The sequence below is a fragment of the Aotus nancymaae genome, unplaced genomic scaffold, assembly GCF_030222135.1.
Source record: "Aotus nancymaae isolate 86718 unplaced genomic scaffold, 86718_ANA_hifiasm-v0.15.2.pri h1tg000059l, whole genome shotgun sequence".
Classification (NCBI taxonomy): domain Eukaryota; kingdom Metazoa; phylum Chordata; class Mammalia; order Primates; family Aotidae; genus Aotus; species Aotus nancymaae.
In genome coordinates, this window is record NW_026988473.1 from 6,095,576 (window position 1) to 6,320,481 (window position 224,906).

General features: G+C 43.9%; 5 protein-coding genes across 8 annotated transcripts; 4 read left to right on the forward strand and 1 right to left on the reverse strand.

Moving 5' to 3' along the window:
• Positions 1-340: 340 nt before the first annotated feature.
• On the forward strand, positions 341-5,562 carry ZFTA (zinc finger translocation associated). Its single transcript, XM_064365464.1, has 5 exons — positions 341-479; positions 2,663-3,160; positions 3,680-4,066; positions 4,336-4,899; positions 5,102-5,562. Exons 1-5 carry the CDS (start codon positions 341-343, stop codon positions 5,560-5,562), a joined length of 2,049 nt encoding a protein of 682 aa, XP_064221534.1.
• Positions 5,563-10,535: 4,973 nt separating this feature from the next.
• On the reverse strand, positions 10,536-79,802 carry RTN3 (reticulon 3). Of its 2 annotated transcripts, XM_012463150.3 has the most exons (9): positions 79,512-79,749; positions 59,895-59,951; positions 45,528-47,876; positions 20,765-20,972; positions 17,196-17,334; positions 16,669-16,738; positions 16,093-16,139; positions 14,594-14,652; positions 10,536-10,674 (listed from the first exon to the last, which is right to left on the reverse strand). In XM_012463150.3, the coding sequence occupies exons 1-9, from the start codon at positions 79,651-79,653 to the stop codon at positions 10,629-10,631; spliced, it is 3,117 nt and encodes a 1,038-aa protein (XP_012318573.2). In that variant the 5' UTR covers positions 79,654-79,749; the 3' UTR covers positions 10,536-10,628. The 2 variants fall into 2 exon arrangements, with proteins under 2 accessions (XP_012318573.2, XP_064220861.1); XM_064364791.1 differs by lacking the exons at positions 45,528-47,876; positions 59,895-59,951 and having other exon boundaries at positions 79,512-79,802.
• Positions 79,803-88,847: 9,045 nt separating this feature from the next.
• On the forward strand, positions 88,848-143,903 carry ATL3 (atlastin GTPase 3). The gene is made up of 13 exons (XM_012463154.2): positions 88,848-88,952; positions 102,613-102,827; positions 102,963-103,106; positions 115,224-115,328; positions 115,818-115,868; positions 123,815-123,871; positions 126,248-126,340; positions 127,043-127,181; positions 133,059-133,186; positions 133,806-133,862; positions 135,928-135,999; positions 137,021-137,452; positions 138,425-143,903. The coding sequence occupies exons 1-13, from the start codon at positions 88,907-88,909 to the stop codon at positions 138,509-138,511; spliced, it is 1,626 nt and encodes a 541-aa protein (XP_012318577.1). The 5' UTR covers positions 88,848-88,906; the 3' UTR covers positions 138,512-143,903.
• Positions 143,904-150,209: 6,306 nt separating this feature from the next.
• On the forward strand, positions 150,210-194,714 carry PLAAT3 (phospholipase A and acyltransferase 3). 3 transcript variants are annotated; one of them, XM_012463156.3, is made up of 5 exons: positions 150,210-150,289; positions 150,611-150,681; positions 172,491-172,593; positions 180,575-180,843; positions 190,364-194,714. In XM_012463156.3, the coding sequence occupies exons 2-5, from the start codon at positions 150,667-150,669 to the stop codon at positions 190,463-190,465; spliced, it is 489 nt and encodes a 162-aa protein (XP_012318579.1). In that variant the 5' UTR covers positions 150,210-150,289; positions 150,611-150,666; the 3' UTR covers positions 190,466-194,714. The 3 variants fall into 3 exon arrangements, with proteins under 3 accessions (XP_012318579.1, XP_012318578.1, XP_021528702.1); XM_012463155.3 differs by lacking the exons at positions 150,210-150,289; positions 150,611-150,681 and adding an exon at positions 153,988-154,265; XM_021673027.2 differs by lacking the exons at positions 150,210-150,289; positions 150,611-150,681 and adding an exon at positions 168,197-168,223.
• Positions 194,715-202,291: 7,577 nt separating this feature from the next.
• On the forward strand, positions 202,292-219,125 carry PLAAT2 (phospholipase A and acyltransferase 2). Its single transcript, XM_012462896.3, has 4 exons — positions 202,292-202,333; positions 205,848-205,953; positions 211,723-211,991; positions 218,698-219,125. Exons 1-4 carry the CDS (start codon positions 202,325-202,327, stop codon positions 218,797-218,799), a joined length of 486 nt encoding a protein of 161 aa, XP_012318319.1. The 5' UTR covers positions 202,292-202,324; the 3' UTR covers positions 218,800-219,125.
• Positions 219,126-224,906: the final 5,781 nt, after the last annotated feature.

Here is a 224,906-nt window from a genome sequence, read left to right on the forward strand (position 1 = left end):
TCCTAGCGTCCGGAGCGGGCGCCGGCTGCTGAGCCTCGGCTGGGCTCGTGGCCTCCCGCTTTTCCCCCCAGCCCCCCGCGAGCTGCCAGGAGGAAATAGCGCGCGGCCCCTTTAAATTTACCCAGGAGCCCTTAAAGGAGCCCCAGGGGCCCCAGACAGGAATCCCCACCCCGGTCCAGCCCGCGCCGCCGAGCGAGCAGCCTGCCGTCCGTGCGGCCGGCCGCCCCGTGCATGCGCCCCGCGCCCCGGGGCCCCGTGCACCGAGCGCTCCGCGCGGGCTGCCGCCGGCCCCGCGGCCCCGCGCCCCGCCGCCCCGGGGCCCCGCTCCTCAGCGCAGCGCATGGAGCCCGGCGGGGACCACCGGAGCCGGAGCAGCGGCAGCAGGGGCGGCCCCGGGCCAGCAGTGGCCTCGGCACGGGGCCGACGGCTGCCGCCCGCCGGATCGAGCGGCGGCGCGGAGCCGGAGGAGGACGAAGGCGGTAAGAGCTGGGGCCGGCAGCCCGGGCGGGGGCCCCGGCGTGGGGGAGGGGAGGGCTGCGGCTCGGGGCCCCTCTCCGCCGCCGAACAAAGCGGGGGACGCGGGCAGGGCGGCCGGGGGCGCCACCTGGTGGGCGCGGAGCGCGGCTGCAGGGCCAGCGGGGGAGCCCCCCGCCCAGCTCCCGGGGTCGGCCCGCGGGGCTCCCGCGGCTCGCCTCCCCCTTAAAGGGCCCTGCGGCCGCCCGCAACGCCCCGCCTTGGGGGCCAGGTCCGAAGGGCCCTACGGGGCAAGGCGCCACGGAGCGAGGCTGGTGGACTTGCGGCCCCCGCCCCTTTCTCTTTCAGACTCCCCAGGTGGTCTCCCTTATCTGGCTGTCTCTTAAAAGTCCGTTCAGGCCCTGGGTCCCCTTCGGGGGCTTTTCCCCAGCGGAGCTGAGCTCAGCTCCGAACTCCGCTGTTTTAAATCGTCTGCTCCTCTGGTCTCGTGGCCTTGTGAGAGAGAGGCACCCTTTTTCTTTTTTCCCACGTTCTCCCTAGGAAAGTGCATCGCTTGCGCCCTGGGGAACCACAGCACCTTTTCCCACCGCGGGCCGTTTTTAAAGGGATAGGTTCGCCCACAAAGGCGTACACCCCTCCTGCCCGTGCATTCTCTCTTCCCTGCTTTTCAGAATTTTTTTTGCCCTAATTTGTCAGCTGCAGCGGAACCAGCCAGTCCTCCTCGTTCGCTCTCAGAGGACGCTGTTTCCTCATCTCCCGGCAGCAGGGTCAACGCCTTAAGACCCTTGAAGGTTTCCTCCAGGCCTGGAGACTGCCCGAATCTCCGGGCTCCCCTCCCAGTCTCTCCCCTCCCAGAAACTCCCCATCCCCTTTTGTTTTTAAAGAACCTCAGCTCCTCCTCCTTTTTCGGCTCTTAAAGGGCCAATCCACCTTAGACTAGCCTGGATCCAGCGCTGGAAGGATGCTTAGAGACCAGCCAGCTAGCCAGTGTCTTTGCAGACAAAGAAGCTCAGGCCCAGAGGGCGGACATGACCTATCAAAGGTCACAGAGCAAGTTACCAGTGAAGCTAGGACTTGAACCCAGGCCTATAACTCCGAAGCCAGTGGATTCTGCGGATCTACTTCAATAAAAACTAAAACAAAAAAACTCCCACAGGGGTGACAGGAGCCCTTTCTGATCTTGTCTTTTGTTTTTCCAAGCCTGTGATTCTCCACTGGGAGAATGACCAGAACCTGCCTGTGTGCCCAAGAGACCATTTTCTAAATCAAAAGGGATGGGAACTGTAGGGAGGGTAGGGACTGCCCTGGGTGGGTGTCTGGCACAGGGCATGCCACTGGGTTAGTGGGGCCTCTCCAGTGCCCGCCCTTCTGACTGCTGGGCAGTGGTCGGCTCCCTGCCAGAGCAACAAATAAAGCCCCAGACAGACTTAATAGGCTTCAGTGGATGGTGGCCACTCCCTGCCGCAGTGCCATCAGTTGCCACTCTGGTGGTCCTCCTGCTATCCCTTTTCAGGGTCATCGGCTCCTCCAGAATCTGGAGAAGTTTTGGTCTCAGAAACTCCTTTCCCCGGAGATGTCGGCAGCTTTGTCTTGGGGATCCCTTCCATGTGGGGGCCTAGATTTGGGGAACTGACAATGCCTAGCCCATCCCCAAAACGGGACTCTCAGGAGGCTGTATTTGAAGCATTACTGGAAAAAGGGAGAAGACCTGTGGGTGGGGCCCTCCTGGCGGGGGCCCTGGGCGGGTGGGTCCCGACTGCAGCCCTGGCTGCAGACAGATGCCCCCTTTGTTTGTCTGGCCCCACTGCTGCTCTGCTCCGGCTGTAACCGCCCTGGCCTGCTGCTCTCCTGGCTTTCTCCCTACAACTCTTGCCCAGAAAGGGCACCTTACAGAGCTGGCTGGTTCCTTGGCCCTCACCTTATTTTTTAAAAAGTCAGAGCTAGCTCCACAGTGACCTGTGTCCTTTTGTTCTTGATCTCCTCTTAAAGAGTTCTTGCTCTTTGTAAAGGGCCAATGTGTTGGCTTCCCGCTTCTCCTACATCCCTTTTATGGCTGTTGCCTCCCTTTCCTGCCCCTGAACACCCCCGCCCCCCGCCAGCTCCCTTTCTCATGGCCCACCATCGAAGCCCCAGCTTCTTTCCCTGAAAATCAGAGATTGAAAAACTGTCTCCCTTTCCCCTTCTTCAGGGCAAGATCTTCAGCTGGAAGGGGGTGCCTTGGGGTCCTGGGGGAGTGCCCCACTGCCCTCCTCCAGGGCCAGGGGACCAGCATCTTCAGGCAGGAAGTATTCAGACCACTGTGAGGCCCGGGCCTCGAGGCCTGGCAAGAGCCGCATCCCTGGCCGTGACCACCGGCGCTACTACCACGACCACTGGCGGCTGGAGTACCTGATGGACTTCAACCCTGCCCGGCACGGCATGGTGTGCATGGTGTGCGGCAGCTCCCTGGCCACGCTAAAGCTCAGCACCATCAAGCGCCACATCCGCCAGAAGCACCCCTACTCCTTGCACTGGAGTCCCCGGGAGAAGGAAGTCATCAGCAACAGCTGGGATGCGCACCTGGGGCTCGGGGCCTGCGGAGAGGCCGAGGGCCTGGGGGTCCAGGGGGCTGAGGAGGAGGAGGAGGAGGAAGAAGAAGAGGAAGAGGAGGGGGCCGGTGTCCCAGCTTGCCCGTCCAAGGGCCCAGGTAATGCAAGTACAGGTTATGGAGAGGCAGGGGTCTGGGAGGCCAGAGGGCCTGGTGCGGCAGCTGCTCTGCCGCCAAGGAGCTGGTGTTCTTGAGCAAGCCACTGCTCCTTCTCTGGGTTGGGTCTGTGTATTGTCCTTATTATACAAAGGTGGGGAAGAACAGTGGGGTGAGAGGGACTCTGCCGCCCAGACAGCTTGGATGTTCTGTGGTTTTTGAAGGATCAAGGAGAGAGGTGGGGTGACAGGCAGTGGAAAGGCTTGGAGCGGGTAGGCCTGGCTGGGGAAGGTGTGGCTGACGTGAAGGCCAGGCCGGCTAGATTCCACTTGTGTGGGCGGTGCTTGGAGTGTGTGCGCGCTGGAAGGTTTGGGGAGGTGGAGTTAGGATTTCAGGGGAGAGGAAGAGAAGGGCAAAGGTTAGGCCTGGACCCAAGTGAGTGAGAGGCTTGTGGGAGACCTGGCGGTAGTGGGGGTGCTCCCGTGGGCCAGCGTCTCAGTTCCTTCCCTCCAACCCTTTCAGGCAAAGCCCCAGCTGGTGGGGGCTGCCGGCGCCAGCGGCGAGGGGGCCCAGTGGCACCCCGGGCTCGGCGTCTGCGCCTCTCAGCCTCCCGGAGGGCCGGGGGCAGCAGGGGGCTGGGGGCCCGGCGCCTGGAGAGGAGGCTGAAGGAGTCCCTGCAGAACTGGTTCCGGGCCGAGTGTCTCATGGACTACGACCCGCGGGGAAACCGGCTGGTGTGCATGGCCTGTGGCCGGGCACTGCCCAGCCTGCACCTGGACGACATCCGTGCCCACGTGCTGGAGGTGCACCCCGGCTCCCTGGGGCTCAGCGGCCCCCAGCGCAGTGCCCTGCTGCAGGCCTGGGGGGGCCAGCCCGAGGCGCTGTCTGAGCTCACCCAGTCCCCACCAGGTGCGAGGCCATCCCAGGCCGAGACCCCTCATATTGGGGCTCTGAAGTGGGGTCTGTGGCCAAAACTGGGAGGCAGGGACTTTCGGCTGAGGGCGGAAGGCCAGGAGCTGGCTCTCCACACACATACACTCCCCGCCCCGCCCCCAGACACACACAGCTTGGGGTCCCTAGTTGGGGCCAGGGTGAGGAGCCTGGATGGACCCCTCAGCGTGGGCAAGGGCAACCCAGCCAGCAGGCTGAGCCCCTCTCCCTCACCCCTTCCCCAACAGGCGATGACCTCGCCCCCCAGGACCTGACCAGAAAGAGCCGGGACTCGGCCTCCGCTGCTGGAGCCCCCTCCTCTCAGGATCTCAGCCCCCCAGACGTAAAGGAAGAGGCTGGCTGGGTCCCTGAGAGGCCCGGGCCCGCAGAGGAGGAGGAGCTGGAGGAGGGCGAGGGCGAGAGGGCGGGGGTCCCGGGTCGGTCGCTGCGGGGCCGCACCCACCGCCGCCACCCCCAGGAGCGCTGGCGGCTGGAGTACCTCATGGAGCTGGACGGCGGCCGGCGCGGCCTGGTGTGCGGGGTGTGCGGGGGCTCGCTGGCCTCGCTCAAGATGAGCACCATCGAGCGCCACATCCGCCGGCGCCACCCGGGCTCCACGCGCCTCGGCGGGCCCCTCCAGGCCCTCATCGCCCGGGAGTGGAGCGAGAAGGCCGCCCACCTGCTGGCCCTGGGGCTGCCCCGCCCCGAGTCTCCCCGGGGCCCAGCCACCCCCGGCACTGCCGCAGCCTCCGAGGAGGGGGGAGGGGACGAGGAGGAGGAGCCAGAGGAGGCAGCGTGGGGTGAGCGGTGGGGCCAGAGCAGGCGGAGAGGGAGCGCCGGGCAGGGCCCGGGTCAGGCCGGGAGCGAGGTCGGGCACTGCTGGGGAAGAAGGGACTAGAGGATGGGGCAGAAGGGCAGAGGCGGGGGTGGGGGGGACTGGGGAGGAGATGCGGGGCCCGGCCTGCTGCCCCCTGCCCCCTGCCGGCGCCAATGCGGCCCATTGTCCCTCCCTAGGTGACGTCCCGCTGTCCCCTGGGGCTCCGCTGGAGCGGCCCGCTGAGGAAGAGGAGGACGAAGAGGACGGCCAGGAGCCCGGGGGACTCGCCTTGCCGCCGCCACCGCCGCCTCCCCCGCCGCCGCCGCCGCCCCCGCCCCGCAGCCGGGAGCAGCGGCGGAACTACCAGCCGCGCTGGCGGGGCGAGTACCTGATGGACTACGACGGCAGCCGGCGCGGCCTGGTGTGCATGGTGTGCGGGGGCGCGCTGGCCACTCTCAAGGTGAGCACCATCAAGCGCCACATCCTGCAGGTGCACCCCTTCTCCATGGACTTTACCCCCGAGGAACGCCAGACCATCCTGGAGGCCTACGAGGAGGCGGCGCTGCGCTGCTACGGCCACGAGGGCTTCGGGCCGCCCGCCCCAGCGCCGCGTGAGGGCGGCGCGGACCTCAAGTCTGGCGCCGTGTGTCGGGCGTAGCGGCCTCGTGGGTCTCCGGGTCGGGTCGGCCCGGCTCCGCCCTGCCCTGGCTCGCCTGACCCCCTTGCTGGGAGACCCTCGCGCCGGATGCCAGCGCTCCCCGCGGCCGCGCCCCCCGCTGGCCGGGCCGGGCGGAGACTGGGCATCTAATGGGGCCACTCGGGTTCCCGAGCCAGTCGGTGCGCTGCGGGAAGCGCACTTTCCCCTCGGCCCCGAGCCCTGCCCTCCCCGTGCAGGGCCCACGTTTTCCGCGAATGCAAAGCGGCCTCCAAGTGTTAGCGCCGAGCGCTCCGGCCGCACCCCGCGAGGGAATCCTCCGCAGGCCGGGACTCGGGGTGCCATCAGTCAGTATTAGGGCCGGAGGGGGGCCTCGCGGAGGGCAGGAAGGATGTTCCGGCTCTGGCCCTGGTCCTGGCTGGGGGCCCAGTCCCTTGCAGCCTTGCACGCCGGCAGGCACGGCTCCTGGCTCGGGGGCTGCTGGCTGCCCTTGCCTAATTGGGATTCTCGGCCTCACGGAGGCCCTGGCTGCAGACTGGGGCTTCCAGCCGGAGGCGGGGCTGCGGGGCTCGGGAGCCTCTCCAGGCTGGGAGGGTCTGTTGGACCGAGGGCGGGGCAATGCGCCCGGGGCCTGGGCCGGACCAGCTGCGCCAACCTTCCCAGCAGGCTCAGTAGGAACGGAGCGGCCCCACCTTCCTCCCGGGTCGCTGTCGCGCCCGCCCGGACAGATCTTGTAAAGGGATTAGCACTTTTTTCCTTTGCTCCTCTTGCCCCGAGGGCCCCATTTATCCCTAAACTCAGAGTCCAGTGCCACCAGGTCCGTGGGAGCCCGGGGCACAGGAGGTCCCGGCAGTCAGCCTTCTCTTCCCGCCCCGTCCCCATCCCCTTTTGTACGCGGTGGATGCGGCGCCCGTTCTCAGCCCGCAGGGCCTGGGGCCCGGCCTCGGCTTCTTTTCCCCGCAGCAGCGCCAGGCCCTATGGGGCAGGGAAGGGGCCCCGCGATCTCCCAGGCAGGTCCGAGAGGGATGTGTAGATTCATTCTCCTGTGGAGAACCGGTGGCCCCGAGATCAGGCCCTTTTTTGCTCTTTGTATTTTATTTTGAAACTGTATTTAATGCTTTTATATGAAAGGGGGAGGGGCGGGGACAGAGTTGACCCAGTCACCCTTATGTGCAAATGTCTTATTTATTATGCGTGTATCAGAGATAAGCTGTGAGGTGGTGAAGGGAGGACCTGAAGGAAGGAGAAGCGAGGGTAGAGGCCGGGACGGGAGGACCCCAACTAGCTGTGCTGATGTTACTCCCTGGGAGACTCTGGGCCCTGATGTCTGCTCTTCCCAAAGCCAGGCTGCTGCAGGGACAGTTCCCTCAGTCCTAAAGTCGGGGTGCGGAGGCCAGTGGGTGAGACTTGAGGGTTGGGTATGGAGGAAGAGGTCCTGGCAGTGGGGGCCAGCCCCTGCCTCGGGGTGGGAAAGCAGAGGGCAAAGAGTAGGCCCCTCATCCCTGACCCGCAGGCTAGAGCCCAAGGTTCAAGTGCCTCTGGCCCAGTCCCCTTGTTGACTCTTCCTGTTTGGGAGTTGGATTTTATACCACGGATTTTATAGCATTTTTATATAATTCAAGATTGTCAGAATTGAGAAGGACCCTGGAGATCACTAGTACCACCCTCCTCCCTTTCACAGATAGGTAGATTGCCCAGGAACCGAGATTATGACACAGCCAGGTAGGGACAGTGAAAGAACTAGAATGAAAATCCTAGCTCCCAACCCAGTGTTTTTTGCACGATACCATGCTGCTTCCCAATTCTCTGGTCAGTGATTAAAATTTGTCACGCCTGCTGAAGGATTGACGTTTTGGGCACTGTAGGCCACCACAGTGCTCTGACTCCGGAAGGTGGCAAAGCCCTGTATACTACTTTGGGATGAGCACGCTGAGCTCTGCAGGGCCTCAGCTGGAAGGCGCCGTCAGCTGGGCCTTCCCCTCCCCAGTAGAACTCTAGAGGCGGGGCGGCTGCTGCGGGGCCCAAGACCTCCTTGGCAGGGGGCTTTGTGTTCTTTGTTGTGGAAGCCACCAGGAATTCAGGAAGATCCTGAATGGGTTGTCAGTTGACAGAAAAGTGAATTCCCAGTTTGAACCTCCAGGGTTTTTGAGACAGTATTAAAAACTTCAGAACGGAGATTATGGATGGCACCAGGCTGCGTACTGCCATTTACTTTTCTTCATGCATGATTTTGGATCCAGAGTGAGTATTACACCATTTTTTTTACTCTGCCCGCTCAAAAACAGTAGGTAAATTGGGGCAACCAATTTATAATCATTCAAGCTCACTTGCAAAGTTCAGATAAGCCAGGGCAGAGGGGTTAGGAGAGGTTTTCCTCCTCCATAGGCAGGGAGAGGCCTCAGGACAGAGTGGCTATCTTTACTGAGACAGCTCCAAACAAACACACCAGTGATTCTCAAAGTGTGTCCCTGAGACCAGCAGCATCACCTTAGGAATCTGCTACAAATATTCTTGGGCCCTACCCCAGGGTTTCTACATCGGAAACTTGGTTGGCGCTCAACTGTGTTTTGATGAGCCCTCCATTGATCTTGATGCAGCTGCAGTGCTGGGCACCAGTGATGGGGAAGGGCTGCTGTAGTGATTCCTGCTTCCATGGAGATTGTGGCCTCACAGGTTAGAGGTTGGGAGGTGACTTGGTCCTCTTGCCTAGGTATGCCTCCTTGCCTTGAGATTCTGACGTGAACAGGTGAAGTCTCTTCATGATTTTTTCTTTTTGTTAATGGTATGCTTGCTATTATGGCCAATATGTAAATGTTACTCTGAATACATATTTATATACCATGTTACTTAGTGACATTATTCAAACATTTGTATGTGTATTTGTGAAATTGTTTGCATCAGTCATTTAAACAATATTTCAGCCTAAGTTTTCTAAAAGGTATGTTGAGTACATTTTTAAAAGCCAGCTTAAGGGTCACAGCAGCCTTAGTTTAGAAGAGCTAATCACAGGTGACCATGCAAGTTCTTTCAATGAAGACCTGATGTATTTAGTTCCCATTTTCCATGGTGATTGACTCAATTTAAGTGCATTGTGGCTCTATGTAATTTATAGGCTGCTTTATGCTATAGGTGGGGAAAACTCCAAGGCTGGTGGGAGGCTGAACTGGGATAACAGACCCCCTGACCCCTCCTCATTCTAAGGTCACCACCTCTTAGAGGGTCTCTTACTTTCTTTGAGATCAAATGCACAGTTATGATCTACAACTAAATTCTGCAGTCTTGGGAATCCTTACCAGTATCAACTATTAGTCACTTTTTAAAGCCCCCAAAGTGGAGTAAGGATGGGGGGAATGGAAGCAGTGTTTGGTTCTTACTTTACCCAAACTGTGTATAAAGAATAAAGTTAGCAGAATGATGCCACAGTCATTGTTTGTTTTTTTTTTTTATTAATACCACATCAATTTGCAATTTTACAGGAACCAAGATTCAAGCTCCTTAGGTGCTACTGTATTTTTATGTTGCACGCACAGACACGTACACAGTTTCATTAGTAATTTTTAATCTATAGGTTTTTCTTAAAAAAAAAAATCCTGTGTGGCACAAAGATCTCTTCAATAATCTAAACACAGCAGCAACAAAAGAAAAGAATTGGATGTGGTGCTTCCACTGCAGAAGGTCCTTTGGAGGGAAGCCCAAAAAGACAATCATTGACTTCCTGGGAGGGCAGAGGATGATGATGGAGGATGGACTTCCTACTAGGACAGGAAACCAGTTAAAACACTCAAAAGAGGCTAAGAAAATAATAAGACAGTAAGGCAAGGGTACCTTTCACTCATCCACATTCCTAATTTTCCCAAAATACGCAGAAAGATTTCCTTCCACTACTTTTTGCAGCTGCAGTACTTTGGGACCATCCAATATCGTAGCCCTTACTTTAAACTTACCAGTGCATATTCCCTCTGGATGATCATGACTATGAGTGAGAACCTGAAGGAACTCACAGATGATTTTTCTTTCAAAAGTTTGTGGAATTTTCATGTTGAAAGTGAAGAAAAAACTTAGCCTCAAATGGGAATCAGCTTTCTGTATTTCACCTCTTGAGAATGTTCCCCCCCACAGAATGAGACAGGATCACAATAACTCAATAACTGAGGAGCCCACATGCAGGTTATATTTTTCTCTAACGAGTTTACAGCAGTGTACAGCAGTTACAGACATTTATTTTATAGTAAGAAAAGTACAACCATATTTATTTAAACTTAAGGTGAGGTGGGCAGGGGAGAGGGAGGAAAGCACATTCGGGAATGAGTTCTCAAATAACGCTCAGAACTGGTGTCCAGTGACATAGAAACCACCTTCCCAAATGGCGGAGCCTTTCCTTCCCTGGGGATAGTGGCAGGGGGCGTGGCGGCCACTACAGCACTCCTGACTCCCTCTCCAGTCCCACTTTCCATTTCTTTTCTTTTTTATCAGATGGCATTATCAGAGTCAGGAATTATCACTATCACCTATAAGTTACTCATCAAGTTGAAAGTTACTAAAGAAAAGGAATATCAGGAGTAGCTGCTCACATTGTGGGACAGGAAGATAGGATTTGAGGGCTGGAAAAATAAGGAAGATATACTCCTGTCCCCAAATAATTTTTTCATAAGTTAATTATTACTTCTTAACTTAAGGGCAAAACCATAATGGATAGCTGAGTAAGACTAGTGCTGAAAACTGGAGAGAAGGACCCAGAGGTGTTCTTTCACTTTCTCTTTTACCTCCAATCTTTCCCCTTTCAAGCTACAGGTAAAAGCTCCACCACCATTAAGGTATTAACTTATCCTATGAACTTGATTCTTTCTTTATTCTTCTGAGTTCTAAGATAGTTCTTTTTTTAGTCCATCACTTTTTGTGCTTGATACTGAGGGCTAAAGGGAAAGGATGGGATAAAACACCAAATTAAAAAAAAAGCTTGGAATGCAGGCTCAAGCTGACACTGAGTATGTTCCTTCATAGTACAAATAACAACGTTATAACTATTAAGTGGTGTTTTAGTAACTCTTGCATTTCTGGTTTCCATGTGCTTATTCTGCCTTTTTTTTGGCGATTCCAGGGAGTTTTGCTTGGATCCTATTGAGAAAAGGGGCGGGGGGAGAAAGAAAGTGAAAACGTAAGCATTTGCTCCAGGTTTTTATTTTAACAATGATGCTAGAGGACAGTCCTGGACTTGCATAAGCAATGTGAAAAGCATTCTCTCAGCCTGGCACAGTGGCTCGCACCTGTAAGTAATCCCAGCACTTTGGGAGGCCGAGGCAGGCGGATCACTTGAGGTCAGGAGTTTGAGACCAGCGTGACCAATATGGTGAAACCCTGTCTCTACTAAAAAATACAAAAATTAGCTAGGTGTGGTGGCGTATGCCTGTAATCCCAGCTACTCAGGAGGCTGAGGCAGAATTGCTGGAATCTGGGAGGCAGAGGTTGTAGTGAGCCGAGATCGTGCCACTGCACTCAGCAAGACTCTGTCTCAAAAAGTGTAGAAGCTGGCAATGGTTCCTAGCCCTTCACAGGATGCCAAAGGTCCCTTTTATTCTGGCAAAGGTGTTCTGAATCATTAAGGCATCACTATGGTCATTCATATCCCTCAGTGAATGTCAAGGCTACTCTCTCCACAAATGTCACATCCCATAGCAGGTGACACACATCAGCTAACACTGGCAGTCAAATCTGCCAGGCGCAGATCTGGCCAGGCACAGTGGCTCACGCCTGTACTCCCAGCACTTTGGGAGGCTGAGGCAGGAGGATCACCTGAGGTCAGGAGTTTGAGATCAGCCTCGCCACCATGGTGAAACCCTGACTCTACTAAAAATACAAAAATTAGCTGGGCATGGTGGTGGGCGACTGTAATTCCAGCTACCTGGGAGGCTGAGTGAGGCAGGAGAATTGCTTGAACCCAGGAGGCAGAGGGTTGCAGTGAGCCGAGATAGCGTTACTGCACTCCAGCCTGGGTGAAAGAGCAAGACTCCATCTCAAAAAAAAAAAGACATCAGCTCTAAAGCTGAGCTACAATCCTCTTTCACAAATCAGGGGTAAAACAAACAGATAAATATATACATAAATATAAACATATATACAGACACATATATATGTATTTTTTGAGACACAGTTTAGCTCTGTTGCCAGGCTGGAGTGCACTGGCATTGATCTCAGCTCACTGCAACCTCTGCCTCCAGGTTCAAGTGATTCTCCAGCCTCAGCTTCCCGAGTAGCTGGGATTACAGGCATGCGCCGCCAGGCACAGCTAATTTTTGTATTTTTAGTAGAGACGGGGTTTTACCATGTTGGCCAGGATGGTCTCAATCTCCTGACCTCGTGATCCGCCCACCTTGGCCTCCATATATATATAAAAAATATATATATAATAATTATATAACATATCATATATCATATATATATTATGTAACAATATATATCATATATATGTTACAGAATATATATCATATATCATGTTATAGAATATATATCATATAATATATATTATGTGAATATATATTATATATAAATATATATATATAAATGAATATATTTATTTTTATTTTTTGAGGTGAAGTTGTTTTTTTTTTTTTTAAGTTAGACCACTGTCAGAAAATCGCTCTTGTTGCCCAGGCTGGAGTGCAGTGACGTGATCTCGGCTCACTGCAACCTCCCCCTCCTGGGTTCAAGTGATTCTCCCGCCTCAGTCCCCTGAGTGGCTGATTACAGGCATTGCTTCCATGCCTGGCTAATTTTTGTATTTTCAGTAGAGATGGGGTTTCGCCATGTCAGCCAGGCTGGTCTTGAACTCCTGATCTCAGGTGATCGGCTTGCAACAGCCTCCCAAATTGGGATTACAGGTGTGAGCCACTGCGCTTGGCCTAGATATATATATTTATGCTAACTGTCCACCTGGCTTTAATACCAATGTATACTTTTTAAAAAAGCAAAAAGCAGGTGAAGACCCTGGCATCAAGCTAGACCAATCTGGGTATATTCACAATTTCCTCTTATAAAGCTGGAAAAAGCATTAAAACCTGGTGTGCGAAAGGAACTCAAGGGGGCACAAAGGGGATTTAACCATTTTTAAACTGTTCTTTGCCTCTTAAAGACTATCTGAAGAAAATATGAAAAATGTTAACATTTTAGGCTGGGCGCAGTGGCTCACGCCTGTAATCCCAGCACTTTGGGAGGCTGAGATAGGTGGATCACTTGAGATCAGGAGTTCGAGACTAGCCTGTCCAATATGGTGAAACCCTGTCTCTACTAAAAATAAATTTAAAAAAAGTAGTCAGGTGTGGTAGTGCACGCCTGTAATTCCAGCTACTCGGGAGGCTGAGGCAAGTGAATCCAGGAGAATCCCTTGAACCTAGAAGGCGGAGTTTGCAGTGAGCTGACATCATGCCACTGCACTCCAGCCTGGGTGACAGCAAGACTCCATCTCAAAAAAGAAAAGAAAAATATTAACATTTTAATTCACAGTGTTAGGTTCACAGTATTGCTATGAATAATTCAAAATAAACACTGGGCACAGTGGCTCATGCCTGTAATCCCAGCACTTTGTGAGGCCAAGGTGGGAGGCCAGAAGTTTAAGCCTAGCCTGAGCAACACAGTGAGACCCCTGTCTCTACAAAAAATAAAAAATTAGCCAGGGCATGGCACATGCCTGTAGTCCCAGCTTCTCAGGAGGTTGGGGTGGGAGGATCACTTGGGCCAGGGAGGTCAAGACTGCAATTAGCTTTCAACTTGTGCCACTGCACTCCAACCTGGGTGACAGAGTGAGACCCTGTCTCTAAAAAGAAAAAAACAAACAAACAAAAAAAACCAAAACAAAACCATGTCCTCTAGGTATGGGGGAAAACAAAGTAAAAAGAAGAAAACAACTCTTTGATATAGGGAGTCACAAAGATGTTTATCAATATTTTACTACCTGATTTAATTATTAATTGGTTTAAATAAATGGAAACAGGGATTTGGCAATTTTAGAAAAGACAACTTTGATCCTTAAGTTATTTATTTACTAGAACTTTTGTTTCTGACAGGGATGTGTTTGGCTTAAATGAATACACATGAAAATAAATGAATGTGGGGAAGTAACCAAGAATTTTTTTTTTTTTTTTGAGATAAAGTCTCACTCTGTCACCCAAGCTGGAGTGTAATGGCATGGTCTTGGCTCACTGCAACCTTGCCTCCCGGGTTCAAGTGATTCTCCCACCTCATTGTCTCTTGAGTAGCTGGGACTACAAGTGCGTGCCACCACACCTGGCTAATTTTTGTATTTTTAGTAGAGATGGGGTTTCACTGAGTTGGTCAGGCTGGTCTCGAAGTCCTGATCTCGTGATCCACCACTTTGGCCTCCCAAAGTGTTAGGATTACAAGTGTAAGCCACCACACCCACCTGCAACCAAGAACATTTAAAAGCCAGTTCAAAAAGGCACAGTAGTCTATGGTCCTTGCTACTGGAGAAGCTGTGGTGGGAGGATCACCTGAGTCCAGGAGGTTGAAGCTGCACTTCAGCCTGGGTGACAGAGTGAGACCGTTTCCAAAAAAATCTCACTTATCTTTTTTTTCCATTGATCCTCTTGCCTCAGCCTCTCGAGTAGCTGGGATTAAAGGCACGTGCTACCATGCACAGCTAATTTCGTATTCTTAGTAGAGACAAGGCCTAGCTATGTTGCCCAGGCTACGCTCAAACTCCTGGGCTCAAGCCATCCTCCCGCCTCAGCCTCCCAAAGCACTGGCATTACAGGTGTGCATCAAAATGCTTGGCCTATTGATAATTTTTAATCTAAGATAACAAAGGTCCAGAAGGCAGGGCCAAAAAAGAAAGATACAAAGGATTTTTTTTTTCTTTTCACAGAAGCAGCCATAATAATTTCTAGTAAAATGAAACTATTAACCAAGGTTTTTATTAGAGTGAAAATTACTTTCCTTGGATCAGCATTTTATACAAGGTACTAAAGATAACTGGGGGGAAGAAAGCATACCTCATGATGATGTGGTCTTTCAATGTACTTACTTTTCAACAATTGACTTGGTCTGATCTCGGGCGATGCCAACGTAGTGATCAATCTGGGTCTTTAAGGAAGGAAAATTAGATTCAGTTGTGGCAACATACCAGGTCACCAATTTTCCTGGAGGCATTGCTCTTTTGTCTAGTTTAACCAGTTTTTAAACACTACTGACTAGTCTAGAAAATGAAAACACCCAGTTTTTAAAAGTATTTTTAAAACCTCTGGTTTTAGAATCCAAATTACACCATAAACACCCCATACTTTGTTAAAAACTTTTTTAAAAAAATCACTCATCTTTTGCAGAGGTTAAGTCTTACTTGTTAAGTATTTTCTTTAGAGACACTGGAGTATATAACAGTTTCCAAATACCAGAAACTGTGTGTCTAATCTATTTTCTGTGATCATGTTTGTTATGGCTCTTGTGTAATACTAATTCACTTAATACCAGAAGCCAAAAAGTCTCTCGATGGAAGACTTAATCCATAATGAATAATCTCACAGTTATCTAGTATACTTGGTACACATCATCCAACAATGCAAACACTTGTTCATACACATGGATTACCTTAATAACCTAGAGTTTAAAGTTTCCTTTTAGACACCTGGCTTTTATTCATTTAAGCATTTTTTCTTTTTTTTTTTGAGATGAAGTCTTGCTCTGTCACCCAGGTTGGAGTGTGGTGATGCAATCTCAGCTCACTGCAACCTCCGCCTCCTGGGTTCAAGCAATTCTCCTGCCTCAGCCGCCTGAGTAGCTGGGACTATAAGCGTGTGCCACCACACCGGGCTAATTTTTGTATTTTTGGTAGAGATGGGGTTTCACCATGTTGGCTAGGCCAGTCTCAAACTCCTGAGCTCAAGTGATCTGCCTGCCTCAGCCCCACAAAGTGCTAGGATTACAGGTGTGAGCCACTGCTCCTGGCCTTTTTGAGACAGAGTTTTACTCCCATCACCCAGGCTTGGACTGCAATGGCATGATCTCGGCTCACTGCAACCTCTGCCTCCTGGGCTCAAGTGATTCTCCTGGCTTAGCATAGTAGCTTGAACTACAGGTGCAGGCCACTGCACCTGGCTAATATTTTTTGTAGAGACAGAGTTTTGCCATGTTGTGCAGGCTGGTCTTGAACTCCCGGGCTTAAGGGATCCTTCTGCCTCGGCATCCCAAAGTGCTGGGATTATAGGTATGAGCCACTGCACCTGGCCTAAGCATTTTTTCAACTTACTACTTTTGCATAGAAAATACATCCACATGATTAAAAACTCAAAAGGCATCCACGTTATTAAAAAAAAAAAGTTTCTCTTTCCTAGTCATCTCTCTCCTAATACCCAGTTTCTCTTCTTGGAGGAAACTAATGCCACCACTTTCTTATAGGCACTTGCCTCACAAAATCAGACGGTAGAAATAGTTATACAAAGACTGCTCTGAAATTCAGTGTCTCAAAAATGAACTAAAAGTAGTCATACATCAACTGACACATCTGATTTGGGACAGATAAATGCTTACCTTGTACTTCTCATAGACAATCGGGACACTGAAAATGAGCAATTCAGCTGTAAGACAAAATCATGGGACACAGCAAGTGTATATGAGAGACAGTCACGTCTTAAGACTCAGAGTAACATACATTTATTCTCACAAAATACAAGAAAACACAGATATTCCTAAAATGAGAAATCCTTGTTAGAGCTCCCAATTAAGGCCAGTTAGGCAGCTAATTTAAGGTAGTGTTTAAACAAAACAAAAAAACATCTCTCCAGGTATATAGGCTATTGTCTTTGTACCACAAGTAACAATTACCACATTACCAAAATGGTTTCTATAAACAAGATCCCCATATTTAAACCAAATCTAGACAATTGTCCTTTACTTCCAGCTGTTTTGATATTACTTAAATTTATAATTGAGACCATTTAATAAACCTGTGACCACAAACTCCAGTTCCTCCAGTGCCTACTTCCAGATCTATATGGGTCAAGACTGGGCAATGCACAATGAGTGGAGCCGTGCTGGGCATTCTCTTCACTCTTATTCTTACAAACTACTTCAAAGAGCATGGGCACATTCTCCTTGCCATCTTACCAAGAATGAGAAGGGTGATTCCGTTAAAAACAGCACCAACATAGGTCATCAGCCACATGAAGACAGCCAGCTGTGAAGGCCGATGTCAAAAGGTTAAGCAGGAATAACCATAAGGCAAAATTCACATTAACCGATGTCGTTCTCCTCCAGCTAATTAAGTCTGGATACATTTAGTGATGTGTGACATGGATAACTTCAAATGAAGGTTACTTACTTGTGTTATACATTTGAAGGTAAGTGAGAGAGTTCTCTTAGGTCCTCTGTTCTGATGTTTGTTCCCCAGCAAAAGGCTATATCCTATCTCATTATAGAATGACTGAGATAAGCATATGTCCATTTCTGTCTGATAAAATGCTATGTACTGCTTTTCCTCTGTATTATAACCCAGTCCCTGCTTTTTCTGTTTGATATTTCTTAATTTATAATTGGGACCATTTAATAAACCTGTGACCACAAACTCCAGTTCCTCCAGTGCCTACTTCCAGATCTCTCTGGGTCAAGACCAAAAGCTGCAGAAACAAACTAACCTTCAAGGAGTCAACCAGATCTTCTACCAGAAAGAGACGAATAATGAGTTTCAGGGCCCTGTTGATGTGCACCATGGCAGCATTCATGTAGTTATGGAAAGCTTCCGAGGACAGAGTAATGTCTACGTCCAGGTAGGCTCTTCCAGAAGAAGAAACAACAGTCATACATTTGACATGGAAGAAGATTTTGTTAATACAGTAGTTACTGAGAATGTAAAATTGGTGCCCAGGGTGCATTTTAGAATCTGTAGGAGCATTTTTTTGTTGTCATCAGCTGGGGTGGGGACACACTATCATCCAGTGGGCAGAGGCAAAGATGCTAGATGTCTGCGTGGGACAGTCATGCACACTAAACTGTCCTATGTTCGATGTAACTTTTACTGCCTTATTGTATATTCATGAAGGTGAATCCATTTATAATTAAGAGCCCAGAACATATAAAAACAAGGTACCTTTTTTTCCAGCAGTTTTAATGTATCCTGAAATTTCTAAAACTGTATTTTGTTTATGCTAAAATTTAAGGTTTTTTTGGAAACACTTTGGAAAACCACATTTGTATTTGTAATTAAGAGCCCAGAACACATAAAAATATGGTACTTTTTTTTTTTAGCAGTTTTAATATATCCTGAAGTTTCTAAAACTATTTTGTTTCTACTGAAACTTTACTGTTTTATTTTCTAAAAAACGTTTTGGAAAACCGTATTTGTACTGATGATTATACACGTAGGTCCAAGTATCTTGACTTTTTTTGGTGTAGTCATGTCCAAGCAATTAAATACTGACTGAAAGACAGATTCTTTTATTATAGCTATTTTATCATACCCTTATATCACAATTAGAATATATTTTTTTAAAAATTAAAAGAAACTATGTGCCACTGCACTCCAACCTGAGCAAACAGAGCAAGAGTCCATCTCAAAATAAATAAATAAATTTAAAAATTTTTTTAGGCCAGACTTGGTGGCTCACACCTGTAATCCCAGCACTTTGGGAGGCAGAGGCGGGCAGATCACCTGAGGTCAGGTGTTCAAGACCAGCGCGGCCAACATGGTGAAACCCCATCTCTACAAAAATAGAAAAATTAGCCAGGTATGATGGCAGATGCCTATAACCCCAACTACTTGGGAGCCTGAGGCAGAAGAATTACTTGAACCCGGGGGGCAGAGGTTGCACCACCACACTCCAGCCTGGGCGACAGAGCCAGATTCCATCTCAAAAAAAAGAAAAAGAAATTTTTAGAGATGGAGTCTTGCGATGATGCCCAGGCTGGTCTCCAACTCCTGGCCTCAAGCAGTACTCCTGCCTTGTCTTCCCAAAATAGTAGGATTACAGGCTTGGCAAATGAAACACTTTATAAGTCTGCAACACTATCAAGCAAAAGAAGGGGGTAAAAAAAACCACTAAGACACCAGAGCTTGTTGTAAAATAGTAAAATTTATCCACTCATTCAACAATATTGACTTGTTAAAACTAATTTGTGGCTCACACCTGTAATCCCCAGTACTTTGGGAGTCTGAGGCGGGAGGATCATTGAGCCCAGGAGTTTGAGACCAGCCTGGGCAACACAGTAAAACTCCATCTCTAACAAAAAATAAAAAAAAATAGCTGGGTGTGGTAGTACATGCCTGTAGTCCCAGCTACCTGGGGTGGGGTGGTGGGTTGAGGCAGGAGGATCACTTGAGCTTGGAAGTTCAAGGCTGCAGTGAGCTGTGATCACGCCACTGCACTACAGCCTGGGCAACAGAGCGAGACCTTTACTTAAAAAAGAAAAAACAAGCCAGGTGCAGTGGCTCATGCCTGTAATCGCAGCACTCTGGGAGGCTGAAGTGTAAGGATCACTTGAGCCCAGGAGTTAGTGACCAGCCCAGGCAACACAGCAAGATGCTGTCTCAAAATAAATAAAGAAAATAAAAGAAAAAAGAAAAAAACAAAAAACACAATTTGCATTTATTATTGTTTTTTGAGATGGAGAGAGTGCAGTAGTGGGATCTTGGCTCATTGCAAACTTTGCCCTCTGGGTTCAAGCGATTCTCCTGCCTCAGCCTCCTGAGTGGCTGGAATTACAAGCCCCCACCACCACATCTGGCTAATTTTTGTACATATATATATTTTGAGACGAAGTCTTTCTCTGTCACCAGGTTGGAGTGCATTGGTGATCTCAGCTCACTGTAACCTCTGCCTCCTAGACTCAAGTGAATCTCCTGCCTCAGCCTCTGGAGTAGCTGGGATTACAGGTGCATGCCACCACACCCAGGTAATTTTTTTATATTTACTAAAGACAGGGTTTCACCATCTTGGCCAGGATGGTCTCGATCTCCTGACCTCAAGTGATCTGCCCAACTCAGCCTCCCAAACTGCTGGGATTACAGGCGTAAGCCACCGCGCCCAAACTACAATAACATTTTTAATGCCACATATAGTTGCAAATTATTCCATTTCCACCAAGAGAAAATACAAGCAACATAGGTGCGGACAGAAAACTATTCTTTTGTAGTCCTGAGAGGTCACAGCAAGGTCTCCTTCTCTATGAAAAAACAACTTTTTAGAAACTGTCTATAACTCAATCAGGACAGTTTCAAGTGGGCAAAAAACAACAACAAAAAAGCTGTCATTTGCTCATGTTAAAGTCAACATTGTTTATGGGGTGAGATTTTCAAGAGGAAAGTGTGAAGAAAACATTTGTTAAAGTTATAGCACAATCAGAAAAGCTAGAAATTGTATACCAGAAATGTAGTCAGAAGATCTACTGACTTCACTAAGACTTAATTAAGGCTCTAGTATTAAACTAGTAAGAGATAAGGGGAAATCAGTAATAAACCAAGCGTGAAAACGCTGAGTTCTGATATTACCAACAGCACACACTCAACATCAAGATTCAAAGTCATTTCAAGCCTTACTTATGTGGGGGTTTAAACATGCATTTGGGGCCAGGAAGGATGGCTCATGCCTGTAATCCCAGCACTTTGGGAGGCTGAGGGTGGATCACGAGGTCAAGAGAGCAAGACCGTCCTGGCCAACATGGTGAAACCCCATCTCTACTAAAAATACAAAAATTAGCTGGGCGTGGTGGCGCTCGCCTGTAGTCCCAGCTACTCGGGAGGCTGAGGCAGAAGAATTGCTTGAACCCAGGAAGGGAAGGTTGCAGTGAGCCAAGATCGCACCACTGCACTCCAGCCTGGCAACAGAGTGAGACTCTGTCTCCAAAAAAAAAAAAATTAAAAAATAAATAAAACCATGCACTTGGGACCCCATCTAACTGAGCACTGCTCTAGGTGCTCTGCTTTCCCTGACCTGCTCAAGAATTTAGAGTCCTCTATGAAGGACTCCCTTCAAGGACTCCCTCTTTGAACTTCAAATATGAGCCTTTAATTCGTCAAAAAGTTCTTGGCTCCTAACTTGGCCACTTCTTAAGGTGATTTCAAGGTTTCTAGGGGATGCTTCATGCCACCAATCAGCAGCATTAGGCCCCATAATTCTTGATTTTTAGTCAGGTCTGAGTTTTATACCTATCAGCCTCAGTGAACCATTCCACTAAAATGTAGAATGTTGCTTTTAAGACTTCAACTCACTTGAATGGATGGCCTTCTTCTGACTTCTGTACAGCTTGGATGACAGACTTGTAGACCCTGAAGCTGATGGTGACAGAGAGAAGAGCCAGGATGAGGTAAGAAACCACACTGATGACACTGAAAGCTGCCAGGGAAAGCAGCATGATCAGTGTGGTGCCAAAGACAAACCCAGTCTTCTTCACATCTCGCCAGAAAATCAGATCGTGCACTGACAAAAGAAAAGGAAATATAAGTTATAAGAAAACCAGAGCCACTATGTCTTGCATACCTGTGAAGCCTCACATTAGCACAGAAATACAGGTATGCCCCACTTCAAGAGAATCTGGTTTTGTTTTTTTTAAGAGATAGGGTCTCACTATGTTGCCCAGGCTGGCCTGGAACTCTGGGCTCAAGTAATCCTCCTGCCTCCTCCTGAGTAGCTGGGACTACAGGTGTGTGCCACTGGACTTGGCTCTAACAGAATCTTATAAATGAAAATCAAATTATGTCAGGGGTGATGACTCACGTGGCAAAAGGTTCTTCTGCTATACTGATTAGGTTTCAGGATAGGTTTATAAAAACTTAAGAGCTTATTTCAGCTATGGAAGTATATTGGGATAAAGTGTCATTTAAGTTAAATATTTTGCTGGGTGCAGTGGCTCACGCCTGTAATCCCAGCAATTTAGGAGGCTGAGGCGGGCAGATCACCTGAGGTTGGGAGTTCAACCCCGTCTCTACTTAAAATACAAAATTAGCCAGGTGTGGTGGTGCATGCCTGTAGTCCCAGCTAATCGGGAGGCTGAGGTGGGAGAATCACTTGAACCTGGGAAGCAGAGGTTGTGGTGAGCCCAGATCATGCCATTGCACTCCAGCCTGGGCAATAAGAGCAAAACTCTGTCTCAAAAAAAAAAAAAGGTGGAGGGGGATGGGCACGGTGGCCCACGCCTGTAATCTCAGCACTTTGGGAGGTTGAGGCAGTTGCATCATGAGGTCAGGAGATCGAGACTATCCTGGCTAACATGGTGAAACCCCGTCTCTACTAAAAATACAAAAATTAGCTGGGTGTGGTGGTGTGCGCCTGTAGTCCCAACTACTGGGGAGGCTGAGACAGGAGAATCGCTTGAACCCGGGAGGCAGAGGTTGCAGTGAACTGAGATTGCACCACTGCACTCCAGCCTGGGCGACAGAGTGAGACTCCGTTTAAAAAAAAAAAAATTTTTTTTTGGCAGAAAGGATGATAAAGCACGTGTGGCAAAATCTTGCTGTTAACTAAGCAAACCATGCCTATACATTAGTTGGGTGAACAGACTATAAAACCAAAGCTAACTTTGCCCCAAAGCAGAAATTGGGTCAGGGGCAAAGAAAGTGGTAAATAAAAATAGACCAAACTCTATTAGTGCTAATTACATAGAAACACCAGTCTCCATGTTAATCTGAAAAGAATTCAGGAAGGATTATGGATAGGGGACGATATAATTATTGAAGCCACAATACCCCCTCCCCTCCCCTTTTTGAGACAGGGTCTCACTCTGTCACAAGGGTTGGAGTGCAGTGGCACTATGATTGCTCACTGTAGCCTTTAAACCTGGGTTCAAGCAAACTTCCTACCTCAGCCTCCGAGTAGCTGGAACTACAGGTATGCGCCACTATGTCCAGGTACATTTTTTCTTTTTTGTAGAGACAGGATCTCAATATGGTGCTCAGGCTAGTCTTGAACTCCTGGCTTCAAGCAATCTGCCTGCCTTGGCCTCCCCCTGTGCTGCGATTATAGGCGTGAGCCACCATGCCTGGACAAGCAGCAGTACTCCAAAAGTGAGTGGGGGCCGGGCACAGTGGCTCATGCCTGTAACCCCAACACTTTGGGAGGCCAAGGCAGGCAGATCACCTGAGGTCAGGACTTAGAGACCAACCTGGCCAACATGGCAAAAACCCTGTCTCTGCTGAAAATACAAAAATTAACTGGGCATGGTGGTGCATGTCTGTAGTCCCAGCTAATCGGGAGGCTGAGGTGGGAGAATCGCTTGAACCTGGGAGGCAGAGGTTGCAGTGAGCCCAGATCGCAGCATTGCACTCCAGCCGGGGTGACAGAGCAGAGCAAAACTCTGTCTCAACAACAACAACAACAACAACAACAACAACAACAACAACAACAAAAGGGAGTGGGGCTGGCTGGGAGCGGTGGCTCACGCCTGCAATCCCAGCATATTGGGAGGCTGAGGCGGGCGGGTCACTTGAGGCCAGGAGTTCAAGACCAGCCTGGCCAACGTGGTGAGACACCTGTCTCTACTAAAAATATAAAAAAGAGTTGGGCACAGTGGCACATGCTTTCAATCCCAGCTACTTGGGAGGCTGAGGCACGAGAAATCACTTGAACCTGGGAGGCAGAGGATGTAGTGAGCCAAGATTGTGCCACTGCACTCCAGCCTGGGCGACAGAATAAGATTCTGTTTCAAAAAAAAGTGAGTGGGGCACTATTAATAATTATGTCAGGAAATGGGTTTAAGTACAAGTATTTAGATTTTCCCAGGCTGGATGTCCCGAACCATAAGATCCAGTTGCCCAGGATGGTCCTGGTTTAAAGACACCTCGAAATCTCTGAGTGGTAGCTGCCGGCAATCACCTCCAATCTAGCAATGACATTACTTTTTTTTTGAGACAGAGTCAGGGTTTCACCATATTGGCCAGGCTGGTCTCAACTCTTGACCTCAAGTGATCTGCCCGCTTTGGCTGCCTAAAATGTTGGGATTACAAGCGTTAGCCACCGCGCCTGGCCGACATTATCTTTTACATTTCAGTCTGCGAAGGCTAACTTCACCACAAATAGCTAGAGGACTTTGTTCCCACCCACTCTCTGCTCTCAAAAAAGAGCAAGGGCTTTGGAGTTGGGAGAGACATGGGTTTGAGTCCTGGTAATTTCTTACCATATCACTTTAACATTTCCAAGCCTCCATTTCCTCATCTGAAAAATGAAGAAAATGAAATCTACTTCCTAGAGTTGTTTTAAGGAATACAGAAGGCTAAGACACTGTAAATGACATGCAGTAAATACTTTAATCCAAATGAGGTTAGCTCAAAAGACTGTGATTTGGGATAAAATGAACCTGGGTATGATTCATGTTGACTTGAGGGTACCTAGTTCTTCACCACACTCAGCTACACAACTCTCTTCTGAAACCATTTATTTGAAGACTAACCTTTCTAGAGCCAAAGAACCTTAACTTGAAACCAATAAAACACTAAAAAAATACTGATTATACATAAGAAGTAATCACTGATTTAGAGAATCTGGCTAAGGGATGCAACTTACTAGGAGAAAGAAGAGCTATTGTGACTTCTGATGGGAACCCAGGAGTTCCAGATAGTGATGCTGCAAAGGAGAGAAAGAATTGGGAGGCAACTCAGGCTCACCTGATTGAAATAAGAGATTGAACAGAAGAACTTAATAGAATGCTGCCTGCTTAAGAGTGAATTCCTATAGTCAGAGTTCAAGTATATACATGTTAAGAGTTCATGTAACTACCAGAAAAGTTTCAACATAGAAGACTTAGAGAGCTGACATCATCAGTAGTAGAATAAAGCAATACCATGTGCCTCTGGCCATAGTGCATGCACTGAGGAGGACACAACATCACTTCTATAGTATTCCCACTCCAAACATGTAACCTGCATCTAATAAGAAAACACCAGACCAACCCAGATTGAGAAATATTCTACAAAACAACTGGCCTGTAGTCTTCAAAAATATCAATGGTATGGAAGAAGTAAGGCTGAGGAACTTACTTCTTTTAATCTTAATTCTCAGATTAAAGGAGAGTACAAAGACAGGATGAGGCAGAAAATGTGATCCCAGACTCTGGATAAGGGGTAAACACCGCTATAAAGACATCATTGGTACAACTGACAAAATTTAAATGTGGACTATATAGTTAATAAAAGTACTGCTATCAATGTTTAATTTCCTAAATTACTGTTAAATTTCCTTAACAATAACTTTTGTTGTTTATGTAAAACAAACAAAAATGTTTTTGTTCAAAGGAAACACACTCCAAAGTAAGTGTAAGGAGGCAGAATGTTTGCAGTCAGCTCTCAAATGGTTCAGGAAAAAAGACATCTATCTATAATGAGAGGGAAGGAGTCATAAAACACATATAGTGGCCAAATGTTAACAACTGGTGAACTAGACTAGGTTAAGATTATACAGGAGTTCCTTGTAGCACACTTGTAATTCTTATATGAATTAAAAATATTTGAAAGACAGGAAGAGAAAGCTTACAGGATAAGGGTGGGACCCAGGGAGAAAAGGACATTGATGTATCAGAGAAGGAAAAGGGATAAAGGCTGGGCGTGGTTGCTCACGCCTATAATCCCAGCACTTTGGAAGGCCAAGGTAGGCAGATCATGAGGTCAGGAGATCGAGACCATCCCGACTAACACGGTGAAACCCCGTCTCTTAAAAAAAAAAGGTAGGGGGGATAAAGACGACAGGTTCCTAAATGCAAATCAGATGTTCTACCTTTAGGCTGGGTGCAGCAGCTCACGCCTGTAATCCCAGCACTTTGAGAGGCCAAGGTAGGCAGATCACTGGATGTCAGGAGTTTGAGACCAGCCTGGTCAACATGGCAAAACCCAGTCTCTACTAAAAATACAAAAATAAGCCGGGTATGGCGGCGCACCCCTGTAATACCAGCTACTTGGAATGCTGAAGCAGGAGAATCACTTGAACCTGGGAGGTGGAGGTTGCAGTGAGCCGAGATCGCACCACTGCATTCCAGCTTGGGCAATAGTGAGACCTCTGTCTCAAAAAACACCTTTGTGCAAATTAGAAGAAGCTACACTGTCCTCATGCATGTTACTGCCATCTGCTGGAAAACTGTCATAAGAAATATTCAAACCTAAAAAGATAACAAGTGTAAATGGTGCCCCAGATGTGTGCAATAAACCTGCATAATAGTATAGGCCCTGGGCTCAGCCTTAAGATAAATGGTGAAATTATGGTCTGGGATAGAAAAGGGACATACTGACTGAAAAGAGGATAACGGAGGAAGAGCTTGGAAAAGATGGTTCAACACATCCAGCCTCTCTCTGGAATGCTCTTCCCCAACTCCCCATGGCTTGCTCCTTTACTTCATTCAGGTCTTAGTGCAGGGCTACTTCCTCAGACACTGCCCACCCGAACTAACATCTCCCACTTTCAGTTCCCTTCAACAGCTTTATTTTTCTTCTGAGCACCTACTATTTTATTTGTAACAGGCTCTTCACAGTTGTTACTGAATGCTTAAACATGGGGCCAAGCTAATGACCAAAAGATAGCAAAACCATTTATTTCCTAATAATTCCCCTTAAACTAGTCAACTTTTTACACATGATTCTATTGACCAGAGAAGACTAAGGATTCCAAGTATAGAACACCAAAGGAAGGAAACTGGCATAGTTTTTGAAAAACTTTTCCCTCTCTAATACCTTGGAGAAGAGGATGAAAAATATGAAGAAAAAGTGAGAAATGAGGCAGGTGCTAATAGTTTAAAATATGAAGCCACTAGACTTACACTAGTTTCTTTTTTTTTTTTTTTGAGACAAAGTTTTGCTCTTGTTGCCAGGTAGAAGCACAATGGTACCATCTCAGCTCACTGTAACCTCCACCTCCTGGTTCAAGCGATTCTCCTGCCTCAGCCTCCTGAGTAGCTGAGATTACAGACACCTGCCACCACGCCCGACTAATTGTTGTATTTTTAGTAGAGATGGGGTTTCACCATCTGGTCAGGCTGGTCTTGAACTCCTGACCTCAGGTGATCCACCTGCCTCAGCCTCCCAAAGTGCTGGGATTTCAGGCATGAGCCACCATGCCCAGCCTTCTAGTGTTTATTTTATAACCAACAAGAGGCTGCATGGTTTGTGTCCATGAAATTTTTCTTCTTCCTTTTTTTTTTTTTGGAAACAAGGTCTGGCTGTATCACCCAGGCTGCAGTGCAGTGGCACAATCTTCACCCATTGCAACCTCTGCCTCCTGGGCTCAAGCCATCCTTCCATCTTAGCCTCCTGAGCAGCTAGGACTACAGGTGTGGACTACCATGCCAGGTTGATTTTTCTATTTTTTGTAGAGACAGGGTTTTGTCATGTTGCCTATGTTGATCTCGAACTCATGAGCTCAAGCAATCCACTGGCCTTGGCCCCCCAAAGTGCTGGAATTATAGGCGTGAGCCCAGCAGAAATTTTCTTTTCATTCTCTTCTATTTTCATTTACCTGTTCCAGCTACCTGAGTATAGTACAGTTATGCACTAAACGACATGTGGACAACGAGGGACCACATTTATGAACATGGTCCCATAAGATTATAATACTGTATTTTTATTGTACCTTTTTAATGTTTAGATGCACAAATACTAGGCATTGTGTCACAACTGCCTACAGTATCCAATATAGTGTAACATGCTGTACGGACCTGTGGCCTAGGAGCAATAGATGATACCGTATTGCATAGGTATGTAGCAGTATACCTTCTAGGTTTATGTAAGTTACCTATGGTATTTGCCCAATGATGAAATCACCTAATGACATGTTTCTCTGAATGTATCCCCCTGGTAAGCAATGGATAACTACTTTTTAAAACAGGAAATTATTTTTTAATGTATTGTCTTTACTTCCTTTCCCACCTTTATCTTCCTTCATCAAGTTTTTGTTTGTTTTCTGAGACAGAGTCTCACTCTTGTTGCCCAGGCTGGAGTGCAGTGGCTCAATCTCCGCTCACCACAACCTCCACCTCCTGGGTTCAAGTAATTCTCCTGCCTCAGCTTCCCGAGTAGCTGGGACTACAGGTGTGTACTACACACCCAGCTAATATTTGTATTTTTAGTAGAGACGGGGTTTGACCATGTTGGCCAGGCTGGTCTCGAACTCCTTGGCCTCCCACAGTGCTGGGATTACAGGCGTAAGCAACGGCACCTGGTCCTTTCATCAAGTTTTATTAAGTGCCTATCATATACCAGGCAAGTGCTAGGAGCCAGGAATACAACATAACACTGAACAAGGCAAATGAAATCCTTACTTATGTTCTAGTGGGGGATGAAAAGCAATGACACAGCTGGACATGGTAGCTCACGCCTGTAATCCCAGCACTTTGGGAGGCCAAGGCAGGAGGATCACTTGAGATCAGGAGTGTGAGACCAGCCTGAAAGGCAAAGACATGTTACGGATCTGATGATTAAAGGAGGAGAAATTTCCTTATGAAACACTTCTATTTTCTCAACGAAAAGGAACCAAAGTCATCAGCTGGGGTGGGTCAAGTGGGTAAAGAAGGTGTGTGGAATGAGAAAATGATGTGAAATCCTTGTTTCAGAGAGTGAGAAAGTGTTTTAAAATTCTTAGAAGAAAATATGGGTGCAAATCTTCATGACCTTGGGTTAGGCAATAGTCCCTTAGTTGCGACACCAAAAACATAAATGACAAAAAAAAAAAATATATATATATATATATATATATATATATAAATTTGACATCAAAATTAAAAACCTTTGTGTTATAAATGGTACCATCAAGAAAGTGATGAGAAAATGTACAGAATGAGAATATACTTGCAATTTATATATCTGATAAGGTATTCATGTCCAGAATATATTTAATATATAAAGAATTAGATAACTCAACAACAAAAAGGAAAATAACCCAACTGAAAAATAAGCAAAGGCTCTGAATATACATCTCTCCAAAGAAGATATGCAAAGAGCCAATAAGCACATGAAAAAATGCTAAACATCATTAGTCGTCAGGGAAATGCAAATTGAAACCACAGTGAGCCCACTAGGATGGCTATAATTTTAAAAAACAATACTAGTGAAGAGGTGGAGTACTTAGAACCCTCTAAGTGGGAATGTAAAATAGTGTAGCTGCTTTGTAAAACAATTTGGGAGTTAATCAAAAAGTTAAATAGAGTTTTGATATGACCCAACAATTCCATCTTAGATTGTAAATACCCAGGCAAAGCAGTAAAGATAAATTGATAGTATTAAAGTACCTATAATTAGGCCAGGTACAGTGGCTCACACCTGTAATCCCAGCACTTTGGGAGGCTGAGGCAGGAGGATCACCTGAGGTCAGGAGTTCAAGACCAGCCTGGCCAACATGGTGAAACCCTGTCGCTACTAAAAATACAAAAATTAGGATGGTGGCGTGCGCTTGAAGTCCTAGCTACTTGGGGAGGCTGGGGCAGAATTGCTTGAATCTGAGAGGTGGAGGTTGCAGTGAGCCGAGATCACGTCACTGCACTCCAGCCTGGGCGACAGAGTGGGACTCTGTCTCAAAAAAATAAACACATAAATTTTTAAAAAGCATCTATATTAGTAAAGAAGACAGATCACAAATCAATGATCTCAGCTTTAACCTAAAGAAGTTAGAAAAAAAACAACTTGGGTGGGGAGCAGTGGCTCACGTCTATAATCCCAACACTTTGGGAGGCCAAGGTGGGAAGATCACTAATTGCCCAGGAGTTTGAGACCAGCTTGGCCAACATGGTGAAATGCCACCTCTACCAAAAATACAAAAAAAAAAAAAAAAAAAAAAATAGCCGGGTATGGTGGCGGGCGTCTGTAATCCCAGCTACTCGGGAGGCTGAGGCAGGAGAATCGCTTGAACTCAAAAGGTGGAGGTTGCAGTGAGCCAAGATCACGCCACTGCACTCCAACCTGGGCAAGAGTGTGAGATTCCGTTGCAAAAAAAAAAAAAAAATTAGCTGGGCCTGGTGGTGTGCTAGTGTAATCCCAGCTACTCACTCAGGAGGCTGAGGCAGAAAAATCTCTTGAACCTGGGAGGTGGAGGTTGCAGTGAGCTTAGATTGCACCACTTCACTTCAGACTGGACAAAAGAGCGAAGATCCATCAAAAAAAAAAAAAAAAAAAAAAAAAAAATTGTGGGTGGGGGGAGAAAAAGAAAAAAGTAGGCAACCAAATCGGAAAATAGTAAAACTGTCTTTATTTACAGATGGCATGATTGCTTATGCAGAAAATCTGATGGAATCTACAAAAAAAGCTACTAGGACTAATAAACAAGTTTAGCAAGATTGCATAATACAAAGTTAACATACAAAATCAATTGTTTTTCCATATATTAGTATTAACCATTAGAAACTGAATTTAAAACAACATTTAAAATAGCATAAAAATATAAAATACTGGCCGGGCACAAAGGCTCACGCTTCTAATCCCAGCACTTTGGGAGGCTGAGGTGGGCAGATCACCTGAGGTCAGGAGTTCGAGACCAGCCTGACCAACATGGCAAAACCCCATCTCTACTAAAAATATAAAAGTTAGCCGAGCATGGTGGTGCATACCTGTAGTTTCAGCTATTGGGGAGGCTGAGGCAGGAGAATCACTTGAACCTAGGAGGCAGAGGTTGCAGTGAGCTGAGATCATGCCACTGCACTCCAGCCTGGTCAACAGAGCAAGACTCTGCTTCAAAAATAAATAAATAAATAAATGCCAGGCACAGTGGCTCACACCTGTAATCTCAGCATTTTGGGAGGCCAGGTGGATCACTTGAGGTCAGGAGTTCGAGACCAGCCTGACTAACATGGTGAAATCTCATCTCTACTAAAATGTGTAGTGGCACACGCCTGTAGCCCCAGCTACTCAGGAGGCTGAGGCATGAGAATCACTTGAACCCGGGAGGCGGAGGTTGCAATGAGCTCACAAGATCATGCCACCACACTGCAGCCTGGGCAACAAGAGTGAAACTCTGTCTCAAAAAAGTAATAAATAAATTAAAATATAATAAAATATATAAAGACTATTTCACCCTTTAATGCTTCCTGGCTTCTACTTGGCCATGGATCCCCACCTAGTAAAATACTTTATCCCCAGCTTTAGAGTTAGTTCAACATAGAAATGACTCTGGCTCCAGACTGCCTCGGTTTATATTCTCTTCCATTTGCCAGCTGTGTGATTTTGGACAAGACACTCAATCTCTCTCTGCATTGGGTTCCTCATTTGTAAAAGAGAATAATACAACATCTACTTCATAGGGATGTTGCCAGGATTAAGTGAATTAATGTGTAGAAGTGCTTAGAATACTGTTGATTAGACAGTAACACAATGTTAGCCATTATTATTAATTTGACTGACAATCTCTGCTATAATTATAACAGAAAATTTAAGAATTGAAGTTAAAGTTAGCTATAGAGCAACAAGATTTTTTTCTTTCCTCTTTGTTGGCAGTAAGATACATAGAAATTAAAGGTGGCTCATGACTGTAATCCCAGAACTTTGGGAGGTGGAGGCTGGAGGACTGCTTGAATCCTAAGAGTTTGAGACCAGCCTGGGCAACATAGTGAGACCCTGTATTTAAAAAAAAAAAAAAAAAAAAAAGGCGGGTGCAGTGGTTCACACCTGTAATCCCAGCACTCTGGGAGGCCAAGGCAGGCAGATCACGAGGTCAGGAGTTCGAGACCAGCCTAGCCAACATGGTGAAACCTTGTCTCTACTAAAAATAAAAATAAAAAAATTAGCCAGGGGGCGGAGGTTGCAGTAAGCCGAGATCACGCCACTGCACTCCAGCCTGGGTGACAGTATAAGACTCCGCTTAAAAAAAAAAAAAAAGCTAAGATGGGGAGATTAGAAAGGGCCTTGTTAACCAAATCTATTTTTTATGTATACACCTCCATATAAGCTTTTCTATGAAAAAGCATTGCACTATCAGAACAATGATTGAATAGAGTAGGGTGTAAAGGATATACAGAGGCAGAGGACCAGGAGGTAAAGCCAGTATGATATATCACCTATGGGGCAGACCAGACCAGCATAGAGTATAGATTTGGGAGTTATCAACATGCAGGCAGTAATTTGAAGCTACAGAAACAGAAGAGATCACTTTGAGGCATCTCAACACCTCAAATTCCACACATCAAAGAAAACATCATCTTTGAGTGACACTCTTCCCTGATCAGAAAATAGTTCTACCAGCCACTCAGAAACCCAAGACAAATACAGAAATAGGGTTCACTCTTCCTTCTCCCTCATCAACTACACTCAAACAATCAGGGCTGGTTAAAGTCTTTTCCTTTTTTTTTTTTTTTTTTGAGACAGACAGAGTCTCGCTCTCACTCAGGCTGGAGTGCAATGGTGTGATCTTGGCTCACTGCAACCTCTGCCTCCCGGGTTCAAGCAATTCTCCTGCCTTAGCCTCCTGAGTAGCAGGGACTACAGGTGCTCGACACCACGCCCAGCTAATTGTTTATACTTTTAGTAGAGATGGGGTTTCATCATGTTGGCCAAGATGGTCTTGATTTCTTGACCTCGTGATCCGCCTGCCTCGGCCTCCCAAAGTGCTGGGATTACAAGCATGAGCCACCACGCCTGGCCAAAGTCTATCTTTTTCAATCTATCAGAAAAAAATAAAATCTTTTGATTAAGAGTCTTAAACATTTTTATTACTTAAATTTACCTTCTATGAGCAGACTCTTTAGAGATGACTGTCTAAGTCAGTGGCTCTCAGCTGGGTGTGAGATGGGACAAAGGATGGATGGGGAGTAGGCCCTGACTCCTGGGATGGTGCATGTTACCTTTTTCAAGCTATGAACAAATTATTGCTTGATTCTGATGTGTGTCAGGTAGAGAATCACTACTGAAGAGAGCCACTGATATTGACAGGGAATGTCCTTTTTACTGGGTGTGCTATGTGCATCTTGGGTGTTCTAAAACAGAAGAGAATAACGTGAGGCAATGGGCTAACAAACTGCCACACTAGTGCACAACCTTACAGAGACAGAATGAAGCCTTGGCGAGTCTCTTCCTAAGGTCCTATGGGGAAGTGACCCAAGCTAGTTCAACAATAAAAAGCCAAAAATTCTCAAAAGAACGAAGTCAGTATTCCCATACTTTTCAGGTTATAACTTTATCTTTAATATTATACCACTTAAAATTTTTTTCATTTAAAAGACCTTACTTTTTTCTCTTTTCATGATTCACTACATAAGTAAAATTACTAATTTCTCCATTATATTATATAAAACATCTGTCAAGGAATGTCTGCACCAAGAGTATTTATATTGCTGGTGGAATTACGAGTGATTCCTTCATTTTATTTTCCAAATTTTCTGTAATGTGGCCATATTACTTTTATTTTAAAAACTTGAAGGTATTTATTTTAAAGTTTTATTCAATTACCTATTCTTGTCCGTGTTATTTAAGGATGCTGGCTGCAGTACCCATGTTACACCTGAAGAGGGCGCTAACACATTCAATGGTAATGTGGCCAAGTAAAAAGGAAATCAGTCTTGTGCCATTTCCAGCAGGAACAGCAGTAAACCTTACTGATTCCTCACCCATTAGTTTTATTATTGAATTTGGGGAAGACTCTTGTTTTCATTCTAACTAGTCATTCCAAAAGGTCAATTGACTTTTCCAAGTATACATCTCAAAGGTAGGAAAGAAGAGCTGTTCAAACACTTAGTCTGAAAAGGAACAAATGTGAAATAAATTTCAAGGTTTAGTAGTCTATCAGCTTTACCTTTTTCTTCTTCTTCTTTTTTTTAAGACAGGGTCTCACTCTGTCACCCAGGCTGGAGTGCAGTGGTGTGACTATGGCTCACTGCAGCCTTGACTTCCTGAGCTCAGGTGATCCTCCTGCCTCAGCCTCAAGTAGCTGGGACTATAGGTGCAAGCCACCATGCCTGGCTATTTTATTTTTTTTATTTTATGTAGAGATGGGGGTCTCAATTTGTTGCCCACACTGGTCTTAAACTCCTGGGCTCAAGCGATCTGTCCTCCTTGGCCTCCCAAAGTGTTGAAATTAGGGGCGTGAATCACTGCAGCCAGCTACTTCAGTTTTTAAGAACAAATAAAACTCCAAATTAAGGATCTGTACAATACATTCCACCTTCCTTGTAACCATTTCTCAAAATTTGTCAATATATAACACATCTCTAAGAACATTCAAAAATCCCTGAAATAACTAAAAGGAAAAAAAAAGGCCATGCTTTATGACCTCAAAAAGGAAACTGTTAATAAAGGGGAAACAGGCAGTTAAGCTTTCTTATGAACAATTTATGTAAAGACAAAGATGCAGACATTTTTACATAGATTATTTTTCTTTGGTTACTCTCACATTAAGTTATAATAAATGAAGCCACTTTTGAGTTGCAAAAGAGATATCAGGTGATGTGTCTGTAAACTCAGATCCAAATTTTGTGGCTGCAGAAATGGGTTAATAATCTGCTCTGCTACAGATTTATCCTTAACCAAAGAAATCCACCCCAACCCCCACCAAAAGGCACAGAAAGATCATTGACAGGATACAAAGCCGTCACTGTCAAAGAAAGACACACATACTTTTGGCCACAGATAAGTCTGGCAGCAGGCCAGAGAAATATGTAGAAACCCCTTTCAAACTAACATTCATCTCACACTCTCAGAAAAAAGTTTTTTGTTCATTAAAATAACCTATTATCCCCTTTGCCCTCAATTCAGATTTATAAAACAGAAAACAAAATGGCATTGTCTACCCCTCCCCAAATGAATAGTATGGATCTAAAAATGTGAACTTTGGACCTTAGTTACCTGTTACCTAAACAGTATTTTTCTTTCTTTCTTTTTTTTTTTTTTTTTTTGAGACGGAGTTTCGCTCTGTTGAGCAGGCTGGAGTACAGTGGTGTGATCTTGGCTCACTGCAACCTCTGCCTCCTGGGTTCAAGCAATTCGCTTGCTTCAGTCTCCCTGGTAGCTGGGGCTACAGGCACTGCCACCAAACCCTGCTAAGAGGCTGAGGTGGGAGGATCCCTTGAGCCCAGGAGGCTGCAGTGAGCTAGGACTGCTACACTGCACTCTGGCCTGGGCAACAGAACGAGACCCTACTGCAGTGGGGGGAAAAGAAAAGGATTCTATAGCAGCTTTCAAGACTTCTCCCTTGTTGTGTCCTGTATAACTTTCCCCTGTCCCTAAATGTGGGCAGAACCTGTGAATATGATGGGACAGCCATTCTAATTTTTGCGTTTGAGTTGTATATACAGTCACTCCTTGGCATCTGAAGGGGATTGGTTCCAGGATCCCCAAGGATATAAAAATCCATGGAAGCCCATGTCCCTTATATAAAATAGCATGGTATTTGTACATGGTATTTGCATATAACCCAGGCACATCTGTTTGGATACTTATTGATTTATTGATTGACTGATTGACAGTCTTGGCTCTGTTGCCTGGGCTGGAGTGCACTGGTGTGATCTTGGCTCACTGCAACCTCCACCTCCCAGGTTCAAGCAATTCTCCTGCCTCAGTCTCCTGTGTAGCTGGGACTACAGGCAAATGCCACCACATCCAGCTAATTTTTTGTATTTGTAGTAGAGACAGGGTTTTCACCATGTTAGCCAGGATGGTCTCCATCTCTTGACCTCAAGTGATCCACCTGCCTTGGCCTCCCAAAGGGCTGGGATTACAGGCATGAGCCACCATGCCCAGCCCTGTTTGGATACTTTAAATCATCTCTAGACTACTTATAATACAATATAAATGCTATCTAAATTGCTGTTATATTGTATTGTTTATTTATATTATTATTATTTTTTTTGAGATGGAGTCTCACTCTTGTTGCCCAAGCTGGAATGCAATGCTGGGATCTTGGCTCACTGCAACCTCTGCCTCCTGGGCTCAAGCAACTCACCTGCTTCAGCCTCCCGAGTAGCTAGGATCATAGTTACACACCACCACACCCAGCTAGTTTTTGTATTTTTAGTAGAGACGGGGTTTCACCATGTTGGCCAGGCTGGTCTTGAACTCCTGACTTCAGGAGGTGCTCCCCTCCATCTCAGCCTCCTGAAGTGCTGGGATTACAGGCGTGAGTCACCACACCCAGCCTTTATATTATTATTGTTTTTTCTTTTCTATTTTCAATCCTAGGTTGGTTGAACCCAAGGATGCAGAACCTGTAAAATGCAGAGGATTGACTATGTAAGATTTTCCTGATGGCTCTAAAGAAGTAAGCTACCATGTTGTGAGAGGGCCATGAGGTTACGACCTGTAGGCAACATCTAGAAGCTGAGCATGATTCCCCCAGCTGACATCCAGGGAGAAAGAAAGTGGGTATCTCCTTCTACAACTTCCAGGAACTGAATTCTGTCAACAACCAGCCAGTTTGGAAACAAAGAGGTCCCTGAGTCTCAGATGAGATCACAACCCTGGTGAGACCCTGAGCAGGAGGATCATGCCCAGAATGCTGACCCATGAAAGCTGTGAGATAATAAATTTAAGTTGCTAAGTTTGTGGTAATTTGTTATTTCTGGGTTCTCTGTTTCTTTACTTGTAGACTCTTGCCAGTACCATACTGTCTTTATTATTGGAGTTTTTTTTTGAGACCGAGTCTTGCTCAGCCACTCAGGCTAAAGTGCAGTATTGCGATCTCGGCTCACTGCAACCACTGTCTTCTGGGTTCAAGTGATTCTTCCATCTCAACCTCCCAAGTAGCTGGGATTACAGGTACCTGCCATCATGCCAGGCTAATTTTTGTATTTTGGTAGAGACGGGGTTTCACCATGTTGGCCAGGCTGGTCTTGAGCTCCTGACCTCAGGTGATCCACCTGCCTCGGCCTCCCAAAGTGCTGGATTACAGGCGTGAGTCACCACGCTTGGCATTACTGGAGTTTTATAATGTCTTTAAATAAATGTTCCAAGTTCTCCAATTTTGTTCTTTTTAAAAGATTGCTTTAGATTTGGTAGGCTCTGTGTATTTCCACAGAAATTTTAGAATTGGATGGGCACTTTAGCTCACACCTGTAATCCCAGCACTTTGGGGGGCCAATTCGGGCAGAATGCTTGAGCTCACCAGTTCAAGACCAGCCTGGCCAACATGGCAAAACCCCATCTTTACTAAAAATACAAAAATTAGCTGGGTGTGGTGGCATATGCCTGTAATCCCAGCTACATGGGAGGCTCAGGTGGGAGGATGGCTTGAGCCCAGGAAGCAGGGGTTGTAGTAAGTTGAGATTGCGCCACAGCAGTGCACCCTGGGTGATACAGCCACACCCTGTCCCCCCATCCCCCCACCAAAGAAAAAAGAGGGGAGGGGAGAAAGAAAAACAGAAATAAAGAAAGCAAAGAAAAAAAAGAAAGACTGGTTAGAATATGGGACTTTGAATTGTCTTGAATCCATAGGTGAGTCTGAGTAGGACTAACATCTTAACAATGTTGAAGTCTTCCAATTCATGAACATAGCGTCTCTCTCCTCTTAGTCATTCTTTAGCTTCTCTCTGCAGTGTTTGGTAGCTTTTAGTATTATGGTCTTAAATACTTCTTTGGTTAAATTCATTCCAAGTATTTTATGCTTTTGGTGCTACTATAAATGGAACTACTTATTTAAAAAATTAATTTTCTAGGAGGGCCATGGTGGCTCACACCTGTAATCCCAGCACTTCAGGAGGCTGAGGTGGGTAGATCACTTGAGGTAGGGAGTTTGAGATCAGCCTGGGCAACATGGTGAAACCCTGTCTCTACTAAAATTACAAAAATTAGCTAAGTTTGGTGGTGCATACTTGTAATCCCAGCTAGAGGCAAAGGTTACAGTGAGCTGAGACTGCGCCACTGAACTCCAGCCTAGGCAACAGAGTGAGACTGTCTCAAAAAATTTTTTTTAAATTTTTGAATTTTGCTATTAATATATAACAACAAATTTGAGTTCTGTGTATTAACCTAATATCTACCCTGTAATCCTGCTAACTTCACTTATTAATCCTAACAGTTGTTTTGTGGATTTCTTAGGATTTTCTATGTAAATAATGTCATCTGCAAATTAAGACAGCTTAACTTCTTCCTTTTCAATCCTGATTCCTTGCATTTCTGTTTATTGCCCTAATTCAGTGGCTAGGACCTCCAGCATGGGGTGTGTGTGTGTGTTTTGAGACAGTCTCCCCCTATCACCCAGGCTGGAATGCAATGGCTTCCAGCATGATGTGTTTGTGTGTTGAGACAGTCTCCCTCTATCACCCAGGCTGAAGTGCAGTGGTGTGAGCTCAGCTCACTGCAACTTCTGCCTCCTAGGTTCAAGTGATTCTCCTGTCTCAGCCTCCTGAGTAGCTGGGATTACAGGTGTCCGTCACCATGCCTGGCTAATTTTTGTATTTTTAGTAGAGATGAGGTTTCACCATGTTGGCCAGGCTAGTCTTGGAACTCCTGACCTCAAGTGATCCGCCCACCTCCGCCTCCCAAAGTGCTGGGATTACAGACATGAGTCACCATGCCTGGCTGTTTTGTTTTGTTTGAGATCCAGTCTTGATTTGTCACCCAGGCTGAAGTGCAGTGGTACAATCTCGGCTCACTGCAATCTTTGCTGTTGAGTTCAAGGGATTCTCCTGCCTCAGCCTCCTGACTACTGGGATTACAAGTGTGTACCACCACACCTGGCTAACTTTTGTATTTTTAGTAGAGATGGGGTTTCACCATGTTGGCGAGGCTGGTCTCAAACTCCTGATCTCAAGTGATCCGCCCATCTCGGCCTCCCAAAGTGACCTCCAGTATGATGTTGTATGCAAATGGTGAGAGTGAACATCTTTGTCTTGTACCCAATCTTCAGGGGAAAGTGTTCAGCATTTCAGTATTAAGGATGACATCAGCTGTAGTTTTCAGCAGATGCTGTTAACTGAGGAGATCATCAGAAAAAGATGTTGCTGGGTACGGTGGATATCCCTGTAATCCCAGCACTTTGGGAGGAGGCCAAGGTGAACGGATCATGAGATCAGGAGTTCGAGACCAGCCTGAGCAACATGGTGAAATCTCATATCTACTAAAAATACAAAAATCAGACAGGTGTGGTGGTGTGTCGTCTCAAAAAAAAAAAAAGATAAGGATGAACTTTTTTATTTTAAAATTTTAGGGACAGGATCTCAGTGTGTCTGTATGTGTATATATATATGTGGGGTTTTTTTTGAGGCAAGGTCTTGCTCTGTCACCCAGGCTGGAGTACAGTGGTACAATCATGGCTCACTCCAGCCTTGACCTGGGCCCAATCAATCCTCCTGCCACAGCCTCCCGAGTAGCTGGGACTACAGACACACACCACCACCACACCCGGCTAATTTCTCTTTTCTTTTCTTTTTCTTTTTCTTTTTTTTTTGGGTAGAGACAGGGTCTCACTTTGTTGTCCAGGCTGGTCTTGAACTCCTGGGCTCAAGCAAGTCTCCCACCTCAGCCTCCCAAAGTGTTGAGATTACAGACATAAGCCACTGCACTCAGCCAAACTTTTTCAAACACATTTTATGAAGTGAATTTATGCCATAGTTTTTATTGTTAATGTGGTGAATTACACTGATTATCCAATCTGTTTTTTTGAAGACAGAGTCTTACTCTGTCGCCCAGGCTGGAGTGCAGTGGTACGATCTCGACTCACTGCAACCTCCATCTCCCAGGTTCAAGCAATTTTCCTGCCTCAGCCTCCCGAGCAGCTGGGATTACAGGTGTGCACCATCATGCCCTGATTTTTTTTTTTTTTTTTTGAGACAGAGTCTCGCTCTGTTGCCCAGGCTGAAGTGCAGTGGCATGATGATCTCGGCTCACAGCAACCTCTGCCTCCTGGGTTCAAGCAATTCTCCTGCCTCAACCTCCCACGAAGCTGGGACTATAGGCGTGTGCCATCATGCCCAATTAATTTTTTTTTTTTGAGACATAGTCTGGCTCTGTCACCCAGGCTGGAGTGCAGGGGCACAACCTTCGCTCCCTGCAGCCTCTGCCTTCTGGGTTCAAGCGATTCTCTTGCATCAGCCTCCTGAGTAGCTGGAATTACAGGTGCGTACCACCACACCCAGCTAGTTTTTATATTTTTGGTAAAGATGGACAGAATGATCTTGATCTCTTGATCTCGTGATCTGCCAGCCTCAGTCTCCCGAAGTGTTGAAATTGCAGGTGTGAGCCACCGCTCCTGGCAATATATTTTTTTAAATGTTTTCTTTCTGTTCTTTAGTATTCTATCTATCAACTTCACCAACTTCTTCCCCTGTCATCTCCATTTTGCTGTTAAGGTCATCTGGTGAATTTTAATTTCAGTGGTTGTATTTTACAGTTCTAGAATTATCATCTGACTCTTTTTTGTTTCTATTTCTAGGTTGAGATTTTCTTTTTATTCAATGCAAGAACATTTCCCTTTACTTCACTGAGTGATTAAAATGAAAACCCTTAAAACCCCTGACTCCTACCTAATTCCAACATATGAAGTTAGTTTCTATAGATTCTCTTTTTCTTCAGACTGAGTTATAATTTCCTGATTCTTAAAATGTGTACTTTTGGATTACATCCTGGACATTGTGAATATTATGCTGTACAAATTCCAGACTGTTTTATTCCTCTGGAGAGTATCACTACTTTTGTTTTATTAAGTAATAAATTTGGTTAGATTCAAACTGCAAACTTTTTTTTTTTCAAGACAGTCTTACCTTGTTTCCCAGGCCAGAGTGCAGTGGTGTGATCTACACCCCCAACTTCCTTGGGCTCAGGTGACCCTCCCACTTCAGCCCCCCAAGTAGCTGCAACTACAGGCACAGGCCACCATGCCTGGCTTAATTTTGTATTTTTTAGACGGGGTTTCACCCTGCTGCCCAGGCTGGTCTTGAACTCTTGGGCTCAAGTGATCCACCCGCTTCAGCCTCCTCAAGTGCTGGGATTCACGGGCATGAACCACTGTGCCCGGCCTTCAAACTGCAAACTCAGTTCACTTCTTTTTTTTTTTTTTTTTGAGACAGTGGCATGATCTTGGCTCACTGCAACCTCTGACTCACGGGTTCAAGTGATTCTCCTGCCTCAGCCTCCTATTGAGTAGCTGGGATTACAGGCATCTGCCACCATACCGGGCTAATTTTTGTATTTTTAGTAGAGACAGGGTTTCACTATCTTGTCCAGGCTTAGAACTCCTGACCTCATGATCTACCCGCCTCAGCCTCCCAAAGTGCTGGGAGTACAGGTGTGAGCCACTGCACCAGCCCAGTTCACTTCTTTTATTTCTAGTTGTGCTGCTTATAATCTTTTGTGCATAAGTGTGGTTCACAATTAAACAGAGGCTTAAACACAGTTTATTTTATCTACAGAATTTTACGCTGTCACTCTCTGGATCTCTCCTTTCCAAGATTCCTCCTCCCCTTACATTCCACTGATCAAACGGTTGTGGCTGACCCAAATTCTGTCCACTGGTTAAGTATTCCATGAAAGTTTGAGTCAACCTGTAAGGTGCAACTGTCCTCTAGCTAAAAGCAGTAAAAATAAAAAACTAATTCCATGCTGTCTCTTCTTACACGTGTTAACTCTCTTTCAAAATCTAACTGTTCCCGTTCATTCTCCAGTGCCTTCAGGTCTTTGTTTCTTTTAAAATTTTGTCCCATTATATGCAGGACAGTCAGGTCCAGTAAAAGCCTACTTGGCCATAAGAAAAGAAAACCATTCTGAAATTGCTTCTAAAAATTACTTTAGATTCCTTGTATTTGTAGGTATATAGATTCATTTGTTTCCCTTCTTTATGGACTCTTTCTAGCCATAGATTCACTTTAAATTATACCAAGATAGGAATTATTTTGTATCCTTTGTTTTGTAACTCTTTTTCATTCCACTTTATCACCCACCATCTGCTGGGTGCTCAACAACGTAGATTTTACTAATAAATTATGAACATTTTTTTCATAACAGAAGACACTCTAACTTTTGACAATAACTAGAAAAATAACACACATAGCTAGAAATGAGACTGATAAGCAGTAGCACCCTAACACTGGGGAAATATTCACAAGTGTGAAAACAGACAAGTATAAGAATGTTAACTTCAGCACTGTCTCTAATAGTAAAAAATAGGAAAGAATATAAATTCTTATCAAAAGAAAATAATATATTAATACAATGGATTACTACATTGCTGTTAAAATGAATAAATTATATATCTTCCAACATGAAAGAAGTTTAAAAACCTAATGTTGGGCTGGGCATGGTGGCTCACGCCTGTCATCCCAGAATTTTGGGAGGCCAAGGCGGGTGGATCACAAGGTCAGGAGTTCAAGACCAGCCTAGCCAAAATAGTGAAACCCCGTCTCTACTAAAAATACAAAAAATTAGCCAGGTGTGGCAGTGGGTGGCTATAATCCCAGCTACTTGGGAGGCTGAGGTAGGAGAATTGCTTGAACCCGGGCAGTGGAGGTTGCAGTGAGCCAAGACTGTGCCATTGCACTCCAGCCCAGGCAACAGTGTGAGACTCCGTCTCAAAAAAAAAAAAAAACAAACAAAACCAAAAACCTAATGTTGAATGAAAAAGTTATACAACAAACATGATAATATGAATAAATAGTTGAAAGACATAAAACAATACAAACACATTTATTTAAAATAAACTGGAAGGATGTACCAGGTCCATGATGGTGTTATGTCTGGGGAAGGGGAGATGGAGGGAGTGGGAAGGTGGTAATGAAAGAGTCCTTTAGTTTGGAAACAAATATACTACAGATGCTAACAATTAATAAAAGTTAATTCTACATATAGAGAATATATGAGTGTATGCTACCTTTGTGCTTTTCTATATTTTTTCTTCTTTTAATGTAAACAGCGCTACAGTAAACATCTGTGCATTTTTGCACATTTTTAAAAAAGGATAAATTCCTAAAACCAAAATTCCCAGGGCAATTGTAGGTCTTTGTTACATATTACCAATTGCCTACCAGAAAGGCTGTAACAATTTACATGTAGGTCACCAAACTATATGCTTATTTCCTTGCATTCCTACCACTCTGGATACTAAAACACAAAAAACTATCTTCAGTACACTAGGTATGTGAGGCAGGGATCTGATTTTCTCCCTCAAACTATTGGAGTCTATCATACCTTAATTACTGAGCAACCCACTATAATATCATCATAAAGGCTTCATTACAAACTGTTATATAATATACCATAAAATAGCAAAAAAAACCCAAAAAACATTAATTATTTTCATTGTTTCTTTTGCTTATTTTCGCAAACAACTTTAGGCAGAATATAATTAAGCACTGTTTTTTATCTTAGAAAGGAAGAATATGCAGATATACGTATTTAAAACCAGACAATCAGGCAGGTGCGGTGACTCAGGCCTGTAAATCCCAGCACTTCGGGAGGCCAAGGCGGTGGATCATTTGAGGCCAGGAATTTGAGACCACCCTGGCCAACATGGTGAAACCCAGTCTCTACTAAAAATACGAAAAAATGGCTGGGCATGGTGGCACACACCTGTAATCCCAGCTACTTGGGAGGCTAAGGCATGAGAATCAAGAATCTCTTGAACACAGGAGGCGGAGATTGCACTGAGCCGAGATTTTACCACTTGCACTCCAGCCTGGGCAACAGAATGAGACTCCATCTCAAAAAAAAAAAAGATAAATAAATAAAACTAGACACTGATGCATTTTACTGAAATGGTTTATATTTTTATTTTATTTACTTTAGTTTATTTATTTATTTTTTTTGAGACAGAGTCTTGCTCTGTTGCCCAAGCTGGAGTGCAGTGGGACCATCTTGGTTCACTGCAATGAAATGGTTATTTTAAAAGATGTACTCATAAATAAGACAATTTAAAAAGGTTTTCACTTTTGAAAGCTGCAAGAAAGACCTTTAAACTTCTTGGTCTAACTATCCCAGTCTTCTTTAATTATCATCTAAAAATACACACTAATCATAGAATTTGATCAGTGACAAATACCCTGAACTTCCATAGTCCTTTTCATCTCTCATGCTAGATTAAATGATTCAGTTGAGAATTACTAATAATTAGCATTTACACAACACTTTATTTACTGCAACATACAAAGCAAGGGAAAATAATGATCATCACATTAACAAAGGAAGACGCTGAACCAATTAGACTAGTCATCTAAGGTCACGCTAAAGCAGGAATTTGCCAGAATTAGACATGGGAGTTCTTGTAGCATAATTCCAATATGACTTATTACTCAAAAGTTACTACCTATAAGAATTATGACAACTCAAGAAGAAATCTAGAATGTACCAGAGCCAGAGAATCACATTATTGAAATAACTGAAGACCATCTACTTCAAGACCCTCACTTTACAGACAAGAAAACTGAGGCCCCCAAAAGGCTATCTAAGTTAGTTGTTCAAAGTCATACTTCTAGGCACAGTATAGCAAGAATTAGAATTTAGTACTCTTTAATCTAAATTCAGTGAGCTTCATATACTAGAGTGTAACAGCTATCCTTAATTGGTAATTCAAAAATTTTGGTTTATTGAAAAGCCTCAATGTCTTCACTGATAATTATTAGTGAAATAATTCAGATCATTAATTCAACAAATAATTATCCAGTACTTATTATTACGTACTAGGCCATGTATGTGGTGCTAAATCTGACTGAATATTTACTACGTGCTAAGCACTGAAATACCTGTATTTTCTTTTCTTTTTTTTTTTTTTGGAGACGGAGTCCCGCTCTGTCGCCCAGGCTGGAGTGCAATGGTGCAATCTTGGCTCACCACAACCTCCACCTCCCAGGTTCAAGTGATTCTCCTGCCTCAGCTTTCCAAGTAGCTGGGATTACAGGCACGTACCACCACGCCCGGCTAATTTTTTTCTTTTGTATTTTTAGTAGAGACGGGTTTCTCCATGTTGGTCAGGCTGGTCTCGAACTCCCGACCTTAGGTGATCCACCCGCCTCAGCCTCCCAAAGTGCTGGGATTACAGGCGTGAGTTACCGTCCTGACCTACATTTCCATATTTAATCCTCAAAATACCATTATAAAGTTAAGTATAATTTCTCTATTTTAAATATTAAAACTTAAGAAGATAAGTCTATCTATGGTCTCCAGTAAGGAAATGCCTTTACAAAAAGTAAATAGTACAATCAAACACAAAATACGTTTAGCCTAACAAAAATCTCACTTTCTTGTAAATACTACAACTCTGTATATGATTTCATTTGAAAAAAGGATCTATAATCAAAAAAGTTTAAAAACCACAGAACTCTACATAGCACCTAACACTGATCATACAGTAGATGCAGAACTTGGTATTACATTAAAGGTTGGGGGTCTCTTGTAGAAGACTTGAAAGATCTTTTTTTTTTTCCTTGTACTTTCCAAGACCTCAGAATAGACAGTATTTGCAGTAATTTAACTGAAAGCCACTTGCTAGAAAAGTGATCACTTGAAATAGAAGATAAGAGAAGGGGTTTCTGGTACCATCTAACAATGACTTTTGGCCTGAAGAATATTAAATAAGATACAAAGTAGAAGAATGCACGAGTTCTCCTAAGTATTACTCATAAAATAGTACTACAATACTGGTTACCTACTTTCAGAGCATAAAATCTCTGTAGTATATGATCACATTAATTAAAAGTTTCATTTACTATCTTTCCCAGCAGGAATTCCTCTATCTTTGATTGCTAAGATTTCACAAGGTCCATATCAATAAACCCAAGTGCTAAGAAGTGTGACTATTATACAGATTTAGAAATAAGCTTTGTAAATAAGTAAGATATTAGGTTCTCACCTAATATCACCCTAGGGCCAACCTATAAGACTTAAAGACATACCTTGAAATGTAACTGGAGCATAGAAAAAAATTTTAGGGGAAGATTAATTTTACAAAGTGGTCTACTGCTTTGGGAAATACTGGTATTAGGAAACCAAATCAAGCAGTCATTATTTTAAAAAAATGAGAGAGAGAAGAAGAATTTGCCTTTCCCATCATACATTATATTATATTCTAGTCAAAATCTGTAGGTATAAATCGGACTCTAACATAAATGGCATGCTGATAAATAATCACAGAATTAACCACATGCAGTATTCTGATGTGAATAGTTACCTGAGAAGTCTGTCAGAAGTCTTGCTAGGACATGCTTTTTTACTAATTCAGTCTTGCTAAGGCTGGAAACAGCATCTACCCTAGTAGTTTCTCTGATAGCAGTGGGCTTTTGGGAAATCCCAAGATCAGATCCATTCTTGACATTACGTTCTAGGATGTCACATGACCTCTGTGGCCAAGATTCTGGAGTGAATGTGAAAGTTTGTTTCAGCACTTCTTCAGAAGGCAATTCTGTGTCATGCTGTGCAGAAGCTGACTTCTCAACCTGTCTTTCACCTAATTCTTTAAGAGCCTTGATTGTGAGCTGTTCTTGTTCTAAGTCAAGAGATGCTACTGGAGTACCTTGGGTGGGGAAAACACCTAGAGGCTCACTTCCATTTGTTTCTTTGCTTTGTTCACTGTATTTGCTTCCAGTGTCTTTAATTTCAGAACCACCAGGCTCATTTTCATGTAAGACTTTTTCTACAGGAAGAGCTGTTTTAAAGTCTGTCATCTTCTCCGATACTGCTTTAAAGGCATTTCCTTCACTAGCTACTATTCCTTTCTCTCTGGTTTCTGTAAAGGCTGCTACCAGGTCCTCTGGGGAGGAATCGTCTATATGGTTAACATTTTTCCCATGTAATGACTCTAAATAGGCAGATGTTGTCACATTTAATGAGAATTCTGTCTCATTAAAAACATTTGGAGACACTGTTGAAGGAAGTTTGGGGTTCTGAGTAGTAACAGGCTTTTCAGGCACAACTTCACTCATTTTATCTGACTGCTTCACATCTAAAGAGATATTCATATCGGGTACTTTTGAACATGCTGCCTCACCAGCTGGACTCCTTTCAAGAATATCAGGCCAATCTTGATGTAGTTCAGAATCAATGACCAACTCCTCAAAGTTTTTAGATGTTTCTTCTTCTCTCTTACAACTGGGAATCTCTTTGATTTCTCTTTCACCTGTTTTTACAATAGCACTTCGAATGGAAACAGGTTTTTCAGCCTGAATTTTGTTATTTTCAAATGACGAATCTGCTGTGATGTCCTCTATTACTGTGTCATCAGACTCACCAGAACTATCAGCCTCTGTGATTTCTCCCAATGCAGAGCTCTGCCAGTTCATTTCATCTTTCAAGTGGTCATCAGATAAAACCACTTTTACTGTGGCCACTCCAGAATCCAAAGAGTCACATTTTTCAGGTGTAGATCCAGGTAATTCTGCAAGTATGTCATCCTGTTTCTGCATATTGCCTTGTACACCTCTGATACTGAATTCTTTTGCGGAACTGAGAGGATCTGCTATAGGTTTTCCAGTGATAGCATTTTCTTGCGGGAGAGATGCTTCTGCCCAATCACCTGTTGATTTAATGATAGGCGTGCTCCCATTAACAGAACATGCAGGAATTTTCTGATGAGTGTTAGTTTTAAGATTTACAACTGGAATTTCTGAATTATATTCACTCATGACAAGTCCTGTAGTTTTTGTGATGCAGTCACAAGATTTATCGGTCTGTTGTTTCACTTGGGGAACCAAATCCCAAGTCAGTATTTCATTAGTGAAGTTATGCATATCATTCACACATCTAGACACCTCTTCCAGTGCTGCATTTGTGTGTGAAAACTGTCTACTGAGCAATGCAGACATTGGGTAATGTCCTGCCTCTTTATTTCTCAGTGGAAAAAGCCTGTCATTAGTCTCTGAAATGTCTTCGGATGATTCTCTATCAGTGTGCATAGACCGGCTACCAAAATCATCTGTGCTCTCCTTATATGAGTCTTTAAATTCTTTATCAAATGCTGCTTTGTCAATAATTACTTCAAATGGTGATTCAGGGGAATCCTTTTCAGTAACACCATCTCCTGAAACTTTGGATGGCGACAAAGAATATGTATAAATGCCTTCTACCTTAGAGTGCTCAGTAGGTGGTTTCTGGGCTGTTAGCAAAGTGAATCTGTCATCAGCATCCAATGCAGTTTTAGCTTCCCTACTTGATACCTCATTTGGGTTCTTGGTCTCTTTATCTATTTGCTCTTCCACTCGACCAATTTTCTTTGAGAGAAAAGCAGGATGCTCTGGGAAACTGGCTGGAATAGAAGGATGGTCATAATGAACTCCTGCTGCAAGAGAAACTGAAGAGTCTGATACGTTGTTGCTGGTCCCCTGAGGCTTTTCCATCTTTTTCAAGTCTTTTAGATCCAAGTGGTCTCTTCCTTCATTGGCTAAAATAGGCTGGCTCCCTAACACTTTGCTTTTTTCTCCATGTAGTATTGTAAGGCCAGTATTATGTATTTCAGAAGATAAAAGAAAGGAAGAAGTCATAATTTCTGAAGATGGCTCATTAGAGCAAAGAGAGCTCAATACTTCTATGATCAGAATTTCAAAGAAAAAAATTGTTTACCAGGTACAATTACACATTAGCTAGCCAAGCCAAGCAGCATGCTTTTTAATTTTAAAATTACATAAATATGTATATACACACACAGGATGTATATATACACACTATATATACACACATAAATACGTAACAAAACAATCAAGTCATCCTACAAGACATGCATAAAACTGCCAACGGTGAAACAGAAAAGCCATTTCATGCTGTGAACTGCAAATGACAAAAAATTTTCATGACAAATACTTTTTGGTCTACTTTTCCACTGTAAAGAGAGAGCATAAAGAAGAGCGATAAGATTGAGAAATCTAGGGAGGTTTTTATTATTCTGGTAGAGCTAATCAACCAAAGCAAAATAATCCATACAAAACAAATAACTTGATACTATGATGCATTGATAGACTTCAATCTGTAAACTGAACAATTCAGAGCACACACTGCTTCTATAAATCCACTGTTACAGTCTCACAATCTGAGAAGGAAAAAAACAAGTGGCCAGATTTCTTTTTGATTTTTAGGAGATGCAACAGACCCTTCCTGAGCCTGAAATGAGACTAGAATTATTCTATTCTATACACAGGAAGAATCTGTCCCATGTACAAATAAATAGCCGTGATGTTCTAAACTAAAGGGTACTGAAAAAGGTTGACCTACTTCAAAATCTCTCTCTTTCTCTTTTTTTATATGGAGTCTTGTTCTTGTTGGCCAGGCTGGAGTGCAATGGCGTGATGTAGGCTCACTGCAACCTCCACCTCCCAGGTTCAAGGGATTCTCCTGCCTCAGTCTCCTGAGTAGCTGGGATTACAAGCGCCTGCCACCATGCCTGGCTACTTTTTTGTATTTTTAGTAGAGACGGGGTTTCAGCATTTTGGTCAGGCTGGTCTTGAACTCCCAACCTTAAGTGATCCACCCCACTCAGCCTCCCAAAGTGTTGGGTTTACAGGCATGAGCCACCACGCCCACCCAGCCCCTCCAAAATCTCTTGTACTAACTTGTCATTTAAATCAATATTGTACCATGCAAATTGACACTTTGGTTAAGACAGAGTTAACTCGGCTGGGCACAGTGGCTCACACCTGTAATTTCAGCACTTTGGGAGGCCTAGGCGGGTGGATCACCTGAGGTCAGGAGTTCAAGACCAGCCTGACCAAAATGCTGAAACCCTGTCTCTACTAAATATACAAAAAAATTAGCCGGGTGTGGTGGCAGGCACCTGGAATCCCAGCTACTCAGGAGGCTGAGGCAGGAGAATCACTTGAACCCGGGAGGCCACGGCATTGCACTCCAGCCTGGGCAATAAGAGCAAAACCCCAACTCAAAAAAAAAAAAAAAAAAGTTAACTCCAGAATCACTTTTTTTTTTTTTTTGAGATGGAGTTTCGCTCGTTACCCAGGCTGGAGTGCAATGGCGCGATCTTGGCTCACTGCAACCTCCGCCTCCTGGGTTCAGGCAATTCTCCTGCCTCAGCCTCCTGAGTAGCTGGGATTACAGGCACGCGCCACCATGCCCAGCTAATTTTTTGTATTTTTAGTAGAGACAGGGTTTCACCATGTTGATCAGGATGGTCTCCATCTCTTGACCTCGTGATCCACCCTCCTCGGCCTCCCAAAGTGCTGGGATTACAGGCTTGAGCCACCGCGCCCGGCCCAGAATTACTTTTAAAATAGAAAATATCCTTCTCAAAGTAATACATTAAGTCTTATTAGTTATTAATACCACAGTAGCCATCAATCTACCACACTGTTTCCTAACTTTCCACTCTAACAAGTTATTAGGGAAAAGGATAAAAACAAACATCCCAAGGGCTGGTGCTTTCTTATTTCCTTTATTTATTTGTTTTATTTTTGAGACAGGGTCTTCCTCTGTCCCCCAGACTGGAGTGCAAATGGTGCAATTGTGAACAGCCTTGGCTTCCTGGCTTCAAGCTATCCTCCCACCTCAGCCTCCCAAGTAGCAGGGACCACAGGCACATGCCACCACACCTGGCTAATTTTTAAACTTTCTACAAACATGGGGTCTTGCTACATTGCCAGGCTGGTCTCAAACTACCGGGCTCAAGCAATCTGACCAACTTGGCCTCCTAAAGTGCTGGGATTATAGGCACGAGCCACCTCGCCCAGCCCTGGATGCTGTCTTTCTTGCATACTATTGTATCTTTGGAGCTGGAACAAAGTGGGTCTTAAATAGCCCCAAATAAGTGAATCAAAGATTTTGCTTGGTCAGCTGAGACCTAAGTAGACTCAGGGTAGCAATGTCTTGAGCATGAATGAGTAACTGGGAAAATGTGACAGATAAATTCTTTTGGGATTACTTTTATTCAGCTTATGTTCCCTTTTTCATGTAAATACCCAGATATCAGATAAAAGCAAAATTATGACTTTATTCAAAATTATTAAAGACAAAAATATTTTACTACAATAAATAAAATTCTGCTATTATAAAAATGTTTTGAAATGCCATATAAAGTTCCCCTACTTCAACACATCACTGAAATTTGATGTAATAAGAGTTGAGCTTTAGAAATAGTATAACTGTAATCTGGTTATTAGAACAAAGAGTCTTTGTACATTGAAGAAAAACTGTTAAAGCTTGGTGGCAAAGCTATATTATTAGAACGTAACACTTGAAGTAAACTTTAACTCATATGTAGTTCTAATTTAGTAAACATGGTTTGCATCTACCATTATATAGAATGGATATTCAGCATGACTAGATTAGGGCGTAATAGAAATGAAACCCAGTATTGTAGGTTAAAAGGTTCAAAAATCTGAAGTGAAAAGTACTACAGATTACATTTAAATCAGAAATATTCCACAATCTGAGCCATGCATTGTTACTGAACTTACTAGTCAGTGTTTCTACCAGAAAATATTCAGTGAACTCAGGTTATGATAAAACTGTTTGGGAACCTCTCTCTTCAAACAACTCTGAGGTGAGTCAAACTGACTCCACACCACAGGGAGGTTCAGCTTATATGGTTTGTGTTTTTTCTTTTTGAGACAGTCTCGTTCTGTTGCCCAGGCTGGAGTGTGGTGGTGCAATCTCGGTTCACCGAAACCTCTGTCTCCCGGGTTCAAGCTATTCCCCTGCCTCAGCCTCCCGAGTAGCTGAGATTACAGGTGTGTACCACCACACCTGTTTTTTTTTTTTTTGAGACGGAGTCTCACTCTGTCTCTCAGGCTGGAGTGCAGTGGCGCAATCTCAGCTCACTGCAACCTCCATCTCCTGGGTTCAAGCGATTCTCCTGCCTCAGCCTTCCAAGTAGTTGGGACTACAGGTGCGCGCCACTATGCCCGGCTAATTTCTGTATTTTTAGGAGAGACAGTTTCACCATGTTGTCCAGGCTAGACTCAAACTCCCGAGCTCATGCAATCTGCCTGTCTCAGCCTCCCAAAGTGCTAGAATTATAGGCATGAGCCACTGTGCCCAGCCAGCTTACATGTTTTAAGGAGATTTCAGATTATGCAGATTTGTCATCTTACAGATGAACGTCAACAAAATGGATTAGTCATAATTCAACAGATATCTATTGAGTGCCTATCATATGCCAGACACTATTTTAGCAACCGGGCTTAAAGCAGTGAATAAAACAGAAAAAATCTCTTGCTTTTATGGGGCTTACAACACAGAGGGGGAGACAGACAATAAGCAAAATGATGACGACAATAATGTGATGGTGACCGTGCTTGATGAAACAAAACAAAAGAGAAAGCAATGGAACTGAATGCTAACCAAAGATTATTCACATCACTGGGAAGGAAGAACATGGTAAAACTGTTATGCTTTAGCAGGACACAAACTGGTCAGTTCAAAGAGTTTTGCTTTTCTCATCTTCCTTGAACTCTTAATACTCCAAAAGTTTCAAGTTAGGTGTAGAATAATCTTAGGTAAAACTACAAGATAAGGTTAGAAGTCCTATTCTCAGAATGCTAACAAGTCCTCTACTGAGCACCATGACTGCCTGACAGACTTCAAACATTAAAGATTCTTTAGGCTGGGTGTGGTGGCTCATCCCTGTATTCTCAGAACTTTTGGAGGCAGAGGAGAGATTGCTTGAGCCCAGGAGGTCAAGATCAGCCTGGGCAACATGGTAAGACCCTGCCTCCACAAAAATAGAAAAATTAGCTAGGCATGGAGGCACATGCCTGTGGTCCTAGCCACTTGAGAAGCTGGAGTGGGAGGACTGGTTGGGCCTGAGGTCAAGCTGCAGTGAGCCATGGTTATGCCACTGCACTCCAGCTTGGGCAACAGAAGGAGAAAGAAAATAAAAGAAAAAAAATGATTATTTAATATGACATGGCTACTAGATATGAAAAAACCCTCTGATAATGTTCCCTAATAATAATATTATAACTTTCTATTTGGAGTATATATTGTCTTCTGGGGGCAAGCTTACAGAGTAAACAGAGCTCAGTGCTGCATTCAATTCTCAGTGATTGTGAGATGCAGGCACTAGCTCTAATCATTATTGCCAAGCAAGCTTTCCCACGTGTAGAAAAATAAGGTAGCACCACCATCTGTGCTTTAATTTTAATTATCTTGTTTAGAATTTCAGCAAATGAAAAGACCATTTTTGGCTAGTTGAAACCCTAACAAACTTGGACAGAGTTGACCTATACCAAGACAATGGGAAAAACTGGGCTGGAAGTAAAAAGTTTATAAAGACATGAAAACATTAAACAGAACGAAGACCAAAAACTAATAAGTCTTTTAGAACAGCTCTGATAAGCAAAGACTCTTCCAATTAGTCACTATAGCACTTAGAGTCACTGGTGTTACCCAAGTCGGTACCTGGCAAAAGGACAGAAAAGTCCAGTGAATCTGAAGGCAGATAGCTTATAAAATACTGTACTCTGTAAAACTGTCTGGTAGAATAAATCTGGATTATTTTATATCTTAGAAAATCTCTACCTTTCTCTTTTCAAAAGATTCATACCTTCACATGTGCTCCAAGAGCTTTTCAACATTACTCAAAACAAATCTCCATCAAAACTCTCATTATGAACATTTTCTAAATTAGTTCTTTGTTATAATGGAATTTAATGTGGATACTTATTTTCAAGCGTTTTTGTTCCTTTTTCTCTTCAGGTGGAAACAATCAAGTGTTCTAATCGCTTAAAAACATGGTGCTGCTCTATTAACAAATAAGGTCATCGATCTAGTAGATTTATTAAAAGGGAATCAGCTGGGTGCATTGGCTCATGCCTGTAATCCTAACACTTTGAGAACCTAAGGTGGGAGACTGCTTGAGCCCTGGAGTTCGAGATCAGCCTTGGCAACAGAGTGAGACTCCATCTCTACAAAAAAATTAAACAATTAGCCAGGCATGATGGCATGCACCTGTGGTCCTCACTACTTGTGATGCTGAAGTCGGAGGACTGCTTGAGCCCAGGAGGTCCAGGCTGCAGCCAATCACACCACTGTACTCCACCCTGGGTGACAGAGCATTACCTCTTACCATATATTGATTCTCACCCCCCACCCCGTTTTTTGAGATAGGATATATATATATGTATAATATATATAGTTATACATATAAATATATATTTTATATGTATAAAAAATATATACATATACAATTTTTTTATTGAGATGGAGTCTCACTCTGTTGCCCAGGTTGGAGTGTAGTGGTGCAGTCTCGGCTTACTGCAACCTTCACCTCCCGGGTTCAAGTGATTCTCCTGTCTCAGCCTCCCAAGTAGCTGCGACTACAGGTGTATGCCACCAGACCGAGCTAATTTTTGTATTTTTAGTGGAGATGGGTTTTCACCATGTTAGCTAGGCTTGTCTCAAACTCCTGATCTCAACTGATCCTCCCATCTCAGCCTCCCAAAGTGCTGGGATTACAGGCGTGAGCCACCACGCCCAGCTAGTAACTTTTCCTCAACAAAATGTTTCACAAATGATCTTCACCACCAGCAGGGTCAAAGTATATTTTAGTTTAATGTACAACCAGCTGAACAATTTAACAACCAAGAACAAAGATAGCCTTAGGCACAATCTTTTGCAACTTCTCTCAAACTTAAGATAACTACTAGTACTTCATGGGCTTTATCTCTGATTTACTACCTCAGAATCTCCTAAGGAGGACAGGGCTCAGGAATCTGTATTACAAGTTTCCCAGGTAATGAACCAGGTTTGAGAACCACAGCCTTACTACATTTGGTATGTGTTAGAAGGGCAGAAAGATAAGCGCCATACTTCAGAGCTCTAGTCCCATAAAAATCCCACAGGAGGAGCCACTCTTCACTACTGCTCCTCACATAGATGGGCTTGAACAGAAGCACAACTTAGGAGTAGCAAGGAATGCAGCAGGGGTGGTCTTCCTGTGCTTACTTTAAATACTTCCATATATTAATTCTAAAGTACAGTACTTCTGCATTTTTATTGGAATAAGGCAAAACCCACATCTGACTAGAACATCTGGTATGGGAATTGAGGAAGAATCTTCTCCTTTTTATGCCTAGAGTATTTTATCTTTCAGAGCAAGACAGGGAGTTTAAAATAACATGATAAAAAAAACCTACAGTGTCTAAGGCTGGGCACAGTGGTGCCTGCCTGTAGTCCCAGCTATTTAGGAGGCTGAGGTGGGAAGACTGTTTGAGTCCAGGAGTTTGAGACCATCCTGGGCAACACAGTGAGATCACATCTCTTAAAACAACAACAACAACAACAACAACAAAATACTTATAAGTGAATTTTCTGTAGACATTAAGTAAACACATTTGAATAGAAAAATCCTATTCATATACTGTTTATTCTTTTTTCCTCAAAGTGTCTCTTAAAGATTTAGTACTCATCTATTCAACTACTTGAAACTTAATTACTAAAAATAAAATGCGATCTGTAATTAAGGAATAAGGAATGTTATATCCTATATCAAAGAGTTCTTCCTAAAAAGAGTAAATAGTTTAAAATTATGTTATAGTTACCATGTGGTTAATTACCTGCTCACTTAAGAAATTCATTACTTTTTACTAAATGGATATCTGTAACATGGAATAATGACACACATCAGTGAAAAATGGGTGCCAGCCTGTAGCAGCCACTTACTTTTTCACATCCATATTGTGCATATTTATATGAGAGAGGTTTGAAATATTCAGGTATAGGTTTTCCTACACTTGAATTTTCTCATGTTCACAAAACAAAGACAAATTCGTGCAAAACAGTATCAACAACTTTCAGCCACAGCATCAAAATAGGAAGTTAGCCAGCAGACACTCTACAGCCAAGCTAGATCCTAAACAAAAAGTCTCTTTTGTACAAAGAAAAATGTTTTTTTTCTTTTGTTTTTTAAAAAAGGCTGTAACTGGCAAATTTATTTTTTCCTCAATGCTAGCCCCAAGTTCAGGGTTATAACTTCCTATTCCAGATGCCTACTGCATTAGTCAAACTGAATGCAAGCGTTCATTAATGCAAATGTGTTTCCAGTGCAGCATGGTGGATGGATTCTCTCTTTCTAATCTCATTTTCACTTACTTTTCTTCCAATGTTTTCTAAAGAAGCAGTATTTTCCAGCTTCCATTCTTATCAAACTCTTATCAAAGGTTTCAAGAGTAAAACAAAAAATTTCAGTTTGATTTTGATTTTGTTGGTGGGAGCATATACGCTAGATGATACTAAATTATATCACTAATAGTGATAATATGGTCAAAACAATGATATCTGCCTCTTCTGCTGTCATGATTTTAATATTAACTCAAAATGCCACCTCCAAAAAAAAGTCTAAACCCTAAAATACAGTTAATTTATTTGATCATCTTTATAACAGGTCCAGCAGTTATGACCATGACTTTGGCATTCTCAGAGTCTTACTTACTTGCTGTGTTATCTTGAGCAAGTTATTTCACCATTTTCAAGTTATTTAAACTGGTAAAAGAGGTAGTCCCTTTCCTTCATAGAATTGCTTATAAAGATTAAATGAGATGATTCATGTAAAGTTTACTGGGCATAGTAAAAGTTCAATAAAAATTAGTCACATACTACGTCTATACTTCTGTCAATATCTTTTTATATTTTATGAAGTACAGGAAAACATCATTAAAATGTAATCCACTATTTTGAAACTCTCAGGGATTATTAGCCGGAAATATAATGTTGCTTGATGGAAAAAGGAAACCATAAGCTAAACACTGCAAGGACAAGGACTACTCAGGGGTACAACTTATGGAAGAAGGAACTGATTATTCCATTGACATTCTACTTAGAAATCTACTCATATCAAAAGTTTAACTTCCTAGCTTATCTAGATATATTCTCAAAGTAGTACTACTTAATGAATATCACAAAATTTATTTTTAAAAAATTTAACTCCCTGTTATTCAGTTGGAATTAATGACATTTTAAATACATGCATCTAACTGAAACCCAATAATGATAAATATGTATTTCATGATTTAGAAAATATGTCATTCTTAAATCTTAAAATGTCCTATTAGGCCAGGTATGGAGGCTCATGCCTGTAATCCCAGCACTTTGGGAAGCCGAGGTGGAAGGACCACTTGTGCTCAGGAGTTCAGCCTGGGCAACCTAGTGAGACCCTGATGCTATTTTTTTTTAAGTCCTATTTAATTATTACAACATATTGCTTAATATGTCTGGTGTATACAAAAATAGCCAGCTTCACTAATACTAGATAGCTAAGGCATATGAAGCCAAATGAATTAGTTGGGTTAGTGTCAGTGATGGACTTGAGGTTTATGCTGGTGGCAGCAGTCACTTTCACAGGCCTGTATGGAAGTGGACTGTTACCAGAGCCCTCATCTCCCACCCAGGGTTTCAATACAGTTAACCAAGTATATCAACAGCTTCCTCTTCCCTTATTTTTACTAAGGCAGACTGGAAGCTACCAGTTTTGGCTATCCTAGAAAACACCTAATCATCTGCCAAGGTGAGATGTTCCCTCAAACAACTGAACAGGCTAACCTCTAGCCTGCCAATGACGTAGAGCCCCACTGGGGTACTTTTCCATCATGTGTTTCGTTTGTTTGTTACAGGAGAAAATACTACTAATAGAGGCTAAATCAAACCCATTCAAGGAAAAGATATTCTTTTTTTTTTTTTTTTGAGACAAAGTTTTGCTCTTTCATCCAGGCTGGAGTGCAATGGTGTGATTTGGCTCACTGCAACCTCTGCCCCCTCCTTCCCCACCCCCCCACCGGGTTCAAGTGATTTTCCTGCCTCGGCCTCCCGAGTAGCTGGAATTATAGGTGCCCACACCACACTTGGCTAATTTTTATATTTTTAGTAGAGACGGGGTTTCACCATTTTGGCCAGGCTGGTCTTGAACTCCTGACCTCAGGTGATCCACCTGCCTCAGCCTCCCAAAGTGTTAGAATTACAGGCATGAGTCACCATTCCCGGTCAGATATGGCATTTTTAATTACCTTTTTAGAATAACACTATTCTCAATCTACATTAGTTAATAAAATTTTTTTGGAAGCAAAAAGGAAAAATAAGTGTATGCTGTCTTACAAATTCTAATACACACTGTGAAACTGAAGCCTATGTAAACATTCATTTTTAATTACAATCCTTTTTATTTACCTCCCTTCTACTTGAGTGTACATGTAATTTTCGTTAACATGGATTAAAGAAATTTTAAAGCTATGACAGTTATCTTTTCAACATGTCATACATTAGGTATGTTAGGCATGGGTTACACTATTACACTGTTTAGAGTATCAACTATCCCTTTTCTTTTCTTTTTAATTTTAATTTTTTTCATAAACCTCAAACTTGGGCTAGCTTACTGACTCAACTATTCCTTTTCTATATGAAAAAAGTGACTTGGCTGGCGCAGTGGCTCATGCCTGTAATCTCAGAACTTTGGGAGGCTGAGGTGGGCGAATCCCTTGAGGTCAGGAGTTCGAGACCAGCCTGGCTAACACAATGAAACCGCATTTCTACTAAAAATACAACAATTAGCTGAGTGTGGTGGTACACGCCTGTAATCCCAGCTACTCAGGAGGCTGAGGCGAGAGAATCACTTGAGCCTGGAGGGTTGAGGTTGCAGTGAGCTGAGATCATGCCATTGTACTCCAGCAGCCTGGACAACAGAGACTTCATCTCAAAAAAAAAAAAGAAAAACTGAAAATCAAAAAGTGACTTAAGGTTAGAATGTATTGTTAAAGATCTGAAATACTTACAAGAGAGGAAATATAATGATTTGTTCTATTTATACTATATTTTTCTTCCAGAGTAGAATAAATGTAATACCTATTTGCCTAAATTATTAAGCTTCTCATAAGAAAAAAAAAAACCCTTAAAAATATAAATATGGTCAAGTTCCAAATGTCAAGAACAATATAAGTACTTTTTTTTTTGAGATGTAGTTTCACTCTTGCTGCCCAGACTGGAGTGCAGCGTCACGATCTCGGCTCACTGCAACCTCTACCTCCCTGGTTCAAGCGATTCTCCTGCTTCAGCCTCCTGAGTAGCTGGGATTAGAGGCATGTACCACCACATCCAGCTAATTTTTTTTTTTGGGGGGCATTTATGGAGTTTCGCCATGTTGGCCAGGCTGGTCTCAAACTCCTGACCTCGGGTGATCCACCCACCTCGGCCTCCCAGAGTGCTGGGATTACAGGCGTGAGCCACAGCACCCGACCTAATTTTGTATTTTTAGTAGAGACAGGGTTTCCCCATGTTGGTCAGGCTGGTCTCAAACTCCTGACCTCAGGTGATCCACCTGCCTTGGCCTCCTAAAGTGCTGGGATTACAGGCGTGAGCCACCACAAGAAGCAGATTTAACAAGGCAAAAGTTTTACTAATTAAAAAAAAATCCCATTATATTTTTATTGTTATAAGGGAAAAGTCTTTGGCAGCTAGAGAATTCCAGCTGCAACTGTTTGCACAACACTTCTTAAATCTATAAATCTATCTAGTGATTTTAACTACTTTTTCCTTTTTTAAAATAAGGGTTTTCCATTGACCTATATTTGGGTCTAGTACAACAGCACAAATGAAATAGTACTTATTAGTATAACTTGATGAAGCACATAGTACCCTCTCTTTCAGATTCTTGGCAATGTCACCTCCACAAACTGATTCCCTTCCCTACAGATTGACAGATTAAAAACAAAACAAAGCCAAAACTCAATCTCTAGGACAAGAAGCCTTGCTTGCCAAAAGTCACATAAATGACTTTTTCAATGTTCCTAGGCAATTTGGGTACTAGCCTAGCTTTTAGGACACATCTCAGATAAATTCACATTAAAATACTCTAGCTAAGTTGGTATTTTTCTAGGCGTGGAAGCACATCTTTATACTGGTTTTCCAAATCTGCTACCACTTGCTTGGTCAACAAATATACTAAAACCATGTAACCAGTTACATAGCTGCAAACCAATACATTAAATGCATTCTAGGGGTTGGGTGTTTTCTGAGCCACAATTTTGTTGCTGTTGATGGTGGTGGTGAGGCAGGTCTTGCTCTGTCACCCAGGTGGGAGTGCACTGGCACAATCATTGCTCACTGCAACCTCCAACCCCTGGGCTCAAGCAATTCTCCCACCTCAGCCTCCCAAGTAGCTGGGATGACAGGCACACACCACCAATGCCTGGATATTTTTTGTAGAGACAGGGTTTCACCATGTTGCCCAGGCTGGTCTCAAACTCATGAGCTCAAGTGATCTGCCCACCTTTGCCTCCCAAAGTACTGAGATTACAGGTGCGAGAAACTGCACCTAGCCTCTGAGCCACAATTCTATCTGCTCCAAATTCTGGTGGGCAAGTTTTTAATTTTAAAGAAATACTCAAAACTATACCTAAAGTTTATGCTATGTTAAGGGGTCCACCCAGCCTCATTTTATTTTATTAACCATTACAGGAAACCCACTTAAAACTGCTAAATAGAAAGAACTAGCTTGTAATTAGTTCTTATTTTAGGGGATTCAGGGGCAACAGACTTGTGCCTCATATCCCCAGTTACAGCCTCTTTCTCAACATTTTTCTTTTATCAATGCACAAAAAAAATATGACAGACTTGCCTTGTGAGGTCGAAAATAGAGATACAGGCTGAGAGGAAGAGGAGGAAACAAAGGAATCTGAAAGAAAATATACAGCATGAGAATATGACAACCTCACACAGAAATTTTAACTTTAACTTTCTTTTTGATGGGGAGGAAGAGCCAAGCACCATAATTTCATTGGGTTTAACAAGGGGGAAAACCCAAATCTTTACTTTGAATTATTGTTTTCACTCACCTGGTAGCAAAATCTTATTTTGTTTTCAAAATGCATTTCTAAAAGTTAATCCATTCTTTTTTTTTTTTTAGTCAAACATTCTCACCTTCAAAAAAAAATAGAAGAGGAACCCCTAGCATTTTAAATCAAGCACAACCTCAAGAACAAACGATGCCACTCTGCTACTTTATGTGGGAAAGGGAAAATAAGTATCTGAGTACTAATTAATATTTGCTTTTAACCATTCCTGAATACATTTTGAGGAGCTAGTCACTAACATAAGCATTTAAATATATATAATTGGCAAATATACAAAGTTGACTCAATATTTTTTTAAAAAGCACAATTAATCCATTGGGAAAAAAGAACTACATAAGAAATCTATCTTCTAAAATTAAACTCCTTTAGGCCTGGTGCAGTGGCTCACATTTGTAATCCCAGCACTTAGGGAGGCCAAGGCAGGTGGATCACCTGAGGTCAGGAGTTTGAAACCAGCCTGGCCAACATGGTGAAACACCGTCTTACTACAAATACAAAAATTAGCTGGGTGTGGTGGTGCACACCCGTAATCCCAGCTACTCAGGAGGCTGAGACAGGAGAATCCCTTGAACCCAGGAGGTAGAGGTTGCAGTGAGCCAAGATAGCACCACTGCAGTCCAGCCTGGGCAACAAAGTGAGACTCCATCTTAAAAAAAAATGAAATAAAATAAAATTATACTCCTCTAAATTCAGCAACATACATCAAATTTAAAATGCACATATTCTCCTCCCAGTCCCCCTGCACAATACTAACTCTACAGTTACATTTTTAAGAATTTATCCTACAGACATATATGCATACATGTACAAAGATATGTGTATGAGGATATTCATAAGAGCTCTGGTTATAAATATTAGGAATACTCTAAATGACCATCAACAGAAGACTAAAGTTACACCTAGCACTTGCTTGGCCAACACATACACTAAAACTGGAAGGATACACAGAAGACTAGCATGGCCCCTAAAGTTATTTTTAAAAGAGTTACATGCAAACTATGAAATACTTGCTGCTATGAGAAAGAATGAGCTACAGGTATACCTTGGTATCTGAGGGGGATTGGTTCTAGAACACTATCCACACCAAAATCCAAAGATATTCAAGTCCTATGTATAAAATGGCATTGTATTTGCATATAACCTACACACACCCTCCCTTATAATTTAAGTATCCTTTAGACACCTAATACAATGTAAATGCTATGTAAATAGTAGTCTATACTGTATTACTTTAAAAATTTGTATTTTCTAATTCTTTTTTTTTTAAATATTGTTGATACACAATCAGTTGAATCCACAGATGTAGAACCTGAGATAAGGTGCGCCAAGTGTATATGTAGATATAGTCCATATATGAACTAAACTTAAAAAGCAAAATGCAGGCCGGGTACAGTGGCTCATGCTTGTAATCCTAGTACTTTGGGAGGCCCAGGTGGGTGGATCACGAGGTCAGAAGTTTAAGACCCGTCTGGCCAATAAAGTGAAACCCCATCTCTACTAAAAATACAAAAAATTAGCCAGATGTGGTGGTGTGCACCTGTAATCCCAGCTACTCAGGAGGCTGAGGCAGAAGAATCACGTGAATCTGGGAGGCAGAGTTGGCAATGAGCCAAGATTGCGCCATTGCACTCCAGCCCTGGTGACAGTGTGAGACTCTGTCTTTAAAAAAAAAAAAAAAAAAAAAAAAAAAACACCAAGTGCAGTGTGCTTAAAAAGCAGTGTGTTCCCATTTGTTAAACAACAAAGGGACAGCCAGGCACAGTGGCTCAAGCCTGTAATCTCAGCACTTTGGGAGGCCGAGGCAGGCGGATTATGAGGTCAAGAGATCGAGACCCAGTCTGGTCAACATGGTAAAACCCCATCTTCACTAAAAATACAAAACTAGCTGGGTGTGGTGGTGTGCGCCTTTAAGCACTAGCTACTTGGGAGGCTGAGGCAGGAGAATCGCTTGAACCTGGGAGGCAGAGGTTGCAATGAGTGCACCATTGCACTCCAGTCTGGGCGACAGGGCAAGACCCCATCTCAAAAAAAAAGAAAGAAAGAAAGAAACAAACAAACAAACAAAAAACCACACCAAGAGGTGGTCAGGAGATCGAGACCATCCTGGCCAACATGGTGAAACCCTGTCTCTCATAAAAATACAAAAAACTAGCTGGGTGTGGTGGCAAGTGCCTGTAATCCCAGGTACTTGGGAGGCTGAGGCACAAGAATCGCTTGAACCCTGGAGGTGGAGGCTGCAATGAGCCAAGATTGCACCACTGTACTCCAGCATGGGACAGAGCGAGACTCCGTCTCAACAACAACAACAACAACAACAAAAGAATAAAATAGCCACATGAAAAACAAAACCCTCCAAAATTGTCGCAAATACTGAACTTTACATATTAACTTCCTTTTATCTTACAATTATAAAAATGTTTTCACAAATGTTAGAAATATATTTAAACTAAAAAATTGTTTTAAAGGACTGGGCTATAGGTATAAGTGCTGATTTATGAAAACTAGTAACAAATATAGAGCTGCTTTTTAATTATATGAAAATGAAGTATCACATTTATTCCTATAAATTAAAAACAGCTGTCCCTTCCTTATTGATTTATTTTTGAGACAAAGTCTCAGTCTGCTGTCCAGTGCAGACATGATCACAGTTTACTGCAGCCTTGACCTCCTGTGCTCAAGTGATCTTCCTGCATCAGCCTCCCAAGTAGCTTTGACTACAGGTATGCACCACTACACCCAGATAGTTTATTTTCATTTTTTCTGGAGACAGGTCTCGCCGTGTTACTTAGGGTGGTCTTGAACTCCTGGGCTCAAGTGATTCTCCCACTCAGTCTCCCAAAGTGCTGAGATAACAGGCGTGAGCCACCATGCCCAGTCCTAAGTGATACTTTAATCAAGGGCAGCTCTCTTGCTCCTGGTTTTGCCATGTGACGTGCCTGCATCCCCTTTGTCTTCTGCCAAGATTGTAAGCTTCCTGAAGCCTCCCCAGAAACTGAGCAGACTCCAGTACCCTTCTTCCCGTAAAGCCTGCAGAACTGTTCACAGAAATTTTATTCCAGGGTGGCTCATACCCAGAGTTTCATTATACCTGATACAGATGATTTAAATAAGATACGGGACTTCTTTTTTTTAAATTTAGAAATTGAGAAGATGGAAAAAGATATTCTAGAATGAGCTATCAAGCCACACAAAGACATGAAGGGACAAAGACATGCTTACTGATCTGTGAAAGAAGCTAGTCTGAAAGGGCAACACACTGGACCAGTCCAACTATATGACATTCTGGAAAAGATCTGTACATTTGATACCAGGAAAAAAACCCAGAAACAACATAAATACTTCAAACAGCAAGAGTTTAGAAAGTATAAAAATTTAGGGCTGGGTGCAGTGGTTCACGCCTGTAATCTCAGCACTTTAGGAGGCCGAGGTGGGCAGATCGCGAGGTCAGGAGATCAAGACCATCTGGCTAACACGGTGAAACTCCGTCTCTAAAATACAAAAAATTTGCCAGGCATGGTGGCACTCACCTGTAGTCTCAGCTACTTGGGAGGCTGAGGCAGGAGAATTGCTTGAACCCAGGAGGCAGGGGTTGCAGTGAGCCGAGATTGTGCTACTGCATGCACTCCAGCCTGGGGGACAGAGTAAGACTCTGGCTCAAAAAAAAAAAAAAAAGAAAGAAAGTATAAAAAAAGAAGTAATGTAAGAAATTATATATGAGCACCTAGAAGCTGAAAATTCTATCAGGATACAGAGACCAATGAAGAAGATCAAACAAAAAATAACAATTTTCAATTAATCCTTTATTACTCAGGAGGCCGAGGTGGAAGGACCCTTTGAGTCTAGGAGAGAGAGGTTGCAGTGAGCCGAGATCACACCACTGCACTCCAACCTGTGTAACAAAATGAGACCCTGTTTAAAAAAAAAAAAAAAAAAAGAGGGGGGCAGGGAAACAGGCCAGGCAAGGTGGCTCACACCTGTAATCTCAGCACTTTGGGAGGCTGAGGCAGGTGGATTGCTTGTACCTAGGAGCTCAAGACCAGCCTGGGCAACATGGTGAGATCCTATCTCCACAAAAAATTTTTTTAAAAATTATATGGGTGTGGTGGTATGTGCCTCTAGTCCCAGCTACTTGGAAGGCTGAGGTGAGAGGATTATTTGAGCCCAGGAAGCTGAGGCTGCAGTGAACTGTGATCACACCACTGTACTCCAGCCTGGGCAACAAAGACCTTATCTCAAGAAAAAAAAAAAGTAAAAGAAGCATGTTTATCTGTCTCTATGTTTCCAGATGGATTCATTTCTACATGCATTAACTATCAACATTAAATCTCTGCCAATGATAAGTTTAAATCCCAACAAACCTGAAAAACCAAATGTTTCAAGTCCAATGCCAAAAAAGATCCTATGAACATGCCAGCTGTTTGCCTTTTCAACTTCACCTAACACTCCCTCCTAATGGAAAATTTCAACATGCAAATTGTTATGCAGATGCAGAACACAGATAACTGGTAATGACTGGAACAATATTCCATGAAGTTTCTAACTTAGAAAACCACATTGTTTTCATACTCAATATTTGTGCCACAGGGAACTGACCCCAGAATAATGATCTTAATCCTCAAATGCCACTAATGAAATCATTTTCATTAAGTAGCTAGGTCCAGGACCTGTGTTAGTACTGGTAATATAGTGTCCACAAATAGGTGAAAAGCAAGTATGTGCCAGTCAAACTGTATGAGTTGTGGGAATGCAGCAGAAGACAGCCACTATGGTAAATAAAGACTGTTTCAGAAGAGATGGTAAACTTGGTCTTAACGAAGCCTCATAAGGTTAACAAGGAAGGGGAAGGCATTCTGGTGAGAAGGAATAACTGGCCAGATTCCAAATGGCTTAAATGTCATGTAATCTGGATTATATCCTTTGTGTCATAGTCACTGAAGGTGACTATGAAAAATGATTGGGTGCAGTGGCTGATGCCTGTAACAACAGCACTTTGGGAGGCCAAGGCAGGTAGATGGCTTGACCTCAGGAGTTTGAGACCAGCTTGGACAACATGGTGAAACCCTGTCTCTACTTTGGTATTGATGACTAAAATGAGAGGGGTAGAGAGGGAGGGACAGACACTGAAGACTGGAGAGTGAAGGTAAGTTTATATAACACTGAAAACAAAAAATGGGAAATATGGGTGATAAAGGAAAGAACTAAAAACTGGGCAGCAGCTAGAGGGAGAGGCAATGTTGAGGGCAAATTTTTAGAAATGAAAATGACAAGTATATTTACAGAGACAGAAAGGGGCCAACAGAAAAGTCTGAAAATACATAAAAAAGAAATAATTTTTTTCTGGAACAAAGTCCACGAAATTGCTAGAAGACATGGGATTTAAAAAGCACAAGTGGGACGGGCACAGTGGCTCCCACCTGTAATCCCAGCATTTTGGGAGACCGAGGCGGGCGGACCACCTGAGGTCAGGAGTTCGAGACCACCCTGGGCAACATGGTGAAACCTGTCTCTACTAAAAATACAAAAATTAGCTGGGCATGGTGGCGCAGGCCTGTAATTCCAGCTACTCAGCTTGGGAGGCTGCAGTGAGCTGAGATTGAGCCACTGGGCGACAGAGCGAGACTTCATCTCAAAAAAAAAGCATAAGTGAACCTGCTGAAAATCTAATTCCAACAAATAACCAGTCATCTGTGCAAATATGTGGCTCTAAGATTATTCAACACAATATTCTTTTTATTTTTTAAAATTTTCTTAAAAATAGAGACAGGGTCCCATTATGTTGCCAAGCTGGTCTTGAACTCCTGGGCTCAAGCCATCCTCCTACCTTAGCCTCCCCAAGTGCTGGGATTACAAGCGTGAGCCACCACACCTGGTATCATCACAATATTCTTTTTTTCTCTCTTGAGATGGAGTCTTGCTCTGTTGCCCAGGCTAGAGTGCAGAGGTGTGATCTTGGCTCTCTGCAACCTCTGCCTCCAGGGTTCAAGTGATTCTCCTGCCTCAGCCTCCCAAGTAGCTGGGATTACATGCATGCACCACCATGCCCAGATAATTTTTTGTATTTTTAGTAGAGGCGGGGTTTCTCCGTGTTAATCAGGCTGGTCTCAAACTCCCGACCTCAGGTGATCCACCCACCTCAGCCTCCCAAAGTGCTGGGGATTACAGGTGGGAGCCACTGTGCCTGGCCTGTCAGATGTTTTTCTAATGGACAGACTGGAGTGATGGCTTCTGGGGAAGTATACCAAGGGCCATGCTTATCACATTATATCAAGAGTACAGATTATCAACATGACTTATCACTGATGATGTCAACCTGATCTCTGGCTGAGGTAGTGCTTGCCAGGTTTCTCCACCTGGGTGAAGGAAGCAGTACTTCTCCCCACCCTTCCACACTGTATTCTGTGGAAACAAGTCATTAAGCTCATCATCCACCCTTAAGAGGTGGAGGAGTTAAGATCCACCTCCTTGAGGGAAAAGAATCTACATAAACTGGCAAGTTGCTTTTTATTTATTTGTTTGTTCGTAGCTAACATAACTACTGTAAAAACAGACCAACTAATTAAGCTCAGGAATTTCAGGAGAAAAAAAGGAAATCAATTATTAATGTCTTAGTTCTCTAGAACAAATAAGATTTAATATCTAATTAAATAAATTTATTTATTGTTGCAAAATAATTACCACCTAATTGGAAGGACCTTAGGGTTAAAGACCTCTTACATATCTTTCTATCTGTCATGTTGACCAGCATATAGCAGAAGTCATGGAATATGGAAGCTTGAACATACAGGAGCTTCATAAATGTTTGGTGAAAATGAAACTATAAAGATGTTTAGATTTAGCTTATTTCAAAACTAGACTGAGTAGTAAGTAGTAACTGGCCTAATATTAGTCTTACTAATGTAGTAGTTACTAAGGCAGCAGTTCCCTCTCATATAAGTCAAAACAGTGCTAACTTTCAAGATGCCCACTCTTCTGTTACAACACTGAAGAGTTGGAAAGCTTTCTTTGTAAGATTTATTAGAGCAAATTTATATGCAATCTAAGAGGAAGAACAAGCAGACCTCTTGTTGCAAAGGAAAATTAGAAAGTCTGACAGAAAGAAAATGGACCATGTAGATATGAAACTGGTTACAGGTTTGGCGCGGTGGCTCACACCTGTAATCCCAGCACTTTGGGAGGCCAGGGTGGGCAGATCTCTTGAGCTTATGAGTTCAAGATCAACCTGGGCAACATGGTGAAACTCTGTCTCTACAAAAATACAAAAACCAGTCTCGCCTGTAGTCCCAGCTACTTGGGAGGCTGAGGTGGGAGGATGGCTTCAGCCCAGGAGGTGGATGTTGCAGCGAGTCAAGATCATACCACTGCACTCCAGCCTGGGTGATAGAGCCAGGCCTTGTCTTAAAAATAAACAGGGCCAGGTGTGGTGGCTCACGCCTGTAATCCCAGCACTTTGTGAGGCTGAAGCAGGTGGATCACGAGGTAAAGAGATCGAGACCATCCTGGCCAACATGATGAAACCCCGTCTCTACTAAAAATACAAAAATCAGCCAGGCGTGGTGGCATGCGCCTGTAATCCCAGCTGCTAGGGAGGAGGCAGAGGCAGAAAAACCGCTTGAACCCAGGAGGTGGAGGCTGCAGTCAGCCAAGATTGTGCCACTGTGCTCCAGCCTGGTAACAGAGCAAGACTCCGTCTCAAAGTTAATTAATTAATTAATAGGCTGGGCGAGGTGGCTCATGCCTGTAATCCCAGTACTTTGGGAAGCCAAGAGGGTGGATCACCTGAGGTCGGGAGTTCAAGATCAGCCTGATTAACACAGAGAAACCCTGTCTCTACTATGAATACAAAATTAGCCAGGCGTGGTGGCACATGCCTGTAATCCAGCTACTTGGGAGGCTGAGGCAGGAGAATCACTTGAACCTGGGAGACAAAGGTTGCGGTGAGCCGAGATTGTGCCATTGTACTCCAGCCTGGGCAACAAGAGCGAAACTCCATCTCAAAACAAAACCCCGAAGTAGAGGGTTATTTCTGGTGTAAAGAACAAGGAAGGCTAGGCACAGTGGCTTATGCCTGTAATCTTAGCAATTTGGGAGGTGGATGACTTGAGGCCAGGAGTTCGAGACCAACCTTGCCAACATTGTGAAATCCCATTCATCTCTGCTAAAAATACAAAAATCGGTCAGGTGTGGAGGTGCACGCCTGTAATCCCAGCTACTCGGGAGGCTGAGGCAGGAGAATTGCCTGAACCCAGGAGGCGGAGGTTGCGGTGAGCAGAGATCGCACCATTGCACTCCAGCCTGGGTAACGAGCGAAACTCTGTCTCCAAAAAATAAAAATAAAAATAAAAATAAAAATAAAAATAATCAGTTAGGCATGGTGGTACACACCTATGGTCCCAACTTTCAGGAGACTGAGATGGGAGAATCACTTGAGCCTGGGAGATCGAGGTTCAGTGAGCCATGATCACGCCACTGCACTCCAGCCTGGGTGACAGAGTGAGACCCTGTCTCAAAAATAAAAATAAAAATAGGCTGGGCGCGGTGGCTCACACCTATAATCCCAGCACTTTGGGAGGCCAAGGTGGGTGGATCACAAGGTCAAGAGATTGAGACATCCTGCCAACATGGTGAAATTCCATCTCTACCAAAAAATACAAAAATTAGCTGTGTGTGGTGGTGCACGCACCTGTAGTCCAAGCTAGGCTGAGGCAGGAGAATCGCTTGAACCCAGGAGGCAGAGATTGCAGTGAGCTGAGATAATGCCACTGCACTGTAGCCTGGCAATAGAGCAAGACCCCAACTCAAAAATAAATAAATTAAATAAATAAATAAAAGGAAAGATCAGGAATTCAGGTTAAGTCATGTAACTCTGAGATGCCATCAGACATGCAGGCTAAAGGTAAAGATTTGAAAGTCATCAACTTATTTATGGTATTTTCAACCACAGGGCTGTATGCTATCAATGAGATCAATGTGTAAAGATAGAGAAAAGTTCTTTGAAGTGAGTCCCGGAGCACTCCAAGGTTTAGAGGTTGGGAAGATAAAAGAGTTAGGGCTGGGTATGGTGGCTCACACCTGTAATCCCAGTACTTTCGGAGGCTGAAATGGGTGGATCACTTGAGGTCAGGAGGTCAGCCTGGCCAACATGGTGAAACCTCATCTTCACTAAAAATACAAAAATTAGCCGGGCGTGGTGGCACACACCTGTAATCCCAGATACTTGGGAGGCTAAGGCAGGAGAATCGCTTGAACCTGGGAGGCGGAGCTTGCAGTGAGCAGAGATTGCACCACTGTACTCCAGCCTGGGCAACTGAGCGAGATTCCATCTCAAAAAAAAAAAATTAGCAATATAAAATCTCAATAGTAACAAAATCCACAGAGTTAGAAAGTAGATTAATAGTTGCCAGGGGATGGGGGAGAGAAGAATGGCAAGTGACTACTAACAAATATGGGGTTTCTCTTTGGGGTAATAAAAATGTTCTGGAATTAGATAGTAGAGATAGCTGTACAATCTTGTGCATATACTAAAAAACACCTTAAAATGGTGAATTTTATTGAGATAGAGGATAAACAGCCAGTGAGATGAAGTATGTGATATCACGGAAGACAAATTTAAAAAGCAACGAGGAGAGTCAATTATGTCAAAAGCTGTTATGAAATCACATTAGGAGGATGGAGAAGTAACTGAATTTAACAATGTGGAAAATATCTAGTGAACCTGACTAGAAAAGTTTCTGTAGAGCAATGAAATAAAAGGCACCTGGCTTAAAACCATGGAGCTGGCTGGGTGTGGTGGCTCATGTCTGTAATTCAGCATGTTGGGACGCTAAGGCAGGCAGATCAAAAGGTCAGGAGATCGAGACCATCCTGGCCAACATGGTGAAATCCTGTCGCTACTAAAAATACAAAATTAAGGCTTGGCGTGGTGGCTCATGCCTGTAATCCCAGCACTTTGGTAGGCGGATTACCTGAGGTCGGGAGTTCAAGGCCACCAGCCTGACCAACATGGAGAAACCTCATCTCTACTAAAAATACAAAATTAGCCAGGCGTGATGGCACATGCCTATAATCTCAGCTACTCAGGAGGCTGAGGCAGGAGAATCACTTGAACCCGGGAGGTGGAGGTTGTGGTGAGCCGAGATTGCCCCATTGTACTCCAGCCTGGGCAACAAGAGCAAAACTGTCTCCAAAACACAACCACAACAAAAAAAAGTACACACACACACACACACACACACACACACATGATTAGCTGGGTGTGGTCATGTGCGCTTGGAGTCCCAGCTACTCAGGAGGCTGAGGCAGGAGAATTCTTTGAACCCAGGAAGCAGAGGTTGCAGTGAGCCGAGATTGTGCCACTGCACTCTAGCCTGGCAATAGGGTGAGACTCTGTCTCAAAAAAATAAGAACCATGGAGCTAGAAATTTAGGCTTTTAAGTTAAACTGACCACTGAATTCAAAAGGGTGACTGAGTCACTTTTACTACATGTTGCTTCAAATTTTAAAGCATATGCATTAAACTCTGTCTGAGTCCCCATCTGTAAGAAGGGGGTTATATTGCTACCTGTCTATCTCACAGATAAACATAATTTAATGTCTTTCCTCTATTGAATATGGCCTCTAGAGGAATGATCTATATTTTATTTACCTTTCTATCTTCCATAGCACCTGGCAAAGTGCTTTTATGTATGCTCAGTTGTTGAATTAAGTTAACGTATGGGCACAACTTAAATCATAAAGCAGTACACAAATGTAAGATATCATGAAAATCAAGTATTTCTCTCTCACACATAAAATAAAGACAATGCTCTGTGTTGAAATATGTTCAAATAACAGGACAAAATTTTCATAACAAAAGGTTTTCCAGAATGTTCTTCCATTTATCTTGAAGGGCAAGCTACAGAGGAGGACAATACTGTCCCCTCTGGTTAAGTTATGATGATATGGTTACAGGTGATAATAAATCAGTTGATTGGAAAAAAAAGGGTAAGAATAGTTCTTTGAAGCTGGGCACGGTGGCTCACGCCGCTTGTAATCCCAGTAGTGTGGGAGGCCGAAGCACATGGTTCACCTAAGGTCAGGAGTTCAAGACCAGCCTGGCCAACATGGCGAAACCCTGTCTCTACTAAAAACAGAAAAATTAGCTGGGCATGGTGGCGCAGCCTGCAGTCCCACCTACTCGGGAGGCTGAAACAGGAGAATCGCTTGAACCCAGGAGGCAGAGGTTGCAGTGAGCCGAGATCCCACCACTGCACTCCATCACACACACACACACACAAAGTCCTTTGGGGGGAAAAAAAAAATCACAGGAGTGAGCCACTTGCTGATAGTTCACTGTCCCCTCTGGTTAGGTTATGATGGTATGGTTACAGGAAATAATAAATCAGTTGATTGGAGAAAACAGACAAGAATAGTTATTTGAAATTAAAAAACAAACAAACAAGCAAAAAAAACAAAAGCAGGGTGGCACCACTTGCTGATAACCTCCTCCCATAACGTAAAATGTAACCCTGTTACATTATTTAAAGAGATTCTCTCTGAAGTTGTAACATCACAGAATAACATCTTACAAAAATCACAGATGGGTAGAAGACTTCAATGATGTAATCACAAGCAATACTAATTACAGCTAAACTTATTTAACATACACACTTCTTTCAAAACATCTACACCACACCCTATGATCCAAAATAACTCTTAAAACTAGTAGCTGTCATAAATGAACAGAATAGAAGATTAAATCAGTTTTCTGGGAAACTTCTGAATAAGTTAACTATATGAACAAAATATTGACCTGTTAATTTTTAGCTAAAAAGTTTTACTATGAATACTTACTTCAGCAGCACATATACCAAAATTAGAACAATACAGAGAGGATTCGCTAAATTAAAAGTTTTACTATAAAATTGATAAATTTTTCACAACTCTGTATACCTTAGGAGGCTAAATTTATCATCAACAATAAAGTTAACACAAACTACAAGCTAAATGCACACAACAAATATGCACAGTCATTTATATTAGAAAACCTACTTATTTAATGGAGCCTTTGTAATTGTGTTCAGAATTACAAAAATGGTAAATTCTAGGATTATGGGCAGTCTAAAGAGAAGTGTCTTTCTGCAGAACAAACTCTTGGCTCAAACAAAACTGGAAAGCTCACCTTTCCCTTTTCCCTTCAATAACATGTCATCAATTCCTTCATCACCAAACTTCATTTTAAAAGTTTTGAAACATGCACAGGACTAGATAGGTGACTTCTATATCAGGATTAATATATAACTTCCTCACAGGAATATTTGATAAAGCAGTAATATTGGTTTTATTTTATTTTCAGACCATCTTTAAAATACCAAGAATAAAAACACTGAGGTTCTTACCAGCAACTTAATAAACCCTTTAGAAATGTCAATTTAGGGTAAAGGTGCACCTACTAAATGTATGTAGACTGGCTGTTTAATTTGATCAGAGTGGTTCAATTATTTGTGAATTTGACAATAAACGAAAAAAGCATTAAAAAAAAAACCTTACTCTTGGAGAATAAAAACAATCTAAGTCAGCAGGCATCTGTAGACCATACTGACATACCATTCTTGCTGTCTCCTGTATGCTTGCTTCTGCACTCAAAGGAGTTTCCTAATGTATCATAACAACATTTATTACAGTCACAATGCTACAGGAAGTATTTAAGCATACTGATTCATGCCAAGCCTTCTGGAGAACATCTTGGCTCCTGCCCCTACCTCTTTAACAGACTACCTTAGTGAAAGGGGGTGGCAGCTTTATGACATTAATATGAAGGGTCACAAACCAAAACAACTGACTTGTGGGAATGGAAAAAAGGCCTAACAATAGTCTTCGATTGTGAGGAAGACTGAGATTTCTCATTTGTACTTGAACTGCTATGTTGTTATCTATTAATATGCGCAAGTAGTCTGTAATCTACAAACGGATTTATCAGCCGGGCATGGTGGCTCATGTCTGTAATCCTAGCATGCTGGGAGGCTGAGGTGAGCGGATCACCTGAGGTTGGGAGTTGGAGACCAGCCTGCTCAACATCGAGAAACCTCAACTCTACTAAAAAAAACACAAAATTAGCTGGGCATGGTGGCATATGCTTGTAATCCCAGCTACATGGGAGGCTGAGGCAGAATTGTTTGAACCCAGGAGGCGGAGGCTGTGGTGAGACAAGATCACGCAATTGTACTCCAGCCTGGGCAACAAGAGCAAAACTCTGTCTCAAAATACAAAAACAAAAAACAGACAAAAAACACAAATGGATTTATCAAATATTAGGCACTGTTATTTAATAAAGGTCAGGATTTAAGGGTACAAAGCAAATGTGTCTAGGTCACATCGCTGATCTCTATTTAGTTTCTTCACATTAATGGTACAATTATTTATTATGGGCAAGACACTGTGTTAAGCCCTTTGAATGTGTTTTTCTTTTCTTTCTTTCTTTCTTTTTTTTTTAGAGATGGAGCCTCAACCTGTCGCCCAGGCGGGAGTGCAATGGCACGATCTTGGCTCACTACAACCTCCGCCTTCTGGGTTCAAGCAGTTCTCCTGCCTCAGCCTCCCGAGTAGCTAGGATTACAGGCGCACACCAGGAAGCCCGGCCAATTTTTTGTATCTTTAGTAGAGAAGGGGTTTCACCAATGTTGGCCAGGCTGGTCTTGAACCCCTGACCTTGTGATATGCCCACCTTGGCCTCCCAAAGTGCTGAGATTACAAGCATGAGCCAATGTGCCCATCCAAATGTGTTTAATTTTCATACCAACTCCAAGGTAGATACTATTAACCCAATTTTAAAGTTAAGGAAGCTGAAGTCCTGAAGCTCAGGACTTGCACAAGATCACATAATTATTAAAAGACAGGGCCAGGATTAAAATCTAGGCATTGCTGGGGCTGGGCACAGTGGCTCACGCCTGTAATCCCAGCACTTTGGGAGGCTGAGGCGGGTGGATCACAGGATCAGGAGTTTGAGACCAGTTTGGCCAAGGTGGTGAAAACCTATCTCTACTGAAAAAGTACAAAAATTAGCCAGGCATGGTGGCAGGCACCTGCAGTCCTAGTTACTGGAGAGACTGAGGCAGGAGAATCATTTGAACCCGGGAGGCAGAGGTTGCAGTGAGCCAAGATCGCACCACTGCACTCTAGCCTGGGCAAAGACAGCGAGACATCATCTCAAATAAAAAAGGGGGGAATTATAAAAAAGCTGGGCGTGGTGGCTCTCGTCTGTAATCCCAGCACTTTGGGAGGCCAAGGCGGGCAGATCACCTGAGGTCGGGAGTTCAAGACCAGTCTGACCAACATGGAGAAACCCTGTCTCTACTAAAAATGCAAAATTAGCCAGCCGTGATGTCACATGCCTGTAATCTCAGCTACTTGGGAGGCTGAGGCAGGAGAATGCTTGAACCTGGGAGGCGGAGGCTGCAGTGAGCCGAGATCGCGCCATTGCCTGGGTAACAAGAGCTAAAACTCCGTCTCAAAAAAAAAAAAAAATACGCAGAACTAAGTTTCATGAGGAGTGAGGAAAGAAATATTTAAAGCAAAACCTTCATAAAAAAATTGGCCAAGCTGTTTTGCTTTGAGCTAATTTCCATGAACCAACATATAAAATGTAGTTTTATTTTGGAATCATGATTTTCTTTTTTAGTTTTCTTTTTTTAAGACAGGGTCTGGCTCTGTCACCCAGGCTAGAGTGGAGTGGCACAATCTCAGCTCACTGCAACCTCCATCCCCAATTCAAGCCATCCTCCCAACTCAGCCTCCCAAGTGGCTGGGACTACAGACGCACATCACCATGCCTGGCTAATTTTCACGCTTGCACTCACGTGCGTGCATGTGTGCCTGTGTGTAGAGACAGGGTTTCACCATATCGTCCAGGCTGGTCTCAAACTCGTGAGCTCACGCAACCCCCCCACCACACTTAGCCAAGTTTCATAACAACAATAAAGAGAGCATTCTCTAGCAAGTTATAGAATTTCAACATCATGTCAATAGTAAACTATTAAAGCACTTTTAAATAGACGTGTGTCTATTAAATAGACATGTGACTATACTTGAGATCTAATAAAGGAAACTCTTGCTTTGAAATGAACATTAAATATTTCAGTCTCTTTTACCTCAACTTCAAATTTCTGCCTCTGAAGTCTTCAGTGTCCTTCAAAGGCAGAGAAATATAGGAAGCCACACTGGCCCCAATCCCCATGTCTAAGCATATTACATTGCTGGCTGCGCTAGAACCTAAGGCACTAAAGCACAGAATGCCATCACTCATTGTCTACCTGTATGTAGGAACTAATACTTCTACAATTCATTATGGGACAGGTCAGTCAAGACAAAATTGTTTTCTGCAGGACACCAAGCAATCACTTATTTCTCTTTAAATAAAACCAAGACGAGTCTCCAAAACTAAGAAGAGCTTGGTGAAATGAAGTTGGACGTTGACAGCAATACTTGCAGACTTTTTTTTAAACAAGGTAATTTTTTACCATCTGTATTTTAAATAAGCTAAATTTTGAAATAACAAACTTCATCTTATTTTCATGGTGCAAAAGCCTGAGATAGTTCCTCTGTGACATGGAGAAAACATCCTGCAAGGAGGAAAGGCTTCTGCAATAAAATGATTACTACACATTGCAGCATCTTTTTTTTTTTTTTAACAGAGTTTTGCTCTGTCTCCCAGGCTGGAGTGCAATGGCAAGATCTCGGCTCACTGCTACCTCTACCTCTTGGGTTCAAGCGATTCTACTGCCTCAGCCTCCTGATTAGCTGGGATTACAGGTGCCCAAGACCATGCTTGGCTAATTTTTGTATTTTTTAGTAGAAGTGGAGTTTCACCATGTTGCTCAGGCTGGTCTCGAACTCCTGACCTCAGGTGATTGACCGCCTCAGCCTCCCAAGGTGCTGGGACTACAGGCATTACCTTAAGATACATATTGCAGTATCTTAAGGTAAACTTTTATGTTCAAGTAGTGACCTGACAAATGAGGATCTTGCATTGGGCCCACCAAAACTATATTAGTGCTTTTTACACAATATGAATGCACATTTGCAATGGATAAGCATTTAAGATACAGTCTCTCAGCCGGGACAGTGGCTCATGCCTGTAATCCCAATACTTTGGGTTGCCGAAGTGGGTGGATCAGTTGAGGTCAGGAGTTGAAGACCAGCCTGGCCAACATGGTAAAATCCCATATCTACTAAAAGTACAAAAATTAGTTGGGCATGGTGGTGCACATCTGTAATCCCACCTACTCAAGAGGCTGAGGTGGGAGAATAGCTAGAGCCTGGGAGACGGAGGTTGCAGTGAGCCAAGATGACGCCGCTGCACTCCAGCCTGGGCTACAGAGTGAGACTCTTGTCTTAAAAACAACAAGCTGGGCGCGGTGGCTCACGCCTGTAATCCCAACACTTTGGGAGGCTGAGGCGGGTGGATCACGAGGTCAAGAGATCGAGACCATCCTGGTCAACATGGTGAAACCCCGTCTCTACTCAAAACACAGAAAATTAGCTGGGCATGGTGGCGTGTGCCTGTAATCCCAGCTGTTCAGGAGGCTGAGGCAGAAGAATAGCCTGAACCCAGGAGGTGGAGGTTGCGGTGAGCCGAGATCACGCCATTGCACTCCAGCCTGGGTAACGAGCGAAACTCCATCTCAAAAAAAAAACAAAAAACAAAACAAAACAAAAAAACAACAACAACAAAGATAGAGTCTCTCTTTAGTTTATTTTTCAAGTGTGCTTTTCTAGCTCATCAACTTGATCATTTATTCAACAAATATGTGTCAAGTACTACTATATAATACTGTTTTAACTGCCAATAGTGACAAGTGACTACAGCACATCTAAGAAATACAAATTCTGTGATAAAATTTTACTAAGAAATAATGGGTAAAGCTGGTCACAGTGGCTCACACCTGTAATCCCAGCACTTTGGGAGGCTGAGGCAGGCAAATCACATGAGGCTAGGAGTTTGAGACCAACCTGGCCAACATGGTGAAACCCCATCTCTACCAAAGATATAAAAATTAACCAGGTGCATGCCTGTAATCCCAGCTACTCAGGTGGCTGAAGCATGAGAATCGTTTGAACCCTGGAGGTGGAGGGTTGCAGGGAGCCACTACACTTCAGCCTGTGACAGAGTAAGACCCTGTCTCTAAAAAAAGAGAAAGAAATGAGTAAAAACTGAGGCATTTAACATTATTAGGAAAATGTAATGAAGCTCATGTACTTGGAACAGCATTTCAGAATATAAATTCTACTCCTTTCAGCAAAATACATAATTTCAGCACACAATTTTTCCACTATCATAAAGAGGAGTGCAAAAAATACACAATAAATAGGTAAAAACTGTGACAAGGGTAGATGACATAAAAAAAGATAAGCCAAACAGAATTATGTTATGTCATTAAATTCGTATTGCCAATTTAGGTCCCAATTACGTTGTGTATGCCTTTGTATCTGTCAACAAAATACTCATTTCATTGGCTTACTAGGCCAATTCTTCCATAAATGCATTAAAGGAATAGAAAGGTTGAATCTCAAATGGTGAAATCATGGCCAATGAAATAAGAGTATTTTGTTCACAGACACAAAGGCATACCACATATGCATACCTACGAAAACTAGGACTAAATTTTCGTATCTGCTAACTACAATGACTTTTCACTTAACATCTGTCTTATCTTGAGCTTATAGGGCCAAATTTCTAAAATTTAGGTCTGAATCAAAAATGAAAAATCAAGAAAACCCAAAAGGTATGCACAAAAGGGCCTACCAAACAGTACGCAATGACAAGTGATTAAAGCAAAAAGATCAAGTTGCTAAGTTATAAGGAAGCCGCTGTTCATCTGGACCTTAGCCCAGAACACAAAAATTGGGAGGAGAAACGCTGGTGGTTTAAAGGGGACACGGGTTCCAAATTTGCTGCCTCATTCTTTTATCTGCAGAAGCTTCCTGATATTGCCTGTTTCTACTGAAATGTCCATAACCACACTGAAAAATCCAACAGGGCTCCAAAGCTCTCAGACAGGTGGAAATTCACTGTTAGAAAAACATGTAGAGAATAACACATTTAAGGTTAAGATCAGAAATTTTTTCTTTAGAACCCAAGATTCTGCCAAAGAAGACAATGAAGCATTAAAAAGAATTCTCAAAATCCTTTAACATAACTAAATAGAGAGCAGAATTATCTCTACTCTCACAAATTTACGGACCTTCCTTTGACAAAACGCATTTTTTTCCTTCAAAGACTCAGTTCCTTTAAGAACCACCACCTGCCAATGGAGAGAGAGAGTGTGTGTGTGTGTGTGTGTGTGTGTGTGTGTGTGTTTTCCTTAAGAAGGCATCTGCACTGCAGATTTCTGCATAAGGGGAGCTTGCCAACCAGCTCCCACCAGCAGGCAGACGCGTATACAATGGAAACTAAAGGAGGCCTGCAGCTTCCCTCTTAGTCTTTCACAGAGATGGGAGAAGTGGACTCAACCAGCCCATGCTTTGTCTGAATGTTCTCCCCCTCCTCCTTTCTGCAGTAAACACCCCCCTTTGTTATACTTCGATCAACAGTAGCCCACAGAAAACATGAAATCAAAACATGTTGATAGCTTAGCATGACTCTATTTTCTAGAATATAAGCGACTGATTGAGTGTCCCCACCCCCACGCAGCGCCAGGGAAAAGCAGGCTGTTGCAGATACAGCCACGGATCCATCTTGGACCATCAGCAGCTCCCTCCCAAATCTTCCCTGAGCTATTCTCATCACGCCTCCTTCTACCTAGGAGCCTCAGAAAAATCCGGAATTCATGGAGTCTTTCCGAAAACATTAAAAAGAAGGAAAAAAAAAGCTACAATGTTTCCATTAAACTTCCTCATCCTCCCCATGGGCAGTCAAAAATATTTTGGAGGACTATCGTGAATATTTGATTATGTCAACACCTGTCTGCACACCTGCAATGCAACCCTTTCACCACCATCACCTCAAAAATCGTCACAAATCGTTTCTCCCACCATCCACCTGCCCCTATCCTCTCGATCTCTCTAATCCTCCACTAAATCACCCCGGTTCACCATATGTATTAAGCAATTCTCCATTTTATCCCACGAGCTGGTATTTTTCCCACCTGCCCAGTCTTGGCGTTAACGCCCACTGGACTATCTCCCCGCCCCCAACCTGTTTTCCTCACACCCCGTTATTTCCTCACCGCCTGCACAACCTTATGTTCCCCTTCCCCTTTGCCCATTTTCCAAACGCTCTTCCCCGGGGGCTGAAGCCGTCAGTAGTCGAGGGTAATTCGCCCTCCTCCCGCCTCGCCTCCTAATTCCCCCAGCCCCCGGGCCCCCCGCTCGCCCTGCTTCCCAGGGCGGGGGCTCCCCGCGCGCCTCACCCGCACAGGAGGAGCTGCAGCTCTTCGTTCCCAGGGCGGGGCAGCCTCCCGGGCTCCCGCCGCCGCCGGGCGCAGACGGCTCGGCTCCGGAGGACGAGGAAGAGATGGAAGGGGATTGAGTGGCCGCCGACGGCTCCGCCATGGCTACGCGAGCGAGGGCGGGAGAAGGGTGAAGAGAGACTCGGGGCGGAAGAAAGGGAGGGGAAATAGAATAATCCGGCAACTGGCTTGCCCAAGTCCCTCCACTCAGCCTGCTCCGGGGACAGACTCCGACAGACTGACTGACTGACTCAGCCGAGCGCAGCCAGAGGGCGGGAGTGCGAGCGCGCAAGCGCACAAAGGCCCCCGAGTGGGTGCCAAAGCGCGCAGTGGTGCAGGGCGCAGGCGCAAGAACCATTTCTCCGCGCTCCAGCCGGGAAGGAGGGGCAAAGCCGGTCTCACGCGGCGCCTTGCACGCGGCGGGGTGAGGAGCGTCCTTTGGGACCAGACTCAAGGGGCGTGATGAAGCCCCAAGCCCCGCCCACGACTGCGGCCGAATCGGGAAACTGCGGGGTAGTATTGCCTCCTACCTCTTTATGTGAATGTTTTAGGGTCGGTAGATTATGCATTTTAACGATAGAAATTTCTTTGTGCTTCCATTAGCTGGAAACTCCCTTTCCCATACATTCCAGAGCCTATGTCTTTTGTTTGGTGCATTCCCACCTGTGACTCCAATAAAAGTGAAAACCAGAGTGTAGAGTAGGCCCACTCTGCAAGATGCTTTGTGAATCTCTCTGGCTATGTCGTAATATCTCCTCACCGAGAGGCAGAGATGGCACAGTCCCGCATTTGGTAGGTGGAGAAAGATGCTATACAGAATGAAAAACAATTACTCATTCCAATCACATTGCAATGCAGTCGCAGAACCTGCTTCGTATTCTTATCTCGTTACTGTTGCCAGAGAAGGGTCCACCTTATGTTTTAAGGTTTTCTTTTCCTCCGAATAGACTGTCAGATAGAGACGACATATTTTAGAAGAAAAAAAAAAAAAGCTGAGCTGATGAAGAAGAGCCAGGAGATAAGAACATCTTGGCTGTAATTATGGGGCATGATCAAATTAGACATTAAAAATTGAAAATAAGAACGTAGTCAGTGGCAGAAGCCCGTAGTCTCAGCTATGGCTGAGAAGGGAGGATCCCTTGAACCCAGGGGTTGGAGTCCAGCCTGCAACACAGCGAGAACCTTCCTGCCTTAAAAAAATAAAAAATAAAAAATCCATGCCCAGAGCTGGTTGTAAAAAAAAGAAAAAAAAAGTAAAAAAATTTCAGAATAAGGCACAAAATACACATAACTGAATTTTATTCATAGACCAAAAGGAGTCCTTAGTAGAACATGTATTTAAAACCAGATTTATGGGCTATATTGGATTTTGTTCATTTTTTGCTTTTCCTGGACTGGCTTGTCAAATTCAAAGCCTTCTCCCCACATCTGGTCAAAATATTTGAAAGGTGCATAGTCGTTTTTTAAAGGAGGATTGTATCCTGAAAATAATAAAAATCAAGGCAGACGACTGTTACTGCTAAAGCAGCAATCGATGACCCAAAGTGCAATTGCATGATCAGCAGATCCTGTAAAGATGCAACCTCATGAAGGGGGAGGTGGTCAGCCAGGCTGCCACGGAGGGGAAAGGCGATCTGACCAGTGGAAATCTTCTAGAACAAGCGGTGTACTACATCTGCCCTTGAGTTTTTAAGGTCAAGTAAAGCCCCAGGGGGTGGGAGGATGACTCCTGGCCTTTGCAATGCTCTGAAAAAGGCATAGAAAAATATTTCCCAAAATAACTTTATGGCTAATATCTTACCCTGGCACTTACAGCATCAGTTGATAATGTAGCAAACTGTCTCTTAGATGGCAAAGAGAAATAATAGCAGATTTGATAAGCCAGTTATCTACTCATTTTGATATATGCATACATTTTTAAAAAATTTACATTATTGGGGAAGCTGTTTTCTTCTTCTGTCCTTCTTTCTTGCCTATTAAACTCTCCGCTCCTTAAAACAAAATAAAACAAAACAAAACAAATCTACATTATTAGGTGCTGGAAAGGAAATAAATGATGCTGGTACCTAACTCTGACAGCACTTGCTACAATCTAGAGACTCCAGCTAGAAGGAAGTCCATTTTTCTAACAACTAGAAGCAGAGAAGTTAAAAAGCAAGACATGCATGTGGTCTTACTCATCTTTTCAGACCCTTTGGAGTTTTTTGTTTGTTTGTTTGTTTTTTACATAAGAAGCCCTTATGTTTAGTCTAATTCCTAAAGGTATATTTCTTTTCTGTTTTCTCTTGCTTGTTGTATCAGGCTACTTCCCTGAGACTGATTCTTGCTTGAGCTATTTGCTTATTTATATATATGATTTGTTCTATGAATGTATATTTTTGTTTTTTTTTCTTTTTCTTTCTTTTTCTTCTTGGAGCCAGTGTGTGCACTGGCTATTTGTGTGCCAGGATTTGTTTTTTTGAGACAGAGTCTCACTCTGTTGCCCAGGCTGGAGTTCAGTGGTGCAATCTCAGCTCACTGCAACCTCTGCCTCCCAGATTCAAGCGATTCTTCTGCCTCAGCCTCCCAAGTAGCTGAGACTACAGGCATGCACCACCATGCCTGGCTAGTTTTGTATTTTTAGTAGATGTGGGGTTTCACCATATTGGCCAGGCTGGTCTCGAACTCCTGACCTCGTGATCTGCCTGCCTTGGCCTCCCAAAGTGCTGGGATTATAGGGGTGAGGCACCACACCCCACCCAAGATGGGATTTTTAAAGTGCTCACTGGATGGCATGGTGGCTTATTCCTCTAATCCCTGCAATTTGAAGGGCCAAGACGGGAGGATCACTTGAGCCCAGAAGTTCAAGATGAGCCCAGAAGTTCAAGATGAGCCTAGACAATAGAGCAAGACCTCATCTTGAAAAATAAAATAAAATAAAGTGCTCACTGGAGTATGTTCATTTCTCAGAAGTTCTCTTGAACACCTGAGAAACTCTTCTAGGTCTTTTTTTTTTTTTTTTTTTTGAGACAGAGTCTCGCTCTGTTGCCCAGGCTGGAGTGCAGTGGTGCAATCTCAGCTCACGCAACTTGTGCCTCCTGGGTTCAAGGAATTCTCCTGCATCAGCCTCCCCAGTAGCTAGGATTATAGGTGCATGCCACCATACCCAGCTAATTTTTGTATTTTTAGTAGAGACGGAGTTTCACCATGTTGGCCAGGCTGATCTCGAACTCCTGACCTCAGGTGATTGGCCCTTCTCTCAAAGTGCTGGGATTAAAGGCGTGAGCCACTGTGCCCGGCCTATACAGATAATTTCCCAGTTTAGCTTCTAGGCCATCTTATCGCCCTATGTTTTCTTGACTTTTAGAAAAAATTACTAAAAATACAAAAAAATTAGCCGGGCATGGTGGCACACACCTGTAGTCTCAGCTGCCTGGGAGGCTGAGGCAGGAGACTCTCGCTTCAACCTGGGAGGTGGAGGCCACTGCACTCCAGCCTGGGCGACAGAGTGAAACTCCATCTAAAAAAAAAAATTAATATATAGTCACAGATCATTCATATATATGTACACAAATATTCAGAAATACATATGCTGTAAAGTTTTGTCACTAACTTCCTCCACTCCTCTATACACATATAGGTAGCTAATATTAGGATTTTCTTGTGGCAAACATAAGCAAAGGTGAATATAGCAAATCTGTATCCTCATCCCCACCGCCTTTTGTTTGTTTTGTTTTTTGTTTTGAGATGGAGTCACTCTGTCACCCAGGCTAAAGTGCAGTGGTGGCATGATCTTGGCTCACTGCAACCTCTACTTCATGGGTTCAAGCCATCCTCCTGCCTCAGCCTCCAAAGTCGCTGGGATTACAAGCATGTATTGCCATGCCTGGTTAATTTTGTATTTTTAGTAGAGAAAGTGTTTCACTATGTTGGCCAGGCTCGTCTTGAACTTGTGACCTCAAGTGATCCGCCGGACTCAGACTCCCAAAGTGCAGGGATTACAGGCATGAACCACTGAGCTCCTCCACCCTTTTTTTTTTTTTTTTTTTTTGAGGTAGGGTTTTGCTCTTTTGCTTAGGCTGCAATGCAGTGGTACAATTATGGCTCATTGCATCCTCTAACTCCTGAGCTCAAGCAATCCTCCCACTTCAGCCTCCCAAGTAGCTGGGACCACAGGCACCCCACTATACCTAGCTAATTTATTTGCTTATTTTTGGTAGAGATGAGATCTCCCTATGTTGCCCAGACTGGTGTTTTTTTTTTTCTTTTCAAGATGGAATTTTGCTCTTGTTGCCCAGGCTGGATGCAATGGCGCAATCTCAGCTCACTGCAACCACTGCCTCCTGGGTTCCAACAATTCTGCGTCAGCCTCCTGAGTAACTGGGATTACAGGTGCCTGGCACCATGCCTGGCTAATTTTTTGTATTTTAGCACAGATGGGGTTTCATCATATTGGCCAGGCTGGTCTCAAACCCCTGGTGTGAGGCAATCCACCTACCTTCTTGGCCTCCCAAAGTGCTGGGGTTACAGGTGTGAGTGACTGTACTTGGCTCCCACACTGGTCTTGAACTCCTGGGCTCAAACGATCCTCCTGGTTAGACAGTTGTGTTGTTGGCTGAAATACCAATAATGAAGTAGCTGACAAAGTCTTAAGCTTTTACTGTGTTACCATGTTGAGGACCTAATATTCAACTTTATAACACCATATCAAGTGAAGTTGGCTATTTTTTCTTTTTTTTTTTTTGAGATGGAGTCTCAAACTGTCACCCAGGCTGTAGTGCAGTGGCATGATCTCTGCTCACTGCAATATTTGCCTCCTGGGTTCAAGCAATTCTGCCTCAGCCTCACGGATAGCTGGGACTACAGGCGTGTGCTGCCACGCCCAGCTAATTTTTTTGTATGTTGGCCCAGATGGTCTTGATCTCCTGACCTTGTGTTCCACCAGCCTCGACACAGTAATGCTTGTGCTGGGATTACAGGCATGAGCCACCTTGCCCTCCCTCCCCCTTTTTTAAATGAAGATACCAAATCATTGCCCCATTTAATGTACAAGCAAAATAAGGTATGGAACTGTAAATGATGCCCAGGGATGTGGTATTCCAACCTGTCCCTTCCGAGTTGCGTAAATACTGATCCTGCACATAGATGGTAGAAGGCTGAACTGTGCCCCAGAACAGTCACAGTGAATGATATGTCCTCAGCCGTTTACACCACAAGACTGAGTCTCTGGAGGATAGGAATGTGTCTTATGCAGCATCACGACCTATCATGGTACGTGGCATGTAACAAATGCCCTATTTTTGGAAAGCTTTGGAACCTGAGTCATGGTGAATGTCATTGCAGAAAACAATTTTGCTATTTTTGTGTTTCATAAATCACTTGAGTATCTTGAATGTTTATGACTTTGTTTTGCTTTTCCAGAATGATATGCTGATTACTAATTTTAATCACTAACCACGCAGTTACCATTCCCAAACACAGCTCACTTAGTTTAGAACAACTCTGTGGCTCTTTAAATCATTTTGCAGAAGATGAAATGGGTTCAGAGAGGTTAAGTAACTCACTCAAGGTTGCATAGCTAGTGAACATCAGAGCCAAAACTCAGAGTCAGGTAAGTCTGACCCCAAAGCCAATGATCTTAACCACTCAAATATGTCTACATGTCACCTACTTCTGGAAAACCTCAAGAAAAGCTCAACCTCTGATCACAGCACATGACTCAATTCAGAGTGAGATGGCTGAAAGCAGGCTGTAATGAGTATCGTCAATATTTGGCATTTTCAATGTCCACTGTTTTGATGATCCTGGATATTTGAGAAGGAAATAACAACAACAAAACGTATTTCTCATTTACAGGGGTTGCTTTCTAAGCTGCGACTAATCCTTGAGTCCACCTATACTTTGTACTGTGTTCTTCCAAACGCCAAAAGCTTCTAAAAGGTATGGGGAATGCTGATGTGCTAACATTGACCTTGATGATGTGATATTGAGACAGATAGATCAGTATTTGCTGTTCACTTCCTGAGAAGCTGGATTTCAGTGAATCTCTGGGGAGCCCTTAAAATAAACTAAGGTATTTTGTTCAATAGCAAAAGTTAGGTATTTAATATTAAGGGAACCAGAAAGTGAGTGAGCAGTGTTAGATGTAACATATATCTTCTTCATCCATTATATCAATAGATATTTGAGTCTCTATTATCTGCCAGCAGTATTTAGGTAAAGGGGATATAGCAGTGAACATAGTGAACAAAATGGACAAAAATTCTTGTTTGGAACTTACATTCTAGTGGGATGAGACAATCACAATGAAAGGTAAAACATAAGTATGAAGGTATGAAGTCTTTTTTTATTTTGAGTCTGAATCTCTCTCTTTCTCCCAGGCTGGAGTGCAGTGGTGTGATCTCCACTCACTGCAACTGTTGCCTCCTGGGTTCAAGTGATTTTCTTGCCTCAGCCTCCCGAGTTGCTGAGATTACAGGCAGCCACTACCATGTCTGGCTAATTTTTTGTATTTTTAGTGGAGACGGGGTTTCACCATGTTGGCTAGGCTGGTCTCGAACTCCTGACCTCAGGTTATCCGCCCGCCTCAGCCTCCTAAAGTGCTGGGATTACATGCATGAGCCACCGCTCCTGGCCTTTTTTTTTGAGATGGAGTCTTAGTCTGTCACTCAGGCTGGAGTGCAGGGGTGCCATCCTGGCTCACTGCAACCTCTGCCTCCCAGGTTCAAGTGATTCTCCTGCCTCAGCCTGCTGAGCAGCTGGGATTACAGGTGCACGCCACCATACCCAGCTAATTTTGCATTTTTAGTAGAGATGAGGTTTCACCATGTTAGCCAGGCTGGTCTTGAACTCCCAACCTTAGGTGATCTACCTGCCTCGGCCTCCAAAAGTGCTGTGATTACAGGCGTGAGCAACCAAGCCTGGCCAAGTAGTATGAAATCTTTTGGAGAAAAGTAATGCAGGGAAAAGAAACAGAATGCTGGGATGTGTGTGCAATTTAAAATTCTTACATAATGTGCCGCAATTGTGACAAGTCATTGGCTTTTGGCCTCTCCTTTCTCTGAGCATGTCACATAATGTCCTGGATTTCTGTCATATCCTGTAGGTCCTGCCTTCTGCACATCCAGTGTGAAACTCCAGTAACCACTTGCCCTGAAATTCACTTCTAGTCTCTTGCTGGCCGAAGTTGGGCTAGATCTAACTTATAGTACCTCTAAAGCATGGAAGAGGGTATTCAACAATGTTGAGAGTTTGGGGAGAATGAGAAGTGGCAGGAGAAAGGAAATCAAACAGGACCTCTTTAGGTAGAATCATCTTCACCTATTCACCTTTGGCCGAATCACTCTGCAAATAGAAAGTTGCTCAGTGGGCTTGACAGGGTCTAGAGGTAGCAGGAAGGAGGGTAGATTAGAATGATGAAGGCAGAGGCAAAAATAAGAAAATGGACTTTGTTGAATGTATGAGGCAATGGTGATGTTAAGAGGTGATGGTTGGGGCCGGGGTTGGGGGATAGATGCTTTAGCTTCCAGTAAGCTCCACCAGCTACTTTTCTCCAGGACAACCACTTCCACTTCCACCAAACTCAGAAACCAATATTCTTCGATTGTGGCAAATTACATGTTCCCAATCATATGTGAAATATGAATACAAGCATTTTCAGAGCATCTTCTTTTGTATTGATCTACCCACACAGTTTAAGGAAAAGTGTGCTTGGAAAAGCGGCTTCAAAACAAGCTCCTGTAACCTGTTTACAAAAGATGGTGCTGGCTTAGGCTGGACAAAGTCGGTGGAAGAGGTCTCACTGGACTTTTATTATTTATTTATTTATTTTTTGAGATGGAGTCTTGCTATGTCTTCAGGCTAGAGTGCAGTGGCTTGATCTTGGCTCCGCCTCCCGGGTTCAAGTAATTCTCCTGCCTCAGTCTCCTGAGTAGCTGGGATTACAGGCACACGCCGCTATGCCCCTCTAGTTTTTTGTATTTTATTTTATTTTATTTATTTATTTTTTTAAAGATGGGGTTTCACCATGATGGCCAGGCTGGTCTTGAACTCCTGACCTCAGGTGATCCATCCACCTCGGCCTCCCAAAGTGCTAGGATTACAGGCGTGAACCACCGCGCCCGGGAGGGTTTTTTTGTATTTTAGTAAAGACGAAGTTTCACCATGTTGGCCAGGATGGTCTCAATCTCCTGACCTCGTAGTCCACTCACCTCGGCTCCCAAAGTGCTGGGATTACAGGCATGAGCCACTGCGCTAGGCCTTTTTGTTTTTGTTTTTTTTTTTTTGAGACAGTCTCGTTCTGCAGCCCAGGCTGAAATGCAGTGGCGTGATCTCAGCTCACAGCAACTTCCGCCTCCTGCGTTCAAGCAATTCTTGAGTCTCGTGCCTTAGCCTCCCTAGTAGCTGGGATTACACGCGTGCGCCACCATGCCCAGATAATTTTTGTATAATTTGTAGAGACGGGATTTCATCATGTTGCCCAGGCTGGTCTTGAACACCGAAGCCCAAGCAATCCTCCTGCCTCAGCCTCCCAAAGTGCTGGGATTACAGGCGTGAGCCACCGCGCCTGGCCTGGATTTCCTACATTAGCTATTAGAGTGGTGATGGTGCACATCAGCCCTGGCCAGGGACAGGAATATAAGGAAATGATAATAAAGGTGGTTATGAAGTCACGGCCACCTGCCCTTATGAAGTCAAAAGCATTAAAGATCCTGTGACGTTCATGTCACTCAGGGTTGAGGCCTCCCTTCTGCTGCCCATCTGTGCTCCCAGGCCTACTTAAACACCGAAGCCGTCTTACATACGTGGATCTCGAGGCTAAAGCCTCGGCCCGTGGCCTGGTCTGCATGCCAGGCGTCGGCCGGGGCTCGCGGGAGGACCCAGGCCAGCCCGCCCCTTCCCGCACGGCCTGCTGGGAGTTGTAGTTCAGTCGTCGGAGAACCGCGCCAAGTCCCGCCCCAGATGAGTGCGCAGTATCGGGACCTATGGTCGCGACCCAGTTAGCGCGGGACTACAATTCCCAACGGATCGTAGCACCCTGCGCCCCGCCAACAGGTAGTCGGTGGTTCGCTCCGTGCTCCCGCGGGCGCGCACACGCGGCGGGAGGTGGCGGGATTCCGCCGCGTGCGCTTTCCCGCCTCGCCTCGCCTCGCTTCGCCTTGCCCAGTGCGTGCTAGCCACGCCTCGGGCTGGCCATTGGGCGTCGCCTACCGCCCTGTGCTCGCTTCGTCGCTGCTCGGCGCGCCCCACCTTCTCGCTAGTTTCTTCTAGAGCCCAGGCTCCGCCCGTTTCCCGCTTCCAGGGCCCTGTTTGTTCCCGCCCTCACCCGTCCCTCTCCTCTGCGCCCCTACTGCTTCTGCTTTGAAGGCGGAGGCTCCATGTTGTCCCCTCAGCGAGTGGCAGCAGCTGCCTCGAGAGGAGCAGGTGAGGCGCCCGATTCTCCCCGGATCGCTCCACGGCCACCCCCGCCGCCCTCCCTGCTGTAGCTCCGAGGCGATCCCCCGCCCGCGCCACTGCCCTTCCTCGTCCCGGAGTTGGGACCTCGCGTCCCTCGCCGGGGTCCCTCGGTCTCCGAATTTGTGATCGGGGGCTCCTCTTCGGGCCCGGCTGCTCCAGTGAGGACGGCCCCTTCCTTAGCCTTCGGCCGGGGGTGGCTGCCGTCAGGACTCGGGCCCGGGTGCTGCCGGGGGCTCCCCAGCGCCTCCTCCTCTGGGCTGCTGCCGCCCCTGGGCGGCCCAAGGGCCGATGGTCCTCCGGGCGGCGTCTGGAGCTGCGGCCCCGCCGAGCCCCGCCCTGGGCAGAGCCGGGCGCCCCGGGGCGCTGCCCCTCCGTGCTGGGGCACTCGGTGCGCTCTCGGGCCGGGATATCGGGGCCCGGATGGAGCGGGAAGGTGGATGCTGGTTTGTACGGTCTTTCTGGAAGTGCTGGAAGGCTGCGAAGTGTCTTGGAAGTTTTATTTTTATCCTATCGACCTTGAGGCACTGACCACAAGTATTAGAAAAGTTGGTTTTCAACCCACACTTAACGCTATAAAGAATTGGCCTAAATTGGTTTTTAGTAAGTTCTTTTAGTAAGTACTTTTGGCACAGTACGTTGTTTTTTTTGCTTTCCTGAAGACACGAACCAGTAAAAGTATTAAGTAAAATCAAATAAGGAGTCACTATATATTCAAGGATCTGATTTAGCCTGTCATTTAACTTAGCTGTATTCTAGTGTAATCTGTGTGCTGTTGAAATGACCGTTTTTCACTTGCGAAATCGAAAGGCAGAAAGAACAGTAAAGAATTTTTAAACGAGTCTCAGTTCTCAAATTCAAATACGAGGCAATGAAACGTTTTGTGAAAGTCTTAGAATAAAGGACCAAAAATGTACAATTTCACATGTTGGCTTACTTTTGGAGATTTAAGAAGCATAACCTACGGAGTACTAATCCCTGTCAAGAATTCAGCGTTGCAACATAGGTACTGAAATTCAAATTAGTGCTTTTTTTTTTTTTCGATTCCCACCGAGATTAGGTTGTACTGGAGAAATTCCTGTTGCCGCTTTAACATCTGTAAACACTTGGTTGAGAAGGATCTCAATATTGCAGTGGTCCAGCACATTATTTTATTATTATTTTTTGCAACAGTTTCGCTCTTGTCATCCAGGCTGTAGTGCAATGGTGCTATCTCGGCTCACTGCAACCTCGTCCTGGCTTTAAGCAATTCTGCCTCAGCCTCCAGAGTAGCTGAGATTCCAGGCGTCTGCCACCACGCCCGGCTAATTTTTGTATTTTTGGTAGAGACAGGATTTCACAATGTTGGCCAGGCTGGTCTTGAACTCCTGAGCTCAGGTGATACACCTGCCTCAGCCTCCCAAAGTGCTAGGATTATTGGCATGAGCCACTATGCCTTGCCCATTATTTTATTACATAGTTCACTACCTCATTGTAGTAGGTTTCGTGAAATAGGAGAAATAACAGTGGATAGATGTGATGATGTGTACTAGCTTAATTTTCTTTTCTTTTTTGAGGTGGAATTTTGCTGTTTTTGCCCAGGCTGGAGTGCAATGGTGCGATCTTGGCTCACTGCAACCTCCACCTCCTGGGTTCAGGTGATTCTCCTGCCTCAGCCTCTGGAGTAGCTGGGATTACAGGGGCTCGCCACCACGTGGTTAATTTTTGTATTTTTAGTAAGGGTAGGGTTTTGCCATTTGGCCAGGCTGGTCTCGAACTCCTGACCTCAAGTGATCAGCGCTCCTCATCCTCCCTAAGTACTGGGATTACAGGCCTGAGCCACTGCTCTTGGCCTTGGATAAGCTTTTGGAAAATTGGTTTTCGACAGTGCAACATATGCATGCTTTTTTGGGGCAGCAATCAGAAGAAAGGATATACTCAAACTAGTTTATTGAAAATGAGGCTGGGCATGGTGGCTTATGCCTCTAATCCCTGCACTTTGAGAGGCCAAGTCAGGCGGATCAGCTGAGGTTGGGAGTTCGAGGCCAGCCTAACCAATATGGTGAAACCCAGCCTCTACTAAGAACACAAAAATTAACCAGGTTGTGGTGCTTGCGCTTGTAATCCCAGCTACTCAGGAGGCTGAGGCGCTAGAATTGCTTGAATGTGGGAAGTGGAGGTTGTAGTGAACTGGGATTTCAAAATTGTACTCCAGACTGGGTGACAGAGGGAGACCCTGTATCAAAAAAAAAAAGGTGAAATAACAGATAATTGTATCAGCAAGAAATAGAAAGTTCTCTCAACCTCCCTGCTTCCCCAAAGGTAGTCATTATTAACAGCTTGGTCACATATTCATTTAAGATTCCCGTGAAGTACCTGAGGGAATCCTAGATGTGTGTGAACTTGTTTGAGAACTGGTTTAGAATTTATCCATAATGACTGGCATGCCTGCTAAAAGTTTTTTATGGCCTTTTGTCTCATGTTGAGAAAGGGTTCAAGTAACACAAGTACATTTTAAGGTTTGTCTGAATTTTAAAACATTTTCCTAAGTTATCTTTGAGATTCTGGGAACTTACTGTCTAAAAATATCAAGGGGAAAAAGTGAGAGGAAAGCTTGTATTTAAAAGAAAAAAGCCTGGGCAACAGCGAGACCCTGTTTCAAAAAAGAAAAAATAAAGAAAGTATATAAATATATATATCTCAGTTGCCGTGGAGGTGTGGTCTCAACCCTGCTGTGCACATTAGAATCATCCAGGGTTTTGAAAACCTGCCTCTGCTTCAGTCCCACTCACAGAATCTGATAACATTTCTTCAGGGAACAGAAAACAGTTAAAATTTCCCAGTAATTCTACCTGGCTTACTAGTATATCCCTATAGGTGGTTATTTACACTCTTGTTATTTTATAAGAAGTATAATTCGTAACTATCAATATTTGTATTGAGAAGTAGGTGTTCTATGTTTCTTAAAAAAAATGCTTTTTCGTGGTATTTCTTTTTTTTTTTTTTGGGACAGAGTCTCGCTCTGTCACCCAGGCTAGAGTGCAATGGTGCGATCTGGGCTCACTGCAACCTCCACCTCCCGAGTTTAAGTGATTCTCCTGCCTCAGCCTCCCGAGTAGTTGGGATTACAGGTGCCCACCACCATGCCTGGCTAATTTTTGTATTTTTATTAGAGACGGGGTTTCACCATGTTGGTCAGGCTTGTCTTGAACTCCTGACCTCAGGTGATCTGCCCGCTTTGGCCTTCCAAAGTGCTGGGATTACAGGCGTGAGCCACCACGCCTGGCCCAGTTGCACAGTATTTCGATTGTTAGAACATGTTAGATATATTTCACAGCTGAAGTATGTTAACAAGTAGAAGATAGGTTTCCTGGTATAATAGGGGCTAATTAGGAAATTCTTACTTGGCCGGGCGTCGTGGCTCACGCCTGTAATCCCAGCACTTTGGGAGGCCAAGGCAGGAGGATCCTGTGAGCTCAGGAGTTCACGAACAGCTAGCTTGGGCAACATGGTGAGACTCCCCTCTCCACAAAAATTTAAAAAAGCCAAGGTAGTATCCTATGCCTGTAGTTCCCACTACTCAGGAGGCTGAGGTGAGAGGATGGAGTGAGCCCAGGAAAAGTTGGCTGGAGTGAGCCTTTTTTGTTTGTTTGTTTGTTTGTTTGTTTGTCTGTTTGCAGTAAGCCTTGTTTGCTGCTGCGCTCCATCCAGACTACGCAACAGAGTGAGACCTTGTCTCAAAAAAAAAAAAAAAAAGAAAGAAAGAAATCCTTATTTAACTGGAACACAGCTAATTAAAACCTTTGGTGGCATTCTTACGTTTAGGAAAGAGATACAAAATCACTATTGAGCTCATTCTATTAAAAAGGGTTTTCTTTTCTCCACTTGTGGTATAGCCTGGCATCATTTTCAGATTCAGCTGTTTCTTTGCATTTTCTGAATCTTCAAAACTGTTTAGTCATAGATGATTTTCTTATATCTATGAAACATTACACAATCCTTAACAACGACAAAAAAATATGGTTTTGTTCGGCCTTCGGTGCTAAGGCAAAAAGATTTTCTACAACAGACAAATATAAAATTTGCCCAGTATTCTGGTTAATTGGATTTAAATAATATTTTCACTGAAACAGCCTTAAACGTATTGCAGTGTATCTACCAGCACAATCACTGCCTTAAGACAAGACAGAGTATATAAAAGCACCCACCCCCCCACCACGAGAAGGAACCACACCCAGTTCTAGAGTTGGCTAAGGTCTTAGTATATTTATTCTTGCCTGTGATGATGTTTTCTCTGGCTTTGTCTGTCAGTTAGAAACCTTAAAGACTGCCAGCAAGAACAAGGCATGAAAATGGTATGCCTCTGTTTTGGGTGTGTTGCTCTTGCCCTTTAGAGAATATGATTATTTTATAAGGAGACCGGAAAACTCAGGTCATAACTTTACCCTGAGTCATACATGAATATACTCAGCAAAGTGTTTCTGTAACTCTGGTTACTTTGTTTTTATAACTCTCTGGATGGTAAGAATGACCACCAAGGCTGACTCTACTCAGTGGTTCTTAGCGTAGGGTGATATTGCCTCTTCTTGCCCCTGGGACATTTAGCAATGGCTGGAGACATTTTTTGGGTGTTACAGCCTGTGTGGGGAGTGTTACTGGTATCTGGTGGGTAGAGTCCAGGGATGCTGCTCAATAGCCTATAGTGTGTAGGATAGCCCCCCACAACAGTTATCCAGCCCCACTGTCAATATGTCAATAGTGCTGAGGTTGAGAAACCCTAATCTACACTGTCAGTTTTTAAATTTTATTTATTTATTTATTTTTGAGATGGAGTCTTGCTCTGTCACCCAGGCTGCAGTGTAGTGACGTGATCTCAGCTTATTGCAACGTTCGTCTCCCAAGTTCAAGCGATTCTCCTGCTTCAGGCTCCCGAGTAGCTGGGACTATAGGCACGTACCACCATGCCCGGTTACTTTTTTGTATTTTTAGTAGAGACAGGGTTTCACCATATTGGTCAGGCTGGTCTCAAACTCCTGAATGCAAGTGATCTGCCTGCGTTGGGCAATCTGTTTCTTAGTAGAGATGGGGTTTCGCCATGTTGGCCAGGCTGGTCTTGAACTCCTGACCTCTTTCTTTTTTTTTTTTTTAAAAGATGGGGTTTCACCATGTTGGTCAGGCTGGTCTTGAACTCCCGACCTCAGGTGATCCGCCCGCCTTGGCCTCCAAAGTGCTTGGATTACAGGCGTGAGCCACCACACCCGGCCGAACTCCTGACCTCTTGATCTGCCTGCCTCAGCTTCCCAAAGTGCTGGGATTACAGGTGTGAACCACCGTGCCTGGCCCACTTCTCAGGACTCTTAAACTCTTGAGAGGCTGAGGTGGGAGAATCACTTGAACCTGTGAGGCGGAGGTTGCAGTGAGCAGGGATGTCACCACTGCTCTCCAGCCTGGGCAACAAAGCAAGAATCTGTGTCAAAAAACAAAACAAAACTTCCTAATTATTATACAAAAAATTTCATCATTTTCTGCATATTTGAATTGATCGCTGATGCAGTATTATCATGCGCTATTTACAGCAGTTAGGTAGTCCCCATTATCTGAGGGGAATATACTGTAAGGCCCCCGGTGGATGCCTGAAACTGCTGACAGCACTGAGCCCTGTATATACTACGTTGGTTGATGAGAAGGCTACTAAGTAACTAACGGGGTGGTGATGTATAAAGTGTGGATACTGTGGAAAAAGGAACAGTTCATGTCCCAGGCAGGATAGCACAAGTTTCATCATGGTACTTAGAACTGCATTCAATCTTAAGACTTATGAATTATTTCTGGAATTTTAAACATAGGCTTTAACGTCACATAAATACATATGAATGACAGATGTGACTATGGTCCAGGTGTAGTCTTGTGTCTGTGCAAAAATGTCATATGTTTTCCATATTCATTTAAGTAATGTAACATAGCATTAACTGTTGTTGCAGCATGCAGAGTTAGACCTTGGAAAATAATTGCTTTTCTAGAGGGATGAGGCATGTAAAGTTGCCACTTACAGATATTTCTAGTACCCTTCCCGGAGACTAGATCTCCAGAGTTTAAGTTTCATGAGAAGTGGACTGGGCGCAGTAGCTCATACCTGTAATCCCAGCACTTTGAGAGGCCTAGGCAGGCAGATCACCTGATCATGCAAAGTGCTCGATCCACCTACCTCGGCCTCCCAAAGTGCTGGGATTACAGGCATGAGCCACCATGCCCAGCCAGCACTTGACTCATTTTACTGACGAAACTGAAAACTAAACATGCCCAGGATCACACAGGTTGTTAGTGGTAGGGCTGGAGCAGGAACTTGCGTTTTGACTCCTAAGTTCATATATTTCCACAGGTTACTTTTTAGAGTAAGCAGGTGAATCTGCCCCTTAGGCAGGGGTACATTTGGACTAAATGCAGGTTAGAGATCTGTGAAGTTGTATCATCAAAATAGAGGGTAGGCCAGGCATGGTGGCTCATGCTTGTAATCCCAGCACTTTGGGAGACTGCGGTGGGCAGGTCAACTGATGTCAGGAGTTCAAGAACAGTCTGGCCAGCATGGTGAAACCCTGTCTCTACTAAAAATACAAAAATTGGCCAGGCGCGGTGGCTCACACCTGTAATCCCAACACTTTGGGAGGCCGAGGTGGGTGGATCACGAGGTCAAGAGATCAAGGCCATCCTGGTCAACATGGTGAAACGCCGTCTCTACTAAAAATACAAAGCATTAGCTGGGCACGGTGGCACGTGCCTGTAATCCCAGCTACTCAGGCGGCTGAGGCAGGAGAATTGCCTGAACCCAGGAGGCGGAGGTTGCGGTGAGCCGAGATTGCGCCGTTGCACTCCAGCCTGGATAGCAAGAGTGAAACTCCGTTTCAAAAAAAAAATACAAAAATTAGGCGTGGTGGCAGGCACCTGTAATCACAGCTACTTGGGAGGCTGAGGCAGGACAATCATTTGAAGCCGGGACGTGGAGGTTGTAGTGAGATGAGATTGGCAGGCTGAGGTGGGAGGATTTCTTGAGTCTGGTAGGTCAAAGCTGCAGTGAACCATGATTGCACCACTGCACTCTAGCCTGTGCAACAGAGCAAGACCCAGTTTCACAAAAAAAAAAGGTGTAATATACAAGGAACTCCATTTAACTTGCATTATTGGTGATGTGTACAGCTCAAAATAATTCTTCCCTTACATAGGCCCTAACCGAAGGAGCACTGTCAGTGAACATCTTTTTTTTTTTTTTTTTTTTTTTTTTTTTTTTTTTATGAGACAGAGTCTTGCTCTGTTGCCCAGGTTGGAGTACAGTGGGGCGATCTTGATTCACTGCAACCTCCGCCTCCCAGGTTCAAGTGATATTAAGTAGCTGGAATTACAGGTGCATTACCACCATGCCTGGTTAATTTTTATATTTTTAGTAGAGATGGGGTTTTGTCATGTTGCCCAGGCTGGTCTCAAACTCCTGATCTCAGGTGATCCACCAGGCTTGGCCTCCCCAGAGTGCTGAGATTAACAGGTGTGAGCTCCCATGCCTGGCCAACAAGATCTTTTTAAATCTGGTGGTTGTTGATAATCATGCTTATACTACTAGTGTGAAGAGAAATGCAGAATCACCCCAGCTCCTCCAACTAAACAGAGCCTGGTTCCCTTCCTTTCCCTTCCTTTATTCTTGGGTACTGTGCTACAGGGAGAGAGAGAGGAAGCGATGAGTAAGGACTTTTTTCCCCTCAGCTGTCCTCAGTAGTCTTCAGCTTCTCTTGAAGTGCAGTTTACTGTATACAACTGTATACATTCTTATCATTGGATTATCTCATCTTGTAGCTACATAACCTTATCTTCCATGTCTACTGCTCTGACAATGCCACTTGAATCCTTCGGGTTGTAGCCTTCAACTATATTATGGTACATGCCATTCATTCATTTTACAATAGTTTATTGTATGCACTGGGTGTCATTTCATTCACGTTGCTCAGTAAACTTGTGATAGTGAAACAGATAAAATAGAAAGATCTGGTATGAGGTACTTAATTTTAAAGTCCTGGAAGACTGTTGTATTGGCTACTAGGCTTAGCTGTATCTGATAGAGCCTCTGAATAAGTGATTTAAGTAAGGTAGACATTTATTTTTCATTCACATAGAAGTGAACCAGTATGGTAGTTCTGCTACATTAAATCTGACCTCTCTCGTTTCTCCAGCATTCCTGGGGTGTTGCCCTTATATGCCTGGCCCAAGATGATTCACTCCCACTTTTACATCCAGTCAGCAAGCAGGGGGAAAATACCTGACCTGGAAGTTGCCTGTGTCATTTCCAGTCACTTCCCATTGGTCAGAATTTAGTCACCTGGTAGTATCCTAGCTATATGTTTGGGTTGGAAATGTGTTTCTTCTGGGCAGTTGTATGCCCAGCTGAAAATCTGTGATATAGCAGGAAGGAGAAATTAATATTGGAGAAACAACCAGACATCTCTGCTACAATCAAGACTTTGTTTTGTATTTCTTTGAGTGCTACACAGTACTTAACACTGTGGCTTATCCCTAAGGTCTGAATAAATTCTTCTCATTAGTTCTTTTGTATGAAAGACTGAAGGTTTTTGGATCGTGGATTACTTGCTGCTAGGGCAATAAGAACCTTAAAATATTATTCATAGAAATGTTTCCTTTTTAATCTGCTCAATAACAAGAAAGAAAAGTATTAGTATACATTGATTACAATGATAACATGATATTTAACCTATATTTATAACTTGTTTTCCAATAGTCTGCAAAAAATTAAAAAATAGAAAGAAGCCCTGCACAGTGGCTCACACCTATCATCCCAGCACTTTGGGAGGCTGAGGTGAGAGGATCACTGGAGCCCAGGAATTTGAGACTAATGTGGGCAACATAATGAGACTCCTATCTCTACAAAAAATTAAAAAGCCAGGCATGGAGGCACACACCTGTAGTCCCAGCTACTCTGGCGGCTGACGTGGGTAGATCGCTTGAACCCAGGAGTTTGAGGCTGCAGTAAGCCAGGATTGCACCACTGCATTTCAGCCTGGGTGCCAGAGCAAGGCACTGTCTCCAAAACAAAAACAAAAACAAAAAAACCCACGAAGAACCCTTCTGTTGTTATCTGATATTATAAATGTAATAAGTGAGCAGCAATTCCAGTGGCTTAAAGGGTAGAGAGTCGGCAGTCAAGCTATTTTGTCTGCCGTGATTGTGCAGCCCTCAGTGTTGGTTAGACAGTCATTTTGGGACCATCTTTGTGATTTTGGCCATGTCTGCCTGTCAATACTAAGCTTTACTTAATATGTCTCCTTAAGTCTACTTTAAATTGACTTCTTGGCCGGATAAGAGTGTCTCATGCCTATAATCCTAGCACTTTGGGAGGCCGAGAGACAGGTGGATCATTTGAGCTCAGGAGTTCGAGACCGGCCTGGGCAACATGGTGAAACCCCATCTCTCTAAAAAATAGAAAAATTGGCTGGGTGTGGTGATGCATGCCTGTAGTCCCAGCTACTCAGGAGGCTGAGGTCGGAGGATGTCTTGAGCCCAAGAGATAGAGGTTGCAGTGAGCTGAGATCGCACCACTGTACTCCAGCGCAGGTGATAGAGCCAGACCTTGTCTTAAATAAATTAATTAATAGACTTCTTAAGCTTAGCCGCCTTCTAAACAAGAATTCATTAAAATACAGATTTATTGTTTTAAAGTATACATTAAATACATAATTACTAAAATTAATATGTTCTTTTCACTACCTACAAACATCTTTAATACCAGTGACACATACTCACACTTAGGGAAATAGTTTTTTATTCATTTCTTAGGCTCCACTGGTAGTTTTTTGCAAACTTCTCCTAAATTCACAACTACTAAGTGGCTCTGAATTTTTTTCTTTTCTTTCTTTTTTTTTTTTTTTTTTTTGAGAGAGGGTTTCACTCTGTCACCCAGGCTGGAGTGCAGTGGTGCTATCTCGGCTCACTGCCACCTCCACCTCCCGGGTTCAAGCGATTCTCCTCCCTCAGCCTCTGGAGTACCTGGGATTACAGGAGCCCACCACCATGCCTGGCTAGTTTTTGTATTTTTAGTAGAGACAGGGTTTCACCATGTTGGACCAGGCTGTCTCAAACTCCTGACCTCAGGCGATCTGCCCACCTTGGCCTCTCAAAGTGCTGGGATTACAGTCATGAGCCACCATGCCTGGCCTGAATGAATTTCTTTCTTGCTTTCTTGCCCCTTCCCTCCCCTCCCCTCCCTTCCCCTCATTCCTTTTTTCCTTTCTTCTGTCGTTTCCTTTCCTTACAGGGTCTCGCTATGTTGGCAAAGTTGGTCTTGAACACCTGGCCTCAAGCAATCCTCCCATCTCAGCCTCTTTAAGTGCTAAGATTACAGGCGTGAATGCTGTGCCTGGCCTGAATTTCAAATTAGTTAATTAACTTTGTGTTTTCGTAGATAAACTGATAGGGAAGGTATAATACTAGTTAGTGCTTAATTTTGAACTATAGAATTGATTGCTTCTAAAACTTTTTGATTGCTAGTGACCTGCAAAGCACAACCACCTAAAGGTCTTTTTCTGAGCTTATCTCTAGGATCTGTTGGGTAATGTGCTGAACCTTCATATGCCTTCATTTCCTTCTTTTTTTTTTTTTTTTGAGACAGAATCTTGCTCTGCCACCCAGGCTGGAGTGCAGTGGCACATCACGGCTCACTGCAGCTTCTGCCTCCTGGGTTCAAGCAGTTCTTTCTTAGCCTCTGGAGAAGCTGGGACCACAGGGTGTGCCACCACGCCTGGCTAATTTTTTTTTTTTTTGTATTTTTAGTAGAGACGAAGCTTCACTATGTTGGCCAGGCTGGTCTTGAATTCCTGACCTCAAGTGATCCACCTGCCTTGGCCTCCCAAAGTGCTGGGATTACAGGTGTGAGTCACTGAGCCTGGCCATTTCCTTCTTTTTAAAATGGAACAGTATTATTTATATCATAGAGATGTTCTGAAGATTAAATAATACATATAGAAAGCTTAGCAGTGGCAAACACACTTTTTACTATTGATAGACGTTTGATTTCCACTTTTGGACTGTTTTGAGTAAAGCTGATACGAACTTTCTGTTTTTGAGATAGAGTCTTGCAATATTGTCCATGTTGATCTTGAACTCCTGGGCTCAAGTAATCTTCCTGCCTCAGCCCTCCAAGTAGCTAGGACTACACATGTGAGCTACCATGCCTAATACATTTTTGTATATATATTTTTTGGTGGACATAGGCATTCATTTCTCTTAGGTGTATACCTAGGAGTAGAATTGCCAGATCACAGATATATTTAATTTCTGTAGATACTGCCAAACAGTTTTTTGAAGTGGCTATCGTATTTTGTGCTCCTATCAGAAGGTGTGAAAATTCCAGTTGCTGCATACCCTGTCCCATACTTGATATTGTCAGTCTTTTAAATTTTAGCCATTCTGATGGGCAGGTAGTGGTATTTTATTGTGGTTTTAATTTACATTTCGCTGTTAAGTAATGATATGGAAGCACCTTTTTTTTTTTTTTTTTTTTTTTGAGACGGAGTCTCGCTCTGTTGCCCAGGCTGGAGTCCAGTGGCATGATCTTGGCTTACTGCAACCTCTGCCTCCCGGGTTCAAGTGATTCTCCTGCCTCAGCCTCTTGAGTAGCTGGGATTATAGGTGCGTGCCCCGACGCCCAGCTAATTTTTGTATTTTTAGTAGAGACGGGGTTTCACCATGTTGGTCAGGCTGGTCTCAAACTCCTGACCTTGTTATCCACCCGCCTTGGCCTCCCAAAATGCTGAGATTACAGGCGTGAGCCACCCCACTCGGCCAGAAGCACCTTTTGATAGGATTTGTATATCTTTTTTGTGTGTGTGTGAAGTGCCTGTTTACAGTCTTTTATTCATCATTATTATTTTAAAACTTGTAATGTTCATTTTTTTCTTATGGATTGCTATGTTGATGCTGGATGTGGGTCCTTTGGAAATAGATATTGTGAATACTCTTTCCCAGCCTATGGCTTGCACTTTTACTTATTGAAGTCTTTAAGTGAACAAAAATTTAATTCCAATGAAGTCTGTGTTGTCATTTTATTTTCTTTTATGGTTAGTAGCTTTTTTTTTTTTTTTTTTAAGACAGGGTCTTATCTGTCACCCAGATAGGAGTGCAATAGCATGATCTTGGCTCACTGCAACCTTTGCCTCCCAGGTTCAAGTTATTCTCATGCCTCAGCCTCCTGGGTAGCTGGGACTTACAGGTATGCACCACCACACCTGACTAATTTTTGTATTTTTTGGTAGAGATGGAGTTTGGTCATGTTGGCCAGGCTTGTCTTGAACTCCTGACCTCAAGTGATCCACCCACCTCGGCCTCTCAAAGTGCTGGGATTACAGGGGTGAACCACTGTGCCTGGCCCTTTTATGGTTAGTACTTTTGTGTTCATTTTGTTTTGTTTTGTTTTGTCACCTAGGCTGGAGTACAGTGGTGCGATCATAGCTCACTGTAACCCTAAAACCCTGGGTTCAAGCAGTCTTCCTGCCTTAGCTTCCCGAGTAGCTAGGACTACAGGTATACACCACTACAGGAGTGCAATGGCGCAATCTCGGCTCACTGCAACCTCCGCCTCCCGGGTTCAAGCAATTCTTCTGTCTCAGCCTCCCAAGTAGCTGGGATTATAGATGCCTGCGCCCAGCTAATTTTTGTATTTTTTAGTAGAGACAGGGTTTTGCCATGTTGGCCAGTCTCGAACTCCTGACCTCAGGTGATCCACTCGCTTTGGCCTCCCAAAGTGCTGGGGTTACAGGCATGAGCCACCACACCCACCTTTTTTTTTTTTTGAGATGGAGCCTTGCACTGTCGCCCAGGCTGTAGTGCTGTGGCACGATCTCGGCTCACTGCAGTCTCCACCTCCTGGGTTCAACCAATTTTCCTGCCTCAGCCTTCTGAGTAACTGGGACTACAGGTGTGTGCTGCCATGCCCAGCTAATTTTTTTTTTTTGTATTTTTAGTAGAGATAGGGTTTCACCATGTTGGCCAGGATGGTCTCAATTTCTTGACCTCGTGATCCACCCGTCTCGGCCTCCCAAAGTGCTGGGATTACAAGCATGAGCCACCGCCTGGCCTGTTTTTTTTTTTTTTTTTTTTGAGACAGTTTTGCTCTTGTCGCCTAGGCTGGAGTGCAATGATGTGATCTCAGCTCACTGCAACCTCCGCCTACTGGGTTCAAGCGATTCTCCTGCCTCAGCCTCCCGAGAAGCTGGGATTACAGGCATGCACCACCACGTCTGACCAATTTTGTATTTTGAGTAGAGACGGGGTTTCACCATGTTGACTATACTGGTCTCAATCTCCCGACCTCAGGTGATCTGCCCGCCTTGGCCTTCCAAAGTGCTGGGATTACAGGCGTAAGCCACCTCACCTGGCTGCTAATTTTTTTAATTTTGTAGAGCTGGGTTTCACTGTTTCCCAGGGTAGTCTCAAACTCCTAGCCTCAAGTAATCCTGCTTTGGTTTCCCAAAATGCTGGGATTATAGGCATGAACTACTGAGCCTGGCCCTATGCCCTGTTTAAGAAGTTTTTGTTTTCCTCACATTCAAAAACATATTTTAAAAATTTGACACTAATTTTTTTCTCTACATGAACATAGGTGATGCCATGGAGAGCAGCAAGCCTGAACCAGTGCAGGTTGTTTTGGTTCAGAAAGAACAACATTCCTTTGAGCTAGATGAGAAAGCCTTGGCCAGCATCCTCTTGCAGGACCACATCCGAGATCTTGATGTGGTGGTGGTTTCAGTGGCTGGTGCCTTCCGAAAGGGCAAGTCTTTCATTCTGGATTTTATGCTACGATACTTATATTCTCAGGTAAGATAGAATTATTTTATTTCAAGTAAAAAGTGAGACTTTAATGTTCAAAAAAGCAAAATAAGCTCATAGATTATCCTTGATGCATAAAATTTTCAATTAAGATTTAATGGAAATTTCTTACTTCTCCTGTAGAAGGAAAGTGGCCGTTCAAATTGGTTGGGTGACCCAGAAGAACCGTTAACAGGATTTTCATGGAGAGGGGGTTCTGATCCAGAAACCACTGGGATTCAGATCTGGAGTGAAGTTTTCACTGTGGTGAAGCCAGGTGGGAAGAAGGTAAGGATGAAAATGACATACAGATTAACAAAAACAACTATAAAATGTGAACTTTGGCATGTATTGTGTTAATCCAATTAAAAAACCTTTTATCACAGAATTTAAAATGGATAAAGTAAGAATTAATGTTAAAAGTCTCTGTTTTATCCTGAAATTTCAGTCTGTTGTAGATAAGTAGGATTTTCTGACACAGATATGAAAAGTTATAGCTCTGATGTTTAGCTGTAGTCTCCTTGGTCTGCTGATTGCATTATTTAAATTTTTTGGAAAAGCATTTTTGCCAAAAGCTGTGCAGACGTTTTCCTTTGTACTTAGCAGTACTTTATGTTGTATTGCTTAGAGCCATGTAGGATTTTAAGATTCAATTAAAAAATTATTAATCTGTTGCTGACTCTGTTAATTCCTATTTCAACCTGTTTTTCCTTGAATAATTCAGATTACAACTTCTTGTGTATGACAGCGTTCCTTCACACACTGTTTTTGTGGGTGTGTGTATATCCAACTTGGGGAGAATTTAAAAAACACATAGCTTTTTAATTTGTTTGAAACAAACTGTTTCTGCCTGTTCTGCCTGTTACATTTTGTGTTCTTTACCAACTAAAGAAGCCACGGGCATTTTGAGTTTTATATTGTGTTTTCCACTGGTATATACCTGTTGATTTGTTTATGCCTTTTATTAACTGCAATTTTCTGAATTTTTTTTTTTTTAGTAAAAGGAAAGAAGATGTGAAAACAAAAACCTTTTATGAAAGCAAATGATTTAAACATATTGATTGTCTTTATGATTCGTAAAAAAAATGCATGAATATAGTTTGAAAGGTCATACTGAAAGTCTTCCAACAGAAAGCAACTGTCATATGTGTTATTCTCCTCTCTGCCTCATTTTTACTTCCCAGAGGCTGATGTTCTTACCTGTTATCACTTGTTCTTTACTTCCTTACTCCTGTATGAGTGATACAGACCTGGCCGCTGTTGTTCTGGGAGTTGAGCAGGGAAATCACATTGGCGATCTCACTGTTCAGAAAGTGGGCATTCACTACCCCCCAGCTATCAGTAGGGCTTCTTAACCCCAGTCTCATCCATGCCAGATAATGTATGGCCATAGAGCCTCTTCACAGATTTCTCTGTAAGGGTCGGGAGGAGTAAGTCATAAGTCATGTGTTTCTTTCTTTTTTTTTTTTTTGAGACGGAGTCTTGCTCTGTCATGCAGGCTGGAGTGCAGTGGCCTGATCTTGGCTCACCACAACCTCTGCTTCCTGGGTTCAAGTGATGCTCTTGCCTCAGCCTCCTGAGTTCCTGGGATTACAGACGCACGCCACCACGCCCAGCTAATTTTTGTATTTTTAGTAGAGATGGGGTTTCACCATGATGGTCAGGCTGGCCTCGAACTCCTGACCTCATGATCCGTTCACCTTGGGCTCCCAAAGTGCTGGGATTACAGGCGTGAGCCACTGCACCCGGCTGTCATGTGTTTCTTATACAGACTTCTTTCATCCATTTCATCTGTTTTAACTCCATCCTACAAGTATGCTTTCACAGCTATTTGTGCTTTTTTTTGTTGTTGTTTTTTGTTTTTGAGATGGAGTCCCGCTCTGTCACTCAGGGTGGTGTGCCATGGCGCGATCTCAGTTCACTGCAATCTCCACCTCCACCTCCTGGATTTAGGGAATTCTCCTGCCTCAGCCTCCCGAGTAGTTGGGATTACAAGCATGTACCACCATGTTTAGCTAATTTTTGTATTTGTAGTAGACATGGGGTTTCACCATCTTGGCCAGGCTGGTCTTGAATTCCTGACCTCAGGTGATCCTCAGCCTGTCGAAGTGCTGGGATTACAGGTGTGAGCCACCGCACCTGGCCAGGAACTTTTTAGGAAAAAGAGAATAGGTCAAGTGAGGTGGCTCACGCCTATAATCCCAGCACTTTGGGAGGCTGAGATGGGAGAATCACTTCAGGCCAAGAGTTTGAGACCAGCCTGTGCAGCATAGTGAGACCCCATCTCTACAAGAAATAAAATAAGCTGCGTGTGATGGCACTCACCTGTAATCCCAGCTACTTGGGAAGGCTGAGGTGGGAGGATGACTTGAGCCCAGGAGGTCAAGAGTGAGACCCTGTCTCAAAAAAAAAAGAAAAAGGAGAATATAGGATAATAAGGAGTTATAATATTGAAATTTTTAATTTTTTTTTTTTTTTTTTTTTTTTTTTGAGACGGAGTCTCGCTCTTGTTACCCAGGCTGGAGTGCAATGGCGCAATCTCGGCTCACCGCAACCTCCGCCTCCTGGGTTCAGGCAATTCTCCTGCCTCAGCCTCCTGAGTAGCTGGGATTACAGGCACGCACCACCATGCCCAGCTAATTTTTTTGTATTAGTAGAGACGGGGTTTCACAATGTTGACCAGGATGGTCTCGATCTCTCGACCTCGTGATCCACCCGCCTCGGCCTCCCAAAGTGCTGGGATTGCAGGCTTGAGCCACCGCGCCCGGCCTTAATTTTTTTTTGAGACAAAGTCTCATTCTTGTTGTCCAGGCTAGAGTGCAGTGGTGCGATCTTGGCTACTGCAACCTCTGCCTCCTGGGTTCAAGTCATTCTCCTACCTCAGCCTCCCAAGTAGCTGAGATTACAGGCATATGCCACCACACCTGGCTAATTTTTGTATTTTTAGTCGAGACAGGGTTTCATCATCTTGGCCAGGCTGGTCTTGAACTCCTGACCTTGTGATCCACCCATCTTGGCCTCCCAAAGTGCTGGGATTACAGCCATGAGCCACTGCACCTGGCCTAGTCTTTTAATTTTTAAAATAATTTTTATTGAGATAAAATTGACATTCCATTTCTTTCCTCCTAGCTTTTGTGTTATGGTCACTTATTTTTATTTTATTTTTTGAGATAAGGTCTCCTCTGTCTTCTAGACTGGAGCGCAGTGACATGATCATGGCTTACTATAGCCTCGACTTCCCAGGCTCAGGTGATCTTCCCACCTCAGCCTCCTGAACAACTGGAACCACAGGCATTGCTCCACCATGCCCACCTAATTTTTTATATTTTTTATAGAGATGGGGTTTTGCCATGTTGCCCAGTCTGGAACAGTCAGTTATCTTAAAGACATTTAAATTAAAGAGTCATGTGTTACCCATGTAGTTACCATTAGCCTTGCTCTTTATTTTTCAATTTGTCTGGTGTCATTTTTTCTTCAGCCCGAAGGACTTCCTTTTATATTTTGAAGCACTGATCTGTTGGTATTGAATTCTTTTAGCCTTCATACATCTGAAAAATCTTTATTTTGCCTTTTTTTTGGAAAATATTTACTCTTGAGTATAGAATTTTAGGCCGACATATTTTTCTCAGTACTTTAAAGGTGTTGCCCTATTGCCTTTTTGCTGACATTGTTTCTTTTTTTTTTTTGAGATGGAGTCTGCTCTGTTGCTCAGGCTAGAGTGCAGTGATACAATCTCGACTCACTGCACCCTCTGCCTCCTGGGTTCAAGCAATTTTCCTGTCTCAGCCTTCCAAGTAGCTGGGACTATAGGTGCATGCCACCACACTCAGCTAATTTTTGTATTTTTGGTAGAGATGGGGGTTTCACCATATTGGTTAGGCTGGTCTCGATCTCCTGACCTCAGGTTATCCACCTGCCTAGGCCTCCCAAAGTGCTGGAATTACAGGCATGAGCCACTGTGCCCAGCCTGCTAACATTGTTTCTGACAAGAAATAAACTGTTATTTTTATTTTTGTTCTGTCATACCTAATACAACTTTTTTGTCTGGTTGTTGTTTTTTTTAATTAAAAAAATTTTTTTTGTTGGTACATAGGTATATATATTTATGGGGTATGTCAGGTTGCTTTTAAGATTTTCTCTTGGCCGGGCATGGTGGCTCACGTCTGTAACCCTAGCACTTTGGGAGGCCGAGGCGGGTGGATCACTTGAGGTCAGGAGTTCGAAACCAGCCTGTCCAACATGGCGAAACCCCGTCTCTACTAAAAATACAAAATTAGCCGGGGCATGGTGGTGCATGCCTGTAATCCCAGCTACTCAGGAGGCTGAGGCAGGAGAATTGTTTGAACCTGGGAGACGTAGGTTGTAGTGAGCCAAGATTGTGCCACTGCACTCCAGCCTGGGCAACAAGAGCAAAACTCCATTCCAAAAAAAAAAGATTTTCTCTTTATCACTGTTTTTGAGCAAATTATGATGTGTTTTGGTGTAGTTCATCTTACTAGTGTGTGGGTTTTGTTGAGCTTCTTGAATTTGCAGACATAATAATTTTTATCAAATTTGGACTTTTTTTTTTTTTTTTTGAGATGAAATCTCAGTTTGTTGCCCAGGCTGGAGTGCAGTGGCTCAGTCTCGGCTCACTGCAATGTCTGCCTCCTTGGTTCAAGCAATTCTCCTGCCTCAACCTCCTGAATAGCTGGAATTACAGGCGCACGCCTCCATGCCTGGCTAATTTTTGTATTTTTAGTAGAGATGGGGTTTCACTGTGTTGCCCAGGCTGGTCTTGAATTCCTGAGCTCAGGCAATCTCCCCCCGTCATTCTCCCAAAGTGCTAGGATTAAAGGCGTGAGCCACCGTGCACGGCCAAATTTGGACACTTTTGAGGTTATTATTTCTTCAAATTTGGTCTCTTATTCCCTTTGGAGACTCCTATTGCATGTGTATCTCACTGCTTGAAGTTGTTCCACAGCTTGTTGATGCTTTGTTCATTTAAAAAAATTATTGGGCTGGGCATGGTGGCGCACGCCTGTAATCCCAGCACTTTGGGAGGTCAGGGTGGCTGGATCACCTGAGGTCAGGAGTTCCAGACCAGCTTGACCAACATAGTGAAACCCCATCTCTACTAAATACAGAAAATAGCCAGGTGTGGTGGCACATGCCTGTAATCCCAGCTACTTGGGAGGCTGAGGCAGGAGAATCACTTGAACCTAGGAGGTGGAGGTTGCAGTGAGCTGAGATTGTGTCACTGCACTCCAGCCTGGGCAACAAGAGCAAAACTCCATCTCAAAAAAAAATGAATGAATGAATGAATAAATGGAGGCTGAGGTGAGCAGATCACGAGGTCAGGAGATTGAGACCATCCTGGCCAACATGGTGAAACCCCGTCTCTACTAAAAATACAAAAATTAGCTGTGTGTGGCAGTGCATGCCTGTAATCCCAGCTACTCGGGAGGCTGAGGCAGGAGAATTGCTTGAACTCAGGAGGCAGAGGTTGCAGTGAGCTGAGATTGTACTGCACTCCCAGCCTGGGTGACAGAGCGAGACTCTCTCAAAAAAAAAAAAAAAGAAAAAATCTTATTTTTCTCTGTTTTCTTGTGGACAGTTTCTAGGTATTCAAGTTTACTAATCTTTTATAACCTGCTATTAATCCTGTCCAGTGTATTTTTCATTTCAGACATTATAATTTTCATCTCTAGCAGTTAAATTTAGGACTTTTTAAATCTTTTTTTTCTTTTAGATGATTCAGTTTCTGCATTCACTTTTAGTGTCTTTTATGTCACTTTTTGAATATATGTAGTACAGTTATACAGAATACTGTTTTAAATTTGTTTTTGGCCAGGCATGGTGGCTCATGCCTGAAATTCCAGCACTTTGGGAGGTGAGGCAGGTGGATCACTTGAGGTCAGGAGTTTGAGACCAGCCAGGCTAACATGGTGAAACCCTGCCTCTACTAAAAATACAAAAATTAGTTGGGCGTGGTGGTGGGTACCTGTAATCCCAGCTACTTGAGAAGCAGAGGAAGGAGAATTGTTTGAACCCAAGAGGTGGAGGTTGCAGTGAGCTGAGATCGCGCCACTGCACTCCAGCGTGGCAACAGAGTAAGACTCTGTCTCCAAAAAAAAAAGTTGTTTTCTGTTAATTTTAACATCTATATTCTGAATCAGTTTTGATTATTTTTCTCCTCATTTGGGTTATATTTTTCTGCTTCTTGTATGTCTGCAAATTTTTGATGGGACATAGATTTGTGGATTTTCTCTTGTTGGGTGCTGGTTATTTTTGCATTCCTGTAAAATATCTAGCTTTATTCTGGGATTTAGTTAAGTAATTTGGAAACTCTTGAATTCCTCTGTTCTTGCTTTTTAGATTTGTTAAATGGGACCAGAGAGGGTTTAATTTAGAGCTCCAATCCTGGAGCTCACCTCGTTTCTCTTACCTTAGGGATATTCTTCATTACTTAATGTCCAGTGTCTTGAAAACTGTTTTTCATATATTTTTCTGTTATGTTTTGGTTTTAGGTGGGAGGGTAAGTTCTGTCTCTGTTACTCCATTTTGGCTGGAAGTGGAAGGTCCAACCTCTTCATTTTAGAGATGCTATGATAAAAAGACCAAGTGAAGTTACTGTTAGCACGGGCATTCCAAGGCCCTGTGACTTTAAATTCAGGGTTAATATTTTGTCTCATGCCTTCTATCTTTTGTAATGTGTGGTTGATATTTTCTTTTCTTTTTTTTTTAAGACAGGGTCTTGCTCTGTCACCTAGGCTAGAGTGCAGTGGTGGGATCTCTGCTCACTGCAACCTCTGCCTTCCAGGTTCAAGTGATTCTTGTGCCTTGGTATCCTGAGTTGCTGGGACTATAGGTGCGCTCCACCACATCTGGCTAATTTTCGTATTTTTGTAGAGTTGGGGGTCTTACCGCGTTGGCCAGGCTGGTCTTGAACTCCTGAACTCAGGCAGTATGCCTGCCTTAGCCTCCCAAAGTGCTGGGATAGCAGGCATGAACCACCATGCCCAGCCTCATAATTTGTTTTTAAGAATAAATAATTATTTTTGATTGTGTGATCCTTCTCTATATAGTGGTAGGACCTAAGTAACTGATTTTGGTTTTTTACATTTACTATTGGGGCGTTTGGTATATTAATTCTTCTTAATAGTTTAGGAAATCTGTATGTTAGTAGTAAGGAAACTTTGTTTTTAGTTACATGATTTTTATAGCTCCTTCATTTTTTTATCCTGTTGAATTACCACCTTTGTAAAGCTCCATGCTTTTCATTGTCATCTGGGTTTTCTGCCTTAAAAAAAATTAGTATCTTTATTTTGTTTGTTTTAGGTTTTCAGGAAAATTAATTGGAAAGTGCCCAGTTCCCACACCTTCCTTCAGTTTGCTCTGTTTTTTACATCTTGTAAGAGTGTGATACATTTGTTACAATTAATATTTGAGCCAATATTTATATATTGGTATTAGCTAAAGCCCATAGTTTACTTTAGGGCTCACTCACTGTGTTGTAAATTGGATTTGGCAAGTGTATAGTGACATGTGTCTGCTATTACTGTATCATATAGAATAGTCAAACTGCCCTAACATTCTCTGTGATCTCCCCTATCTGTTCCTCTCTTCCTTGCCCGCAAAATCCTGTAACTACTGATCTTTTTACTGTTGCCATAGTTTTGCCTTTACCGGAATGTCATATAGTTAGAATCCTACAATATGCAGCCTTTTCAGATTGGTCTCTTTCACTTAGCAATGTGATTTTAAGATTCCTCCCAGTCTTTCATGTCTTGATAGTTGATTTTTAAAAATTGCTGAATAGTATTCTACATTATGAATGCACCACAGTTTGTTCATCCATTTGCCTGTTGAAGAACATCTTGGTTGCTTTGAAATTTTGACAATTAAGGATAAAGCTCCAGTAAATACTCATGTTTTGGTTTTTGTTGGGACATAAGTTTTCACCTCCTTTGGGTATATGCCAAGGAGTTTTTTTTTTTTGGAGACGGAGTTTCACACCGTTGCCCAGGCTATAGTGCAATGGTGCGATTTCGGCTCACTGCAACCTCCACCTCCCAGGTTCAAGTAATTCTCCTATCTCAGCCTCCCGAGTAGCTGGGATTACAGGCCCCCACCAACATGCCTGGCTAATTTTTGTATTTTTAGTAGAGACAGGGTTTCACCATCTTGGCCAGATTGGTCTTGAACTCCTGATCTCGTGATCCACCCACCTCGGCCTCCCAAAGTGCTGGGATTAGAGGCATGAGCCACTGTGCCTGGCCCTAAGGAGCATGATTGCTGGATATTATAGTAAGAGTATGTTTAATTTTCCAAGAAACTGCCAAATTGTCTTTCAAAGTGGCTGTACCATTTTGCATTCCTATCAGCAACTAATTGAAGTTATTTTTGCGCCCTATTGTTGCCAGCATTTGTTGTTTCAATGTTTTGGATTTTTATCATTCTTTTTTTTTTTTTTTTTTGAGACAGAGTTTTGCTTTTGTTGCCCAGTCTGGGTGCAATGGTGCGATCTGCAACATCCGCCTCCCAGGTTCAAGCAATTCTTCTGTCTCAGCCTCCTAAGTAGCTGGGATTACAGGCATGTGCCACCATGCCCGGCTAAGTTTTTGTATTTTTAGTAGAGACGGGATTTCTCCATGTTGATTAGGCTGGTTTCAAACTCCCAGCCTCAGGTGATCCATGCTTCTCAGCTTTCCACAGTGCTGGGATTACACATGTGAGCCACCATGCTCAGCTGGATTTTTGTCATTCTAATAGATGTGTAATGGTATCACATCATTGAGTTTCCTATTCTTTTAAAAAACATTATGCTCAAGCCTGGGCAACATGGCAAAACTTTGTCTCTACAAAAATAGAAAAATTAGCTGGGCCTGGTGGTGCACGCTTGTAGTCCCAGCTCCTTGGGAGGCTGAGATGGAAGGATTGCCTATGCCTGGGTGATAGAGGCTGTAATAAGCTGTGATTGTGCCACTATACTCCAAGCTAGGCGACAGAGTGAGACCCTGTCTCAAAAAACAAACAAGCAAACAAACAAAAAAACCCAAACCAAAAAAACGTGCTATGTTCAGCTGTGTGTAGTGGCGTGCACCTGTAGTTCCTGCTACTCAAGAAGGCTGGGGCAGGAGGATTGCCTGAGTCCAGGAGTTCAAGTCCAGCCAGGGAAACATAGTAAAACCCTATTTCTTTTAAACAAACAAACAAACAAACAAACAAACAAACAAAAAACAAGAAAAAAAACCCCAGCAGGATCAGGAGTGCTTTAAAAAGTCAATGTAATGTCAGATTGATAGCAATTTTTTTTTTTTGAGAGGGAGTCTCACTTTGTCACCCAGGCTGGAGTGCAGTGGTGCGATCTCAGCTCACTGCAACCTCTGCCTCCCAGGTTCAAGGGATTCTCCTGCTTCAGCCTCCTGAGAAGCTGGGACAACAGCCGCACACCACTACACCTGGCTAATTTTTATATTTTTAGTAGAGATAGGGTTTCACCAGACTAGCCAGGCTCGTCCTGACCTCAAGTGATCTGCCTGTCTTGGCCTTATAAAGTGCTGAGATTACAGGTGTGATCCACTGCGCTGAGCTGCCAGATTGTTAGCCTTTCTTTAGAAGTTAGCCTTTAGTATGATTGTCTTACTTTTTTATACTAAATGAGATATTAGCCTAGAAGAATCTGGTTTAAGAAGTAGATAATTTTCATTTATTTTTATTTCTTAATTAAAAATCACATTTAAAAATATATAGATTGGGTCTACTCTTTTTAACTGTTATGTAGTAATCATCATATTAATATACCACCTTGTAGTCACCCATTTTCCCTACTGAGAACATTTAGATTGCTTCCTTTATCTTTATTTTTGGTAATCCTTGCTACAGCGAACATCCTGATGGATGTCTTCTTGAGTAAACTGAGTGTTCAAGTGTGTCTTTGGGCCACAGTTTTAAAAATTGTGTCCATGACCCATTAGGGGTAGAAAAATTAATTTATTGGCTTGTGACCAGTATTTAAAAAAGAAAGTAGTAAAACAGAGTAGAAAGCATTAGAGTGTAGTACACATATAAATTAAGTTTCAACTTTTTATGTGTGTATTTGGTCATGATATAAAATACATTTCTTACCGTGGATGCTAGTCCCCTGGAAGTGGGATTGCTGGGTCTGAGGGGTGCCCCTTTCCCCTTTCTGAGTGCCTGTTTTAGCTGTTGCCAAATTGTTCTTGAAAGAGCTTATGGCAGTTTACTGTTTCACTCTATGGTGTGAGAATACCATTTCCCCAAATGTCTAGCACTTTATGTAAGTACACATATGACTCCTGTTCTTTAAAAAGTATTTCCCCTGTCTAGCCTCATTTTTTCTAGTTAGAAAATATATGCCATGATTAGCCCGTTTTAAATTGGGATATAATTTATATACTGTAAAATTCATCCTTTAGAAGTATACAAGTCACTGGTTTTTAGTGTACTCATGAGACTGTCCAGGTATCACCACAAATTCTATGGCATTTTCATCACCCCTGAAAGAAACCTAGTACCCATGAACAGTCACTCTCCATTTCCATTTCTCCTAGCCTTGGCAACTCCTAATCTACTTCCTTTCTGGATCTGTCTGCCTCTTCTGGACATTTCATATAAATGAAATTATATCATGTGATCTTTTATGTCTGGCCATCCTTACTTAGCCTAGTGTTCTCATGGCCCATGTATGTTGTAATCAGTACTTCACTCCTTTCCATGGCTGAATACTTTCCATTGTATATATATATATATGCCACATTTTGTTTATCTCTTTATCAGTTGATGGACATTTGGGTTGTTTCTACTTTTTGGCTATTATGAATATAATCCTGCCATGAACTTTCATGTGCAAGTTTTTGTGTAAACATATGTTTTCACTTTTTTGGATGATTACCTAAGAGTGAAGTGTCTCGGTCACATGACAACTCCATGATTAACCTTTCAAAAAACTGCCAAATAGTTTCTCAAGGCAGCTATACCAACCTGTATTTTCACCAGCAATGCATAAGTCTCCAGTGTCCATGAGTCTCCATGAGTCTTGGGAGGCTGAGGCACGAGAATCGCTTGAAACTGGGAGGTGGAGGTTGCAGTGAGCTGCGATCGCGCCACTGTACTCCAGCCTGGGCAACAAAGAGAGAGTTTGTCTAAAAAAAAAATAAAAGGCCAGGCATGGTGGCTCATGCCTGTAATCCTAGCACTTTGGGAGGCTGAGGCAGATGGATCTCTTAAGCTCAGGAGTTCAAGACCAGCCTGGGCAACACAATGAGACCCCCATCTCTAAAAAAATATGTATATACAAAATACAAAAATTTTTGCCAATACCTGATATTATTTGTCTTTTTGGCTACTGCAGCCAGCCCTAGTAGGTGTGAAGTGGTATCTCATTGTGTTTGTCTGTCTTTTTTTTTTTTTCTTGTGACAGGTTCTCACTCTGTTGCTTAGGCTGGAGTGCAGTGGTGCAGTCACAGCTCACTGCAGCCTTGTCCTCCTGGGCTCAAGTGAGACAGAGTCTTGCTCTGTTGCCCAGGCGGGAGTGCAGTGACATTGGCTCACTGCAGCCTCTGCCTCCCCGGGCTTAAGTGATCCTCCTGCCTTAGCCTCTGGAATAGCTGGGATTACAGGTATGTGCCACCATGCCTGGCTAATTTTTGTATTTTTTTTTGTTTGCTTTTTGTGTTTTGAGATGGAGTCTCGCTCTGTTGCCCAGGCTGGAGTACAGTGGCGCAATCTCGGCTCACTGCAACCTCTGCCTCCTGGGTGATACACCTGCCTCAGCCTCCCAAAGTGCTGGGATTACAGGTGTGAGCCACCGTGCCCCGCCTAATTTTTGTATTTTTGATAGAGACAGGATTTCACCTTGTTGGCTAGGCTGGTCTGGAACTCCTGGCTTCAAGTGATCCACCTGACTTGGCCTCCCTCCCAAAGTGTGGGAATTACAGGCATGAGCTACTGCGCCCTACCTGATTTTTAAATTATTTGTCAAGACAGGGTCTCATTATGTTGCCCAGGCTGGTATTGAACTCCTGAACTCCCAACATGGCCTCTCAAAATGTTGGTGTTATAGGTGTGAGCCACTGCATCTGGCCAAGATGAATATTTGTAGTTTGTTTTTCAACAACAAAAAACATCTAAATGACTGGCTGGATAATGAGCTAATTGCTTTCAACATTTGGCTGTTTCAATTGGTGGGGCAATTTTTGCCTTTCATATTGCTCTTATACCTCTGAGTCATCTTCAGTAGAGTGCTGTAGTCAAAGCAAAGCACCTAAATAGTTGTACAGAACCTACAAGGAAGTGCTTAAGGCTCATGTAAATATTACCTATACTTTTCAATTTCTCCTTTACATTTTCCTCCTTCTTACTTTAGCCTCTTTTATTTGTATTTTCCTTTTTTTTTTTTAGGTTGCAGTTGTTCTGATGGATACCCAGGGGGCATTTGACAGCCAGTCAACTGTGAAAGACTGTGCTACCATCTTTGCTCTAAGCACTATGACTAGTTCTGTTCAGGTAAAAACCACTTGACTTGGAAAAAAGTTTGCAAAGGAAATAAGATAAAGGGAGGAAATACAGTTTTGGTTATTCTGTTAACAGAATTTCTATGATGATATGTAAATATTATTTTTAAACTGTAGATTCAGTTAAGCTTTTAAAAGCTTGAGAAGGAGCCAAAGAATTTTTCCTCTTTGGTTATAATTATATATAATGTGTTTTAAGGAAAGTCCAGAAAATGGAAATTTATATCCATTACATCATATAGAAAATATAGATTTGATAAGAACTTAGGAAAACTATATTTTAAACTGTAAAGGAAGAGTTTTTTGATTTCAACCTTATGTGCATAATTTTCCAAAAGATAGATCATATTACTGTTTGAACAGGCCTCATGTTCTTATATGCAAGTCTTTAATTGTTCAAAGCTTCTGTCAGCCCTTAGGCTTATTTAGGATTTGTTTGAAGTAAACCAGAGAAGTATCAATCTGGATTTTTGTTTTCTAGATTTATAATTTATCCCAGAACATTCAGGAAGATGATCTTCAACAGCTACAGGTATATATTTCTCATAACAATTTTAGCGTCATATTATTTAAAAGTTTTAAGATTAAGAAAAATTTTACATCTGAGTAGTTTTTAGCAAAAGATTGAAATGTGGAGGAAGGTTTTTGGTTCATGGTAATTCTACACTGTATATTCATTGCTGGGGTGGAGCAGAGGTGGTCAGGGAAGGCCTTACTGATTTGAGCAGAGAATGAAAGAAAGTGGGGAAGTGAGTCCTTCAGATACATTTGGGTGGAAAACTGTTACAGGAGAGGAGCAGCTGCTGGAAGACAGACCCTGAAGGGAGTGTGCTTGGCAAGATCAAGGAATGGCAAGGAGGCTAGTGGGTAGGATTGGAGAGTGACAAGAAGGGGCTAAGTGATGAAGTTAGAGAGGCAGTGAGGTCCCGGTCATGCTGGGTCTTTTCCTCTGGGGCAGGTGGGAGCCATGGGAGGGTCTTCAGCAATGACGTTATCTGACATGTTGTAAAGGGATCATTCTGGCTGCCATGTTCAGAATAGATTTTTTTATTTATTTTATTTATTTTTTTTATTGCATTTTAGGTTTTGGGGTACATGTGAAAAACTTGCAAGGTTGTTGCATAGGTACATATGTGGCAGTGTGATTTGCTGCCTTCCTCCCCTTCACCTATATCTGGCATTTCTCCCCATGCTATCCCTCCCCAACTCCCCACCCCCCTCTATCCCCCCCTCCCCCCCAACAGACCCCAGTGTATAGTGCTCCCCTCCCTGTGTCCATGTGCAGAATAGATTTTTATGGGGAGGGTATATTCAGTAAGACTGATCACGGAGCTATTGCAATAATTCATATGAGGTTAAATAAATTAGTATTTTTAAATGCATGCCTGGAAAATAGTATGTGCTTAATAATTGCTAGCCCTTGTTTTTATTACTATTGCTATTATTATCATCCAGTGACTTCTCTTTTCCATAGCAGCGGTTCTTTTCCTTTGTTTCTTCTTTTTTTTTTGAGATGGAGTCTCACTCTGTGACCCAGGCTGGAGTGCAATGGCGTGATCTCGGCTCAGTGCAACTTCCGCCTCCTGCGTTCAAGCGATTCTCCTGCCTCAGCCTCCTGAGTAGCTGGGATTACAGGCACGTGCCACTGCGCCCGGCTAATTTTTGTATTTTTAGTAGAAATGGGGTTTCACCATCTTGGCCAGGCTGGTCTCGAACTCCTGACCTTGTGATCCACCTACCTTGGACTCCTAAAGTGCTGGGATTACAGGCGTGAGCCACTGTGCTTAGCAATTTTCATCTCTTTTTTATAGCAGTAGTTCTTATCTGTTTTTCCCATAAAATGCTCTTTCATGGGTATTCCCAGGGTTGGATGCAATTCCTAATATTGCTCTAATGCTGCTTCTCCCACTGACATTCAAGAAAACATCAGAATGTGAGTGAGTAAGGGCATCATTATTATAGGGATTACCTTGAATTAGTTCTATTTTATGTTTCTTTAAAAAAAACAAGGAGAATTCCTCCTAAACCTCGGTCCTTAATGTTGCTATGGCAATTGCCTGTACTTTATAATTAGACATTCTATTCCAGTTCCATGGCTCAGTGGTTGAGAGCTCTTGCTCTGTAAAACTTCCATCACAACTTGCGTTGGTCACCATTTCACCTGAAATTTATTCCTTACTTTCACACATTTTTCGAATGCTTACCTTGTGTGAGGTAGAGGACCAAGTGCCATAGATACATGTAAGGTCACATTCACAGGTACCAGGTGCTAGGACTTTAACATATTTTTCTTCAGGACACAGTTCATACCATAAGAGATAGTAAGTAGATTATGATGCACTTATGTAATTCACCTTTTTGTTTTTTTTGAGAGAGTCTCTGTCACCCAGGCTGGAGTGCAGAAATATGGTCTCAACTCACGGCAACCTCTGCATCCCCAGGTTCCAGCAATTCTTGTGCCTCAGCCTCCCAAATACCTGGGACTACAGGCATGCACCGCCATGCCTGCCTAATTTTCATATTTTTAGTAGAGATGGGGTTTCACCAATTGGTCAGGCTGATTTCTAACTTCTGACCTTAAGTGATCCAGCCACCTCAGCCTCTCAAAGTGCTAAGATTATAGGCGTGAGACACTGAGCCTGGCCTAATTCACCTTTGATGCTATTCTCAAGAGCTCCATCATACTCTGATTCCTCAAACCCCAGATATGTTTAAGCATCTCTTTCCCATAATCGTTTCAACATCAACCTTTCCTGATTCTTTTTATTGTATGCAGTTCTACATCTCCTGCAATGATTTTGTTACCTTGTGTTTTTTTTTTTTTTTGAAATGGAGTTTTGCTTTTTTTTTTTCCCTGAGACAGAGTCTTGCTCTGTCACCCAGGCTACAGTGGAATGGCGCAATCTTGGCTCACTGCAATCTCTAGCTTCCGGGTTCAAGCAGTTCTCCTGCCTCAGCCTCCTGAGTAGCTGGGATTATAAGCACCTGCCATCATGCCCGGCTGGTTTTTATGTTTTTAGTAGAGATGTGGTTTCACCAAGGCCAGGCTGGTCTCAAATTCCTGATCTCATGATCCACCTGCCTCAGCCTCCCAAAGTGCTGGGCTTACAAGTGTGAGCCACCACGTCCAGCTGTAGTTTCTCTCTTTTTACCCAGGCTGGAGTGCAATGGCACAATCTTGGCTCACTGCAACCTTTGCCTCCTGACTTTAAGTGATTCTCCTGCCTCAGCCTCCTGAGTAGCTGGGACTACAAGGCGAATGCCACCATGTCTGGCTTCTTCAGGCACTTGCATTGTTTTCCAAATTAATACATTAAATCCAAACCTTGGTTTATTTTTCAGTTCAGTACATTTCACATGGCTTGTTTCCTTTCCATTATAAATTATGACTTCATTTCATAGTAGCTTAAGCACTCTTCTTTAGTAAAGCAAATGTTCATACTTCCTGTAGAATTCAACTTGCTTAATTCTTGTAACTTTTTTTTTCTCATCTCACTTTGTCACCCAGGCTGGAGTGCAGTGGTGCGATCTTGGCTCACTGCAACCTCTGCCTCCTCAGTTCAAGCGATTCTCCTGCCTCAGCCTCCCCAGTAGCTGGGACTATAGCCGCTCGCCACCATGCCTGGCTTATTTTTGTATTTTTAGTAAAGATAGAGTTTCACCACATTGGCCAGACTGGTCTTGAACTCCTGACCTCAGGGAATTCCACCTGTCTTGCTCTCCCAAAGTGCTGGGATTGCAGGCATCTTACAACCTTTGAAATAGGTTCTTTGTTTTTTGCTAATGTCTCTCCCTATTTTCCTGTTAGGCAATATGATTTCTTTTCTTTTATCTCAATTCAAAATTTGCATTTTTATTTTTACTTTTATTTACTTGTCTATTTTTTTGAGACAAGGTCTCACCCTGTTGCCTGGGCTACAGGGCAGTGGTATGATCATGGCTCACTGCAGCCTTGACCTTCCAGACCCAAGTAGAGGTAGATCCTCCTACTTCAACCTCCCAAGTAGCTGAGACCACAGGCATGTACCACCACACCTAGCTTTGTTATTTTATTATTGTAGAGATGAGGTGTCCCCATATTTGCCACTGCACTTAATGGACAGAGGATTTGTCTCAAATGACAAGGCTGATGGTAGACTCAGCAACTGCATAATATAAATGTTACAAAGGAGAAAATAGTATGCCTGGAAATCCAAAGAATCAACTAGAAAACTATTTAGAGCTTGAAAAATAATTAAGGTATCTATCACAAAATACAGATTAAAAAATCATTAGGTTTTCCTCTCTACTAACAATAACCAGTTTAAAAATGTAGTGGAAAATGACTATAGCAACAAAATATTGAAAGCAGAATAAACTTAAGAAGATATATATGGAGCACTTCAGAATTGTATGAAGCATATAAAAGATTTAGCCACATGTAGAAATATGCCTTGTTTCTTCTATATGGGGATAATAGCCAACATATATTTATGACTTACTTTGTACTAGACACTGCTGTATATTATAAACATTATCTCCTTTGAGACTATTACAAGGTTGTCAGTTCTTGCCCACTAAACAAAATCATAAAGGCATTATTTTGGGAACTTGACAGAATTGTTATGAAATTAATTTGGAAAGTTAAATTGTAAAACAGCCAAGGAAATTACAGGGGGTAGGAAAAACATGAGATAATTGACTTAGTACATATTATAAATCTGTAATTACAAGAACATGGCATTGGTTCAGGAAAAAAATCAACTGGTGTGCTGTACTTATGATATACTACATTTTCATATATTTTATTCTACTTAAGAATATATACACATATACCATAAAGGATAGATCAGTCAATAAATGGTGTTAGGATAGTTGGCTATGTATTTAGATAAGTTAGAAATTATATTCCTCTTTGGGATGCTGAGGCAGGCTGATCACCTGAGTTTGGGAGTTTGAGACCAGCCTGGCCAACATGTTGAAACCCCATCTCTACTGAAAGTACAAAAAAAAAAAAATTAGCTAGTTGTGGTGGCACATGCCTGTAATCCCAGCTACTCAGGAGGCTAAGCCTGAGAATCACTTGAACCCAGGAGGCAAAGGTTGAAGTGAGCCAAGATCACACTACTGCACTCCAGCCTGGGCAACAGAGTAAGACTCTGTCTCAAAAAAAAAGAAAATCATGTTTCTGCCTTGTACTATATACAAAAATTCCAGATAGACCAGATAGATTAAATATGTTGATGTAAAAAAAAAAATCACAGCTGGGTGTGTGGTGGCTCATGCCTGTAATCCCAGCACTTTGGGAAGCTGAGGAGGGTGAGTCACGAGGTCAGAGTTCGAGACCAGCCTGGCAAACATGGTGAAACTCCTTCTCTACTAAAAATACAAAAATTAGCTGGGTGTGGATGTTCAGGCAGAACCTGAATATTAATATTTCTGCAATGAAATACATTACCAATGAAATGGGGGTAAAGAAGCCTATAAAAAGCTTCATGTCAGTTCAAGGCAGGTTTTTCTTCCAAGTTAGTTTCCCACCTCACGTGGATTTTTAGTAATTTTTTTTTTTGACACAGAGTCTTCCTCTGTCATCCAGGCTGGAGTGCAGTGGCTCGATTGTGGCTCACTTCATCCTCTGCCTCCCCAGTTCAAGTGATTCTGCTCCCTTGGCCACCTGAGTAGCTGGGACTGCAGGTGCATGCCACCACATTCGGCTAATTTTTTTCGTACTTTTGGTAGAGACAGGGTTGCACCATGTTGGTCAGACTGGTCTCGAACTCCTGACCTGAAATGGTCTGCCTGCCTCGGCCTCCCAAAGTGCTGGGATTACAGGTGTGAGCCACTGTGCCTGGCTTTTTCTTTTTCTTTCTTTTTTGTTTTTTGAGACAGAGTCTCATTCTACTGCCCAGGCTGGAGTGCAGTGGTGCGATCTCAGCTCACTGAAACCTCCACCTCCCAGGCTTAAGTGATTCTCCTGCCTTAGCCTCCTAAGAAGCTGGGATTATAGGTGCTCGCTACCATGCCCAATTTTTGTATTTTTAGTGAGACAGGGTTTTGCTCTGTTGGCCAAGCTGGTCTCGAACTCTTGACATCAAGTGATTTGCCTGCCTTTGCCTCCCAAAGTGTGGGATTACAGGCATGAATCATAGCACCCAGCCCTGCTAAGAGGCTTTTCTCAAATGTCTAGCTGATAGTCCTTGACTACTTGTTTAAGAGAAAGCCACTAACAATTGAACTAGGAGCTTCGATAAGAGGATAGGCCTTGTGTACTGGTTTGGATCACAATGAAGTAGGTGGTTGGGCAAGGTTATCTAGCTATTTTGTTGCCAGCTCCCAAATATCTGTGTTCTACAGATCTTTATTCTTGGGTTGTCAATTTCCCTAGAGAAAATTTCTTTAAACTCCTGCCTTGGTGGGTAGAAGCTTGCTGTGGCACCTAGTAGGGTGAGAAGGCTGAGTCCCACCACTCAATATGACTTAATACCTGTTTCCAGGAAGGTAGGAGACTTACTCCTAACCTCAGCTGAGTTTGGTATCTAAGTCTAGATTTTTTTTTTGGATTTATCTTCATATACTACACTTCCCATCTTCTGTGGAGAAAGGAAAAGTGTGAGAGTGAGAGAGGGGAACCTGGGAGTGTAGGTGCTTTCTCCTAAGACTCACATAGTTCCCAGTTGTCAGCGCACTTCTACACCTCCTCTTGTAAGGTAACTGCATGCTTATAATTTCTGAGCATTTCAGGGATTCTACTGAGAGAATCTGCTTATTCCTTGTTTGACCCCTGCCTCTTCCAGATTTCTTAGCAGAACAGAGAAAGCCAAAACTTGAGACAGTTCTAATTTGTCTCGTTTGTCTGTTTTTCCTCTAGAATGTTTCTGACAGCTCTTTTCTGTAGGCTTCTTTATCCTGTTTATTTATTTATTTACTTTTAAACTTTGTTTTGTTATGCTTTTAGTGAGGCTTCCTGAAGAAGTGGAGGTAAATATACAGGTAAACCTTAACCTTAAAGAATTCAGTCATTTTAGGCCAGGTGCGGTGGTTCACGCCTGTAATCCCAGAACTTTGGGAAGCCGAGGTGGGTGGATCACCTGAGGTCAGAAGTTTGAGACCAGCCTGACCAATATGGTGAAACCCCATCTCTACTAACAATACAAAAATTAGCCGGGCATGGTAGCGTGCGCCTGTCGTCCCAGCTCATCGGGAGGCTGAGACAGGAGAATTGCTTTTACCTGTGAGGCAGAGGTTGCAGTAAGTCAAGATCATGCCACTGTACTCCAGCCTGGGTGACAGAGAGAGACTCTGTCTCAAAAAAACCCAAAAAAGCAGAATTCAGTCATTTGAATATATATATATATATTTTTTTTTTTCTTTTTTTGAGATGGAGTCTCACTCTCTTGCCCAGGCTGGAGTGTAATGGCGCAATCTCGGCTCACTGCAACCTCTACCTCCCAGGTTCAAGCAATTCTCCTGCCTCAGCCTACCGAGTAGCTGGGATTACAGGCATGTGCCACCATGCCTGGCTAATTTTTCGTAGTTTTAGTAGAGATGGGGTTTCGCCATGTTGGTCAGGCTGGTTGCGAACTCCCGACCTCGTAATCTGCCTGCCTTGGCCTCCCAAAATGGTGGGATTACAGGCGTGAACCACTGCGCCCTGCCTTGAATGGCATAAGTATTGTGGGTCTGATACTTTTCTTGTTGCTGGAAATTCAGTAGTGCACAAAACAGGCAAATATTCCTGCCCTCATGGAGTTTAAATGCTAGTAGTAACGACAGATGCAAATCAAGACAAGAAGAGGTATAGTATATTAGATAATGATAAATATATAAATGTTAAGAAAAAGTTTTTTTTGAGACATGAAGTGGGAAATATTTGCAAAGTTGTAATCATTTTATGTAGATGGCCATGGATGGCTTCACTGAGAAGGAGCCATTTGAGTAAAGACCTTAAGAAGTGTGTGAGCTGATCATGAGGATATTTGGGAGAACTTACAGTTAGTGGGAGGAGCCAGTACAAAGGTCCTAAGGCAGCAGTATGCCCACATGTTTGAAGAACAGGAAGGAGGGCCAGTGTGGCTGCATCACACTATAAGGACTGGCTTTTACACTGAATGAGGTTGCAGGGTTTTGAGCAGAGCCATGGTATGATCTAACTAACCATATAATAACAGAGTCACTGTGGCTGCTATATTGAGAATAGCCTGTAAAGAGGCACTCGCTGAGGCAGGGAGACCAGTTGGGAGGCAATTGCAGTATTCCAAGGCACGTGGGAATAGTGAGGGGCTGGATTCTGGATTTGCTTATGAATTGACATGTGGGATGTGAGCAAGAAATAACCAAGGTGATTTTAAGGTTCATGACTCCTGTGGACATTTGAAACTGTAGAACTCTGGTCTCAATATAAATAGTATCCAGTCTGTTAATGAATACTTTGCTAAAGAAAAGCCATAGAACTATTTTAAGTAATTTTGCTTTACAAACCATAATGCTTCTTTTTTAAAGCTCTTCACAGAATATGGTCGTCTGGCAATGGATGAAATTTTCCAAAAGCCTTTCCAGGTTAGAATATTTATTATAAATATAATTCATATCTTTGTTTTTGTTCACGATTGGCAAACTACAGCTCATAGGCCAAATCTGGTCTGCCACCTGTTTTTATATGACTTGTGATCTAAGAATGGTTTTTACATTTTTAAATGGTTGAAAAAAAAAATGAGAAATACTATTTTATGATGTGTAAATTATCTGAAATTCAAATGACAGTGTCTATAGGTAAAATTATAGTGGAACACAGCCATTCTCATTTGTTTTTGTACTGTCTGTAACAGCTTTCCTGATACAATGGCAGAGTTGAGTAATTGCTTACAAAATAAAGTCTCTGGGCTGGGTGTCGTGGCTCACGGCTGTAATCCCAGCACTTTGGGGAGGCCCAGATGGAAGAATTGCTAGAGCCCAGGAGTTTGAGACCAGCCTGGTCAACATAGCAAGACGTCTCTTAAAAAAAAGTGGGGGTAGGCGTGGTGGTTCACGCCTGTAATCCCAGCACTTTGGGGAGGCCAAGACAGCCAAATCACCTGAGGTCAATAGTTCGAGACCAGCCTGGCCAACATGGTGAAACCGTGTCTCTACTAAAAATACAAAAATTAGTCGGGTATGGTGGTGGCCGCCTGTAATCTCAACTACTTGGAAGGCTAAGGCAGGAGAGTCGCTGGAGCCTGGGAGATGAAGGTTACAGTGAGCTGAGATCATGCCACTGCACTCCAGCCTAGGCCTGACAGAGTGAGACTTTGTCTCAAAAAAAAAAAAAAAAAAAAAAAAGTGGTTGTGTCCTCCTGTAGTCCCAGCTACTCGGTGGGGCTGAGGTAGGAGGATCACTTAAGCCTAGGAGGTCAGTGTTGCAGTGAGCCATGATTGCGCCACTGCACTCCAGCCTGAGCAACAAAACAAGACCGTCTGAATACACATACACGCGCGCGCGCGCACACACACACACACACTCTCTCTCTCTCTCTCTCTTTCTCTCTCTCTCTGCCTCTCCCTCTCTCTCTCCCCAAAAGGTCTTTGCTGATCTCAACTTTAGCTCAATGTTTCTTGAGAATGAGGAAGCACAACAGCCTCAATCAATGGGATTAGAGATGCTTTCAGTGTGTGAGTCTTATTTCTTTTCCTTTCTAATTTTTTTCTTTTTGAGATGGAGTTTTACTCTAAGATTTTGCTCAGGCTGGAGTGCAGTGGCACCATCTTGGCTCACTGCAACCTCCGCCTCCCAGGTTCAAGCAACTGTCCTGCATCAGCCTCCTGAGTAGCTGCAGTTATAGGCACCTGCCACCATGCCTGGCTATTGTTTTGTATTTTTAGTGGATATGGGATTTAATCATGTTGATGAGGCTGGTCTCAAACTCCTGACCTCAGGTGGTCCGCCTGCCTAGGCCTCCCAAAGTGAAGAGATAATAGACATAAGCCACCATGCCTGGCCTTCCTTTCTAATACTAAAAGCAGATCTGATTTTTTTTTTTGAGATGGAGTCTCACTCTGTTGCCCAGGCTGGCGCGTTCTTGACTGCAACCTCCGCCTCCTAGGTTCAAGTGATTCTCCTGCCTCAGCCTCCTGAGTAGTTGGGATTGCCACCATGCCCAGCTAATTTTTGTGTTTTTATTAGACATAGGTTTTCACCATGTTGGCCAGGCTGGTCTCGAACTCCTGACCTCAAGTGATTCACCTGCCTTGGCCTCTCAAAGTTCTGGGATTACAGGTGTGAGCCACTGTGCCTTGCTGCAGATCCGATTTTATAATTAGCTGGTGCCATATGGTTTTCTCTTTTGTCCTTTACTATATTCCCCATAGAATGTCTTCAAGGCAGAGCCCCAAATTTACCATTCTCATTAATGTCTTCCTTCTGTTCCTATTAACCTGTGGGAACAAAAATAGCAGATAGGCTTTATTGACCTCATATTTGTCTTAAACATGTCCTTCCAGTGTTTGTAAAACTTCTAAGACATTACAGAATAGATAAATCTGGCTGGATGTGGTGGCTCACACCCGTAATCTCAGCACTTTGGGAGGCCAAGGCCAGAGGATTGCTTGAGGCCAGGAGTTTAAGACCAGCCTGAGCAAGAGAGCAAGACCTCGTCTCTACCAAAAAATTAAAAAATAAGCAAGATGTAGTGGCATGTGCCTGTAGTCCTGACTACTCAGGAGGCTGACGTGGAAGGATCGCTTGAGCCCAGGAATTCCAGGCTACAATGAGCTATGATCGTGCCACTGCTTGCCTTAGTGACAGAGCAAGACCCATTCTCTAAATCAGTCCATCCATCCTTCAGTACATATCTTTACCCCCTTTGTAGAAGCTGGCATTATGCAAAGATGTATTGCAGTTGTTCTCTTGAAAATTTGTTTATGTATTGTTAGAATACGTTCTCTTCTTTTCTTAAATAGACACTGATGTTTTTGGTTAGAGATTGGAGTTTCCCTTATGAATACAGCTATGGACTACAAGGAGGAATGGCATTTTTGGATAAGCGTTTACAGGTCAGTGGGACTATAATCTTCTGAGGAATTATCTAAAAGTAGTGATGATTTTCTCATTTACCTTTGGCTATTGTATTTAAAGCAGTTATTGAAAATGATATTGAATATATTAACTGTATATGAATCTTAACAGAAGCTAATATTATTTATTCCTGATAAGATTAATGACCCTGTCTATACAATACACAGGGACTGTAGAAGAAAATTCTGGGCAGATGCCCAAGCTTTGATTATAATTTCCATTTTACATTTTAAACCAAGTTCTATATGTGTCTTTAGAAGTCACACTCAGAATTTTAGTTATGTTATTCTGATTCAAAAGTTTTACTTATTTTGGCATAGATGTAGACAGTAAACAGGCCTAACCTGTTCTCCCAAACCAAAACACAGGAGTCTTTTGTCTGTCTCTGCTAATTGGTTAGATGCTCCTTCATCTCCACAAACCATCCCTTGTTCTTCCTAAGTATTGTGCAATACTCCTTTTAAAGAAGCTCTTCTGCACCTGTTTGTTAGCTATAGGAGTCAAGCCATGGGTAATCAGATTTGTGTGTTTATTGCTTCTTAAGGTTCTGAGTTTTCTCATTTGGCGACTGTGATCCCTCAGAGTTGAGAAGTCTTCTTTCCTTTGTCCTTATGTTAATTATCCCTAGTGAAGAAAACCAAATGATTTTTGTTTGGTAAATTGTTGGTCTTCATTGGTAGGTGAAGGAACATCAACATGAAGAAATTCAGAATGTTCGAAATCACATTCACTCATGTTTCTCCGATGTCACCTGCTTTCTCTTACCACATCCAGGACTCCAGGTGGCCACAAGCCCTGACTTTGATGGGAAATTAAAAGGTGTGTTATAGATGTTGTTATTTTAAACATGTGATTTGATCTTTGGAATTAAAAATAATGAATCACTTACAAATCAAGTGAATGCTTAAGAAAAATGGTGTGATCTCTTAGTGTAGTATTTAAAGTCTAGTTCAGATTTTACTCCTGACTTACTGTGACCATCAGAATTAGTTTACCTTGACTTCTCTATCTGAAATGGTGGTGTTAATATCCATTAGTAGTCTTTCTAAGAGACTCGTTATGGTTCTTGGTTTACAAGAGATACAAATACTAAATAAAGGAAGACCAGACATTAGTCAGCTAATATTAAGTAAAATTAACTTCCCAAGGGAAGGCAGCATGATGCATGACAAAGCCATTATTTTCATCTTACTTGTGATTATAGCAAAACCTGACGCTGGGTCATGTGCTAATGTCACGAAGTGCTAACTAAATGGTTGGTGAGAGGAATCGTAGTTGGGACTCTTGGACTCCATTGTCTTATTTTTATTCCTTTTTCATTAAGGCCTTGAGTCATTAAATGGCTGGCCCTTAATTTGTACATATGTTAAACTGAGCGCTTGTTAATAAGCTTATCTGAATCTCTCAGATTCCTGGTAATGTTTGCAACACTATGCTAGGTACTTTGATACTTATGCTCCCAGTAATTCCGTGAAGTTGGTGTCATTTCCTTATAGGTGAGGAAAATGGCAAAAACAGTTAAGGAAAAGGAGGAAAGTTAAGTAACTTCTCAACGTGCTCAGCTAGTAAGTGAGTAAGTGGTGAGGCGTAGATTTATATCCAAGTTCTTGTTGCTCGAAACCCATACTGGGCTAAAATAAGGGTTCTTCTGTTATATGGAAGAAATCATTCAGAGGATATATACTGTTTAGTTACTACAGGAACTTGCCTTTTGAAGTGAAAGGTTTTCATAGCCTCATATTGAATGTAAAATGCACCATTTTCAACCTATTTGATCCAGTTGATCCAAGAAAATGAATGTTCAACTCAAGAATTTTATTCCAGCTGGTCTTAATATTGCAAAGAACCTGGTTAGTGATACTTAACTTTCACCTTTTATTTGTCACTTCTCTGACGTTTTTATGTGGTCGGCAGCTTTCCTGAGGAAGAGACTTCCCTGGTCTGTTTCATGGCAATTGAATCTAAGACAATTGCTTTGGGAGATAAATCTGCTTGTCAAGCACTGGACCTGAAAAGCAGTTTCAAGGGAGTTTTCAGAGCTGAGTAGGGAGAGAAAGTTGTGTAGGTCTCTAGGTAATAAAGTGTTTAGGATCATAAGGCTCCATTATTAGTTGTACTTTTACCAACCTGAACTCAGATTTGTTCATCACTGATAGGGAATGTGTCCAGTGGAATTCTTAAATGGACGTGTTAGGAGAGGGTGAATTAAAGTGCCTCCTAGTGATTATCCAGTGTAAACACACACAAATGGCATTCTTCCATAGTTTCAATTTTAACGTTCCAATGCATTGCTTTGAAGTTAATTTTCATTTTTATCATGTTATTCAGGAAGTAGGCAGAGTTTTTTTAAAGTTCAGTAACCTGGCTTTTGAAATGTCATGTCACTTTTGGTTGCATTAATTTCCTGTGGCTACCTTTAACAAATTAACACAAACTAGGTGGCTTAAGACAACAGAAATTTATTCTCTCACAAGTCAGGGGGCCAGAAATCCAAAATTATGGTTGCTTCTACCAGGAGACTCGGAAAGGAGAACCTGTCCCACACTCTCTCCTAGCTTCTGGGAGTTGCCAGCAGCCCTTGGCATTCCTTGACCTACCCTGAGTTGCCTCTAAACTCTTTGTTATCACATGACTGTCTTCGTTGTGTGTTCTCTCTTCTTCATGTCAGCACACCAGTCTTTGGATTTAGGGCCCACCTCAATCCAGTATGACCTCCTCTTAGCTAATTACATTTGCAAGACTGTTTCCAAATAAGATTTTCTGAAGTTCCAGGTGGACATGCATTTTGTTGGGGAGGGGGATGCTGTTCAACTCACTGTACATATATATAGATTATGAATGGTTTAATCACTAAATATTAAGTGTATCGTTTCATTTATATATTACATTTATAAGATAGGGAACAAATTCTGTATGAGCAATCTTTGGTCTCATACTTAGGTACTATTTGGTTTCCTCATCAAGATAAAACTATAAAATGCACTTTTAAGGCCTAAATTTTCCTTTCTTACATGAAAAAGCAAGTCCAAAAAGAAGAAATACAAATGGTCGTTGTATATTAATGAAAATATGTGCAGCATCACAATAATCAAGAAAGCACAAAAGCATTGGTAATAAATTATAGTCTTTATGGATTGTAATGTGGCAGTATCAGAATTCAGAATGTTCACGTCCTTTGATCCACTATCCCACTTCTGGGAGTTTATCCAAAAAACTGTTTAAATAAGTGGATAAAAATATGTAGACTGGCTGGGCACAGTGGCTCATGCCTGTAATCCCAGCACTTTGGGAGGCTGAGGTGGCCAAATCACCTGAGGTCAGCAGTTTGAGATAAGCCTGGCCAATACGGTGAAGTCCTGTCTCTACTAAAAATACAAAAATTAGCTGGGTGTGGTGGTGGGCGCTTGTAATCCCAGCTACTCAGGAGGCTGAGGCAGGAGAATCACTTGAACCTGGGAGGCAGAGGTTGTAGTGAACCAAGATTGCACCATTGCACTCCAGCCTGGGTGACACGAGCGAAACTCTGTCTCAAAAAAAAAAAATGTATACTGTGGTAGCATTATTATCATAGAGTATAACTGGAACCAACCCAAATGTGTATTTATCAGGAGTTGTTTAGATTATGGTACACCTCAGCCTTGGCAACATACGGAGACTCCATCTCTAAAAAAAAAATAACTAGCTGGACATGATGGTGTACCCCTGTGATCCCAGTTACTTGGAAGGCTGAGGTAGGATTGCTTGAGCCCAAGAGATCAAGGCTACAGTGAACTGTGATTGCACTACTGCACTTTAGCCTGGGTGACAGAGTGAGACCCTGTCTTAAAAAAAAAAAAATTAAGGTACATCTGCCCAAAGGAATAAAATGCAGTCATTAAAAGGTTGAGGGCAGGGCATGGTGGCTAACGCCTGTAATCCCAGCACCACTTTAGGAGGCCGAGGCGGGCAGATCATGAGGTCAGGAGATTGAGACCATCCTGACTAACAGAGTGAAACCCTATCTCTACTAAAATACAAAAAATTAGCTGGGCATGGTGGTGTGTGCCTGTAGTCCCAGCTACTTGGGAGGCTGAGGCAGGGGAATTGCTTGAAACTGGGAGGCAGAGGTTGCAGTGAGCCAAGATTGTGTCACTGCATTCCAGACTGCGTGACAGAGCAAGACTCCGTCTCAAAAAAGAAAAAAAAAAAGGATAAGGTAGATAGATGAATCTATATGTCTTTATGTAGAAGGATGTCTGTGATATATTATTAAACGTAGAAAGATTGTGGAGTAGCATATGTGGTATGCTTCTATTTATTAAAAAAAAATAAGCACTTTTAGTTTTTATTTACTTATTTATTTTAGAGACAGGGTCTTGCTCTGTTGCCCAGGCTGGAGTGCAGCGGCATGATCATAGCTCACTGTAGCCTCTAACTCCCAGTCTCAAGTGATCCTCCCACCTTAGCCTCCCCAGTAGCTGGGACTACAGGTATGCACCACTATGCCTGGCTAATTTTTTTATTGGTTTGTCACTCCTGACCTCAAGTGATCCTCTCACCTCAGCTTCTCAAAATGTTGGGATTACTGCCACAAGCCACCACACCTAGCCAGTACTTTTTTAAATGGAAAAATTTGAAAAATAAAAATTTGCTTTTTTGCCTCACTTTAAAAATATGTTAAGGGCTGGGTGCGGTGGCTCACGCCTGTAATCCCAGCACTTTGGGAGGCCGAGGAGGGTGGATCACGAGGTCAAGAGATCGAGACCATCCTGGTCAACATGGTGAAACCCCGTCTCTACTAAAAATACAAAAAATTAGGTGGGCATGGTGGCGCGTGCCTGTAATCCCAGCTACTCAGGAGGCTGAGGCAGGAGAATTGCCTGAACCCAGGAGGCGGAGGTTGCGGTGAGCCGAGATCGCGCCATTGCACTCCAGCCTGGGTAACGAGAGCGAAACTCCATCTCAAAAAAAAAAAAAAAATGTTAAAAACCTGCCCTCTGTGTTTATTTAAGGAACTACAGTTATGAGGATATTGTTCATGAAAAATTCTTACTAGCTATGCAAAAGTTTATGTACATTTTAGATTTGGAGATGGATGTTTTATAATTTCAGGGAACCTCTTAACCAAGATATTGTAGGGTTTTGAGTGAAGAGTAAATTGAATGCTAACTTGCAAATCGCAGGTGATTTGTATTTGGCAAGTGCTAGCTTGAGAACCACACACACTTTACTGTAGGAGACCTGTTAGAGCTGATGTAGTTTTCAGAATTAAAAAAAAAAACGTAGACATTATATTTTCTCAGGTATATACCTGTACAGTTACATGGTTGAGATTTTGCAGTCCTGTTCCATGTGACTTGGAAAAGACATTAGCCTGAGGTTGTTAGGGCTAATCCATAAAAGGAACTTATGTAATTTTTGTAGAACATTTAAATTTCATAAGAACTACATTCTGAAACTATTTCTGCAAATGTTCCCCCAGATACTTTAGGAATTATTTTAGTGGTTTTATTTTTAAGGATTGACCACTTATTTAGAGGTAGATGCCTGCCAAACATGATCTTAGTTTTGATGTAACTGATGCTGAGCTGCTGCTGCTTGCAGTAATTATCTAGAATAGCTGCTGTTTTTTTGTTTGTTTTGGTTTTTTTTTTTGATACAAAGTCTTGTCTTCACTCTGTTGCCCCAGCTGGTGTGCAGTGGTGTGGTCTCAGCTCACTGCAACCTCCTCCTCTCGGGCTGAAGCAATTCTCGTGCCTCATCCTCCCGAGTAGCTGGAATTACAAAAGTACACTACCACGCCTGGCTAATTTTTTATTTTTGGTGGAAATAGGGTTTTACCATGTTGGCCAGGCTGGTCTTGAACTCCTGGCCTCAAGCAATCAGCCCACCTTGGCCTCCCAAGGTGCTGGTATTACAGTTGTGAGCCACCATGCTAGGCCTAGAATAGCTGCTTTTTGAGAATTTTTCATCAGACACAGGATGACTGAGTTGTCAGCATAAAGAAAATTTTCATCTTCCTATTTACTGCCACAGGGAGACCTAATACAGTAACTACTGAGTTGGTTAGTTATAAATTACACAGGAGTGTTTGTAGGGCACAGTCTCCTTTGACATCATTAGAGGTTGTTTCTGTTATGAGACAGTTCTTGTCTATTCTGATTTTAAAACTATTATTTTGGTGTAGCCTTCATAGAAAGGCTCATTTCCATGAGTAGCACAGGGTCTGTACGGCTTGTACAGAAGAATCCTGGGTTCATGCAATTCTTCTGCCTCAGCCTCCTGAGTAACTAGGATTACAGGTACCCGCCACCACACCTGGCTAGTTTTTATATTTTTAGTGAAGACGGGGTTTCACCATGTTGGTCAGGCTGGTCTCAAACTCCTGACCTTAGGCGATCCATCTGCCTTGGCCTCCCAAAATGCTGGGATTATAGGCCTGAGTCACCGCACCCAGCTTTTCTCCCACTTTCAATAACCAGTGTTAAAAGAATTACACTGGGCAAGAGGCTGAGACAGGAGAATTGCCTGAACCCAGGAGGCGGAGGTTGCGGTGAGCCGAGATCGCGCCATTGCACTCCAGCCTGGGTAACAAGAGCAAAACTCCGTCTCAAAAAAAAAAAAAAAGAATTACACTGGGAAGATTGCATTGTGTGTTCACCTTGGTTGGATAAGGCTGTTTGGCTTATTTTTCCTTCTCTGTGGTCCTGTGAACAGATATTGCTTGTGAATTCAAAGAGCAGTTACAGGTACTGATACCATATGTATTAAATCCATCTAAGTTAATGGAAAAGGAGATCAATGGCTCAAAGGTCACCTGTCGGGGACTATTGGAGTATTTTAAGGTAAATATGGGTTTTAATTATTAAAATGTTTGATTTTTGGTAAAGCTGATCTAACTTGTAAATCAACTTGAATTTAAATATTTTGAAACTTAAGAGAAAGTTTTCTGGGGGAGACAGAGAGGCATTTTGAGAGACCTCAGTGTCCTTCCAGGAGTGGGCCATTGGGTGGCAGTATCGGTCTAAGAACCAAATGAATGTTCTTTGCACTCTCTTAGAGGAGCAATTAACTGTGACTAAAGGAAGATTGTTCCTCAAGGAAGATGGTGTGGACAGGAGGTGGTTAGGAAGTTGCTGTGAGTAGGAGGAGACGGCACCTAGATGTGACACGACTGCCTCAAGGCGGATGGTCACTCTGCCCACAGGTAGTGGTGAGGCCAGCGTGCATGGGGAGCTGGATGGGAGTCCTAGCCTCTGTAGGCTTGTGCTGCTTGAGAACATTTTTAGTTAACTAAAAATGCTAACATGCACTCAAAGATGTGTGGTGTGTTTTTGCTAATTCCTGGTTGTTGTTCTAAGTCTTAAGGAAAATGCAGTTGTATGGTCACTTTCTAAAAATTAAATATGGGTATGATATGACTGAGTAACATTTTTATAGCACTTTTTATGTTTATATTTTAAGGCATATATTAAAATTTATCAAGGAGAAGATCTGCCTCACCCCAAGTCCATGCTTCAGGTAAACAATGATTTGACATCCTAAATGCTATTCTAATTACTTGAGTTGACATGTATACAATAAGCAGAGTTCTTTTAGAATGCACTTTTTCCCCTTTTTCATTATGCTGAGGTCTGTTAATTTTTTTTTTAGCACATTTTGCAGTAGTGTGGTGACCTTCTAGTTCACTTGTTTGTATTCATGGTGGTACATTTAAAACAAAATGGCCTCTCCTCACTGGACCTGGTCTTTTCACCAAACACACTTTGGGAAACACAGTTTATTATACCTGGGTGAAACATACCCACTATGTTAGACAAGCAGTTTCCTGTCATCTGTTGTTTATTTTTAAAATTTTTAAAATAATTTATAATTTATTTTTTGAGACAGAGCCTCACTCTTCCCCAGGCTGGAGTGCAGTGGCATGATCTCGGCTCACTGCAACGTTCACCTTCCGGGTTCAAGCAATTCTAGGGCCTCAGCCTCCAGAGTAGCTGGGATTATAGGTGTGCTCCATCATGCCTGGCTAATTTTTGTATTTTTAGTAGAGACAAGTTTAGTCATGTTGCCCAGGCTGGTCTCAAACTCCTGAACTCAAGCAATCTACCGTCTTGGCCTGCCAGAGTGCTGGGATTATAGGTGTGAGCTACCGTGCCTACTATAATTTTTTTAATTAAAAAAAAGTAGAGATGTGGTCTTGCTGTGTTGCCCAGGCTGGTCTCAAACTTGGCTCAAGCGATCTGCCCACCTCAGCCTCCCAAAGTGCTAGGATTACAGGTGTGAGCCACTGTGTCCGACCTGTTGTCTACTTTAGTGGACCATGTCCTGACATATCTATTTACTATTCACTTATCAGGTTTTTAATTTGTAACTAGAATGTCATTCGGTTAAAACATAAAATTTTTGACTTCATATGCTGAACATAAGGGCATTTATTGCCAAATGTTGATTTATTTTATAGCAGAACATTTTCATAAAGGGAGCTAGAGCCTGGGATTGACATTGCAAAGAATTTTTTCCTTTTTTTTTTTTTTTTTTTTTTTTAATAGAGACAGGATCTAGCTGTGTTGAGCAGGCTGGTATTGAGTTCCTTGGCTCAAGTGATCCTCTCGCTTTAGCCTCTCAAATTGCTGAGATTACAAGCATGAGACTCCACACCCAGCTTTTTCTTCTTCTTTCTTTTTTTGACTCACATCTGTTTCTTAAAGTTGAAGCAGTAGAGCCAGGTGCAGTGGCTTACGCCTATAATCCCAGCACTTTGGGAGGCTGAGGTGGGTGGATTACTTGAGGCTGGGAGTTCAGGAGCAGCTTGGGCAATATAGGGAGACTCTATCTCTACAAAACAAAACTTAAAAAGTTAACCAAGTGTGGCACATACTGGTGGAAGAATGGCTGGCACTCAGGAGGCGAAGGCTGCACTCCAGCCTGGATGACAGAATGAGACTCTGTCTCAAAAAAAAAATTAAATTAAAAAATAAAATTGAAGCAAAGGAAATAATATTTTCCTTGAATTTTGGAGATTTAATTTTTGCTAAAGATTCTTATGTATAAGAATACATATTTTTATGTATATGCACTTCTACCATATTTTTTTTGGTAGAAAATTTGGCAGAAAAAGTGTATTTTTTTTTTTTTTTTGAGACAGAGTCTCACTCTTTTGCCCAGGCTGGGGTGTAGTGACACGATCTTGGCTCACTGTAACCTTTGCCTCCTAGGTTGAGGCAATTCGCGTGCCTCAGCCTCCCAAGTAGCTGAGATTACAGGCATGTGCCACCATACCTGGCTAAGTTTTGTATTTTTAGTGGAGACGGGGTTTCACTATGTTGGCCAGGCTGCTCAAACTCCTGACCTCAAGTGGTCTGCCGACCTTGGCCTCCCAAAGTGCTGGAATTACAGGTGTGGACCACCACACCCGGCCAGAAAAAGTGTATTTTATTTCATCAGTTGAACTGTATGGAAATCTAAAACAATAGAAGGTTAATAAAAAAGGAAGAACGGGGAGTGGAGAAGATTTTTGTATTAGGTTATTTGTGGAAGAATGTTAAAAAAGGAAGGATTTATATTTCACATTTTCCTCTCTTAAAAGGCCACTGCTGAAGCCAACAACCTAGCAGCTGCAGCCTCTGCCAAGGACATTTATTATAACAACATGGAAGAGGTATGTAGGACATATGCCTTATTCTGAAATATCTATAAACTGGGCATTGTTGCTGACTTCAAAAGCCCAACTTGATCCTACTTCAAGTGTCTTCAAGTGATGAGGCAACAAAGCTATACCTAGGTTGTCCTGGTAATGGGGGCCGTCTAATTATTACCTTTCTTTTTTTGTTTACTTTTGTTTTTGTTTTTTTGAGGCAGAGTCTCACTCTGTCACCCAGGCTGGAATGCAGTGGTGCAGTCTTGGCTGACTGCAACCTCTACCTTCCAGGTTCAATCAATTCTCCTGCCTCAGCCTCCTGAATAGTTGGGATTACAGGTGCTCGCCACCACAGCCAGCTAATTTTTTTGTATTTTTAGTAGAGACAGAGTTTCACCATGTTGGCCAGGCTGATTTCGAATTCCTGGCCTCAGGTGATCCACCCGCCTTTGCCTCCCAAATTTGCTGGAATTACAGACGTGAGCCACTGCGCCCGTCCCAGTGTTACTGCTCTTTCCAATTAATATTGTCATCCCGGTTATTTAAGTGTGCTTTTCAGAGGAAGCGAAACTAGATTTTATTGGCCTTAGTCATCTTTTAAAAGTTAATTTATTGGCCGGGCGCGGTGGCTCAAGCCTGTAATCCCAGCACTTTGGGAGGCCGAGGCGGGTGGATCACGAGGTCAAGAGATCGAGACCATCCTGGTCAACATGGTGAAACCCCGTCTCTACTAATACAAAAAATTAGCTGGGCATGGTGGCGCGTGCCTGTAATCCCAGCTACTCAGGAGGCTGAGGCAGGAGAATTGCCTGAACCCAGGGGGCGGAGGTTGCGGTGAGCCGAGATCGCGCCATTGCACTCCAGCCTGGGTAACGAGCGAAACTCCGTCTCAAAAAAAAAAAAAAAAAAAAAAAAAAAGTTAATTTATTAATCTCTTGTTAACATCTTAAAACATTCTATCACTTTTATTATCTTTTCATGTTTTATTTGGCGCTTGTTTTTGAAGAGATCTTTTAACATATTGTGTCTTTGTTCTCTTTAGGTGTGTGGGGGAGAGAAACCTTATTTATCTCCAGATATTCTAGAGGAGAAGCACTGTGAATTCAAACAACTTGCTCTGGACCATTTTAAGAAGACCAAGAAGATGGGTGGGAAGGATTTCAGCTTTCGTTACCAGCAGGAGCTGGAGGAGGAAATCAAGGAATTATATGAGAACTTCTGCAAGCACAATGGTAGCAAGAACGTCTTCAGCACCTTCCGAACCCCTGCGGTGCTGTTCACGGGCATTGTGGCTTTGTACATAGCCTCAGGCCTCACTGGCTTTGTCGGTCTTGGGGTTGTAGCCCAGTTGTTCAACTGTATGGTTGGACTGCTGTTAATAGCGCTCCTCACCTGGGGCTACATTAGGTATTCTGGTCAATATCGTGAGCTGGGCGGAGCTATTGATTTTGGTGCTGCGTATGTGTTGGAGCAGGTAAGTGGTGCTGCTGGAGAGCCTGAGGGTTGATAATGGGCAGATATTTGTGCTTGTGTTGTAAAATACCTCGTTTAGAAGAATTTCATGGCGAAGACATGAGCAATGGCCACTCCCTTGGCCGTTTTTTCCTGATAGACTTTATGTTTTATTATCCTTTTTGGATATTAATATTTGTTTTTTGTTTTTTTGTTTTTGAGACGAAGTCTGGCTTTGTTGCCCAGGCTGGAGTGCAGTGGCACGATCTCAGCTCACTGCAACCTCCCCCTCCTGGGTTCAAGCGATTCTCCTGCCTCAGCCTCCCAAGTAGCTGGGATTACAGGTGCCCGCCACCATGCCCAGCTAATTTTAGTATATTTAGTAGAGACAGGGTTTCACCATGTTGACCAAGCTGGTCTTAAACTCCTGACCTCAGGTGATCCACCTGCCTCGGCCTCCCAAAGTGCTGAGATTACAGGCGTGAGCCACTGCGCCCAGCCTATAAAATGTTTTTTTAGAGACGAGGTCTTGCTCTGTCACCCAAGCTGGTATCTTAGCTCACTGTAACTTAAAACTCCTGGGCTCGAGTGATCCTCCTGCCTCAGCCTCCCAAGCAGCTGGTGTTACAGGCGAGTGCTACCACCCCCGACTAACCCAGTAGCTCTTGGACATGGACATGGTTAATGTCCATGTCCAAGGTCTTTGAGATGATACATTTGTTTTCTGAGTAACATAAACAGATGAGTTAGGTTAGCAGCCTGTGAAGCCACAGGCGCTGCCTGTCCTACCCCAGTCACAGAGCACAGGTTCCCCTTACTCTCTTGGGCGTTCGCTGCTGCCACAGCCTCCCTGTCTGTATCCCTGCATTTTCACTGCTTTCTGTAACATGCTGATGATGGAGAGAGGTTTTTGAAAGTTTATCTCCAAGGACTTACTTTCTTGTTGCTGTGTGTATTTTATTAACTTACATATTGAATAAATGGACTTTTGCAGGCGTCTTCTCATATCAGTAATTCTACTCAGGCTGCCGTGAGGGATGCAGTTGTTGGAAGACCACCTGTGGATAAAAAGTCTCAATAGCATCTTAACATGAAGATCAAACAAGAACACAACCAGCCCCTTCTGACTTCTGGGTTTCTGCCACAGCCACAGGTTCATATCCAGAGGAATGGCAGATCTGAGACCATCCAGGAAGAGCTAAAACATGGCACTGTAATAAATGAGCAGACCTGTCCTGTGGTTTCAAATTATTAAACGCACTTCCATTTCTGTTGGAAGCTTTTCTTTTCCTTGCTGTTATAGATGCAAGCCTGTGTCTATTTTCATATTACTCTGCTTTGTGCACTTTATGGGGGAGGAAGCTATAGGAAAAATAGAAATGCAGCTCTTAAGTTCTTTATGTGCCACTTATTGCCTTTTAAGATTGATTCCATGGTTTTGCAGACACAGTGGGGAAGGGATGGAGGATAACCTCATGAAAGATGCCATAGATGCCATTTTGGGGTGAAACTTGTCATTTTTTTTATAGTTTACTCTTTTGAGAAGGATTCCTTTTTTTTTTTTTTTTTTTGAGACAGAGTCTTGCTCTGTTGCCAGGCTGGAGTGTAGTGGAGTGGTCTTGGCTCACTGCAGCCTCCGCCTCCTGCGCCCAAGTGATTCTCCCGCCTCAGCCTCCCAAGCAGCTGGGACTACAGGTGTGCACCACCACACTCAGCTAATTTTTTTTGTATTTTTGGTAGAGATGGGGTTTCACCATGTTGGCCAGGATGGTCTAGATCTCTTGACCTTGTGATCTGCCCACCTTGGCCTCCCAAAGTGCTGGGATTACAAGCGTGAGCTACTGTGCCCAGCCGAGAAGGATTCCTTTTTTAAAAGTTTACAAAACTTGGAGAAACATCAGAACTAAAGACTAACTGAAAATGATATCATTACTCTTAAAAAAAAATTAAAATAGAGAATCCTGTTGCCATATAGTGTGGAAAAATCATATCATATTTAAATATACCATACTCTGAAATGTGAGTTTTTTACCCAGTAGGCTGACATTTTTGTTGTAACTTGCTCTATTTTTTTTTTTTTTTTGGGTCCCTGTAGCCTCTTTCCAGAAAAAGAGACAAACGTGCCTTGAAAAGCCAGAGTGGCTCATAATAAAAGGAGTGAGCTAGATACTTTAAGAAAAAAGCCAAGTTTAAATGAACTGTGTGACCTCTGATAAGTCACTTGAACTTGTGCCTTGGTCAGGTTCACTGTAGGTTTACATATGTATGTATGTTGTACACAACTCTTGTAATTGTCATTTGAGAGGTTTTGTTTTTGAGAGTTCTGCATAAGAATGGAATTTTATTATGGATTAGAGGGAAGATATTACCAAATATTACTGCCTTTAATTGACATCTGATTTCATGTGGCTTAGCAATTAATAAATAACCTGATTTAAGGTCTTCATTCAGAATATTAATTTGCATTCTCTGTCCTGTCTAATGTTCTTAATAATGAAGCTAAGATTAACCCATTTTATTTAGTGAATCATCTCTCTCTTTAATTTTACTTTGGCAAGTCTGGTAGCTTTAAGATAGCTTTGGCTTAGTAAGGACCAAAGTCCTACCCAAATATAAACAATTTCTAGAAGTATCTAAATTTTTTTTTCTATTTACCTTGATTAGGAGATAAAAAGTTTTATCTGTTAGTCGCTTTTCCTTTTGGAATTATTGTGGATTTTAAAACTTCTTAAAACTTGCCTGCAAGTATTTATATAAACATTGAGGTATATAAGCCTTAATTTCTGAGCTAATTTAACTTTTGTTATGGGAGAGAGATAAGAGTATAAATTTTATATACATGAAGGTAATTATGTGCATAAAGGTAAGATCTCAGTGTAAATTTTATATATATGAAGTATGAACGAAAGGTAGAAAAAAAGAAAGTCCCTTTTAGCATGTAATCTGTTTATCAAAGAATTTTCTTTTGACACTTTACCACTCAAGTGTTTTTATAAGTCCTAAGTTCCCAGTATATTATATTCATATTTATATGCTATCTTTCCCTGAAGTTCTTGCTGTTTTATTCACTTGCTGTTACACTTTAGAAAAATTTCTGCTTGTTTACTTGTATTTATCAGTGATGCTAAGCTTTGACTGTTAACTTGAAAGCTTGCTTCTGAAATGTTGGTGCATTTTCAGGTTTCAGGTGACCTCTTATCTCTTTGAAAGTTCATACCTATTAGCAGGCTCTATAAATATTGAGATACTTAGCATTTAATACATTCTATAAGTAAATTTATAGATTTCAGAATAATTGTCAAAAGTGGTCCTACTTTTAATGATGAGAAGGCGTGATGTGTCAGAAACTCATTCTAATACTAAAGTATTATTAGGTCACTTTAAAAAAAGATAATATATGATTTAATGAAGTCTTAAGATTCAGTTACTATTTAAATTCACCATTTCTGTTTTGGTCTTATAAAGGCATCTTGGTTTATTTATCCAGAGGAAGTCCCCCTCACCTTTTTTTTCCCCTCGGTTCTGCTTCTGGAAACTGTTTATAAAGTTTTCTCAGTGAGGGTTCTTCAGAGTTTTCTTTGGGCTCTTTTCTCTCAGCAGTAAATTGATGATTTTATATCAACTTTTTCAATAAAAGATGCATTATCATTGCTGGCTATAAATCATCCTGGGGAGATTTATAACCAGGTTAAAAATAATGTCTTTTACTTCTCCCACCTTTCACTTGTGGTTCAGAAGCTCAGACTGTGCGTGCTTGTGTGGTGTTTGTTGCTCTGCCACTTTCCATGCAGGCATTTTAAGTTTTGCACATTCCTAACAACATGGAACTCATTCCTATGAATATATCAAAAGAGGCTTCTGAAATTTTCTATTGAAATATTTAAGGAGAAATTAAGTGTTGACAATTTGAAAAAATAATTTCAGTGAGCTGCTTATAGTAAAAATAATAGAATCAGTTTTCATTCTTTCACTGATAAATCTTTCTGTAAGATTGGCTTGTAGATGAAATGAGACAAACTACTGTGTATGATGAGAAAACAGCTTCAGAGTCATGCCTTATTTTTTTATTTTATTTTTTGAGACAGAGGTCTCGTTCTGTCACCCAGCTTGGAGTGCAGTGGTGCAATCTGGGCTCACTGTAACCTCTGGCTCCTGGGTTCAAGCCATTCTCCTGCCTCAGCTTCCTGAGTAACTGGGACTACGGGTGCACACCACCATGCCCAACTAATTTTTGTATTTTTAGTAGAGACAGGGTTTTGCCATGTTGGCCAGGCTGGTCTCCAACTCCTGACCTCAGGTGATCCACCCAACTCAGCCTCCCAAAGTGCTGGGATTGCACGTGTGAGCCATACCGCCCGGCTGAGTCATGCCTTATTTTCATAATATACCAAGAAATGTTCTATGGAGGTTTACGTTTTAACACCTCTTTTATATTTGGTAAAATTGCCTGTGAATATTGTTTCTCTTTATTCTTTTTTTTTGGGACGGACTCTCGCTCTGTCACCCAGGCTGAAGTGCAGTGGCATGATCTTGGCTCACTACAGCCTCTGCCTCCTGGGTACAAGCAATTCTTCTGACTCAGTCTTCCAGGTAGCTGGAATTACAGGCATGTGCCACCACACCCCGTTTATTTTTGTATTTTCAGTCGAGATGGGGTTTCACCATGTTGACCAGGCTGGTTTCAACTCTGGTAATCTGCCTGCCTCAGCCTTCCAAAGTGTTGGGATTAAAGGCGTGAGCCACTGCACCGGGGCTTGTTTTGCTTTATTTTTTCTCTTGCATGAAGTAAAGTGCTTTGGTCAAATAGACACAACCAAAAATACTGCCTTGTACTGGTGATCATTTTCACTAGTGGATCACACACAGTGTTCTACTTGGCTTATAAAAATGGTGCCTTGGCATTCCTGTAATCCCAGCTACTTGGGAGGCTGAGGCAGGAGAATTGCTTGAACCTGGGAGGTGGAGGTTGCAGTGAGCCGAGATTGCACCACTGCACTTCAGCCTGGGCTACAGAGCGAGACTCTGTCTCAGGAAAAAAAGAAAAAGTGCCTTGGATAGGGTGAGTTTGGATAAGTATGTATGTATGAGTTATAGCAAAGTAGGTTGAATCAAGAAGTCCAGGCAAAAGCAATAAAACGAATAGTTTTATTTTTTCCTAGTTTCTTTAAAAAAAATGATGTCACTTATATGGGAGTCTTCATAAAATTTTTTCTTCCCTGGAACTATTGAAATGTAATTTAGGGTGATTTGATGTTCCATCTCAAGGTGCCAACATGACTGCATCATTCTGGCTGACACATTTTTGATCTAACAAAATTCTAGTCAAGGGATAACGGCATAATGAAAACAAGCTTCAGTTATGAAAATACAAACTATTTGTGTGATTAATTTCTTAAAATGACATTAAGAAGCCCATTGTAAAAGAACATTTGCAGTTGAATTGTTTTTACTTATGTCGTAAGTCCTGTTGTACCTATGTTTTGGGTAGTGGTTCTCATCTACCTTGGAGTGCATAAGACTTACCTAGCAGGCTTGTTTAAAAAGTTCAGATTCCCAGTTTTGTACCCTAGAGATTGCCTCAGTTGGTATGGACTGTGCCTTGGAATCATCACTTTTATAAACAGTGGTTCAGAGGCTGCAGAGAGAGGCTGCTTTTCACTGAATGGGAAGTACCAAGGAGAAGGTACAATTCTGTATTGTCTGGAGGCAAGTGGACACTTTTTACCTGAGGTTTAGAATAGGTGGTCTCAGGCCAGGCACAATCACCAGGCGTTTTCTGTGTTAAGAAGTAGTAAGGATGCCTCTAATTCAGAGGATTATCTAAGCTCCTTACAGCTGTTTTTCTCTGTTGTCTTAGTGCCTTCTCTGAAAAATGAATGTACAAGTATCCTGTTTTCTAACAGATGTAATTAGGATTTTTTTAGTTTTTCTTTTAGAAAGTAAAATTCAGCACTGTGATTTGAACCCCCAAATCTTTCACATTAAGCCACAAATAAAAATAATGAACAAGAAGGAAGACAAGATCATAACTTCTGTTATTAGTGACCTAACTACCCCACATCAGAAACTTTGCAAAACAGATCTAGGACAGAAAGGTTTTGAAAGACATTTTTCTTTGGGAAGGAATTTCATATGCCAGAATTAGGTTTAAATATAGTGTTTTTATGAGCAAGGGAAGGTAGCATTGATTTCCAAAGCTTTCTAATTGGGTACATGCTGTCATGGATGTAAGCCTTAAAGGAGTTAATACTAATCTTGTACACACACAAATTTTCCTCAGGTTTCTTTTTTCTTTTGAAAAATGATTGTTAAAAGTACTTTCTGCTAGACCCTTGCCTTTGAGTGGCTTTACAATTTAATATAGTTTTTAAAAAGCTCAATGGTCTGAGATTATGCTATTAGTATATTAAAAGCATGTTCCTGTTTTACTCCAATTTGTAAGATCATTTAATGGAATAAAGATCACAACATCATGTTATCTGTGTTTTCCTTCTCTCTCTCTCTCTCTCTCTCTTTTTTAATATGGGAGGTTCTGTGAAACAGAGTTTGGCTTGGCAAAGTGAGTAAGACTTCTAACTGATTGGATAACCTCGTGTCAAAGGGAGTAGTGGCAATGTGGTTTGAGTTAGCTTCCTCTGTCCTACAAAACGATACTGAACTAGTATCTTACTAGCATACTCCTGGAGAAGGCTCTATTTTTGGCAGGGTTGCTTAAAAGTGACCACCAGGGCCAGGTGTGGTGGCTTATTTCTGTAATCATAACACTTTGGGAGGCTGAGGTGGGAGAAACGCTTGAGGCCAGGAATTTGAGACCAGCTTGGGTAACAAGGAGACACCTTTTACCCGTCTCTACAAAATAAAAAAGCCAGGTATGGTCATGTGCACCTGTAGTCCTAGCTACCTTGGAGGCTGAGGCAGGATAATCACTTGAGCCCAGGAGTTCGAGGTTGCAGTGAACTATGGCCACGTCACTGTACTGCAGCCTGGGCAATAGAGCAAGACCCTGTCAAAAAAATAAGCGCAAATTTTATTTACAGTAACATGGACTTGTGAAGACCTCTGAATTTGTAGCACTTTCATTTGGGTGTCCCACCTGGAGCCAGCTGATTAAACAGTTTCTCTTTAAGGGTGGGGGCAGGGAAGGTAACGCTCTACTTAGAGCTTTCTCTTTCACTGATGACCTTGGACACTAGGGAGATTGAATTGAGCTTCTCAAATATTGACTAATAGCTAGACGTACCCCATTTAGCCCTACTAAAAAGGTTTCTTCCCTTGTTGGAAACACTGGGTGGGATCAGCAGTCTTTGTCCATGCAACTATCCATCCCTGATTGCGATCATGTGTCAGGTGCTATGCCAGGTGCTGCCCTTGAGTTCATCAGAGTTTAGCAGGCAAGGGGCAAACTCAGAGGCTGATGATGTGAAGAGTATGGTGAAAACAAAGATGCAGGACTTGGGTGCCACCACTGATGTAGATGCTTTCATCAGCATAAGCTGAGGAGAAGGAAAGACCAGGGTGAGGAATGTGGTCCTGTATGGATGGGGAGCAGTCAAGCAGACGGGCTTGTCTTTGGTTCATTGACATTCTTGCTTTTGATTACCATATATCACTTTGCAAAAGACAAGTCCAACTCTAATTACTTGAAATCATTTCTTGTAAGTGGACATACAGGGGCAAAACTGACATATGGGGCAAAACTGATGACAGGTACTGGAGGAACTCAAATGTCAACAGGGCTTTTATTTCAGGGTTCAGTGACCTATTTAACTGCTGTTGCAGACAGGTTTCCTCCATGCCTCAGAGGGGTACAGGCACCAGTGGTTCCAGGCTTGATATCATCCACTTTAATGTCCCCTGAGGAAAGAGGCTTTTTTTCTTTAGCTACCTATGAAAATATATTTGTATATCTCCATCCCAGAGAAGGCTCCTGAACTGTTTGGGTTGAGTCATGCTCCTTCCATGGTCAACACTGTAGCCTGAGGCCTGAGGCATCATAACCAGCAGATCTGGGTTGCAGGTGTCTGTAGTCAGAGCGATGACCATGTACTATGTGGCAGCTCCACCGTAATCACACAGAGTCACCAAATGAAAGACTGCTGGGCGGACCAAAACAAATAATCCACCGCAGTTAACCAATTCCACTTAACAAGGGCCATTGAACAATGAGAGACAGGAAACCTGGAAATTTTCCAGGTTAAAGGTTCTGGAATATTTATTTGTTTATTTATTATATAAAATAGTATTTATATATATATGGAGTCTCGCTCTGTTGCCCAGGCTGGAGTGCAGTGGCGTGATCTCTGCTTACTGCAACCTCCACCTCCCAGGTTCAAGCGATTCTCCTGTCTCGGCCTCCTGAGTAGTTGGAATTACAGGTGTGTGCCACCACGCCAGGCTAATTTTTGTATTTTTAGCAGAGACTTGGTCAGGCTGGTCTCGAACTTCTACCTTGTGATCGTGGCCTTTTTCTTTTTTCTTTTTTGAGACGGAGTTTTGCTCTTGTTACCCAGGCTGGAGTGCAATGGTGTGATCTCGGCTCACCACAACCTCCGCCTCCTGGGTTCAGGCAATTCTCCTGCCTCAGCCTCCTGAGTAGCTGGGATTACAGGCACGCACCACCATGCCCAGCTAATTTTTTGTATTTTTAGTAGAGACGGGGTTTCACCATGTTGACCAGGATGGTCTCGATCTCTTGACCTCGTGATCCACCCGCCTCGGCCTCCCAAAGTGCTGGGATTACAGGTGTGAGCCACCACGCCCGGTCCCATGGCCTTTTTTTTTTTTTTTTGAGACAGAGTCTTGCTCTGTCGCCAAGGCTGGAGTGCGTGGTGCAATCTCAGTTCACTGAAACCTCCACCTCCCTGGTTCAAATGATTCTCCTGCCTCAGCCTCCAGAGTGGCTGGGATTACAGGCACCCATGACCACACCCGCCTAATTTTTGTACTTTTAGTAGAGGTGGGGTTTTGCCATGTTGGCCAGGCTGGTCTCAAACTCCTGACCTCATGTGATCTGTCCACCTCGGCCTCCCAAAGTGCTGGGATTACAGGCATGAGCCACCGTGCCTGGCCTTCTGGAATGTTTTTTAAAGAGAAGGTTGAGACGGTATGCTGCACATTTAGGCAGTGGAAGCTCTTCAGGGCATTTCAATAGGGATTTATTTGTTCTCTTTCCTCTTCAGTAGGACTTGGGTTTTAAAGGGGATTCAGAAGGAGGTTATACTTCACTTTTCTTTTATAAAAGCCTGAGTTTTCTGGTCAGAGCAAACTCAAAATTGGCATAGTTACATGTTTTGCACCTGTGAAAACCCTGTGTTCAGCTGGCTGATGGAGCACTTTCCCCTGAGACATACTCCTATTTTGAATGCTGTCATGTGAAATTTGTGGATTCTGTTACTTGTGAAATTTGTGGATTCTGTTCCTTGTGTGCAAAGAGGTATTGCTAACAGCTTCCCTTTAAATGCAGTTTCACTAAAAGAAAAAAAAATGCAGTTTCCCTGTTCACTTTCTCTCCTCACCCTCACACCATTTCTCCTGCCCTGGCCTTCTTGTGTGTCACCCCACCTGCTGAGACTCCCCACTGGGTCTTTTAGGCCTGCACACCAAATTAGTCTGTGCCATTTTCTCCCTCTTGCTCAGCTATTCCTCCTCAACAATGTATTCTGGAGGATCCATGTATCCTCATCAGAAGGCAGAGAATGGAGAGGTTACAATACTAAAAAACTGGCCAGGTGCCGTGGCTCAAGCCTGTAGTCCCAGCACTTTGGGAGGCCGAGGTGGCCGAATCACCTGAGGTCAGGAGTTCGAGACCAGCCTGGCCAACATTGCAAAACCCCATCTCTACTAAAAATACAAAAATTGGCTGGTTCTGCTCATGTGAAGTCATATTCCAGTGCACAGGCCTGTAATCCCAGCTACTCAGGAGGCTGAGGCAGGAGAATCGCTTGAACCTGGGAGGTAGAGGTTGCAGTGAGCTGAGACTGCACTACTGCACTCCAGCCTGGGTAACAGAGCAAGACTCCGTCTCAAAAAAAAAAAAAAAGTTTCCTCTTTGTCACAAGAAGAATGGGGCTTCATATTTGTGCTATGCAGAAATGCCTGGAAACTTTGGATCCTGGCATCACAGTCCACGTGTCCACCCGCTTTGTGCTGGGGTAAGGACTGTTTCGTTGGTGATGGTGTGGCATCATAAGGCAGTTTCTCAGTAAGTCCTGGGGCCTTTCTTACAGAGCTCCTCTTTTGAGAACTGTATGAGAAGCGAAAATACACAGCCCTCAGCACTGCTCCCCCTTCCCAGTATGCTTTGTTTTGTTTCGTTTTGTTTTTTTTCTGGCACAGCGACAGGAAAAGAAAAGGGAGGTGAATCTGGGTGCTTCTGGAAGCAGAGCGTGAGGAAAGGCAGAAGTCAGCCTGGCTGCCTCAAAACCGAACCTGTGCATCCTGGGTTTGGATGACCTTACAGTCAGTCACTGGCTCAGCATGCTCCGTAATTTGTTTGATGAGTGGTAACACACATAAAGCTCTGGTATTTATATTGCCTCTGACTCTCCTTGTCAGAAAGCTGGTGAAGATCATGTGATATTGATGGGCACATACCTATTCTCATGTTAATAACAGCCACCATGTCTTGTCTGAGGATTTACCACATGCCAGACATCAGGCTCAGCATTTTACAAGCATCATTTCATTTGTTGCTCTCTTTGGGGAATTTTTTTTTTTTTTTTTAAAGACAGAGTCTTGCTCTATTGCCAGGCTGGAGTGCAGTGGCGCAATCCCGGCTCACTGCAATTTCCGTTTTCCAGTTTCAAGCAATTCTCCTGCCTCAGCCTCCTGAGTAGCTGGAACTATAGGTGTGTGCCACCACGCCAGGCTAGTTTTTGTAGTTTTTAGTAGAAACGGGATTTCACCATATTGGACAGGCTGGTCTCGAACTCCTGACCTCATGATCCACCTGCCTCTGCCTCCCAAAGTGCTGGGACTACAAACGTGAGCTACCATGTCTGGCTGGGGAATATATTCTTATACATTATACAGTATTACCAATGCTCCACTTTTTTTTTTTTTTTTTGAGACCGAGTCTTGCTCTATCGCCCAGGCTGGAGTGCAGTGGCACGATGTCGGCTCACTGCAACCTCCACCTCCTGGGTTCAAGTGATTCTCCTGTCTTAGCCTCCCAAAGTGCTGGGATCACAGGCATGAGCTACTGTGCCAGACTACCAAGGCCCCATTTTACAGACAAACAGGTTCAGAGAAGGAACCATGGCCTGGGCCCTACAACTATTATAATAAGTAGCAGGGTCAGGATTTGGTCCAAGCATCCTGACTGCAAAGCTCAGTACTGGCACTGGAGTGGTGGGAATACAGAGATGAACAAGAGCTGGTTCTGCTCATGTGATGTCATATTCCAGTGCAGAGGAAGGGCCTGTGTTGGTCATTCATTCTTCATGCATTCATTCATGGAATGCCTATGGTGTGCTAGGTTTATTTTTTTATTTTTATTTTTTTTTAGCTTTTGTTTTTTTAGATGGAGTCTTGCTCTGTGGCCCAGGCTGGAGTGCAGTGGTGCAATCTCAGCTCATTGTAACCTCTGCCACCCTGGTTCAAATGATTCTCCTGCCTCAGCCTCCTGAGTAGCTGGATTGAGATTACAGGCACCCACCACCTGTATTTTTGTATTTTTAGTAGAGACATGGTTGGCCAGGCTGGTCTTGAACTCCTGAGCTCAAGTGATCTGTCTGCCTCAGGAAGATGTTGGTCAAAGTGTACAAAATTTCCGATAGGAGGAATAAGTTCACTAGATCTATTGCACAACACGGTGATTATAGTAAATAACAATGTACTTTTGTTCTTGGAAATTACTGAGAGGTTTTGTGTTCTTACCACAAAAGAAGTATGTGCGGCAATGCATATGTTAATTAGCTCGATTTAGTTATTCCACAATGTATACATATTTCAAAACAACATGTTGTACATGACTAATAAACGCAATTTTTGTCAATTAAAAAGTACAAAATGGGCCACCTACTGTGGCTCACGCCTGTAATCCCAACACTTTGGGAGGCTGAGGCAGGCGGGTCATTTGAGGCCAGGAGTTCGTGACCAGCCTGGCCAACGTGTTGAAACCCCATCTCTACTAAAAATACAAAACTTAGCTGAGCATAGTGGTGCATGCCTGTAATCCCAGCTACTGGGGAGGCTGAGGCAGGAGAATCACTTGAACCCGGGAGGCGGAGGTTGCAGTGAGCCGAGATCGCGCCACTGCACTCCAGCCTGGGTGATGGAGTAAGACTGTCTCAAAACAAACAAACAAACAAAAAAAAGTAAAAAATGAAAAGTTATTTCAACAAGGTCTGTACAGAATTCTTTCCGTCTCACGTCTTCTCTTTAAGGATAAGAATGCTGCTTTTTCTTCTAGTATAGGGAAGGTGTCCTTCATCATGGAACTTTCATCTGCTTTTAAGAAACAGAAAAGTGGTCTTCTTGCACCTGCTGATTTTTAAATGCCTTTAATTCAAAACCGTCTATAGGCCACGGTGGTACATTTTTAACTCTTTCTATAAGCCCATTCTTGGGCGAAGGCGAAGGTAAATTGATCATGACCCTGCAGTGTGATGCGTGTGCAGAGGTCGAGTGTCTGCGACTCCTGGATGCTGGGCGCGCAGGGCAGGGGTGAGGCGGGAAGAGGCGGTGCCGGGCGGCGCGGGCGTCCAGCGGTCCCCAGGGCCGGGGCCGGGCGCTCTGCGAGCCTCTCATTAGCCGGCGGCGCGGGGAGGGGCCAGGTGACCTCACGCTGGCGGGGCCTCCGCGGCCATTAGTCCCGGTCCCATTGCTGGGGAGGCCGCGCAGCCTCCGAGTCCGCGAGGTGGGTGGAGCGGGTCTTTCTGGAAGGGTGCTTTGATAAGGCCGGGCGAGGTGCTGCCTGGGATACTGCTCCTCGTCCGCTAGGAAGAGATGAAATTGGGTGGGGCGGGTGTAGACGAGTCGGCCGAGCCGCCTGCAGGCAGCTGCCGCCTCCTGGGCGCCCGCTGGGCCCCAGCGAGAAAGTTGTAAAAGGGAACCAGGTGGTTGTTCCCGGGGTCCGCGGCGCGCCTCTCACGCTCTCCCCGCCAGAGGCCGCCGTCCCCGGGGTCTGGGGACGCAGTTTCCTGTTAATGACAGTGAATCCCTGCTCCCCCTGCCTCAGACACCTAGGCCGCGAATTCGAGCCTGACCTTGAGGGTCCACACCGCGAGAGAGAAGATGCGTGCACCCATTGTAAGTGCGTGCGGGGCGGTGCAGGGCGGTGCGGGGCGGGGGTGGTGGGAGCCCCTTGTGAGTTGGGACTCGTCTCGGAGCTTGACTTGCTTCCTGGAGAGGAGGACGTGGGGCCCACACCTCTGTCAGCTGCGGGGCATCGGTGTCAGCTGCGGGTCGGCGCGCACCTGTTGGTTGGAGTGGTCTCAGGGCGCGTCCTTGCGGGGGCCAGTGTGGGGGCGCCCTGCCTGAAACGCGTCCAGCGGAAGGCTGGACCCTCGGGACGGAGGCGGCCAGGGGGCGGGTCTGTCCGCACAAGTTCGAAGGGCGTTGCCCTCCGGAGCCATATCCGGACACTGGGACAGGCCTTGGGGGCTATGTCAGCTGACGCATCCCATGACCAGCCCTGCCAGCAGACTGTTACGGCTTTTTGCTATGGCTTTTCCTCTCTCCCAACCTCTGGTTGGGAAATCCTAACTGTGCTTGGCGACTGCCTCTCTCCCGCCTGGCTGGACAGCAGCAGAGGGGTTCCGAGGAAAGGATTTGGAGGTGGACCCACCTGTGTTGAGCACCTGGCTGTGGGAGCCCGATCAAGTTCAAATCCACTGTTTCCCAGAGTGAAGACTGTATCACTTAATACTCAGGAAATGCCCAGAACAATACCTAGCACACATTTTGAGTGCGCAACCATAATTCACTGTTGTTATTATCTCAATCCATGCAAAGAGGTCAGGAGTTTGAGACCAGCCTGGCCAATATGGTGAAATCCTGTCTCTACTAAAAATACAAAAAATTAGCCGGGCGTGGTGTCCAGCAGCTGTAGTCCCAGCTGCTCGGGAAGCTAAGGCAGGAGAATCACTTGAACCCAGGACACAGGGGATTGCAGTGAGCTGAGATCACGCCACTGCACTCCAGCCTGGGTAACAGAGTGACACTCCATTTCAAAAAAAAAAAAAGGAGTTTTGCCTGGTGTCAGAGTGTATCTAGCATATTTGACACCTGGAGTGGTCACTTTTTTATTTTTTTGTTTTGAGACGGAGTTTCGCTCTGTCGTCCAGGCTGGAGTGCAGTGGTACAACCTCCGCTTACTGCAATCTTCGCCTTCTGGGTTCAAGGGATTCTCCTGCCTCAGCCTCCTGAGTAGCTAGGCTACAGGCACGCACCACCACACCCAGCTAATTTTTGTACTTCTAGTAAAGTTGGGGTTTTACCATGTTGGCCAAGCTGGTCTTGAACCTCTGACCTTGTGATCCACCTGCCTTGGCCCTCAAAGTGCTGGGATTACAGGCGTGAGCCACCGCGCCCAGCCGAGTGGTCACTTTTTAATATCCTTCTCCTCTATCTGACATTATTTTTTAGCAATAATCATGCAATGAATAGTAATAATGTCCAGGAAGAAACAGAGAACATTTTCTTTTATTCAACCTCATATATGTAATCATGACAGTAAAAAAATGAAAAATGAAAAATAAAGTAAATGTGATAGTGCAAAAGCAGGAAAAAGTAATGGATTAGTAGGTTGTAATCACATTAATGTATTTTTGAAAAAAGGAAAAACTTATTCTTACATATAGGCTGGTATCAGTGGTGAATAATAATAACACTACAATTTCTGTTTTGGAAACTTCTGACCAGTTGGCCATGACATTGAGTCAAATCGATCTTCTTTGCATATTCATGTTCAGTATTCAGGGGAGCTATATTTACAAGTCCGTCTTTGCTCACAGTTGATTGAAGAATACTTTTTATTAATTTTAATTTCAAAAGCTGCTTTCATATAAAAGTAGAGAGACAAAGGAAAAGCCTTAAACATTAGGATTAGTTTGGGAGAGATTTATAAAAATCCCATTTCATTATAAAATCCAGACGTTGCAATACTGCCTAGGTCTTTTTTTCTTTAATCAGTTCTAGCAGCTTCAATGTCTCCTTGTTAGAAACATTTTCACTAAGACAGGCTGGGTGCAGTGGTTCATAACTGTAATCCCGGCACTTTGGGAGCCAGAGTGGGCGGATCAGTTGAGCCTAGGAGTTGGAAGCTGCCGTGGGTAATATGGCAAGACCCCCTCTCTAAACATGAAACAACAACAACAACAACAACAAAATCTTCACCAGACAATTCATCATACATTTTAGTTTTATTTGGCAAAATTCCCCAAGCTTTTCTTCTGCAAAAATCAGAGAAAATGGCTGAGTGATAGTGAACCTTGACATTTATTTAATCCATTGCTTTAGAAATGGTGAAAAATCACCCAGGCTTTCAAACATCATTCTTTCAGTTTCTTTTGGCACTGGGAGACAGGCTGGTTTATGTTGAAACACCGGAAAATGTAGGACCAAAGAGACTGGCTACATAAACTGTATCAAATGAGTTCAGATTATTCTGAGCCTTTAGGAACTGATTGCTGAAACAGAAGTTGTGGCTGAATCTGTGTGTTTCAGGAACTGACTGTAACTGCGTGTTCTCTGATTTAACTTCCATGTAGAAGACAAAAGTTTTAGAAGCATAAGAAATAAAAATGTGCTAATTGAAGGCTCACATGTATATGATTAACTCTCAAATGATAACTGCCACAATTAGAATTTAGACCAATAAGACATTTTTTGGGGGAGTGGTGTTTTATCACGGACATGGTTTAAAATGGCCAGCACATGGTAATAATAAAAGGCAGACTGACTTTTGGTAGGTTTTATTACTGTTTTGAAATTCCCTTTGGGCCAGATGTGGTGGCTCATGCCTGTAATTCCAGCACTTTGAGAGACCAAGGTGGGCAGATCACTTGACCCCCGGAGGTCGAGGCTGCAGTGAGCCGTGATTGCGCCACTGCGCTCCAGCACTACAGAGCGAGACCCTGCAGAAAAACCCAAACAAAAACAGAAACCCAGAACAAAGCTGTCCTCTACAGAAAACTTGCTCCTGTTTGTCTACAGTGGGGAAGGACAGCTCCTGCCTCCCCACTATGGGCTTTTTTTTTGGGCCTGACAAATGTCAGTGGTTGTTGAAGCAGCTCCCAGGACTCTCCTGGGGCTGGAAGAGGCTGTGTCCATAGTTTCCTGAGCCCTTTAGTTCAGCTTGTGATGCCTCCTGCTGTGATTATTTCTCTCCTCTCTGTGTTCCAAATTTGCTAGAATGAGTGGGTGGGGAACCTTTCCCTTCCCCCCTCCACCTGCCCTATCCTCAAATCTGTGGCTTGTTGAGCAGCTGCTGCCGAGGAAACGAAACCGCAAAGTGAAACTGAGGCTCCATAATATGAGGAAATTGATAAGCCTTCCGTGTTCTGTGAGTCTAGACTCCTTCATGGACTGCTCTGTGATCTAAGTTTGCCTGATGTTCTGATGGATCTCTGTGGAACTAGTTAAGGTGCAAAGGGGAGGGAAGAGAAGAGGAGAAGAGGACCCTTCTTAAATAGCAACTGGGGCTTCAGGTTTCATCCTTATTCAGCCACAGGCTGAGAGGGGCTCGAAGAGGAAGCCGTGCATCCCTCCTGGCCATAAACCTCTGCTGAGGACACTGGAAGTGCCGGGCTGGATGCTGGTGAAGTAGACAGAATCCTGGCCCTTGGAATGCTGGCAGCCTGGGCATGGAAACTGATCACTTCTTTCCACAGGTCAGGCTTAACAATGACAGTCATCCAATAATAGGGCTCTGGCTTGGCTGTGGAGGCACAGCAGCAGCTTGCTTTGCTGAGGCTTGAGGGGACACACTGAGGAGTGGACATATTGAGCCCATCTTGAGGGATGAGTAGGAATCTTCCAGGTGAACAGCAAAAGGGCATTTCAGGCCGAGAGCGTGGGGAGGCAGAGGCCAGTTTTGCCGTGGGAGCACAGTTGTTGCACGTCAGTACCTTGGTGTGAATGACTTGGTGCAGTGGGAAGAACCGCGCCTTTAAGTTCAGGCAGATCTGCAGCAGAATGCTGGTGCTGCTTTTCGGAGAGCTGCGAGGCCTTAGGGAAGTTAATTCCCGTCTCTGAGCTCAGTTTCTTGATCGGTAACTTGGGGATCTTCTAAGGATTCAAGGTAACAAGTGAAAACCCCCAGTAGTGCTTGGTGGTAGTGGTGGGGGTGAGTAGAGGGGCAGTTCTGACTTACCAGAGGGTGAGGTTTGCCCTGCAGGAGAATGTGGTCAAAGCCTGGGACGGTGGATGAGTTTTGCTTCTTTTTCCAGGATTCCCATGACCTTTAGGCTACTGAGGCTGGGCCCGGTGCCTGCCAGAGCTGCCACTATCTTTCCCCCACTTGCTAGGAAGACTGGGCACAGGGTGGTAATAAGGGAAAGTGTAACGTGTCAGGCCACCTGCTGTTCATCCCTTCTCCGCCTTCTCTCTGTGCCCAAGACTGGGAATCTGGGCAGCCAGGCCTCCTCCTCCTCCTCCTCCTCCTCCTCCTCCTCCTCCTCTGTGTCCTCCCCCAGCCTGCAGCATGGGGTCTTAACCCTCTTGTAGGCATAAGTGCTTTTACAGCTTTCACTTCCGTTATTTCAATTATTCCTTACACTAACCTTGCCAGATGGGACTTAGCCCTGTTTACCAGAGAAGCTCAGGGAGGTGAAGTGATCCCTGGAGATCACACAGCAATGGAGTACAGATGGGCTCAGCTGACGCCCTCGGGGGTGGGCTGGGCCCTTTTTCTGGGAATGCAGCCTCAGAAAATAGAGACGTAGCTTCTCAGGGTTATTTTTCTTTCCCTAAAACTTTGGCACCAACACTCCCAACTGGGAAGTCCCAGCTGGAACCCCCTGCCCTGCCTGCCCTCTCCTCCCGTTTCCTTATCCCCAGCTTGCCTCTCTCCATACACCCGCCTTGGGCTTCAGCCTTTCCTTTTATCACAAACTTTTCCCCCAGGGTGTCAGAAGTGAGGGGGGCGAGGTTACGGCTTTCCACACTCACCACAGAATGTGGTTTTGGGCACATGGAGAATTGGTTTCATTCTGGGTTTCACAACCTCCACAGTGTCTCCAGCTGGTCCCAGAGCTGTCTGTGACCTTTCCAAATCAAAAATAACAGCAACATCCTGGGGAACGGTGGCAGTAAAACCTACCTGTTATCGAATGGCTCCTATGGATCCAGCCCTATTTGCTGAGTATTTCTTAGGAATTAACTTAGTTGATCCTCATGATAATCCCACGAATCAGGCCCTGTACCTATCCCCATTTTACAGCCGAGGAAACTGAGGCTAGGAGAAATTAGTAACTTGCCCAAGACGATATAGTTAGTAAGTAGCAGAGCCCAGATTTGAACACAGAGCTCCAGGTGTGTAATCACTATGCTGTTTCTGAAAATTAAATCCATCTTGATTTAAAAACAGAGCACTCATGCTCTTTATCCCATTTTCTGTATTTTTTGTAGTCCTGAAATAAACAACCCCAAACCCCCAAACTCTTCTGAGACACATGGTGCGTAGGTGGATTGGAATGCTTCCTGCCTAGCTTTGAGTGAAAGAAAAACATTCTTTTTGTTTTGTTTTAACCCTTGGGTTAAAAACTATTCTGAAAGCGTCCTCACTGTCTTCCCTGGTCCCTCACAGTGCCAGAGCCAGGGGTCTTGGACTGAGGCAGGGTTGCATGGGTGCATGTGGAGGGACCTTGGCTGGAGAAGGCTAAAGTCTGCTGTAGGGCGGGGCTGTCTTCTTTCTCTTTGCAAGGGGAGGAAGAAGCGAGGTGCCACTATCTGGCTGCCCTCGGCCGGTGACATTGCCTCCCTTAGCTCCAGTTTCCCCACCTGTGAAATGAGCCATGACTGTCCATCTCCACCCAACTTTTCACTCTTCTCCTCCCCCCTCCCCTTTAGACAACCCTTCTCCTGTGTTCTCATACCAGGATGCACAGTACAATCACCTGGGAACTTTAAAAAAAAATGCCAGGCTTGGGCTCCACGCCAGGGACCCTGCCTCTGACCAAACCCCAAAAGCACCCTGAGATTCCCACTCACCGCAGTGGAACCCATGCCTGCCTCCCTGCTCCTCCCATCTCCTTCCTCTCCCTCCATACCCCTCCTTAAAGGCCACCTCCTCCTCACCAGCTTCTATAATTGCAGTACCGTGCGCAGGATTTGGGTGTCTTTTGATCTGGGTTTGATTTATGTCTCTACCACGTACAGGTTTCTCTCATCTTTCAAGACTGAGACAAAAATCTTAGGTGCTTAGGTGCTCTCTTTGACATAACCTCCAGTTAATCTCCCATTCTCTCTTTCTCTTCTTTATTATTATTATTATTATTTTAAATTTTAGACATGGGGTCTCATATGTTTCCCAGGCTGGCCTTGAACTCCTGGCTCAAGTGATCCTCCAGCCTCAGCCTCCTGAGTAGCTGGGACTACAGGCACATGCCACTGTGCCCTCATTCTCTCAAACACATTTCAGCCAGGCTTTTGCCTCCAGCTCTCAGTAGGAGCTGATCTCATAAGGATCACAGGTGATCCTCATTCTAAACCATGATCCTGAGCTCCATACTGATGTGTGCGCTGTGTCCCTGCCTCTCGTTGGGATACCCGCTGCCCAGCATGAGTGCCCGGTTCTCCCCCAGCCTACTCTGTCTCTAAACAGCCCCATCCCAGCCTCCCAGTTGCTCTGTCCAGACCTCGTGGGGTCATCTGACTCCTCTTTCTTTCACACCCCACCTCATTCCATCAGCACAGTCTGTGGACAGCTTCAAAGGAGATCTAGCATCCATTACCACCTGTCGCTCCGACCCCTGGTTCCCCACAGTTGCCTCCTAGCTGCCCTGGGCAGGTGACCCTCTGCCTCCCCCTTGCACCCTACCTCTCTCTCATCTCTTCTCAACGTAGCAGCCAGAGGGACCTTATTAAAATCCAAGTTGTATCTTGAGTCTCCTGTGTTCTAAACTTGGCAGTGGCCCCTGCCAGTGACAGTCAGAGGCAAAGGCGTAGCGCTGCCAGGTCCTGCGTTGCTGCCCGCCCCGCTGCCCTCAGTTCCTTTCCTGCCCTCCCCTCACCACTCCAGTCTGCCGGTTTCCTTGCTGTTGCTCAGACACGCGCCCCGCTGGGGCCTTTGTTCGGCTGCTCCCCCTGCCGGAGGTGTTAGCCATCTGCAGGGCCCATCCCCAGCCGCCTCCGAGCGGGGCCGCCTGACGCTCGCCGCTCCGAGTCTTCCCGACCCTCTATTTCCTATGGCGACCCCTGCCCCCACCCCACCAGCGCTCCGCTTTTTTTTTCCCCCCATTTTCCCTTTCTGTTTGTTTGGGATCTCTTCTCATATTCTAGAATGATGTACTTATTTACTAAGGTTTTTTTTTTTTTTTTTTGAGATGGAGTCTTACTCTGTTATCCAGGCTGGAGTGCAGTGGCGCGATCTCGGCTCACTGCAACCTCCACCTCCGGGATTCAAGTGATTCTTCTACATCGGCCTCCCGAGTAGCTGGGACGACAGGCACACACCACCATGCTCGGCTAATTTATTTTTATTTTTATTTTATTTTATTTTTTTAGTAGAGACGGGGTTTTGCCATGTTGGCTAGGCTGGTCTCAAACTCCTGACCTCGGGTGATCCGCCCACCTCAGCCTCCCAAAGTGCTGGGATTACAGGCGTGAGACACCACGCCGGCTTACTAAGGTATTTTTAAAAAATCTTTCGTCTCCTGCTACTGAACAGAAGCTCCACGCTCTGGTCACTGACAGAGCTCAAGTGCCTAGGGTTGGTGCCTGGCACACAGCTCTGCCAGTGAATGGGTTCCTTGCCCTCCAAGGCAAAGGTGGGCATCCTCCCAAGGTGAAGGAACACTCCAGGGGTGTCAATGGCCGCTTACACCGCGCTCTCGAGGGTGGAGGAGGGGAATTGCCAAAAAGCTATGGTGACCCTGCGTGTCAGCAACTCCCTCTCCTGTAATTCATGCAGGCTCAGGTAGGAGAACCACAGCTGCCGACCAAGGCTGCAGGCTTGGAGTCAGGAACCCTGTGTATTTGAGCACACATCAAGAGTTGGCTGTGTTGTCACTGCCCTGACATCGCCTGGGACTCCCTCAGCGTGTTAGTTCTTAAATTAAAAAAAAAAAAGATACTGTACAGAGAGAATGAATAGATGGACATGTTTGTGATGATGCAAATACAGTCACATAATCACACAATCTGTGTGGCAGGTATACAGATGTTCATTAAAAGACTTCCTTCAACTTTTTTTTTTTTTTAATTGTACTTTTAAGTTCTGGTGTACATGTGCAGATCTTGCAGGATTGTTGCATAGGTACACTCATGCCATGGTGGTTTGCTGTCTCCATCTCCCTGTTACCTACATCAGGTATTTCTCCCAATGTTATCCCTCCCCACCCTCCTCTGTCCCTCCCCTAGCTCCCCAGCCCCCAACAGATCCTAGTATGTGACGTTTCCCTCCCTGTGCCCATGTGTTCTCATTGTTCAACACCTGCCTATAAGTGAGAATATGCGGTGTTTGGTTTTCTGTTCTTGTGTCAGTTTGCTGAGAAAGATGGTTTCCAGCTTCATCCGTGTCCCTACCAAGGACATGAACTCATCCTTTTTTATGGCTGCATAGTATTCCATGGTGTAGATGTGCCACATTTTCTTTGTCCAGTCTATCATCGATGGGCATTTGGGTTGGTTCAGAGTCTTTGCTATTGTAAACAGTGCCACAATGAACATACATGTGCATGTGTCTTTATAACAGAATGATTTATAATCCTTTGGATATATACCCAGTAATGGGATTGCTGGGTCAAATGGAATTTCTATTTCTAGGTCCTTGAGGAATTGCCACACTGTCTTCCACAATGGTTGAACTAATTTACACTCCCACCAATGGTGTAAAAGTGTTCCTATTTCTCCACATCCTCTCCAGCATCTGTTGTCTCCAGATTTTTTAATGATTGCCATTCTAACTGGTGTGAGATGGTATCTCCATGTGGTTTTGATTTGCATTTCTCTAATGACCAGTGATGATGAGCAGTTTTTCATGTTTCTTGACCTCATAAATGTCTTCTTCTGAAAAGTGTCTGTTCATATCTTTTGCTCACTTTTGAATGTTTTTTTTTTCTTATAAATCTGCTTTAGTTCTTTGTAGATTCTGGATATTAGGCCTTTGTCAGATGGGTAGATTGCAAACATTTTTTCCCATTCTGTTGGTTGCCAGTTCACTCTGATGATTGTTTCTTTTGCTGTGCAGAAACTCTTAAGTTTAATTAGATCCCATTTGTCTATTTTGGCTTTTGTTGCCAATGCTTTTGGTGTTTTAGTAATGAAGTCCTTGCCTATGCCTGTGTCCTGAATGGTATTGCCTAGGTTTTCTTCTAGGGTTTTTATGGTGTCAGGTCTTATGTTTAAAATCTTTAATCCATCTGGAGTTAATTTTGGTGTAAGGTGTAAGGAAAGGGTCCAGTTTTAGTTTTCTGCACATGGCTAGCCAGTTTTCCCAACACCATTTATTAAACAGGGAATCCTTTCCCCATTGCTTGTTTTTGTTAGGGTTGTCAAAGATCAGTGGTTGTAGATGTGTGGTGTTGCCTCCGAGGCCTCTGTTCTGTTCCATTGGTCTATATCTGTGTTTTGGTACCAGTACCATGCTGTTTTGATTATTGCAGCCTCGTAATGTAGTTTGAAGTCAGGTAGCGTGATGCCTCCAGCTTTGTTCTTTTTGCTTAGGATTGTCTTGGCTATGCAGGCTCTCTTTTGGTTTTATATGAAGTTTAAAGTGGTTTTTTCTAGTTCTGTGAAGAAGGTCAATAATGGCTTCATGGGGATAGTGTTGAATCTATAAATTACTTTGGGCAGTATGGCCATTTTCATGATACTGATTCTTCCTAACCAGGAGCATGGAATGTTTTTCCATCTGTTTGTATCCTCTCTTATTTCCTTGAGCAGTGGTTTGTAGTTCTCCTTGAAGAGGTCCTTCACATCCTTTGTTAATTGTATTCCTAGATAATTTATTATCTTGTAGCAATTGTGAATGGGAGTTCCCTCATAATTTGGCTCTTTGTTTGTCTGTTATTGGTGTATAGGAATGCTTGTGATTTCTGCACATTGATTTTGTATCCTGAGACTTTGCTGAAGTTGCTTATCAGCTTAAGGAGATTTTGGGCTGAGAGGATGGGGTCTTCTAAATATACAATCATGTCATCTACAAATAGAGACAATTTGACTTTCTTTTTTCCTAATAAAATACCCTTTATTTCTTTTTCTTGCCTGATGGCTCTGGCTAGAACTTCCAATACTATATTGAATAGGAATGGTGAGAGAGGGCATCCTTGTCTAGTGCCAGTTTTCAAAGGGAATGCTTCCAGTTTTTGCCTGTTCATTATGATATTGGCTGTGGGTTTGTCATAAATAGCTTTTATTATTTTGAGATACGTTCCATTGACACCTAATTTATTGAGAGTTTTTAGCATAAAGGTCTGTTGAATTTTGTCAAAGGCCTCTGTATCTATTGAGATGATCATGTGGGTTTTATCTTTGGTTCTGTTTATGTGATGGATTACGTTTATAGATTTGTGTATATAGAACCAGCCTTGCATCCCTGAGATGAAGCCTACTTGATGAATAAGCTTTTTGATGTGGTGTTGCATTTGGTTTGCCAGTATTTTATCAAAGATTTTTGCATTGATGTTCATCATAGATATTGACCTGAAGTTTTATATTTCAGTTGTGTTTCTGCCAGGTTTTGGTATCAGGATGATGTTGGTCTCATAAAATGATTTGGGAAGGATTCCCTCTTTTTGGATTGTTTGGAATACTTTCAGAAGGTACCAGCTCCTCTTTGTATGTCTGGTAGGCTTTGGCTGTGAACCCGTCTGGACCTGAGCATTTTTGATTAGTAAGCTATTAATTGCTGCCTCAACTTCAGTCCTTATTATTGGCCTATTCAGGGTTTTGACTTCTTCCTGGTTTAGGTTTGGGAGGATGCAAGTGTCCAGGAATTTATCCATTTCTTCCAGGTTTACTGGTTTATATGCATAGAGTTGTTTGTAGTAATCTCTGATGGCAGTTTGTATTTCTGTGGAATCTGTGGTGATATCCCCTTTATCATTTTTTTATTGCATCTGTTTGAATCTTCTCTATTTTATTTTTTATTAATCTGGCTAGTGGTCTGTCTATTTTGTTGATCTTTTTGAAAAACCAGCTCCTGGATTTATTGATCTTTTGAAGGGTTTTTTTGTGTCTCTATCTCTTTCAGTTCTGCTCTGATCTTGGTCATTTCTTGTCTTCTGCTAGCTTTTGAGTTTTTTTAAAATCTTGCTTCTCTAGCTGTTTCAATTTTGATGATAGGGTGTCAAATTTAGATCTTTCCTTGCTTCTCATATGGACATTTATTGCTATAAATTTTCCTCTAGACACTGCTTTAAATGTGTCCCAGAGATTCTGGTATGTTGTGTCTTCGTTCTTGTTGGTTTCGAAGAACATCTTTATTTCTGCCTTCATTTCATTTTTTATCCAGTCAACATTCAAGAGCCAGTTATTCAGTTTCCATGAAGTTGTGCGGTTTTGAGTTAGTTTCTGAATTCTGAGTTCTAATTTGATTGCACCGTGGTCTCAGAGACTGTTTGTTATGATTTCCATTCTTTTGCATTTGCTAAGGACTGATTTACTTCCAATTATGTGGTCAATTTTAGAGTAGGTGTGATGTGGTGCTGAGAAGAATGTATATTCTGTGGATTTAGGGTGGAGAGTTCTGTAAATGTCTATTAGGATTGCTTGGTCCAGGTCTGAGTTCAAGTCCTGGATATCCTTGTTAATTTTCTGTCTCATTGACCTGTCTAATATTGACAGTGGAGTGTTAAAGTCTCACACTATTATTGTGTGGGACTCTAAGTCTCTTTGTAGGTCATTAAGAACTTGCTTTATGTATCTGGGTGCTCCTGTATTGGGCACGTATACATTTAGGATCATTAGCTCTTCTTGTTGCATTGATCTTTTTACCATTATGTAATGCCCTTCTTTGTCTCTTTTGATCTTTGTTGGTTTAAATCTATTTTATCAGAGACTAGGATTGCAACTCCTGCTTTTTTTTTTTTTTGCTCTCCATTTGCTTGATAGATCTTCCTCCATCCCTTTATTTTGAGCCTTTGTGTATCCTTGCATGTGAGATGGGTTTCCTGGATACAGCACACTGATGGGTTTTGACATTTTATCCAATTTGCCAGTCTATGTCTTTTGATTGGGGCATTTAGTGCATTTACATTTAAGGTTAATATTGTTATGTGTGAACTTGATCCTACCATTTTGATACTAGCTGGTTGTTTTGCCCATTAGTTGATGCAGTTTCTTCATTGTGTCAATGCTGTTTACCATTAGGTACATTTTTGGAGTGGCTGGTACTAGTTGCTCCTTTCTATGTTGAGTGCTTCTTTCAGGAGCTCTTGTAAAGCAGACCTGGTGGTGAAGTCTCTGAGCAATTGCTTGTTCATAAAGGATATTATTTCTCCTTCATTTATGAAGCTTAGTTTGGCTGGATATGAAATTCTAGGTTGAAAGTTCTTTTCTTTAAGGATGTTGAATATTGTCACCACTCTCTTCTGGCTTGTAGGGTTTCTGCTGAGTGATCCACTGCTTCCCTTTGTGGGTGACCCAACCTTTCTCTCTGGCTACCCTCAGCATTTTTTCCTTCATTTCAACCCTGGTGAATCTGATGATTATGTGCCTTGGGGTTGCTCTTCTTGAGGAATATCTTTGTGGTGTTCTCTGTATTTCTTGGATTTGAATGTTGGCCTGCCTTGCTAGATTGGGAAGTTCTCCTGGATAATATCCTGAAGAGTGTTTTCCAGCTTGGATTCATTCTCTCTGTCACATTCAGGTACACCAATCAAGCGTAGATGAGGTCTTTTAACATAATCCCATATTTCTTGGAGGCTTTGTTCATTTCTTTTCACTCTTTTTTCTCTAATCTCACCTTCTCATTTTATTTCATTGAGTTGATCTTCAATCTCTGATATCCTTTCTTCTGCTTGATCCATTCGGCTATTGAAACTTGGGTTTGCTTCGCGAAGTTCTTGTGCTGTGTTTTCAGCTCCATCAAGTTGTTTGTGTTCTTCTCTAGGCTGGTTATTCTAGTTAGCATTTCGTCTAACCTTTTTCAAGATTTTTAGTTTCTTTGCATTGGGTTAGAACATGTTCCTTTAGCTCAGAGGAATTGGTTATTACCCTTCTGAAGCCTGCTTCTGTCAGTTCGTCAAACTCATTCTGCATCCTGCCTTGTTCCCTTGCTAGTGAGGAGTTGTGTTCCCTTGGTGGGGGCGAGGCATTCTTGTCTTTGATGGTTTCATCCTTTTTGCACTGGTTTCTTCCCATCTTTGTGGATTTATCTACCTTTGATCTTTGAAGTTGGTGATTTCTGATGGGGTCTCTGAGTGGACGTCCTTTCTGTTGATGTTGAAGCTATTTCTTTTGTTTCTTAGTTTTCCTTCTAATGGATCCCTCTGCTGTAGGACTGCTGGAGGTCCACTCCAGTCCTTGCTTTCCTGGGAATCGCCTGTGAGGGTTGCAGAACAGCAAGGATTGCTGCCTGGTCTTTCCGCTGGTAGCTTTGTCCCAGAAGGGTACCCACCAGGTGTCAGCCAGAGCTGTCTTGCATGAGGTGTCTTTTTGGTTATACACAGGGTTCAGGGAGCCACTTGAGGAGGCAGTCTGTTCCTTGTCTGCCCACAGAGGCACTGTTGGGCTGTCACAGACTCAGTCCAGCTGCTGTGTAAGCTTCCTCTGGATTTTGTTTACACAGGTAGGTTTAGACCTGCCTCAGTAATGGCAGATGCCCTTCCCCCCACCGAGCTCAATCGTCCTGGTCAAGTTCAAACTGGTGTGCTGGCTGTAGAACTCTAAAGCGAGAGGGCTTCGGTTTGCTGGTCTTTCTGGGGGTGGGACCCATGGGTAGGACGCACCCAGCCATATCACCTGTCTCCCTGCTTTCAGCTCCCCCTCTTTCTGGGGAGTGAGTAGCTCTGTCCTGTAGGTGTTCTTGGTGCTAGTCAAAATGCCCGCCCAGATCTGTGCCGACAACCTGAGGCACTGGCTCAGATGTGTGCTGATAACTCGTGGCGCTGGTGGGGATCTTCTGGTCTGTGGGTTGCAGAGGCCATAGGAGAAGCACAGTATCTGAACTGGAGTGCGGGGCGGGGTGGGGGTGGTGGGGAAAGTCCCTGATCCACTGGCCAGTTTCACTTCTGGGGCGAGGCAGTGCCCTGCCCTGCCTTGGTTTGCCCTCCTTGGGCTACACCCACTGTCCAACCAGTCCCATTGAAATGAACCTGGTACCTCGGTTGGAAATGTGGAGGTCACTTGCCTTCTGCGTCTCTCTTGCTAGGAACTGTGCTCTGGAGCTATTCCTATTCAGCCATCTTGGCGGAATCCCCTTTTTTGTTTTTTGAGACAGAGTCTTGCTCTTGTTGCCCAGGCTGGAGTGTAGTGGCGCAATCTGGGCTCACTGCAACCTCAGTATCCCAGTTTAAGTGATTCTCCTGCCGCAGCCTCCCAAGTAGCTGGGATTACAGGTGCGTGCCACCATGCCTGGCTAATTTTTTTTGTATTTTTAGCAGAGATGGGGTTTCACCAAATTGGCCAGACGGATCTTGAACTCCTGACCTCAGGTGGTCCACCCACCTTGGCCTCCTAAAGTGCTGGGATTACAGGCCACTGTGCCCGGCCTCAACTTTGAATGTTTGAAAATTGTTCACAATAAAATGTTCAGAAGCATGCTGTAAACTTAACGATACTCATGGCAGAAGACCTGGAATATGTAGAAAAACAGAAGGAAGCAAAAGTTATCCCAAAAACCATGCACAGCCCTAGCACCTAGCACCCAGAGGGAATGTCCATTCGCATGTTGCTATAGACCTTTCTAGTCTTTTTGCTTGTGTGTATTTAGTTATTACATAATAGTGATAGTATGGATTACCACTGGTTTTGTCAAGTCTTAGTTTGATTTTTGATTCTAAAATGAACACATACTTATTTAAACATTTTGGAAAACTATAAAATACTTTTTAAAATTTTTCTTTCTTTCTTTTTTGTTGTCAACCTTTTTTTTTTTTCTTCTTTTTTTAAGACAGTCTTGCAACCTCTGCCTCTGGGTTCAAGTGATTCTCCAGCCTCAGCCTCCTGAGTAGCTGGGACCACAGGCACACACCACCATGCATGGCTAATTTTTGTATTTTTTATAGAGACAGGGTTTCACCATGTTGGCCAGGCTGGTCTTGAACTCCTGACTTCAAATGATCCATCCTCCTTGACCTCCCAAAATGCTGGGATTACAGGTGTGAGCCCCTGCACCTGGCCTAGAAAATAATCAAAAAGAAAATTGATACCCTTAATTGAGAGACAGTTTCATTAGGTTTGGCAACAGATGATATCTACATTTCCCAACTTAAAAACTGCAAGTCCATCAACATGAGTAATTTTTCCCCTTTAAATACTTTTTAACATTCTTATTGTCAAAGTAATTCATATTAATGAAAATTCAAACAATAAAATAACATAACATAGAATATAAAAGTTCCTGAATCCCAACCACTCACTGTTGTGCATGCAATATACATCAGCTTGGTTATTTTCCTTAACTCATATGTAGTGTATAATACATTTTATGTATAAATGTATAAAAAAATTGTTTGTTGAGATGGAGTCTTGCTCTGTCGCCCAGGCTCGAGTGCAGTGGTGGGATCTCAGCTCACTGCAACCACTGCCTTCCCGATTCAAGCGATTCTCTTGCCTCAGCTTCTCAAGTAGCTGGGACTACAGGTGTGTGCCACTCTGCCCAGTTAATTTTTGTATTTTGAGTAGACACTGGGTTTTGCTATGTTGGTCAGGGGGTCTTGAACTCTTGACCTCAAGTGATCCACCCACCTCGGCCTCCCAAAGTGCTGGGATTACAGGCATGAGCCACCATGACTGGCCTAAAGATATTTTAAGCAACAATGGAATAATAATGTCTTTCAATTGCTTTTCTCAATTAATATTTCCATGTCTGCTCATGTAAATTCACCTTGCTCTCCCTAATGCCTGTGTGTGTGTGTGTGTGTGTGGATATAGGATAATTCACTTAACTAGTCCTTATTGATAGTTGTTTGGGTTATTTTTTTCTTTTCTTTTTTTTTCTTCAAGTTTTAAGTTCCAGGGTGTGGAACTGCAGGATATGCAGGTTTGTTACATAGGTAAATGTGTGCCATGGTGGTTTGCTACACAGATCAACCCTGTTACCTAGGTATTAAGCCCAGCATCCAGGTTTTTTTTTTTTTTTTTTTTGAGATGGAGTTTTTTGCTCTTGTTGCCTAGGCGGGAGTGCAATGGCATGATCTTGTCTCACTGCAACCTCCACCTCCCAGGTTCAAGCGATTCTCCTGTCTCAGCCTCCTGAGTAGCTGGGGATTACAGGCATGTGCCACCATGCCTAGCTAACTTTTTGTATTTTTAGTAGAGACATGGTTTCTCCATGTTGGTCAGGCTGGTCTCGAACTCTTGACCTCAGGTGATCCACCCGCCTCGGCCTCTTAAAGTGCTGGGATTACAGGTGTGAGCCACCACACTCAGCCCCAGGTTTTTTTTTTTTAAATTTGAATTTCAGAGACCAGAAATTGCTCCTAGTTTGCTTGCTAAGGGAAATGGTTGCTATGCAGCTTTTTGTAACGCTGCTTTTGTGGAGAGATAAAGGCTTTCTGTTCTGAAATCCCGTGCGTGCAGTCTCAGCCCTGCCACTGTTGTTGTGGGAGCTGCGTGGGAGAGCCTTGGTCACTGCGTGGGCTGCGGGTCCCCTGAACTTTGCCGTGGAGGAGGTAGTTCCCTTCCCAGGCACTCTGCTGGCCCTGATTTTGTTCCTGGAACAGAAAACGGCCTGACGAGGCAGTGCAGTGGCATTCCTGGAATCACTGTAGGCTCTTTTACAATAGGGGTCAGCAAACTTTTTCTGTAAAGGGGCAGATAGTAAACATTTTATTCTTTTCTTTTATTTATTTATTTATTTTTTTGAGATTGAGTCTTGCTCTGTCGTCCAGGCTGGAGTGCAGTGGCATAATCTCGGCTCGCTGCAGTCTCTGCCTCTGGGTTCAAGAGATTCTCATGCCTCAGCCTCCCGAGTAGCTGGGACTACAGGAGCGTGCCACCACACCTGGCTAATTTTTATATTTTTTAGTAGAGACGAGGTTTCACCAAGTTGGCCAGGCTGGTCTCGAACTCCTGACCTCAAGTGACCAGCCTGCCTTGGCCTCCCAAGGTGCTGGGATTACAGGTATGAGCCGTTGCACGTGGCCATGATAGTAAACATTTTAGACCTTGCAGGCCATATGGTCTCTGTCACAGCTACTCAACCCTGCTGTTGTAGAGAGGAATCAGGACAGATGCAGTGTAAATGTATGCGCCTGGCAGTGTTCCACTCAAGCATTATGGACACTGAAATTTGAATTTCATATAATTTTCATGTGTCACAAAATACTATTTCTCCTTTGACTTTTCCCCCACGCATCTTAAAAAAAGGTACAAACCATTCTTAGCTTGCAGTCAGGCCAGATGGAAACAGGCAGAGGTCCAAATTTGGCCCATGAACTGCAGTTTTTATACTTCTAAATTTAGAACATGAGCTTTTGCATTCTTAGTTTTGATTCAGCTGAGATGGGTGATGCGTATAATGGTAAGTACTTGTTTTTCTAGGTGGATCTTAGCGATAGAGGTGAATTATTTATATCTTCAGTTCATAGCACCCTGTCCTTGCTGGTCCCTACAAGACCCGCCCTCTTGTGTGTTTGTGTATTTATTAGTTCCCTTTAATCATTCTTTTTTTTGGAGACAGAATCTCACTCTGTCACTCAGGCTGGAGGGTAGTGGGGTGATCTCAGCTCACTGCAACCTCCGCCTCCTGGGTTCAAGTGATTCTGCTGCCTCAGCCTCCCAAGTAGCTGGGATTACAGGTGTGTACCACCACGCCCAGCTAAGTTTTGTATTTTTAGTAGAGACGGTGGGCGGTGGGGGGATTTCACAATATTGGCCAGGCTGGTCTCAAACTTTTGACTTCAAGTGATCTGCCTGCCTTGGCCTCCCAAAGTGCTGGGATTACAGGAGTGAGCCACTGTGTCCTCCCTTTTTTTTTTTCTTTTTTTTGAGACGGAGTTTTTTCTTTTGTTTGAGACAGAGTTTCACTCTTGTCACCCAGGCTATAGTGCAATGGTGCGATCTCTGCTCACTGCAACCTCCACTTCCTGGGTTCAGGCAATTCTCCAGCCTCAGCTTCCTGAGTAGGTGGAATTACAAGGGCCTCCACCACACCCAGCTAATTTTTTAATTTTTAATAGAGGTGGGGTTTCACCATGTTGGCCAGGCTGGTTTTGAACTCCTGATCTCAGGTGATCCACCCGCCTCGGCCTCCCAAAGTGCTGGGATTATAGGTGTGAGCCACTGCGCCTGGCCGAGTATCTTTAACTTATATAAGTGGCGTTGTGTGACAGAGTTCATCCCCATTTTTCCACTCAGCAGTGTCTTTTAGAGATATCCAAGTTGCCATGTGAACATCGAGTCCTTGCTCCTCACTAGTGTGTAGTTCTCCATGGGAGGCCCACTGTCTTTTACTTCATTTTCAAAGCAAAGTTTTCTTGAGTGAAGTATGAGCATAATTATATGTTGTACTTGGGAATATGTATCTCTCTCTCTTTGTTTTGGGATGGAGTTTCACTCTTGTTGCCCAGGCTGGAGTGCAATGGCGCAATCTTGGCTCACGGCAACCTCTGCCTCCCGGTTCAAGTGATTCTCCTACCTCAGCCTTCTGAGTAGCTGAGATTTCAGGTACCTGCCACCACGCTTGGCTAATTTTGTATTTTTACTAGAGAGAGGGTTTCTCCATGTTGGCCAGGCTGGTCTCAAACTCCCAACCTCAGGTGATCCACCCGCCTTGGCCTCCCAAAGTGCTGGGATTGCAGATGTGAGCCACCACGCCCGACCTGGAAATATGTATCTCTTGCCCTTACAAAGAACAGGCCATTTGGCTGAATGTCAAAAAAAAAAAAAAAAAAAAAAAAAAAAATCAGAGCTTTTTTCCTTCCAAACTGTAAATAAATATTTAAAAATTATTTAAAATTTGGTTTAATTTTTATTTATTTTTAAAATTTAGATTCTTTAAAAAAATTGTTATAATTTACCCTTTCAGTGTTTACTTCTTTGAGTCTTAATAAACATGTATAATTGCAGAACTGTTGCCACAGACAAGATGTAGAAGAGTAAAGGGGCCAGGCACGGTGGCTCACACCTGTAATCCTAGCACTTTGGGAGGCCAAGGTGGGTGGACTGCCTGAGCTCAGGAGTTCAAGACTAGCCTGGGCAACACAGTGAAACCCTGTCTCTACTGAAATACAAAAAATTAGCCGGGGCATAGTGGCATGCACCTGTAGTCCCAGCTACTCAAGGGGCTGAGGCAGAAGAATTGCTAGAACCTGGAAGGTGGAGGTTTCAGTGAGCCAAGATTGCACCATTGCAGTCCAGCCTGGGTGACAGAGAGAGACTCTGTTTCTAAAAAAATAAAAAATAATAAAAATAAAAGAAAGTTTACCCCTGAAATTCCCTCATGCCTCTTGGTAGTCAGTCCCTCTCCTCAACCCCTGTGACAATCCTGGATCAATTTTCCGTGCTCTGGTTATGCCTGTTCTGGAATGGCATAGATGGAGCATACAGTATGTGGCTTTTTGGGTACGACTTTTTCACTCTTTTTTTTGGTGGATAACAGAATACTTTTTCTGCGTGAACTATTGTAATATTGTAAATTATTTTTTGTCATTGTAATAAGTCCTGAATTAATGCAGCATGGGGCCGGGTGTGATGGTGCATGTTTGTAATCCCAGCACTTTGGGAGGCCGAGGTGGGAGGATCCCTTGAGCCCAGGAGTTTGAGACCAGCCTGGGCAACATGGCAAAATCCTGTCTCTACTAAAAATATGTAAAAATTAGCCAGGCATGGTGGTGCACAGCTGTGGTCCTAACTATTCGGGAGGCAGAGGTGTGAGGATGACCTGAGCCTGGGGAAGTTGAGGCTGCAGTGAGCTGTGATGGTGCCACTGCACTCCAGCCTGGGCAACAGCATGAGATCCTGTCTCAAAAAGAAAAGAAAAAAAAGCAGCAAGTTCTATGTGAGGGCTCCTCTCATTGGTATTTATGTGGAGCAGGTGAGCTCCTTGGCTCTGCACATTGCCGGCTGCTTATTACTCCACGTGGTCTTACTGATGTCCACACCACCTCCTTTTCCAACCTGCAGCCTCCCTCAGGGCTGGGTACCTGCCCAGTCTTTATGTCCTTGTCTGTTTGGGGAGATCCCTGTTTAAATTTCTTTTTGGGATTCTTGAATCCCCCAAACAATCAATACTCCTTTTTTCCTGGAAAACAATGGGATTCATAAATCATGACCATTGTCCATTGTTCTGAAATAGGTTCTTAGTAAGAACTGGGTGCCCTCTATTTTGGAAGGTAAATTGTATTTACTGCAACAAAAGAGCATGATTTATCTGTAAAATTCCCTGCCACATGTGCTAACTGTTTGTAGTTTTCATGTTTCTGTGAAATAATAAGCGAATTGGCCTTTGACCCTCCTTTGTAGGCTTTGTAGAATTGTGATTGGCTATTACCCACTGCCCATCATTTGTGCCCAGGAGAGGTTATCCAAGGATGAGTCCCCCCATCCCTCATCCTTGATGGAATCTCTCTGGTAGGCCCACCAAGCTTGGTGGTGAGATGTGGGCATACCCCTACGGATCTGCCCCTAGGTACAAGCAAGCCAGAGCCCCCACCCCATATCTTCACTGTTCTGAGGGCAATTCAGCCCTAACTGTAGCTGAAGACTCCAGCAAAAGATGAAGGGGCCAGAACACCCTCTGATGGGCTGTGTCTCTAGGTGTTCTAAAAGCTTGATTTCTTTGCTCATTAAAGGTGTTTAAAGTTGGCTTGGACCAGAGAAGGTTGTCACCCCTGATTCTGGTGAGAGTCAGAACTCCCCCTCCCCCAGCACTTAGTGCAAGTTCTGATGCTGGGATGTGTATAATGTTGAATGGACATGATCGTGAACCTCTCTGAAGTTTTCTCAAACTCTGCCCCATGCTCCCCTAACAGGCTGAGAACATTTACTGTGCCCTCCCTACCTTCCCCTTCTCACACACGCACTCCCTCCCACGTGCATACTCACACTCACACATAGTCTCACACTCCTGCATCCACCCTCACACACATACTCAATGTGCACTCACACACTTCAGTGTCAGGCTGAGCTGCCAGGGGGCATTACTGCTGGGGACTGATATCAATTCTCCATCAGGCCCAGGCCAGGGTGGGGAGTGTCTGTGGGATGCCCTCCAGATCCAGCAGCCTCTGGCCTGGACCCCAGATGGGCAGCTCTAGTCACATAACTGGTAGTGTTTCCATAACAGTTGATGGTCAAACTGGGCTGGGAATCAGCCAGCGGGGCATTCAGTCCTGGCCAGGTCACTCATGAGCTATGTGTCTTTGCACAAATTCTTTTGCATTTCTGGGCCTTGATTTCCTCATCCATAAAATGGGGTTCATTGCTGGATACTTGTGTGGATTTATTGAGCCATCTTGTAAAACACTGAGTGGAGTGCTTGGCTCAGAGTGAGAGTTCAATAAAGAATATTCCTAGAAATAATAAGGCAGAGACTTCAGCTCATGAGGAAACCTTTTAGATTTGCACTTGGCAGTTTGTATTGACAGAAGGCAGGCCCATGGTGCCTGCAAATCTGGGTCACAAGCTTGTGAAGTTGGACTGGCATTGGACCTGGCAGGGCAGGGCTCAGGACATGTGTTCTGTTGAGCTCAGAGCTGGGCACCACTCAGCTGCACCTTCCTAACTGAGCCCTGCCCTGGTTCCACAATCTCATGCTGCCTCTAACAGCCCTGTTCTTGGTTTTGCAGCCAGAGCCTAAGCCTGGAGACCTGATTGAGATATTTCGCCCTTTCTACAGACACTGGGCCATCTACGTTGGCGATGGATATGTGGTCCACCTGGCCCCTCCAAGTAAGGGCACAAAGGACCTCCACTGTGCTGGGCCCCAGGGGCTGGGAAGAGAGGGGATGGGGAACTGTGGGTAACAGGTGACCCTGACATTCTTCTTGCTTCTCTGCTGGCAGTTGTCTCTGAGTGTTACAAGAAGCTTGATGTGGGGTAGTTTGGGGTGGGGCAGTGTGTTCAAGGTCTGCTCCTTGGAACCTCCAGGGGTTCTTCTTCTTCTTCTTCTTCTTTTTTTTTTTTTTTTTTGAGACAGAGCCTTGCTCTGTAGCTCCAGCCATCTGCTGGAGTGCAGTGGTGTGATATGGGCTCACTGCGACCTCTGCATCCCAGGTTCAAGTGATTCTCCTGTCTCAGCCTCCTGAGTAGCTGGGATTACAGGTGCATGCTGCCACACCTGGCTAATTTTTTGTATTTTAGTAGAGACAGGGTTTTACTGTGCCTATGCTGGTCTTGAAATTCTGAGCTCAGGCAATCTGCTTGCCTTGGACTCCCAAAGTGCTAGGATTACAGGCATGAGCCACTGAGCCCGGCCTGGAACCCCGGGGGTTCTTTAGAGTAGGGGTCCTCAATGTCCAGGCCATGGACTGGTACTGGTTAGGAACTGGGCTGCACAGCAGGAGGTGAGTGGTGGGCAAGTGAGTGAAACTTCATCTGTATTTACAGCCGCTCCCCATTGCTCTCATTACCACCTGAGCTCCACCTGCTGTCAGATCAGCAGCAGCATTAGATTCTCATAGGAGCACAAACCCTACTGTGAACTGCACACACCAGGGATCTAGGTTGTGCACTCCTTGTATTAGTCTGTTTTCACACTGCTATAAAGAACTATGTGAGACTGGGTAATTTATAAAGAAAAGAGGTTTCATTGACTCACAGTTCTGCATGGCTGGGGAGGCATCAGGAAACTTACCATCATGGCGGAAGGTGAAGGGGAAGCAAGGCAGGTCTTATATGGTGGCAGGAGGTGGGGGAGTGCCACACTTTTAAACCATCAGATCTTGTGAGAACTCACTCATTATCACGAGAACAACATGGGGGAAATCTGCTCCCATGATTCAGTCACTTCCCATGAAAGTCCCTCTGTGACACATGGGGATTAAAGTTTGACATGAGATTTGGGTGGGGATACATAGCCACCATATCACCCCTTATGAGAATCTAATGCCTGATGATCTGTCACTGTCACCTATCACCCCGGTTGGGATTGTCTAGTTGCAGGAACAGGGCTCCTACTGATTCTGCATTATGGTAAGTTGTATGATTATTTTATTATATATTCAATGTGATAATAATAGAAATAAAATACACAATAAATATAATGTGCTTGAATCATCCTGAAACCATCCCTCCCCACTGCCCAGTCCATGGAAAAATTGTCTTCCATGACACCAGTCCCTGGTGCTAAAAAGGTTGGGGACCACTGCTTTAGAGGAATTGAGGGGGCATCTGAAGGGGGAGCTCTGCTTTGACGTGTTTTTTATGCTGTGACTTTGTATGCAACACACTCAACTCTTAAGCTTAAAACTCCTGGGAAGAGTGCAGGTGTCTGGGCAGAGAGACTTGATTATGAATCCAGTTTCTCTTCTTCAGCCTTGGTTTCCTTTGCAAACTGAGGATACAAATACTTAACTTGGAGAACTCTTGTGAGAATTCCTCACCCTTTTCTTTTTTTTTTTTTTTGAGACGGAGTCTTGCTATGTCAACCAGACTGGAATGCAGTGGTGCAATCTCGGCTCACTGCAACCTCTGCCTCCTGGGTTCAGGTGATTCTCCTGCCTCAGCCTCCCGAGTAGCTGGGACTACAGGCACCCAACCAGCTAATTTTTTGTATTTTTAGTAGAGATGGGGTTTCACCATGTTGGCTAGGCTGGTCTTGAACTCCTGACCTCAGGTGATCTGCCTGCCTCGGCCTCCCAAAGTACTGGGATTACAGGCATGAGCCACTGCACCTGGTCCTCTCACCCTTTTCCAATGCTTTTAACTTCAACTGGGGTATAACATAAATATTGTAAAATGTACAAGCATAGTAAAGTATACATTCAGTGAATTAAAAAAAAAAACCCATCCATGTAACAATGCCCCAGATGAAATTCTAGAACGTTTCCGTGGTGCCACTTACCCTGAGAGGCTCTCTCTTGCCTCTACAATATCCTCTCCCCACCCCTCGCCCCAGGCAACCACCATTCTAGCTTTCCCTGCCATAGATGAGTTTTGCCTGTTCTAGAACTTTATAAAAGAGGAGTCACACAGCCTGTGCTCTTTTGTGTCTGGCTTCTTTTAGCAGACATCATGCCTTTGTGAGTCATCTATGCTGCTGTGAGTAGTGGGAGTTCTTTTTCATTGCTGTGTATTTTCTGTTATATGAATATGCCACAATTTGTCATCCATTTTTCTGATGTCAGACTCATTGCAAGTTTTGACTGCTATGAATAGACCTGCTATGGACATTCATTTTTTTTTTTTTTTTTTTCCTGAGACAAAGTCTTGCTCTGTAGCCCAGGCTGGAGTACAGTGGCACAATCTCGGCTCACTGCAACCTCCGCCCCCTGGGTTTAAGCAGTTCTCCTGCCTCAGCCAATGGAGTAGCTGGGATTACAGGTGTGCATCACCACGCCTGGCTAATTTTTGTATTTTTAGTAGAGACAGGGTTTTACCATGTTGGCCCAGCTGGTCTCGAACTCCTGACCTTAAGCGATCCACCTGCCTTGGCCTCCCAAAGTGCTGGGATTACAGGCCTGAGCCACGGGACCTGGCCCTTGAACATGTCTTTTGTATACTCCTTTAATTCTAAGTAGTGGCCTCACCTATGAGAAGTAACCAGAGTCTCTGTGTCTCTACACCAGTCACCAGAGTAGAGGTCATCTTCCCCACGCTGAGCCCCTTACCCCATCCTCTTCCTTTCATAAGCAGTTTGCTCCTCAAATTCCCATCTCCTTCTGTATTGTCATCTTCTCCCTCCCAGCTGAGTCATTCCTGTCAACATAGAGACAGCTGTAATATCTCCGGTTGATCAGACCAACGCCCCACCTCACGCCCTTCCCTGGTTAACGCCTCACAGAACAGATCTCATCACAGCTTTGTCGGCATGGCCGCCTCTGGCTCCTCACTTCCCATTCTGCCTCTGTCCCCTCTACTCACACCCACTTTTTTCTTTTCTTTTCTTTTGAGATGGAGTTTTGCTCTCAGACTCTCTTTCTTTTCCCTCTGCCAGAGCAGTTCTCAAGGGTAGGAAGAGGCTTTTCCACATCTTGCCAAAGCCAAGTCCCGTCACAGCTGACTCGGCTTCTCTGCAGCGTTTGACGCAAGTGACCTTCCTGCTCTCCACCTGGCACCTGACTTTCTTCTCTCCCGCTGGGCCCTTTTTTCTTGGTCTCTCGTGTGGGTTCCTCCTCCTCTCCCACGTCCCTACATCGAGCTCAGGTGACCTCACTGGGTTTCTTATCTTCCAATGCCTTCTATTTTTCAATGTCTCTGAAGCTCAAACCCTCAATTTAGATCCCCCCTCAGCTTCAGACTTGCGTAACCTCCTACTTGGTAACTCCACTTGGGTGTCCACCTGGCATCTTGAACTTGATGTGCCCCAAATGGGAGGCTCCAGTGGAAGACACCATTCAGCGGCTGAGGCCTAAAGCCTAGGAGTGGTTCTCTGTCCTTTCTAGCCCATGTCTAATCTATCAGGGAATCCTGTTGGCTTTATCTCTGAAACAGACCCCAGCTCTGTCCACTTCTTACCATCCCCACTGCAGGGCCCCTGGTGTAAGTGATCGCCCTCCCTCGCCTGGTGGTACTGCCACTTCTGTCTGGTCTCTCTGCCTCTTGCCATTCACGGCCAGTTCCTCATTCATGCGCAGCTGGTGTGATTGTTCGAAAGTGTAAATGGGGCTGGGCATGTTGGCTCATGCCTGTAATCCCAGCACGTTGGGAGGCCGAGGCAGGCAGATTACCTGAGATCAGGAGTTTGAGACCAGCCTGGCCAACATGGTGAAACCCTGTCTCTACTAAAAATATAGAAAATTATCTGGGCATGGTGGTGGGCACCTGTAATCCCAGCTACTTGGGAGGCTGAGGCAGGAAAATCACATGAACCCGGAAGGTGGAGGTTGCAGTGAGCCGAGATTGTGCCACTGCACTCCAGCCTAGGCGACAAGAGCGAAAGTCCATCTCAAAAAAAAAAAAAAAAAAAAGAAAGTGTAAATCGAGGGCCAGGTGTGGTGGCTCACACCTGTAATCCCAGTATTCAGTATTTTGGGAAGCTGAGGCGAGTGGATCGCCTGAGATCAGGAGTTGGAGGCCAGCCTGGCCAACATGGCAAAACCCCGTCTCTATGAAAAATACAAAAATTAGTCGGGCATGGTGATGCGCCAGTATAGTCCTGTCTACTTGGAGGCTGAGGCATGAGCAGCCGGCAGAGGCTGCAGTGAGCTGAGATTGTGCCACTGCATTCCAGCCTGGGTGACAGAGTGAAACCCGTCTCAAAAAAAAAAAAAAAAAAAAACCAAAACATACTGAAACCAAAACAAACAGAAACATCTGTGCTTTGCCCTGTAGGGCCCGGCCCGGTCTGGCCCAGTCTGTGTCTTTGGGCCTCGTCTTTCTCCTCCCCCTTCCTGGGTGTCTAGACTCCAGACGTGTTGGCTCCTTCCTGCCTCTTGGCGTGCCATGCTGTCTTCTCCCTGCAGGCTTTGTTCCTGCTGTTCCTTCTGCTCTGGATGCTTTGTCACTCAAGCCTCAGCTCAGACGCCCTTTCCTTGGGGTGGCCTCCCCAACCCGAGCTCTGGCAGCCTCTCCTGGTCATCTTCGCCATGTCACTTCACTCTGTCTTTCCATAGTGTCTGTTGGTACCTGCAAGTATCTTATTTTGTGTATTTGTTCATTGTCCGTGTCTTCTCAGTAGCGTGGGAGTTGCTTGAGGGCAGGCCTGCTGTCCAGATGATGTCACTGACTCCAGCACCTTGCACAATTCCCGGCACCTAGTAGGGCCTCAGTATATTGATTGGCTGCACCGAGCAGGTGTGTGTGGTAGATAGAGGATGGGGGAAGGCATGATGAGCACACATGTGGACAGGGGACAGGTGTGTCACAGATCATTGGATCAGTGATGCTTCTTCAAAGGAAAAGATGCTTCTACCTGCATCTCACTTGAGCTTCACAGGAGTCATGTGGGATAGATGACGCAAGGAGGACTGACCTCCTGCTACTGAGAGCATTGTAGAAATTAGAGTTGGAAGGAAACTTATGGGCTTGCTGAAGTGCCCATCCTGTGCCACACACCAGTGAAAGCATCTTCTGTGGCCAACCCCTTTAGTCCTCACAGCTGCCCGTGTAGTAGGGACTGTTTTTGTCCCTATCCTACAAGGAACTGGGGCTCAGAGAAGTTAGGAAGCATGCCCAAGGTTGCATAATGGGTAAGGGGGCAGGCAGGACCTAAACCCAGGCAGTCTGGCTTGATTCGTGCCCTTAGCCACAATGCTGCACTGCCCAGTCCACGCTATCCCCAAATCCAGTCACTGATCGATTGCCATATCCACATGTCCTTTCTGCGACTGTTCACTTCATGTTTTCTTTAGTAAGCTTTTTAAAAGAAGGAACTTTAGGCCGGGTGTGATGGCTCATATCTGTAATCCAAGCACTTTGGGAGGCCGAGATGTGTGGGTCGCTTGAGTTCCGGAGATCAAGACCAGCCTGGCCAACATGGTGAAACCCCATCTCTACTAAAAATACAAAAATTAGTTGAACGTGTTGATGTGCACCTGTAGTCCCAGCTACTCAGGAGGTTGAGGCACAAGAATCGCTTGAACCCCAGAGGAGGAGATTGCAGTGAGCCGAGATCATGCCACTGCACTCCAGCCTGGGCAACAGAGCGAGACTGTCTTGAAATAAAAAAAAAGAAGGAACTTTAAATTACTATATTGATATGTATTTGTGCATCAATTTTAGTGTGTATTTGAGGATTTCTGGAGCAAAGTAAAGTGACAGATCCACATCACTCAGCTGGTCAGTGATGTGCTGAGGTCAGAACCCAGAGCTTCTGACTGCCAGAGCTTCTGACTGCCAGCTTGAGCACAGGGTGCCCGTGTTTTGGGTGGCATCTAGATACAAGTTTAAGGATGTCCTGACTCTTGGTTGTTGACTCTGCACTTGCATGGCCCTGAAATTTGGTACCTCCTTAAATTTTGGGCTCTAAGCAACTTGCTTGCCTCCTCTGGGTCCCAGCGCTGTCACCCACTTTGCCCAGGAGCTGAGGCTGGGTGGGCCTCAGGAGCTCATCCTCCTTGCAGACTCAGGACTCAGACAAGGCACCCTCTCTTTGATTTACTTCAATGACTCCTCCAAGCACCACGTGCCCTATTCCTAGCAAGTCTGAATTCCCTGAGTTTCTGATATCTTGGCATTGCACTCAGGCTGAAAAGGTTTAGTGGTCTTTGGAAAGCCGAGCAGAGCAGGACCTGGAATCTCATCAGCCTTTCCTGTTGTTGCTTGTTGCTGTGACATGGATGCCACTGTTGAAGACTGGTCCTGCCTAGTTTAATAGGCTGCTGCTGTGGCACCCTGGGGGCCTTGATCCTGACGGGGTCACAGTGGCTGTTTGAGGAGCGTGAGACTGAACGTCCTTTGACATGTCCCTGGCTGCTTAGGTTCATCTCTTGAGTGCATACCTACTTTTTCTTCTTTTTTTCCCAAGGCAAGATCTCACTCTGTTGTCCAGGTTGGAGTGCAGTGGCACAATCTTGGCTCGCTGCAACCTCAGCCTCCAGGGCTCAAGTGATCCTCCTGCCTCAGCCTCCTAAGTAGCTGGAATCACAGATGCACACCACCACACATGGCTAGTTTTTGTATTTTATGTAGAGATGGAGTTTTGTCGTGTTACCCGGGCTTGTCTGAAACTCCTGGGCTTAAGTAATCTGCCTGCCTTGGCCTCCCAAAGTGCTGGGATTACACGTGTGAGCCACCGTGCCCAGCTCAGACCCACTTTTCCAATCATCATACCCAGCACATGCCTCTCCCGGCACTGTACAGGTTGTTCGGGTTGGGAGGAATGGCCAGTCTGTGTTGGCCTCAGCTTTCCCTGTCCACCATCCTGCTCTTCATGTTGAAGCCAGCCTCCTTGTCTTCAAGATCATTTCATTTCTGGAGCTTTGTGGCCCTTCCTTGCCCTGCGCCTTGGCCTGGGCTGTGCCGGTGTACCCACTGGGCCTCCTTAGCATCATAGCTAGGGGGACAGCTGTGTGTTTTGGTCCCTCTGTTTACAGAAGGGCTGGGACCCCCGAAAACCCAGCCATGTTTTCGTGTGGTCAAATAGGTGTAGCCCTGATGCCATCACAAAAGGCTCCCATAGGCCAGGCGCTGTGGCTCAAGCCTGTAATCCCAGCACTTTGGGAGGTCGAGGCAGGTGGATCACGAGGTCAAGAGATCGAGATATTCCTTGCCAACATGGTGAAACCCTGTCTCTACTAAAAATACAAAAAAAAAAAAAAAAAAAAAACTAGCTGGGCATGGTGGGGAGCACCTGTAGTCTCAGCTACTTGGGAGGCTGAGGCAGGAGAATTGTTTGAACCAGGAAGGCAGAGGTTGCCATGAGCCGAGATTGTGCCACTGCACTCCAGCCTGGGCAACAGAGTGAGACTCCCTCTCAAAAAAAAGGCTCCCATCTTCTCTTCCCAGGTAGATGAGGATGCTCTTGGCTCGTATTTGCATAACCAAGGGGGCCACTTAAGTGTCATAAGGTACAGAAGACCAGCTTCTCTAGAGTAAGAAAAAAATCACAGTAAATCATGGAACTTCACTCCCTTTCATTTTAGATAAGGAAACTAGGGCCCAGAGGCCACATGCACCTTCCCCAGAGGCCCACAGCCACGCATCTGACCCTTCCACATGTTGCTTATCCTTTGTGTATGGTGCAAGGTCAGATGCCTGGCTGGGGCCAGCTCTGAGCCTTGGTGGCCTTTCCCAGGACCAATCCTTCTGTTTTCTCTTTGTGGATCCACAGGTGAGGTCGCAGGAGCTGGCGCAGCCAGCGTCATGTCTGCCCTGACTGACAAGGCCATCGTGAAGAAAGAACTGCTGTATGATGTGGCCGGGAGTGACAAGTACCAGGTCAACAACAAACACGATGACAAGTACTCACCACTGCCCTGCAGCAAAATCATCCAGCGGGCGGAGGAGCTGGTGGGGCAGGAGGTGCTCTACAAGCTGACCAGTGAGAACTGCGAGCACTTTGTGAACGAGCTGCGCTATGGAATCGCCCGCAGTGACCAGGTGCGTCCTCCGCCCATGTCGCCTTCCCCAGGAACCAGACCATTACCTCAGCTGATGGTGGCTGGGCGTGGCTATGGAGGCATGTAAGAGACAAAATAGCAGAGACGGAATTCTTGCCCTTGAGGACGTCACAGTTGTGGGGGGGACAAGGGTGGGGAGAGAGGCAAGTTGGCAGTGCAGATCAGTGTGGTCAGGGGCAGCGGCGGGGATGGGTAGCCAAGGAAGGGAGTCACAGACATGATAATCATTCCTGGGGCCAAGCCCTCCCTGACCACCTGTTCCTGAGATGGCCCGTGCCAGCCCTACAGGCGGGTTTTAGGACCCACTCCCTTACAGATTGGGAAACTGAGCTTAAGTAACTTGTCTACAGCCATTCCTTTCATCGAGCACATCTTTGTTGAGTCCCCAGACCTGGTACCTCTCCTTCCCTGTGCAGATAATTAGCAGAGTCAGGATTTGAAGCCCAGGTCTGTGTGGCTTATAAACAGTACTGTCTGAGCTGGGCGTGGTGGCTCATGCCTGTGATCCCAGCACTTTGGGAGGCTGAGGCAGGCGGATCACAAGGTCAGCCTGGCCAATATGGTGAAACCCCGTCTCTACTAAAGATACAAAAATTAGCCAGGTGTGGTGGCACGCGCCTGTAGTCCCAGCTACTTGAGAGGCTGAGGCAGGAGAATCCCTTGAATCCAGGAGGCGGAGGTTGCAGTGAGCCAAAATTGCGCCACTGACTCCAGCTTGGGAGACAGAGCGAGACTTTATCTCAAAAAAAAAAAAAAAAAGCTCTGTCCTCAGCCTGGCTGAACCCCAGGGGTGAATCTGGGAGACCCTGGGAATACAGTTTTGTTTATTTACTTGATTTTAGTTTTGTCATCCCTCTCCTTTCAATCTCTTTTTCTCCCATTTTCTTGCATGTCTTTCCCATCCCTTTCAGGCACTTCCATCCTTTTTTTCTTTTGCATAGGTGGAAGAACACTGGGAAGGTTCTTACACGGCTGTTGATGGAAAAGACTAATTTTTTTCAATGAATGATTAGGTTAAGATCCATCAGGCTGTTTGCTTTTATTATTATTATTATTATTATTATTATTTTGAGGTCCAATTTCTTCTTCCCTGGTCAGTGTGGTAGTTAAGAGCATGGGCTCCTGCAGTCAGGCCAACCAGGCCTGGACCAGGTCTCTGCCTCTTGCCAGCTGTCTGATCTCAGGACAGTTAGTCCCGCTCCCTACACTTTGGTAAAATACGAATAATAATACTCATCTTAGCGGATTACCATGTGAGTTATATAAAAGCATGTTTATTCAGTGGTGACTCAAAAAATGCACTGAATACCTTGTAGTAGTAAAAATCATCATAATTATCCTCATATTATTATTATTACTATTTTTCCTTGGTTCACCTGGCCTCTGTGGGCCACAGCAACTTGAATGGGAAGACATTGACTAACACCACGTATCGGAGTCATCTCACTTTCTTCACACTGCTGATAACCAGCTGTGCTTACTACACCAGCCCTCATGTTTGTAGGCGGTTCCTATACCTGTCTGCAGTGAGATATTAATTACCTTTAAATGGGTATCCTCTTATTTTTTTCTTCAATCAGTTGGGTTATTATTGTTCAACAGCTATTTATATATGAATGTTAAAAGTGATCAACTTAGAAATTGAGTAGGTGGTACATAGCTAACTAGGTAAAGAAAGGGCAGTATTGCCAATGTTGGTGAAGATTCTAGTCTGTGGGTCATGGTCTGGGTTTAACTTCCCCGAGAGTTTATAAGAGTTTCTTCTGGGGAATCAGTGGGCAGGGCCATGAGAAGACAAGAACTTGGTTAGTACCTGAATACTGTCAGGTTAAAAAGGTAATGCTGTGAAAGCAGGAATGCAGGGGATGGTGGCACTTAGCATATCTATCTCTTAGGGATAACAGCCTTCAAGACATTTGTCTCTTGTTTTTCTTTTTTTTTTTTTAATATTTTTTCATTTCGGGTGTCTTGCATTGGATTTTTCTTAAAACAATTTTCTTTTTTTTTTAGGCCAGGTGTGGTGGCTCACACCTGTAATCCCAGCGCTTTGGGAGGCTGAGGTGGGTGGACCACTTGAGGTCAGGAGTTCAAGACCAGTCTGGCCAACATGGTGAAACCCTGTCTCTAAAATACAAAAATTAGCTGGGCGTGGTGGCGGGCACCTGTAATCCCAGCTACTCTGGAGGCTGAGGCAAGAGAATTGCTTGCACCCGAGAGGCAGAGGTTGCAAGGAGCCAAGATTGTGGCACTGCACTCCAGCCTGGGTGACAGAGCAAGACTCAGTCTCAAAAAAAAAAAAGAAAAGTTTTTTGTTTTTTTTTTAAATAGAGACAAGGTCTCACTATGTTGCCAAGGCTGATCTTGAACTCCTAAGCTCAAATGATCCCAAAGCTGGGATTATAGGCGTAAGCCACTGTGGCCGGCCACATTTGTCTCTTGAATCCCACTTGATAAGGCATGGCTGTCATTTTGGTATCTCTTTTTACTAGCATCCTAGAAATTCCTTTCAGCTCTCTGCTGTATTAATGCTTTTAACCTCTGTAGTTCACATCTCTTTTTTGGTTTATGCCTTTGTTTTGGTAGATTACTTCCTCTAATAATTTACTGAGAAATGGTACATTTTAAAAAGATCCCTAGGTGGGCATGGTGGCATGCGCCTGTAATCCCAGCTACTTGGGAGGCTGAGGCACAAGAATCACCTAAACCTGGGAGGCACAGGTTGCAGTGAGCCGAAATCATGTCATTGCACTCCAGCCTGGGTGACAGAGCAAGACTCAGTCTCAAAACAAAACAAAACAAACAAATAACCCAAAAAACAAACCAAAAAGATCTTGCATGCCTGAAAATGTCTTCATTTTATCCTCACATTTGATTACTGGTTTGGCTGGGTATAGAATTCTAGGTTAGAAATAATATTTTTTTTCAGAATTTTGAAGGCATTGATTTATCGTTCTCTAGCTTTTGCCGTTGTGATAGAGAAGTCTGAAGCTGTTCTGATTCTTGATCTTTTCTATGTGATCTATTTTTTCTTTTCAGAACTGTATAGAATCTTCTCTTCATCCTCAGAGTTCTGAAATGTTATTACCTTGCGTGAGTCTATTTTCATGTATGGTGCTGGGTACTTGGTGATTCCTGTCGATTTGGAAACTCACTTTCTTTAGTTTTGGAAAATTTTTAATTTTGTGTTCTCTGGTACTCCTATCATTAGGCTGTTGGACCCCTAGACTGCTCCTCTGATTTGCTTATCTTCTCTCTCTTGTTTTCCATTTATGTTTCTTTTTATTTATTTATTTATTTATTAAGACAGAGTCTTGCTTTGTTGCTCAGGCTGGAGCACAATGGTGCGATCTTGGCTTACTGTAACCTCCGCCTCCTGGGTTCAAGTGATTCTCCTGCTTCAGCCTCCAGAGTGGCTGGGACTACAGGAATGTACCACCACACCCGGCTAATTTTTGTATTTTTATTAGAGATGGGATTTCACCATATCAGCCAGGCTGGTCTGGAACACCTGACCTCAAGTGATCTGCCTGTTTCTACTTCCCAAAGTGCTGGGATTACAGATGTGAGCCACTGTGCCTGGCCCATTTATGTATCTTTTCAAATTTGCAAATGAACAATTTTTGACAAATTTAGGTATAATAGAAGTTTTTTTTTTTTTGAACCAGCAGTGACAATATTAGCATAAGAGAGAAACATGATAAAAAATTGAGTTTTATTGGTGATTTTGCATCACAATCAAGGTTTTACTGACTCATGGTAAAACTCATACTCCTATGCAGCAGTAAACTCCAAATACAGAGTACAAGACAACCTTGGGACGCAATGATACTTTTTGAAATTCAGGGTGCGACATTAAGAATATTTGGTATATCCTAATCATCTCATTTAGTTATTCTTTCAGCACTTATTAATAGAATAAAGAACAGGTCTGGCCAGGCATGGTGGCTCATGCCTGTAATCTGAGCACTTGGGGAGGCCGAGGCGGGCAGATCACCTGAGGTCAGGAGTTTGAGACCACCATGGCCGATTTCATGGTGAAATCCTGTCTCTACTAAAAATACAAAAATTAGCTGGGCATGGTGGTAGGTACCTGTAATCCCAGCTACTCGAGAGGTGGAGGCAGGAGAATCGCTTAAACTCAGGAGGCAGATGTTGCGGTGAACTGAGATTGTACCACTGCACCACAGAGAGAGACTCCGTCTCAAAAAAAGAGAGAGAAAAAAGAACAGATCCACAAGTTTATGTAAGTAGAAAATTTTGTGTCAACACAAAACTGTTACATAATTAATAAAGTACATTGTTACGAGTAACAAATGCTATTTTTAATTTTAACTTTTTTAGAGAAAGGGTCTTCCTCTGTTGCCCAGGCTGGAGTGCAGTGGCACAACCTCAGCTCACTACTGCCTCAACCTCCCAGGCTTGAGTAATCCTCCCACCTCAGCCTCCCAAGTAGCTGAAACTAGGCCAGGCGCAGTGGCTCATGCCTGTAATTTCAGCACTTTGTGAGGCTGAGGTGGGCAGATCACTTGAGGCCAGGAGTTCGAGACCAACCTGGACAACATGGTAAAACCCCGTTTCTGCTAAAAATACAAAAATTAGCTGGGCATGGTAGCAGGCGCCTGTATCTCAAGTACTCGGGAGGCTTAGGCAGGAGAATCGCCAGAACCTGGGAGGCGGAACTTGCAGTGAGTCAAGATTTTGCACTCTAGCCTGGGTGACAGAGCAAGACTCTGTCTTAAAACACACACACACACACACACACACACACACCCCAAAATAAAACAAAACAACAAAACAAAACTCGAATAGCTTGGACTACAGGTGCACATCATCATGCCCAGCTGATTTTTGTATTTTTTGTCGAGACAGGGTCTCACTTTGTTGCCTGGGTTGGTCTTAAACTCCTGGGCTCAAGCAACCCTTCTGCCTCAGCTTCCCAAAGTGCTGGAATTATAGGTGTGAGCCACTGCACCTGACCACAAATGCTATTTAGAGTAATTAAATAAAATTCCAAATCTTGAGATAGCAAAATAACTAAGAAATGTTTTATACCATTATCCTTTTTGTAAACAATAATTTAACACTTGCAAAGTGAAACAATACAAATTGAACACGTCACACTTTTCTTCCTGTGACTTTGGCCCTACCCATCTCTCCATTCACTTGAAAGAGGAAAAACAATGATAACACAACAATGAAGCAGCATGAACAATTCTACTTGATCCCAATACAGAAAATGAAGCCAGAATACTCTACAAAACAACGAGAGGTGCCATCTCTACTGTTTCTAAAGATTTCCTCTTTCATTTCTTGCTCTAGGATGGGGGTTTCTCAGCCTCAGCCCTATTGACGTTATGGGCCAGATAATTCTTCATTGTCGTGTCCTGTCCTGTGCACTGTAGGGTGTTTAGCGGGATCCCTGGCCTCCACACACTGGGTACCAGTAGCATCGCCCCCCAGATGTAAGAACCAAAAATGTCTGTAGACATTGCCACATTTCCCCCACAGGGAAGAACTGTCCCTAGTTGAGAACTAGTGACTTAGGTGAGTAATGATCACTGACACATTCAGTAGGTCAAATTAAAATAGAACCTCTATGCATGCCCCATCTTGCTAGAGATGATAGATTTAGTACAAATTGGAAAATGTCCACCAGTGTTTTTCTTTGTAAGCACTCTATCAGTGTAGCGGCTCTCCTTTTCATTTAACTCAGGAGGATATTTTTGTTTGTTTTAAAGAATCTGGTCAGTCATTATGTTTATTTGTGCGGAGCTCTTTGAAGCAGACTAGATTTTCCTTCAAAAGAATATTTATGATTCATTGAACTTCCTGAGAAGAAAGGGAAGCAATTAATTTAAACTAACATGTAATTTGTGCTTTACATGCCTAAGAATATTCTACAAAAAGATTCTCCTACTTTCCACCTACCTAATAATATTTAGGTTTCAAAAAAGGTGTATTTTAGTAGAGTTTTGTAAAGAAGCTTTCATTACTGAATAGTACTTAAAAAAAAGCAACCAGAAGCTATACTCACAATGAAGTCTAGTCTGAGTGAGATAAAATATTAAGGTAAATAGAAATTGAAGATGTGTCTGGTGGCAATACATGTATTACATAAATCTGGATAAACTGTGGGCTATTATTTTGAAATTACTATAAATGAAACCAAATTTCTATACAAATATTTTATTTCTTTTAAAATTATTTATTTATATATTTTTTGAATACTTGATCACTGTTGGAAAATATACAACTATTTCATAACCATTCTTATATTGTAACTTCTTACAGTTTAAATTCAATTGCTTTCACAATAACACTACTCTCTCCACTTCATCTTTCATCCACTATAACATTGTTGAACGTGAAAGAAGCACATTAGCATTTTCTGTATTCCAGAAACAATTCAGATTTCAGTAAATTAGGGCTTAACTCAGAAAAACTTTGTAGCATAAATGTCTAAAGTTCTGTAGTCTGGTAGACTTTGCTCGCTTAAAAGAAACCAGACTTCTTAGTATTTCTAATGAGAGACAGCTTTTCTGTTTCACAATATACTGATTTAAGACCCATGACACACACCAGGTAGCCCATTTTCATGATCAGAAATCCTGTAATTACAACACAGTAGCTGGACTGGACCTTACAGTCTTGCAACATGAAAATTATCAATGGCATCTGGAGGTAGCGCTGACTCTTGGACAGAAGGTAGCACTGACTTTATGGGACAGTTTTTCCTATAAAGTTTGCACTATTAGGACTAACTAGCTTTCAGCATTGACTGTGTACAAAGCGTGACCACAAACAATGAGGTTATTGTTGCTTTCCTTGACAAAGTATCTTTTGTATGAACCAGTTGCATCAGCATTTGTTTTCACACCCTGAGGTTCTATAAACAACTAGGGACATACTGTTCCTCCTCCATTATCAGCAAACTATTTCTCCTACCCTGACACAGAGCTTAGCAAGGAAAACGCTGGATACAAGTGATGTTATGCAGGTTCGCTAGCAAGTTAACACAGCAGAACCATGGCTGCCACAAAACCATGCCTAATTATCATTTAGAGGAGGGTTTAAACTTAGCAGTCAAACCTCAGGTCGGTTGCTCCATCCAAACTTTGGTCATCATGAGTTCTGTCTGTTAAAACTTCTTTATGACCAATGTAGAGAATTAATGTCAGCAAACACAAAGCTGTGTTTAACCTCAGGAAACACACCAGTGTAATTAACACGGGGTGCCCAGAACTGATCTCTTAGCAGCCAGAACTCAGGATGACAAAACTCACAGTGTGAGTTTTGTGTTGTGGTGTATTGTGATGGTTGCCTTTCTGTTTTGGGAGGCAAGTGGAGGGAGTTCTTTTTTCTTGATGATAATTATTACTTCCTTTCATTGCTTAGTTTTCTTTGTACCTAGTGTCAATTCTTCCCACACGATCCAATTAGCTCTCAGTACACTTCTCCACAAGGGAAATCACATCAGATAATCTAAGTGTCAATTCTTCCCACACGATCCAATTAGCTCTCAGTACACTTCTCCACAAGGGAAATCACATCAGATAATCTATTAGTTCTTGTATATTTGCCTTGGATGCATCTATCCCAGAGATGGCCCTTCTTCCCGCTGTGCTGTTGCTCCTCGGCCAATTGCATGGCTGTGACCCTGGACTTTCCTTTGTGTCATCCTTGGGATTCCCTTTCCTTCTTTTGAATTGTGTTCTCTGATTCTATGATCTCTTAGTTTTCTTTCTTTCATTCTCTTTCTTTTCTTTCTTCTTTCTTTCTTTCTTATGGAAAGAATTTCATAGTAATGTGCTTTTGTGTAGGTGTACTTTTATCCATTAAGATGGGACTCAGAGCACCATTTATTTTCTTTTCTTTTTTTTTTTTTCTTTTGAGACTGAGTCTTGCTCTGTGAGCCAGGCTGGAATGCAGTGGCGCTATCTCAGCTCACTGCCATTTCCGCCTCCTGGGTTCAAGCATTTCTCCTGCCTTGGTCTCCTGGGTAGCTGGGATTACAGATGCCTGCCACCATGCCTGGCTAATTTTTTGTATTTTTAGTAGAAACGGAGTTTCACCATGTTGGCCAGGATGGTCTTGAACTCCTGAGCTCAAGCAATCCACCTGCCTTGGCTTCCCAAAGTGCTGGGATTATAGGCATGAGCCATAGCACCTGGCCAGATTGTTCTGTTTTTTTTTTTTTTTTTTCCCTCCTTTGGTTTCTATTTCTTTATTTTTTTCTATTCTTTTTGAGAGATTTCCTTAACTTTATCTTTCAACCTTTCTATTGAGTTTGTTATTTCTATTATATTTTTATTTTTTATGAACCATTTTTATTTTCTCAATATTCTATTTTTTAAATAGGATGTTTTCTTTTGGATGCAATATGCTGTCTTACTCTCCAACGATAATTTTTACACCTGATCTTAGCCTAAAGGCTGAGAAGTGATCTAATGATAGTTTTTAAATGGATGTTTTCTTTTCTAGATACGGTTTCTGTTTCTCCAGACTGCTTTTTTTTGTCTCTGTGTTTAATTTTAGAGGCCCTCTTCAGTTGTTTGGTATGTTGGTTGTATGCTTATGATTAAAAGTGCACTGGCCAACCTAGGACCCTAAATCTTCTTTTATGCCCTCTGCAGAGAATAAACGTTCAGACCTCCGTTGGGGGTCAGGGAGGAGGTTCAGGGACCAGCTAAAGCTCTCTCTCATTCTTTCCCACTTCCAGACGTACCTGGGGTTAATATGTGATCCTTTTGGAGGATTATTTTATATTATCGGGGTTTATCCTCAGCTTTTTCCACTGCTGCCTTAGAACTTAGTGTTTTTAAGTCCATTTTCTTGTGGAATTATGCCTTAAACAAATGCCTTACTTTATTTTTAGTTGAGTTTCAGGAGGCAGTAAAATTGGACATATATTGAATTTTTACCTGGAAATTTACTTTTAGTTTTGAAACACTTTTTTCCTACTACAAACAAGTCAGATACCCTAATAATTCTAACATTACGACTATTTATGGTTGAGTCTTTAAGAACATGTAAAGAGGCAGGACCAGCCACTGGGGGTACAGTGATGAACAAGACAGCAGAGTTCCTTGCTCTCATGGAGGTCGTAGTTTACTGACTACTCAATAACAATTCCTCCCTGATTTCACATTTGCTTCTACAGCTCCCCATTGGCCAGCCATGATCTTGACCATCCCTGCATCAGCTCCCTGTCCTTTCCACAGCCACCCTCTGAGGATTTATATGCTTTAAATACCCACTGGGTGAATCCAGTTTCCCATCTTTGTTCCATGTAAATTTCAGGCCAGCCGGCTCTAGCCACCAATTCTTTCCCCATCCAGCCCTCTCCTCCCCTCTTCCCTACCAATGTTTGTTGACTCCTTAGTTTTGCCAGGGAGGCCAAGGGGCATGTGAGGTACCCCGAGCTGAATGTTCCTGCTGAATGTGCAGCCTGTACTCTGAATCCTGACACAGAGTCTGACTCACCCTCCTCTTTGTTGCAGGTCAGAGATGTCGTCGTCGCTGCAGGCATTGCAGGAGTGGGCTTGGCAGCCATAGGCCTTATTGGCGTCATCTTCTCAAGAAACAAGCGACAAAAGCAATAACTTAAACAGACTATCCTGTCAGCGATGACTTTATACATCAAGGGGGTCTTGTTTTGCTAGAGAGTTTGGGGTTTGGTTTGTGGATTTCATCGTGATTTATAATAAGGCTTATTTTTGCAGAATAAAATAAAGCACCACGAGGGAAGATTTTACTGGGGGAAATGCAGCAAGAACTGCCTGGTGTGAAGTCTGTTCAGGGAACAGCCAGGCTCTCTTCCTGGTCAGGGATTTTCTTTCACTTGCTTTTTGCGTGCTATGTTATTTGCATTGCAGGAAACAGAATCCAACTCCAGTTATCTCAAGTAAAGGGCGTTTCTGGTCGTCAGGATACAGTGGGGCGGAAGGGAGACAGGCAGACGTGATACACAAGAACAGAAACCAGCAGACAGCCGGGACTCTTGGCCTGGGACTAAATCCAGGATGGCGTCTGAGACTCAGCAGCTGGAGTCTGTAGATGTTCAGCGGAGTTAAAAAAGCAAAAAAGTCCTCGGCTATAAGGAAATTTAGTGTACATGCTTGCCAATCTTACTAAAATTTCCCTTATTTTCCTCTGGTCTATACGTCTTTCCTCTGCCTTGTTGCTTCCATATCCCCAGCACTCCTGCTTCCTCACCGCTTCTGCTTGCCACGATGTCCAACTCTCTGACCCCACATTCCCGCCTGCTGTCCTACAACAGCATCGGCTCAGCTGCTTTCCCTGCTGTCTGTCTGCAGGTCCACGCTCCCACTGCCCCCTGCAGGAGAGAGTCTGACTGGCTCAGCTTCCCAGATAACTCAGCTTTCCCATTGGCTACCTTTGGGTCAGGTGATCTCCACTAGGCCTATCACCTCTGCCTGATGGCAGGTCACATGGTGATAATGTTGCTTGAGAGCTTAGCAGGTTAGGGATGTGGCTGGGCTCATGGCTAACATCACTGCTGCTGAGCCCTCTTGGGTCAGGCTGGGAGAAGGTGCCACGTTGTGTGGCTGGTCACTTGGGGTCTTGCAGCTGTCGCTAGCTGGGCTTGGCAGGTATTCAAAGTGACCATTTTTCTGAAGGTTTTTTTCTGAGTATTTCTCAGATGGACTCCCCTGGGGCCGACTGTCCTTTCTTCCGCAGGCCGATGCTTCCCTAACTGCTTGTGAATGTTTATTTCATCTCCAGGTTGTCTGGGGACAATTCTCTCTGCTGGAGGCCTGGGCAGGATTTACAGATGGCTCCATGCCAGCTCCCTCCTGCCTATCTGGTGTAGGGTAAACACCTGCCCATTCATGTCCTAGTGTTGATAAAATAATCATTTTCTTTCAGTACAGTTTCCTTTTTTTTTGGTCCCAGCTCTTTTGATGTAGCAATTAATGCCAGTTCTTGAGCTCCCCAAACTTAAGGGACACAGATCAACAAGTGGTGGGTCTTTGGAAGCTCACTCTCTCACATGGTATAAGGTGTGGGGGACACATGGAGTGTAAATCTCCAAACTAATTATGGGGGGAAAAGAAATGAGAAAAAAACACAAGAAGGCAAAACAGAAACACCTGGTTCAATCAAAAACAACAACAAAGCAAAACAAAAAGCAAAAACCCAAAACCAAACCACACAATAAATGAGAAAAAAATTACATAAAAAAGATGGCATGTGTAGAATAACAGAATGGAGGAACTAATTCTGAATATATAAGTAATCCTAAGTGGACAAAATTTGCAAAGTAAAAGGCAAACATTACACTGGCTTAGAAAAATGAATCCAGGGAAAATACTGTTTATAGCTGATACATTCAAAATATAAAAACACAGTTAAAATATAAATGAAATCAGTATGGTAGTGTCTGCCTGTAATCCCAGCTAGTTGGGAGGCTGAGGCAGGAAGATCCCTTGAGTCTAGGAGTTAGAGAACAGCTTTTGCAACATAGCGAGACCGTCTAAAAAAAAAAAAGAAACTCACATATGTATACACACTAAGACTGAAATGAAAATGATAGGCATTTTGCATGACAACTGGTCTGATGTGTTAAAGAGTTATCAAGGAGAAAAATTGGGGGTATGTAAAAGCTTCCCTAGATAGAAAGAAATGTTGCATGCAAAACGAGTAAATGTGAAAACTCTTAAGAGCTAACTGGGATAATTGGAAAATTTTAAATATGGACTGGATACGAAAGAATATTAAGGAATTATTTTCTTTATTAAGTGTGATAATGGCATTAGCCTTATGCAAACACATGCCCTAATTTAAAAAAAGATATAGATAAAGCAAATATGGCAAAATAAGAAGTTTTTAGTTGAGACAGTGGGTACATGGTAGGTGAGTAATTATTGCACAGTACTAGATTTTCTGGTACTTTCTGTATGCCAAAAAATTTACATGGCAAACATCTTTAATAATATCTGAAATTTGAACTTGAGATTTGAAATGAAATGCCTTCTAATCATTTTCGACTAAGTAATTTTACAACTTTAGTAAATCATATAGTTTAAAAATTAGAAGGATAAAAATGATATGCTAGGTAAATATTAAGAACTGGTATACTAACTAAAAGCTGGTGTAACTACATTGATATCAGAAAATACAGGTTTTAAAGCAAATTATTACTAGACATAGGATAAAAAGTTCTGATAAAAGTTCAATTCACTAGAAATATATAATAATTCTAAATTTGCTTGCATCTAATAGTCTCAATGAAATTTTTGAGTGATTGCAAGGTGGAATTCATCATCTGCTGCTTATAACAGAGTCATTGAAAGTGGGTAATTAATAAGAAATGAATTGACTTCTTATAGTTCTGGAGGCTGAGAAGTCCAAGGTCAAGGAGATGCATCTGGTGAGGGCCTTCGTGCTGGTGGGGACTCTCTGCAGAGTCTGGAGGTGGCACAGGGCATCACATGGTGAGGAGGCTGAGTGTGCTAACTCAGGTCTCTCTTCCTCTTTTTCTAAAGCCACCAGTTTTAGAATATACTGCTAATACATTATGAGTCAAGAAAAGAAGACTAATGGGAGTTAGATAATATTTAGAGCTGAATGATAACAAAAATACTAGATATCAATATCTAGTGTTGCAGCTAGACCATGCAGCTAAAGGGATGCTTAGAAAGAGATCTGTAGCATAAATCCTTATATTAAGAAGGAAAAAGGTGACTGGGCATGGTGGCTTATGCCTGTAATCCCAGCACTTTGCAAGGCTGAGGTGGGAGGATCGCTTGAGACTAGGAGTTCAATACCGGCCTGGAGAAAAGAAAAAGAGAAAGAAGAGAAAGGAAGAAAGGAGAGGTGCAAGTTAAGGAATTAATTATCCAATTTAAGAAGACAGAAAAAGAGGAAGACAATACAAAGGAGCAAAAATAAATGAAGAAAAGCATATAAAAGAGACAAGCCACAAGCAAATGCTTTAGGAGTCAAAAGAGAACATAACTATAGATGCTACAGAAATTAAACCAGCAAAAAGAAATATTGATAAATAATTACAAAAAGTTGGAAAATTCTGATGGAATTGATACATTCCAAGAAAAATGTCATCAAATTGAACCAAGAATACATTAAAAAATCTAGCAGTCCTTTACTCATTAAAGGATAAATCAGTAGTTAACAATTTTCCCACAAAGAAATGATGTGCCTGCATGGCTGTATAGGTGAGTTTTACCAAGGATTATAGTAACGGATGAGTGAACCTCTATGGAGAAAATATTGAAGGACATTAAAGAAGATCTTATAAACGGAGAGAGATATATCATTCATGGATAGGAAACCTCAGTATCATAAGTATGTCAGTTTCTTTCAAAATTTATCTATAGATTCAATGTGATTCCAAACCAAATCCTAACAAAGTCTTTCCTGGAATTGGAAACCAGATTCTGAAATGTATTTGGAAAAGTAAAGAGGCAGGGTGAGCTATTTCATTAAAAAGAAGGGACACCAGGTAGGGAGACTTGTGTTATTATTAAGCCTTATTATAAATTATTATTTTGATCAAGAGAGTGTATTTTTGGTGCAGAGATAGTTAAATTGGTGAATGGATTGAGCCAAATTTCCAAAACAGACCTGCAAATAGATTTATAATAGAGACAATACTTCAGATCATGGGGGGAAGGATGAACTCTTCAGGGATTGGCAAACTTTTTTGGTAAGGGCTAGAGAGTAAGTGTTTTAGGCTTTATGTGGTCTTCACAGTGTCTGCTGTAATTAGTCACCTCTGCTGTGGTGGTGTAAGAGCAACTATAGACAATATTGTATGTGAACAAATGATCATAGATACATTCTAATAAAACTTTATGTGGATTGAGATTTGAATTTCATATAATTTTCATGGGTCATGAGTTATTAGCTTGCTTTTTATTTTTCTCAGCCATTTAAAATGCAGAAACCATTATTACCTACTGGGATGTAACAAAGCTGGTGACGGAGGCCGGACATGGTGGTTCACACCTGTAATGCCAGCACTTTAGGATGCTGAGGCAGGAGAATCATTTGAGCTGGGCAACATAGTGAGACCCAGTGTCTTATAAACAAAATAAAAACAGGGGAAGGGCTGCATTTGCCTGTGGGCTATGGTTTGTTGATCCCTAACTAGTAAATGACATTCACATATAACCACATGGACTTTGTACTACACAGAAAAAGTCAGTTTAGGAAGGATTTCAGATTCATGTAAAAGACAAATGTCAATTTTTATTTTTATTTTTGAGATACAGTCTCACTCTGTTGCCCAGGCTGGAGTGCAGTGGCATGATCTCGGCTCACTGCAACCTCCGACCCCCGGGTTCAAGTGATGTTGACAGGAGTCAGGATAAGTAAACTGTGACACATTCTAGTGAGAATACCATAAAAATGAATGAATAGCTACAGCCAGTCAACATAGATATGAAACAATATTGAACAAAAAAACTTAGGAATGCTTGATGTTTGATTCTACTTTTACAAGCTTCAAAAAATATAATCTAAATACATATTGTTAAGGATTACATTTATATATTATTAAGGGATGTATTTATAAAAAATTTAATAATCAGCAGGATAGTAGAGACAAAATTCAGGAGAGTGGCTACAACTGCATTAGGAGGAAGAGGAACACAGTGTTAATTTTTTTTGGTATTGAGCTATAATTTACATACTGTTGATGATGATTGTGAGACCTCTGTTCTTGTCTTCTTGGTTAAAAGAATTTTAACAAGAGACACAGCCGTAGAGGAACAATGGAAAGTAATTTATTGCAAAAGAGAAAGAACACTCTGCATGTTCTGCACGTGTACCCCAGAACTTAATGTACAGTAAAAAAAAAAGAACACTCTGAAAGCTAAGTGTAAAAAGAAACAGCAGAAAGGTAAACAGCAAAGGTAAAACTCTGAAAGACGCACTGTAACAGGTACACCCTCAAAGGTAAGTCAGAGTGGGCTGATCAAGAGTGAGTCAGCAAAGACTGGCTCTGAGGGAACTCCCTTTATGAGAATCTTACATGATTATTCACTGGGGGTGGGAATAGGTGTGTTCCTAGTAAGCATGTTCTGGGTGGGCCTCTGGGTGCACATGAGCAGTTGCTGTACGTGCTTATTCATACATGCCATATCTCATCACTGTCTTAAATTTCCACCCAAGGGTGTGTTTTTTACTATTATAATGAGCAAAGGGTCAGTCTCAGGACAAGTATGGTTAAAATGGACATGCTCTTGTTAGATATAGTGAACCCCAAGTTTCTCTTCAAATAATCAGTATGCCAGTATGTTCAGTTCTCTTATTCTTTAATTCTTTATTTTAAAGTTTAATTTCCTTGTAGTTCCAGTAAACAGCCTTGTCCACCAGTTCTAATCAGTAGTTCACATCTGTTCCCCCAGCCCCTGGCTCCATCCTGACTCATCCTGGTCACCTGCTCCAGTCACCTGCTCTGGTCACCTTCTTTGACCTAGGTCACCCCTGACTACCTGCTCTGACCCACCTGTAACTGTCCTTCCCGCCAAAACACCCACCCTGCCACTCCAGCTCAGACCCCTGCTCTCTTTAAAATAGCCAATCGGGATTAGTCTAGCTTGTGCGGTCTAACCCTAGCCAGTAGGGAAATGACACAGCAGTACGGGTGACCCCCGTCAGGCATGAGTACCCCTTTTCCTCCTTTGTCCAAATGTGCGGTCCCCATTGGTCCATCCGTGAGCTGCACCTTTCTATAGAAGTAAATTGCCATGCTGAGAGGATTTATCTTCAAGTGCTATTTCTTTTGCAGCATCGAAATTTTACTTATAACATTCTCTACAGGGAAAAGTCCCCACTGAAGGTAGTTCTTCTCGGATGAGCTTGGTTACAATGTGAGGGCTGAGGTTTGCTGTGTTGTTGGGGTAGTTGCTCTGTCCCAACGGACATGGTTACAGGACTCGTTGTGTTGACAGTGTGGTTGCCATGTCCCAAGGATGTGGTCGTCTCCTTGACTATCCACCCTGCCTCAATACCATATAGTTCACTCATGAAAGTGTATAATTCAATGTCCTTTAGCATATTCACAGAGTTATGAAACGATTACCACGATCAACTTTAAAACATTCTCATCGCCTAAAAAGAAACACTGAACCTGAATCCCTTAGCCCTTCCATCCCTAATCATTCTAATTATGAATTTATTTTACGTCTCTGTATGTTTTCCCATTCTTGACAGTTCATATAAATGGCATCATATGCTATATGGCTTTTGTGACCAGCTTCTTTCACTAATCATGTTTTCAAACTTCCTCCATATTTTGGCATGTATCAGTACTTCCTTTTTATGGCTGAAGAATATTACATCATATGGACATGTCACATTTTGTTTATCCACTCATCTGTTGATGGACATTTGGGTGCGTCACTTTTGGCGATTATGAATAATGCTGAGTATTAGTCAGGGTTCTTCAGAGAAACAGAACCAATAGGAGGTTATCTATCCATCAAGATTTGTAACAAAACATTAGCTCATGCAGCAATCACAGAGGCTGAGAAGTCCTACATCTGCTGTTTGCAGGCTAGAGACCCTGGAGACTCAGGAAAGGCAGTGGTATCATTCAGTCTGAGTCCAAAGGCCTGAGAACCCAGGGAGCCAATAGTGTAAATCCCAGTTTGAGGGCAGGAGAAGACGAGGTGAGCTGCCTCAACACAAGCAGCGAGGCAGATAAAAAGGGGATGAATTCCTCATCCCTCTCCCTTTGTTCTATTCAAGCCCTCAGCAGATTGATGCTCCCCACCCACATAAGGGAGGGTCATCTGCTTTGTCCATTCCACCAATTCAAATGCTGATCTCATCTGGAAGCACCTCACAGACATGCCCAGAAGTCAAGGAGCATCTGGGCACCCCATGGCCCTGTCAGGTTGACACATAAAATTAACCACCATGGCTACTATGAACATTTGCATACAGGTTTTTGTGGGAAACAGGGCTAATTTAAGATACTGTTTTTTTTTTTTCTTAATTATACTTTAAGTTCTGGGATCCATGTGCAGAATGTGCAGGTTTGTTGCGTAGGTATACGTGTGCCATGGTGGTTTTCTATTTCTTCAACTAGCTTTGTTGGTACGAGAGTGTTTTGTTATTATTTCAAATGTTTTACACTTATGTTGCAAGTCTTCTATATAGATGTAAGATTTAATAAAACCCTTTATTTATTTATTTATTTTCTGAGCTGTAGTCTCACTTTGTCATCCAGGCTGGAGGGTAGTGGCATGATCTTGGCTCACTGCAACCTCCGCCTCCCGCATTCAAGCAAGTCTCGTGTCTCAGCCTCCCGAGTAGCTGGGACTACAGGCACACACCACCACGCCAGGCTAATATTTTTAGTAGAGATGGGATTTCACCATGTTGGCCAGGTGGGTCTTGAACTCCTGTCTCAAGTGATTTACCTTCCTTGGCCTCCCAAAGTGCTGGGATTGCAGGCATCAGCCACTATCCCTGGCGGTGGGAAATAGAAAAGTTCCTTTTTAAAGTTTCCTTTCTTGTTAAAGAATAAGTGTGCTAATAACTTTGTTAAGCCCTATCCTATGTAGCTGTTAGATGTGCCATTCTTACAAGTGGTAGTGCATTCTATGTCCTTGTACTTCAACCAAGATATCTGTGCTGGACGTGCTCACAGGCATGTCCCAGCTCTCCATTGCTTTTATCTGTTTAGAAAAGTTTTAAGTTGTTAGCCAATCAGGTTTTAGTTTAGATTGTGAGGTCTGGCTCCAGCCAATGGAGATCAGACACAGCAGTAAGGACAACCCAAATGTGTAAGGGAAACATTTATGTGTTTTCCTTTGTTCATTGTACTCTTGTAGCATGATAGCTATCGAGGGTACCCTTCCTGCAGTCCAGGAAGTAAAATGTGCATTGCTGAAAGATCTTTTGTCTAAGTGCTAATTTTCCTTTCCTGTACTGAGCATCTATTTCCAACAAATTGGCGCCCAGGTGGGACTAATTCCTCTCCAGAGTGGTCTTCAGCTGAGACCCACCTGGTGTGAGGAATAAATCAACCTGGTCTCTCAGCAATGTGGGGGTGGGGAGGGACCTTCAAGCTTTGGTCAAAATTCTAAAGGTTAAGTATATGTAAGTGTGCATGTGAGAGAGCAGTGTGAGTGGTTTCTGTCTGCAAAATCTGTAATTGTTTCATATGGACTAGAAACTGGAGAGAGCAAAGGGAAAGTAAAGAGAGGAGTGAGAGAGACCTCCGAAAGGGCAGGAGGGCATAGTTAGAATCCTCCCCTGGAAAAAGAAAGGCAACAGGTAGCCAAGACAGCTCCAGAGGAGCCCCAGTAAAGGCCCCCTAAGGTGGCGGCAGTGGTGCTGGTGGCCGGGTCAGCCACTTGTTGGGGTGGGGCCCAGGGAGGTGGAGGTCACAGGCATACAAAGGCCAGGCTGCTCTGAGTGGCGGTGCACTGCGGGCACCAGGGCTGGGAGTCAGGAAGCAGCACAGGTGGCACTGGAAGTGGTGAGTGGCCTGCATGCAGATGGCAATGGTGGAGGTCGCCTGCAAGGCCACTGGCTGTGGCCAGGGGTGCTGCAGAGACAGCAGGAGAGGCTGGAACAACCCGGTTAAACAGCAGCAGCAGCAGCGAGACGGTCCAAGGTTGTGTGCTGGGAACTTCGTGGGGCAGACAGGCGCGGCACCTGTGCCAGGAGGGGAGAAGACCAGCAGCATGAGCAGTGCAGCCCAAGGCAAGCCCCACTCCGACCAGCAAAACGTAAAAAGGAAAGTTGAGGTATGTTGAAAAATTGTTAGTAAGTGCCTGTGAAAGACAGAGAGAGAGAGAGAGAGACAGGAAGTAAAACTAAAGAAAAAAATAGTGTAAAGAGAAAAGAGAGAGAAGCTTTTTCTTTTAAAAACTCAGGCGGAACAACTAAGCCAGGACGTGTTAAAAAGTGTAAACAAGAAAATTATAAAGTAAAAGAGGAGGGAATGTGGGAAGTAGAAAAGTTCCTTTTTAAAGTTTCCTTTCTTGTTAAAGAGTAAGTGTGCTAATAGCTTTGTTAAGCCCTATCCTATGTAGCTGTCAGACTGCCATGCTTACAGGCACGTAGTACATTCTATGTCCTTGTACTTTAACTAAGATATCTGTGCCAGACGTGCTCACAGGCATGTCCCGGCTCTCCATTGCTTTTACCTGTTTAGAAAAGTTTTAAGTTGTTAGCCAATCAGGTTTTAGTTTTGACTGTGAGGTCTGGCTCCAGCCAACGGAGATCAGACACAGCAGTAAGGACAACCCCAAATGTGTAAGGGAAGCATTTATGTGTTTTCTTTTGTTCATTGTACTCTCTCGTAGCACAATGGCTAGTGAGGGTACCCTTCCTGCAGTCCAGGAAGTAAAAAGTGCATTGCTGAAAGATCCTTTGTCTCAGTGCTTATTTTTCTTTGCGGCACTGAGCATCTATTTCCAACATCACCAAAGCCCATTAAAATTATATGTAGTCCAAGATATTCCTGGCGTATACACAGAAAGATAACATTGCCTCTAGAAAGGGGAAAGGGATGGCTGGGAGCTGGAGGTGGGGAGAATGGAGGCTTATCTTTCCTTTTATAAAATTAAAAAATATATAAAGAGTATATGTGAACAAAAATGAAAGTATTCCAGGCTGTAGCCCTAGAGCTCACCAGCAGGCTGGGTGTGTGATCTGCCCTACCCTGTTCTCTGTCAGTAGAACTTTGACACCTTTCCTGCTCAGCGTGGACAGTAGGGAGACAGCAGAATTCTGAGTCCACCGGCCCTTGATTTGCAGACTCTCCTTTCCTGTGGCTCCTGGAACTGATTTTCTGACATTCTGAACAGCTTGGATTTGGTGAAAAGCCCCAAGTCACAGCACGAGTACAGTGATGTTCCTTCCCACCTCCACCCTGCACGGTCTGCTTGGTCATTGTGCCAACCCACCTGAGATCCTGTCAGCAGACAGCACGTGGAAGTCCTCCTGCCCAGGGAAACGGGTGTGATGTTGATGCAAGGGCAGGGCATGCATAGGATGAACTGAGGTTGCCAGGCTGGAGGTCAGCCACTCAAAAGATGATCGGGAAGCCCGAGTGGGGACTGGCCCGGAGGAGAAAATTAGCTAAGCCAACCCCACCCTCTCCCTCCAGGAGGAATGCTTTGGAGATTTTCTCACTGAAACTCAGAGGAAAATGGAGTGGAGGTGCTGAGAGGCACCATGGGAGCAGGACCGTGTGGGCTGAGGGAGTAGCTGGTCACGCGGAGCTTCTGTGGCTCCCACAGAGTTTTCCAGTTCGGGCTCCAGTCCATCTGCATCCCCACACTAAAGCGCTTTGTTTGTTTGTTTGTTTATAGCCTGAAGAAGGTAAGTTACTGGTCCTTGCTTTCCTGCCCCCCATGCTCCACAGTGAGGATGCTCAGCTTCCCCCAGCCCCACCCACTCCTTCCTGTCCAGTTTGCTCAGGACCCAACAGCTATATGTCGATGTCAGAAGATAAACTTATTTGGAGGTTGGGGGGATAAGCATGCAGGTGCCTCAAAGAAGCAGCCTCTATACATCCAATAATGGGTTTTGGTTTCCATTTGGTACATAATGAGTGTTTCTGAACTGTGGGTGAGAGGCAGAAAGGGGAGTGGTTTTTTTTTTGGTTTTGTTTTTTTGAGACAGAGTCTCACTCCATCTCCCGATCTGGAGTGCAGTGATGTGATCTCAGCTCACTGAATCCTCTGCCTCCCCAGTTCAAAGTATTCTCCAGCCTCAGCCTCCCAAGTAGCTGGGATTACAGGCATGCACCACCACGTCCAGCTAATTTTTGTATTTTTAGTAGAGATGGGGCTTCGCCATGTTGGCCAGACTGATCTTGAACTCCTGACCTCAGGTGATCCACCCGCCTCAACCTCCCAAAATGCTGGGATTACAGGCATGAGCCACTGCATCTGGCCTGGAGTGGTTTCTTTCTATACCGCTATCCAAGCAGCCTCACTCTGTTTCCAGGGTCCGGGAATGTGCCTCCAATAATATGGTTTGCCTAGGGCCATTTGCCTAGGGTTTGAGGTTGGCAGAAATGTTTGCACATCCTGGCAACGATCATTCTCAATTTGGAGGCATGAGTCTCAGTCTCTCTGGGGTTCCTCTCTCTTTTTTGAAATGTTTCCCCCATGGTCTCCATCTCTCTATCCTGCCTTGCCCCGGAACCCACTGGAACTTGCTTGTTCCACCTGAAACTCGATGATTATCAACTGTGCCCCTGACTACACTGCCGCCAACTCCTTCTTCTATATCGTGAGCTCTGATTCCTCTTGCGTCTGGTTGATTTTCACACCCCTTTTCCTACTTGATATGTGCCCTGCCCCTTGTTTGAAGACAGGGAACATTTTACACGAACCTTGATCTTGTTTGCATGGGCTGGGTCATGGGGAAAGCGAAACTCAGACCTAATTTAAGGCTGGACACAGAGTCAGCAAGACACAAGACAGCATCTTGACGGAAGGATGGCTTCGGTAAGTTCCCAGAAGGGTTTTACAGCTTTTCTTTGAGGAACAACCACTCTGTTAGTGGTGATTATGTGTGTTCTCCTTGTTGGTCTGTAGCCCTGGCACAGAGGGCACATGGGCACACACTGAGGCCTGGGGGTCTGGCTCTCAGATACAGTGGGAAGGAACCATGGTGCTGGCTCCCCAGCCTCAGCTGCTGCGTGAGGTCTGCTTCTGCTGAGGCCAAAGTTTGGGTTTGAGCTTTTCCAATCCCTCCTGTGGCCACACTCCCAGTGGCTGTGCTGAGCCTCCCGAAGGCAGGAATGGTGGGCTCAGGGAGAGCAGCCCTTGGTTCACTGTGCAGGCCACCTCCTCTGTCACACCATCCTCAATGGGTGGGGCGAACTAGGGAGGGAGGGTCCAGGGCAAGGACTCCCGCTGTGTGGGTGGCGATGGGGGCTGCCAGAAAGGGCTCTGTCTCCCTCACCTCCAGGCAGGGCCAGTCCCTCTACATTCCCTCCTTCCCTCCAATTCCTTCTTAGGTTCCTTCTTCCTTCAGACCCACTAGCAGCCTTATTTCCTGAGTGCTTGGGGGTCCAGACACCATGCTAAACGCTTTTATTTAATCCACATCAGGTAGTGAATAAGCAATCCTATGAAGTAGGCATAATTACTGCCAACTTCACAGATGGGGGAGAATGATATTCTGGTAAGTATTAGAAGGGACTGCCCAAAAGGCAGGGAGGGAATTTGAGCTAAGGGGGGTCTGACTCTAAAGCTTCAACTTAAAAAAGAAAGAATGTATTTAATTCCACGAGGAACATGTGAGCACATTCACCTTGTTTGAAAAACCAAAACTCTAGCCTGGGGAACATAGTGAGACCCCATCTCTACAAAAAATATAAAATTAGCCAGGCTTAATGATACGTGCCTGTAGTCCTAGCTACTTGGGAGGCTGAGGTGGGAGGATCGTTTGAGCTGGGGAGGTTGAGGCTGACTGCAGTGAGCTGTGATAGTTCCATTGCACTCCAGCCTGGGTGAGAGTGAGATCATGTCTCAAAAAAAGCCAAAAGCCAAAAATCAAAACCAAAACCAAAATTATGAGCATAAAAGCTAAAATCCCCTCTGGCCATCCTCCCCAGCTGTGCAGCCTTTCCCCTCTGTGCAGCCTGGTGTGTGCTCTTCCAAGTATTTTTCACTTGATCTTAGCCAAAAGGCCGAGAAGCGATTCTTCCAAGTATTTTTCTATGCTTTTGCAGACATATACGACTACCTTACAAGTATTGATTTGTAGCTTTGGGGTTTGTTGTAGGTTTTTTTTTTTCTTTTTTTTTGAGACAGAGTCTCTCTCTATCACCAGGCTGGAGTGCAGTGGCTCAATCTCTGCTCACTGCACCCTCTGCCTCCCAGGTTCAAGCAATTCTTCTGCCTCAGTCTCCCAAGTGGCTGGGATTACAGGTGTGCACCACCACACCCAGCTAATTTTTGTATTTTTAGAAGAGATGGGGTTTCACCATTTTGGTCAGGCTGGTCTTGAACACCTGACCTTGTAATCTGCCTGCCTTGGCCTCCCAAAGTGCTGGGATTACAGATGTGAACCACCGTGCCCAGCCTGTTGTAGTTTTAAATTGCATTCCCTGAGTACAATTCAGTTAGGAAATGTTTGAATCTTTTCCTTTATTTGCCAGCTTTTGGAATAATGTGATAATTCTTTTCTGTCTTCCAAAGATGCCTACTGTGTTTTAAAAATATCCTTATGAACACATGGGTTTTAACATATTTGATGTATTTCAGTCTATGTATGGTTATTATTATTATTTTTTGATACTCAAATTGTCCCTTCTTTGGTCAAGTTGACTCTTGACCCCTCTAGTCAAAGGCTTTACTTTTTTTTTTTTTTTTTTTTTAATTTCAAGGCTTCTTTGTTGAACAGGTGGTGTTTGGTTACATAAATAAGTTCTTTTGTGGTGATTTCTGAGATTTTGGTGCACTTATATAAATAAGTTATTTAGTGGTGATTTCTGAGATTTTGGCACACAGTCTGAGCAGTGTACTCTGTACCCGATGTGTAGTCTTTTTTTTTTTTTTTTTTGAGATGGAGTGTCACTCTATCGCTCAGGCTGGAGTGCAGTGGCACCATCTTGACTTAAGCTGCAATCTCTGCCTTCCGGGTTCAAGCAATTCTCATGCCTCAGCCTCCTGAGTAGCTGGGATTACAGGCACCCACCACCACACTCAGATATTTTTAGTATTTTTAGTAGAGATGGGTTTCTACCATGTTGGCCAGGCTGGTCTCAAACTTCTGACCTCAGGTTATCCGCCTACCCCGGCCTCCCAAAGTGCTGGGATTACAAGTGTGGGCCACCACGCCCAGTTCCAGTGTGTAGTCTTTTATCCCTCACTCCCTCCCACCCTTTTCCCTGAGTCCCCAAAGTTCGTTGTATGATTCTTATGCCTTTGTGTCCTCATAGCTTAGTTCCCACTTATGAGTGAGAACATATGATGTCTGGTTTTCCATTCCCGAGTTAGTCCACTTAGAGTAATAGTCTCCAATTCCATCCGAGTAGCTGCAAATGAAAGGCTTTACTTTTAACTATAGCTCCCCACCAGACTTCCAATTGGCTGGCACCCTCACTGCTCTCAGCAGCAGTTCAACTCCTCTGTGGCCTAGCTCAGCTGAGTTACAGGGAGGAGGGGTGCTGGCTAGCACCAGAGCACACCGGAAACAGAACTCATGTGTCAAGGGCTGTCTCCCATTCTGGGTGTGGCCAGGGCAACATTCCTCCCACCCATACACCCTCCAGATGGGCACTACCCTACCACCAACTCCAACCACACCCTGCCATCCCTTGCTTTAATTTTAGCCTGGAGCTCAGACTTCAGCTGCTGTGGGCTTGCCTAGTACATTCTGGAATGGTTAAGGGCATTAATGTTGGAAACATTCAGCCCTGCACTTCACTCCTGCTCTTCTACTCACTAGACAAGTTACCTGACCTTCCTGAGACTCCATGTGCTCACCTGTCAAGTGGGGGTAATGATAGTCTTTACCCAAAGGAGTGGTGTATAATGTGGGTCGAGTGTCCGACTGCCTCTGACATGTTGGGCGTTGCAAGTCAGAGCTCTATAACTCGTAGGAATCACCTGGGCTTAGGCTCATGGCAGGTGGCCTTTAAAGAGGCGTTTTAGGCTTCCTCGGGAATCATGTAGTCACTTGCTGACAAAAACATACTCTGTGCACAAAATGCGCTCACATCCAGCCCGTGCACCTCACTCTATCACACTTCTGTGCTGCAGTTCATCAAAATGTCCCTCAAAGTTACTCTATCTCCTCCTTGTTTCCTGAAGAGCAACCTTTCCAGTCCTGCAACCCCAGTAAATGAAGGGGGTTCCTACCCATGTGAGGAGAGCTCCCTCCTTCCTGTTTCCTGCAGGTGATGAGCACAGGGAATCTGCAGGCTTGGCTGGGGCTCCTTGCGGGTCAGGCCCAGAATGTTTCCTGCAGATGGCTCACCTCTGCCTGTCTCTGGTATTTCTCTTGCAGTCCAGACCAAGACCGAGACTTGGAGACCTGATCGAGATTTTTCGCTTTGGCTATGAGCACTGGGCCATCTATGTGGGAGATGGCTATGTGATCCATCTGGCTCCCTGTAAGTAAGGATGGGTTCTCTTCTTAAGCACAAGGATTGAGATTAAGAATGTGAAGAGATGCACAATTATGTAATTGTCCTCACTTCAGGGTCTAGCAGAGTAGGCACTCAATACATAATGCCGAATGAATTGTGCTTTTTCCTGCTAGATGTAGCAACTGCTATTCTTCTTTTGCAGTAAGTTGGTGGAGAGGTTATTGACCTTTATTCCATTATAGAGTGGGGTTCAGTCTGAACCAACTCATCGTATGTGGTGAGCATCCCTCCATGGGATCTCGTATATATTTGTTGTTCTGAAGGTACAAACGAGGAAGAAGCAGTTTCTTTCTTCGGATAGCTTGCAACTGACTGCATGGTACAATGGAAGGAGCGCATAGGGCTCCCAACCCCACAGAACCAGTTTGGAATCACGGCTCCTCTGTTTACTGACTGTGTGCCTTGAGCATGTGGCTTCATGTCACTAAGTTCAGCTGCACTTTCTACAGAGCAGGGATAAGAATCCCTATGTCCCAGCTCATGGAGGGAGGAAATGAAGGAATGTATAGGAAAGCTCTGGTGCAGTGGCTGGCCAGGGGCTAAAGCAACCTCCCTTTCCATCTGAAGCATCATAGCATCAAAGAAAATGACCGAATACTGGAAATGACTCAAGTGCAAGACACCAGGGGATTAGTCAAGTAGAATAGATATAGCTGCATATAATGGAATGCTATACAGCCATTAAAATAGTTGCACAGCAGGTGTATATATACACACATAGATGTATATCTATCTCCATCTATAGATGTACATATACACACAAGTATATAGATGGATATCTATTTCCATCTATAGATGCTCTGAGTTTCACTTTCCCTGTGACCTAGCCCAGGTCTGTGTGTGTATGTGCACACATATAGATTTAATTCTTATAGAGATTGTCATGATGAATCAGCGGCTGCTGACAAATGTTTAAGATTCTTGAGAGAATACGGTGCATAAGGCATATTATCAATATGACTAATAGGAAGATATGAATATGTACACACACAGACGGGCTGGGTCACAGGGAAAGTGAAACTCAGAGCATCTATAGATGGAGATATGTATACAACTCTGTTTCAAGAGTTGTAGAAATACTGATATATATGTGTATATACTTATATATGTGTGTATGTGTATATACGTATATACACATGTATGTCTATATATAGATGTTTATAAATGAAATAAAATCAAGCTAGAGAAATTTAAAAGGTTTGTTGTACATACAAAAGAACAGTTCTCAAATCCAGAGACTTTGAATTAAAATGGCAAGAAGCTTAGCTCACAGCAACGATAACTCAGTTTATAAAGTTATAGAAGTGAGGAAGTACATTGTTTTCTGTTGTGATGTGGTGGTGCATGCCTGTAGTCCCAGCTACTTGGGAGGCTGAGGCATGAGAATCACTTGAATCTGGGAGGCAGAGGTTGCAGTGAGCCAAGATCACACCACTGCACTTCAGCCTGGGTGACAGAGCGAGATTCTGTCTCAAAAAAAAAAAAGAAAAAAAAAAGATTGGAGAGGCCGGGCTAGGTGTGGTGGCTCACACCTGTAATCCTAGTACTTTGGGAGGCCGAAACAGGCGGATTGCAAGGTCAGGAGTTCAAGACCAGCCTGACCAATATGGTGAAACCCCATCTCTATAAAATAAATAAATAAATAAATAAAAACAAGAATGGAGGGACCAATAAAGAATAATTTGGGCTCCAGGACTTGCAATACCCTGCAAGTGTGAGGAATCCTCTGAGTTGTTTTTCAGTTATAAATCAAGGATAATTTTGGATATTATTTATTCTTTCTGGGCACAGAAATATTGCTTTTGTAGATAAATTATAACCTAGATAAGAAACCATCTCTTAGGAAAGCTGAAGCGTCTTGAGAGATCTCATACCCCTTCTAAGCCAGTTGTTATAGGAGATACATTGAGGAAATTTCTGAGTTTTCTCTTTAGATGAGGAACACAGAAACAAGTCATCTACGTGTTGCATTTCTGGGATATTTCAGGGGTTCAAAATTTTTATGTAAAACTTGTGGAAAGTATAAGGGAGCCTCAGTAATACTATCTAAGTATACTGTTGACTTCTCCAAGTAAAATTAAAAAAAGATTGACTTTCTCTGTCTACTGGGCTGCAAAGAAAGCAGAGCATAAGTCCACAATGTTGACGTGAGGATAGCTTGTTTTGTTTATGGTTACAGCTAGCACTTTGGGGAAATCAGAAGAATTTTAAGTTTTTCGTTACATGGTTATGAGTGGTTTAGGACTATTCAACTATGGCTTCCATTTCAGTTTCTCTTTAAGTATGTATGTGTGTCTAAGTTTGAATATATATATTTGAATTTTAAAAAATTAGACTTATTTAAGAATAATTTACAAATAGTAAAATTTATCCTTTTTTTTTGAGACAGAGTTTCACTCTTGTTGCCCAAGCTGGAGTGCAATGGCATGACCTCGGCTCACTGCAATCTCTGCCTCCGGGTTCAAGTGATTCTCCTGCCTCAGCCTCCCAAGTAGCTGGGATTACAGACGCCTGCCACCATGCCCAGCTAATTTTTTGTATTTTTAGGAGAGATGGTGTTTTGCCATGTTAACCAGGCTGGTCACGAACTCCTGACCTTAGGTGATCTGCCCACCTTGGCTTCCCAAAGTGCTGGGATTACAGGTGTGAGCCACCACGCCCGGCCAAATTTATCCTTTTTAGTATGCAATTCTATGAGTTTTGACAAATGCATATGACTATGTAACCATCACCATAATCTAGTTATAGAAGAATTCCCTAATGTTCTCTGTTCAGCTGAACCCATGGTTGGAGTGGCCCCAAAAGTGGTGTCAGGGGAGTTTCTTCAGGGGACTGCCCCCAAAAATCCTGAGATGGGGCCAGTTTGGATTCCAAAGAAAGAAGCACTAAATGCCAGGCTGATGAATCCAAAGCATTTATTAGGGGAACTTTGATGCAGAGGGCTGGAGTCCTCTCATTGGACAGCAAGACAGTGGATGATCTACCCAGGAACGTCTGGAACAAGGGGGTTGGATTATGAGGTTTCAAAGCTGGGGCTCATTTCTATGTGCTTAGCAAAGTATTTGCTCTTTCAGTGTTCCCTGCAACAACCTAAACAACTTTATCAGAGCCTGGGAATGAATGTTAAAGGCTCCAGCTTGGGGTCAAACCTGCAGAGGGCGACATGCAGCTAGCCGGGTCACAGAGTGTCAAGGCGTTCTGTGTTAGTCAGGACAAAGAAAGTGGGGGAAGACTGGGGGACACTACACCTCATCCCCCTAAAGTTCCCCCATGCCCTTTTGTTGTCGACCCCATACATCCACTCACGACTCCAGCTCCTAGCAAGCTATGGACTTTTCTCTGTTCCTATAGTTTTGCCTTTTCCAGAGTGTCACATAACTGAAACCATACAGAATGTAGCCCCTTTTGTGTCCAGTTACTTTAACTTAACATAATGCATTTGAGGTTGATGTATGTTGTAGCATGCGTCAGTTCTTTGTTCTTTTTTATTGCTGAATAGTATTCCATTGCATGGATGTACCACCATTTGTTTATCCATTCACCAGCTGAAGGACATTCGGGCGATTTTTGGTTTTTGATAATAATCATTAGAGCCACTATAAATGTTCTCATGCAGGGTTTTTTTTTTTTTTTTTTTTGTATGTGTGAACATAGATTTTTATTTCTTCTGGGTAAATACCTAGGAATGGGATTATTGGGTCATGTGGTAAGTGAATATTTAATAAGAAACTACCAAACTGTTGTCCAAAGTACCTCACCAGCAATATAGGAAAGGGCGCTCTCTACTGGGGAGGAGGAAGAACCCCATCCCAGAGCTGAGAGACTGAGGGGCAGGAACGGGAGAGTGAGAGGAAAAGGGCAAAGAGAGAGGCGTGGGGAGTCTGACCGGTGTAAATAGGGGGAGAGATGTGGGAGGGCTAGGGGCAGAGATGGGAAGACTAAGGAGTAGAAAACAGAAACTTCAAAGCCAAGAAGGTGAGACATTGGGTTAGGGGATGCTAACGGGTAGAGATGTAGGAGACTGTATTTTTCTCATGAAAAAGAAAAGGCTGGGCGCGGTGGCTCACACTTGTAATCCCAGCACTTTGGGAGGCTGAGGTGGGTGGATCACCTGTCGGGAGTTCGAGAACAGCCTGACCAACATAGAGAAACCCCATCTCTACTAAAAAAAAGAAAAAAAAATAGCCTGGCATGGTGGTGCATGCCTGTAATCCCAGCTACTTGGGAGGCTGAGGCAGGAGAATTGCTTGAACCTGGGAGGTGGAGGTTGCGGTGAGCTGAGATCGTGCCATCGCACTCCAACCTGGGCAACAAGAATGAGACTCTGTCTCAGAAAAAAAAAAAGAATAAATTATCAGTGATGTATTTTTACACCTGTATTAATCCTGTTTCTTCCAGCTTCCCTTCTTTTTAGGAGCTCTAGTCTGTCCAGGAAGACTGGGTGTGGACTCCTCTGTTTCTCTCCTTGGCAGAGGATCTCTCTGGTCCCTATTCCTGCTCCTGTAGCTGGAGTGAGCTGGGACCAAGACATTTGTTCAAATGTCCTTTTGAAAAGAAAATAAAAATCAGTAAAGGAAAGTGTGAATACACACGTAAGTTTATAAGCTTGTCGTTAGCTAAACTGGCTGTTCAGAGACTGACATTACAACAGTCTTTCTCTAAGCTGGGCTGCTTCTAGCAAGGTCCATTGTAGACCCCTGGGTCCACCTGGCCCTCCATGAGGGTTCTGGTTGCTGTCACTTGGCCACTGTTTTATTTCAGCTTCCCAGAAGGCTGGGGTCCTCTTTAGAGGCCAATTGGAGAATTTAGAGCTGGAGGGCATGGACATCCCCTGGTCTAGTTCCTCTAACTTGAAAGTGATGAAACCAGGGTCCCAAGATGAGAAGGGCTTTGTCTGAAGGCACACAGTAAAAGAGCCAGGGCCAGGACCCAGGGGGGCCTGGATTCCTGAGACAGGCTTCTGTCTTGTTCAGCTGTTTCCTTTCCTACTGTTTCAAAATGCCACCCTTGCCTATTGGGGCTCCCATGGCACTGGCTCAGGGCAATGGAGTGACGTTTTCTTTTCTTTACCTTTTTGGAGACAAGGTCTCACTCTGCTGCCCAGGCTGGAGTATAGTGACACAATCATAGCTCACTGCAGCCTGTAATTTCTGAGCTAAAGTGATCTTCCCACCTCGCCTCTGGAGTAGCTAGAATTAAAGGTATGTGCTTCCATGCCCAACTAATTTTTTAATTTTTATTTTTAGAGATAGGAGCCTTACTATGTTGTCCAGGCTGGTCTCCATCTCCTGGCTTCAAGTGTTCCTCCCATCTTGGCCTCCCAAAGTGCTGAGATTACAGGAACCTGGCCTGGAGTGACTTTTTCTAAGCCACAAGCTAGTGAGGGGCAGTTGGGACTATGGCCTGGGGCTCTTCTGCCTTCTCTTTTTGCCCTGTACCACTCTGCCTTGACCGTTGCCTCTTTCAGGGACCATTTGAACTCACGTGATTCTTTAAAACTCAGGTTCTTTACTTTAGAAATGAGAAAACCAGAGCCTAGGGACCCATGGTGACTTCTCCAAAGTCACCCAGGCTTGGGTTTGCCCTGTTTTCAAGTTTGAGACCAGGCAGGATGGACAGGTCCTTTCACAGCTCATCCTTCTTGACGGTGCTTGGGGCAGTGAGGCTGCTTGGCTTGGAGCCAGCTCTGAGCCCCCCAGGCCCCGCCCAAGACTGAACTCACTGTTTGCACAGGTGAAATTGCCGGAGCTGTTGCGGCCAGTGTCCTGTCCGAACTGACCAACAAAGCCATGGTGAAGAAGGAACTGCTGTCTGCGGTGGCTGGGAGAGACAACTACCGGGTCAATAACAAACATGATGACAGATGCAAGCCACTGCCCATCAACAAAATCATCAATCAGGCAGAGGAGTTGGTGGGGACAGAGTTTCACTATTCGCTGACCAGTGACAACTGCGAGCACTTCGTGAACGGGCTGCGCTATGGGATCTCCCGCAGCGACCAGGTGCGTCCTCAGCCTGCATCCTCTTGCCAGCAGCCAGGCCACTCCCTCAGCTGCCAGAGGCTGGGTGCCTGCTGGGGCCAGGGTGGGATGGAAATAGATATGAGCAAGACAAATTCGCAGATATGAAACCCCCGCCCTTGAGGTTTCATATGGAGATAGGCAAGTCGGCAATGTAGACCAGTGCAGTGGGTTGGGGGCGGTGGCCACAGAAGGGAGTCACAGCCTGAAATGGCCCTCCACAGCCCTAGAGTCAGGTTTTATGATCCCCACTTTACAGATGGGGAAACTGAGGCTCACAGTGCTTAAGTAACTTGTCCAAATTCATTAAACTAGTTACTGAGTTTCTAGTACATGTCAGCCATGGTGAAGTGGAGGCGGTTAAACCCACATGCATTCTCTCCAACGGACCTGATCAAGGAAGGCTTTGCAGAAGAGGTAATACCTGAGCACAGCCTGATTTGATTATTTTGATTTCTGAAAGAAAATGAGCTGGAGATTACCAGGGGCAATAAGGAGTGTAGCAGAGGGAACAGCATGAGCCAGGAAGGGGAAAGCCCAGGTCATGCTGGGCAATTTTTTTCTGTAAAGGGCCAGATAGTAAATATTTTAGATTTTGTGGGCCAGGTGGTCTCTGTCTTATTACTTTGCTGCTATAACTTTGCCGCACAAAAGCAGCCACAGACAGGTAAGGCTGTCTTCCAGTAAGTATATTATTTATTTATTTTTATTTTGTATTTATTTTTTTTGAGAGGGAGTCTTGCTCTGTTGCCAGCCTGGAGTGCAGTGGCATGATCTTACCTCACTGCAACCTCCGCCTCCCAGGTTGACACGATTCTTCTGCCTCAGCCTCCTGAGTAGCTGGGACTATAGGTGAACATTGCCATTCCCGGCTAATTTTTTGTATTTTAGTAGAAATGGGGTTTCCTCACGTTGGCCAGGATGGTCTCAATCTCTTGACCTCATGATCTGTCCGCCTTGGCCTCCCAAAGTGCTGGGATTACAGGTGTGAGCCACCATGCCCGGCCGTGTGTTATTTATTTTTTACAAAAATAGTTTGCAGGTTGGATTTGACCCATGGGCCATAGTTGGCCAACTTCTGGTCTAAGATAACTTTAAATTTATTATTATTTTTTGATATAGGGTCTTACTCTGTCACCCAGGCTGCAGTGTATCACGTGGAGTTTGATCATGGCTCACTGCAGCCACTCCTGGGCTCAAGTAATCCTCTCACCTTAGTCTCCTGAGTGACTGGGACTACAGGCATGTGCCACCATGCCTAGCTGACTTTTGTATTTTTCTATAGAGATGAGATTTTGTCATGTTGCCCAGGGTGGTCTCCATCTCCTGGGTTCAAGCGATCTGCTTGACTTGGCCTCCCTTGGGATTACAGGTGTGAGCCACCGCACCCAGTCCAAGTTAACTTAGAAAACCACATATCCCTCATACATTCTTAGGTGGCATCAAACAGTTAAAAAAATCATAAATGTAAAAAATTTGTAAAGGGAAGGATGGAATTTTTGGTATATTGCGTATTACATTTTTGTGTACGTATTTTCTTCACAATCTGGGAGTTGTGCTTTTAGCTCATTCGGTTAGGGACAAATGTCTTCCATGTAGTTTAAATAGCCAAGCCAGGTGTTATTGTCAAGCCAACCAGCCTAATCAGGCTTATCTTGATGTTCAGAAAAAAACCCGACAAGTTTTCAATTCAAATGAGCATGTTAATGCACTGTTCCAGACAAACATCTCAGTGTAGAATTCTCATTCTAAGGTAGTAGCTAGATAAGGCGGGAGCCTTGATATGGCTGCACATTCTTTTCTGAAGCTCTCTCTGTTTAGGAGCAATGCATTCTGGAATCCTCCCTTCCTGGTGTCTAGGAGTGTTTACGCCTTAGCCTATGCACCATAGATTCAGGGTGCGGGAGGATTTAGCTCTTCCGTTGTAAGATAGGAGAAGGAGAGGTGATAAAAAGGGGAGATGGGCAAGGAAAATCCACACTTTCTGGAAACAAGTGCCCCAGGAGGGAGCTCAGGCTATTAACTGAGAGCCTGCCGAGCTGAGGAGGGTAGACCTGTCTCTGGATGGGAGGGGCGTCAGAAGCGGGTTGGGGGTGGGCTGCCTTATCATGCATCTTAAAGCACTTCTACATGCTGTGCGGAAGCCACAAAGTCAATCTGGAAGACCCTAATTTTAGGAAGTGATTGGCCCTCTGCTGTGCTTCTGAGGGGTCAGAACTCAAGTGAATGGAGAAGACTCAGGAGAGGCAGTTTCCTCTTTTCTTTTCTTTCTTTTTTTTTTTTTTTTGTTGAGATGGAGTTTTGCTCTTGTTGCCCAGGCTGGAGTGCAATGGCGTGATTTCGGCTCACCACAACCTCTGCCTCCCGGGTGCAAGCGATTCTACTGCCTCAGCCTCCCGAGTAGCTGGGATTACAGGCCTGCACCACTATGACAGGCTAATTTTTTATATTTTTAGAGATGGGGTTTCTCCATGTTGATCAGGCTGGTCTTGAACTCCTGACTTGAGGCGATCCACTCGCCTTGGCCTCCCAAAGTGCTGGGATCACAGGCGTGAGCCACCACGCCCGGCTGAGGCAGTTTTATTTAGTTGTCTCTTGTCCTAGTGCCTCTCGTTGAACTTCATCTGCTGCAGGTCACCCATTAACTTGCCTTTCTTTCTTTCTCTCCTTTCTTCCTTCTCTTCTGACTCTGTCTGTCTGGGAGGATCCTCCTCTGTCTGTCTGTAACTCTCGCTCTGTAAGAAAATGGACTTGTGAGAACTGCAGAACTCTCGGCACACAACAACCCCATCTAGCCCCTGCTCTCACAGATGACCAAGCTCTAGCACTGCTTCTAGCAAAACAAGGCTGTGCACGTAGGATGACCCCAGCCGCCTGATAAATGCCTGCCTAAGAAAGCTCTCTGCTGCCAGGATAATTTCCCATTTGTTCTAGCCAACACCTGACAGACTCTGGCCCTTTCTTAGAGTGTTTATTAAAAAGGACTTCTAATTATGAATCCTTCCTCTGTCCCTTTGAAATGTAGATACAGTCATCTCTTGGTATCCATGGGTGGGGGAGATTGATTCCAGGACCCCCCGAGGATACCAAAATCATGGATGCTCAAGCCCCTTGTATAAAATGGTGTGATATTTGTGTATAACCTGTGCACATCCTCCCATATACTTATTTTATTTCAGAGACAGGGTCTCACTCTGTCACCCAGGATGGAGTGCAGTGGTGCTCCACTGAAATATATTCTTGGCTCACTGCAGCCTTGACCTTCCTGGGCTCAGGTGATCCTCCCACCTCAGCCTCCTGAGTAGATGAGACTCCAGGCACACACCACCACACCTGGCGAATTTGTGTGCGTGTGCGTGTGTGTGTGTGTGTGTGTGTTTGTAGCAATGGGGTTTCGCCACGTTGCCCAGACTGGTCTCAAACTCCTGGGCTCAAATGATCCACCTGCCTTGGCTTCCCAAATTATGAGTGAGCCACTCATAATTACTTGTAATAATGCAATGTAAATGCTGTGTAAATAGTTATACTGTATTTTTAAAATGTATATTATTTTTTGTTGTTCTTTAAAAAATTTTTTTTCCCAAACGTTTTCAATTCACAAATTTTTTCAATTTGGGAAACAATTTTTTTCCCAAAATGTTTTAAATTCCGATATGGAATCCATGGAAATGGAAGGCTGAATGTCAATCTCTTACAACTCAGAAGTGTCTTTCTCAAGGACCTGAGAGCCATTCCTTTGAAATATAATCATCAGGAAGGATAAAGCCTCTGTCCCCAGTCTCTGTGGGATGGTAGAATCCTAACTTTGATAATGCCAGCTAGCAGACACAGCTGGCTTCATCGCATAGTCAATATTTCACCTCTCTGACTCTACTGAGCCCTCGCTCACCCCTCCCCCTACTCCCCCATTTACTTTTAAAATGTCAGTCACCTCTGCACAAATTGGGATGGAGCTCAGCTCTTTCCCTGCTGTCACTAGAGATTGAATCAAATCTGTTTTTGCTGTTTTGTTGTGTCTGGCTTTATCTTTGACACTTGGAAACAATTCTGAGTGTATTTGAATAAAATGGTTCTTTTTTTCCCCTTTCTTTTCCCCAGTCACTCATATGCTTCAAATCCATTGATACTCCAAAGAAATCTGTTGTTTGGTCACTGGTTTAAATATTTGCTTCCCTGGCTGTGAAGGGCTTAACCGCCACTCTTGGGAAGTCAGGCAGATCTGAGCCTCGTCACTTGTCAGCTCTGTGGCTTTGTGTGAATTCTTTTTTTTTTTTTTTTGAGATGAAGTCTCACTCTGTCATCCAGGTTGGAGTGCAGTGGCGTGATCTCGGCTCACTGCAACCTCCATCTCCCGGGTTAAAGTGATTCTCCTGCCTCAGTTTCCCAGGTAGCTGGGATTACAGGCACCTGCCACCACGCCCAGCTAATTTTTTTTTTTTTTTTGGTAGAGATGGGTTCTCACCATGTTGGCCAGCCTGGTCTCGAACTCCTGACCTCAGATGATCCACCTGCCTTAGCCTCCCAAAGTGCTGGGATTACAGGCGTGGGCCACCGTGCCCAGCCTTTGCTTGAGTTCTTTACACTGTCCATCCTCAGTCTTCTCCTCTGGAAAGTGGGAATTAGAATGACTACTTCCTAGGGTTGTCAGGCTGATTAAAAAAATACGGGGCCTGGAGAGTTCCAGAACAGTGCTGATATCTAGAAAGCAGCCATCCTCACAATCTTCACCCCCGCCCCCCACCCAGTGTCGTTTCCCCCAGTCCCTCCTATGCTGGTATCTCAGAGACAGTGGTGCAGACAGGGGTGGGCCCACACGATTGCAGTGGGTTGTTTCAGCTAGCTCCCAACAGCCGTGCTAAGTTGTACCAACCCTCAGGGGTCAGCCTCATATCTCTGTGAGTTTTTTTCTTTTTCTTTTATACTTTAAGTTTTAGGGTACATGTGCAGATCGTGCAGGATTGCTACATAGGTATACACGTGCCATGGTGGTTTGCTGCACCCATTCCCCCCATCATCTACATTAGATATTTCTCCTGTTAGTCCTCCTCAATCCCCCCACCCCCTGCTATCCCTCCCCTAGCTCCCCCCACCCCCCAGTAGGCCCTGATGTGATGTTTCCCTCCCCGTGTCCATGAGTTCTCTTTGTTCAACACCCACTTATGAATGAAAACATGCGGTGTTTGGTTTTCTGTTCTTGTGTCAGTTTGCTGAGAATGATGGTTTCCAGCTTCATCCATATCACCGCAAAAGACATGAACTCATCCTTTTTTATGGTTGCATAGTATTCCATGGTGTAGATGTGCCACATTTACTTTATCCAGGCTATTACTGATGGGCATTTGGGTTGGTTCCAAGTCATTACTACCGCCAACAGTGCTGCAGTGAACATACATGTGCATGTGTCTTTATAATAGAATGATTTCTAATCCTTTGGGTATATACTCAGTGGTGTTTTTTTCAGAGTGTCCTCTTCCTTTTGCAGGACGATTTTCCTGCCAGCACATAAGTGAGGCAATGTTATTCATTAAAGCACATCCTCAGTGCTCCTCACGGTCCAGCACTCATTCGGCAGATAAATTATGAGTGCCGACTCTGCTGGTAGTGGGATCTGCACCTGGGACACTGCGACCGATCCAGGCGAGGTCCCTGCCCTCAAGCCTTGGGCAGTGAGAGTTCCCAGGGGTGATTTCCCAACTTTACACTTGCCTCAAGGGCCCTAGTCGGCCACTCCTGAGCTACAACATCTGGGCACTGCCCTTCTGTCCTTGCCACAGCTAAGCCCTGGGGTTTATTATGATTTTGTTTATTATTATTATTATTATTAAAGACAGGTGCTCACTCTGTAACCCAAGCTGGAACGCAGTAGTGTGATCTCGGCTTACTGCAATCTCTGCCTCCTGGGCTCAAGTGATCTTCCTGCTTCAGCCTCCTGAGTAACTAGGACTACAGGTGGACACCACCACATTCAGCTAATTTTTTAAATTTTTTGTAGAGATGGAGTTTTTACCATGCTGGCCAGGCTGGTCTCAAACTCCTGACCTTGTGATTCACCTGCCTTGGCCTCCCAAAGTTCTGGGATTACAGGCCTGAGCCACTGTGCCCAGCCTATTATTATTATTTTTTAAGACAAGGACTCACTCTGTCACCCAAGCTGGAATGCAGTGGTGCGATCTCGGCTCACTGCAACCTTCACCTCCTGGGCTTAAGTGATCTTCCTGCCTCAGTCTCCTGAGTAACCAGGACTACAGGTGCGCACCACCATACTTAGCTAATTTTTTTTTTTGTATCTTTTTGTAGAGATGGGGTCTCGCCATGTTGCCCAGGCTGGTCTTGAACTCCTGGGCTCAAATGATCCGCCCATCTTGGCCTCCCAGGGTGTTAGGATTGCAGGTGTGAGCCACAGTGCTCAACCTATTATGTTTTTAACACCCACAGGGTGTATCCCTCCTTTACTCTGTATATATCACACCTCTGGCTTTGTTCTTTCATTCACTCTGTGCCCACCAGACATCTCCTCTCCTCTTTCCTGGGTGGCCTGACCTCTTGGGATCCCCTCTCCCAGCCAATGTTTGTGATTTGAACGAAGAGGACTGGGTTAGATGGGTCTTTCCTGCGCGGTAGTTTCCTGTTGCATGTATTGTGGTCCCCGCCAGATGCTGAGTGTGCTCTCCCTTCTTTTCTGCTGCAGGTCACTGATGCCCTCAAGACAGTAAGTGTGGCAACAGGCATCCTGGCTGTCGCAGGCCTTGTGGGGATGCTGCTGTCCAGAAGCAAGCGGGAAAAACAATAAATCCAAGGAATTGTCCCAACAACAACCAATTCTTATGGAAGAATATTGTTTAGCTTGCAGGAGTGCGGTTTGGTTTACTGGCTTTACTGTTTGTGTTCATGAATCTTTATTTTAATGGAATTAAAAGCGTAGGAACATTTATTTGGGGGAAATACAGCTTGGTGTGAATTCTATTAAATGCAGCTTAGTGTGAATTCTATTAAATGCAGCTTAGTGTGAATTCTATTAAATGCAGCTTAGTGTGAATTCTATTAAATGCAGCTTAGTGTGAATTCTATTAAATGCAGCTTAGTGTGAATTCTATTAAAGACACGATCGGGCTCTGCTATGGACTGTATGTTTTTGTGTTCCTCTCACACCCTAAATTCATGCGTTGAATTGTAACCCACCTGTGGGAAGGTATTGGAGGTGGGGCCACTGGGTAATTAGGTTGTGAGGGTTGAGCCTCTAGGATGGAATTAGTGTTCTTATATGAAAAGGAAGAGACCAGACTGGGCACGGTGGCTCATGCCTGTAATCCCAGCACTTTGGGAGGCCGAGGAGGGCGATCACCTGAGGTCAGGACTTCGAGACCAGCCTGGCCAACATGGCAAAACCCCATCTCTACTAAAAATATAAAAATTAGCTCAGCATGGTGGTGGGTCACTGTAATCCCAGCTACTTGGGAGGCTGAGACAGGAGAATTGCTTGAACCCAGGAGGCAGAGGTTGCAGTGAGCTGAGATCACACCATTGCACTCCAGCCTGGGTGACAGAATGAGATTCTGTCTCAGACAAAAAAAAAAAAGGAGACCAGAGCTCGCTCTCTCTCCACCATGTAAGGACCGAGTGGGAAGGTGGCTGTCTGCAAGCCAGAAAGAATCTCCAGGTGCTCTCAGCATAGCTGTCACCCTGACAACTGGCTGTCCTGAGCACTTATACCCTCCCTCCCGCCACTGCCCCCAGGAAGCACAGCTCTCCCCCTGGAGGATGCTTCCGTGGTACATCCACCTTCTTTGGTCCTGCCAGTTTCTTCACAGGAAGTGAGAGAACGGAGGGCCGAGCAGCTCCTGACCTTTCTACCCACCGCTTCAAGCTTGCACTGAGTGATGCTGCTCCAAGGCCTGAGCCTTCGACATCTACAGAGGGCAGACAGGAACCGTCCTGGGACATCAAGCAAGGCAGGGGGTGAGACTGCCCATGCCAGTCTCATCAGAGAACACTCCAGTGGCCTGGCCCAAAGAACTGACTTTTGGGTAAAATTGACTTGAAAGGAATCCAGAGCCTCCGCTTAATGGCTGTGTGACCTTGGGTCAGTGGCATAGATGCTGAGCCTAGTTTGCCTTTCTATCAACATGGTATTAAAACTGCCCACCTTCGAGGAACTATGGAGATCATGTAGCTTGAGGATGTGGCTAGTAGTTCTGACTTCAGAATGTGTAAACACAGAACAGCTGTTGTGGTCAATTTGGGTACATTGGCCAAAACAGAGACAGCGGGAGAAGCTGTGTTTAACATCCCTTTCCTGCCGAGCGCGGTGGCTCACGCCTGTAATCCCAGCACTTTGGGAGGCTGAGGCAGGTGGATCACGAGGTCAGGAGTTCAAGACCAGCCTGGTCAATATGGTGAAACCCCATCTCTACTGAAAAAAAAAAATTACAAAAATTAGCTGGGCGTGGTGGTGGGCGCCTGTAATCTCAGCTACTTGGGAGGCTGAGGCAGGAGAATCCCTTGAACTCAGGAGGCAGAGGTTGCAGCGAGTGGAGATCATGCCACTGTACTCCACAGCCTGAATGACAGAGCAAGACTCCATCTCAGAAAAAAAAAAAAAATAAACATCCCTTTCTTTGATGAGTTGAAGCCATAGCCCAGGGCCCCATCCCTGGCCCTTGTTCCTCCATGGTGCACTTTCATGACAGCTTCCTGCTTCTCCTGTGTCTTGAGGGCCAATGGTCAGGGCTCTGCAGGAAGGGCAGGGCCCAACCATGGGAACTCCTGATGGTTTGAGTAGATCTTTGCAGGAACTAAGACTCTCCTTGCCAATGTCTTAAATTATTTTCTCCTACCCCAATAGGAGACTTTAAGCCACCCAAGAAAGAGGATAGTAGGGCAGGCAGCACTGAGAGCTCCCCTGCTCCTCTGATGTTCTGGTTGTCTCAGATTCCAGCCACCTTCAGAGCACTTTCCGGTGAATGCACATAAGCAAAACATTTCCTTGTTCATGAGGCAGGAGGGCAGCACTAGGGCTTCTCTCTGTTCTGCCAGCTGTCCAGTCACTCCTGGGCAGGGAGAGGGATGCTGTCTTCGAGAGTGACACACACAATGAAGGGCAATCTAGTCCTACCACACACAGCCCAGGATTCCTGTTTCTTCGGCACCAATCAGTTTTCTTAAAAATTTCTTGAGCTGAGGCCGGGTGTGGTGGCTCACACTTGTAATCCCAGCACTTTGGGAGGCCGAGGCGGGTGGGTCACTTCAGGTCAGGAGTTCGAGACCATCCTGACCAACATGGTGAAACCCCATCTCTCCTAAAAATATAAAAATTAGCCAGGCGTTGTGGTGGGTGCCTGTAATCCAAGCTACCTGGGAGGTTGAGGCAGGAGAATTCGCTTAAAGCTCAAGAGGCAGAAGATGCAGTGAGACAAGACTGTGCCACTACACTCTAGCCTGGGCAACAGAGCGAGACTCCGTCTCAAAAAAAAAAAAAAAAATTCTTGAGCTGAAAAACAGCCTGCAGAAAGAATACATGCATCCTCTTTTCAGTCACTTTTATCTATTTATTTTTATTTATTTATTTTTTGAGACAAAGTCTCTTTCTGTTGTCCAGGCTGGAATGCTGTGGTATTATCTCGGTTCACTGCAACCTGCGCCACCTGGGTACAAGTAATTCTCGTGTCTCAGCCTCCTGAGTCACTGGGACTACAGGTGCCTGCCACCACACCTGTCTAATTTTTGTATTTTTAGTAGAGATGGGGTTTTGCCTAGTTGGACAGGGTAGTCTTGAACTCTTGACCTCAGGTGATCTGCCTGCCTTGGCTTCCCAAAGTGCTGGGATTATAGGTGTGAGCCACCATGCCTGGCCTTCAGCCACTTTTCTTAGCAAAAAGACTTGCTAAGACCAAGGACTGTCCAGAGGTGATACAATCATTTAATGAATTTAATGAAAAAATAAAGTATACATTTTAGTGGAATCTAGTTCATGGAAGTCAGTCCAGAGAGGTCTGGAACTGGTTCAGTGTATTTCTCAACTTTATAGCAACACAATTTTGGTGGGAGTTAACCTTTACTGTGGTGGCCACAACATTTTTTTGAGAAGAGTGGTCATATTTTTTATTTTTTACTTGTACTTTTTTTTTTTTTTTAAAGATGAGATCTCAGGCTGTTGCTGAGGCTGGAGTGCAGTGGTATGATTATAGCTCATTGCAAATTTGAACTCCTGGGCTCAAATGATTCTTCTGCTTCAGCCTCCTGAGTAGCTGTGACTACAGGCACACGCTGTAAGAGTTAAAGAAAGGAAAGAAACACAAAAAGCGGCTCAACAGTCAAAGACAGGTTTATTTCAAGAATCAACCTGAGAGAGGCTTCTGGTTGATTTCAGTCAGGAACTTTCTTACAAACTAAGGATATTTAAGAGTTTAGGAAGGGGGAGCTTATCATAGGTTTGAAATGTTTCTATGTGAGGGAAAGTTTATTGCAGGGTTAAAATGTCTCTGACCAGAGAAGAGGCTATCTTGGGGTTGGCATGTTTCTGGTTGGAAAAAAGGGGTTTATCTTAGGGTTGGAATATTTTTGGTTATGCTGACAGTCATTAGGCTGTTTTGGGGCTGGATTTAGACATTTTTTTTTTTTCCAGATATTGTAGTGAGAGGCAGTTTTTTAATTGAGGGGAACTTAGCATGGTGGTGTTTGTCCAAGATGGTGATGATCCTGCTCTGTCACGTGCCACCACACCTGGCTAATCTTTTTTAATTTTTATTTTTTGTAGAGACAGGGTCTTACTATGTTGACCCTGTTGTTACCTATGCTGGCCTTGAACTTCTGAGCTCAAAGGAGCTCAGAACCTCCTTTGGCCTCCCAAAGTACTGGAATTACAGTACTTTGTGCGCCCCGTGCCTGACCCTGTTTTTCTTAATTAATAAATTTATTAATTAAGTAAACCACTATCTTTTTTCTTTTTAAGAGATGGGATCTCACTATATTGCCCAAGCTGATCTCGAACTCCTGGGATCAAGCAATCCTCCTGCCGCAACCTCTCAAGTGCTGGGATTACAGGTGCATGCTACTGTGTTTGGCTTGCAATCTATTGTCTATCGAGTGCTTATAGTAAGTTAGGTGTTGTGCTTGATGCTACGGTCCCAATGGTACCAAACTTGGACTGCCCCCAAAATTCTGGCAGGGAAAGACACATTAGTAAAATAACCACATGGATCAGTGTTCATTGCAACTCTGAGAATCACATGAAGTGCAGGGACACGGACGCCTGAGACTCCTAACGGGGATTTGACCTAGTCATGGAGGCCAAGCACACCTTGGAAGGGCCTGGATGCTTCCATTGTCCAGCACACTGGAACAATTGATCCTGGACAGGCAATGAAGTCTGGGAAGGTAAGCCTTAGATCACAAGAAGTGAGAAAGCCTTCTTCTCTTGCTGGGCCTCCTGCTTATTAGGCCTGGACTCTGGGTAGAGCAGCTGGGCCCTCTGATATGGAGGTAGCCCTGGAGCAAGGCAGGCATGGATGCTCCCGCAATCCCCAATGGAGCCTGGGATTTCAGCCAGAAATCTGAGCAGAGCCCCCTCTAATGGTAGCAATGATAAGTTGTTCTCTCTGTTCTTCAACCTTCCAATAGCCCTGAGCTTCCAGGGGAGTCTTATTAATCATTACAGCCTGATCTCCACTGTGTTGGGGAATTAAGGTACCAACCAGCTTGCTCACGCATGAAAAAGTACAGTCCAGGGGAGGGTGATGTCCCCAGTCCTGAAGCCAGAGTGATGGTGGCTGCAGTGACCCTATGGAAGTGGCCATTGAGTAGGGTCACTGGTGTCAGGGGCTGGAGTGAGGAAGCGCAGAAACATGGGGACCTGGGCACTTCTGGGACCACACCCGGGGCATGCTGGAAGTAGTGGAGGGAGATTTAGAGGTAGCTAATTCTCAGCATTCCTCTCAGGACCAGCTTGAGCCATGGCAGTTTGGGCATGGAAAGAATATTACTCCATGTTGTAGTCACAGGTGAGTGAGAACTCAGACCTTTGAACTAAGATAAGAAAAAAGAACTTTCTAAAAAGAGGGCCAGGTGAAGGAGGTAACTGGGAAGATGCTGGTAGATGTGTAGGTGAGATGCTGGTAGATGAGGGGATTTAAGCACCCTGTGAGACTATACTGGGAGGTAATTAAGTTTTTTTTGCCTTCCTGAGAGTAAAATTAGTGACATGCAATTATGTTGATGTTATGTCTGTGTAGAATGATGGAGACAATTCACTGAACATCTGTTACGAATCAGACATGGCGCTGGGCGTCTTGTATGCCTCACCTTATGTGATTCTCCTGACATCACCTGACATGAAATAACTGAGGTTCTGAGAATCAAGAGCCTTCTCTAAGGTCACACAGCTAGAAATTGCTGGAACTACCCAGTGGGTATTCACTCAATGTTACTTTCCTCCTTTGTGATTTAGAAGTCTACAAAAACAAGGTAGAAGTCCTTTCTGAAGGGGTAAATGGATGTTTATTGATCCTTCAGTCTTGTTTTAATTGGATCATTCTTTAGCCAGCGAGAGAAGGAAACAGAGAGGAAAGGAGCTAGAGAGAGCCCGAGACAGAGAGCAAGGGTCAGGCTACTGGAGGCGTGGGGAGGCCCATCTCCACTGGGACCTCCACAGCTGCTTCTAACACAGGATATTGTGACTGCTTCAGGCTGTCACTGGTTTCGGTATCTCCCAGTCAGAAAAGAGCATACAGCAATACCCAGAATTCCAAGAATCACGTCCACATCTTTGTCAGATTTGGCCCTTTCCACCTGCAAAGCAAGCAGCTTTTGTTGAGAGTCCACAGCAAGCCCAGGCTGGCACTTTCTCCCTCCCAAGGGCCTGGAACTCCTCTCCCTCTCCTTGCTCTCCTGCCTCCCCTACAG

Excerpts from the sequence above, each read along its gene's own strand:
- RTN3 (XM_012463150.3), bottom strand. The coding sequence starts at position 79,653 with ATGGCGGAGCCGTCGGCGGCCACTCAATCCCCTTCCATCTCTTCCTCG. Across the intron at positions 20,973-45,527 it reads ACTTCTGACAGACTTCTCAG|TGCACGATCTGATTTTCTGG; the intron begins GTAACTATTCAC and ends TTCTTTTGTCAG. Across the intron at positions 10,675-14,593 it reads ACCAAGTCAATTGTTGAAAA|GATCCAAGCAAAACTCCCTG; the intron begins GTAAGTACATTG and ends TTTTCTCAATAG.
- ZFTA (XM_064365464.1), top strand. The coding sequence starts at position 341 with ATGGAGCCCGGCGGGGACCACCGGAGCCGGAGCAGCGGCAGCAGGGGC. Across the intron at positions 480-2,662 it reads GCCGGAGGAGGACGAAGGCG|GGCAAGATCTTCAGCTGGAA; the intron begins GTAAGAGCTGGG and ends CCCCTTCTTCAG. Across the intron at positions 4,900-5,101 it reads AGCGTGGGGTGAGCGGTGGG|GTGACGTCCCGCTGTCCCCT; the intron begins GCCAGAGCAGGC and ends GTCCCTCCCTAG.
- PLAAT2 (XM_012462896.3), top strand. Across the intron at positions 205,954-211,722 it reads TGTGATCCATCTGGCTCCCT|GTGAAATTGCCGGAGCTGTT; the intron begins GTAAGTAAGGAT and ends CTGTTTGCACAG. Across the intron at positions 211,992-218,697 it reads GGATCTCCCGCAGCGACCAG|GTCACTGATGCCCTCAAGAC; the intron begins GTGCGTCCTCAG and ends TTTCTGCTGCAG.
- ATL3 (XM_012463154.2), top strand. The coding sequence starts at position 88,907 with ATGTTGTCCCCTCAGCGAGTGGCAGCAGCTGCCTCGAGAGGAGCAG. Across the intron at positions 103,107-115,223 it reads TGAAGCCAGGTGGGAAGAAG|GTTGCAGTTGTTCTGATGGA; the intron begins GTAAGGATGAAA and ends TTTTTTTTTTAG. Across the intron at positions 123,872-126,247 it reads TTTTCCAAAAGCCTTTCCAG|ACACTGATGTTTTTGGTTAG; the intron begins GTTAGAATATTT and ends TTTCTTAAATAG.
- PLAAT3 (XM_012463155.3), top strand. The coding sequence starts at position 154,239 with ATGGAAACTGATCACTTCTTTCCACAG. Across the intron at positions 154,266-172,490 it reads CTGATCACTTCTTTCCACAG|CCAGAGCCTAAGCCTGGAGA; the intron begins GTCAGGCTTAAC and ends TTGGTTTTGCAG. Across the intron at positions 180,844-190,363 it reads GAATCGCCCGCAGTGACCAG|GTCAGAGATGTCGTCGTCGC; the intron begins GTGCGTCCTCCG and ends TCTTTGTTGCAG.